Genomic DNA, 266,663 nt, shown 5'->3' on the forward strand with positions numbered 1-266,663 from the left:
ATCCTGGCAAATCACTGAGATCAAATAAATCTTCAAGCCTCATCGATAAGAAACTCAAATCAATGCTCCATACAATGGCCACAGAACTAACACAGCACTTGAAGATAAATTCAACCAACTTAAAAATTAATTGATCCAGAGTACCAAGAAATCATATAAATAGAATTGAGAAATTTTAAAATACAATAGCAAATCACAGCAAAAGAATTCAATATACATAAAACCATGTCAGTGATATTGAAGACAAAATACTAGCCATTACCAATAATGAAGTGATTGCTTCACCAATAATGAAGTAAGCAAATGAAAGAGACTTTAAGATTCTTGATAAATAATAGCAAGAGAAATAATCTTCGAAACATAGGAATACCAGGAGAGGGAAAAGGGACCTGGAAAGAACTGCTAGACAAAGAAATAATAACTGAGAACTTTCCTGAAATCTTGATAGAGGTTCCTGCACAGATTCAAGAGGCCCAAGGAGTACCAAGTAAAAGAGAAAAATGAAAGTCAAGACACATAGTAATCAAAACGGTAAAATCAAGAAGAAAAAGACAGACTTCTTAAAGCAGCAAGAGAAAGAAAACCCTCAAATAAAGGAAAACAACATATGAATCCAGACAGATCTAACATCTTATAACCAGACAAGAGTGGAATGACATATTCAAAGTACTGACTGGAAAAAACCTCCAGCCTAGAGACTATTACCCTGCAAAGCTATCATTTAGATTTGAGGGAGGGATAAGAACCTTCCAGGGAAACAAGAGCTAGCAGCATTTGCAATATCTAAACAAATCCTGCAAGAATTACTGAAAGGCCCCTTATTTTAAAAAAATGACTCTTGCAAAAACAGCTGAATCACATACAAACGTATACATCACACAAATGGCAAAATAGCCCTATATGTCAATAATCCCTCTGAATTCAATGGACTAAACCCACCTATAAAAAGGCACAGAGAATTTGGATGGAGCACGAAAAAACTCTATCCATTTGCTATGTATGGGAAACATACCTGAATCCTCAGGATAAACACAGACTTTTTAAAAATTTTATTGAATTACCATAAACACAGAGAGAAAGGATGAAAAACTATCATACAATCCAATAGAAAACCAGGAAAAGCTAGAATAGCCATACTTATATCAGAACAAAATTCATTCAATATAAAGAAAGTAATTAGGGACAATATGGACACTAATTATTGGCCAAGGGAACAATAGATCAAGAAGAACTGTCATCAACATTTATGAATAAAATGAATGTTCAACAAAGTTCATAAAGCTTCTGATCACAAACCTAAAGGAACACATTGATGGAAACATGGTTAGTGTTCAACGTACAACTTTCCCCACTATACAGATCGACTAGACAGAATATTAATAAAAAGCCTTGAGAAAGGCTGAAAGAATTGGTACTATTGGACATATAAAGGGCTCTGCTTCCCCCAAAACAAGAATATACCTCTTCCCTAATGCACATGGAACATTTTCCAGGATAGATGACATATAAGGGCACAATGAAAATTTACATAAATTCACAAATATTTAAATTTATAAACTATCTTCTCAGATCACAATGCCATGAACATATAAATTGAACATGGATAGAGGATGGGAAAAATTTCCAGCCCTTGGAAGCTGAACAAAACACTTCTAAACAATAATTGGATCAACGATGATGAAATCAAGGGGAAAAAGTTATAAGATTCTTGAAACTATTGAAAATGAAGACACAAACTACTAGAATCTTGGAATACAGCAAAAGCGGTCCTAAGGGGGAAATTCATAGCAATGCAGGCCTACAGTAAGAAAGAAGAAAAATCCCAAATCAACTACCTAAATACACATCAATAAACAATTCCAAGAAGTAGTAGAAGGGAGGAAATAATAAGAACTAGAGCAGAAATTAACAGCACGACAAACAATAAAACAATTTAAAGAATCACTGAAACCAGGAGCTGGTTATTTGAAAAACTAAACAAGATAAATAAACTGTTAGCTAGATTCATGCGGGAAAAAAAATATGTCCCAAAAAATCAGAGATGAAAGGAAAGAAATTACAATGATCTTTCAGAAGTTCAAATTATAATTAGAGGTTACTGTAAAAAAATGTGCTCTTAGGCTAAAGAACCTAGAAGAAATGCACATTCCTTGAGTCATTTGATCTTTCAAAGCTGAAAGAGGAAAAGGTAAAAATTATAAGTAGGTCAGCCACCAGAAAATTGAAACAGGATTTAAAAATTTTCCCAAAAACAAGAATCATGGTCCAGATGGGTTCATTAATGAGTTTTATCAAAACTTCAAAGACATTTACTCCCTCTTATGCTCTTCCAAAATATCAAAGACACAGGAATCCTTCCTACCACCTTCAACGGAGCTATCATTATACTAATACCCAAAGAAGATAGAGAATCTTGCAGAAAAGAACATTTCAGACCAATCTCCCTGACAAACATCAATGCAAAATTCTTAACAAATCTTAGCTAAGTTAATCCAACAATATATCAAAAAATCCCTGATCAAGTGGGATTTATCCCAAGGATGCAGGTATGGTTCAACATACACAAATCAATTGATCATAATACACATTAGTAAAAGGAAATATAAAACTCATATGATGACATAAATTAATGCAGAGAAATCTTTGACTAGATCAAATATCCATTCATGACAAAAACAAAATAAGGGTGGAGGTAATCTTTCTCAAGATAACAGCCATCTATAATAAGACCACAGCCAGAATCGTCCTTTTTTTTAATTGAGTCATCTTTTGCATGACATTTTTTGAGCATGGCAAAAGAAATACAAGAAATACAAGCTAAAACTAAAATACAGTTAAGTGAATGGGAAAAATATTTGCATTCAACACAACAAGACTTATTATCAAGGATATATACAGTATTCACAAAGGCCAACAAAAATGCAGAGAGAAAGGGGTCGGAGCGATAGCACAGCGGGTAGGGCATTTGCCTTGCACGCGGCCGACCCGGGTTCGATCCCCGGCATCCCATATGGTCCCCCAAGCACCGCCAGGGGTAATTCCTGAGTGCAAAGCCAGGAGTAACCCCTGAGCATCGCTGGGTGTGACCCAAAAAGCAAAAAAAAAAATGGAGAGAGAAAATGAACAAAGACTTCTCAGCAGAAAACAGGCAAAATGGTCAATGGCCATATAAAAAAATTCAGCTTAATTTATAATAAGAGAAATCCAAATAAAGATGACAATGAGCTACCAACTCACACCAGTGAGAATGGCACATATCAAAAATAGCAGAAAGTGGTGGAAAGGAACTCTCATCCACTGCTGGTGGGAATGAATGTTGTCTAGCTCAATTCATGTGGAAAACAGTACGGGGAGTTCTCAATAAACTTTGAACTGGACTGTCATCTGACCCAACAATATCACTTTTGAGCACTTATGCCCCCACAACATAAACATAAAAAAATTCTCTCAAAGGATACATGCACACAATTATTTATTTCGTTGTGGCACAGCAACAAAAATACAGAATCAACTTAAGTGTCCAACAACAGATCAATGAATTTTATATATATACATATATATATATATTTGCTACAACATGGTGGGGATTAGGAGATATGTTGAGCAAAGTAAGCCATAAGACGACAAACACACACAGGATGATGTCACGTATATGTGGTGTATAGAATACTGGGTGAGGAAATGTAGTAAAAGGGTAATGCTTAGCTATTCCAGTGAGAGGAGAAGGACCAAGAAGAGAAGAATCAAGATTGGTGGAAGAAGACAATGGGAAGTAGTGGGTGCACAGTCGTCAGGGTTAAGTTATTCATGAGATCTAAACTGCGACCACGGAAACTTTGTAATGTGCTTGTCAGCTAGGAATGGGGTAAAGGTTGGAGTGGGGAGAGAATTCAGGGACACTGGTGGAGGCAATTTCACAACAGTGGTGGGATTGGTGTTAAAACATTTTATGTATAAAACTTTGGTCAGGTGCCTAACTCTTAATCTGTCAAGGTTAGACTTTTACATATCCGAGGTCCTTAGTTTATGAAGACAAACATTTCTGTGAAGGAATCTCTCAAAGCCAAATTTTTCCAGAAGAGTGACAGAGATAGAGCCGATACAGCACCCCCCCACCTCTGGGCCAGGCAGCATTTCACCTCAGACATCATCATTCTAGACTGAAAGCTCCCATGAAACCACCAGTCCAGTCTGTTTCCTTTACCTCTCTATCTGTTCTCCAACAACTTTCAGTTATTTAAGTAACACGTGTTGGGGCAGAGAGGGTGGTAAGTGCAGAGGGCATGATAGTGTTGCTTCTTCCCCACCTCTTACCTTTCCTTATGCATCTTTCATTTGACTGATGTGTTTTTCAAAGCAAGACAGCGAATGCAATCGCTTGTCTGAGATATGTGAAACCCGGAAACAAATTATCAACCTGAGATAAAATCTTAATTTCTACACAGAAATCTCACCTGGAGATGGATCATTTTATAAATTATCAAGCTTATCCAAAGTATAGTGAGGTGGAGCATAAGAAGAAAGAGATCAAAATATAAAGTTTTTAAGTTTTAGAAAAATAGCAGAGGTAAAGTTGGGTTTAAATATAAATAGGACCACTCCCCTCTGCCAGGTAACTTGCACTCAGATCGCCCTCTCCTCTTCCCACCCCTCTGAAAGAACTCTCACGCCAGCTCCGACCAGCCTGGGGGACTGCCTGAGCTCAGAGACCCCCTCCTCTCGCAGCCTTTCTCTCCACGCGAACTTCTAACCAAACACTCCCCTCTCCCACGTAACTCCCCTAACCCAGGTAATCCTGGAGTCTTCCCCACCGGCTGGTGAGGGAGTGTCCTCTACGTCAGGGGCGTGGCCTCAAAGGGGGCGTGGCCTTCTTCCAGAGTGGCCACAGTTATTTTTCCACATTTCCTATATACTGCGTACTTAGGTCACAATCTGTATGACCTAGTTATTCGAAGAACAACCTGGCCATCTCAATCACTATATGCCAATAAGCATTAACACATCCTAATTCCAGAAAAAGTGTCAGGAATACAAGAAGGTACACAAAGCCCTCAAGCCTCTAGCCTCAAGCCTTGACTAGAAGCCCTACATAAACTAGGAAGAGCGCAGTAATGTAAGGAACTATTCTAGAAGGGGGAAAAGAATACCATCATCGATTTAGCTCACCTATAATCCCCTCCTGTAGCAAGAGGGAATAGTGATAGAGAATCGGAAGGTTTCACCTCTATCGTTCCATAACAACATGAAGAAACATTGAAAAAAACCCACCACAAAGAGAAAATGAAGAGATTCCAGAAGCCTCAATAGAGGCCATCCATAAATACAACCTCCTCAGATAAAGAATTCAGAGAAGAAATTGTGAAGATGGTCGAGGAACTCAAAGCAACCATGGAACAGACAACCAATAAACTAAGGGAGGATATGAACACAGCCTTGGAATGAACCACCAAGAAAATACAGGAAAAAATGAGAGCAGAAATTTCAAAGATATGAACAGAAGTGACACAATTAAAGGAATTGGTAGGTGAAATAAAAAGCTCAGTAGTAGCCCTCAATAGTAGGATGACTGCAGCAGAAGACAGAATCAGTGAGCTTGAAGATGAGCGGCAAAAAGCTTACAAACAACAAGTAATAGCAAAAGACCTCAAAATGGCTCTAGGGCGAATCAGAGTCCTAGGGGATGAGCTCAAAAGGAACAACATAAGAATCATTGGAGTACCAGAAGCACAGGAAACTAATCCCAATGGAAAAAACACAGTTAAAGGAATCATTGCTGGAAAGTTCCCAGAGCTGGAGAATGCAGGCATCCAGATCCAAGGAGCCCTAAGGGTGCCAGCTAAAAGGGACCCCAACAAAAACATATCATATCAAGGCATATCATAGTCACAATGATGGATGCCACGGATAGAGACACAATACTGCAAGCAGCAAGGTCAAAGAAGGAAATCACATACAAAGGAGGACCCCTGAGATTTACAGCAGACCTATCAGAGGAAACCCTCCAAGCCCGAAGACAATGGAGGGATATAGTAAAAAAGCTCAACAAAATGAACGTCTCACCAAGATAACTCTATCTGGCTAAACTCTCACTTAAACTCGAAGGAACCATACACTGCTTCACAGAAAAACAACAAATCAGGAACTTCATAGACTCAAAACCAAACTTAAAAGAAGGTCTAAAGGGGCTGCTGTAAGACAAAGAGAAACCCTAACAAGAATAACAAACCCTACAGAAAGATGGCACATAATCCCATGACAATAATCTCTCTCAATGTCAATGGTCTAAATGCACCAATCAAGAGGCACAGAGTGTCAAAATGGATTTGGAAACTAAATCCAACTTTCTGCTGCCTACAAGAAACACACCTGAACAGTCAGAGCAAACACAGGCTCAAAGTCAAAGGATGGAAAACAATCCTACAAGCAAACAACTCCCTCAAAAAAGCTGGGGTAGGGGCTGGAGTGATAGCACAGCGGGTAGGGCGTTTGCCTTGCACGCGGCTGACCCAGGTTCGAATCCCAGCATCCCATATGGTCCCCTGAGCACCGCCAGGGGTAATTCCTGAGTGCATGAGCCAGGAATGACCCCTGTACATTGCCGGATGTGACCCAAAAAGCAAAAAAAATAAAAAGCTGGCGTGGCCATACTAGTATCTAACAACATAGATTTCAGGCTGAAAAAGATTAGAAGGAACAGTGACGGTCATTTTCAATTCATTAAGGGAAACATACAACAGAAAGAAATCACACTCTTAAATGTATACACACCTAATGAGCGACCAGCTAAGTATTTAAAACAACTCCTAACAGACTTTAAGGAGTACATCACTAGAACCACAATAGTAGTTTGAGACTTAAACACCGACTTATCACCTCTGGATAGATCAACAAGAACAAAACTCAGCAAGGAAACAATGGCCCTGAAGGAAGAAATGAAGAAAGAGGGCTAATAGACCTATACAGGGCTTTACACCCCAAAAAGAAAGAATATACATTTTTCTCCAGAGCACACGGAACATTCTCCAAAATAGACAACGTGCTGGGTCACAAAATATACCTCAACAGAATCAGCAAGATAGAAATTGTATCAACCATCTTCTCAGACCATGATGCACTGAAACGAAAACCTAAGCATACACAGACATGGAGCACCAAATTGAACACCTGGAATTTAAACAACTCCCTGTTGAACAACGAGTGGGTCAAAAAAGGAAATCAAGGAAGAGATCAAAAGATACCTTGAAACAAATGAGAATGAAGGCACAAGCTACCAGAACCTATGGGATGGAGCTAAACCTGTGTTAAGGGGAAAATTTATAGCCCTGCAAGCATTCCTCAGGAGGGAGGAAAGGGCCTACATAGGGAGCTTGACTTCACAGCTCAAGATCTTAGAAAAGGACCAGCAAAAGGAACCCAAGCCAGACCAAAGGAAAGAAATAATAAAACTTAGAACAGAAATTAACAATATGGAAACCCAAAAAACAATCTGAAAGATCAATAAAACAAAAAGCTGGTTCTTTGAGAAAATAAACAAGATTGATAAACCATTAGCAAGACTCACAAAGAAAGAAAGAGAGAGAAACTAAATAAATCGAATCAGAAATGAAAAGGGGGATATCACAACAGAAACCAATGAAATTCAAAAGATCATCAGAGACTACTTTGAAAATCTCTATGCCATGAAACAAGAGAATCTAAAAGAAATGGACAAATTCCTTGAATTCCTACAATCTCCCAAGACTGAATCAAGATGACTTGAAATACCTGAATAGACCCACTAATATCAAGGAAATTGAAACTATTATCAAATGTCTTCCCAAATACAAAAGCCCAGGCCCGGATGGATTCACTAGTGAATTTTTTCAAATATTTAAAGAGGACCTGTTGCCAGTTCTCTTCAAGCTATTCAAGGAAATTGAAGAAACAGGGACTCTACCAAACAGTTTCTCTGAAGCTACTATCTCCCTAATATCAAAAGCAAACAAATATACCACTAACAAAAAAAACTACAGGCCAATATCCCTGATGAACATGGACGCGAAGATTCTCAACAAAATACTAGCAAATAGAATCCAACAACTGATAAAAAAAAATCATACATGATGATCAAGTAGGATTCATCCCGGGGATGCAAGGATGGTTTAACATTCAGAAATCAATCAACATAATCGATCATATCAACAAAAGTAAAAATGAAAACCATATGATCATTTTAATAGATGCAGAGAAAGCATTTGACAAGATCCAACACCTATTTATGATGAAAACTTTCAGCAAAATAGGCTTAGAAGGAACTTTCTTTAAGATATTCGAAGCCATCTACCACAAACCCATGGCAAGAATTATCCTTAATGGAGAAACACTAAGGGCCTTCCCTCTAAGATCAGGGACAAGACAAAGATGCCCACTCATAGTACTGGAAGTACTTGCAATAGCAATTTGGCAAGAAAAAGACATTAAGGGTAGTCATATAGGAAAGGAAGAAATCAAACTCTCACTATTTGCAAATGACATGATTCTAAACCTAGAGAATCCTAAAACCCATGAAATTCTTCAAAGAAATTGATCAAACACTCCTGAAATTCATATGGAACAATAAACGCCCACAAATAGCTAAAGCAATTCTTGGGAAAAAGATGATGGGAGGTATCACCTTCCCCAACTTCAAACTTTACTACAAAGTGGTAACAATTAAAACAGCATGGTAGTGGAACAAAAGCAGAGCCACCGATCAATGGAACAGGGTGGAATATCCCGACATGCAACCTCAAATATATGATTATTTGCTCTTTGATAAGGGAGCAAGAAATGTGAAGTGGAGTAAGGAAAGCTTCTTCAACAAATGGTGCTGGCATAACTGGACAACCACATGCAAAAAATGGGATTAGATCTCGACCTAACACCATGCACAAAAGTCAGATCAAAATGGATTAAAGACCTCAACATCAGACCACAATCCGTAAGGTACATTGAAGACAAGGTCGGAAATGCCCTCCATGATTTTGAAGCCAAAGTTACCTTCAAAGATGACACGGAACTAAGCAATCAAGTAGAAACAGAAATAAACAAATGGGACTATATTAAACTAAGAAGCTTCTGCACTGCAAAAGATACAGTAACCAGAATACAAAGGCAATCTACAGAATGGGAAAGGATATTTACCCAATACACATCTGATAAGGGGTTGATTTCAAGGGTATACAAGGCACTGCTTGACCTCTACAAAAATAAGACACCCAACCCCATCAAAAAATGGGGCAAAGAAATGAACAGAAACTTTCTCAAGGAAGAAATGCGACAGGCTAAAAGGCACGTGAAAAAATGCTCTTCATCACTAATCATCAGGGAGATGCAGATCAAAACAACTATGAGATACCACCTCACACCACAGATACTGGCTCACATCCAAACAAAAGCAACCGCTGTTGGCATGGATGTGGGGAGAAAGGAACCCTCCTACACTGCTGGTGGGAACGCCGACTGGTTCAGCCCTTTTCGAAAGCAATATGGTCGCTTCTCAAAAACTTAGAAATTGAGCTCCTATTTGACCCAGCAATACAACTTTTGGGAATATATCCCAGAGAGGCAAAAAAGTATAGTCAAAATGACACCTGCACCTGTATGTTCATCGCCGCAATGTTTACAATAGCCAGAATCTGGAAAAAACCCGAATGCCCGAGACCAGATGACTGGTTAAAGAAACTTTGGTACATCTACACAATGGAATACTATGCAGCTATCAGAAAGGATGAAGTCATAAATTTTGCACATAAGTGGATCAACATGGAAGTATCATGCTAAGTGAAATGAGTCTGAAAGAAAAACACAGATACAGAAAAATCGCACTCATTTGCGGAATATAAAATAGAACAGTAGCAATAGTACCAGGAGGCCTGCTCCACAGCTTGGAAGCTGACCTCACATGCTGGGGGAGAGGGCAGCTGAGACAGAGAAGGGAACACCAACAAAAGTGCAGTGGAGGATCCACTCAGGATAGGAGAGGCGGGTTGAAAGCAGACTATAGATTGACATGATAGCTACCCAGTATCTTCATTCAAACATAACACCCAAAAGGAGAGAGAGAACACTAAGTAATTCCCTGTCACGGAGGGAGGGGCAGCAGCGGGGAGGGTGGATAGCACCGGGGGAAAAGGGAGGGACCCTGGGGCCATCGATGGAGGAGAATGGGTACTGGTGGAGGGATGGGTACTCGAGCATTGTGTGACTGTAACACAGGCATGAAACTCTGTAACTGCACCCTCACGGTGACTCATTAATAAAAAATTAAAATTTTAATAATAAATAAATAAATAAATAAATATCAATAGGAGCCCATAGTACACTTATCAGTGCACCTCCCAATCCTATTCTCTAAAAAAAATCTAGAAGCACTTGCACAAAAGAGAGACAGACAGACAGACAGAGACAGAGAGAGAAATGTGGCACCCAGATCTTGATTTATAAAAAATATTACCATCTAATAAAAATCAAGGATCAATCCTTAGAGAAATGGCCAGACAGGAAGCCTTTAAGGTAACCTAAAAAAATCTTGTGGTGTCACAGAGACTGGCACACATTCAAAAGAACAAAAGCAACCAGTGCTGAAGTGGATGTGGGGAAAAAGGGTTGCTCTTTCACTGTTGGTGGGAATGCCAACTGGTCCAGCCTTTCTGGAAAACAATATGGACAGTCCTTCAAAAACTAGAAATTGAGCTTCCATATGACCTCACAATACCACTTCTGGGAACATATCACGAGGATGCAAAAAAGCACAGTAGAAATGACATCTGTAGCTGTATATTCGTTGCAGCACTGTTCACAATAGCCAAAATATGGAAACAACCCGAGTGCCCTAAAACAGATGACTGCTTAAAGAAACTCTGGTACGTCTACACAATGGAATACTATGCAGCTGTTGGGAGAGATGAAGTCATGAAATTTGCTTATAAGTGGATAGACATGGAGAGTATCATGCTAATCAAAATGAGTCAGAAAGAGAGGGACAGACATAGAAGGACTGCACTCATTTGTGGAGTATAGAATAACAACACATGAGGCTGACACCCAAGGATAGTAGATACAAGGGCCAGGAGGATTGCCCCATAGCTGGAAGACTGTTTCATGAGCGAAGGGGAGAAGGCAGATGGAATAGAGAAGGGTTGAAAATGATGGCTGGAGAAACCAGTTGGGATGGGAGATGCATGCCAAAAGTAGATAATGGACCAAACATGATGACCTCTCAGTGCCTGTGTTGCAAGCCATAATGCCCCAAAGTAGAGAGAGAGTATGAAGAATATTTTCTGCCATGGAGGCAGGGGGAGGGTGGGAAAGGGGATGGTATGCTGGGGATATTGGTGGTGGGGAATGTGCACTGGTTGAGAAATGGGTGTTTTATCATTGTGAGATTGTAACCCAAACATGAAATCTTGTAACTATCTCTCGGTGATTCAATAAAATATTTTTAAAAATTTAAATTTAAATTTAAAAAATTTAAATAAGGTTATATAAAAAAATCTTGTGGTGTCAGAAATTGAAGCCCTAGCCAAACAGGGCATTCAAACTCAGTACATTAGGATCCTCCATGAACTGTTATGGATTCACCACCATGATCTCACCATTCTACAAGGAAATGATCATCAACATTAAGAGAGGGTTTTGGCAGAGTGATACCATTTCATCCAAACTTTTCAGTGCCACCCTCAAGAATGTCATGCAAGGACTGGAATGCGAAGAAATAGGAGTGAAGATAGGTGAAGATAGATGGTTGGCAACTACACCACCTCTGCTTCTCTGATGACACCGTTATAATAACACCAAGCATTAGCCAAGTGGCACAGGCTGGCTGACTTCAATTGCAAGTGTGGGAAGGTCAAAACAGCTGAATCTCACCAAGGCAATGTTCATGAAAAATGAACTAGTCCCTGACGCTCCATTTGCTCTCAATTAAATGACTATCTTGAAATGCAGCAGTTATGTGTACCTAGGTTGAAAACTCAACATGATGAAAGACCTGGCACCTGAGCTGCTACACAGGAGAAAAAGAGCAGCGTGGAACACCTTCAAGAGCGTTAAAGAAATAGCTAAGAGGACAAAAACCTCTGGCTCTGGGCACATCTTTTCGATGCCACCATTTGTCCTGCACTAACATTTGCCTCAGAGACCAGAGCCCTACAAAAACAGGATGAGAACGCTATTCGGGTCTCCCAAAGAGGAATCGAAAGAGCTATTCTTGGAGTATCACACTTCACTCAAGTGAGAGAAGGAATCCAGAGTTCCGACCTCCATGGACAATTGAGAATCAGGGACGCTGTCTCATTTGCCAAGGAGTCGAAAATCACATGGACCGGACACGTGATGAGATTTGGAGATGACCGCTGGACTAGAGCCATTACCGACTGGATTTCACAGGATGTCAAAAGAACGTGTGGCCACCCACCTACAAGATGGCCAGACTTCTTCATCAAGACCCTAAGCAGTTTGAGGCTCTTCGTGTTCTTGGAGTGAGCGGACGCCATTGAGCTACACTAGCAAGTGACAGGGATGAATGGAGATGTTACTGGTGCCCGCTTGAGCAAATCAATGAGTAATGGGATCAAGTGATCAAGTGATTCTTCTTCTTATTATTATTACTATTATTATTTTTTGGTTTGGGGGCTACACAGCAGTGCTCCGGACTTACTCTTGACTCTGCTCATGAATCATTCCTGGTGGGGCTCAAGGAAACAGGAGTCTCCGAGCAGACCCCACTCGGTTGGCTGAAAGGAAAATGCCCTCCCAGCTGTATCATATCTATGGCCCCTAAGAAATTATTCTTACGTATTCTGTACTCTAAATCCTTGTCAAACAACTAAAGTATTTTGAGGGTGCATTCATCTCTTAATTACAAACTTACCAAAAGAGTTTCAAGAATTCTATAGGTTTATTTTTTGTTAATCTCTCTCTAGAATGTTTTCTTTAAACATATGTTTAAAAAATGTCTCAAATTTTTACGTTGGATTTTCTTCTGAGCAAGTTTACATTTTCTATTTCATCACTTTCTAATAGTATATAAATGTTTATGATTTGGGCATAAATATTACTGGACTATACAAACCACCAAAAGCCAATATTACTTCTCCATTATCCATTCATCTGTTTTCTCCCTTCCCACCACTCTTTCATTGTAAATCAGTTCTGTTGATAGAAACTAAGTGTTTGCTTTCATTCATTTTCTAAGTGTGTTTTTATTATTCCTTACCTTTACTTTTTGATAAATCGCATATGAATGTAATCATCTGTATTTGCTTCTCGTTAACATTTCACTTAACATGACACATTCATCAGAGTACTAAAAAAAGAAATTATTATGTACATGTATATGTGTGCATATATGTATATGCATATATGTATATATGTACATATATATACATATGGGGGACACACCAGGCAGCGATCATGGCTTGACTCCTGTTTTGTACTCAGGGGTCATTCCTGACAGTGCTTGGGGACTATAAAATTCCAGTGTTAAAGGTCAAACCATGGCTGGTAGACAACAAGGCAAGTACCTTACCTACTGTACTATCTGTTTGGCCCATGATTTCATATTTTCTAATCACTGAGTAGCAATTATTGTGTCTGTATAAATTTTCTGAATATCTATTTACTTGTTGTTAGACATGGGTTATTGTAGGTCTTGACTAATGTAGATAGTGCTGTAATAAACATAGATGTAAATATGTCTTATTCTTATGAGAAAATTCCAAGAGTGGCAATTATTGCTTTCATTCATTTTCTAAGTGTGTTTTTATTATTCCTTACCTTTACTATGATGGAGTGGAATTATTCCATCATATGGTAATTCTATTTCAATTTGTTAAAGATATTTCCATACTGTTTTCCATAGAGGGTGAACCTAGTTACATTCCCACCAACAGTGAATGAGGGTTCCTTTTCCAGCATATCCCCAGATTGCTTTCATATTCTCTATTAGGATGAGTTTTTGCTCCTATAGTAATTTTCTGCTTAAAGTATTTTCTCTGTGAAACTGAAACGTGGAGCTAGAAAAGCTAGAACCATTCATATAAGAAAGTGCCTCTTCCCGGGGCCGGAGCGATAGCACAGCGGGTAGGGCGTTTGCCTTGCACGTGGCCGACCCGGGTTCAATCCCCGGCATCCCATATGGTCCCCCAAGCACTGCCAGGAGTAATTCCTGAGTGCAAAGCCAGGAGTAACCCCTGAGCATCGCTGGGTGTGACCCAAAAAGCAAAAAAAAAAAAAAGAAAGTGTCTCTTCCCAATTTCTGAAATAGTATTTTTTTCTATACCAGAAATTTGGGCCATATTCATGATGACCTGACCAAGAGAATGCTCTAAGGCAGCAGGAGACTTGGTAGATAAGATCCCAAAGAATGCTGGTTTATCTTGACCTAAATATAAACCAGAGTCGTATAATATGATTGGGCTGAACAGGGTAAGCTCAGACTAGCTCTGTAGACTCCATCAACTTCATCCAATAAATTTTCACAGTGGACTATCATGACAACAGAGAGTGGCACAAGATTGATCAATTGCATCTTAAAAATAAAGTTAACTTTCTAAAAGAGTTTTAAAATGAAAGTACATGATTATGAAAGTCACATTAACATTTCATTAGTAATGTTGTTCTATTGATTGATCTGAGTTCTTCTTTCAGTAAATGATATTTATTTCAAAGTCTCCACCACTTTATACCTAGGCTGACACTGTAGAGGCTGAGAATCAAGGGCTGGGAATGACGGTTGCAAGGAATCTGAGTAAAAAACCTTAAGAAGTCTATACTCTATTCAACCTCTCTATGACTGCTCAGACAATTGAGGAAAATTCCACACTAGTTATTGCATTTCTGCAATACACTAATTTTTTGAACATCTCGAGTACCAAGATGAGCAAAATACAAGTGAAAAAAGTCACAGAAACTAGATACAGACAATGACAGAGTAATTTTTTATTAGAGCATCTTCAGCCTGCAGCTATAAGGCACACTGCAGGAGTGAGGGCAGGAGCGCGATGCCACTCAGCCTGTGTCTGTGGCAGCATTTTCCCCAAGCCCATTGTCCTAGTGCTATCTTACCCCCTCACCCAGTCCTCAGTGCCAATATTCCTACTGAAGGCCCATTCTCCTGCTCTTAGTTTCCATTCACTGAGCATTTAATATTCCCCATGAGATTTCTTTATAACCACATATGAGAGATTGTTCTGAGTCTGTATTTTGACTGATTGCGCTCACCATTATACTCTTCAGCTCTATCACTATTACATCAGATTGCCTGACTCTATCTTTTCTTAAGTCTGCATAGTATTATTTTATGTACTACCATAGTTCCTTTATTCAGTCATCTGTTCATAGGCATTTGGGTTGTTTTCATATTTCGGCTGTTGTATATAGTGCTGTAATGACATAGGAGTTCAGATGTCTTTTCTGATTTGTACTGTTGGACCCCCCCAGGGGTATATCCTCAGGAGTGGAATTACTGGGTCATTATAAAAGCTTAATTAGTTCTTTTTGTAAAATGTCTATATTGTCTTCCAAAAAGGCTTGGCCAGTCAGAATTTCCACCAGTATTGAATGAGAATCCCTCTTTTACCCACATCTGCACCAACACTGGTGGTTGTTATTGGGCTTTTTGAAAAGTATCTATCTCTGCAGTGTGAGTGATATCTCATTATTGCTTTGATTTGCATTTATCTGATGATTAGTGATAAGTAATATTTTTTCGTATGCCTTTTGGCCATTTGAATTTATCTGAAGAAATTTCTGTTATCTCCTCTCACCATTTTTGATAGATTTTTTTTTGCAGAGTTCTACCAGTACTTTATATATCTTGGATATTAATCCTTTGTTGAAGGAGTTGTGAGCAAATAATTTCTCCCAATATATGCAGTATCTTTGTATTCTGGTCATCATTTCCTTTGAGGTGCAGAAGCTTCTTAATTTAATGTAGTTCTGTTTATCTATGTACTACTTGCTTGATCAGTGGCATTTCATCCTTAGGGATGGCTCTAGCTTCAATGTCATGGAAAGTACTGCCTATATTTTCCTCTATGTATGAGATTTATGTCTAATATCTAGATAAAGATCTTTCATCTATTTTTATTGGACTTTTGTACATGGCATTAGGAAGAGGTCTGAGTTCACTTCTTTGGATGAGCAAAAATTTAAGAATGCAGTATAGTGATTGCAAAATCAATACAAAAATGTTTTGCATTTATATGTATAAACAATCAAGTAACCAACCAGTTTTCCCAGCACCATTTGTTGAAGAGGTTTTTCTTGCTCCACTTCATATTTATTCTCCCTTAGTAAACATTAACTGATCATATACCTAAAGGATGATTCAGGATAGTCAACTCTATTTCATTGATCTTAAGATTTTATCTTTATTCCAATACCATGCTGTTTTAATTACTACCACTTTGCAGTACAGTTTGAAGTTGGGGAAAATTATGCCTCACATCCACCTTTTATTTCCCAACAGTTGCTTTAACTATTCAGGGAAAAGTAGGGGATGAGGAGAAGGTATTGTTTCCTATGAATCTAAGTAGTGTTTGATGTGTTTTATTTAGTCTTTGAAAAATGTATATTCAGCATAATATTAGAAATCCTAGCCAAAATAATTAGTCTAGAAAAAAATAAGAGAGATTCAAGTAGAAAAAAAAGTTAAATTATCAATTTACATTGCATGAAAATACTTGAAAATGACAAGATAATATACATAAAATGCTTAATTCTTAACAAAATTTAAGAATACTGTATAGTGATTGTAAAATCAATACAAAAATATTTTGCATTTATGTGTATAAATAATCAAGTAAAAATGAAAGAAATTTAAAAACTATCATTTACAAGAATTAAATACCTAGAATCAACAAGAGAGGCAAAGACTCGTACATTGAAAATGATGCCACTATTGAATAAATAATACACAAGAAATTGGAAGATAATTCATTCTTATGAATTGAAAATAATTAACATTGCTAAAATGACCAGCTCACCCAAAGCATTATATAAATTCAATGCAATCTATCAAAATTCCAATCGCAGCCTTCGATGACATAAAACAAACGTTACTAAACTTTATATTAAGCCGCAAAAGTTCCTGAACAACCAAATCAATTGTGAGAAAAGACAATGAGAATTCTTTGTTCTACTTTTAAACTACATTATAGAGCTATAGTCATCCAAACAGTGTGGTACTGGAATAAAAGCAGACACTTAAATCCAAAATAATAAAGTTGAGAGCCCAAAAGCAAACTATCAGATACATAGTCTATTTACAGAAAAGATGCAGAGAATAGCATGGAGAAAGAAAAGTCAGTTCAATAAATTAAATGGGAAATAATGTTCCTTAAATAATTAAGCATTATTAATTAGTACCATCATTATAATCTGTACAATACATCAATATTAAAAAGGGAATCTGATCAAAACAACCACGAGATACCACCTCACACCACAGAGACTAGCACACAAAGGAAGAAATCAAACTCTCACTATTTGCAGACGACATGATACTATATCTAGAGAAGCCTAAAACCTCTACTAAGAAACTCTTAGAAACAATAGACTTATACAGTAAAGTTGCAGGCTACAAAATCAATACCCAAAAATCCATGGCCTTCATATATGCAAACAATGAGGCAGAGGAAAGGGACATGAAAAAAGCAATCCCATTCACAATCGTGCCCCAGAAAATCAAGTACCTCGGAATCAGCTTAACCAAGGAAGTAAAAGACCTTTACAAAGAAAACTACATAACGCTACTCCATGAAATCAAAGAGGACATGAGGAAATGGAAACATATACCCTGCTCGTGGATAGGGAGAATCAATGTTGTCAAAATGGCAATACTCCCTAAAGCATTATACAGATTCAATGCGATCCCTATAAATATACCCATGACACTCTTCAAAGAAATGGATCAAGCAATCCTAAAATTCATATGGAATAACAAACGTCCAAGGATAGCTAAAACAATTCTTGGGAAAAAGATGATGGGAGGCATCACCATCCCCAACCTCAAACTTTACTACAAAGCAGTAACAATTAAAACAGCATGGTACTGGAACAAAGGCAGAGCCGTAGACCAATGGAACAGGGTGGAATATCCCTACACACAACCCCAAATGTATGACCATCTAATCTTTGATAAGGGAGCAAGAGATGTGAAGTGGAGCAAGGAAAGCCTCTTTAACAAATGGTGTTGGCACAACTGGACAACCACATGCAAAAAAATGGGTTTAGACCTTGACCTGACACCATGCACAAAAGTCAGATCAAAATGGATTAAAGACCTCAACATTAGACCACAAACCATAAGGTACATTGAAGACAAGGTCGGCAAAACCCTCCACGATATTGAAGATAAACGTATCTTCAAAGGTGACACGGAACTAAGCAATCTAGTAAAAACAGAGATCAACAAATGGGACTACATTAAACTAAAAAGCTTCTGCACCGCAAGAGATACAGTGACCAGAATACAAAGACTATCCACAGAATGGGAAAGGATATTTACACAATACCCATCAGATAAGGGGTTGATATCAATGGTACATAAAGCACTGGTTGAACTCTACAAGAAGAAAACATCCAACCCCATCAAAAAATGGGGCGAAGAAATGAACAGAAACTTTACCAAGGAAGAAATACGAATGGCCAAAAGGCACATGAAAAAGTGCTCTGCATCACTAATCATCAGAGAAATGCAGATCAAAACAACCATGAGATACCACCTCACACCACAGAGATTAGCACACATCCAAAAGAACAAAAGCAACCGCTGTTGGAGAGGATGTGGGGAGAAAGGGACCCTTCTTCACTGCTGGTGGGAATGCCGACTGGTTCAGCCCTTCTGGAAAACAATTTGGACGATTCTCAAAAAATTAGATATTGAATTCCCATTTGACCCAGCAATACCACTGCTGGGAATATATCCCAGTGAGGCAAAAAAGTACAATCGAAACAACATCTGCACATGTATTTTCATCGCAGCACTGTTTACAATAGCCAGAATCTGGAAAAAACCCGAATGCCCCAAAACGGATGACTGGTTGAGGAAACTTTGGTACATCTATACAATGGAATACTATGCAGCTGTTAGAAAAAAGGAAGTCAAGAATTTTGTAGTTAAGTGGATGGGCATGAAAAGTTTCATGCTGAGTGAAATGAGTCAGAAGGAGAGAGATAGACATAGAAAGACTGCACTCATCTATGGTATATAGAATATCAGAGTGGGAGATTAATACCCAAGAACTGTAGAAATAAGTACCAGGAGGTTGACCCCATGGCTTCAAGGCTGGCCTCACGTTCCGGGGAAAGGTCAACTCAGAGAAGCGATCACCAACTACATTGTAGTCGAAGGCCATGTGGGGGAAGGGAGTTGCGGGCTGAATGAGGGCTAGAGACTGAGCACAGCGGCCACTCAACACCTTTATTGCAAACCACAACAGCTAATTAGAGAGAGAGAACAGAAGGGAATGCCCTGCCACAGTGGCAGGGTGGGTTGGGGGGGAGATGGGATTGGGGAGGGTGGGAGGGACGCTGGGTTTACGGGTGGTGGAGAATGGGCACTGGTGAAGGGATGGGTTCCCGAACTTTGTATGAGGGAAGTATAAGCACAAAAGTGTATAAATCTGTAACTGTACCCTCACGGTGATTCTCTAATTAAAAATAAATAAATTATTAAAAAAATAAATAAATAAATAAATTTAAAAAAATAAAAAATAAAAAAATAAAATAAAATAAAAATAAAAAGGGAATCTGAGTGCAGAGCCAGGAGTAACCCCTGTGTATCGCCAGGTGTGACCCAAAAAAAGCAAAAAAACAAAAAAGGGAATCTGCTTAATGAATAAGAAAATTGGATAGTGACATGCAAAAGAGTGAAATTAGTAACTTACCTCACATCATGCACAAACAAACTGAATTAAAGACTTAGATATCAGACCTGAATCCAGGAAACACATCAAAGAAAACCGGGGAAGAAATCACTCCATGGTATTGGCTTCATCAAAATAGCTCAATAGCCATCAAAAACAAACACAAAAATAAACAAAATAATATAAAACTAAAACGCATCTGTGCTATAAAAGAAATTATCATTAAGAACAAAAAGAATGGGAGAAATATTCACACATCATACATATATAAAGTGCTATCATTTAAAACGTAAAAATATTCCACAAAAGCTTAACAACATTTAAAGAATCAATAACAACAAATAAAAATAAGATCCCAAAAGAAACTGCTCCATATAAAAGACATACATAGAGTTAACAAGCACATGGATAGATGCTCATTAACACTTAACATCTAGGAAATGATTCTGGAAACACTGGCGTAAGGAAGCTGACACTGGTGGTGGGGTGTGCTGAAATAATATATGCCGAAAACTCAATTGTCAATAACTCTGCAATCACAGTTCTTTAATTAAAACACCTTAAAACAAGGTTTTAAAAATCACTAGCAAAGTACCTGGTACACTGTGAGTAAATATAATAAAGGAATGGAATAGTGAAGAAACAAAAAAAAAAAAGAAAATTACAATGAAATGTCACTTTATATCAATAAGAATAGACTGCATCAAAAAATATGGAAACAAGTGTTGGTGGAGGTTTGGTCAAAGAGGAAACCTCAGTCACAGGTGGTTAGAATTAAATTTATCCACCCTCAGTGAAATATAGTATGCATATTTCTCCTAAACTTAAAAATATATGGCCAAATAATTGCATCCCCATATAGCTATCCAAAGAACATGAAAACACCAATTTAAGAATAGCTACACCTGCTCATTGCAGTGCTACCTTAAATAGTAAAAAATTATGAAAAAATACAATGTTTATTATTAATGAATGGATAAAAATGTGATATATATATACACAATGTAATACCTCTCAATTATAATAAGTTTGACTTTTGCGATGTGAGTGGAACTGGAAGAAGTTAGGCTAAGCAAAATATTCTTCAGGAGTAAGACATAAATTATCTTTGTTACATGTAGTATTTGCTAATTTACTTATTTACTTTTAATCTTAGAGCCACACCTGGCTGTATTCAGGGCATACCTTTGGTTCTATACTGAGGGCTTATTCTTGGCAGTACCCAGTGGAGGGTACCAGGGATCGAAGCCTGGTGAATGGTACTCAAGACAAGTACCCTACTATCTCTCCTGCCCCTATGTGGGTATTTAAAGAAAAATAAAGGATATAGATAATGGTCAATGTAAACAAATCATTAGACACTTACACAATTGAGAGTTCCGAAGGAACTTGGGATGGGGTGGGCTGAAGGTTTCACTGGACTGTTATGGAAGGATACTAGCACTTTAGTTGTGGGCATGGTGAATGATTAATGAATAAGAAGGAGTAAAATGTTATCATATTACTCCTTGAATACATAAACATGCACTTTTATAAAATAATTCTGTATCAGTTGCACTCACAAATTAATGTTTCCCCAATAAAAAGTAAAGACAAATAAATATAACCACTCTCATTTTAACACCAAGAAACAGGGTAAGCCTTGTGGGCAGTACACTCTCCTTAGAAAGAGGATTATTACCCTACATACTCTCTAGATTTTCTGAAGTCTAGTTAAACTCTTCTGATGGCACCTTATTTTTCCCCACTTTTCTTACTAGTTTCCCTTCAAGAAATTCCCTACTTTCGTAATTTGGAAGTCCTAAGAAAAATTTTCCATGACATGCCCAGATGTGTGATTCTATCTATCTTTTTCAGTTTTATCAGTCGAAAAATTTTTGCTCATTTTTTTTGCTCAAACAAAGTTCATCATTTGAACTGTATCTGTTTTTACTTAAAATATTGTTATGATTTCACAGATTTTCTGCTTCTATGCAGCTATTGAGAAATAAGGTATTCTAAGGAGTGTCTCTCTTATCCGTAGTGTTTTCTCTGCTGCTTCGTGTAAGATCTTGCCTTTGGCACTCTTGTGATGCTTCCTGCTGATGCACGCGTGTGAGCACATCTTCTTACATACTACTTTAGAGTCTTGTTTGACTTCCTGAATCTCAGAATTGGTATCTTTTGCCAATTCTGGTCAGTTTTTATTTAAAACCTAGTCCTATAAATATTGACTTTTCTCTTCAACCTCTTCATTCTCTCTTCCATAACTCTAATATTTTACATCTCTTTTAACCTCTGTAATACAGTTAGTAAGTTTAACAATTCTATCTGTTTTCTAGTTCATTAATTTCATTGGCTGAGTCTTATGTGTTGCTAAACTCATTCTGTGAATTTTAAATTTTCAATTATTTTAAATTAAAATAGTTTTTATTTCTAGACATCTCATTTGATGTTCTCAAATATGTTTAAATACTTTTATATTCTATAGTACTTATTTCATAGGTTTATTCTTGATTTTGGGGGGTATTCTTATTTTATCACCTCCTTGACAATTCCAGTACACTAAATTTTTTCATGTTTGATATTGCTGTTCATTGTCTCTGCTGCCTCTCACTCATGGCAACTTACTTAATTCTTATTTTGCATGTCTCTAATAGTAGGATTTTTGGAAAGTTTATTAGTGAGAATTTTTGAGATAAATTTTAAAATCCTTCAAATCCTCCCAAGAATATTTGTGCTTCTGTCTGCTGTATAACAGAGCACACAACCAATCCAAATAATGTTAAATCTAACTTTCATAATTGAACACTTTTTAGAAATTCCAGTTAGTATAAATTTGGGCTATACAGCAGTGCTAGGAATAAATAAACACTATATCTTTGAGAATCCTGAGGCTCTATATTCTGCCATTTAAAACTGAAAATGTTGCACATTCACCAAAATTCAATGTTCTTTAGTACTCTGCTTATCCCAAGTATGTTGGTTAATCAACACCTTTTGGTGATAATACAATGTGAGTTACATGTTTTTTCTTGTTCTTTCAGTAAATGGTTTATTCTTCCTTGAGTTTAAAAAAATAGTTCAAAGGAACAAATAGTTTAGAAGAAATGTGGGATTTTAGAAACAAATCATCATACAAAATCATACTAAGTCAAATTGAAGAGATTGAAAAGCAACCATTATTTTGTTGGTAAATGCTTTCCAACAGGCTGTGGGTTGTGTGTGTGTGTGTGTGTGTGTGTGTGTGGTGTTTGTATCTTTTGTATCCTGTTTCTCCTCTGTCTGGGTTGGGAGTTGACCTAGGTGAAGCTGATTGGTACAGTAAGTAAGTATCTGTAATTTAAATATTCCACCACGGTAGATTGTGGATTTGGGAAGATATACACAAAATCAATGTTCATAAACTAGTAGAAACTGTCAATATTAATTCCAACAAAACTCTATAGACCAGCACTTGTCTACCCATTATACCTAGGGACCAGGGAAAATAGGAGAAACACTTTGTAGACCAGCTGAAGAATGAGATAGAAACGAAAAACAAAGTAGATAAAACTTTGTTAATTAAAGTCAATGCTATACAATTAAAACTTCTAGCAAGTGTGATATATACTACTGCTTTGATTGAGAAATTTTATTTTTGGACTACCAGGTAATTTCCATGAACTGACAGGAGTCTGAAGAACACAGGTAGAAGGATAGGGTTATAGAATATTGAAATATCTCACATTTATGGATTTTGGGTCTGGAGAGTTAATGGAAAGGGTTAATATTTATTGTGGTCTATCTTGATTCAACCCCTGGCATGATGTGGTCGCTGAGCATTGCTGAGCACAGTTCTGGAGACCCCCTTGCACCAAAACATGACCCAAATAATCTACCACAGGACTCACATATCACTGCAGTCCCAGGGCCATGAACTGACCACAGGCCTAGTTTACCAAGAACCTCCAGAATAAAAATGGGGTTCTTGAGTATTTAAATATATACTTCATGTATTTAACAAGGAATAAAGGTTGGAGAGCTGTTCTTAGTATCTAAATAAAAGATTAGAAAAAGAATAGCAGAGTAAAACCAATGGAATTAAGAGCAATGAAACCTAAAGACAAAGCATAACAATATTACAAAGACACAGTCACAAAAATTTACATAATGGGAGAAATGACTCTTTCAGGAGACAAATTTAAAGGTGCAAAGATCTGTCCAATGTGCTGAAAATAAAAGAAGTTAAAATTAAACAATCACCTGAATAGATTTTTAAAAAGCACTTAAATAGGCAATAGAAAAAATATAAGGGCTGGAGCAATAGCACAGAGAGTAGGGCCTTTGCCTTGCACACGGCCGACCCGGGTTCAAATCCCAGCATCCCATATGGTCCCCTGAGCACCGCCAAGAGTAATTCCTGAATGCAGAGCCAGGAGTGACTCCTGTGCATCGCCAGGTGTGACCCAAAAAGAAAAAATATATATATAGCCTGTAGCACTGTTGCCCCATTGTTCATCGATTTCCTCGAGCGGGCACCAGTAACATCTCCTTGTGAGAATTGTTGTTACGTTTTTGGCATATCAAATACACCATGGGTAGCTTGCCAGGCTCTGCCATGTGGGCGAGATACTCTCTGTAGCTTGCCGGGCTCTCCGAGAGGGATGGAGGAAGAAAAAAATATAAATATCATAAACTATGCAGATAAACTTCAAATGTTAGATTAAAATGCTAGTTTTGTAGAAAACTATAACAAAACTTCTATTGTTATAAAATTTGTATTTCAAGATGAATGTAAGTGTGCATATTGCTATAAAAGTAAGAAACCAGTCCACAAGCCCCTGCCGCTGACTTCCTTGACTGGATTAACATAATTGCCAAGCCTGGTTGATTTTATAAGTAATTTCTAACCTCAATAAATGAATCATTTGAATGTAAAAATTATTTTATAAAAGTGAAAGATGGAAGAAAACCATTCAGCAAAATATATGAGACCGTTAAACTTTGGACAGAGCTAGATGGAAAAACTATAGTTCACTTTTATGCATGAGCAGAGAGAAACATAGTAAATGATGTATCACTGTATCACTGTCATCCGATTGTTCATCGATTTGCTCAAGCGGGCACCAATAACATCTCCATTCTGAGACTTGTTACTGTTTTTGGCATATTGAATATGCCATGGATAGCTTGCTAGGCTCTGCCATACAGGAGGGATAATCTCAGTAGCTTGCCAGGCTCTCTGAGATGGACGGTGGAATCAAACCCGGGTTGGCTGCATGCAAGGAAAACACACTACCCACTGTGCTATTGCTTAAGCCAAGATAAATCCTACAAATGTAAATGTTATTAAGAATGAAGAGTTAATAAAAATTTAAGGGGTCATAATGAATGTGCATATAAGTAGAAAATACACATTGTTTAGTATTATCTTTGGTTTCTGGCAATGCTTAGGGTTCCTTCTGCCTCTAAGTAATGTATTATTTTAAAAATATAGCAGTATAATTTTATATCAATGATAATTAAGATCTACCAAGAATGTAAAATGTCTTAGATTTTTTTCTTATATAATCATTACATTAACAGACTAAAGGAGAAAAAATGACTTAAATAGATCCATTAAAAAATAAAATGAATTTCAATACTGACAAATAAATATAAACAAATATTTTATTAAACTATAAAATTATGGAAACTCTCTTTTTCACTTTACTTTACTTTAATTACATTCAATATTTCAACTAAAAATTCACTATTATTGATTTGGAGTTTCTCCCCACTAAAGTCGACCTGCTGAAAAGAAAGCATTTGATATTTTGTTTTCCATTGCTGAGAATGAGGAGATATGAGGTCAGGAGGACGCACTAGCAGCCACACAGGTTTGCATTTCTGTATTTTAGTATTTTAGTAACTAAGTCCAGAGAAATATCTGCCAGAAATTGCAACATTGTAAGCTTGTACCTCTCAGCTACTTTATATTCCACTTATGAGTGCAATCTTTCTATGTCTGTCTCTTTCTTTCTGACTCATTTCACTCAGCATGATACTTTCCATGTTGATCCACTTATATGCAAATTTCATAACTTCATGTTTTCTGACAGCTACGTAGTATTCCACTGTGTAGATATACCAGAGTTTCTTTAGCCAATCATCTGTTTTCGGGCACACTGGTTTTTTCCATATGGTGGTTATTGTAAACAGTGCAGCAATGAACATGGAAATGCAGATGTCATCTCTACTATACCTTTTTGCCTCTCCGGGATATATTCCCAGGAGTGGTATTGCTGGGGCAAATGGAAGCTCAATTTCTAACTTTTTGAGAATCATCCATGTTGTTTTCCAAAAGGGCTGAACCAGTCGGCATTCCCACCAGCAGTGAAGGAGAGTCCCTTTCTCCCCACATCCACGCCAACACCAGTTGCTTTTGTTTTTTGGGATGTGGGTCAGTCTCTGTGGTGTGAGATGATATCTCATTGTTGTTTTGATCTGCATCTCCCTGATGATTAGTGATGTGGAACATTTTCTCATGTGCCTCTCAGCCACTCGGATTTCTTCTTTGGGAAAATTTCTGTTCATTTCATCACCCCATATTTTGATCGGGTTGGCAGTTTTCTTCTTGTGGAGTTCAACCAGTGCATTGTATATCCTTGTTATCAACCCTTTATCGGATGCGTACTGTGGTACCTTTCCCATTCTGTAGATTGTCTTTGTATTTGGGTCACTGCTTCTTTTGAGGTGCAGAAGCTTCTTAGTGTGAAATAGTCCCATTTATTTATCTCTGTTTTCACTTGCTTGGCCAGTGCCATGTGATCATTGAAGATACCGTTGGCTTCAATGTCGTGGGGGGTTTTGATGACCTTGTCTTCAATGTACCTTAGGAATTCTGGTGTGATGTTGAGGTCTTTAATCCATTTTGATCTGACTTTTGTACATGGTGATAGGTGGAGGTCTAAGCCCATTTTTTTGCATGTAGTTGTCCAGTTTTGCCAGCACAATTTGTTAAACATGCTTTCCTTTTTTAACTTCACATTTCTTGCTCCCTTATCAAAGATTAGATGTTCATATATTTGGGGGGGTGTCAGAGTAATCAACCCTGTTCCATTGGTCTGTAGCTCTGCATTTGTTCCAGTACCATGCTGTTTTAATGACTACAACTTTGTAGTACAGTTCGAAGTTGGGGAGGTTGATTCCTCCCATTTTCTTTTTCCCAAGAATTGCTTTAGCTATTTGTGGGGGCTTATTGTTCCATATGAATTTCAGGAGTGCTTGCTCCATTTCTTTGAAGAATGTCAAGGGTATCCCTATAGGGATCGCATTGAATTTGTACAATGCTTTGGGGAGAATTGCCATTTTGACAATATTAATTCTTCCAATCCATGAGCAGGGGATGTCTTTCCATTTCCTTGTGTCCTCTTTTATTTCCTGAAGTAGCATTTTGTAGTTTTCATTATACAAGTCCTTTACCTCCTTTGTTAAGCTGATTCCGAGATACTTGATTTTTTGAGGCGCAATTGTGAACAGGAGTGCTTTTCTCATGTCACTTTCTTCTCTCTCATTATTTGCATATAGGAAAGCCATGGACTTTTGGGTATTGTTTCTATAGCCTGCAACTTTACTATATGAGTTTATTGTTTCTAGGAGTTTCTTGGTAGAGGTTTTAGGGTTCTCTAGGTATAGTATCATATCATCTGCGAATAGTGAAAGCTTGATTTCTTCCTTTCCTACCTGAATGCCCTTAATATGTTTTTCTTGCCTTATCGCTATTGCAAGTACTTCCAGTACTATATTGAACAGAAGTGGAGTGAGTGGGCATCCTTGTCTCATCCCTGTTCTCAGAGGGAAGGCTCTTAGTTTTTCCCCATTGAGGACAATGCTTGCCATAGGTTTGTGATAAATGGCTTTGACTATATTGAGGAAGATCCCTTCTACACCCATTTTGGCGAGCGTTTTCATCATAAACGGATGCTGGATCTTGTCAAATGCTTTCTCTGCATCTATTGATATGATTATATGATTTTTATCTTTTCTTTTGTTGATATGATGGATTATGTTGATTGATTTCAGGATGTTAAACCATCCTTGCATCCCTGGGATGAATCCCACTTGGTTATGGTGTATGATCTTTTTGATGAGTTGTTGAATTCTATTTGCTAATATTTTGTTGAGAATCTTCACATCTGTGTTCATCAAGGATATTGGCCTGTAGTTTTCTTTTTTTGTGGTGTCTTTGTTTGCTTTTGGTATTAGGGAGATATAAGCCTCATAGAAACTGTTTGGGAGGGTTTCTGTTTCTTAAATTTCCTGGAAAATCTTGAGAAGGACTGACAAAAGGTCCTCTTTAAATGTTTGGAAGAACTCGCTAGTGAATCCATCTGGACCTGGGCTTTTGTTTTGGGGAAGACTTTTGATTATCGTTTCAATTTCCCTGATGTTAATTGGACTATTCAGGTACTCCAGGTCTTCTTGGTTCAGCCTTGGGAGATTATAGGAGTTGAGGAATTTATCCATTTCTTCTAGGTTCTCTTGTTTCGTGGCATACAGATTTTCAAAGTAGTCTCTGATGATATTTTGAATTCATTGGTTTCCGTTGTGATGTCCCCCTTTTCATTTCTGATTCGGCTTACAAGAGTTCTCTCTCTCTCTTTCTTTGTGAGTCTTGCTAGTGGTTTATCAATCTTGTTTATTTTCTCGAAGAACCAGCTCTTGGTTTCATTGATCTTTTGGATTGTCTTTTGGGTTTCCATGTCATTAATTTCTGCTCTAAGTTTTATTATCTCTTTCCTTCTGTCTGTTTTGGGCTCCTTTTTTTGGTCCTTTTCTAAGGTATTGAGCTGTGAAGTCAAGTTATTTATGTGGGCCCTTTCTTCTTTCCTGAGATATGCTTGCAGAGCTATAAAATTTTTCCTTAATACGGCTTTAGCTGGTCCCACAGGTTCTGGTAGCTCGTGTCTTCATTCTCATTTGTTTCCAGGTACCTTTTGATTTTTTCCTTGATTTCCTTCCTGACCCACTCATTGTTCAATATCGAGCTATTTAATTTCCAGGTATTTGATTTGGTTTTCTGCATCTGTCCATGATTAACTTTTATCTTCAGTGCATCATGGTCTGAAAAGATAGCTGATACAATGTCTATCTTGTTGCTTCTGTTGAGATATGTTTTGTGGCCCAGCACATGGTCTATTTTGGAAAATGTTCCATGTGCACTGGATAAGAATGTATATTCCTTTTTGGGGGGATATAAAGCCCTGTATAGATCTATTAGCCCTCTCTCTTCTATTATTTCTTCCTTCAAAGCCAGTATTTCCTTGGTGAGTTTTAGTCTTCTTGATCAGAGGAGACAGGGCACTGTTTAAGTCTCCAACAACTATTGTGTTGCTCTCAGTGTCCTTCTCAAGGTCTCTTAGCAGCTGTTGTAGGTATCTAGCTTGTCCCTCATTGGGTACGTAGAAGTTTAGAAGTGTGATTTCTTCCTGATGTACATATCCCGTTATTAATAAAAAGTGGCCTTCACTATCCCTTCTAATCTTTTTCAACCTGAAGTCTATGTTGTCCGATACTAGTAAAGCCACCCCAGCTTTCTTGAGGGAGTTGTTTGCTTGCAGGATAGCTTTCCATCCTTTGACTTTGAGTCTGTGTTTGTTCTGGCTATTCAGATGTGTTTCTTGCAGGCAGCAGAATGTTGGGTTCAGTCTTTGAATCCATTTTGCCAGTCTGTGTCTCTTAATTGGTGAATTTAGACCATTGACATTAAGGGAGATTATTGTTATGGGATTTTGTCCCATCTTTGTGTAAGGGTTTGTTGTGCTTGTAGGTGCTCTTCTTGTCTTACAGTAGCCCCTTTATTGCTTCTTTTAGGTTTGGTTTTGAGTCTATGAAGTTCCTGAGCTGTTATTTATCCCCAAAGTAGTGTATGATTCCTTCGAGTTTGAATGAGAGTTTGGCCGGATAAAGTATTCTTGGTGAAGCATTGATTTCATTGAGATTTTTTCACTATATCCCACCATTGCCTTCGGGATTGGAGGGTTTCCTCTGATAGATCTGCTGTGAATCTAAGGGGTGGTCCTTTGTATGCGATTTCCTTCTTGGACCTTGCTGCTTGCAGTATTGTGTCTCTCTGGATGACGTCCATCATTGTAACTATGATATGTCTTGGAGTTTTTCTATTAGGATCTCATTTAGCTGGCACCCTTTGGGCGCCTTGAATCTGGATGCCCGCATTGTCCAGCTCTGGGAAGTTTTCCGGAATGATTTGTTTGACTGTGGCTTTTTCGTTGGGGTTGGTTCCCTGTGGTTCTGGTAGTCCAATGATTCTAATGTTGTTCCTCTTGAAATCATCCCCTAGGACTCTGATTCTGGGTAGAGCTATTTTGAGGTCTCTTGCCATGGTTTGTTGTTGCCTGTAGCCTTCTTGCAGCTCATCTTCAAGCATACTGATTCTGTCTTCCGCTGCAGTCATCATATTGTTGAGGGCAGCCAGAGAGTTTTTGATTTCCTCTACCGAATCCTTCATTTCTTTTTGAAGGTTTTTTATTTCTGTTCTCATTTCTTCCTGTATTTTGTCGGCTGTCTGTTATATTGTTTCTGCCAGGTCCTCCCTTAAGTTGTCAATCTTTGCATTGAGTTCATTGAACATGTTGAGGATTTCAACCCTGAATTCTTTATCAAAGAGCTCAAGTTTGTAGGAAACGCCAATTGAGGTTTCTGGACTCCTTTGATCATCCTCTGCTTGCAATGGGGATTTTCGCTGTTTCTTCATGTTGAGTGGTGGTATGTAAGAGGGACCTTGAAGATGAGTATTCCTGTTTCCTCTTGTTGCGAAAAAGGATTGTGGATAGGCTCAGTCAATGGTGGTTGCCTTTTTATTTCCCGCTTGTAGAACCTGGTCTCCCACTGAGATGTTCCTTCAATCCTTATGTGAAGTCTTGTGTTTTATTGTCCTACTGCTTGCAAATAGCTAGGTAGCTAGGATGTTAGTCTTGGATATGATGTTGAGGAAAGTATTTGCCACTGTGTTAGCGGGGGCCGGCCGGTAAAGAGGCCACGCCCACTATGCTTAGGCCACGCCCCTGATGATTAGGCCACGCCCCTTTCCCACAACCCAACAGCGGTCAAGGGGATGGGGGTGGTGTGCCGGCCACTCATCCAGCAGTCTGGAGGGGAGGGAGGCCTGGGGTGCTCAGGGCCGAGAAGCAGGCTGGGTCCGGACTGGAAACTCTTTATATAGTATATATTTCACAAACTCATTGCCAATATTGAAATTAGCAATGTTAGTAACATAAGGATCTCATATCTCATCTCACCTGTTCACCCTTTATTTCTCATTCTCTTCTCAATTCCTAGATTTCTTTCTTTGTCTATCCTCTCTAAACTCTGGGGTCAAGTAAATCTAAACATCCCACTTTTGTTATCATACATTTCCTCATCCATTATTCTATATGCCACAGATTTGGAAAATCATACTGTGTTTGTCTTTTCTCTTTAGGCTTAATTCACTCAACATGACATCTTCAGTTCAAGTCACATTGAAGCTTATTGCTGATTTCATCAATCCTTGAAGCAGCATAGTATTCCTTTGTTTATATATACCACATCTTCCTGAACCATTCATCTGTCATTGGACACTTATGTTGATTCCATATCTTAGCTATTATACTGAGTGCAGCAATGAATAATAGTGTGCATATGTCTTTTTGAAAGAGGGATATAAACAAATCTAAGCTTCGCAAAAACAGTGAATCCTAAAGTAAAATACACTATTGGATTCCATTCAGTAAAGTGTAAGAATAGGAAATACTAATTGATAATCATAGTTAACAGATTACTAGTCTCGGGTGGTAGAAACCGACTGCAGGGAAGCACGAGATAACATCTTGGAGTGATGGAAGTACTCAATTTCTTGCTTGGTTACAGTGGTGTATATATACATTGGTGGTATATATAGGTTTAAACTGAACTGATGCATGCTTTTTACTTTTTTATTAATATTCCAATTTTAAGTGCAATAGCAAAAAAATCTAAATATTACAGAAAAGGGGCTAGCAGTTATAACATAGAATGTTTGCATAGAATAATGAAGAGAACCTCAAAAAATGTCAATACTCATTAGAAATTTAAGCAAGTGAACTGGAAATCAATGTACAAAACTCAATATTTTTTTTAATTTATTTTATTGAATCACCATATGGAAAATTACAATGCTTTCAGGCTTAAGTCTTAGTCATACAATGCTGAAACAACCATCCCTTCACCAGTGCCCATATCCCACCACCGAAGGGAAAAAAAAAACTCTTATCCCGCCCCCCCGCACCCCCCTTATAACTGATAAATTTCACTTTACTTTCTATTTACTTTGGCTACATTCAATATTTCAACACAATCCTCACCATTATTGTTAGGCGCACCCCACTAGAGTCAGACCTGTTGTGAAGGGAAATGAGGTCGCGCGGCCCCAGTAGCGACTGCGCAGTTTTGGATTTCTGTACTTTAACAACTAAGTCCAGGGAGATTTCTTCCGGATATTGGATCATTGCAAGCTTGTAAACCCCATCTGTGGTCGTCATAATATGGCGGTCCCCACGCCCTTCATCCCCGGGAAGGGACAGGTGGGAGAGAGAAATACCTTTCCCCTCCTGGGCGGGCATGGGGTCTCGGTTTGGTTCTCAGGCTGGAGACATTCTGCAAGTAGCTGCCCATGTTGAATTTGGTTCAGCTGGGTCTGGATTCACACTCATGCAGCTGCGGAGGAGCCGCACATGCATGCGGCCCCCAGGGTCACATCTCAGCGGAGGGAGGGGCCGGTGCCTCCCACCTCCCCAAGAGCACCCTCGAGTCCTTTTGCTGCAGTTTTTGTCGTATAATCCCATCTGTGGTCGTCATAATATGGCGGTCCCCTTGCCCTTCATCCCCGGGAAGGGACAGGCGGGAGAGAGAAATACCTTTCCCCTCCTGGGCGGGCATGGGGTCGCGGCTTGGTTCTCAGGCTGGAGACATTCTGCAAGTAGCTGCCCATATTGAAGTTGGTTCAGCTGGGTCTTCAATATTTATTTTTAAAGAACATTACTAACCATGATAATAAAAGCTTTTAAGGTGACTAGAAATAAATCTAACAAATGATGTGCAAGATTTTATTGAGAAAGAGAAAACCTTTTTGACAAAACCCGGATATACTATATGAATATACTATATGGGTAAGAGGTTCAACATTTTATTTCCATATGTTTTTAATGCTTATTTATCAGAGTCTGATTCAATAATGCATTAAGGTCCATTTTGGCCCCGGAAATTTTCTCATTTGGGAAAATGATGAGTGAATCGGTAAGTTTGCAGTAGTTGGAAGCAGTACTCAAAAGTAATGAAAAAAGAAAGAAAAAAAGACAAGCATATGTAAATGTGTATAGGCAAGGGGCTTTATAACCCTAAGTCATTAAAATAAGAAAAAATCTATATATAATTAATAAGAATAAAGTGTGATTTTATAAGCTTAAACACTAGAGTACTTGTAGTCAGTTGACTACATTTCAAAAATTCATTTTTATTGTATCAGTCATTTTAGACTATCCCACATATGCTATTTTATGATTTTTTATACATTTTGTTTTTATATGGTAGTTCACAGTAGTTCATTACAGGTAATATTTAAACACCCACCTAACCAGCAAGTATATTCACACCAGAATAAGAAGGAAGTGTGTGAAGATTGTTGTATTTCATTCTAGGGTCATATAAGCCCGTAGATACAAGAATGCAAGCAAGTATGTTAAAACCAAACACATAAGTGCCACTTTAGATATATCAGTAGGCTAGGAGATTCTGCCTTGTTCTCTTTCAGGAGCTTTATTTTGTAGTCTCTGGATCTTGGCCGTTGATGAGATTAAATAGTGCCGGGGGCAGTTTGTGGGTGTGGCTGCCAAGCTACTGGAAAATGGGGGACCTGGGTGGAGGAGGCCCAGTCCTGATCTGATCAGACTTGGAGATCTCAGACACAGGTCCCACATACCTGGGTTCCTCTGTCGGTTCCTTCATGGGTGTGGCTCATCCGAGCATGTGGAGAGTGGCCTTGATCCTGGCTGTGGCTGGGTTCTGGAGGTTTTGGGCTGCTGGGGCTCTACTTGGGGCAGGGAGGGAAACTCAACCCACCCCACTCCGAGGTGCCCTGGTGAAGACAGTCTGGCTCGGGGGCAAGAGATTCTGCCAAGAGGTTCAACATTTAAAATATTAAAAATTGCCCTCCAATTTGCTTATAAATTCTATATAATTTTTAACTTTATTCTTATTTTCATTTTTATTTAAACACCATGATTTGCAAAGTTGTTTATAATAGGTTTTCAAGCATATCGCTTCCCCACCCTTCAATCATAACACCACAAAAATCCAAGTAGGGTTTTAATTAAAGAAGTTGGTAAAATGAATCTAAAATGTATGCAAAAGAATAAAGATTCAGTAACAGGAATGAAGAAAACAAAAAGGACAGAAAGGAGATAGAAAGAAGGAAAATAATACACTAATTTAGTTTTTTAAATATTGGTAATAATTATAGTAATTTTATTACTTGTTACATAGAATAAAGAAATTAAAACCACTAAATTATGAACATTTGTAATATGAGATGGATTTTACCACCATAAATCATAGCATAAATAATATGCTTATAAAATAAATGCATTTTAGGAGTCGGAGTGTCAGTAGGTAAAGCACTTGCCTTGCACATGGCCGGCCACTGTTTGATCACCAGCACTTATGGTCCCCCAAAGCTCCTCAGGAGTGATCTCTGAGAGCCAGGAGTAAGCCCTGCAGGTCATAAGGAAGGCAGGAAGGAAGACAGGAAGGTGGGAAGGCAGGAAGGAAGGCAGAATAGAAGGCAGAAAAGAAGGAAGGAAGGAAGGAAGGAAGGGAGGAAGGAAGGAAGGAAGGAAGGAAGGAAGGAAGGAAGGAAGGAAGGAAGGAAGGAAGGAAGGAAGGAAGGAAGGAAGGAAGGAAGGAAGGAAGGAAGGAAGGAAGGAAGGAAGGAATCAGGGGAAGAGGTGGAATGGGGGTGGATACTGGGGTTCTTGGTGGTGGAAGATGTGCACTAGTGGAGGGTTGGGTGATTGATCATTCTATGACTAAAACCCAAACAGGAAAGCTTCATAACTGTATCTCACTGTAATTAAAAAAATAGTAATAGGCAAGCCTTGGGAGTGCCAGAAGCAAGTTCCAAATTCCGTGCAGGCACTGAAGTGACCCTGCCTGCACATGTAATCTGTCTGGTGGGTGTGGCCTTCAGGGCAGCGGCTGCAGTTATTTTTCCCTTTCTCAGCACTTTGGACTCACAGCTCAGCCTCCATTACCTAATTCTGAAGAGGACATTCTGGCTATCCCAAACATATTAGGCCAATACACTGCTAGCCTATTCCAATCAAAATACTTCCCCAAAATACACCAAAATAACAGTGAACACTAAGAATCGAACAAGCCTAATAAAAAAGAACACATCCCCTGAAGCTACACTAGTGGCCCCACATAAGGCAGAGGAGCACCAAAGAAGTAGTATTCTTAAAGGGGAAAAAGGAGACCACCATTGACTGAGCTCATCTAGAATCCTCCTTTGCAGAAAGAGGTGGTCACTGACTGAAATGGAGGAACCCACCTCCATACTATCACAGCAACATGAAGAAATAACACAGATCTCCTACACAAGGAGTGGAAAAGGAAAAGAGCCCTAAAGTCTCAATAGGAAATCCCACAAAGAAATATAATCTCTCCAACAAAGAATTCAGAGAATAAATGTTGAGGATGTTCGATGAGCTCAAAGAAACGGTGGAACAGGCATCCAGTAAATTAAAGGAAGACATGAAAGAAACAGTGGGACAGACAGTTAACAAAGTACAGGAGGAAATAAGAACAGAAATAATAAAGCTACAAAAAGAAGTGTCATTAATAAAAGATTCAGCAGACAAAATAAAAGAAAAACCTTTGTGAGCACCCTAAACAGTAGAATGACAAAAGCTGAAGATAGAATCTGTGAGCATGAAGATGAGTTGCAGAAAGCATACAGGCAACAACATACAATGGGAAAAGACTTCAAAATAGTTCTAGGGTGAGTCAGAGATCTAGAGGATGAAATCAAGAGGAACAACATAAGAATCATCAGACAAGGGAGGTAACTCCAGTGAAGTAACAACAGTTAAAAACATCATCACTAAGCAGTTCCCAGAGCTGAAGAATGCAGGCATCCAGATCCAAGGAGCCTGAAGGGTACCAGCTAAAGTAAACCCTAATAAGCTCAGCGCGGAGAAGCCCCCCTCCCCGCCCCCTGCCCGCCGCGGCTCGGGGCTTCTCCTGAAGCCCCTGCCTGGCACCTTTCCGCCGCGGCCGTCGGATCCTGACCAATCTCCATCCTGCAGGTAAACAGGCAATCCCTTGGAGAGCCTGCCTCAGCGCGGAGAAGCCCCCCTCCCCGCCCCCTGCCCGCCGCGGCTCGGGGCTTCTCCTGAAGCCCCTGCCTGGCACCTTTCTTCCGCCGCCGTCGGATCCTGACCAATCCCCACTCTGCTGCTTAGGGGCGTGTCCTCATCTCAGGGGGCGTGGCCTAAAAAGTGGGCGTGGCCTCTTTCCGGAGCACAGGCCGCTAACGCGGCCCCAGTTATTTTTTTTACCATTCCATGCCTTCTCCATTGGCCACAATTGATAGAATTCATTCCTTCAAAGAACTCCCTGAGGCCCTCCCTTTCCCCCACTTCCCGCTGCCGTCTGCGTCTCCCGAGTTTCTGAAGTCACTCCCTGCTCGCCCGGCGCACCCTGTCTCCCGAACCGGCTTGTAACTGCGCACGTCCCCCCCATCAACAGGAAGACACTGGGGGCGTGGCCTGTGTCTTAGTGGGCGTGGTCTAAAGTGGGCGTGGCCTCCTCTCAGAGCGGCCAACGCTAACGCGGCCGCAGTTATTCTTTGCTACCTCAGCTCAATCCGTACTGTGTATTCCTTTGAAAACTCACTTTTGCAATCTCAAACATTTACGCAAAATAGCCATTAGCTTAGGCTGACAGTATAAAAGCTATCAGTGAATAAGGGAAGTCTAGCACAATCGGAGCCCCTTCTTCCCACAAAAAGGAAGAGGAATAAATAACTACAAGGTTCCAACTCTGCACTTCCGTGACAATATGAAGAAACAGCGAAAATCCCCTCCACGAAGAGAGGGAGAAGAAAAGATACTAGAAACCTCAAAAGAGTCTCCCAACATCTACGACCTCTCAGATAAACAATTCAGAGAGGAAATATGGAGGAGAGTCGACCTACTCCAAGCAACTATGGAACAGACATCCAATAAATTAAGGGAGGAGATGAATCAAGCGCTGGAACGGTCTACCAAGAAAATACAGGAAGAAATGAGAGCAGAAATGAGAGCAGAAATTTCAAACCTTCGAACGGAAGTCTCACAAATAAAGCAATCGGTAGATGAAATAAAAATCTCACTAGATGCCCTCAACAGTAGAATGACTACAGCCGAAGACAGAATCAGCGAGCTTGAGGATGAGCTGCAGAAAGCTTACAGACAGCAACAAATAATGGCCAAAGACCTCAAAATGGCTATAGAGCGAATCAGAGCCCTGGGGGATGACTTCAAGAGGAACAACATAAGAATCATTGGAGTACCAGAACCACAGGGAAGTAACCCCAATGAAAAAATCATAGTCAAAGACATCGTCACTAGGAAATTCCCAGAGCTGGAGAAGGCAGGCGTCCAGATACAAGAAGTCCGAAGAGTGCCAGCAAAAAGAGACCCAAATAAAAAGACTCCAAGGCATATCATAGTCAGAATGGCGGATGCTGTAGATAGAGACACAATTCTACAAGTAGCAAGGTCAAAGAGGGAAATCACATACAAAGGAGAACCTCTCAGATTTACGGCCGATCTGTCAGAAGAAACCCTCCGAGCCCGAAGACAATGGTGGGACATAGTGAAAAAACTCAACGAAATGAATGCCTCACCAAGAATACTTTATCCAGCTAAACTCTCACTCAAACTCGAAGGAACCATACACTATTTCTCGGATAAACAACAGCTCAGGAACTTCATAGACTCAAAACCAATCTTGAAAGAAGGTCTAAAGGGGCTACTGTAAGACAAGGAGGAGCCCCATAAGAACAACAAATCCCACAGAAAGATGACACAAAACCACATCACAATAATCTCTCTCAATGTCAATGGCCTAAATGCACCTATCAAAAGACACAGAGTGGCTAAATGGATCCGGAAATTAAACCCAACATTCTGTTGCCTGCAAGAAACACACCTGAACAAACAGAGTAAACATAGACTCAAAGTCAAAGGATGGAAAACAATCCTCCAAGCAAACAACCCCCTTAAAAAAGCTGGAGTGGCCATCCTGGTATCCGACAACATAGATTTCAGGATGAAAAAGATCAAAAGGGACAGCGAAGGTCATTTTCTGTTTATCAAGGGATATGTACAACAGGAAGAAATCACACTCTTAAACATATATGCTCCTAACAAACGACCGGCTAAATATTTAAAATGACTCCTAACAGACTTCAAAGAGGACATCACTAACAGCACAATTGTAGTCGGAGACTTCAATATGGCCCTATCACCTCTAGATAGATCCACAAGAACAAAACTCAACAAGGAAACACTGACTCTGAATGAAGAAATTGAAGAGAGAGGCCTAATAGACCTATACAGGGCCTTACACCCCAAAAAGAAAGAATACACATTCTTTTCCAGTGCACATGGAACATTTTCAAAAATAGACCATGTACTGGGCCCCAGAACATACCTCAATAGAATCGGAAAAATAGAAATTGTATCAACCATCTTTTCAGACCACGATGCGCTGAAGATAGAAGCTAACAACCCACAAATACGGAAAATCAAATCAAACACCTGGAAATTAAACAATTCCATGTTGAACAATGAGTGGGTCAAGAAGGAAATCAAGGAAGAAATCAAAAGATACTTAGAAACAAATGAGAATGAAGACACGAGCTACCAAAACCTATGGGACGCAGCTAAAGCCGTGTTAAGGGGAAAATTTATAGCTCTCCAAGCATTCCTCAGGAAGGAAGAAAGGACCCACATAGATAGCTTGACTTCACGACTCAAGACCCTAGAAAAGGACCAGAGAAAGGACCCCAAACCAGACCGAAGGAAAGAAATAATAAAAATTAGAGCAGAAATTAATGACATCGAAACCAAAAAAACAATCCGAAAGATCAATGAAACAAAGAGTTGGTTCTTTGAGAAAATAAATAAGATTGATAAACCGCTAGCAAGTCTCACAAAGAAAGAAAGAGAGAAAACTCTAATAAATCGAATCAGAAATGAAAAGGGGGACATCATAACAGAAACCAGTGAGATTCAAAAGATCATTAGAGACTACTTTGAAAGTCTTTACGCCACAAAAAAGGAGAACCTAAAAGAAATGGATGGATTCCTCGATTCCTATAATCTCCCAACACTGAAGAAAGAAGACCTGGAATACCTGAATAGACCCATCAATGTTAAGGAAATTGAAACGGTAATCAAAAACCTCCCCAAAAACAAAAGCCCAGGCCCAGATGGTTTCACTGGCGAATTCTTCCAAACATTTAAAGAAGACCTATTGCCTGTTTTCCTCAAACTTTTCCAGGAAATTGAAAAAACAGGAACTCTCCCAAACAGTTTCTATGAAGCACATATCTCCCTAATACCAAAAGCAAACAAAGACACCACTAAGAAAGAAAATTACAGACCAATTTCCCTGATGAACACCGATGCGAAGATCCTCAACAAAATACTAGCAAATAGGATCCAACAACTCATCAAAAAGATCATACATCACGACCAAGTGGGATTCATCCCAGGGATGCAAGGATGGTTTAACATTCGGAAATCAATCAACATAATCCAGCATATCAACAAAAGTAAAGATAAAAACCATATGATCATATCAATAGATGCAGAGAAAGCATTTGACAAGATCCAACATCCTTTCATGATGAAAACCCTCGCCAAAATGGGGTTTGGAGGAACTTTCCTCAAGATAGTCGAAGCCATCTATCACAAGCCTACGGCAAGCATTATCCTCAACGGGGAAAAACTAAGGGCCTTTCCTCTGAGATCAGGCACAAGACAAGGATGCCCACTCTCACCACTCCTCTTCAATATAGTACTGGAAGTACTTGCGATAGCTATTAGACAAGAAAAAGAGATCAAGGGCATCCAGATAGGAAGGGAAGAAATCAAACTCTCACTATTTGCAGACGACATGATACTATATCTAGAGAAGCCTAAAACCTCTACTAAGAAACTCTTAGAAACAATAGACTTATACAGTAAAGTTGCAGGCTACAAAATCAATACCCAAAAATCCATGGCCTTCATATATGCAAACAATGAGGCAGAGGAAAGGGACATGAAAAAAGCAATCCCATTCACAATCGTGCCCCAGAACTTCAGGTACCTCCGAATTAGCTTAACCAAGGAAGTAAAAGACCTTTACAAAGAAAACTACATAACGCTACTCCATGAAATCAAAGAGGACATGAGGAAATGGAAACATATACCCTGCTCGTGGATAGGGAGAATCAATGTTGTCAAAATGGCAATACTCCCTAAAGCATTATACAGATTCAATGCGATCCCTTTAAGTATACCCATGACATTCTTCAAAGAAATGGATCAAGCAATCCTAAAATTCATATGGAATAACAAACGTCCAAGGATAGCTAAAACAATTCTTGGGAAAAAGATGATGGGAGGCATCACCATCCCCAACCTCAAACTTTACTACAAAGCAGTAACAATTAAAACAGCATGGTACTGGAACAAAGGCAGAGCCGTAGACCAATGGAACAGGGTGGAATATCCCTACACACAACCCCAAATGTATGACCATCTAATCTTTGATAAGGGAGCAAGAGATGTGAAGTGGAGCAAAGAAAGCCTCTTTAACAAATGGTGCTGGCACAACTGGACAACCACATGCAAAAACATGGGTTTAGACCTTGACCTGACACCATGCACAAAAGTCAGATCAAAATGGATTAAAGACCTCAACATTAGACCACAAACCATAAGGTACATTGAAGACAAGGTCGGCGAAACCCTCCACGATATTGAAGATAAAGGTATCTTCAAAGGTGACACGGAACTAAGCAATCTAGTAAAAACAGAGATCAACAAATGGGACTACATTAAACTAAAAAGCTTCTGCACCGCAAGAGATACAGTGACCAGAATACAAAGACTATCCACAGAATGGGAAAGGATATTTACACAATACCCATCAGATAAGGGGTTGATATCAATGGTATATAAAGCACTGGTTGAACTCTACAAGAAGAAAACATCCAACCCCATCAAAAAATGGGGCGAAGAAATGAACAGAAACTTTACCAAGGAAGAAATACGAATGGCCAAAAGGCACATGAAAAAGTGCTCTGCATCACTAATCATCAGAGAGATGCAGATCAAAACAACTTTGAGATACCACCTCACACCACAGAGACTAGCACACATCCAAAAGAACAAAAGCAACCGCTGTTGGAGAGGATGTGGGGAGAAAGGGACCCTTCTTCACTGCTGGTGGGAATGCCGACTGGTTCAGCCCTTCTGGAAAACAATTTGGACGACTCTCAAAAAATTAGATATTGAATTCCCATTTGACCCAGCAATACCACTGCTGGGAATATATCCCAGACAGGCAAAAAAGTACAATCGAAACAACATCTGCACATGTATGTTCATCGCAGCACTGTTTACAATAGCCAGAATCTGGAAAAAACCCGAATGCCCCAGAACGGATGACTGGTTGAGGAAACTTTGGTACATCTATACAATGGAATACTATGCAGCTGTTAGAAAAAAGGAGGTCAAGAATTTTGTAGTCAAGTGGATGGGCATGAAAAGTTTCATGCTGAGTGAAATGAGTCAGAAAGAGAGAGACAGACATAGAAAGATTGCACTCATCTATGGTATATAGAATAACAGAGTGGGAGACTAACACCCAAGAACTGTAGAAATAAGTACCAGGAGGTTGACTCCATGGCTTCGAGGCTGGCCTCACGTTCCGGGGAAAGGTCAACTCAGAGAAGCGATCACCAACTACATTGTAGTCGAAGGCCATGTGGGGGAAGGGAGTTGCGGGCTGAATGAGGGCTAGAGACTGAGCACAGCGGCCACTCAACACCTTTATTGCAAACCACAACAGCTAATTAGAGAGAGAAAACAGAAGGGAATGCCTTTCCACAGTGGCAGGGTGGGGTGGGGGGGAGATGGGATTGGGGAGGGTGGGAGGGACACTGGGTTTACGGGTGGTGGAGAATGGGCACTGGTGAAGGGATGGGTTCCCAAACTTTGTATGAGGGAAGTATAAGCACAAAAGTGTATAAATCTGTAACTGTACCCTCACGGTGATTCTCTAATTAAAAATAAATAAATTTAAAAAAAATAAAAAAATAAATAAATAAATAAAATTAAAATAAAAAAAGAAAAAATAAATAAAAAATAATAATAATAAAGTAAACCCTAATAAAAAGACTCCAAGATGTATCATAATCAGAATGACAGATACAACAAATACAAACACAGTACTGCAAGAAGCAAGGTCAAAGAAGAAAATCACATACGAAGGAGCATCCTTTAGATTTACAGCAGACTTAGCAGAGGAAACTGTCCAAGCCTGAAGACAATAGGGCGATATAGTGAAAAAACTCAATGAAATGAATGCCTCACCAAGAATACTTTATCTGGCTAAACTCTCACTCAAACTCAAAGGAACGATGCGCTATTTCATGGAAAAAAACAGCTCATGAACTTCATAGGCTCAAAAACAACCTTAAAAGAAGGACTAATAGGGCTATGGTAAGTCAAGAAAAACTCCTACAAGTACAACAAACCCCTACAGAAAGATGGCACAAAACCGGATGACAATAATCTCTCTCGGGGCTGGAGCAATAGCACAGTGAGTAGGGTGTTTGCCTTGCATGTGGTCGACTCGGGTTCAATTTCCAGCATCCGATATGGTCCCCTGAGCACCGCCAGGGATAATTCCTGAGTGCATCGCCAGGCGTGACCCAAAAAGCAAAAAAACAAAAAAAAAAAAACCAAAAAACTCTCTCAATGTCTGTTGCAACAATGTTGCAGTAAGATTTAACTTGACAGTCCGAGGCATTTAAGACATACTTACAAAAGAAATATACATTTTTTGGGAGGATCAAATAACTGTCTCCCGAGGTTTTTGCATTGTGGCCTGCCAGAGAGCAGCCTCTTCAGCCCCCTTTTATTAACTAGGTTGATGTTTTAACCAATGGTATTCAGCCACATAGGCAGAATATGCAAATTAAGTTAGTCAACGGAAACAGTATCAAAGTCAGTTACACACCCTGAAGTATAGTCAGTTAAAGTAACAGTAACAGAAAAACCACGTTTACATCCAAGCCAGCTAGGCCTGAGATTATGGGATGTTGTACACCAAAAATGTCAATGGTCTAAATGCACCAGTTAAAATACACAGAGTAGAAAAATGGATTAGAAAACTGAACTCAACATTCTGCTGCTACAGGAAACACATCTGAACAGTCAGAGCAAACACAGACTTAAAGTCAAAGGATGAAAAACAATCCTTAAGCAAACAACTCTAAAAAACTGGGTCGGTCATACTAGTATCTGACAACATAGATTTCAAGTTAAAAAAATATTAAAAGGGACAGCGAAGGCCATTTTTTAATAATCAAGGGATATGTATATCAGGAAGAAATTATACTCCTAAACATATATCCCAATGAGGGACCAGCTAAATACTTAAAACAAGTGCTAATAGACTTCAAGGAGGACATTGGTACAACACAATAGTAGTCAGAGAATTCAACACTACCCTATAACCTCTTGATAGGTCAACCAGACTAAAATTCAGCAAGGAAGTACTGGCTTTGAATGAAGAAATGAAAGAGAGATGGTTAATAGGTGTATACAGGGCTTTTCATCCCCCCACCCAAACCTAACACACGTTCTTTTCCAGTGCACATGAAACATTCTTCAAGATAGACCATGTGCTGGGTCACAAAACATACCTCAATAGAATCAGAAGGATAGGAACTGGATCAACTTTTTTCAGACCACAATGCATTGAAGATAGAAATTAATCACACACAGAAATGGAGAATCAAATCAAAAACCTGGAAATTCAACAACTCATTGTTGAACAATGAGTGGGTCATGGAGGAAATCAAGGAAGAAATCAAAAGATACCAGGAAACAAGTGAGAATGAAGACATGAGCTACCAGAACTTGTGGGATGCAGCTAAAGCAGTGTTGAGGGGGAAATTTATAACTCTGCAAGCACTTCTCAGGAAGCAAGAAAGGGTCCACATAAATAATCTGATTTCACAGCTAGAGATCTTAAAAAAGAACTAACAAAAGGAGCCCAAACAAGGCAGGAGGAAAGAAATAATAAAATTTAGAGCAGAAATTAACAGTATGGAATCTCAAAAAACTATCCAAAAGATCAATAAAACCAAGAGCTGGTTCTTTGACAAAATAAACAAGATTGACAAACCACTAGCAAGACTCACAAGGAAATAGAGAGATAAAATCCTAAAAATACAAATCAGAAATAAAAAATGGAACATCACAACAGAAAGTAAAGAAATCCAAAAGATCATCAGAGATTACTTTGAAAGTACGTATGCCACAAAACAAGAGAACCTAGAAGAAATGGATAAATTCCTGGATTCGTATAACCTCCCAAGGCTGAACCAAGAAGATCTGGAATACCTAAATAGACTTATCATCATCAAGGAAATTGAAACAGTAATCAAGAGTCTTCCCCAAAACAAAAGCCCAGGTCCAGATGGATTCACTAGCCAATTCTTCCAAACATTTAAAGAGGAACTATAACCAGTCAATTTCAAGCTTTTCCAGGAATCTGAAGAAACAGAAACACTCCCAAACAGTTTCTGTGAGGCACATATCACCCTAATACCAAAAGCAAAAAGAGACGCCACCAAAAAAGAAAACTACAGGCTGGTATCCGTGCTGAATATGGATGCAAAGATCCTCAACAAATTATTAGCAAATAGAATCCAGCAATTCATTCAAAAGATCATACCCACGACCAAGTGGGATTCATCGTGGGTATGCAAGGGTGGTTTAACATTTGCAAGTCAATCAACATAATCCATCATATCAACAAAAGAAAAGATAAAAGCCATATGATCCTATCAATAGATGCAGAGAAAGCATTTGACAAAATCCAGCACCTGTTTATGATGAAAACTCTCAGCAAAATGGGAATTGAAGGAACTTTTCTCAATATAGTCAAGGCCATCTACCACAAGCCTACAGCAAGCATTATCCTCAATGGGGAAGAAACTAAAAGCCTTTCCTCTAAAATCAGGGACAAGACAAAGATGCCCACTCTCACCACTACTATTCACTATAGTACTAAAATTACTTGCTATAGCAGTTAGGCAAGAAAAAGAAATTAAGGGCATCCAAATAGGAAAGGAAGAAATCAAACTCTCACTATTTGCAGATGACATGTGCACAGAGGTTGGACGTTCGCCTTTCACGCGGCGGACCCGAGTTCAATTCCTTCGCCCCACTCGGAGAGCCCAGCAAGCTACCGAGAGTATCTTGCCTGCGCGGTAGAGCCTGGCAAGCTACCCATGCGTATTGGATATGCCAAAAACAGTAGCAATAAGTCTCTCAATGAGAGACGTTACTGGTGCCCGCTCGAACAAATCGATGAGCAATGGGATGACAGTGACAGTGACAGTGATGATACCATAGAGAACCCTAAAGTATCTACCTAGAAACTCCTAGAAACAAGAAACTTTTAAAGTAAAGTTCAGGCTATGAAATCAATACCCAAAAGTCCCCGGCTTTCCTATACGCAAATAGAGAAAGGAAAGTGACATAAAAAAGGCAATCTCGTTCACAATCTTGCCTCAGAAAATCAAGTACCTTGGAATCAGTTTAACTAAGGAGGTAAAGGACTTATAGAAATAAAACTACAAAATGCTACTTGAAGAAATAAAACAGGATACGAGGAAATGGAAACACATTCTCTGCTCATGGATTGGAAGAATTAACATTGTCAAAATGGCAATACTCCCCAAAGCACTATACAGATTCAGTGCAATCCCTATAATGATACCCATGATACTCTTCAAAGAAATTGATCAAACACTCCTGAAATTCAGGTGGAACAACAAGCCCCCATGAATAGCTAAAGCAATTTCCGGGGAGGGGGTCATCACCTTTCCCAATTTCAAACTATACTACAAAGTGGTAATAATTAAAACAACATGGTATTGGAAAAAAAGACAAACCCATAAACCAGTGGAATAGGATTGAACAGCCTTACAAAACCCTAAATATATGACCATCTAATCTTTGATAAGGGAGTAAGACATGTGAAGTGGAACAAGGAAAGTTTCTTTAACAAATGGTGCTGGCAAAACTGGACACTACATGAAAAAAAATAGGCTCAGACCTCTACCTAATACTATGCATAAAAGTCATATCAAAATGGATTAAAGACATCAACATCAGACCAGAATCCATAAGGTACATTGAATACAAGGTCGGCAAAACCCTCTACAACACTGAAGCTAAAGGTATCTTCAAGGACAAAACACCATTGACCAAACAAGTGGAAACAGAGATAAACAAATAGGGCTATTTTAAGAAACAGTGACAAGAATACAAAGACAGTCTAGATTGGGAAAGGATATTGACCCAATACCCCTTGGTAAGGGGTTAATATCAAGGATATACAAGGCACTGGTTGAACTCTACAAGAAGGAAACATCCAATCAATCAGAAAATGGGGCAATGAAATGAATAAAAACTTTCTCCAAGAAGAAATCCGAATGGCCAAAAGGTACATGAAAAAAATGCTCTTAATCACTAATCATCAAGGAGATGCTGATCAAAACATCTATGAGTCATTATCTCACACCACGGAGACTGGCACACATTCAAAAGAATAAAAACAACCGGTGTTGGTGTGGATGTGGAAGAAGGGGAATCTCCTTCACTGCTGGAGGGAATGCCGACTGGTCCAGTCATTTTGGAAAACATTATGGACGTTTCTCAAAAAACTAGAAATAACTTTCTAGAACACTGGTCAAGGAACAGTTATTAGAACATAGTACACCCTAACTTAACAATAAATAACCTTTTAGATCATGATTTATTAATCAAAAATTATAAAACAGCTCAAAAGAAAACTCATAGTGTAGTATAACATGACATTCAAGTGACATATCAATGGTCAAATCATCAGAACTAAAAATTTTGTCTGTAGAACTAGACGTACCTGGGAGAAGTGCTGAGAAGTACCTGAGGAACAAAAGAAGGATGAGGCACTCTGGTTACATGGATGGCATTACAACAAGATATTTGTGAAAATTATGATTTACCATATCTTAAATTCCAGTACCTTAATGAAAATTTTAGAAAGAAAAAAAAATTAATGTAAGTTTAGTTTGACACCAAAGATCATACCTTTGTGTTTCACTTTGTTCTACTTCATCTTATATTCATCTCTCCTCAACTATCTACAGTCTCAAGTATCAGGTATCAATCAACAGCTTTACAGGTACTGCTCAACCAGTTCCCTTAGCTGCTAGCAGAACACACACACACACACACACACACAGACACACACACCACCTTCCACACACCTTGGTGATTCTGCTTGTCTGGTGGAAGTTTACACAAAAGAGACAACTAACTCCAGAATTTTAAGAAACCCTAATTGATTAACAATTAATTATTTAATTAATTATTTTAATTCTAAAATGTTGGGTTGTCATAACTCTACACATCTAGTCATGAAGTACTCAGTCCCCATATCTTTTAGCATAGCTTCAAGGTAACATTACTGCAGATGTAGCCGTCATAAGAAATAAGAAAAAGTCAATAAGAAAAAGTGAAAAGGGAGTTTTCCCATAAGCTTCTTAGTGCTCCCCATGCATACACTAGAGATAATAGAAAATGTAATTGTACCAGTTGGTTACTTCCCTCAGCTCTATTACCAAGAAAAAGTATAAATGAAGATTAAGAGTATAAATGTTCTTACAATGGCCACTCAACATCTTTATTGCAAACCACAACACCTAATTTGAGAGAGAGAACAAAAGGGAATACCCTGCCACAGTGGCAGGGTGGGGTGGGGGGAGATGGGATTGGGGAGGGTGGGAGGGATGCTGGGTTTATTTGTGGTGGAGAATGGGCACTGGTGAAGGGATGTGTTCTCGAACTTTGTATGAGGGAAACATGAGCACAAAAACGTATAAATCTGTAACTGTACCCTCACGGTGATTCACTTATTAAAAAATAAATTTTAAAAAAAGAGTATAAATGTTCTTTACCAGAGATAGAAAAGACATGTAGCACTAAACTCAGAAACTTGAAGTTGTACATTTGTACCATTAAGGAATACGTAATTAAATTCAGTATAACAATGAGCATGCATTGGTTATATTTAAGTAAGCAATAAAAGTTAAGTGTGTAAGAGTGATGTGGAAGACTATAAATCTACGTTTTTATAAAGAAAGTGATAACTACCTAGAATGAGTATCCTTTACACTTTGATTTAAAGAAGGTAAAAGTTATAACTTATAATATAATTTCTTAAGCTTTTTCTATCCACCCACCCCACTTTTGCCTGAGAAATGCAACAAATGTGAGCACTGACATAAATACATCATAATAGTTGATTCTTAATTAATTTTTGGTCATGGTATGCTTATAAAATCTTTCACTATTACCAAACTTTCCATGACTTCACACTTTGTATTACCCTACATTCAGCAACCACAGTTTATGAATTTATGGTTTAGAGGAAAAAATATAGGGATTTATAAGGTGTCTAATGCCAATAGGATTAGCACCTTCCACCTAGTCCAAAAAGGGTCAGTCACAGAAAATGAGAGAAACACACACACAGAGATTGTCCTGAGCTTTGGAGTCAGGTGGACAGCCATCAGTGTCTCTTCTCACAGGCCATTGTTTACTCAGTTCAGTATTGCTCTTTGACTATGGTCTCCCAACAGGAGAGACATTGAGGACATTAAGGATGTTGAGCACATAAGGACAGGATTGACAGAGATATTAATACAGTAAGCACATCAATATTCAGTAGCTACTTAAAGAGCAGAGGCTGAGGCAGAGCTATGTGATTTTATACAACTATCAGAAGGCACCTTCAATGTACAGGGTTAAGTCCTTCTGTGGATCTCTCTTCTGGCTCTGGTTAAATTCACTCAGTCTGGTACTCTGAGGGGACATCTCAGAGAATCTCTCATTCAACCAGGAAAAGGAGATGGTGCTGAAAGGTGGTAAAATGTTATGTATAAAACCCTATCAACAAAAGTAGTGTAAAACATAGATAGTGCAAACATATATAATAGCCCTCTTAGAAGCACACTCTAGAGGGGGAGGCAGGTGAGGGCGGGGAGCTTCAGGGGACAGTATCCATGCTGAAGCGTGATACTTTCCATGCCGATCCACTTATATGCAAAATTCATGACCTCCTTTTTTCTAACAGCTGCATAGTATTCCATTGTATAGATGTACCAAAGTTTCTTCAACCAGTCATCTGTTCTAGGGCACTCGGCTTTTTTCCAGATTCTGGCTATTGTAAACAGTGCTGCAATGAACATATAAGTGCAGATAACATGCTTGTATTTCTTTACTGGGGCAATGCTTCTAAAATGGATCAAAATTTCCAATTTGTTTTAAATACAATTTTTATAAACAATTTCAACATAACTTTTTATTTGAACCCAAATTAATTTTGCCTTATAAGTGAAGACAGACTCAGTGAACTTAGTTAACATTATTTAAACAGAATGAATACATAACATTTTATTGAGAATTTGAGAATTATTTAATTCTAAAGAAACTTACTGTGCCAAATGCAAATATCAAAGTACCTGAAAAAATTCTGTACATTAAAGTTAAATTGTTCTAATAGCTCTTAATAGCTGTGCACAAAACTCTCATGCACATTGTCATACATGTTCATGAAATACTCATTCTAATATATTATTTTAAACATAAATAACAATCTTGATCTTGTCAGTAACTACATTAAAGAATTCAGGAAGAGAAGGGTAAGTGATTGATGATTTTCAGATTTATGGGAGAATATTAAGTGTCTGCAAAATTTTGTTTCTGTGCTAGATGTAAAAGCATGTATAGTTTTTAAAAATTGAATCACTGTGAGATAGACCCTTACAAAGCTGTTCATGATAAGGTTTCAGTCATACAGTCCTCTTAGAAGCACATCCCTCCACCAGTGCACATTTCCCAGTACCAGTGTCTCCAGGTTCCCTCCCATCAGCCCCACCCACCCTACTCCACCCACAACCTGCCTCTACTCTATAGCAGGCACTTCTCTCTCTCTCTCTCTCTCTCTCTCTCTCTCTCTCTCTCTCTCTCTTTCCCTCTATCTCTCTATCTTTATCTCTCTGTCTCTCTCTCCCCCCCCTTGAGCATTGGGTTTACAATACAGAACTGAAGGTATAATTTTTATAAATCTAATTTGTCACTTGTTTAGATTTAAACAAGTGTACAGCTATCTCAGGATTATTTCTTAAAATTAGGGAAAAATGCTTTCAAATAACACAGTTGTCACCATTGACTTATTATGTAGCCTGTCCATACATCATTTGTGAGTTATTCATGTTTTTCACATGAAGGATGACGCTTACTTACTTTTGGCTACAGTGATCATATTAAAAGCCACATCTTATTCAAATTTCTGAAAAAACAATCTTTTATTTTCTTTTATCCTTGATACCAATTTTATTGAGATATATTATAATTTACAATTAAATTAAAATAATTATTGTTATTACAATATAATATAATAATTTTGTTAATTGTACTATTTATGCACTGCCCCCATCACCAGAGATCCCATTTTTCTCTACCAGTGTCCTAAGGACCCTACCCCACTCCCCCCTGTAAACTCAGTCTATAGATCAAAAAACCCAGTTCTGAAGACTATGACCACATGTTATGTCATTATGTTATTTATATTCCACAGAAGAGGTTTTTTTTAATTAAAGCACCATAATTTACAAACTTATTCACAGATGAGTTTTGACATACCTATTGCTGCACTGATCCCATCACCAGTGCCAACTTTCCTCCACCAATATTCCTAGGCTCCCTCTCATATACCCACCTCCTCAAGCCTGCCCTCTTGACAGGCACCTGCCCAAGTTCTGTTGTTAAAATCTTATCTCTTGGTTTCAGTGTTGTTGACTGCATTTTGGATATTTGGCTTTGTCATTCCTTGACATCACCTTTCTACCTGAGTCCCATGACCTTGTCTCTATTGCTTCTCATCTGTCTCTTCTCTCCCTCCCGTCCACTCTTTATTTCCTTCTCTTCTCTAGATTCTGGGGCCAAGGTTGATCTGGTCATACCCTCTCGGCATACCCTTTAAAACATTGCATTCCCTCATCCAGTTATTATGTATTCAACATACGTGATATCATAACGTGTTTATCCTTCTTCTGGCCTACCTCATTGAGCATGATGTCTTCCAGTTCCAACCATGTTGCCATGAATTGCATGATCTCATCATTCCTCACACAGTATTCCATTGTGTGTTATACCACACAATCAAGATCCACTTATCTATTGTTGGACATATATGTTAATTCCTACTATACTGAGTGCTACAATGAATAATGGCATGCACACATTTTTTTATTCTTTTATAGAATCACCATGTGGAAAGTTACAAAGCTTTCAGGTTTAAGTCTCAGTTATACAATGCTCAAACACCCATCCCTTCACCAGTGCACATATTCCACCACCAAGAATCACAGTATACCTCCACCCCTCCCCCCCACCTCCCTAGCCCCCCGCCCTGCATGTGTAACTGGTAAATTACACTTTACTTTCACTTTACTTTGATTACATTCAATATTTCAACAAAAAAACTCACTATTATTGTTTGGAGTTTCTCCCCACTAAAGTCAACCTGCTGGAAAGAAAGTATTTGATAATTTGTTTTCCATTGCTGAGAATGAAGAGATATGAAGTCAAGAGGCCGCAATAGCAGCAGCACGGGTTTGGATTTCTGTATTTTAGTATTTTAGTAACTAAGTCCAGAGAAATATCTGCCAGAAATTGCAATATTGTAAGCTTGTAACTCTCAGCTACTTTATATTCCACATATGAGTGCAATCTTTCTATGTCTGTCTCTTTCTGACTCATTTCACTCAGCATGATACTTTCCATGTTGATCCACTTATATGCAAATTTCATGACTTCATGTTTTCTGACAGCTACGTAGTATTCCATTGTGTAGATATACCAGAGTTTCTTTAGCCAACCATCTGTTTTCGGGCACTCTGGTTTTTTCCATATGGTGGTTATTGTAAACAGTGCGGCAATGAACATGGAAATGCAGATGTCATCTCTACTATACCTTTTTGCCTCTCCGGGATATATTCCCAGGAGTGGTATTGCTGGGGCAAATGGAAGCTCAATTTCTAACTTTTTGAGAATCGTCCATATTGTTTTCCAAAAGGGCTGAACCAGTCGGCATTCCCACCAGCAGTGAAGGAGAGTCCCTTTCTCCCCACATCCACGCCAACACCAGTTGCTTTTGTTTTTTGGGATGTGGGCCAGTCTCTGTGGTGTGAGATGATATCTCATTGTTGTTTTGACCTGCATCTCCCTGATAATTAGTGATGTGGAACATTTTCTCATGTGCCTCTCAGCCACTCGGATTTCTTCTTTGGGAAAGTTTCTGTTCATTTCATCACCCCATATTTTGATCGGGTTGGCAGTTTTCTTCTTGTGGAGTTCAACCAGTGCCTTGTATATCCTTGTTATCAACCCTTTGTCAGATGGGTACTGCATAAATATCCTTCCCATTCTGTAGATTGTCTTTGTATTTTGGTCACTGTTTCTTTTGAGTTGCAGAAGCTTCTTAGTTTGAGCTAGTCCCATTTATTTATTTCTGTTTTCACTTGCTTGGCCAGTGGCGTGTCATCTTTGAAGATACCTTTGGCTTCAATGCCGTGGAGGGTTTTGCCGACTTTGTCTTCAATGTACCTTAGGGATTCTGGTCTGATGTTGAGGTCTTTAGTCCATTTTGATCTGACTTTTGTACATGGTGATAGGTGGAGGTCTAAGCCCATTTTTTTGCATGTAGTTGTCCAGTTTTGCCAGCACAATTTGTTAAACATGCTTTCCTTGCTCCACTTCACATTTCTTGCTCCCTTATCAAAGATTAGATGATCATATATTTGGGTGTGTGTCAGAGTATTCAACCCTGTTCCATTGTTCTGCAGCTATGCCTTTGTTCCAGTACCATGCTGTTTTAATTGTTACCACTTTGTAGTAAAGTTTGAAGTTGGAGAGGGTGATGCCCCAACTTCCAACTCTACTACAAAGGCATGCATACATTTTTTAACAATTTTTTGAGCAATTGTTTCTGTTCTGGGGATAGATACCCAAAAGTGGAATTGTTAGTCATATGGGAGCTCAATTCTGAATTTACTGAGTACTCTCCCTACAGTTGTTTGGACCAGCCAACATGTCCACCAGCAGTGGATGAGAGTCCTTTTCACTACATCACACCAACAGAGACTGTTCCCAGTATTTTTGATATGTGCCATTCTTACTGATGTAAGATGATACATCATTGTTGTCTTGATTTATATTTCCCCGATAGTAAGTGATGATGAGCATTTTTCTTGTGCATGTTGGCCATCCATTGGTCTTCTTCAGAGAAGTGTCAGTTCATTTCCTCTCCCTATTTTTTTATGGGCTTTTAGATTTTTTGTTGTTGTTGATCTTTGTAAGTACTTTGTATATCCTGGATATCAACCCTTATCTCCCACATAAGAGTTTTAAAAATTTTTATTATATATGAGTGCATGCAAACTCTTGAAATTCCATAAAATTATAATCACTTATCAATTGTAAGTTGAGACCTTTTTCAAAATTGTAGAATTTCTTTTTTATAGGTATATAAATTTTTCTAATAATTTTGAATAATTTTCTATGCTAATCCATTAAAATTACATGAAATAGCTAAATCCTACAAGTATACAATTCAATCATAGTAAGAAGAATTAAAATTTTAAAGGGAAAATAGGCCTATAAATTATAAACATTTGTTTTTATTATTCTTAAAAGGAATGTTGGCTTTATGTTTGAAAATATTATAAGTGATATTTTAGTACTGGCATTAATAATTAAGAGTGTAATAATAATTTATTTTTGTTTGTTTTGTTTTTGGATCACACCCGGCGATGCAACAGGGGTTACTCCTGGCTCATGCACTCAGGAACTACTCCTGGCGGTGCTCAGGGGACCATATGGGATGCTGGGAATGGAACCTGGATCGGCCACGTGCAAGGCAAATGCCCTACCCACTGTGCTATCACTCCAGCCCCAAGAGTGTAATAATAATTTCTATGCACGTAAAGAAAATCTCCTGAACAGATATAGAACAGTCATATAAATGAAACATTTATTCATTATCTAAAGTATAAAAATCTCTTGGCAAGCTAGGAGTAAATAGGCCTTTCTTACTGTGGTAGAGGACATCCATAAGGGACATGAGTGTATGCCATACAGATTGGCAAAGTAAATTTTTAAAAAACTGGTTTTAGAGCTATGAGTTTTCTAAACTGTGCCAGTTTATGAGCTCTGTATTTTTTCTTCAAATCTTAATGAAAATCTAGCTGAATAGAGTGTTTTTAGTGAGTTGTTTTTTGGGTGGGTGTAGGATAACATTGGGTTTGTCCTTTCAGCCTTGCTGAGGGGAACTTAGTTTACCTTAAAGCAATGTCCTTTCTGTATGGGTACAGGAAGATAGTTAATATTATGCTTTCTAACTTGGGAGCTGATTGACTCCAATAATATTTACTCCTGGGCATCTGCTTTCTCAACTCAGTTGCCCTTAGTTCCTAGCACCCTAAAAGCAGGGTCCCGACGAGGGACAGAATGGACCCAGGGCAAGCTGTGAGCTACCCTGGCATCGAAATGGGCCAGACCAAAGCGCCACAATACTCAACTATAAGTTGAGAGCGCGGTCATAGACAAATGTTGTCATGATCCCAAAGTAACAACGAGACTAGGACCTGCTGGGGTTAGGAAGACTAACTTGACACGAGGATTGTGGTCTAGAAAATATAGTGAGATGTCCTCAGGAAGAAACAAACTTTAAGTTTATACTCCTTACTGTGCTCATACAGAATGACATTGCTAGAAATATTTGAAGTAAATTTACTATAACTATTTAAGTGGATTATTAGCTGAGGAAAGAAGAAAGTGACACACCCTGGATGGGATCCCGCCCTGAAGCGGATCTCCTAGTAATCTGGAGTAATCTACTTAGATGAAATTTTGTTAATCTCTTGGAGAAATGGTCTTACCCCTCTTTGTTGATTTGTTAATGTTCAACCCACCTTTGTGTCACCACCCTATGTGACTGCTATATAAACTAAGACAGAGGCAAGAAAGAAGCAAGAAGAAGACACAAAAGCAAGAGAGAAGGCACAGAAGGAAGAGAGAAGACACAGAAGCAGGGAGAAGACACAGAAGCACAAAGTTTCTGGAGAGAGAGATTGTAAGAGACCAGAGGAGAGATGACAGAGACAGAGAGAGGTCAGAAGAGACCAGAGAAGAGACTACAGAGACAGAGATAGAGAGACAGACAGAAGAGAGCACAGCTGCACACACAGAAGCAGAGCCCAAGGAGGAGCCATTCCGATCTGGTCCATACACAGTGGCTCAAGAGCATCAAATATGAGCGGCAAAAGAGAGACTGCTGCCCTGATAGCCCATGAACACAACACACATCACATTGCACCTCACCCCATCCGTGCCCGCGCGCACTTGTATTTTTTACAAGTGAGTTTTTTTTAATGATTTATTTTCTTTTCTCTTTATAGAATCAGTGAGATACACCATTCCAAGATTGTCATGATTAGGTTTCAGTTGTACAATGTTCCAACACCCATTCCTTCAGCAGTGTACACTTCCCACCATCAGTGTTTCCTGTTTCCCTCCCTGCCCCCACATACCTCTATGTCAGAAACTTTTCATTTTCTCTCTCTCTCTCTCTATCTCTCTCTCTTTTCTTTCCTTTTGGGCATTGTGGTTTGCAATTCAGATACTAAAAGTTATCATGTATATCCCTTTATCTAGTTTCAACATTAAATTCTTGTCCAGTGTGAATGGCAATTTCTATTGTCATTCTGGTCCCTTCCAACCATTGACCAGTTTTCCTGGCCCTTGTTCTACCTGGCCTTGGATATTAATCTCATACTAATGAGTCTCCTGACCCACTCTATTTGGAGATATATACAGAAAAGGAAATACGATATAGTAGTTTAACAATGCAATTTAACAGTTTTATGAACATTATAAAGACCACATTCAGGTCTTCTTTTATTTTTTAAACCATTTTTATTGGGGCATTATTATTTGCAACCATTGTTATTCCTGAGTTGACCCTTTATAAATAAATGTTGACAAAGAGCTAATTTACATAATGAATATGTGCACATTCAGATAGCTTCAACGCAGACACATCTCTTGTCTTGTAAGACATCACTTTCTAAAAACTTTCGTTTAGAAATCTTTAATAAAAGCATAGGCTAAGACAGTAACATTAAAATATCAAGGATTTGGGCTAGAGATATAGTACATCTGGTAAAATAGACCACATAAACTGCTTGTTTTGTATGTGGCTGGCCCAGGTTTGATCCTCAGAACCACATACAGTTGCCTGAGCTCAGTCAGGAGTAGTTCCTGAGTACTGAGCCAGAAACCAGCTCTGCGCACTTCTGGGTGTGGCAAAAGAGGGGAAGGAGTCAAGAATTTGATATAAAAAAACAGGATGAAATAATAGTATTCTAAATTATAGAAAGAAGCCTGGGAAAGGATGACCATTGTATAAATTGGTAATAAAAGAAATGGCTAATAAAATATAAGCTAATAAATAAAATTCCAGAATGCTAGATCCAGGATGAAAAAATAGTATTGCAATGGCAGATCATTTTTTCAAGCCTGTTTTGTGCACGGCATAAACTTTCATATTTTAAGCATTTATAATTTAGGTATCACTATCTTGCTTGTGATATTTTCTTGTAATTATCAATTATTTCTAAAAGTAGGTAACACACGTGTAGTAAGGATCCCCTGGAACTAAATTACGATTATAATGAGATTATTAGAAGAAAATGAGGCACCTATAATCACTAAAATGGCAAGTATGCAGAATTTATCAGGCAATATTCTAGTACACTAATGCAGATCTGAAATTTCTAAGGGAAGAGGGAGAAATCAGGACTGTCAAGAAGTCAGGAAGAAATTAAGGTTGAATAGAGATTTTACAAAAGTAAAGAATGATATTTCTTATGGGAGAAAAGGAAAGAATAATATTTATTATTCTTATAATAATAATAATAATATTTATTAGTTTATTTGGTAAGACGTTTTATGTACTTTAGAGCAGTATTAGACCAGTAGTAGTAAAAACATAACACTTTCAACTAAATGCCTATTAGATTCAATGAATGGTGCTTGGTACTTTACGTATCATGTGTTTAGTTGTCCAGTAAATTACATACTGTAATTCTATTTAATGGGTAAGAATAAGAGAGTTTTATGGAATACCTTAATCAAACAGTAAATTACTGTTTGTCAGACTGATTCTGATAAGGTCTGTCTTTTTCCTAATCTTTCCCCACCACTTTGATTGAAGTACCATGATTCACATTATTATTAAGGATAGTTTTATGCATACATCACTCTAGCACCACACCCACCATCAGAGTGCCCACTTCCCTCCACCACGCTCAAGCACCTCCATTGGGAAGCTCAGTTCTGTAGATCAACTTTTCAGTATTGCCTTTAGCCAGTTGCTGCTCCCTTACGATGCAATATTCATTTTATTTTCAAAAATTCTGTTATTTATTTTAATGGTCTTTTTTTTCTAAGATAATTTTTATTATTTTTTAATTTTCAAGTCTTTTGAGGTTTTTACCCCATTTTTGTTGGGATTAATAAATAAATAAAATTCTATTTTCCAAAGCATTGTGGTCTGAGAAAATAGCTGATACTATTTCTATAGTATGCTATTTTTTGTTGATTTTCTAGAGATACATTCTGTGGCCCAGACCTATTAGGGAGAATGTCCATATTCACTGAAGAAAAAGGTGTACTCAGTGTTAGGAGGGGTGAAGGCCCCATGAGTGTCTGCTTCCATCCCTTCCATTCCTTCCAAATATTTAACTCTGTTCTTTCTCACCCGATAATCCAGAATTACATATTTGAGTTTAAAACTTTCAACTTGAACTTCACATCTGATGATTGTATTGTGTATAATTATGTGAAATGTCAGAATTATAAAGAAAAGAAGATTGGTTGTATGTAGATAAGTTTGAAATGTCTATCCATATTTGTGTAGGGTCAATATACAAATCTCCTTTCTTTGAGAAGAGAGATTTTTAATTTTCCACAATAAACAAAGGCTTATAGGAAGCTTAACCTTCCAAAAAGATATTGAAAAAGTACAAATGATTCAGCACTTAAGCAGATATTGTGAAAGTTCTCCTTCCTAGCTGGCCACATGCAAATACACACACACACACACACACACACACACACATACAGTGACCCAATCTCACACGTTCTATTGTGTGAGCAATACAGATATTAGTTACTCATGAAGGTACAAAACATAAGTCTACATATCTTGGCATTTCTATCACATATTAGATAACAAATGTTCCCCTTCTCTGCATCAATCACAGCATTCAACTCTATTCACTGTCTGATGTTTCTTTTCATTTGCTCATGCCCAGCCAAACCAAACTAGGATTCACCAGTGGAGAGAATTGCAAATGTTTACAAACTATGAGCAAGTTATAAGAAAATCCTACTTTTAGAGAGGCATGAATTACTGTGTACAGATATAAAATAAACATTGTTCTAAGGTCATGTTCTTTCTACACCTCTGTATTTCACACAAATGCTACTAAAGATAAATGAACTAGTGTTACTCATACCTGCTGAGCTCCAAAACCACCAGAAAAGGCACACACTGTACTTTCCTGAACAAGTTTGTTTGAAAAACTCAACTGTTGAATACAAAACTACCACAGAGTATGCAGTCAGCTCTGAAATATGTGTTTTCAGGCAACCATAAGGAAAAAACAGTTATTCTCTTTTGTTAGTTCATGCTTCAGATCTTGGCAGTGGGCAATTTGGGAATTCCACACACTTTTTTTAGCCTGCACCCATTCCATTTAGGGAAACTGTGTTTGCATAATACTTAAAAAACTACAATTAAAAAGACTTCAAATTGCTTTATTATACCAACCAGAGGTAAGAACTGTTGATTTTTAACATATGCATCTAGATATTTTAATATATACAAAACTCTTCAAAATTGAAATAGGACATACTCTTGGTAATTTGTTTCAAATCTTCAAATTTTTTGAATGCCCTATAAGAAAGTACACAATAATATTAATAAAGTGTGTATATAAAACAAATAATTTTATCAAGATATATTATTGTATATTTTTCAGAAATTATTATGGATACCTAGGCTCAATTTTTATTTTTGTGAAAAATTTAGTTTTTTACTTGCTGCGGATTAAATCCAGTATCTCAGCGATATAAGGCATGTGTTCTATGGAGAAACAACATCCCCAGTCTGATATATATTTTTAGACATAATTACTATTACAAATAAATTGTCATTTCATTAGAATAAATTTCTGAATCTTTACTAAAAATTGCCACTTGGAGCAAGGGGGTGGAATAATAATCTTAGTCATTAAGCACCCGGTAATGGGTGACTATCATTTTTTTATATCTTTGCCATTTAATAGTAGGGTTTCCATTTATTTTTCTTTATTTTTTTATTTATTCTTTTATTGAATCATCATGTGGAAAGTTACAAAGCTTTCAGGTTAAAGTCTCAGTTATACAATGCTTGAAGACCCATCCCTTCACCAGTGGACATATTCCACCACCAAGAATCACAGTATACCTCCCCCCACCCTCCCCACCTCCCCAGTCCCCTGCCCCGCCTGTGTAACTGATAAATTTCACTTTACTTTCACCTTACTTTGATTCCATTAAATATTTCAACAAAAAAACTCACTATTATTGTTTGGAGTTTCTCCCCACTAAAGTTGGAATTGCTGAAAAGGAAGCATTTGATAATTTGTTTTCCATTGCTGAGATGAAGAGATATGAGGGAAAGCGGCTGCACTAGCAGCCACACGGTTTTGGATTTCTGTATTTTAGTATTTTAGTAACTAAGTCCAAAAAAACATCTGCCAGAAATTGCAATATTGCAAGCTTGTGCCTCTCAGCTACTTTATATTCCACTTATGAGTGCAACTTTTCTATATCTGTCTCTTTCTTTCTGACTCATTTCACTCAGCATGATACTTTCCATGTTGATCCACTTATATGCAAATTTCATGACTTCATGTTTTCTGACAGCTACGTAGTATTCCATTGTGTAAATATACCAGAGTTTCTTTAGCCAATCATCTGTTTTCGGGCACTCTGGTTTTTTCCATATGGTGGTTATTGTAAACAGTGCGGCAATGAACATGGAAATGCAGATGTCATCTCTACTATACCTTTTTGCCTCTCCGGGATATATTCCCAGGAGTGGTATTGCTGGGGCAAATGGAAGCTCAATTTCTAACTTTTTGAGAATCGTCCATATTGTTTTCCAAAAGGGCTGAACCAGTCGGCATTCCCACCAGCAGTGAAGAAGAGTCCCCTTCTCCCCGCATCCACGCCAACACCGGTTGCTTTTGTTTTTTGGGATGTGGGCCAGTCTCTGTGGTGTGAGATGATATCTCATGGTTGTTTTGATCTGCATCTCCCTGATGATTAGTGATGTGGAACATTTTCTCATGTGCCTCTCAGCCACTCGGATTTCTTCTTTGGGAAAGTTTCTGTTCATTTCATCACCCCATATTTTGATCGGGTTGGCAGTTTTCTTCTTGTGGAGTTCAACCAGTGCCTTGTATATCCTTGTTATCAACCCTTTGTCAGATGGGTACTGCACAAATATCCTTCCCATTCTGTAGATTGTCTTTGTATTTTGGTCACTGTTTCTTTTGAGTTGCAGAAGCTTCTTAGTTTGAGGTAGTCCCATTTATTTATCTCTGTTTTCACTTGCTTGGCCAGTGGCGTGTCATCTTTGAAGATTTTGGCTTCAATGTCGTGGAGGGTTTTGCCGACTTTGTCTTCAATGTACCTTAGGGATTCTGGTCTGATGTTGAGGTCTTTAGTCCATTTTGATCTGACTTTTGTACATGGTGATAGGTGGAGGTCTAAGCCCATTTTTTTGCATGTAGTTGTCCAGTTTTGCCAGCACAATTTGTTAAACATGCTTTCCTTGCTCCACTTCACATTTCTTGCTCCCTTATCAAAGATTAGATGATCATATATTTGGAGGTGTGTGTCAGAGTATTCAACCCTGTTCCATTGTTCTGCAGCTATGCCTTTGTTCCAGTACCATGCTATTTTCATTAGTACTGCTTTGTAGTAGAGTTTGAAGTTGGGGAGGCTGATTCCTCCCATTTTTTCCCCCAAGAATTGCTTTAGCTATTCGTGGGGGCTTATTGTTCCATATGAATTTCAGGAGCGCTTGCTCCATTTCTTTGAACAACGTCAAGGGTATCCTTATGGGGATCACATTGAATTTGTACAATGCTTTGGGGAGTATTGCCATTTTGACAATATTAATTCTTCCAATCCATGAGCAGGGAATGTCTTTCCATTCCTTGTGTCCTCTTTTATTTCCTGAAGCAGTGTTTTGTTGTTTTCATTATACAAGTCATTTACCTCCTTAGTTAAGCTGATTCTGAGGTACTTGATTTTTTGAGGCACAATTGTGAACGGGATTGCTCTTATAATGTTGCTTTCTTCTCTCTCATTATTTGCGTATAGGAATGCCATGGACTTTTGTGTATTGATTTTATAGCCTGCAACTTTACTATATGAGTCTATTGTTTCTAGGAGTTTCTTGGTAGAGGTTTTAGGGTTCTCTAAGTATAGTATCATATCATCTGCGAATAGTGAGAACTTGATTTCTTCCTTTCCTACCTGAATGCCCTTAATATCTTTTTCTTGCCTAATCACTATTGCAAGTACTTCCAGTACTATATTGAACATAAGTGTAGAGAGTGGGCATCCTTGTCTCATCCCTGTTCTTAGAGGGAAGGGTTTCCATTATTTTTTGGAAAATTTTGTTCTATGTTATTAACGATATTGAATTGTTATCATGTTATCAAAACCAATTTAATTTCATTGTATAATTATATGCATTTATTTGTCTCAAAGGCTGTCAATATCTTAGTGGTATTTCTTTGTCCTATATGACATTATCTTTCATTTTTTAACTTTTCACTTGATTTATTGTTAGGGACACAGAAAAGTTGAAATTTTTTAGGTTAAGAATGCATGCTTTTCTTTTTTTATTTCTATTTTTTAAATTTTATTGAATAACCTTGAGATAGTTACGAGCTTTCATGTTTGGGTTACAATCTTACAATGATCAAACACCCATCCCTCCACCAGTGCACATTCCCCACCACCAATATCCCGGATATATCCCCCCTTTCCCACCCTCCGCCTGCCTCCATGGCAGACAATATTCCCCATACTCTATCTCTATTTTTTCCATTATGGCTTGCAACACAGACACTGAGAGGTCATCATGTTTGTTCCATTATCTACTTTCGGCAAGGAATGCATTCTTTTTTAACTCATCAGTTCCTTTATTTAAATTGTGGATCCCAAGCCTACTTTTCTTTTATTAATTCATTAAAAAGAGTTGAGTATGAATTTTGAAGTTTTTTGTGAGGTACAGACGTAACACTCACCCTATAACTCTGCTGTTTTTAATGCCAACACTCTTTCCCATGCTGATAACAGGCCACACTTTCTAAGTATGCACTTACAGATTTTTCGACTTTCACTTTTTATTATCTATTCTTGAGTAAGTTAAATTGATTTGGCAAGCATCAGATACTTTCCTCTTTCTTTACCTTTGTTGTTTTGGAGGGTGCACTGAGCATCATGCTTACTTGGTGCATAGAGGTAACAGCAAGTTATTTTATCTATTGGATCGCTAATATACATTCTTGGGTGTCAGGCACTAGAATATGTCTTAATGGCTTAGTGGAGAACTCTGACTTATTCCATTTTCTCTAACTTTCCTTGACTACTTTTGCTATTTTTCAATGAACAAAATGAGCCATTTAATTTGATACTCTATCTGGAATTATGTTACAGTCTTAGTTTATATTGAAGAAACCTCATTGCAATATTCTTTCTCCTAATACAGAAATATGTTATGTATTTCATTTTATTAAACTTTTTATGGTATTTTATTTACTTATTTTTTTTATTTGGGGGGTCACACCCAGCACTGCTCAGGGCTTACTCCTGGTTCTGAACTCAGGAATTACTCCTGGTGATTCTGAGGGACCAATGCGATGCTGGGGACTGAGCCCATATAGGTCACGTGCAAGGCAAATATCCTACCCATTGTACTATCGCTCCAGCCCCTGTTTGTTTGTTTGTTTGTTTGTTTAATGGCAGAGTAATACTTGTGTATTTAACTGGGTTGTCTGATTATTTATCACCAATGACTGGAAGTATAAATTTATGAACGATAGGAATTAAGAGTATATATGCATCCTTTACATTCTCTCTTTCTTTAAGATAGAGGTTAGAGAGTTAACTTGTATCTTTGAGTTAGCTTGGAGGACAGCACTCTGAAAAGTAACCCAGCCTGTAACAAACTTCAAGTGGGCAAGAAACAAACCCTTTGCTTCAAGTCGTATAGATTTGAGAGATGTGTGTGTGTGTGTGTGTGTGTGTGCGCGCGTGTGTGAGCATACTGTTGTCTTTCAGTTAAAGTTGGAATTGTTTTATTCCTTTTATTCTAAATACCCATAGTTCTGTAATTTTTGTTGTGAGGAAATCACGTTTTGATATATAATAGTATAACTTTATACCGGATTGAAGATTCATCTACATAGTAGGGGAAAGTGAGAACACATGTTGGCAGGAACCTCACTTCTCTACCTAAATGTGCATATTGCTGATTGCAGTTGAGTTCACAGCTAGGTAGAGCTCCAGCTTCATTATTCCTCAACTGAAGTTAACTTTCACAGTTTAAAGTGAGCTTTATAGATGCTCTTCTTTGCTTAGCCCAAGAACTCATTCCAAATACAAATGTGACTGAAAGTTTCGGGCAGCCTCTATGTCTGTACTTGGTATACTTACTTGCTCACACGTTATATTTGTCCTGGTTCCAGATCTTGCTCTAAGTTTGGGAGAACTTATTGGATGAATCTTAATAGTTCCTTTTCTTTTTTCCATATGTGAGTTTCAAGCTTTTTAAGTCATTAATCATATATTGATGACTTCTTCCCTCAATCTGGATACCCCTACATTCTAATTTTCAAAAATTCTTAGAAATTATGACCCCTTGTTTCAAATGCTGATGTGTTTTTTTATAATGAAAGGGCAATTAATTAAATGTGGAGGTGAAAACCATTAGTTTAAACTAGTAGTCCTTTCATTGGTATTTTCATGAGACCTTGGAAAGGACTAATAAAAACAGATATCAATTGAGACAAGTTATGTACTCTACCTTCTACTGTCCTCTGTATGTGAAAGGGAGTAGCACTGCAAATATTTAATCTCCCACTGAAATGTCCCTTAGAAAATGGAAATTATTATAGTCAGTTTCAAATAATGATATTCCCTCAGTTGCCTAAATCATGAATAGTAGCCAAATTCTCATTTCAGTTGATACTCTACTTTGTTTCTGTCTGGTTTTCAAACATTCATTCACGAATGAGATTTCATCTATGGAAAAAGTTCTTCACTACTCTGGGGTAAAATGATACTAAGAATGAATATTTTCATAAAGTTAAATTATTCCATTAGAATAGCTATCAGATTATATCCATATATTACTTTTTGGCATTAAAGTGATCTTTTAAGAAATGATTATAACACTATATGATAGTTTGATTTGTTTTAAATGACTTTGCAAAATTGAAAGTTGACAATACTTGGTTGGTTTCTAAATTATATATTTTTTTCTGGCCTATATAAACCCAAACCCTATAAACCACTGGAATGTGTCTTCAAATAGCTTTTTGACAAGTTGAATATTTTCTGAATCGTTGCATAACTCAGAATACTCATCCTTCCCACCAAAAGACAAATTGTAGGGTATAAAGTTCTGAGCTCATAACTTGCCACCACTCTGAGTCCCGCCCCTCAATTTCCACCCCCTTCCAGAATAATCCCCATGGAGTCACTTAACATTTAACTTGCAGAGGAAATATCTGACACCAAATCAAAGTTGTGCTCTTTTAAAAAAAATCTTTACTGAATAGTTGGGAGAGTTTTGTTTTTTTAAGATTATTAAATATTATTTAATATTTATTAAATATTTTTCTTTATTTTTTAATAAGTTATTTTTTATTTTTTAATAAGTGAGTCACCATGAGGGTACAACTACAAATTTACCCATATTCGTGCTTGTATTTCCCTCATACAATGTTCTAGAACCCTTCCCTTCACCAGTGTCCATTCTCCACCACCAATGAACCCAGTATCCCCCCCCCCACCTTTTCTTCTGTGAAGCATCACAGTGCAATTCTCCCACATGTATTTCCCTAATGAAGATGATGCCATGGCTGAGGACTAAGAAGCCACATTCTAACATCAATTAATTTTAAATCTACTTTCATATTTCATTAGCCATTTATCCTTAGATAGTGTTGTGAGTTCAATTGCATAGCCCCAAAGATATGTTAGTCCTAGCCTCCATTTCCTGTGAATGTTATCCTCGTTGGAAATAAAGTCTTTGCACATATAACAAAATTGCAGCTTTAAGTATAATAATGTCTAATACAATATGACTAATGCTCTTTTAAGAGGGAAAACAGGATGCAAACACACAGAAAAAATGCTTTGTGAAGACAGACACAGAAGAAAAATGGCCACATAAAGACAGAATCAGAGACTGGAGGTTTTGCTGCTACAATCCAGAAGTAGAATGTTTAAAAATACAAGTCTGGAAGACTCAGGAAAAATTCTTCTGCAGAAGCTTTGTAAGGAGTTTGGCCCTGCCAAAACTCAATTTTTGACTTAAAGCTCTTTAAATTGGAGATAATACACATTGCTCTGAGCCACCCAGTCTATGCTACTTTGTTAAGGCAGCTTTAGAAGCAAATACTGCTTTCTCAGAAACTCTAAACTTCACTCTAGATAATAATGTGCTGTTCTAATGTTACTAAGAAGTGTTAAATGTAATTAGATGATATAAGAAATGAAAGTTCTGGAACAAGAGAAAATCGAATAAATAGATGATTTGTACTGTTGTCATCACCATCCTCACAACCATTAAAGCCACCATCATACTTCACCTGCCTTGGGTAGCCTATTCTCACACAAAAAAATTTTTTCTGTACTCAATTGATACAAAGTTTATATAATTTTATAAGATAAAATCATTTTTCCTTACAGTGGATTCTCTGGTTCACACCAGATAAAACGTAATTTTGATTTAGTAGGTTGCAGATAGAACTCTGAAACAACTATTGTTTGAAGGTGTCCAGATATGAACTCTAAGTGTAATGTAATTTAAATGGTAAATATGGAATTAGTATCCCTGCTCTATAAATATGGAAACTGAGGTTAAAGGAAATTAAACCCAAGTCAGAAAACATAAAATCAAGTAATTTTTTGACTAAACTTCAATAGCTTCACTAGTTTGATGAAATGTGAAACGCTAGACTAGCATGAAAAAATGCCAGATAATGAGCACTCTATAATATATAATATATGGAAAACAGTCCAGCATTAGGATTAAGAACATATGCGCTGGAATCAGGTTTAAATTCTAATTGTGGCACTTATTTTCTAGCTACGTGAATTTGGAGAAATTATTTACTCTTTTAAGGTTTTAATTTAAAAATGGAAATAGCATACTTTAGGGATCTTGTAAAAAGTGAATTTTATAAAAATAGTTTAATATACAGTGGGTGCAAAATAAATGGCACAGTTTTGCATGTAACATTTTAAAAAATTAATAAACACGGTAATTTTCAATTCTGTTAAAAGTCTGAGAGCCAAGAGAAAGCCCAAGATGAGAGCCAATAACTAATTTATAAAGATAAGATCTGAGTTCTCCTAGCTATTGTTAATTATTGTTTTGAGAATAATTTTTCAGTCACTCTTCTTATTACTTTGCCTTTAGAAAATCTCCTTGTATCTTGAAATTCCTTATAATAGGACCTCCTTATCAAAAGCGTCCTGAAACACAGCCTTTTGTCACAGGATCAGAGTGAGTCTGGTGGCCTCCACAAAATATAATAACTTCTCTCGTGCACCTTGTCTCAGCGCTTCCAACTGAATGAATGTTCACACAACATCTGGTACCTGATGTGTAGGCCTGAAGACAAAGAACGCTGCTAGTGTCCCACCAAAAGACCTAAACTTCTCCATGAATCTGATCAAGAAGAAACAGATGAAATGGCTATGGAAAAAGATAAAAAAAAAAAACTCCGGATCAGTGATCTGAGTCTGGAATAGAATACAAACCCTTAACTTAGATGCCTTCCAACAACACAGCAAAAGGAGATTACAACATGGGAAGACATTAGGGCCCCGACTAACTGTGCTGAGAAGGTATTGCACAACATTAACACAAAGAAAACTCCTAAGCTCTCTTCTTAGCTATCATATCTCTAATGATATAAGTGCTTCTATTCAAAATCTAACCTATTTGGCTTACATTCCTAATTTACATTTATTAAGGGGTGTGTCCTGATAGGACGAAGTTATACCTATTTAAAATAAGGAAATCTTTTGGCTGCAAATATATCTATCTGGAGAGTATAAAAAATTTATATTATTGGATTTCTTGGAAAAATTGTAGGTAATTAGTTGCAAACATTATATTGATTATTCTGTTAAAATTATAGATTGGAACTTTAAGTTATGTCATTTTTTTTTTGGATTTTATTTTATTTATTTTTTTTTACAGTTACAGATTCATACATTTTTGTGCTCATGTTTCTCCCTTACAAAGTTTGATAACCCATCCCTTCACCAGTGCCCATTCTCCACCACCAGTAAACCCAACATCCCTCCCCCCCTCCCCAGTCCCGTCTCCCCCCACCCCACACTGCCACTATGGCAGGGTATTCCCTTTTGTTCTCTCTCTCTCTGATTAGGTGTTGTGGTTTGCAATAAAGGTGTTGAGTGGCCATTGTGTTCAGTCTCTAGTCTATATTCGGCCCGCATCATCTTTCCCCCACATGACCTCCAACCACATTTTACTTGGTGTTCCCTTCTCTGAGTTGCCCAGAATGAGAGACCAGCCTCCAAGCCATGGAGACAGCCTCCTGGTACTTATTTCTACTATTCTTGGGTGTTAGTCTTATAGTCTATTATTCTATATTCCACAGATGAGTGCAATCTTTCTATGTCTGTCTCTCTCTTTCTGACTCATTTCACTTAGCATAATACTTTCCATGCTGATCCACTTATATGCAAAAGTCATGACCTCATTCTTTCTAACAGCTGCATAGTATTCCATTGTATAGATGTACCAGAGTTTCTTCAACCAGTCATATGTTCTAGGGCACTTGGGTTTTTTACAAATTCTGGCTATTGTAAACAGTGCTGCAATGAACATATAAGTGCAGATGTCATTTCGACTATACTTTTTGGCTTTTCTGGGATATATTCCCAGGAGTGGTATTGCTGGGTCAAATGGGAGCACAATTTCTAATATTTTGAGAATCGTCCATATTGTTTTCCAAAAGGGCTGAACTAGCCGGCATTCCCACCAGCAGTGTAGAAGGGTCCCTTTCTCCCCACATCCTCTCCAACAGTGGTTGCTTTTGTTCTTTTGGATGTGTGCTAGCCTCTGTGGTGTGAGGCGGTACCTCATGGTTGTTTTGATCTGCATCTCTCTGATGATTAGTGATGTAGAGCACTTTTTCATGTGCCTTTTGGTCATTCGTATCTCTTCCTTGGTAAAGTTTCTGTTCATTTCTTCGCCCCATTTTTTGATGGGGTTGGATGTTTTCTTCTTGTAGAGCTCAACCAGTGCTTTATATACCATTGATATCAACCCCTTATCTGATGGGTATTGTGTAAATATCCTTTCCCATTCTGTAGATAGTCTTTGTATTCTGGTCGCTGTATCTTTTGCGGTGCAGAAGCTTTTTAGTTTAATGTAGTCCCATTTGTTGATCTCTGTTTTTACTAGATTGCTTAGTTCCGTGTCATCTTTGAAGATACCTTTATCTTCAATATCGTGGAGGGTTTTGCCTACCTTGTCTTCAATGTACCTTATGGTTTGTGGTCTGATGTTGAGGTCTTTAATCCATTTTGATCTGACTTTTGTGAATGGTGTCAGGTCGAGTTCTAAGCCCATTTTTTTGCATGTGGTTGTCCAGTTGTGACAGCACCATTTGTTAAAGAGACTTTCCTTGCTCCACTACACATCTCTTGCACCTTAATCAAAGATTAGATGATCATATATTTGAGGCTGTGTGTGGGGATATTCCACCCTGTTCCATTGGTCTGCAGTTCTGCTTTTGTTCCAGTACCATGCTGTTTTAATTGTTACCACTTTGTAGTAGAGTTTAAGGTTGGGGAGGGTGATGCCTCCCATCATCTTTTTCCCAAGAATTGTTTTAGCTATCCGTGGGCGTTTATTGTTCCATATAAATTTCAGGATTGCTTGCTCCTTTTCTTTGAAGAATGCCATGGGTATCCCTATAGGGATCGCGTTAAATCTGTATAATGCTTTGGGGAGTATTGCCATTTTGACAATGTTTATTCTCCCTATCCATGAGCAGGGGCTATGTTTCCATTTCCTCATGTCCTCTTTTATTTCATGGAGTAGCGTTTTATAGTTTTCTTTGTAGAGGTCCTTTACTTTAGTTAAGCTGACATTTAAACAGACAAAAGAGGAATAGAAATAAGCCTGATATGGCAATTTAAAGATAATCAATATATGGATGCAGTGTCATCTGACTCCACTTAATGGTAGAATGAGGAGTTTTCCCTTCCTGCATCATTTTAATTTGGATTTTCAAAGTGAATTTACTAAGGGAAAATTGGCCTTGCTCTGTATGAATCTGACTCATGGCAGGAAAGCCAACCTTAGTTAAATGATAATATTGATCTGATATATTTCAACAGAAATTTGATCCTTTCTGTTTTAGTTTGTGTGCTTTCCCCTTATGTGATATGAAGGAATGATTTCCTGAAGACAATGTTCCATGTATACTTGTATTAACCCATCTAACTTGAGGAAGAAAATTTTTACTTTTTCAGAGCCTGAGTAGGTGTTTGAATGCTGGTGACTTTTCATCTACCATGTGAGAAGAATTCAATGATGGGAGTGCTTTGCCAACTGATCATCTATCTCTTCCAACGGATCAAGAGATTCCTTGGCCTGCTCATCAATGCTATCATGGCGATCATCACAGTGACAGACAATGGCCGTGGCAGACGTAGCTTGGAAGCAAGGAACATAGACTGTGGAATTCGTCCAGAAATGTCATGAGAACTCTGGGAAATTATGGACTACTCAAAGACAAATGGACTCTGAACTGCAGTCTGAATTGGCTGATGTTCCTTGAACTGTTAGTTTGCTTGGTCAGCAAGTCACCGCTGACAGATGTCTTTAAATGTGACTGGAATACTGCTTTATGCTGTGTAACATCTGTTGATGCATAAGAAAATAACAGCTGTAATACTGGATTTGTAAATTCATGGCACCTGTAAGAACTATTCTTCTGGTATTGGGTTTTCAGAAATATGGCAAAGCATTTCTGATGATTTAAATTCTTTTAATATAAGGACTGCTGGGAAGATCTATGAGAATAGGTGTTCTGCTTTTGTTTTAGGCCATTTGGTGCCTAGCATTTTCTTTTAAGGCTAAGGTATTCGAAGTTAAAACCCATAAAGAAAAGGCAGCTTGAATTGTTAAGATGGTTAAAATCCGTTATAAACAGAAAGTGGGAGATGTTGGAGCTGGTCTGAGCTGTCATCATGAGCCCATGAAGTCTGTACCGTGCAACGGGCGAGGTCCATGAAAATGGGCGAGATTTTTCGTGTGTCCTGACTGATTTGGATGAAGCTGAACATCTTTTCCCTTTAAGCTGCCTTTAGTAAATAATTTCATAAATTTCAGTATATTGAAAGAAGCAGCTTTTCCTTTTCTCACAGAAGTCCAGCCTGATCTTTGACATGTAGATTTGGGCTCTGCACCAGCCTCGTCTTTGGGACGCAAGTTTCAGATGCTTGCCCAGTTTGTCTTTGGGATATAGATTTCAGGTGCCTGTCCAGCCTTGTCTTTGGGATGCAAACCCAAATACTTTTCACCAAAGAAAGGTTTCAGTTTTGGTTTTGTATGTCTTTCCTTAGGCCAAAATGCACTGGCCTGCAGACACAAGGAAACAACAAAGTTGTTTCTGTAACTTCTTTTGATGACATCACTGTATTGTGCCCTTTAGAGGTATGATGATCAATACAAGGAGACCTTATTACACTCTGCCTCTTGTCACAGGGAAAAATAAAAACACCCTGAAAAAAAAAACACTCTGAAACACCCCAGGGGGTGCCTGAAACCTTGTAGTACTAAACTATGCTTTCTCCTATATACACAAAGAATCACTGTCACTGTCACTGTCATCCCATTGCTCATCGATTTATTCGAGCGGGCACCAGTAATGTCTCTCATTGGGAGACTTATTGTTACTGTTTTTGGCATATCCAATACGCACGGGTACCTTGCCACACTCTGCTATGCGGGCTCCATACTCTCGGTAGCTTGCCGGGCTCTCCGAGAGGGGCGGAGGAATCGAACTCGGGTCTGCTGCGTGAAAGGTTAACGCCCAACCGCACATAGAATAAGGTCTAATTTTTAAGTGAATCACAGTAAGAAATTAACACAGTAATTAATCATAGAAATATGCTGTTCTAAAAGTTGGGTGCTATAGTCTCTCAAAATATCTTATTTTGCAGATAATTGGAAGCTAAACCATAGACAAGAAGAATTACTATATTTTTATATTATTTGCAGCTCATTTATCAACATACAAGAAAAAATTTGAGTTCATAATAAAAATAAAATTCATAGTAACTGATAGAAAACATGTGTTTAAAGATATTCATAATTAGTTATAAGTTTCTCAACCAATATTGCCCAGCAGGATTTGTTTAATGCTACATTTGGAACATTTCACCATATTTTTCTTTGGACTCCAAGATGCTAAGGAGGAGTCCAGAGAAACAATTCTTTCCTGATAGATGCAAATGGGATATCTTGGCGTAATCAGAGGATCTAGACATTCACTAAATAGAAAAAAAAGATACAACAGGTAACTAATTTGCATAAAGTTCTTTGTTGTTAAATCAATGTTTATATAAAATATAAATAACCATGGACTAAAATGTGTTTTCCTTTTATTAATTATGCTCTTCCAATACCTGCTATGGTTCCAGCTTCATTAGTTCTTCAGTGCCATCTATATTAAGGAAGTTTCAATGCCAGGTTTCTCAGTGCCCCTTGTCCAACTGGTTGAATATATTACCCAGAATTAAATGAACAGGAAACTAAATGGTAGTTTTAGCATAATGACTTGGTGACTTATAATAACAATAGGCTTATAGCAGTAAGTTTATGATAAACGTTACCGACTTGGTGTTGGTAATTTTATCAAGAAGCTGGACTTCTGGGGCCAGAACAATAGTACAGTGGGTAGGGTGTTTGCCTTGCATATGACTGGACCGGTGTTTGATCCCTCACACACCATGTGGTCCCAGAGTCCTTGAGTCTGCCAGATGCAAAGTCAGGAGTATGTCCTGAGCATAAAGAAAGAAAAGAAGGAAGGACAGAAGGAGGGAAGGAACAAAAGAACAGGAGAACAAAAGAAAAAATAAGAAAACCTGGAATATATTTTTTCCCATTATGCTTTGCTCAGTACATGTCTTTGTCTTCATGCTTGTCACTTTGTAGTGTAGTTTCAATATAGCTGATTTACTTTCAGGAATTAATTCTCAGTCCTGATTTCAGAGAATCAAAGAAGGTGAAAGGCTGAGAGCACATCACTTTGCATGTTAAATTCTTTTAGCTGTAAACAAAATCATTCCCAGCAATTTGGCCAGCTGGTTTCTCCTATCTCTCTAGCCAGATTCAATGAAAAACATGGTCATCTCCAGCAATAAGACACTCTGGGGAAGTGAGTAGCAGGCAAACCTGAATTAGATTACTTTGATTTAAAGCATTCATGATTCATCTCCTGGGACTAAGCATATTGCCTCCCTTAACAAAATCAGAGTCTGTCTATTAAAATGAGCAATGTAGAGGATAGAAATTGCTGTAGTGCATTGCCCTGTTCCTTGTTTTTTGCACTCCTTTTCAGTTTTGGTACCCTCAAGTATAAAAATCAAGGCATGAAGACTAGAGATGGAAAAGAACAGCTGGCAGTCTACAGTATGAGATCCGGTGTGATCTTACACTAGGACTAAGATATCATTAGTTATCTTGGAGAAACTATTAAAAAATCTAAGAAACTGACTTAAGTCTCTCAAGTTTATAGGAGGATTATTTATAAATAGTGATCTATACACTTAGAGTGAAATATCTCAAGTAAGAACTCACAGCAGTTATGTGGTCAGTCTCTAGATTGATGAATCTTGTAGTTGGTGCCTGCCAACACCCAAGTTGGGGCTGCAAACCACTATCCTGCAGGCTCCCATTTATCTGCCAATAAGGAGTATCAATGCTGCATGCTTGGCAAAGAGATCAGGGGCTTCTGAAAGGCTGCTGCTTCCTATCAGCTTGCGGTTTCTATGAAACTTGCTCCAATGCTGCTTCACTCCAGTTGCTGCAGAGAAGCCTGGTGTGCGGCACTTATAAAAACCACCTTGATCAAATTTGCCCAGAGACAAGAGAATCATGGAATAGTACCCCTTGTTCAGAGATCTGAGACTGTGATTATCTAAATTTCTGTTATAATTCCCATCTCTTCCTTTCATTCCTTCAGTCATAGCAGTGATAGCTATACCTTGCAGCTTCAATGGTATTGTTATAGAGAGATAGCCAAAGATTGGGTCCTGAAACCTGGGCTCCCCATACCCAAGTTGTGAATTATAGAATCTCTTGATTTAGAGAAAGCCTCTTGAAGTAGATAAGGGGATCTTATTGTTTTTTCTTAAAGTCTTATACATACACTTAAGTGGGATACATAACTCTGGTGAGCAAAACTAGACCTGTTGGAATTCACCGAGAAACTTGCGCATCTGCTTTTTTTGTTAGTTTCCTTTCAAAGCAGACCTCTCTCAATATGCCTGTCTTATCAATACCCACTCCCAACATCATGGGAATACGTAAGAAGTATCAAAGGTCATGGGTATGAAAGAATACTATAGGCTTAAGAGGAATATCCAAAGGCCAGGATTCTAAAGGGACTGGATTTAAAATGATGTCAAGTTTAATCACAATAATGTAAATGTTCCTTTAACTGTATCTCAAACTCTAGGCTTTCAGTGGTAAGCCCAGTACTATTCATTATTAAATTTCATAAATAGCAAATGTAGTACTATGGTGCTATGTATTAGTACTCTTCTTTGGGAATATAGGTATCTTCATCCTAAATACTATTACATAGAATCTACTTTAGAGAAGATTATGTGAGATTATATGTGAGCTACTAATATGGTATCAGAGCAAGAGAAGGTAATCTTAGTAAATATTTCTATTAAGACATATTTCCCATTCTCCACATCAAACATCTTTAAGTCAGGACTGATAGGATCATGGTAAACTCATTCCTAAATGGCATAGGAGGGACATAGAAATTGTAAAAAACTAAGGCATGCCAACAGGCGTGTGCACTCCCAGGCTCTCTTGGCAGCTCTGTCTCACCACCTGTGTTCAGTGCTCTGGAACTGCTGTGTATGGGCTGGATCAGGACGGCCATTGGCCAAGGACAGGCAAAGGAAGAACGAGGACCAAGCTGGTTGCTGATTAGTTACCGTTTATTCAATCTTCCATCTTTCTCATTTTCTGCACTTCTAGCTCCGTCCTCTCTCTGGATCTACTGCCGCCTGGATCCTCCCCCTTCACTCTGTCTCTCCTCCTACTTGTCTCTCTTCACCTTGCCCTCTAGGTTACACACAGCCAGGTAACAGAATCAACATAAGAAAGCCCTTCCTGAGGGCCTGGCATTCCAAAGCCCTTCCTGATTCTTAAGGTGTTTTTCTCCTTTCCTTAGTCCAAACACTCATTAACATCTTAATACTAGTTATTTTTGTATGGACATAGCAAGAGATACATTGAGGCTTGCAAGACAGCTCTCCTGGAAACATCTTGCCAGACTCAACTACAGCACTCAGGCCAGATTAATCATTCCTAACCCTAGCAGGGTCCGAATCTAGTTATCACTGTTTGGATCATGACAGCATTTGTCCATGACCAAGAGCTTAACTTATAGTTAACCATTAGGCACTTTGGCCAGGCCCATTTCAATGCCAGGTTAGCACAAAACTCACAGCTTGCCCTGGGTCCGTCTCGTCCCTCGTCGGGACCCTGCTTTTGGGGGTGCTAGGAAGTAAGGGCAGCTGAGGCTTAGCTGAGAGAACAGATGCCCAGGAGGAAAATATCATGTAGAGTCAAATGACTCCCAGGTTACAAAAGCATAGCATTTGCTAAGTCTTCCTGTGTTCATACAAAAAGGACATAGCTCTGAATAAACTATGCAAAGGACTCAAGGAGAAGAGAAAAACAATATTTACAAGTCAACAGAACACTAAGAAAAAAGCTACAAATAAACACAGAGGAATGAGAGCACTGTGTTGGGAGTAACCCAATAAACCTAAACTACCTGAGGCTATGTTATCCTACAAGAAATCTTTAAGAATTTGCTTTTTGGGGGGTGTGGGGATGTTGGGGAATGGCAGGAGGGAAACTAGGGACATTGGTGATGGGAAATGTACACTGGTGGAGGAATGGGTGTTGGAATGACTGAAACCCGATCATGAACAGCTTCGTAACTGTGTATCTCACGGTGATTCAATAAAAAAAAAAATTAATTTAAAAGAATTTGTTTTTTCTAGATTCTGCATTCCATACACTTCACCAAGCTTACTTATAACAGTTCACTTTTAAAATATTGCGACCCCCAATTTTCCTTCTAAAATGTTTTTAAATGGGGCTGGAGCGATAGCACAGCGGGTAGGGCGTTTGCCTTGCACGCGCCCCACCCGGGTTCGATTCCCAGCATCCCATATGGTCCCCTGAGCACTGCCAGGAGTAATTCCTGAGTGAAGAGCCAGGAGAAACCCCTGTGCATTGCCGGGTGTGACCCAAAAACCAAAAAAAAAATAAAAATAAAAATATAAAATGTTTTTAAAGCAATTAAAATTTTATTTTACTGCTTATTGAAACACAGGGAATGACTCAATCTTAAGACCTATCGTTTTTTGAGCAATGAACAATGCACATTAAGTTAAATTTAGAATTAATCTATAGTTACACTAATGATACATAGGTTTGAATAATGTAGGACTGTAAGTGCTGGAAAACTCAAAGTAATACTGTATTAAATAAGTTAAAACGTTATTTCTCCCTCATGCAATCAGTCCAGAGCTAATATGAAAATCTCATGCCCAGTAGTACCCATGGCTCAAATTATACTTTTCCTATACTGATATTTGGCATCAATATGTTGCTTATACCTTGTATTCAAGTTCCTGCTGTATCTTCTGCAATCAAGCAAATAGGGAAGGATCTGCTCTCTAATGTTCATCATCATCATCAACATCATCATCATCAATCCGTTAATCGTTGAATTTCTCTAGCAGTCTCAGTAACATCTCCATTCATCCTAGCCCTGAGATTTTAGAAGCCTCTCTTTACTTGTCCTTCCCAAGGATGTTGCATTGTAGGCTCTTTCAGGTCAGGGTCAGAGGAATGGGATCCAGCATTGTTACTGGTTTTGGCAGATGAATACACCATGGGGAGTTTGCGAGGCTCTCCCATGTGGGCAGGAAACTCTCTGTAGCTTGCTAGTTTCTCCCAGAGGGAGAAGTAGGCTATAAGATGTCACTCGGCCACTAAGTGACAACTTCACACCTTCAGGGAGCTTGGTTTTAAGTCTCTGGATGATGGCCATTGGTGGGATTATGTGGTGCCGGGGGCAGTCCCAGGGTGTGACCGCCTAGCTACTGGAAAATGGGAAATCTGGGCAGAAGAGGCCCAGTCCTGATCCGAGCAGGCTTGGAGGTCTCAGCCACAGAGATTCCACACACCTGGGTTCCTCTGCAGGTACCTTCATGCATGAGGCTCGTCCAAACATGTGGAGAGGGGCCTTGAGCATGGCTGTAACTAGGCTCAGGAGACGATACAGGATATTGAGGATCAAACCCAGGTCAGCTGTGTGTAAGGCAAGTGACTTACCCACTGTCCTCTCTCCAGCTTAGTATTCTTTTTATGACCAGATATCACTGTAGGGATAGATTAAGTTTACTTAACCAATTATCAGTTGACTGACATTTAGATTTTACTTTTTCACTATTAAGAATAATGCTTCTCTAAAGGTATCTTCAAAGATGACACACTACTGGCCAAGCAAGTGGAAACAGGCATAAACAAATGGGACTATCTTAAATTAAGAAGCTTCTGCACCTCAAAAGAAACAGTGACCAAAGTACAAAGACAGTCTACAGAATGGCAAAGGATATTCACCCAATACCCATCCAATAAGGGGTTGATATCAAGGATATACAAGGCACTGCTTGAACTCCACAAGAAGAAAACATCTAACCCCATCCAAAAATGGGGCAAAGAAATGAACAGAAACTTTCTCAAAGAAGAAATCTGAATGGCTAAAAGGCACATGAGAAAATGCTCTATATCACTAATCATCAGGGAGATGCAGAACAAAACAACAATGAGATATCATCTCACACCACAGAGACTGGCCCACATCCAAAAGAACAAAAGCAACCAGTGTTGGCACAGATACAGGGAGAAAGGGACTCTCCTTCACTGCTGGTGGGAATGCCGACTGGTTCAGCCTTTTTGGGAAACAATATGGACAATTCTCAAAAAATTAGAAATTGAGCTTCCATTTGCCCCAGCAATACCACTCTTGAGAATATATCCCGGAGAGGCAAAAAGGTATAGTAGAAAAGACATCTGCATTTCTATGTTCATTGCAGCATTGTTTACAATAGCCACAATCTGGAAAAAAACCAGAGTGCCCAAAAACAGATGACTGGTTAAAGAAACTCTGGTACATCTACATGATGGAATACTATGCAGCTGTTAGAAAAGGGGAAATTATGAAATTTGTATATAAGTGGATTAACATGGAAAGTATCATGTTAAGTGGAATGAATCAGAAAGAAAGGGACAGGCATAGAAAGACTGCACTCATCTGTGGAATATAAAGTAACAGAATAGGAGTCTAACACCCAAGAATAGTAGAGATAAGGAACAGGAGGTTTGTCCTACGGTTTGAAAGCTGGCCTCACACACGAGAGGAAAAGCAGTCAGTAGCAGAGCGAACACACGAGAGTGAAAGGACAGTTAGAAAGGAACATACTACAGAGATAAGGCCAGCACAGACACATAGCCGACCAAGTCAATACGAGCCATTAGTGAAAGACACATGCCGAAAGTAGACTATAGACCGAACACGATGGCCACTCAATACCTCTATTGCAAACCACAACACCCAAAAGGAGAGAGAATAAAAGGGAATGCCCTGCCACTGAGGTGGGTTGGGGTGGTGGGGGATGGGGAGGGGGGTGGTTCTAAGGATTCTGGGAACATTGGTGGGGGAGAATTGGCACTGGTGGAAGGATGGGTAAACGATGGGTATGACTATAATGCAAACATGAAAGTTCGTAAGTTTGTAACTGTACCCCATGGTGATTCACTAGAAGAAAGAAAGAAAGAAAGAAAGAAAGAAAGAAAGAAAGAAAGAAAGAAAGAAAGAAAGAAAGAAAGAAAGAAAGAAAGAAGGAAGGAAGGAAGGAAGGAAGGAAGGAAGGAAGGAAGGAAGGAAGGAAGGAAGGAAGGAAAGAAAGAAAGAAAGAAAGAAAGAAAGAAAGAAAGAAAGAAAGAAAGAAAGAAAGAAAGAAAGAAAGAAAGAAAGAAAGAAAGAAAGAAAGAAAACACTTCTTCAAAAGCAACCGGTTTGGTGGAGATGCAGGGAGAAAGGGACTCTCCTTCACTGCTGGTGGGAATGCCGACTGGTTCAGACCTTTTGGAAAACAGTGAAAACAGTATGGACGATTCTCAAAAAATTAGAAATTGAGCTCCCATTTGACCCAGCAATACCACTCCTGGGAATATATACCAGAGAGGCAAAAAAGTATATTTGAAATGACATCTGCATTTCTATGTTCACTGCTGCACTGTTTACAATAGCCAAAATCTAGAAAAAACCTGAGTGCCCAAGAACAGATGATTGGTCACAGAAACTCTGGTACATCTACACAATGGAATACTATGTTGCTGTTAGAAAAGATGAAGTCATGAAATTTTCATATAAGTCAATCGACATGGAAAGAAAGTATTAAGTGAAATGAGTCAGAAATAGAGGGACAACATAGAAAGATTGCACTCATCTGTGGAATACAAAGAAACAGAATAGAAGACTAACACCCAAGAATAATAGAGATAAGAGATAAGGACCAGGAGGTTTGTCCTAGAGCTTAGAAGCTGGCCTCACATCCTAGAGAAAAAAGCAGCTCAGAGAGAGAAGGGAACACCTAGTAAAGGGTGCTGGGAGGACCCACTCGGGTTGGGAGATGCTGAAAATGGACTACAGACCGAACATGATGGTCACTCAATATCTCTATTGCAAACCGCAATATCCAAAAAGAGAGAGATAACAAAAGGTTATCCCTGCCACAGAGGGGGGATGGGGGGGAGGGGAAGGGGGCTAAGAGGGATACTGAGATCATTGTTGGTGGAGTATGGGCACTGGTGGAGCATTGTATGACTGAAATGCAAGCACAAACGTTTGTAAGTCTGTAACAGTACCTCATGGTGATTCACTAATAAAATCACTGTATCACTGTCACTGTCATCCTGTTGCTCATCAATTTGCTCGAGCGGGCATCAGTAATGTCTCCATTGTGAGACTTCTTGTTACTGTTTTTGGCATATCGAATATGCCATGGGTAGCTTGCCAGGCTCTGTCATGCAGGCCAGATACTCTCAGTAGCTTGCCCAGCTCTCTGAGAGGGGCAGAGGAATCGAACGCGGGTCGGCCGCGTGCAAGGCAAATCCCCTATCTGCTGTGCTATCGCTCCAGCCATGATCACTAATTAAAAAAATTAAAAATTAAAAAAATGCTTCTTAATGGAGAGTATGCTGTTTCAAATTCCCAGCTACATCCTCAACACGTTTTTCAGTTTGATTCTAATTTTTGATACAATATGGACTCTCACTGTGGCTTCATTATGTCCCTAATAAATGAGATTGAGCACCTACTCATGTGTCTATTGGCCATTTGCATATTTTCTTTAGAGAAATTACTTCAAATTCATGCCCATTTTTCAAGGGGGTTACCTTTTCACTAACTGTTATGTCTTCATTACTCCCCTTGCAAGATGTTAGATTATATGAGAGCTATTTAACTTTTAAAAGAACTATCAAACCTTTCAAAAGCAGCTATACCACTTTCCATTTCCAGAAGTAGCATATTCTTATATATACTTCATATACCTCATATGTCCTTTGATTATGAATACTCCAATGGGTGGATTTTAATTTTCTCCACTAACACATTCTGTGCACTTATTGGGATTTCTATAATTTCTTTAGAAAAACACTGTATTCAGATTCCTTACCTATGCTTGGTTTTGAGGTCAATTTTGCTTTAGATAGATTGTTCTTTGTTAGCTGATTATATACTGCATACCAGATTGGGTCATTTCTTCTGTAAAGGAAGCTAGGTCTTACCTATTTGGAAGGTTTTGGAAGAGTATTAATTCAAAAGATATGCCATTTCATAAATGCAGATTTAATTCACTACTAATAAGAGTTTCAGGAGATATTTTATTTACAAGTTTACTTCAAATTTTGAGGCAAATCCATAAAGAAAACAGCGGGACTTGAAACTAATTTCATTTTTAATATAGTGCTGAATCATCAAGAGTAAAAAAGGGAACCATATTTTCAATAAAGTTTGAAAACATTCATTTTAATATGAAGGTACAAAGCTTTATATCAGTGTTTTACTAAGTGGCCAAGACTGCACTGCCCTCCCCAAGGGAGCCTGGGTGGGGGCCACAGTAATAGTAGCCTTGAGGGAATGTACTTTCTTTTGTTCACTTGAAGAAGGTTTAAAGAAGGAAGATTTCCAGGGAATAATTTATGTCTGAAAAGGGATAGTAGGTCAAATAAATTAGAAAACCTCTGCTTTACATTATTTAGAACCACATTTAAAATTCTGTAAGTGGTACCAGGGAGACAGTTTAATCTAGAGCATAAACTTAGCATGTAGGAGACCCTAAGTTTGATTGTGGACACCAAATGGTCTCCCAAGCACTGTTGGGCATAATCCTGGTGGCCCTTCAGCACTGCCAGGGAGGCCATGTAGAAGTAGCACTGCATTGCTGGCCAGAGACTTGAAAGATCTCTGCACAGCTGGGCCCAGTACCAAAGTGGGTGGACCCTATTTAAAAAAAAATCCGCCTATTGGTAATTGTAATGAGTATATTAACATAAAATTGAATAATAAAACTTAACTTTAGCAATTATGGGATAATTAAAATGATGCTCTTAGCCTTAAAAACCTTTGATCTTTTCTCTCTTTCTAAATTAAAAGTCAATTAAAAACATAAACTACAAAATGTCTTTATTTTACTGGAAATGTAAAGAACTCAAAAATATGTAATGTGAAACCCTACATCACTTCAGTAGTAAAAATATGGTATGTAGAGTGGAGAATAAGAAAAAAAATGATATATAGATATGAGAGGGGGAAATGCTAGGCTGGAATCCTAGAGACATTTCTTTTTTGGGAGCCACACCGAGCCATGCTCAGAAATTACTCCTAGTGGTACTCAAGGACCATATGGGATGCCAGAGATCACGGTGGACCACGTGCAAGGCAAACTCTACCTGCTGTACTATTGTTGCAACCCTCTGAAGACAAAATTCTGAGTAAATTACCTATCTTCTCTGAACTGCTTTCCAAATTTATGAAGTGAAAGGGTTAAAGTGTATTCACAGGTCAGGTTCATTTCTACAAAACTTTTTAATCTACACTGAGAATATGTGACATTTTCTAAGAAAATCTGTCCAGAAAAAGTAAGCCTAAAGAAAGACAGTTAAATCAGGAATTTGGATTCACCTTAGAAAATGTAAAAATCATCAGTATGTACATATTCCAATACCCCTAATTATTTGTGTTTGGCTGTGTATGTAAAATCACCCATGTTTTTAACAATATTCTACAAAATGAGACATGTTCAAAATGTGTTACAATAGGTTCAACAATGTTGTGGCAGACTTGTAGTTGCTAATTTAAAATATATTCTCTTCTTAACATAAGTTTTATTTGGTACATTAATATGTCTAGGTCCACATAAATGTACAATAACTGTCCTAAGTTTATCACAATTCCAGTTTTCTCAGATCCCTGGTCAAATTAATGTATTGGGCCATGAAATTTTCTAATTTCCAGGGATTACTTTTGGAATAATAATTCTAGATTAATTTAATTGCAAATTAGATAGATGAGTGCAGTTCTTAACAAGGCAGAGTGTATCTTCTAGGCATTTCTCTCACAACAGTTATTTTGGTTACTCTTAAGCAGATAAATATTTATGCAATTTATCCCAATACTTGATTAGAACTTGCACCTAGTTTTGGGCAGGATTTAAAATTACAGGAAAAAAAATCTACTGTTGAAGAGAAACATATCTATTCAACTTTGTGACTATCTTAAGTCTAGAGAATTTTGGAATTCATATTTTCTGAGTATGCAAATAAAAATTTGTCCAGAATCCCAGTTTTCAAAATCATCTATGGTATGGAATACTACAAAGCTATAAAATATGCACTTGGCCTCATCACTATGGATAGATCTAAGTGTATTAGGTGAAGTAATACAAACACCAGATGATCATATATTTATGTGCAGACTGTAAAGCAATAAAGGGAACAGAAAATGGACAGAAAGTAACAAATATACTTGGTCTCTGATAATAAAACAGACTACAGGGGGAGGGAAGAGCACGATGAGAAAAGCTAGTGGCACAATATTGACACCTTGGTGGTGAGTGTGGCACATTAACATTGTATCTCTAAAGTACTGCAACCACAGGGGTTGCCTCAAAATAACTTAAAGAGTACAAAATAATTATGCATCTTTAAAATTACTCCATCACTATCACTGTCATCGTGCTGCTCTTTGATTTGCCAGAGTGGGCACCAATAATGTCTCCATTATGAGACTTATTGTTACTGTTTTTGGCTATCAAATGCGCCACAGGTAGCTTGCCAGGCTCTGGCGTGCAGGCAAGATAATCTTGGTAGCTTGTGGGCTCTCCAAGAGAGATAATCTCGGTAGCTTGCCAGGCTCTCAGAGAGGGGTGGAGGAATTGAACCCCATCTGCTGGGTGTAAGGCAAATGCCCTACCTGCTGTGCTATCGCTCCAAATGTGGAGGTGAATTAAGCATGTGTAATTTTTGAGTCTGAAAAATTTAAAATACTGCTGCATATAAAACACAGCTAATATAAAATGTTTTTTATGTCACCGCTGTGGCTTTGTTTTGTTTTGGGGGTTTTTGGGTTTCCACCTGTCTATGCTCAGAGATCATGCCTGGTGGTGCTAGGGATGAACCAGGTTTTGCTGTATGCAAGGCAAGCGCTTTATCTCTAGTAAATCACAACCGTTGTGATTTAGGTAAAAGATATGGCATGACGGAAATCACATTGCAGGGATTCTGGCCCTGGGTTTGGAAGGAGCGGTTAATTAACTTTGAGCAGATATGACTCTTAAGAGAGCATAGGAGTGGTTGTGAATAGAGGACGCCTTCTATTGGAATAAAAACACGTTTATGAAAGCACACTTGGAAAGATGTTTGAAAAATTTTACACAGTATTCAGTTCTAATTTTTTTTTTTTTTGCTCTTTGGGTCACACCCGGCGATGCACAGGGGTTACTCCTGGCTCATGCACTCAGGAATTACTCTTGGCGGTGCTCAGGGAACCATATGGGATGCTGGGAATCGAACCCGGGTGGGGCGCGAGCAAGGCAAATGCCCTACCCGCTGTGCTATTGCTCCAGCCCCACAGTTCCAATTTTCTAATAAGGACTATTATTTTCCTTCCTTGAAGACAAGAAAAATCTACTGCTCTTCTGAATCGCGAAACCTTACAGGGGCTTCTGCCAACACTTTCTTGGGGACACTGACTCCATTATTATGTTTCTTCTGCAGAATCCAGAGTCCCGGGTCTCTCATCATCCCTGAGCTGCCCTTCGCTGGCTGGGGTCAGTCCGCACTGCTGTCTGCAGGCCCTACAGAACCCGACTGCTTTTCTTTTTCGAAGCCGGGATGTGTTCTTCTGGTGGTTTGCTGGTGGGACTCGGAGGAGGGGAGCTCACTGAGTTCCGCTCTGCCCTCCCAGCCCGGGGCGCCACCCGCGCCCATCTGATCCCAGTGTCCTGACGCCGCCGGGATGACGTCCTCCGACGTCCTCCGCTCCCCTCAGCCCTAGAACAACCTGTCGTCCCTGAGAAAGGTCACTCACCCAAGCGGCCAGATCTGCTTCCATTTCCCGCAATCTTAGCTCCCCTCCCCCCCCCCCCGTATCGGCACATTCTGGAGATAGATTCCCTTCCGATAAGCAACCTGAGCTCATCCATTCATCCATGCTTCCTTCTGACAGGAAACACCAGCATCGACCGCTGCCTGGCCTGCCGAGAGCCAATTTCCTTTTGGACGAACCCGAGGAGCAGCCGAGGTCTGGGAGCCGCTCTCGGGAAGCGCCCGGCCGTCCTCAGGGCTCCGGAGGCGCGGGCGCCCGTCCTCCCTCCCTCCCTCCGTCAGTCAGTCAGTCAGTCAGTCGGGGCGCCAGGCCGTCCGCCCTCCGTCAGTCAGTCAGTCGGGGCCCCGGGAGCGCCGGGCCTTCCTCCCTCCGTCAGTCCGGGCCGCGGCAGCCCGACGGGCTCGCACGCTTTTCCGGCCAACCCGGAGCCACAGCTCACGCAGCTGTCTGCGGTACCGGAAGTGACGCACCGGAAGCACCTCCCTTTGAGGGCGGGGAAGGAAGATGGCGGCGCCCAGCGGCCGGTGAGGAGGGAGGACACGGGGTTCGAAAAGCCGCCCGGTGTTATGGCCGCAGCCCCCCGCACTCTCTCCTCACGCCTCGTGACAGGTACTACGCCCGCTCTCGGCACGGCTCCGGGGAGACTTTCTCTTGTCCACGTGCCGGACTCGCTTCCGGCCGGCTGCAACCTTGGGAGACGACCTGGGCGAGCGGCGGGCGCCGCGGGCGGGTGACCTCTGCGGCCGAGGGCGCGGGCGGGTCCGAGCGCCTGCGGACGGGCTCCCGCGGGCCGGGCTGGCGGAGGAGGGGCCGTGCTGGGGGCCGCTGCGGGGCTCAGTCCGACCCTTCGGAGCCGTTGGGACCGGGCGTGCCATGGCCCCTCCGCGGGGACTGGCCTCGGGATCGTCGGCTCCGGGTCCGGGCGGCTCCAGAGTCCCCCGCGTCAGGAGCCCGATGACCGTGCCGACGGCGTGCCAGTCGCCCTGTGCGCCCGACCCCGCGCCAGCGGCCCGGCGAGTGCCCCTGCTGCCTCCCGCGTCCCGGCGGGACACCCGTGACGGGGGAACACCCGAGGCAGCGGAACACACCTGTGCAGGGGAACACACCGGTGACGGGAACACACCGGTGACAGGGGAACACCCGTGCAGGGGAACACACCGGTGACAGGGGAACACCCGAGGCAGCGGAACACACCGGTGATGGGAACACACCGGTGACAGGGGAATACCCGAGGCAGCGGGACACACCCGTGCAGGGGAACACACCGGTGACGGAAACACACCGGTGACGGGAACACACCGGTGACAGGGGAACACCCGTGGCAGGGGAACACCAGTGACAGGGGAACACCCGTGGCAGCGGAACACACCGGTGATGGGAACACACCGGTGATGGGAACACACCGGTGACAGGGGAATACCCGAGGCAGCGGGACACACCCGTGCAGGGGAACACACCGGTGACGGAAACACACCGGTGACGGAAACACACCGGTGACGGGAACACACCGGTGACAGGGGAACACCCGTGGCGGTGGAATACACCTGTGACAGGGGAACACCCGTGACGGCCCCTCAGCGCCCGGCGCCCAGTCCGGCCGCCTTACCCGTTCGCAGTGGTTCTTTGGGGATGAATGCGCTTTGGCCTGTTGGGGATGTGTGGAAGGGCAGTGCCGTCCTTGTCCCCGCAGTTTAGAGCAATGACCGATTGTGATTTGAGCACTGGAGACCCAGAGGACGAGCTCCTGTTTGGGTTGAATACCAGAAGCTTGTCAAGTGGCACTTCTCGCAAGCTCTTGACCGCATCTGGTAATCTCCAACATGGACTAAGATTTTATTTTGCAATATTATTATTAAGAGTTTGTCCTGGTCTTTCTCATCTCCAGGTCAATCATGGACTTCTTTTGGACTTGAGTTATAACATGAAACAATTGACCTAGAAAAAATCTACAAGGATTCTTCTGTTCAGAAAGGGGTGTAGAACAGGATGGTCAGCCTTGTCCACTAGGACCCCTTTTGCTTGAGAAGTGGACCCCTCCAGTGCACAGTTTTGTGGCCTCTACATTCAGTAAGCCAACTCTGTAGTGACCCACCGATTCAGAAATCAGGAGACACAGGTGGCAATGGGAGGGAGTGCAGATGAAATGATTGGCCATGATTTGGACATTGTTGAAGCTTTGGGATTAATAAAACTTAGTTTTAGGTGTCTTATGAAATTTTTCTTTGTGAAAATAGTATTTTTTTTAAAGGTCTCTGATTCTTTTTTAGTTACTTCTTCATTACCCATCTCTGCCTCTGAGTATTTCTTGATCTTGAGTTTAGATACTCATTGTTAGAGAGCTTACCTTTTTTTAGTGCTAGAATTATCATCTCTGTGAAGGCATTTCCAAGATCAGTTCCGTTGGTTAGTTGCTTTTCTGTCTTTCAATTTTGTGTTTTGAGCTATTTTACAATACAGTTTTACTTGGCTTTGCATAGAATTCCCCCTTTCAGCTAATGGGCTGCTTGGGATTCACTTGGTTTCTTGCTGTATCAGCTCTTTTGTTTGTTTGTTTGTTCCAGGGACCATCCAAAGTGATACAGTGCTTAGGGCTTACTCCTGGCTCTGCTCAAAGATCCCTCCTGGTGGGGCTCAGGGAACTACATAGGGTGCTAGGGATCAAACTTGGGACTGCTGCATGGAAGGCAAGTACCCTACTCAATATACAGTCTATTTATCCGCTGTATTAATTTTTATGCTGTTTTAGAAGGAATGGCACCTTAAAGCTATAAACATATCCCCCCAATAAAACCCCTGCCAATAAGTAATTAGTATTGCCTTATGATTTAGTAGAAGACCTACTACATGAACTTGAGTTTATCCGGTGAGGTAAACTGGGACAATATATTAAGTATTTTGTGATCATATCTGATTTTGTTTCTAAAAGTTCAAATTATTGTCTGCTATTCTCATTGAAAAGTGCTACAAATCTAACCTAGTGTTGATGGTACATGGAGCATATGGTCAAATTTAAAGTTTTTTTTTTTAAATGAGGTCTGTTTATTTAAAATCTATATTTGAGAATGTAATTAAAATATATGTGTTATTAATGTACTTCAGGTCTATTGCTGAAATGTCTAGGTAAGTTTCATAGAAATGTGACATTTTGACTAAATAAAATATTTTTGTTATGGAAAGTATAATTAATTTGCTAGCTTTTTTTCCTTTCTACTCTTAAAAAAATCTTTGAATGACAGAAAGATACAAGGAATAAGGTATTGTTTGTGCTTGAACCTGGTTCCATCCCAGCACCACATAAGATCCTTGAGCAGAGCCAGAAGTGATTCCTGAGCACAAACCCAGTATTAAGTCCTGAGATCCCTGGATGTAGCCCCCACAGCTTTGCCCTCTCCTCGTAGATAAAATCTCACATGCCATCTCAGTCATAAGGTATTTTCCAACATGTTTTTTGCTGGAGCGATAGCACAGCAGTAGGGCATTTGCCTTTCACGCGGCCAACCTGTGTGGTTCGATTCCTCCAAGCTACTGAGAGTATCGCGCCCGCAGGGCAGAGCCTGGCAAGCTACCTGTGATGTATTTGATATGCCAAAAGCAGTAACAATAAGTCTCACAATGAGAGACGTTACTGGTGCCCACTGGAGCAAATCGATGAGCAACAGGATGACAGTGACAGTGACAGTAGTAGTCATGTCTCATTGGACCGAATAGCTCCAAACTGAAATTATAAGAACAACAAAAGAGTGAAATCTAGACATTTAGATCCTTTTATCACAAAGAACAATTGAAGGCACAAATACAATCTTCAAAAAATTTAATTAACAAGCTGAAATGATCAGAACACTTGCTTCAGAAGAAGTTTTAGTCAGATAAATGATTTCAGTGCTGCTGTCATATATAAGCAACACATTCATATATGTGAGAAAGAAGCATTTTATAACTATTGAGGTTTGAGGATACCCTATAAGTGAATTAAGTCTAAGATAACTGCTATGTATTTCATGTGTAGTGGTAGTTTTCCCCACAGTCATTAAACATTTTCTTACATGGAGAGCACTGTGCTAGCGTTTAGCAAAGGGATACAGGAGATTCTCTGCTGTTAACTTGATGGTAGAAGCAATTTGCCTTAAAAAGTGCTATGAAAAGTATAAAGTGATAAAGTAGTTAAAAGATTTCTAAAGTTTAGCAAAGTTAAGTCAAGATATAAAGCAAGGAAAAAGCATAAAAGATTAACAAATTGTGAAATGTGTGCTATGCTTAGTTCTTGGTGAGGAGGGCTTTGGCAGTGTGCATACGTCATGTCTGGGTGAATAATAGGTATTCTGGACTTCAAGAGTAAAACCATTGACTGTATGATACTCAAATTGAAGAAGAAAGGAAATTTCCTGAGGTCAGCATGTGTGGTTTAAATCCTGGGATACAGTATTCCAAATGTAATATGATAAGGGTCTGTATTAGGAATGGAAAACAAATATTTCAATTGACTGGACTTGTTGGTTATGTGAAAATAAGGAGTTCAGTTCAGGATGTCTTGACATCTTACGTGGTAATGGTTTTGTCTGCAGTACTGAGTAAAGGTAAGGTTAAGAATAAAGAGTTCTTAAGTAATTCATTGATGAGAGCATACTAAGAATAGTTGGAAAAGCCATAATGACTCTAGAAATGGGTTGAATATTAGAAATTACCTGATAATTTGTGTTTGCTTTGGTGCAGACTATATTGTTGTGATTTGTTTTGCTTTGCTTTGTCTTTTTTTTTTTTTTTTTGAGGGGGTCGGCGCACTCTGTGATGCTCAGGGGTTTTTCTTGACTCTGTACTCAGGAATCACTCCTGGTTGTGCTGGGCATGCCAGAGGTTGGGGGGGAGGGGCAGTTGTGAGGACCATATGGTATGGAATATGCTGGGATTCAAACATAGGTCACTGCAGGCAAGGCAAATGCTGTGCCCACTGAACGATTGCTCCGGCCTTCAGCTGTATTATCAAGTGGGTATACAACTCCCTTCAAGTGGCAGCACAGTAAGAGGAGACATTATCGGAAATTAACAAGGAAGGTGGCAGAGGCCCTTTATTGGGTCCTTTTATTGACTTAAAAGAAAAGGAAGAATTTCTTGTATTGTTAAAAATTAGAATAATAGGAGGTCTAAAATTGTGTTTTGTGAAATTTGAAAGATTTTATTACCTAAAAATCTTGGAACAAAAATAATTTCTTCCTAACAAAACTGTTGTATTTACTGGGAATTAATGTTCTATTTTAGTTAAATCTTGTATTTGACATAGCAGAACATTAATTAGAAATCCATCTTCTAGCACATCTGTTACTTTTTCAGAAAAATTGTGCTTCTCATTTTTTAGTTTTATAAAGTGGTTTATATATTATTCTTAGAAAAATTTACAGAATGGTCATTCCAGCAGTTCATATAATAAAAGCACAGTTATCCTGAAAAGACAAATTTCTCTAGTCCTTCTAATGCATTATGCTGACTTAAGCAGTGAGCAGGGCTAATTCCTTATAGTTTTTTGCAGATCTGTATTACGTCATTTCAAAATTCTGACCCTACCAAATATGTTGTTCTTAGTATAGTGAACTGTTTTGCTTTTGTGTGGGTACAATTATCATTAGGTAGGAATTTTGAATACTTTCCCTTTCTTTTTCTCTATAGGTGGAGTAGGAGGATGTGTCTGGCGTTTGGAAGGGAGAGCTATGCAGAAATCCCCTCACAAGTTCTTGCACCTTTTCAGGACTGCCAATAAGCAGTGGCTCACAGTTCAACGGTTCAACTTTCTGAAGCGCTTGGTATGTTTGGAAGACCTTCCTTACTCTGCTGCTACTGCCTTTTCTCTCTCTGTATGTGGGAATTTCATATGTTCCTATTATAAGAAGAGCTGTAAGAAGTGTTCTTTGAATAGGACTTTTATGTAGTTCTCTTAAGTTTACACAAAACTTAAATCTGTTACTTATATTATTTTTAACTGAACTCAATGCACCTTTAAAAAAATTAAAATTCTCTCAGTTTGGTATGACAAAAATAATTGCTTATGAAAATAGTAGTGGTCTCCTATTCTTATCATATAGAGGCACTGCATTTGAAAGTCTTTTAAACATATGTAGTTTTGAGTAGGGTTTAGAGTTTTTGTTATGCTAGGCATTTTAGAAAGGATTTGATAATATATTTCCATCCTTTTGAATACCTTTTTCTGGGTTGGCTCCATGATATTTTGGACTTATTTAATATGACCACTGAGAACATTTGCCATTTTCTCATGTAGAGAAGGTTCTATTTTTTGTATGTTGGTTGTTGGGCTACACCAGGCTCTGCATCAGGGATCTCCTGGTGGGGCTCGGGGGACCGTATAGGATGTTGGAGTTTGAACCTGAACCCATACGGGCCACATGCATGGCAAGTGCCCTACCTGCTATACTATTACTCCCACCCCAACAAGGATCTATTTTCTATGGAGAAGTAGACATGATGACTATGATGATTATAGAATAAGCATGCAAGAAGAGCAAATACATAGTCTGAACTCCTTTTTGACATTTCTCTCATCCTTTTAAACTTAAAATGCCTCTTTAATTCAAAATATTAATATAACTGTTTTAATAATATTTAATTCCTAGAGATGTTGACTTGTTAGTTGAGAATTAATGATAATGAATATTTAGAAAAACACCTTCAAATGTGTGTAATACTTTTTTTTATTTAAATCTAAACAGAACTCTCATTTTATTCATGTGTTTATAATTATTTTCCCTTGGACCGGTTTCTTTAAGACTACTTTCAAACTTCTGTCTATAATGGAAAAGTTGCTAGTCTAGTTTTTATGATAGATGACTCCAAGTCTCAGGTGTACCTATAACTGTTGTTGATAAACTCATCACTTTATTTCTGCTTAATTTTTAATTTATAAACTTAAAAGGGAGTACTAATAACTATCATCTTTGAGAAACAGACAGACAGAAGAAAAGTGCCTGCTGTAAAGACAGACTGGTGGTTGTGGATGGAAGAAGCAAAACTGGGGGCATTGGTAGTAGGAAATGTACACTGGTGAAAGGAAGGATGTTGGAACATTGTATGATCAAAACCCAATCATGAACAACTTTGTAACTTTATAAGCAAATAAAACAAAAGGTGATCTAGGCATCCCCCCTTTACTACAAACAAAATCAACTGTCATCTTTAAACTTAAGTTGAGATTAAAAGAGAAATATAACGCATCAGCTCTCAAGATATATCTTGCAAATCAACTATATAAAGTGCCTCACAAACATTAGTAGTCATTACTTTTTTCTTCTAAGTTATAGATACTGACTCTAATGTCCACATTTCTTTCCACAAACACACAATTGCAATGTCACTTAGTACTGGGTGATGGCCTGCTGTTGAACTCCTCTTTGTATTGTTTGTTGGAAACATGAAATGTCAAGAACTTAATTTGACTGTTGATTATCGAAAACATTTTGTTGTATTGGCACTGTTAAACTTCCATTTTCTAACACTATAGTGGGGGAAAATTGTAAAGGAGATGAATATTTTTCTTAAATGAAACTTAAATTTCTAGTAATTTTTTGACCTTTAATTTTGCAAGCCATTCTAGTCCTTAATCGTATTTTCTTTATCTCTTGGTATAGTTATTTCCATGTAAGAAAGCCTCTTTAATATTAGTTAATTCATCAGTTATTCTTTTAAATATAAAATCTTTTAAGTACCACAAAATCTGGGCTAATGGAAGTTGTTTGCTTAACAATCCATTTGATAGCTTTTTGGTGTTGGATGTATAGTGATGTATACTTTTTTAATTAGTTTGTCACACAACTGAACAGAAGTCTGAACCAGCAAGTTAAACCAAAGCCAGAACCAGTGTCATCTCCTTTACTTGAAAAAATCTCTTCAAGTCAAGGCAAAGCTGAAATATATGAGATGAGACCTCTTTCATCCCCAAGCCTATCTTTGTCCAGAAAACCAAATGAAAAAGAAGTGATTGAACTAGAATCTGCTTCAATAATTGAAAGCTCTGTAGAAGTTGCACAACAGAGAGATGAAAATCAGTGGAAAGAGATGAAGCTGCATATGGACAGTTTACCCGGAATTTTGGCTCGACTCTCCAAAATAAAACTCACAGGTACTTTTGTTTTTCTCTATAGTTAAGAGTCTTGAGCTTTTATTTGCAGTCAAACAAAAACTTAATTTGTTTATTGCTTTAAAAGGAATCTTAAGTCTGAGTCCACTGAATATTTTTCCTTTCTTTAGTTAAAATGGGGTTCTAAAAGACTTTTTCTGAATTCCATTTGCACCGAATTGTGAATAGTACTGTTTTAAATGTATCACTGTCACTGTCTCTGTATCACTGTCATTCCCTTGCTCATTGATTTGCTCGAGTGGGCACCAGTAATGTCTCCATTTTGAGACTTTGTTGTCACTGTTTTTAAAATAGTCTTTCATTTGCAATTAAAGTAGGGTATCTATCCTGCTTATTTTTTTGTCCTTTGTGTTTTTGATACTATTATTGGTATTTGAAGATGTAATAAGGTGAAAGAGTTCTGCCTGTTGGTGTTTTAGAGCAGAACAAGCTGTGCTGTTGTGGATAGTGTGCAGTAGACCCACAGTAGGCCTACAGTGGCCACGGGACTCCTGGGTTTTGATTCTTTATTTATTTTCATATTTCAGTATGTGAGATACCTGGCTGTACTCAGGAATTACTCCTGACTCTGTGTACTCTTAGTAGTTCTTAGGGGGCCTTATATGGCAACCGGGATTGAATCTGGGTTGGCTGCATGCAAGGCAAGGCAAGCTCTTTGGCACTGTTTAGATTTTTCTAGGGCCTCTGGAATTGGTCCAGGGAGGTGAAGACTTTGAGTTTTCTAGGAGATTAAAGCCATGTTTTTGGCTCAAATGCTAGTAAACTGGACCAAACTAAATTGAGTGTATTTGGTTAGTAACTCATAATTACATCATTTGATTTATTATTGCTATTGTTATTGCTATAATGTATTGCTATCCCATAGCATAACTGAACTAAACTTGAAAATAACTTACCCTGGCTAAGGAGATAACCCAAAGGATTGGAGCGTATGCTTTGCATGGGGAAGCCACCCCAAGCAATACTGAGTATGCTCCCTTGCAAAAAAAAGAGTAGTAATAATTTATCCTTTGGAAATTATCTTCTGGGTCAACCTTCAGACTGTGTCTTTTTCTTCTAAGATGGAAATTAGGAAAAGTAACATGTGAATGATAAAGGTCAACCAGGAAAATAATAAATAGTAAATTATAGTAAATAATAAATAATAAATGATCTGGTTAAGTCTATAGTAGAAAATAGACAAATCAGACAAAGAGATTTTTGAGAGTAATGAAAATCAGGAAGAGAGTGGTTCTTTGTTTTTTAAGAGAGTTGAGCCTGAAAATCCACATTGACTGCTTATTCAGTGAAAATCTTTCTTTGGGGAATTACAAAAAAATGTAGGGAGTAAGACATTGAGTAATTCCAGATTATATCCTTGAAAAGATGTCCTATCTTTGTCACTTGTGCAAATGATGTTTTACATTGTTGACTTAAGACTGGTCATACATTTTATTATAAGGATGACAACCAAAAGTGAAGTTGCTCAGTCTGGGCCATCAGAAGTGACTTCTGCGCATGTCTGCAGCAGGAGCTTCCTTATTAGCACCATCATTTAATATGTTTTTTTCTTAATACCTCCTATAATTACATCTGTCTATTGTCTGAATTCTGTCAGTAATACCAGCATCCTAGCTTCCTCCAGATGAAACTTTAGAATGATTCTCAACTCTTTGTTCTTTTCCCTACTTTCCTCATTCATCTCTAGTCTAACATGCAGCTGTTACTAATGGGTTCTTTTATACATTTTTTTCATTCCTGTTTCCAAAGCTGCTAACCAAATTGAGGTGCAAAAATTTAACTATTGTGTCAGTTCTCAACTTTTCTTCCTGTCCTCCTTCTCTCTCTATTGCAATATACTAGCTTTCCTCTTACCTGATAGAGATACTTTTCAAGATCTTCAGTGGATGTGTGAAGTCACAGGAATTCCTTATAGGAACATATCCTTTATAAAGTTTAGTTTATAAATTACAAACAGTAAAAGATTAGTAGTAATACCTAATAATAAGTAGAACTATTACAGCAGTGCACTGTTACTTATATGTGAGCTTTCTCTCTGTCTCTCTCAATATGTCCTATATTTTCAGGTTGTATTTGACTGCAAAGGAAGGTAAAACCTTCAATAATGGATGATTACTTTATAGGTTGCCCAGGTTCTGCCTTTCCTAAAATATTGCTTATATGTATTTCTAATCTACACAAGACTTTATTTTTCCATATTACCTAGTTAGATTTTGTTTTTCTTTGCTCGCGGCCACTCCCAGCAGCGCTGTTGCTGCCCAGGCGCTGCCTGGCCTATTCTTGGCCTGGCAGCACATGCCAGCCAGTTTGGTTTTTATGCCTGACGATGCTTAGGGTTCATGCAGTATCAGACTGGGTGACCCTACACATGCTGGCATGTGTTTGAATATTGCAGTCTAGAATGAGTACACTTTGCAGTCCAAACTGACTTGATTCTCTCTCTCTCTCTCTCTCTCTCTCTCTCTCTCTCTCTCTCTCTCTCTCTCTCCCTCTTCCTCCCTCTGTCTTTCTCTTTCTCTCCCTCTTTTTCCCTCTTTCTCCCTTTCTCTCTGTCTCTCTCTCTCTCTCCCTCCTTCTCCCTCTCTCTCTCTGTCTCTGTCTGTCTCTCTCTCTCTCCCTCTCTCTCTCTCTATCTCTGTCTGTCTGTCTGTGTGTGTGTCTCTCTCTCTTGTCCTCACCTTCTCCTGCTAGTTTGGCCTGTGCTGCCCTAATGTGCACTTTGCCCTGTGTCCTCTGGCAGCTGGTCTCTTTAGTGATGTCCGGTCTCATTCTTTCAAGGCTTTTCCATTAGGATTTCTCTTGACTGCTCTAGGCAGATTGGAGTTCAGGTCATGACTATGTTTACTAGTGAGTGAGACTATGCAGTTTTCTCTCTTCCCCCAACCCCTCTCTCTTCTAGGGATTGGAAAGATTGTTTCATATCTGCTTGGGAGGGGGTCATAGGGGATGAGGGGACCATGCAATGCCAGGGATGGAACTGGGTTTGGTTGCACGTGAGGCAACTGAGTAAACTCATACCTCATCTCTTAGGTCTTGACAGTTCTTTAAATAATTTGTTCATCAATAAAGTAGCAGCAATAATATCATTTAAGAATTTAATTACATAATGCTTTTAAAGTACCCAATAGCATACCTGTCATATGAGATCTTGAAAGGTGAATTTCAAGATAATTACAGATAAAAACCTATTGTGTGTGTATATATATATATTTTTCCCCAAGATGTAATATTTTTTATATATATAGGCAGTTCATTTGTAATGCTGATAATAGAGTTTCAGGCATATACTGTTTCAAGTCCAAATCCACCACTGTCTCAGCATATCTTTACCCGTGACCCTTACATCACACCCCTCCTCTTTCACTGTATCACACAGTCATCCCATTGCTCATCGATTTGCTTGAGCAGCACCAGTAACATCTCCATTTTGAGACTTGTTGTTACTGTTTTGGGCAGCTATAAGGTATAGTCTTATCATAGAGTAGAAATAAAAACTTATAAACATGCGGTCCTATAACTTGTACTTTTCTCTTAATGGTATAGTTCACACTGACAATATTTACTATACTGCATACTATTTCATAATATGGCATTTCCATTATTTCTTAACTAATCTTTAGGAATAAATATCTAGGATATTTTAAGTCAAACTTTGAATATTTCCATGATTCTTAGGATAGCACTGTAGCCCTGTCGTCCTGTTGTTCATCGATTTGCTCAAGCAACCACCAGTAACGTCTCCATTGTGAGACTTGTTATTGTTTTTGGCATATTGAATATGCTATGGGTAGCTTGCTAGGCTCTGCTGCATGGGCAGGATACTCTTGGTAGTTTGCTGGGCTCTCCGAGAGGGACGGAAGAATTGAATCCAGGTCGGACTCGTGCAAGACAAACGCTCCAACCACTGTGCTTCAGATTCTTAGGATAAGTATTTAAAATATAATTGTTGATTGTAAATGTGTAATTTTGATAGATTGACCAGTTTGTTTCTTAAAAAGAATCATATAATAATGTATAGTCCCAGTTCAGTGGTACATGAGAATATGATTCTTACTGTATTCTGAACTTAAGCATAGGAAGTCTTTAGCAATTTTTCTGTTTAATAGTTGAAGAGATTTCTACGTGTTGCTATTTATTTTTTGTGAGATTTTTGCATCATTTTATTTTGATGAATTGTGTTTTTTCTTCTACTTGCCCATATCTTCGGTTATTTCTTAGTGACTGTTTAGATAAAGTAAATATGGTAAATTTTTTAAAGAAAATGAGTATTTCACCTATCAGATGCCTCAGAAATTTTTTTCTTTTTCTTTATGATGTTTACATTGTGATGTTGCTTCACTTTATTTTGTTTCACTGTGATTTTTAACTTGGATATATTCACATTTAGCAGTTTTTTTAAAAAAAAGTTTTAGAAAGATTTCTACCATTTGTGATTGTAAAAGCATCCATTCATATTTTTTCAGGTACTTACTCTAAACAATAGAAATATTTAAGGAGTCTGTGATCACTGTGGTAGAACTAATTTTTTGTCACTTTTCATTTCTAGCTGTAGGAAGCAAAGACTGTAGCGTTAAGGGTAGCATGTAGTTATCAGACTTACTTTTTCTTATTTCCATAGGATGGGAGTGTAGCAGCAGCCTAATGCTTTGACATTTATTCCAGAATCTGGGCCAGCTATGTGTTGGCATGAATATTATTGAAATATATATATATATATATACATACATATGTGTATCTGTATTTATGAACGGAAGTTAGACTGAATTTGTTAAAAAGTAGTAATATGCCTCCCAGGTTTTCTCTTGCCAACTGAACTATTTACAATATGTTTTTAAGAGTTTGTTGCAAGGACCACACTGGGGAGAAGAAATTTTATTTGGATAAGGATTATAAGATTTGGTGACTTAACTTAGTTTAGACTTAATATAGGTCAATAAAAGCAGAAAACTTTTCCTGAATAATATCTGTGCTAAAAAAGCTGCAACACATTTCCTAAACCAGAACACAAAAATTGATTCTTTTTAGAGCCAATAGATTATTCTGTTGATGGAACTGATACAAGCTATACTCAGTATATGTATTTTTCCCCCTTAAAGTATAGAAAGGTAATTTGGGGGGAGGTAAGTTTTATTTTATTACTTATTCATTTATTTTTGATGTGTAGTAAGATTTTTTTTAATTGAATCATCGTGATATACACAGTTATTAAGTTCATGATTGGGTTTCTGTCATATAGTCTTCCAACACCTGTCCCTTTACCAGTGTACATTTCCCACCACCAGTGTCCCCAGTTTCAAGTGTGGGAAGGTGGTTTATCAAAGATGGGTTTTATCCCTGGCACCTTAATGTCTCCTGAGCACTGCCAGGAGTGATCCCTGAGCACAGTACCAGGAGTAAGCCATCTGCACAGTCAGGTGTAGCCCTCCAAAACAGACTGCAATATTATAATCTCTGGTCCACTATTTATTTACTTTATGGTTATATATGCACTCACATACACATACACATACATATTTATATCTCTAAACTTGTTTCTTCATCAATAGAATAGGGTAATCACATACCTCTTAGAATTCTTGTAAATATTTTGTAACAGTAATTTCTAAAGAGATTTTCTGAGGTATTGCAAATAAATAATTTAATACTGAGCCTAACATATGGTAAAGATTCAAGAAAATTTAATTATTCTATTTTCTGACTCTGTTTATAGTTTCTAAGTGTTTTATAAGAATGGGGACACAATTCATGTTTTGTTCAGTTACTTGCTTTTTTCCCTGTATACACTACCATAGACATGCTTTTTCATCAGTATAATTGAATTTACATTCTTTATTTTTTTAGGGTTTGTTTGTTTGTTTTCTTCAGTTTGGGGCCACACATGGTGTCCTCGGGACTTACTCCTGGCTCTCTGCTCAGGAATAGTCTGGTAGTGCTGAGGAGACCGTAAGTCATGCTGGGATAGAACTAGAGTCAGATGGCCATGTAGCACAGGTGCTTAAGCCCCTGCAACTCTGTCTGCCCACCATTCATCAGCTAGCCAAGACACCCCATCAAAAAATGGGCAAAGAGATGAACAGAAACTTCCTCATAGAAGAAATACAGATGGCTAAAAGGCACCTGACAAAATGTTCTACATCGCAAATCATCAGCAAAATGCAAACTAACAGTGAGCTATCACTTCACTCTCGAGAGACGGGCACACATCAGGAATAGTAGCTGCAGGGTTGCTGTGGATGCAGGAAAGGGCCCCTCATTCCCTGCTGCTGAAAGTGTGACAGGCTAAGCCTTATTGGAAGACAGCATGGACATCATTCCAAAAAGTAGGAATTCAGCTAACATATAACTCAGTAACTGTCACCTCTTTTATGCCAGGAGTAGTATTTTGTGCTCAGTAGGTACTCATGGTATGTTAATTGATTGTGTGCTTAGGTTTTTCTTCCTCATCTAACAATTTACCTTGGCGTTGTTCTTTTCTAATTGCATTTTCTGTTTGTCTGATTATGTTGGGGCCTCATCCAGTGGTGCTCAGGGATCACTCCTAGCAGGTTTAAGAGACCAAACCTGGGTCAGCCAACTGCAAAGCAAGTGCCCTGCCCATTATCCTATCACTCCTACCCTTCCTGTTGAATTTTAAACTATAAGATGGAGGTTACCAGTTCTATTACTTGTGTAACATTCCTGTGGCCTGAAGGAGATGTGGAGGTAGCTATCAGCAGTGGAATTCTCTCTAAAAGAGTTTTTTTTTTTTTTTTTGCTTTTTGGGTCACACCCAGCGATGCTCAGGGGTTACTCCTGGCTTTGCACTCAGGAGTTACCCCTGGCGGTGCTTGGGGGACCATATGGGATGCTGGGGATCGAACCCAGGTCGGCTGCGTGCAAGGCAAACGCCCTACCCGCTGTGCTATCGCTCCGGCCCCTCTAAAAGAGTTTTTAATGTGTTTTGAATTCATAGTTTCAGCTTCCTGCTTTTCAAACTTAGTGGCTTCTCTTTCTCCCCCTCTTTCTCCTTCTCTTCCTCCCTTTGTGTTCAGGAATCACTCCTGGTGGGAAAAGCAAGTGTTATCCTCCTGACCCCTTCCTCCTTCTTCCTTCTCCTCCTTCCCCTCTCCCACCTCTTCTTTCCTCCTTCCTCCTCCTATTTTTCTGTTGTTTTTTTTTTTTAATCTGTTAATCTGTGGCTGGAGCAATAGCACAGCACAGCGGTTGAGCGTTCACCTTTCACTCGGCTGACCCGAGTTCGATTCCTCCGCTCCTCTCGAAGAGCCCAGCAAGCTACTGAGAGTATGGAGCCTGCACGGCAGAGCCTGGCAAGCTACCCATGCGTATTGGATATGCCAAAAACAGTAACAATAAGTCCCTCAATGAGAGACGTTACTGGTGCCCGCTCGAACAAATCGATGAGCAACGGGATGACAGTGACAGTGAATCTGTTTCTTCTGTTAGCATATATTATCTTTGCCCAGCCTTTTCTTTGGTGCTACCGAATGTTGAGTTGGAAAAGTAGCCCACAACTTAGTAATAATGTCTTGACCACTCTCCCTTTTTTTTTGGCGGGGGGTGTGTAATCTATTTTTCTTTACTGTCATATATCATCTCTACCCTAGCCCATTCTCTGGTGCTAATGCATGTTATTGGAAATGTTATCACAATGCCAGTGATAATGATTTGCTCCTCTGCATTGGGCTGGAGCGATAGCACAGCGGTTGGGCTTTCGCCTTTCACGCGGCCGACCCGTGTTCGATTCCTCCGCCCCTCGGAGAGCCAGCAAGCTACTGAGAGTATGGAGCCCGCTCGGCAGAGCCTGGCAAGCTACCCATGCGTATTGGATATGCCAAAAACAGTAACAATAAGTCTCTCAATGAGAGACGTTACTGGTGGCCGCTTGAACAAATCAATGAGCAACGGGGGAATCACAGTGACTACTCTGCATTAAGGTACTCTGAACTGTTTCTGCCCTGTGTCTGAAAATTTTCTCAAAAAGTACTGCTTGCTTTTCAATGTGACCAGTTTTTTAGCCCTTTAGTTGTAATGCAGCTGTCTTTAAACACACTGTTTTGGTAAAGAGACTTTTCCTGGGGTGAAAGGGGGGTTACTCTGGTCTCTGACCTTTACTTCTCAACATCAGAAAGGAGTAATGGTTGTTCCCAAATAGTCTTTTTTGTTTTGTTGTTTTGTTTTTCAGTCCATAGCTACTGTACTCAGAGTTTACTCCTCAATTTGTGTGGCTAGATCACTCCTGGCATTGCTGGGAGCTGAGGAGGAGGCATTTGAGTGCTGGAGATTGAAACAGAGCCAGTTGTGTGCAAGGCAAGCACCTAAACCTCTGTGGTATCTCTCCAGTTCTCATATAGTCTTTATTCCCCAAATGTATCCATTTCCTTAGTAGTTGATACTTAGGTCATCTGATACATTTCACTATTCATATAATGAAAGTAGTCAGTTCTCAGCAACTGGTTTCAATTTAGTTTCATCTGTATTATATTTAGCAAACATTTCTTGAGGGGTTTTAGTGTCCTCTGCTACCTAATTTATTGCTGATGCAGGCTTTCCTTTGATTTTTTTCATCTTATTTCATCATTTCAACTAGTTTTTGGTGGTGGTAGAGCATGTAGATGCTTTAGCTAATGTTTTAATTTAGTTGAAAAATATATCTAGGATATTTTTTTCTGTTTATTTATTTTATATTCAATTTAATGTCACTTGAACTGATTGTACAGTGCTGTGGTAGATGCTAGAGGAATGTTAAGATAAATTCCATGATTATGATTGTCACAGATGAGTGGATAAAGAGAAGTCGTTGTATGTATACACAACAGAATACGATTTCATCTGTAAACTGATGTAATCTTGCAGTTTAGTGCAATGCTGATGTTAAGTGAAGTAAGTCTGAGAGATAAGGACAGATACTGAATGGCTTCATTTATGTGTGGCATAGAGATAAAGCAAAGGGAATAGACAATACTGGATTACAGTGCTCAGATTATCAAACCTTGGTGGGACGGGTGTGGGGTTAAGGAAGAACTGGACTAAATGTGATTGATACAGGGGCAGTGATGGAAGGTCTTGGGCACTTTGGTGGTGGTGAGGTCCAGTAACCTTGTGTATCAGGACCATAAATGGGTCTGGAGTGGTAAACCAGCGGGCAGGGCACTGGCCTGCACACAGGCGGCGGTGCAGTCTCTGACATCACATATGTTCCCCTGAGCTCACCAGGAATGATTCCTGAGTGCAGAGCTAGGAGTGAGCCCAGAGCACCCCTGGATGTGCCCTCAAAACCAAAAAAGAAAAACAAAACAAACACAATGTTAACATGATTGTGAACACTCTACTTAAGCTGTATCCGAAAGAAAAAATTTAGTTTTAAAGATGAGAGGAAGAAAACTTTTAAGTTGAAATGGGTCCGACTACATGTAACTAAAAATTTGAATAGTGACTTGACAAATAAAGGAATTATTTTCCCCTCCCATCAAAGTGTTTGCAATAAAAGACTTTGACGAATATTGTCAACATACATTATTTTTCATTTTTGTTTTGGCATTTTTTGTAACATTTGGCTTTTGTTCTCAAGACCACAGAATGTCTATCTTATTTTAGACAGAGTGAAGCAGGACAGTAATACCCACAGGCAGAAACCTCCTTTCAATAATTTGCCTTTGGGGCTAGAGAAGTAGTACAGAGGGCAGGAAATTTGGCTTGCCTGAGGCCGTCCTGGCTTGGGTCCCTTAGACCACATGCAGCTTCCCAAGAATCGCCATGGAGCGAGGTTCTTTCCATCATCTAGACTTCTGGCCTCATTTCCATACATTCCTTCACTTTTGGTCTGGGACGGGACCAAAGACTATTTCCACTGAAGGATGGACCTGGTGTAGATGGGCTCCAGAACATACTCGAGAAACTCGTATCTGGAGAAGTCCATCAGCATCCTCTCTTCTACCCCCTCTTAGCACTCTCAGCAAACCACCATGTTTCTTTTATGCAAACAAATGTAGATTGAGTTCTTATTAAGTAGGATACCACAGCCTCATGCTAACCTGGTTTATCTGCAATCTCACCTTTTCTTTCCTCTGCCTGTTCCTGCCTTTTCCCTGTGTTGGCTTTTTGATGGAGTACCTTGCACCCTCAATCTGGTTGATGGAGTGGATTACTCTCTCAACATGATAGCTGTAAATTCTCTTAGATACTACAAGGACAAACAGATCTCCTTCCCATAGAGGCAAATAAATGATTGCTTGTAAACCCTTCAAGTCAAATTTATCCAGGGGTTTTATTGTCATTGTCAAGGATCTGGTTTCCAGTTCAAGGCAAAGTTTGGTAGTATCTCTTTAAGATTCAGGAATGAAACACAGAAATGCATGTTTAAATATACTTTACATGTTATAAGGTTATCTCTTTAATTAAAAAGATTTTGCTGGGGCTGGAGCAGTAGCACAGCGGGTAGGACATTTGCCTTGCACGTGGCTGACCCAGGCTCAATTCCCAGCATTCCATATGGTTCCCTGAGCACAGGGGTAGTCCCTGAGTGCAGAGCCAGGAATGACCCCTGTGCATTGTTGGGTGTGACCAAAAAGAAAAAACAAATTGCTTATCTCTTTTAGAAAACCTTTCTAAAATATATCATGAAGCGCTAATTTTTTTTTTATGTCATAAGAAGAGGAAATGAATTTAGATGTTAATAAGGAAAGAAAGGATGTCATTCTAGCATGCCAATGTTTTTTTATATATGTATGTACATTTCTCTTATATTTTTTTGCCTTTTGGGTCACACCCGGCGATGCTTAGGGGTTACCCCTGGCTCTGCACTTGGGAATTACTCCTGGTGATGCTTGGGGGATCATAATGGATGTTGGGGATTGAACCCAGGTTGGCCACTTGCAAGGCAAAGGCACTCCCCACTGTACTATCACTCAGACCCCTGTATATGTGCATTTTCCTCTGTATTTACACTGATGCTTTAACTGGAGTACTCTCACCTTCAGTAAGAAGTATTTAAGTAATTTCTATACTTGTTATTCCTTCAGCACCTCTCTCATTTCTGTTCACTATCCTAATTCCTACTAATCCTCTGGTCTTCACTTTTGATATCAGTAGTTTGATAGGACTTCTGGTTATAAAGCCCTTTTCTACTCTTGACAGCAGACTTGACATCAGTAGTTGAACTGCTATCACATTGTGTTGTAATATTGTAATCCTTATGGGTTGTTTGAGTTTTCAGCACTTTGAGTGGCAAGAGTACTTGTTTATTATTGTGTTTTCACTGACTGATGAATCCCTTGCACATAGTAATTGTTAAAATAAGTAGGACACTTAATGGGAAAAATACATTGAATTCTTGCCTTCCTTGCAGAATTTTGACCAACTTACCAATTACAAATTACCTTTTAATTATCTTATTGTATTGAATGCTTAATAGTAACTGAAAAGTGTTAATGTAATACTCAACCATAGGCTGTTGTGCTTTGTAATTCTTGGGTTCTTTTGTTTGATTTTTTTCCCAGTTTGGGGCTTCACTTGGTAATTCTCAGAGGTTGCACCTGGTATTATAATCAGGAACTATTCCTGGTGGTGCCAGGGGAGTGTATGGGGTGTGTGGTACTAAACCCAGGTGGGTCAGGAACAAAGCAAGCCCCTACCCTTGTACATGCTGTTTTTCACTTGTAGATTTCACCTGCTGTCTTTGTATACAGGTATTTTTAATTTGCTTCTTCATTTTGTACTTTGCTTAACTATGGGGCTTTAAAATGGCCCTCTGCTTTTCTCTAAAAGTTCATTGACATTGTGAAAATGCTAAATCTTGAAGCTTTAAAACTTCACTTTGGTTTATTCTAAAAGTTCTAGTCTCCAGTGAGATACTTAATTTTCGAAAAACGGTGATGTAAATGCCATCATAAATTAATCATCTTTTAGAGTTAGCAAATGACAATTGTTAATTTTACTTAAAGAGACAGCTGCAGCCTTCAGAGAATTCTTCTAGTTGTTGGTCACATAAAAAACATTTCTAGAATGATGGCACTCATTTGTGAGATGTTAAAAATTAGTATATTAATATTCAAGGCCAGGAAAAATAGGGACCAGAAGGACTGGGGACTGGTCAGTGATTGGAGGCTTGCCACAGGTGTGGGGGGGGCAAAGGGCAGTCAGGATAGAGAAGGGACCAGTATGACAGTAATAGTTGGAAATGATCACTCTGGACAAGAACTGAGTGTTGAAAGTAGGTAAAGGGATATACATGATAATTTCCTTTCAGTATCCATATTGCAAACCATAGTGCCTAAAGTGAAAGAAAAGAGGGAGGGAAGAGAGGTGAGAGGGGAAAGAGGGAGAAAAGAGAGGGTGAGAGAGAAAGGGGGAGAGACAGAGAGAGAGAGAGAGAGAGAGAGAGAGAGAGAGAGAGAGAGAGAGAGAGAGAGAGAGAGAGAACATGATATGGCTGGAGCCATAGCACAGCGGGTAGGGCAGTTGCCTTGCACACAGCCGACCAGGGTCGATTCCTCCATCCCTCTTGGAGAGCCCGGCAAGCTACTGAGAGTATTGAGAGTATCTCGCCCACATGGCAGAGCCTGGCAAGCTACCCATGGTGTATTCGATATACCAAAAACAGAAACAGCAAGTCTCACAATGGAGATGTTACTGGTGCCGCTTGAGCAAATTGATGAGCAATGAGATGACAATGATACAGTGGTATAGTGATGACTGAAACCCAATCATGAAAAACTTTGTAACAGTATGTTTTACTATGATTGAATATAATTTTTTTAATTTCTACAAAATTTTTACTAGAAAATTATCTTGAATGCTTAGAATAATGATGTAGTCAACATTATTGGAAAAATGATTACCATTCAGTTATTAGGAGTAAATAATAATTCACATTGGGGGAAAAGTGTGTTTGTGTGTTTGTGTATGTGTGCATACACGCGTGTATGTGTTTGTAGGGGTGTGTATTAGTGCTAGAACTAGTGAATGGTTCCATTTTACTGATCTATTACAGGTGTGTTGTATAAAAAAATAATATAAATAAATGCTGGCATAATCAGAACAATACTTTAAATGAACACTGTATTAATTCCTCATTATTTTAATTGTTTATTTGCGCTGGGGAGTTTATTGGGTAACATCTGCCTGTGCTCAGGCTTATTCCTGGCTCTGTGCTCAGGGACCATTCCTGGCTGATACCAGAGGGTCTATCTGGGGCCCATCTGCCAGGGACCAAACCTGCGTCAGCTACATGCAAGGCCAGCACCTTATATACTTTACTGTCTTACTTGTAAAGTATATATGTTTTATAAGTATTTACTTGTAAAACAAATTTGGCATGGAGTTGTAAGTTGAGAAGATTTCACAATTATTTTTATTTTTATTTATATTTTATTTATTTATTTTTTGAAGTAAACAGATTTTATTTAGAGGCTTTTTGAGGGAAGGAGGAAGGGACAAGTGGAAGAGAGAATAGTAAGAGTAACGCGCTCAAGAGAGAATGCGGCTTCTCCAAGGGTGGAGAGAGCCCTTACATACATCCTAGCATTAGACACGAATGCATGAAAGTACACATCTCAAGAGGGGAGATGCGGGCGACACATGTGCTCGGCCACATAGGAGCAAGCAACACATGGGCTCAGGCAGCATATGTGCTAGTTTTAGTTTTATATCAAAATTCTGCCTCTGTTCAGAGTATATATTTTGTAAGATAAATATTTAAAGCAGGCTTGGAAAGACAGTAAAGTATATAAGGTGCTGGCCTTGCATGTAGCTGACGCAGGTTTGGTCCCTGGCAGATGGGCCCCAGATAGACCTCTGATATCAGCCAGGAGTGGTCCATGAGCACAGGCAGATGTGACCCAATCAACTCCCCAGGGCAAATAAACGTTTAAAATAATGAGGAATTAATACAGTGTTCATTTAAAGTATTGTTCTGATTATGCCAGCATTTATTTAGATATTTTCTTATACAACACACCTTGGGCTGGAGCGATAGCGCAGTGGGCACGCGGCCAACCCGGGTTTGTTTTCTCCATCCCTCTTGGAGAGCCCGGCAAGCTACTGACAGTATCTCGTCCACACGGCAGAGCCTGGCAAGCTACCCGTGGTGTTTTTGATATGCCAAAACAGTAACAACCAGTCTCACAATGGAGATGTTACTAGTGCCTGCTCGAGCAAATTGATGAGCAACGGGATGACGGTGACAGTGACAGCACACCTGTAGTAGATCAGTAAAATGGAACCACTCACTAGTTCCAGCACTAATACACACCCCCACAAACACATACACATGTGCATGCACACACACAAACACACAAACACACTTCCCCATGGAGAATTATTATCTAAAAGTTTACACTTTTAGAAAGTTTGGTAGGCGTTTGTTTTATGGGAAATATATTTAACTATAAAGGCTATAAAGTGTTGTTATTTGTATATTAAGGAGTATTTATTAAAAAGGAAGAAAACCTGAAAACTGATGATAAATGGAAAAGCTTATATGATTAAAGGAAAACCAAAAGTTCAATCATAGGATTTTACTGCGTTGTATAATTATAATAAATAGCTTTTATTTATGAATAGAAAATTTTCTTTCCTTTTATGAATGCTAACTAAATACAAACAAATGCTCTTGATAATTGCCCTACAGATTATATATAAATGTTTTGTTTGGTAACAGTATTGCTCAGTAAATTTGAAGTTATAAATTTTAATTTGGTTCTAGGGTTTTTCTGACCAGATTTCTATGCTTTTCTAAGTCAAAAGACAGGAAGCTTCACAAATTCTTAGTTTTGCAGCTGTGTTATTAAAAATCTCTATGAAATTCTTATCTTTTAACCAGAAGTAGATATGGTTTGTAATCAGTTACCCTTGATTGATTTCCTTTAATGTGGCTGAGAAAAAAATGCTATCTCTCCTCAATTAACTTTTCATCTGAACTGAACAATAAGCATAAAAATTACCACCTTCTTTGATATATATGTTAGTGAGATGTCTGTGTCAGGAGGTTCACAGAACTCTGCCAAGGCTAGAAAACTTAAATTAGAAATTGAACCATTTGAAGCTTATGGCATTAATAGAAATGAAGAGACAAAAGGATATCAGAAGTATAAGCATTTAGTAAAAAAATACTTGCTCGTGTGAAAACAAGAAAAGACCTTACTCCTTACTCTTGCCTCTCTCTGCTGTAATTTTGAGTGTTTCTTCTAATGGCCAGAACATATTCCATTGCTTAGTCACATGTAAATCGTTATTTGTGAGGACATAAGATAATACATAATAATATAAAATATATGTGAATAATAATACATATAAGAACTTTATATGGAGCTTTTTATTATATATAATTGATTTATACTATATGTAAGAGCTTTAAAGAGGACATCTCAATGTGTAAAATTTAGATTACAATATTGAACAGTATAGACTTGCATGGATAATGAAGTATAATAGAACGCAAGGATAATTTGAAATCTGTGGAAAATCTTCAACTCTCATTTGGTCCCTGGCTTTAATCTTTTTATTTACTTACTGTTTGGGGGTTATGTTGGTTTTATTTGAGGGGGCATATCCGACTATGTTCTGGGCTTCTGGCTTTGCTTTCAGGGGTCACTTTTGATTGCTTTGGGTGACCATATGGGATATGGGGATAAAACCCAGGTCAGAGGCATGCAAAGCCAATGGCTTACCCACACTACTATCTCTTTGGCCCCTGGTTTTAATCTTTTTACCAAATCTTTTATCAGATTTGATAATTATTTAAATTTATTTATTGAAGTTTTATTTACTTAATTCTTTGGGTACAATGCTAAAATAAAACATTAAAAGATAAAGAATAACCAGTTTTGAAAATATAATCTTATATTTTTAATTGATGGTCTTTGAAATGCAGTACTTCCATTATTTTTAGTCTCAGAAACTAATAGTTCTCAGTGCATTGAAAATTTTCTCCAGATTAGAATTCCAGGTCTGATCTGGCAAGATTTTCTAAGTAAAAAAATTGGTGGGGACTATGGTTTATACCTGATGCTTGGGTCCTCTTTCATGTTCCATGGTTATTGTCAGAATTCATTTCTTTGTATCCTTGGGCCTAGGATGCCCTTTTACCTTCCAGCTGTCAAGCAACCGCTGGCTTGCTCTATTCTATTATGCTGCCCACTCTGCATGTGGCTCTTTAGGGTATTCACATCAAGAATGTTTCTTTGGGGATGGGCAGGGGCATCTGGTTGTGGTTATCTCCTCAAACTCTCTGCCCCACCTCCAAGTTATTGTTGTTGTTCTAGAGCCTTATGCTATATACATTTGAAAAGAAATTAATCATTTTTTCCTGGAATACCCAGGTACACACGGCATGGTATTTGGTAAATCTCATTAGTGCTAGAATCTGGAAAAATGTTAGCTCATCTTCTTAGATGAGACTGTATGGTTAAAAACAAATGACACTGGGTGAAGTTGCAGTTATGGGGAGCACCAACCTAGGTTCAGTACTGTCTCAATCATAAAGCATCTCAACAAATTACAGTGAAGTCTTTCTGAGAAAGCTTGCAGTTCACTCACCGACCAGGAGTGGCCAGGGGATCAGAACCGGTTAGGCTTCCCTGGGGTGGAGCTATTACTCTTCTTGGGTCTCCAGAATCTTCCCTGGACCTGTGTACAATTGTACAAAGTGTACAGTGCCTTATGGCCTGTATTAAATGTTTCATGCTTTGTTGGCAACATTGATTTTGTGTTTGCTTGTGAAGGGACAGAATATGAGATTACCAAGTAAAATATAATTTCAAGTGCTATTAATGAAAGACTATATTACATTCACTTTTAATGAGATCCTGGTGTTGCAGAATGATTCCATGTAATGAATCTCAAGAAATCAATGAAAAGTTTAATTACAGTTGGGACATTGCTGCATGAGAATATTGCTTTAGTTAATTTTACTTGTACAATTTATCAGTCTTCTCTGTCTTTCTCTTTCTTTGAATTAATTGCTTTGATAAAGTAAGTAGAAATACATTCTTTGTTAGCTTTTGATTGGTTTTGGAAATTTGTTACAAATTCACATTTCCTCTTTATAGTAATAGCTCTTTATGTGTGTGTACTGTCATTTACAAATGAGTGAATTAAAATTAGCTTTTTTGCAGAAGGTACTCAAAAGTTAACATGTTAGTAAAAATTTGCTATGATTTTTAAAATTTTCAGCATCTAACCAAACATTAAGATGAATAAAAAAAAGTTTTCCCTCTGAATTAAGTATTGCTTTCACTTAATTGCATGTAAGTTTTTCTTTTAAGCAACCAAAGTGAGTTTCCTTGTAATAATTTTATTTTGACAACTTAAAGACAAGTGCTATCTTGTTCATCACGGTGATAGTTGACTATTGTTGGTTTTTTCATTTGTTTATAAAGTTGAGTACAAAAGGTGGATGGGATGTGGCAGAGGGACATGAGTGAGGGGGCTTGGAGTTCTTTGGTGGTGTTGAGTGAGGTAATGGTTTACAGCAAGACCGTAAGTGTCAGCACCATTGTAAACATATTACCTTAACGCTAATAAATTTTTAAAATAATTTTATAATAAATAAATTTGGTTAATGAATTACATATTTTTAAAAATGTAATGTAGTACAAAAATGTAATGTTTGGCAGTGTTTGTCTTTTTTCCTTAATTACTCTATATTGAATGAAATTTGGTCTGATATCTGATATAAGTATGACTGAGCCTTTTTTCTGTCTTCCATTGACTTGTATGATTATTTTTCTTCCTTTCACTCTTAAGTCTGTACTCATCCTGAGAATATAGGTGTGTTTCCTATAGGCAGCAAGTGGATGGATTTTCTTTTCTGGTCCATCCAGCTACTCTATGCCTTTTTAAGAGGCGTATAAGCAACTGACATTCAGAGAGATTATTGACATAAAGGGCTGTATTTGTGTGTGTGTGTGTGTGTGTGTGTGTGTGTGTGTGTGTGTGTGTCCGTGTGTCCGTGTGTGTGTCCCGTCCCTCAGAACCAGATAATGGGGTTCACGAGGAGAGGGTACGAGAGTGATAGGGAGAGTGGACACACACACACACTCACACACACACACAAACACACACACACACACACATACACACACTGACTGAGGTGAGCAAAAGCAAAAGCTACTTCATTGTAACTCCACAGCGCTCGTGTATGCTTAGGCTTCAATCTACTTGCATCATGGCCTTAAGGTAAAACTAAAAGTAACTAATGGCACCCGGAGCAACTAGGGCAGATAACAGTAGATATCCAGCAGGCTGATCTATCTGTTCCTCTTAGCTAACCATCCTCTCTTGTAAAAATGTCCCAATCCTCCCAATCCTCCGGTTCTTGTAAAATGGCTTTCTCAACCAGTTTATGTGAATGTTTGACCGCAGGCTATATGCCAAAGGCCCGCTCACTCGTGTGTGTGTGTGTGTGTGTGTGTGTGTGTTTGTGTGTGTGTGTGTACGTGTACGCACTGATCCAGTTGTTTTTGTAAATCTTTTTTTTTTTTTTCAAAGCGGCCTTTCATTAATTCTTGTGGTGTAAGTTTGGATGTTGCAAATGCTGCCAGCTCTTGTTTCCCTGGCAGGTTCTTAGCCCTCCCTCAAGTCTGAACTGTAGCTTTGCAGGGTAGTGGTCTCTAGGCAGGAGGTTTTTTCTAGTCAGTACTTTGAATATGTCATTCCACTCCTTTCTGGCTTGTAAGATGGAAGATCTGTCTGGATTCACATGTTGTTTTCCTTTATTTGAGGTATTTCTTCTCTTTTTCTTTTTGCTTTTTGGGTCACACCTAGCGATGCACAGGGGTTACTCCTGGCTTATGCACTCAGGAATCACTCCTGGCAGTGCTCAGGGGACCATATGGGATACTGGGCATCGAACATGGGTCGGCCGCGTGCAAGGCAAACGCCCTATCCGCTGTGCTATCGCTCCAGTCCCTCTTTTTCTTTTTTTAGAAGTCTGTCTTTTTCTTTTGATGTTACTATTTTGATTACTCTGTGTCTTGGCTTTGTTTTGTTTTTCTCTTTTACTTGGCACTCCTTGGGCCTCTTGAATCCGTGAAGGAGCTCTTGAATCCGTCAAGATCTCAGGAGAGTTTCAGTTATTATTTGTCTAGCAGTTATTTCCAGGTTCCTTTTTCCTCTCCTGGTATTCCTATGATTCAAAGATTATTTTTCTTGCTGTTATCTATCAAGAATCTTAGAGATTTTTTTGGTATTCATTTACTTTTCTTTTTTCACTTTATTGGTGATGGCTAGTATTTTGTCTTCAGTATCACTCACACGGTCCTCTGCATGTTGAATTCTGTTGCTGTGACTTGCAGTTGTGTTTTTAAATTTCCCAATTCCATTTGTATGAACTCTTTGTAGCCTAAATAAGTTTATCTTTAAGTTGATTGAATTTCTCTTCCAGTTACTGCTTTAGTTCCATGTCCATTGTATGAATCATTGATTTGAGTTCCTCATCAATGAGGTTTGAGGTTTATTTGAGCTCAGTAATTTGCCAGGACTTCTGCATCTGTCTGCCAGACCAGGTGAAATTCTTTGTTTCACGACTATTCCTAAAGACTTATGGGTGCTACGATTTTAGTTACAGATGCCAGATATCTGAGGTGTGATCTAATTTTTTATTACTTGGCAAACAGTAATAAAATAAATCTATTAATCTATCAATGTCTGTGCCCTTAGGATATTATTTTATTGATTATGCATATATATATCCATTAGATAGAAGGGTTACTGTCACTGTCATCTCGTCATCTCGTTGCTCATCGATTTGTTAGAGCAGGCACCAGTAACATCTCCATTGTGAGACTTGTTGTCACTGTTTTTGGCATATCCAGTATGCCACGGGTGGCTTGCCAGGCTCTGCCATGTGGGCACGATACTCTCAGTAGCTTGCCAGGCTCTCCAAGAGGGGCAGAGGAATTGAACATGGGTCAGCCTCGTGATAGGTGAACGCACTACCACTGTGCTATCGCTCCAGCCCATAGAAGTGTTAAAATAGATATATTTGGGGAAATGTATAAGACCTAAGAACCCTTAATTAGTGGGGGTTAAGGGGTGGGTTATTGTTCATTGCTAATATGTCTGCTGGGTTTGGGGTCTAGAGGAGTTTGGGAGTGCTTCCTTGGTTTGGGGGACTCAGGAAGAAGTCATGGACGGTGTAGGGATCACAGGCGGGATGGGGCTAGTGCCCTTGATGCACCTGTGATTTTGATTTTTATTTGTTGGGAATCTTTCCATGGATTTCCAGTGCTCTTGAGTCGTCTACCATGAGTAGTCTACTTTTGTTTTAAGGTTCAAAGTTTTAAAATAGAGTCAGAATTTTTTTTATATTATTGTTTGGACCACACTTGATGGTACTTGGAGAGCTAACCTAGGTTTCACACGTGCAAAGTATGTGTTCTGCCATGGTCACATGCACTCTATGGATGGGAACAGTTCATTAATTTTGAAAACCCTAGTCTGTTTTTCGTTCAGTTCTATTGATAGCCTGAGTATTAAGTATTCTCTTTAAATCCAGCTTGTCACTATGCACCAGGCAATGCGTAAAGATCATCTAACTTGCCAAGGGAGCTATTGAGTTGTTCACAATGACCCTTGTTCTAGAACAACAACCAGTGGGGTATATCTTTGAAAACAAAGCAAAGCAAAACAGGTTTCTGCCCCAGAAACTGTTATTAAATTACCCTAAAAGGAGTTTTGTTGTTTAAAATGGTGTTTTTCTTCATAGTCATTAAATGTATGCTGGTATGACTATGAAACATTTTGGTGAGACTTTTTCTGTTGCCATGAGTATAATATTCTTTCATATGCTTCTGTAACTGATGTTTTCAAAACATCATTCTAGAATTAGCTAGGAACTTTCTTCTCATGCTTCTTTTGAAATAAATATTCTTTGATTGCTACCCCAGCTCTATATGGTTGTTGTTGATCTGGACTTTTGTGAAGTTGCTATTCATCAGCCAGTGCAGACTGTGCTTCCAGAGCCAGAGTTGAGAGAAAGTCCAGTGTACGTACACTTTCTGGCCTAGAAGTACTCCCAGTCTAAGCCAGCCTACTTGATTCACAAATGTGCATTTTTGAGACTTGTGATCAGCTTCCTCTTTGTCTTCAGCTCATAGTCTAAATGTCTTCTTGAAATCTTTAACCAGATATGCTTTTTTCATTACTGACCCTTAAAACTGTATCTCTATTCTTAACATTGTACATCTGTTTGAAGTAGCTCTTCTTCGAAGAGAGATAAATATTCCTCCCAGGAGAATCAAATGCATACCATATTTGAGGACCACTGAAGTCAAGGAAGGAGAAGGACTTCTTTGCCAAAATACATTTTTCCTAGAGACTTCTGATTTAGATGACCATCTCTGTATATGTACTCAAATCACCTTTGCAAATTGTCATCAAATGCAATCAAAGATTTCCCAAAATCTCTAGAAGTTTACATCTGTTATATGTATCAGAAAAGAATTTGCCCATCTGGTATAACTCTTGAGTTTTCTGTACATTACTGATAAGACTAGACTAAAAGACAAAACAACCAACATAGGATCTTTAAAAGAAATTACGAAAAAAAAAATAAAAGAAATTACGAGCATTTACTCTAGCACTTTTTGTGTTTTTTTTAAATTTATTTTTTAATTTTATTTATTTATTTGAATCACCGTGAGAACAGTTACAAAGCTTTGTCGGTTATACAATGATCAAACACCCATCCCTTCACCAGTGCGCATTTCCCACCACCAAGAACCACAGTATACCCTTCATCCCACCTCTCCTCCTGCCTATGTGGCAGATGATTTCCACTTTACTCTCTCTCCACTTTGATCACATTCAGTATTTCAACAAAAGACCCACCATTATTATTTGGAATTTCCCCCAACAATCAGACCGGCCAAAAAGGCATCATTAGATAATTTGTTTTCTATTGATTACGAAGAGCGTATGGACTTTGGATTTCTGGTATTTTAGTAATAAGTCTGGAGGGATTTCTGTCAAAAGCCTCCTAGTTCCGAGATTGATTTTTGTGCCTCTGGGATCATGGCCGTTCAGGAGCCAGGAGCCATTTGTGGGTATCAACTTGAGGCCTTGTCAGGATGGGGAGAGGGGCCGGTTCCACCGCCCATGAGGCCCCTTGTGTCATGTCACTGCAGTCTCATACCTGGCTGTCCAATAGGCTCTGAAAAGGTGGCACCCACCACACCACCATGGAGAAAAGATGGAAGGGACAAGCACCTTACCCCCCACCAGGGTGGCACAGCGCCATAGTTTAATGCTCAGTCCAGAGGCATTTATGCCAAAAGCCGCTGGGTTCCCTATTAGTCCCCCCCACCCCACCCCCACCCTGCGAGGCCCCGAGTGTCACTGCTTTCTCTCTAGTTTTGGGCAGGGGCAGACGCTAGATCTTTTATTTTTCATTGCTCACTTTGTATGTCAGGAAAGGTCGCACGGCTGTGTAAGCAGCTGCATGCTTCGGAGGAATAGTCTTGATGGCCACATACTGGTGCCACGCTTATGGAAGCTCATGGTCGCTGGGATTCCATCTGGAGAAGGCGGGGAGACTGCACCTGCTCCATCTGGGGAGTCCTGGAAATAGCGGCTTGGTATGGGGCCTGGAGGATTCTCCGGTGTTGTGATGCCCTCTGGCTTTCTTGAGTGCTGAGTCTCCAGCACTTTTTGATGTGAGTGGTTTGCCCTTATGGTCCTGCTTCCTGTGGCTTTTCACAGGTTTATTTAACATCCATAACATTCTTTCTTTCTGATTTTCTTGTCTCCAAATTTTCTTTGTCCGTGTGAATATTTCTTTTCCCCTTTCTGTATAATTCTGATTTTTATTATTTTTTTTTGGGGGGGGTCACATCCTGTGATCCTCAGGGCTTACTTTTGGTTCTGTATTCAAGAATTACTCCTGGCAGTGCTTGGGAACCACATGGGATATCGAATCTGTGTGATTGTGTGCAAGGCAGTCACCTTACCCAAGGCACTGTCTCTACAGCCCCCAGTTCTGATGTTTTTCTTGCACCTTTTCCCACTACATATGCTACCCATTAATGATTTCAGTTCTTTCCTTGGGCTCTGCCATGGTCTTTAAGTGGTAACCCCCATGTTTCCTATACTTGACTGTCTCCGGTTCCTGAGCTCCAGTTTCCTTTTTCTCTCTTGGTATTCCATGGTTGCTCACAAGCAGCACAGTTTCCTAAGACTATGTAGTTAGATCAGCTTTTCTGGTAATGTTTTCATTGTCTATATCCTCCAGGTGCAGCACATTTTTTGTTGTTTGTTTATTTTTCTATCTCTTGTAGTTACCAAATTCTAGCAATTGTCCAATTAAATATTCCTTATATCTATTTGACTGTCACCTGCATTGCCCTTTCTATTGCTGTATTAGGAGTGTAGCTTCTTTCTGTAGCTCTGTCAAACTACCTATGTAAATCTGAGTGTCCACTGCTGCCTGACTAAACATCCTCACATCAAACTCTACCATGACTCAAGTGAAGCATAAACTCCTCAGGTTGATTTCCTGCACTCTAACAGCCAATAGCCCTCCTCCAATAAATCAGTAAATTACACTCTATGCCTGGAAGAATGATGGCATTGTAAATCCAGCCTTGAGCCATGGCACCATGGCTTCCCCTTCAAAAAATTGATAGTCTAGTGAAGATCCAGAGTTTTAAAAAAGCGTAGAGGGAATGAAAGAATGGTGGTGTGACTGAAGGAAGTAATTGGTGAAGGCCTACTACCTATGTGAGAATTGGGATAGTTCATCCTAAAAACTCTTATTTAAGACCCCTGTCAGGCAGCAAAAGAGCCTGGTTTGCTAGAAGCCAGAATGTTCTTGTGATGAGAGAAAATAGTGGACAAGAGAGAGGTAACAAGATACATATAGTTTGCAGGGGAAAGAATTTACATTTTATTTCAAATATAGTTAGTATCAAGGAATTTTTCTAAGTAGCAGAGTACTATGTTCTGTTTACATTAAAATGTATCTTTCAGGAAAGGAGCAAGATGACCAGGAGACCAGGTAGAGAGGAGGCCCTGGCAGTCTTCCAGGCAAAATAATAATTTGGGCCAAATCAAATATTTCTCTTTATCAACACTATTAACTTATTTTGGTTTTGTTTTCATGCCACACCCAGTGGTGCTCATGGCTTAATTCTGGCTCTGCACTCAGAGATCACTCCTGTCTGATCTGGAGGGACACGTGGGATACCATGGGTCAAAGCTGGATTGGCCCCATGCAAGACAATACATCTCTCCAACCCTGAAAATTCTTGTTGTTGAGAAATGTCGCTGACTCTTTGCACTAGAGGATAGCTGTATCCATACTCTTCCAGGAACTTGTCACAGATTTTGGAACCCTTTATATTTTCTGCCTGTGTTATTATTGTCTATCATTTTTCTGGTTGCAGGAATGAGATTTTATAAATATGTGTCAAGTAGTTTTTATTGAATGAGATTTGCTTAGAAAGATATGATAGGAGAGAAAGAGGGGAAATGTGTTCAAGAGAGAACACAGACTTCTCCTGAGTGGAAATAAGGAAGCAAAAAGCATAGAGGCAAGCAAGGGAAATATGTGTTCAAGAAAGAACATCGACTTGAAGAGTCTATAAAACCTTTTTTATTTCTATATGTTGTCTAATGCTTGGTACTTATCTCCAATTAAGTGTCCAGTAATTGTTGAAGTAATAATTGTATTTGGAGCACCTACCTACTCATTACTCCTGAGTATTATTGAATTAAAGAAAACAGTATATTTTTTATAACGAACATAATTTTTGTGTAGATATGTTTTCAGAAGCATTGAGAAAAATGATATTTAAAAACTTGAGGAGGGGCGAAGCAGCAGTACAGTGGTAGGGTATTTTGTCTTGTGGCCATTTTGGGTTCAATCCCTAGCACACCATACAGTCCCCTGGACCTTGAACACAGAGCCAGGAGTAAGCTTTGAGCACTGCTGGGTGTAGTCCCCAAACCAAATAAATAAATAAATTTAATTGAAAGATGATTACCCGTATTTTCATGTTATTTGTGTGCTTAATTTTTTTAAATAGATTTTGCAGCCTGAAATCTGTGTTGGTAATAAGATGCCTCTTTTTCTGTATTGCAGCTCTCGTTGTAAGTACCACTTCAGCTGGATTTGCATTGGCCTCAGGACCTCTTGACTGGCCCTGTTTTCTGATCACTGTTGTTGGGACAGGCCTTGCATCATGTGCTGCCAACTCCATCAATCAGGTCAGTTTGTCACCGTATTGTACCTTGATAATGGTATTGCTACTTTCCCTTGATTGTGACATTTTAAAAAACTTTTTATATTATATGCATATATGGAGACGCACTGTGATCTTATTAAACTATATATAGAGCTATCACCAACAGAAGTCTGTTTGATCATTATATAACAGACCTTTCTTTTGAGGTGAATGGTTTTCAGATTTGTATAAGTGATGAAACACTAGAGTATCCATTCCAAATAATCAGGATTCCTTGAGTTATAGAATGTTTTAGTGCTCGCAAATAAAATACTTTTACCTATTCAAGTACACTTCCCTGAGCTTTTATTATTACGTACTTTTCCCCCTTTGGTTTGGTCTTTTTGAGTTTTAAACTACCACTATGTAACATATTTTAAACAGGCATATTCCATTTTTAATAAAAAAATTAATCATCTTGGAACCTAGAGAGATAATACAGGGGTTAACATACTTGTCTTGCACACTGCCAACTCCATCCAGTCCCAGCACTGCATTTAATTCCCCAGCACTGTTAAGAGGAACCCAAACCAAGCTTCCATGTTGCTCCTTCCTTTTGCTACCTTCTGCTATTTTTTTGGAATAATAAAATTTGAATAAAAAGCAGTATATGCAAAAGGATATATGTGGGACTGTATTGGATATACTTTTTGAAAAGAAAGTGTACCTTTAATTATAAATCTAGTTTAGCTAACATTAATTAGAAGTTCACCTTCTAATTCTGATTAAATAAGAAACGTATTCTAGTTTTCAAATTCCCTTTTTAAATTGAAAAAATGTACTTGTCCTTGAATTATTAACTGTTGTCTCCTATTTGAATTATATAGACTTAAGTAAAAGACTTAAAATGAAAGCACTGGGAAAAATAACAAATTCATAAACATCAGAATGGTTCGAATCCCTCAAATGTTAAAAAAAAAATACAGCGTAGCTTTGTTTTGGAATTTCTCTACTGTCTTTTTCCTCCCCAAAACAGAATGGTTACAGAATTCATCTTGGGGAAATAAGCAAACTTTGTAGCCAGAAAGATTAGTTAAATCTTTTAGTCTTAGCTTTTTTTGGAGGGGTTTTGCACACCTGACTGTGTGTAGGGCTTATTCTAGATGTGGTGCTCAGGAATCACTTGTGGGATGCTTTGGGAACTATTTGTAGGATTGGGAGTTGAACCTGGTCAGCCACATGTAAGGAAAGTGCCTTAACTCTGATACTATCTCTCTGGTTCCTAGAAAATATAACTAAGTTGGAGTGGGATGGGACAGAAAAAAAGGAATAAGTTTTGGGCAGAAATTCATAAAAACAACACAATTCAGGGTTTTAGAAATTTTGAAAGGACTGTGTGTTTTGATGGATTCTTTATTTCACAGCGTGGGAAACATGTAGTCTATAAAGGGAGTAAGTTGAGTTCTGAGAAAGCCACAGATGACGGGGTTCTTTCTGGCAGGGGCAGATTGCAATGTCTGCCTCCCCCATTAGTATTTATTAGGCTGGCTCCGTACTCTGCGCTGCCTCTCACTGGACAGTTCTCCTTCCTTCTTTTGGAACACTTTCACTCCAAGGGTCATCCCCTCATAGTGCTCCCCACTATTGTGGCTGAGGGTGAGCCATAATCAGAGCTTGTTGAACATGTGAAAAATTTCTTTATCTTATATTAAGTAGATTGTTCCATTCCACTTATCTTGGTCTGTGAGTTCATTTGAAAGCATCCTAATACTTGAAAAAAAGAAAAAAAGAAAATCCTGGGTTCTATCAGTTGTTATTGTGATAGGAGCTAAATAATATTGGAGTTGTTTTAGTTCTATCATTTTTAGTTAGTCTCATAAAATTAAAATAAAGAAAAATTGAAGTGATTTTTATTAATATGAGAGGAATGTAGACGATCTTGCACAGGGTTAAACTGATCTTTGAATAGAGAGAATTGAAAAATAGTCCTTAGCAAGAAGAAAAACTATGACATTTTTTCCAGGAAGCTGGTTTTCCATTTAAGTAATGTGTATATGTCATTGATACGTATAAAAGTTTAGCTTCTAATAGATTTCCAAATGAGAAAACATTTTTTCCTATTTAAAAAATAATTCAAATAGCATTTCATATATTGTTTAATATTTTCTTTTAACTATTATTAGTTTACTTCTCAGTACTTCTTTGTATTCTACTTCTGTGATCTCTGTGTGAAAATAGAAAAAAAATGAAGATTTGGAAACAATTCTTAGGTTTGTCCTATGGAGAGCAAATGAAATTCAGCTTCTGATGTTTGAAATAGAGACTAGTGTATAAACAGATATGTACATATAAAAAAACCTCCAGTATTCAACTGTAAAATGAATTACAGATTTGGTAAACTATATCCATACTTTATTTGAAACCGTGACTGACTTTAAAGACCCTGTGCCTGCAGAGGGTGAAAGCAGTCCATAAAATGTTTTTGATTTAGCAGCTGAGAGATAAAATATTATACATGGTTTTGGCTGATCAGATCTTGAGGAACAAATAACTAAAAGTGAAAAGCTGAATAAAATCAGATAGAATTAATTAAGAAATGGAAGGTAAAAATCACTAGAAAATTTCATTACAATCATTTCAAAATTTGTCATAATAGAGATTATTACTAGTAAGGTATGTGGATTTGTTTTCCACATACGTGAATTTTTTGTTGTTGTTTTGTCTTTATATCATGTTATTTGGGCATGGTGGAGAGGGTTGGGCCACACCCAACTATGCTTAGGCTTAGTTCTGGCTCTGTGCTCAAGGAACACTCCTGGTGATGCTCAGGGAACCATATATAGTGCTGGGGATAGAATCCATGTTGTTTATGTGCAAGGCAAACATCTTATCTGTTGCTTAACTTACCTTGTCCTATCGCTTGGGCCCAGTTTAATTTATATTTTTGCAATTGTTTATTCTTTCTTTCTTTTTTTTTTTTTTTTTTTGCTTTTTGGCTCACACCCGGCGATGCACAGGGGTTACTCCTGGCTCATGCACTCAGGAATTACTCCTGGTGGTGCTCAGGGAACCATATGGGATTCTGGGAATCAAACCCTGGTCGGCCGCATGCAAGGCAAATGCCCTACCCGCTGTACTATCGCTCCAGCCCCTTGTTTATTATTTCTTGAGGTATTAAGATTTATCATTGTATTGAATGAATGTGTCAGGTATACAGTGTTACTGTACTATCCCCACCTTCAGAGAGTCAAGATTCCTCCCTCCACCACTGCCCCTAGGGCCTTCTTGTCTACCCTTCCCCACTACCACTTAGCATACTTGGTTCTGTTGATGCTCAGGGTTTGTTTTCACTGAATATTGTGTGTTCCCTTATTTTGTTTGTTATTTTTAAAAAAATTGGTTTTGTAAATAATAGTAACAGTATTATTGTTTTATATTTGCAATACTGTAGTACCTTGCCTATAACAAGAGTGTGAGGTATATAGGATTAGTTTAAAAGGGGTCTCACCTATCAGTATTACTCAGTTTTTTAAATTTAAATAATATTATAGTTTAGGTAATATGGTTACAATAATGTTCAAGCTTATGGCATTTATATACAAAGTTGCTGCACACTACCACTTCCAAAGTGTTCAGGGTGTTGGAAAATGATGTGACTGAAATCCACTCATGAACAACTTTGTAACTGTGTATCACACTATGATTCAGTTTTTTAAAAAAAGACTATTGAATTTAAAATTTTATGTGGAAAAAAAAAAGTCTTCTTAACCCTCCACCCTCCTCCCATGTTACTTTTAGGCTTTCCCTTCCTTTGCTTCAGCCATTTTTTTTTTTATCGTAAAAGTTTTGGTCATACTGTTACTTCCCTTAGTTACTTCCCTTACTGCTACTTGACCACCCAAAACATGTGAATACACACACACACACACACACACACACACACACACACCTGAGTATAAAACCAGTTAAAGCTGGTTTAACTTTGAAATTACTATCTATCTTAACAAAATAATTTAAAATTCATACAGTGCTATGGAGTTAATAAAACATAAATTGTTTTTTTCCTTATAACTCCGTGAGGTAGGTAACATAACATATTTCTGTTTGTGAAGAATTTTATTTTGTCATTAAATTATTCTTTTTAAGAGCAACTTTTAGGAGTCAAAGAGATAGTACAAGATTAAAGGTGCTTGTTTTGCATGCTACTGACCCTGGCTCAATCCTTGACACCAGATATGGTGCCCAGAACACAGAGTCAGGAATGATTCATGCGCACCACAAAATGTGGCCCAAACCACTTTCCAAAATAGAAATAAATAAAAACAGCTTTTAAAATCTTATAGTGATAAAATAGAGATAATCAAAAATAGGCATTCACAATTTTTACTTTGTTTCTCTAATAACAGCCATTATTCAGTGTATTACAGTAGAGAATAAACTAAAATCTCTGCCTTCAGAGCACTTACATCCTGCCATCTAAACAGATCCATTCTGACACTTGATATTATTGTAGACTTTTCTCTACACATATACATATCTTCACATATATAATATTCACAGAAATGATTTATATAATAGTTTATGTATTTTTTATAAATAGTAATTCATGAACATTATTCCATATCATTATTTGGTGTTATTTTTAAGAGTACATATAGATATGTCATGATTTGTTTAATAAATTTCTCTTTATTTGACATTTTAGAGATTTGCAGTCTTCTGCCCACAAAAACAGTATTGGGCTAAAATGCTTGTACCTAAATTTTTGATGTATTCTTAGAGAGAAATTTTAACTTAATGTGGTTTGTCAAAAAAATAAGTAGTGTCAAAATATTAAATAAAAGATATTTTTAAGTATACTAAATTTCTTCACAGAAAGAATCCCATCATCAATTTGCACATCTGTTTTAACGAGAAAACACATTTATCATCAACACTATATTGGAAAATACTTGCTGGTTTATAAGTAACATTTAATGTTTGGGGTCAACACCTGGTGGTACTCAGGGCTTCTCCTGCCTCTGTGCTCAGGGATCACTCCTAGTAGGCTTGGGGGACCATATGGGATTCCAGGGATTGAACCTGAGTTAAATATAAACAGCTGTACTATCGACTTAGCTTTTCGATGTGTCCTTTTAATTCAGATTATTTTGATTAATTTGTGGGAGAATTGTTTTGGGGGGGTTTTAAAATAACTTATTTATTTATTTTTTTGATGAATCACCATGAAAAACAGATTTACAAACTTGCGTGATTACGTATTATTCATATAGTGATCGAGTATCCATCCCTCCACCAGTGCTCATTCTCCAACACCAGTATTCCCAGCATCCCTCCCGCCACTCCCACCCCTTCCCATCTCCAGCCACTGTGGCAGGCACAATCTCTCTTACTCTCTCTCCCCCTTTGGGTGTTATGGTTTGCAATACAGATACTAAGCAGCCATCATGTTTGGTCCATAGTATACTTTCAAGCACGCATCTCCCATCCCAAGTGAGCCCTCCATCATTTACTTGGTGTTCCCTTCTTTGTCTGAGCTGCCCTTTCTTCCAGCATGTGAGAGCGGCTTCCAAGCCATGGAGCAAACCTTCTGGCCCTTATCTCTACTATGCTTAGGTGTAGTCTCCTATTAGGTTACTTTATATTCCAGGGACAGACATAGAATGACTGTTTTTTGGTTTTGTTTTTTTGGTTTTGGTGGACTTTACTTCTAATTTGCCATTTGTAAAAGTTACCTATATTGCCACTGAGTGCTAACTTTTGTGTAAGAAGGAGGTCTTGGAAAGCGCCTGCCATAGAAGCAGGCAGGATGTGGGAGGTGGGGAAGGAACCTGGGGACACTAGTGCTAGAAAATGTACACTGGTGGAGAAATGGGTGTTGGAATACTGTATGACTGAAATCCAATCATGAATTGCTTTGTAAGGGTCTATCTCAGGTGATTCAATAAAAAATGTTATTTTAGGGGGCTGGAGCAATAGCACAGCGGGTAGGGCGTTTGCCTTGCATGCGGCTGACCCAGGTTCGATCCCTAGCATCCCATATGGTCCCCTGAGCACCACCAGGAGTAATTCCTGAGTGCAGAGCAAGGAGTGACCCCTGGCATCGCCAGGTGTGACCCAAAAAGCAAAAAAAAAAAAGTTATTTTAAAAAAAGAGGTCTTGATTTATACAGATTAGCTTGTTAACTCTTTTTTTTTTAAATTTTTTATTGTGGAAAGTTACAAAGTTACAAAGTTTTCAGGTTTAAATCTCCGTTATACAATGCTCGAATACCCATCCCTTCACCAGTGCTCATATTCCACCACCAAGAATCCCAGTATTAGCTTGTTAACTCTTGTCATGTAAGGTTTCAGTATTTTCTTGTTCAGATGATTCATATATTTATACAGTCAGACTTTTAATATTTAATTCAGATTTCTCAGCATTGGTACTTGGAGCAGTTTGGGTTGGAGTATAGTGTTGATGATGGCCTGCTTGCACTTGTTGGATGTTTTCCAGCATCTCTGGTCCTTCTCAGGGGATACTTGTTAGTATCCCTCCTACTTTGGACAACTAAATGTCTGTAGATACTGCCAAGTGTGCCTCTGGGGCCAAAATTGCCTTTGGTTGAGAGCACTAGTGTAGTGTATCTGCTTTCATAATTTCTATTTTTGATTTTGCTTTTAAGATATTTACCCAAGAACTTGGTTATAATTCCTGCTTCTGGCAATCTCTGGTTCACATTTATTCTTGTATGACTACCCATTGATAGCTAGGGGGACCATATGTTCCAGTCTGTGCTTATGTTCCTGACCTAATTATCAATAGTGCCTCTTTTTACTCTCAAGTTTTCCAGTGTTCACAAGAAATTATTTTTGTACTCTGTTGTTAGCCTACCAAGCCTTCAGTCTTTTGCAATAAATGTGATGTTGTAAAAGTATCTTTTATCATAGTTTTAAGCACTGGAGTCAGGCTTTGCTATCACAGGTGTACTGTTTGGAATAGCAAATATTTCCTGATCATGCCACAGATCCCTGGGCCAGCCCCTCCCTTGCAGCCATTAAGTTCTGTCTCCATGCTAAACCTTGGTGTCACATGCTCAAATACACAGCACAGATGAGTAAGTCCTTAAGCAGTATTTCCCTCTACTATTGTTCTGCTCTTGCTACATTGTCCAAGAAGTTTTATTTAAGTTTTATTTTATAACTATTTTTGTGTTGAGCCTCTACATTGAACAGCATTCCTGACAGCTGCTCCTCTGATCACTGCAGCAGTCACTCACTCCCAAGGCTCTGAAGGTGATGGTTTGTGCCAGTCCGTCTCCTCATAGTACAACCCAACAGCACTTTTTTTGTTTAGAAAAACCCAGTGTTCCTTTTTCTAATCTGTGACAGTGCTTTCATTGTATCACTGTAAGACTGTTTAATATGCATTTGTGCTGTTAATATTGACACCTTAACACCAGGAGATTATGATTATTTATTGTATACATTCTTTACCCTTTCTCACAGCACATTACAGGTCAGTAGGGCGAAATTCCCAGGAGAATGTTCAAAACAGTGCAATATGTGTGGGAGAAGAGTGGGGAAATAAATAGCACTAAGTGGTAATAATACAAATAATTGTAGCTAACAATCATTTTATGTTTGCTATATGCCAAGTAATGTTCTAAGCATTTTACACATATTAGCTCATTTGTTTAAGTCTAGGTTTGTGGGATTTTAAAAAACGGTTCTTTTAAAAGATAAAAAAAAATGATGAATGAATTTATAACTTAGACTTAGTTCTAAGAAGATCCATTGATGTTCTCAAAGTTTATTTTGGAGAAAATTACAAGAAAGGCACAAAACATTAGTAGTTTCACATCTGAGAGGCAAGTTATAATTAGAAGGGTAAAGCTGATAAGGGTATGTTATCTTTGAGATCTAGTGTATCTGTAAATGTTGAAGGTTTTTTATGAAAGGATATGAAAGAGATCAAGAGTTATGAATAAAAGAGTCAAGAAGAGACATGTTTTTTGGGTTTTTTTTTTGTTACTGACAATACTTCAGAGACTTTTCATGGCTGAAGTAAAAAGGAAGAGCTTTGAATCAAGAACTCTGAATTTAGAGTGGTGGGCCAAAAGACAGTTCACAGCCCTTTGCATTTTAAAAATAAACTGTTTCCTAACATCTTTTTTCAAGCAAAAAAGAGATTAATATCTAATGTATCTTTCCATTTTCTCTTTCTCTAATTTTTTGTTTGTTTTGACTATGTACAGTGCCTTGAGCAATAGAAATTAACTTTCATCTTCCATGTTAAACAAAAGTTCTGTTAAACTTGGTGTTTTATTGTAACAGACTAAGACTGATATTAGTGAATTTCCTTGATGTGAATTACTGAACATCATATACATTCAAAAATAAATATGAGAAATATACTTTTCTCCTGAATATGATGATTTGCTTGACTGATACTTAAACTGGTGAACCACTTACATTCCAGTCAGTAGTCTCTGCAGTTCAGAACTTGTGGCTTATTCAGATGGTTCATATTAGCTACTGATCTAGATCAGGTCAGCATAAAGATTCTTTGAGTTCCTTGTGGGAAAGTGTCTCTGGCTGAATATGTTTTTTATATGAAGAAAATGATGGGCATTGGTGAACAATGTCAAATGATTATATATTTTTTGAATACATTTATTTTAAAATGTGTTTTAAGTGCAGTCTGTGTTTCTGTATTTATATGACCCCAAATAGTTTGTGAGTTATATTTGATTCCACTCTTCAGAATAAACTATCTGAGTGGAATACATTTGACATTGGTATTCATCAACAAAGTAATGCTGTGTAATTTTGCTAGTTAATGCAGAGCTGGTAAAATTTGAATATAGATTTGTAGGTAGTATTTCATAATTTATATTTCATGTTAAACTGTCATCGTGTTATTTTCCTCTTCCAGCTGCTTTCTGAGGTGGTGGTGTCCTAGTGTATAGGATAGTAAAATGAAACAATGATGTTTTTGATCACACACATTAAAAGTGGTCAAATTGGAGGGGCTGGAGTGATAGCACAGCGGGTAGGGCGTTTGTCTTGCACGCGGCCGACCCGGGTTTGATTCTCAGCATCCCATATGGTCCCCTGAGCACAGCCAGGGGTAATTTCTGAGTGCAGAGCCAGGAGTGACCCCTGAGCATCGCTGGGTGTGACCCAAAAAGAAAAAAAAAAAGTGATCAAATTGGAAGCAGAATTTGTGGGCCATGGAATTCTAATTTACTGCTTTTATCCAGTAGTTAAAATGTCTTAGTTTGGTGACCATGGCAGAGTAGAAGACATTTCCATTAATACGTCTCCCTTCTACCCGGAGTAATGCTGATGAAATTCTTTCAGCTTTGCTGGAGGTAAGGTTTCCATAGTTGGTCATGACAGTTATCTGTCTAATGGGATTGGGGAGATGAGTTTGAAAAGGATGTATGCCTTCTATAGGTCTCAATGTTGGCTGTAATTATTATTGTTAAGAATTTTGTCTGGTTTTGGTCCATAGTCTCCTCACTTCCAGAATCTGATCATCTTTCAGTTATTTAAAAATTAGGTCTCACTAATGAGTGGGAAGGGGAGAGTGTAGAAAACATGAGTTGCATTGTAAATGCATATGCAGTGATGAGTGTACCTCTATACTTATTTCAGATACACCTATAAACATGATGATTCTTCATATTTGAAATATAATAATGACAGGTTTGATTGTTTTAGTTTTTAGCAGTAGATTTTACCATTTCATAGGGATTATGTAGTTAGCTCCGGTAAATAGAAGAAATATTGGTGGAAAATGTTTATAAATTGGTGGAAAATTTTTATAACTTGAAAAAGCAGACTAAGACATAACAGAAATAATGAAAATAGAAATCTATTACAGAATTTTGGGGGTAATATTTTTGCCTATTATGTATGGGCAAGGCAAATGTACTTGATTAAACCTGTTTTGGCTGCCTTAATGACCTGCTTCCTTTCTTGATGTCTCCTGGCCATTTCTCTTTCCCAAATTACCTTTCTTTTTTAATCCACAGTTACATGTGGACTATCTTGATAGTTCTGAATACCATTAACCTATTTGGCCTTCCTTCTGAACCACACTCACCCCTTCCTCTTTCCTGTGTTAAGTTGTCTTAGTTGACTGATGACTGAATTGGTGTGAAAACGGACTCTGGTTTACTCCTGGACCCCTCTCCCTTATTATTATTATTATTATTATTATTATTATTATTATTATTGCTTTTTGGGTCACACCCAGCGGTGCACAGGAGTTACTTCTGGCTCAAGTACTCAGGAATTACTCCTGGCGGTGCTTGGGTGACCAAATGGGATACTGGGAATCGGACCCAGGTCGGCCGCCTGCAAGGCAAAAGCCCTACCCACTGTGCTATCTCTCCAACCCCCTCCCCCTTATTTTATACTCATTCTCTTTGCCTTAGTAACAGACTGCATGTAAAGGTATGTGAAGGGGGGGGGATGAGGCCTTTATATCTATACTTTAAAATTAAATTCATTTTCTGAATTAAATTCATACTGAATTCCCAGACACTGGAAGGAATTGAGATATTGAGGTAGGGGATGAAGAGTAGAGCATATTTGTTGTACATCTGCTCCTTAAACTCAGATCAAGTTTTGGGAATTCTTTGTTACTATTTCTACTTACTAACACAGCTCTTGTTTTACCTTTAAAGTTTTAATGTAAGTGATTAAGGCAAATTTGAAAATTCACATTTTAATGATCACTCAGTCCTGTCTTACTGATTTTTCTTGAGAGTTTTAGGAAATATTGTTTGGCAAGCAGAGGAAATTACTTACCTGTGTGATTAATCTTAAGGAAAATTTCATTCTGGCATTTCCTTCAGATCCTGTGCCAGATTTCTTCCGGAAGCAATGATCACAAGGGGAACAAAGAAATTGTAAAGGTTTTGAATGATGGAATGTGGAGATAGGATGAAACAAAAGAGAAAATTTGGTAGCTAATAAAATTTATGTATATTTGCAATCTAAGCATCTTAGTACACTTATAAAGTATCCTTGTACCTTAAGATATACTGTGTACCCTTAAATATTAAGGTAATATACAGCTTTAGTTTTTATTCCTACTGGGTTTCCTTAACTTTAGAAGATATTTGCCTGCTAGGCATAGAAGAAAATTCTCTGAAATAAAAGTCTGGTGTAGTATCCTAATATTTTAATTTTATGTCAGAGTAAAGTGATAATTTTTCTCGTATTGCTCTGAAACATTGTTGAGGATTGAAAAAATGTCATTTATATTGCTGTCACAATCTATGAAGGATTAAACAGTACTGTGCATCATTTCCTTAAAGAACTAGCTACGTAGGTGATCCTTTCTGTCAAATTATTGACATTTTATCTCCTGACTTAAAATGATAAGATTGCCTATAATATCAGCTTAAAATATTTTATGTCTTAAAATACCAGATTCTAAATTATTATTAAAATATTCAGGGGGTTGTAAATCAGAGTATTAGTGAATGGTAGGTATTTACTAAGCCTTGGTTCCCTCTCAGGTCTTCACTTGCTTGCCCTTCTGTTTCCAGGGGTGTTGAGAATCATAACCAGAATCTCATGCACGTGAGACACTAAGCTACATCCCAAGCCCCAGGTTTCATTTGCTCTTGAATGAATGACTGAATGGCGTTGTTTAAATAAGTATACACTTGACCTTGAACCCAGAGCTGTGAAGAGTTCCCTGATTAAATTATAGCATGTTTTATCATAAGAAAAATTAATTTGTAAGTTAATCATCAGCTAGTCATTTCAAATACCTTTGACTAAAGTCAACCTATATTAAAAAAATGACACTTTTTATAAGTACTAGTGAATCTCAGACTTTAAAGACTTTTAATACCTTTGAAATGTGATTGAACTTGTTCTTACTTGCACAAAATTTTGTTTATTCTGCTTAGTTCAAGTTAAAAGTTTTGAGGAATGGGGGTGGAGGACTGTTTAAAATCTCTTGACATTAACCTGCCTATTGGAAAATAATGTAATTTTCCTGGGCTTTGAAAGATGTCATTTAAACCCTTGGCCTGGGATTATAAGACTAACAAACAGAGGAAGGATGGGTCAAGAGTATCAGACAGAAGTGACATAAGGACCGGGGTGGAGTGTCACGCACACTTTGGTGGCGGTGGTGTGCAGTAACTTTGTATATCAAGACTTGTGAATGTAGAAGTTCGTTATAATTATAATAAAAATTTTAATATAAATAGATATCACTAATTTAATAATAGAATAGAAAGAAGTGATACTGTGTTATGACCGTTTCTTGAAAATTCTTTTCAGTGGGGATCCTTCATACTTATTGATTACTTTTTATAATGATAATAAAAATAGGAATTACTCCTAGCAGTGCTCGGGGGACCATATGGGATGCTGGGAATCAAACCCGGGTCAGCTGCGTGCAAGGCAAACACCCTATTGCTGTGCTATCGCTCCGGCCCCCGATTGGTTCTTAATTCTGAAGTACCTCATGGTCTGATTAAGACTAAGACAAATGAGTAAGTTAAAAAAAAGTGAATAAAATAAAATAAAATATGTTGGTTCTTATTTTAGAATATAGGCAGTGCCTTAGGTCTGCAAAGGAAGATGTTAATCAGGAAAGGTAGTGAAAGGTGATCAGAGTGTTTGGTGTGTATGCCAGAGAAACATGCCAGGCACACAGAGCATCGTGGATAAAGACTAGAAATGTGGAATTTTATATGAAGCAGGAGACAATTCAAGGACTTGGAAACACTGCAGTCAGTAGAAGTACAAAGCATGAGGTAGGGAAATACCGTGAGGGATTAAGTTATTTAATTCAAGGACTGTGTCCCAGACCCAGATTAAATCCATAGGTATTGACGAGACTGGCTAGATTTTAATAAGGCTCTAACACAGTTAATGATGTACTGTTACTCTAAGGTGGTGAGAAAGATCCTAACTTTAACTTAGAGATTCTGCTTGGTCTGTTTCTTCTTTGCCCTTTCCATTGTCAATATCTTAGATCATCAAGTCAGCCTACATTATGAGCTTCAATAAACATTCACTGTACACCTGTTGTATGCCAGACACTGCTGACGCTACCTGCCAAAAAGTGTTTCTCTCGTGAAGTTAAAGTAGGAAAGAGATGGGCAGTAAATGAACTAAGAGGATAAGATTAGAGGCCAGAGAGCTAGTACTGCTCATAAGGTACTTGCCTTGCATACAACCAACCCAAGTTCGATTGATTCCCAGCACCCCTATATGACCCCCAAGCCTACCAGGAGTGGTTCCTGAGAGGAATAAGCACTGAGCTCAGCAGGGTGTGGCAAAGACTAAATAAATAACACAGTACTTGGCAGTTGTATTATAATATATATATATTATAATATATATATTATAATATATATATAATATATAATATATATTTTCATAATATAATAAAATTATATTGTGAAAATCAAACCAGACATGTGTTGGAAAGTCATGAAATATTTAGTGTTCTTAGAAAAGATCTTATGTGATTGATGTTCATTATTTATTGAATGAAGATAAGAAGAAAGGAGATCTGCTTTCTTAAAAATTGCTATAACCATTCTGTGGAGAAAACGTGAGGTCAAACCATTTTGGGTAACAAAAAAGATTTAAAAACCATTAGGAAAGATACTGAGTTGAAAGGACTTGGTAATTAACTAGATGTTATAGTGAGGTAAAGAAAACATCTAAAACAACAGATTTAAGACAAGGTTTTGTGGATGAATAGAATGCCGTACAAAGATTTGCCAAGAAGGAGCAAATCTTGGTAGACAGTGAATTCGATGCAAGAGTAGGTTGTGGTGATGAGGTGGGTGGGTGTTGTAAGTTTGCTGTGGTTTTGGTACATGTAGAAATGAATACACCATTACTGAATGTCATAAACTGTGTCAGGAGATCAGCATAAGAATCTCAGGAGCTAGAATCCTAAAACGGATCAATAGCATAAAGATGAAAGTAAAAGAGTGTATTAAGTAGAGTCAAGTAGGGGCAGAGAACCATGCAGACTAGAAAAGAGAAGTTGGAGTCCATGGGTTGGAAATAGTAGTAAAATAGATGTTTTCTGGGGTAAGCAAGTAAGGCGTTTGCCTTGCATTTGGCCAACCCGGGTTCAATTTCCAGCATCCTATATGGTCCCATGAGCACCACCAGGAGTCATTCCTGAGTGCAGAACTAGGAGTAACCCCTGTGCATAGCTGGATGTGACCCAAAAAGCAAAAAAAATGAATAAAAAACAAAACAAGTTTCCTGCTTTTGGAAAATAAAGAGATGGGACAAATATAAAAGTTACCATGTATCATGACTGGCTTTTAGAGTCAGGCTGCTCTGTCTCTGGCACCCTCTCTGACTCCAGTCCATCTCCTAGAACTGCTTCCCAATCTTTAGCCCATTATCTGTGAATCTGGCAGTTTCGTGCCTCATAATATTCCCATTGATAGTCACAAGCTTCATTCAAATCTCTGCTTATAAAGGGAAAGGCACAAAGTACACTTTTTTTTTTCTCTTCACCTGTTCTGACTTTGGGTGTGTGTGTTGGGGGGGTGGGGGGGGTGGAGATTGTTGCAGAAATCACCACCAGAAAGCTTCAGGAGAGTATCAGCTGTGAGTAGAGACATCCTATTGATTGATTTTTGCTTGGAGTGTAAAAAGTTGTCTGACCGATAGTGTAAGTTTAACATAGGAATGAATAGGTGAGGATATGAATAAGGAATGTCGTTTATTATTTAGTGGGAGTTATAGCATAGAATCATTACATTCTAAGATAAATGTAAAATTCCAACTGTGGTAAATGGTGTTTAGGGTACCCCCCCCACATGAAGGATGACTAATCTATCCTCAGGGAAGGAAATGAGGAGGGTTGATAGCAGGTGGAAAACTGAACTGGAACCTGGGCTTGGCCCTCATTCATTGTCTTCTGCAGTTTTCCTAGACACTGTTTTTTTTTGAGGAAAGGAAAGAATTCCTTGGGGACAGAACTGCCTGTGCCCCCAGTCCCTGTAATTACTTGTACTTAGTTCCAGGACTAGAAATGCATCTATTAGGAAACATTTGATAGAAAGTGATTTTATCTTAGTTTCAGAAATGAGATTTTTTTTTTTTAAGGAGCTATTCTTTGCTCCCAAGGTGCTGACCTCAGTTACCCATGTAGTGATTTACATTTTTCAGACACAGTTCTTTTTAGGTCTCTTTGTTACTTATCATACTTGCTATAATTGGTCTGATGAATTCAAGAACAAGGGTCCTGGCCAAAGTGCATTGCATTGCATATTAGAGGATTGGCCTTGGCAGATGAAGACTCCATGTTGCAGACACCTCTGCTTTTCAGTAATGCTGAACATTTATATTTTGAAATCAAAAATTGAAATTCCACCAAATTTTTTGAGTTTTAAATATTAAAAGTTGGTTCAGTGTTTCTTTTGAAGGGGGTATGAGATTTGGGGCACACCCTGCAGTACTCAAGGGTATTCCCAGGCTTTTGCTCAGGGGGAATACCTGACTTTACTGCTGGAGATGAGGAGCCTTATGCAGGGTGTCAGGGATAAAATGGGGAATAGCCACATGCAAGGAAATCACCTTGCCTTCATACATAGTCTGTCCCCTGCTTCAGTAGTGTAATGTGTGTACCAAAACACCTGGAGTTGAATTTGCCTTGAGATTACCTCCCACCCACCTCCAATTATAGCTTTTGTATAAAACATACATATGTATGTATATGTAGCACTGTTAAAATTTATTTTTACCATCATTTACCAAATTTATCAAAATTAGAATACAGATGCAGACACAATTCTCAGCTTATACATAAAGCTGCTGACGTTTTTAAATATGTGTGTCTTTTCATAGGGGATTGCTCATTTTCAGATTTACGAAAGTAAAGGTGTTATGGCTTTAGCATCCAAAAGGTAAAGTCAAGAAAGATCTTTTTAAACTACCCAAGAGACACCTGGAAATTTCAGATATGTTTGCAATTATTTCTCCACTGTTGGCATTAAATTTCCGAAACTGTCTGAATTGTAATGGTGGAACACACTCTAGCAGGCACCAGTAATGTCTCCATGGTGAGACTTGTTGTTACTGTTTTTGGCATATCGAATATGCCATGGGAAGCTTGCCAGGCTCTGCCGTGTAGGCTGGATACTCTCGGTAGCTTGCCAGGCTCTCTGAGAGGGACAGAGAAATCAAACCCACGTCTGCCGAGTGCAAGGCAAACGCCCTACCTGCTGTGCAATTACTCCTCCCCTCTGGAGATGTGGACTGGGGCTCTCTCGGGCTCTGGAGAAGCCTGCATTCTGTGGAGTGCATTCCTCTCTCTCTTTTCCCTCCTTCCCCTTCCTCCTGAACATACAGATTTGTGAAATTTAAATACATTGAATATCAGCACCTTCAAAGACAACAAAAATTGCATCCTGCATTTATCTATTCCCATGTGAGAAGTTATATAGTGTATAAATACACTCATTCCATGTAAATTTTTTTTACTTAACTGCCTTTCATTTACATACAGTTGTTTGAGGTCAGTTTTCCATTTTGCAGTTGTCAAAGAGCTTTCAAATTAAAAGACCAGATTCTAAAGTTAGTTTGCATTTTATGCCACTCAGTATTTGCACAATACTTGGCTTAAGTATTTAGTTATCCACATTTTTTAAATCATTCTTTTCCTCATTAAAGCATCCATTTCTCTTCATTAATGTCCATATCACAGCAGAGTCTGGCAAGCTACCCATGGTGTATTCAATATACCAAAAACAGTAACAAGTCTCACAGTGGAGATGTTACTTGTGCCTATTTGAGTAAATCGATGAACAACTGGACGACAGTGCTATACAGTGCTAATGTCCATATGCATTAAGTTTAATACTTATTTTTTGTAGTTTTTAAATTTCACTTGAATTTCTTTTTCCTTCCATCCTCTCAACACCTCTTTCTTTCTTGCACACTCTCTCTCTTCCTTTCTTTTGTAGCGTCAGAGGTTGGAAGTTAAGGAGTCACACATGAAATCATGAGTTTTATCATTGCATTATATCCCCAGCTTTTTTCACTTGGATTTTTTTTTAAGTTGCTCTAAATTACCCAATTAATTCCTTGTATAATTCTGTTGCAGCATTTATTAAACTGCACCTTATGTTCCACTCATCTCTGAGCCCCTTTTTGTTTACAAGGAAATATTTTATCTTAATTCCTCATACCCAGCATATAGGACTAACTTATCCTCTAGAAACAACTATTGGATAAGTGAATGAGAAAATGTTTCAGGAAATTAGAACATAAATTCTGTTAGTTCAAGAACTTCAGGGGTGTAACTTATTTCCTTTTGTTGATATATTTTGTTCTTTTATTATCCTTTCGTTGATTCTTTGTTATTCTAACTTTAAGATGAATATCTAAAAATAAAATTATACTTTACAAAATAAAGAGGAGATAATCCTACTGCTTATACAGATTTTCTGGAGGCTCCGGAGCATGCTAGGGTGATGCTCGTGATCTCAGCCTGGCCGGGGCCAGTCAGCACCAAACCCTCAGCCTCAGTGCTGAACTGGTGTGCTTGGCCATGTGGAGCCTGAGATACCTCCACTTCCCTGGACACCACCTGGGAAGCTCCCTCTCAATCTCAATAGTTATTAGTCATCCTTGAAATGATTGCAATAAACGAAGTGGAATTACAATTCAGTAATTTGCAGGATGGGGATAAAATTTAACTAAAGTTAATGACAGTGTAAAAATTATTTACAATGACAAGTTTTATCATGCATTACTAAAGGAAATTGTATTTAATCTTGTCATTGGAAGATTTTTTAAAAGTACTCTTCATTTATTGTTATTCCAAAGGGAATCGGAGGTAACATTATGAATTATGTATCTTCTGTACTTGCAGCAAATATCTGTTTCTGAAAACAGTGAAGTCGGTGGGCCCCGTGCAGGTGGCTTACGTGAGGCCGAGAGGACAGTTGGACTTTCTCTCCCCATCGTCCTCTGCAGTGCCAGGGCAGCTGGGAAAGCTCGGGCCGGGCCGATGTTCAAGTCACCAGCCCTAGGCCTCACGCAGGCTCTCTGGGCTTTTGTGTTTTTTACAGAGAAGAATTTCAGAAGTAAAGGAGCAGTGAAGTAAAAATAGATTTTATTTAGAGGCTTTTCTGAGGAAGGGGAAGGAGGGGAAAAGAGAGAGAGGAATGCACTCCACAGAATGCAGGCTTCTCCAGAGTCCGAGAGAGCCCCAGTCCACATCTCCAGAGGGGAGATACTGGCGATATGAGCTCCAGCCCTTGTGCTCTTGGCCAGGACACACGGACGCAAGCAGCACAGGGCTTGGGTAGCACATGCGCACTGCACTTCCCAGTTCAAGTTGACTTTGGTGGGGTTCTCCCCCCCCCCCCAGCTGCCCCAAGAGGGGCTTCTGCCTTGGTAAGTCTGTTGCTTGGGTGGTTGCCAAGGGGATAGAGTTGGGAGTGGCCTATGATCCTCTTTGAAATTCCTTCTCTGGCCTTTGTTCCCGCTGGCCTCTCAGGGTCTGTTGGCACCAGATGAAGTCTTCCTAGCCTTAGTTCCTGAGTCTGCAAAATGGGCTTTTTGCAGCCTTGGGCTATTGGTTTTATTACTTTCCAAGGAATTCATTCCATTGCCATGGGGCTCTTTCCTGCCTACCTGCCTACATCAGTAGTAGATATATTCCTTATCAAAAACTTTCCCATCATAGAAAAAAATAAGATAACATTTATATAAATCCAGACTCTCCATGTATATTCTGTCTGCTAAATGGATTTCTGCAAGATGCAAGAATTGTAATGTCTAAAATGGAACTTTCTTATCTTTCCTATAATCCTTCACTGATTTTTCCATCTCAGTTGTTGTCAATTAATTTTGATATATTGATTGCTCAAGCCAAAATATTGGTATTATTCATGACCCCCGATTTTCTCTCAATGCTGTGTTTAGTCCATCAGGAAATATGCTGATTGTGTACACACACACACACACACACACACACACACACTCATACACACCCTTCTTTGCCCTCACCAACACCCTTTCATACCCCAGTACCATCCCCTCACCACCTGCCCCTTCTGTCACCCCCCACACACACACATTAGAGCTTTAACCTTTATGAAGAGTAAGTAGAGTATGGTTGATTTCCTCAGCCAGTTCCCACAACCTTCACATGACTACCACCATAGGCTGCTGCCTGGACTATTTCCATAACATTTTAACTAACTAGTGTTTTTAATTCTACTTTTCCTTCCCTGATCTATTTCCAGCACAATATCCAACCTGATGTTGATTTTGTTACTAAAACAAAAGTAAGATCAAGTCCCTTTTCGGCTCAGAATCTTCCAGGGATTCTAAAAATCTCTGTGAACATCATACCACCACCCCTAGGTTCTGCTCCTTCATACTGGCCAATGTGTGCTTTTCATCTTATTTAAGTCTTGGAAAAAGAAAAATAGTCTTCTGTTTATAATGTGTTAATTACAGGTATTACAAGTGTTAGTCACTTCTATTTCCTTAATTACCATGATTGTTCTGTCATATCATTTGTCTATTTTAATTTAAAGTACTTCCATGTAAAATGATAAAGAGCTTTTTGTAATTATAATCATTCATTGTGCGTAGGAGTATTTTTATTTTCCATATCACCCTTTGGGAGTATTTTTGCTAGACTATCTTTGACATTGTTCTTTATAATGTTGTTTTGGTAGATATAGAGGCCTTACTTTATAAAATATTCAAATCTGTCATTTTAAATGATTTCCTTGGAGAAGACAATTATAAACATAAAATACTTTAATATTTTAATAGGATGAGGAAAGTGATTTATCTTAATTTTATCCCAAATTGATAACTTATATAACCAGAATTTATTTTGAATTGCTTTTTTTAATTTATTTTGAAATGCTACTCTTTTATTTTAAATGACAGTAGCATATTGTGAAGAATACTAGTAAAATATAATAATAGCTATATTGTTGCTCTTTGAATTTGTTTCACTTAGTTTCTTTGCCAGAACTGTAACCTATTCAGTAATGATTCAGATAGCAGTGGCAGGGCTTTGTTCATTCGTGATCCCCAGGTTTTTTAATATTTTCATGAATGAAAATATTAAATAATAAAGATGCTCAGACTCAGAGTTGGAAAGTAAAGAGAGAAGAAAAGGGGAGAGACTTATAGACTAAGTTAACTATAACTTTTTGTGAGATTTTTATAGGAAAACTCATCTTCGTGTTCCAGAAAATGCAGGGCATCTATAGGGTAGCCGGCTGGTTTGTCTAGCTCTGGCCATCTGCCTCAGGTATTGTTCATCATCTTAGTCTCCCTGTGAGCTTAGGCTCTGGGGCAGAATTTTATGATTGTTAACTCCTGTTTATCAGAAAAAGCCCAGGATTTGCACAGAGTAAAAAATGTAGGATGGGCCAGCCAAAAGTGGGACTTTCCCAGCAGCTGTGTTTGGTAAACTTAGGCCTCCTCTTTTAGTCCCCACTTTCAGAGAGGAAGCCCTGACTACAGTCAGGAAATGGGGTGTCAAGTCTCTCTGACTTTTTTATGCTGACTGGGACATTGCTCACAAAGGGGTAGTCAGGGAATCTTGGGAAGAGGCGTACCTGGAGGTCCTCAGTACCATGCCACAGTTGCCTGCATCCGTGGTTCCGAATTAATCACCATCTGTACTGCAGAGGACTCAATGCCCAAAGGAAATAAACCTCACAACAGCGTAGAAGGCCAGGTACTGTCCACTATGACAAGCAGAGGTCCACCGAAGGACCAAGAAGAGCAGGACCCAAGAGAGCTGAGACCAAGTATTTTCCATGGAAAGTACTGTTGAGAAACCTGCTCCCATACCAGGATGGCACAAAGCCTGCCCAGGGTGTCACTGGAACCCATGTTTTGGGGTGTTAGGATTTAAGGCCAATTGTGGAGCAACTGAAGCTAAGTGAAGTCAATATGAGGAATGTTCAGAGTTCTGTCATCTTTCAGTATGATATCCCATTTTACTGGATCATGCAAAATGATATTGCCACAGAAGATTAAATATGTTAAAAGTGTTAGAAAAAGAAAAGCAAGCTCTCCACTCTGATCATTGATACAATTTACCCATTTGCTATGGTCTAGTCAAAAGAAGCATTAAAGTCTATAGAGACAGAATATACCATTTAACAATGTCATAATTAATTTAGTTGCATGTTGAAAACCTTGATTTCCTGTCCAATTATCTAAAAGCATTGTAACATGAGTCCAGACCATTTGTCTAGTATTTTTCCATAGATCTTGCCAAAAAGATACTAGAGTAATTATACAGATATAATTTAAAGATATAAGGAAATCTTTAGATAACAACCGAGTTTGATCATGGCTTCTTTCCTTAAAACACAACCTCCGAGGCTGGAGCGATAGCACAGCGGGTAGGGCATTTGCCTTGCACGAGGACGACCCGGGTTCGATTCCCAGCATCCCATATGGTCCCCTGAATACCGCCAGGGGTAATTCCTGAGTGCAGAGCCAGGAGTGATCCCTGTGTATTGCCAGGTGTGACCCAAAAAGCAAAAAACAAACAAACAAACAAACACAACCTCAGATCTTCTATACTTTACATTCATTCTGTCTTGTAACTTTCCTTCATTTCATTTCAAAACTAACTTCACTTTAACAGGATTCCTTTCTTTTTCACACTGATGATGATATCTCCATCCATTATCTCTCAGCTCCCAGTGCCTAAAGATCTGAAATAAAGATCTGAGAACTTCCTCCTGGAGGAAGGAGGAAGGTAAGTGAATAGGAATGACCTGGAGCTGTGAGGGAGAAGGACACTCACTACCTTGCTACCCCCTGTAGCAGCAGCTTACACACCATCCATGATCAGGCTCCCTTGTGGCCCCTGCTGTCGTCACACCACACACTGCACTGCCTGTGGCACAAGAAGCCACCAGGGCAGGTGTAGGCTGCATTGCTACAAGACCCAGGGACACTAGCCACTGGGGACACTCCCAGGGAAATAAGCTTTTTCAGGGTCAGTCCTAAGGAAAATGCCACAGGATCCTGCAGAGAGGAGAATCTAGGGTCTTGGGGCAGAGTACGTAGGGGTGACCCAGAGAAAGATGTCTTGGGGTCTCCTTTTCCCCTTCAGGAATACTAGCTTCCTCTTTGGTACTCTTCTGTGACTTATGTGAGAGGCCTCTAGTGCAGCTTCGGCAGATGTGTTTTTTTACATTAGGCTTGTTCAGATTCTTGTATTCACTGTTATTTTGATAAAGTTTGGGGAGTATTTTGATTGGATTAGGCTAGTGAACTATTGGCCTAATGTGTTTGAGATATCCAGGCAGCCCTCGTAAGAATTAGGTTGAGATGTGAGTCCAGTGTGCTGGGAGATGGGAAAATAGCTGTGGCTGCCCAGGAGTCCACGCCCAACCCCACGCTGCTGTACCTGTGGGGAGGGGCGTGTTGGTGCTGGTGTAGGATTAGACTTCCACTTCTGGTGCTTCTAAAACTGCAGGTTCCCCTGTGCTCATGTGGGCATCTTAACTGAGGAAGGGTCTTCCGGTTCCCTGTGCCTGCTTGCTCAGCATGCCGCCTTGGAGACCCACCTCTCTAGTTCTTATGGGGAGCCTACACCCCAGTGCTGGGCATTGAACTGGTCTGACTTAGCAAGCATCTTAATCCTGTGCCGGTTCTCCTGCCTGCGTACTCCTGATTTCTAACCCTGCTTTGCCCAGATATCTACACCCTGTCTTCCTATTCCCCTGGCTATTAACTCGATGGCTTCAGCCTTGCCAACCCTCACTTTGTAGCTTTTAAACATGTATCCTGAGATTGTTTTAGGTACAGGGCTGAATGAAACAGTGGCTGATTGGATCTCTAAGGAAGAAACGTTAAATTGCCGCTTGGCGGGACATGACCGCTGACAGAGTTACAGGGAGACAGGATAGCAGTTTCAAATATTTATCCACACAAAGTCATACGCATTCGAGAGACTCAGCACTGAGAGTTCGCATGCTGGACCTCTTCCTGGGCTTGAAACCCCAAGCCCCGCGCTGACTCCCTTATTACACAGTTTACTTCTCAGGAAACAGAATGTATGTCATGGCCTTAAGTTTTCCATCTAGGAGCAGATGAAAAATGCCTTTGGCCCAATTGCAAAATGTCCTACCATTTGTCAAGTGCTGTTGTAATCTCTGAGACTTGACTTACTGCCATGAAATAACATCTCCCTGTCTCTCAGACATCGTGAACCCAGGTACTGGACAGTTTATTAGTCAAAATAATTTCCTCAGTAAACCATGTTATATTAGTATCTTTTGTAATTAAACATCTATTAGACCAGCTGATTCTGCACTCACGGAAACTCAGCGATCACCTTTCCTGTGTTGGACGATGGAGTTGTGCTGCAGCGAGTCAGCCTGGTTCCAGATACTGAGAGCAGAAACAAGCATATTCAGCGCTAGAACCCAGTAGCACCATAGTAGATAAGTCAGATAAGAATAGGTAAGGCCTGAGAATTATATTAGAATGACTCATGGAAGAGGTTAGAATATGAGTACAGATTAGGAAATGAAAGTATTTTAAGCCTTGCCTTAGATGCTGAAGCTCAAATTCAAAATTCCAGTTACTTCTATTGCTAAATTCTATTGCTTTTTCTACTAGCTTATACAGTAAAATTTTGATTTGAGAAAGTAATTGCTTTAGAATTTTCCTCTAAACTGCAGTTGCATAATTTGTCATAATGAATCTGGATTTCAGAATCAAAACTATTGGCTGCAGCATTAACTCAGTTTTTTTATTTGAATAGGATAGACTTTAGATAATGTTACAGGCATGAGCTGTGAAAATTAAAAGTTTTAAGAATTCAGATTTTTTTCTCCCATGTGTATAAAATAACCTAGAGCATAACAGAAACACATGAAACTAATTTTTCTGATTAAAAAGAAAAATTTATACAAATCACAAAATTAAGAAGAGAGTTTATAATGAAAGGCATTAAGTAGAGAATGTAAATGTTATTTCTGTGGTCTATGGGTATTGCTTCTTAATGTAAATAATGTATCCTGAGGAAACTGTGAAATTGATGAATAAACCCACTCTTCTCCTTATTAGGCAGTGTGAGATGGCGTGAGCCTTGGCGCTCTGTCCATGAAGCATTCTCATGCTCTCGGGTGTGGAAGGGCTGCCACTACAAGAACAACAGGTGCACACAATTTATGTTCAAGAATAGTTTAAGTACCTTTAATCAGTCTACTTTTAAGTTAAACCATATGAAGTTGAGACTTAGACATTTTTCCTTTCAGTTTCAAGTACTTTTCCCTTTCTCACTCTTCCATTTAATACCCAGATGTGAAGCTAGGCTTGCCTCTGTTACTTAAGAGCAGATAAAATGTTTACAACTGTTACAGTTGATTGCATGGTGGTTAGTTTCACATTTCTCACTCCTGTCAACAAGACATTGGGTCTCTAAAGAATAAATCAGGTACCTCACTTATGTTTTCTGCTCACTACCACTATAAATAGATTGGTTGTTGCATCAAATATTGTAGGGTGACCATTCTATTAGGTTGGTGCAACTATTTTTCAGTCATTGAGTTTTTTCATCTCTTTAACTTGACATACTTTGTTAACTGAATGATTTTTATATTTGTTTTTAAAGTTTATTATACTACTTCATTTGCTGTTTCATAGAAGATGGAGAATTGAGAGACAGTTTTAATAGAGCAAGCATATCCCAGAAATATTCCATAGAAAGTTTTTTTCATTAACCTTAAAATTTTTATTTACATAAAAATTAAAGAATTTAAAATAATAGAATTCCATTGGACAGTTCAGAGTAGGCTCTTTTGTCTTATTTTATTCAAACTGTTAGCGTTGCCAGTGACCTGTTTTTTGTTGATGTATGTTTATCCTCACAGTTCTTTTACACATGTAATTTGTTAATGGGCCTCTTGATAATTAAGATGGTATATTCATTTCATAACACCCAGTTGTTAGGTGATTGCTTGTGGGAATTATATAATGTGAAGGAACATGACCTGCTGTGTTCTTGTACTTAGTGTGCCAGGATAGATCATGACTGCAGGGTGCGTATTATGATTGGATCAAACCCTCTCAGATTTGGGGCACAACTTCTCTGACTCCTTTCTGTGCTTTAGTTTCTCTGTCAAATATGTCAAAATGTGGAGTCTTCCCTCCCACTATAAGGAAGGCATATGAGGGTTGGTTATTTTAGTGCTATGTGAATGTGGCAAATTTTGAGCATTTGTTTAATGTGCAGTCAAAGCCATTTTATAAGTTATAATTGAATTAAACCTTCTCTAGTTTCAGAAATGATCCTTTTGTGTAAAATGATTAAAATCTTGTTCTATTTCGTATTTCATTATCAGTTTTTCTGAAGTCCAGTAGAAAATGGCCAGTAAAGGCAGGTGACAAATTGATTTATGAGATACCGATTGGTTTTCTCTCTCCTGAAATGTGAACAATGAAATGTGAATTTCATCTTTAAATGTATTTGCACAGGTTGTCACTGATGAATGCACACTGGTGAAATAACTACAGGAATGTTTCTGTCCTGTCACTTCAAGTTGAAACATTAGTGAAAGCTGTAGTTTTCAACATGCACTGAAAATAGACCCTTCCACTACGACAGCTGATAGTAGTGACAGCCTGCCCTTCTTGTGTAGCATTGCCATCTTATTAATGAAAATGTGATAGAATTCCTCAACCATCAAGAAAGTAATTTTAGGTGTTTGTAATTTTATAGTGTTAATTTCTTTTTTTTTTTTTTTTTTTTTGCTAATGTAGCTTTGTACTAATGAGTTCACTGCCATTGAGGAAAAATTTGGACTATAAATTTTTACTTTATTACTGAAAACCACATTATAAAATGTAAGACATATTCAGAGAGAGATGACGAAAAACAGCTCTTCTAAGCAAGCAAATATATTTGAGCAGAGATTCCAAAGGCAAGTAAAGAACTAAATCAGGACTCCTACAGTTATTAGTAGTTGAAGCATGTGTGTGTTCACTTTGTTGTAGTTCTCTGAGAAGACTTCACAGCCAACCTTCTGAGAAGTAGAAGATCCAATTCACTTTCAGTCTTTAAAATACACGTCAGTACTTAACTAGGGTAGACAGCAGCACTAATCATATTAAGCACAGTGTCTGAACTCACAGTGAATGCATAATTAATGTATTGTTTTAGAGGACCTACTATATTAGTCAAGGGCAAATGTTTCATGCATAGCTTGTTCTGTGGTTGAGGAGGAAAACTTCCACGGTATCATTTGTACCACCACAGCTAACTCTGTTCACTAAATCTATTTTGTTACACCTTTAATAGAAGCCAAAGACATCAGACAACCTCCATTAAAGTGTTTGCCATGGAGAACTCTCTCTGGGATAGTAAATGCTAATTCATTGTCAATTAGAAAAATGCTCTAACAAAACAGTGCGATTAATAAGAGGCACTTGTGTTGATTCATTGCTGGGATTTTTTCCCCCCCCAGTTCCTTATATGGATGCTTCTTTCATTACTTTCTATTTATTATTTTAAATATGTTTAGCTTGAAGGCACTTTACCATTTCATCTTTATTTTAAAATGTACCCCAATGTTTACTTCTCTATCAATATCCATTTAAACTTAAGCCATTTGGGTCTCACTAATTTAAATTCCTTTAGTCAAACCATTGAATAAAAGGTTCAGTATAAACTCTTGAATTACTGCATTCAAACATACTTTTAAAAGTTTCTGATTTCTATAATCCTCTTTTTAGTTTTGAAGATGTGTAATGTGTATTTTTAAAATAAATACAGCCTTCATAAACATCCTGTTACCACAGCTAATTAACAACTGAAAACTAAAACTCTTCTTTTTGCAACTCTTAGACTTTATATAGATGTTTAAATTTTAATACGGCATTTTATACTTTTATGTATGTATATGTATATTTTAAGTAATCTGACTGAGCTATATGTTTAGTGGTGGCAGTGGTCAAAATTCTCTTTTCTTTATTTTGATGAAAATAATTTTTTAAGACCTTTAAGGTTGTTCAACAAGGGTGGGAATTTCTGTGCTGGATGCGATCATAGTTATATGTGAGGGAAAGAATTTCTTTAGATAATTTGGTATTCTGATTCTCTCCAGCTCTTGAAGTATTACAGTCTATATTCTCCTATGTAATTACTTATTAGTATTTGAATATTATGGAAAAATATTTATTTTTAAGAACTCATTATTGTGAACAATATTTAAATATATTAAACTATTTGTTGACTTGCAAGTTTTTTAAATTAAAGTGATGTTTCCTTGGGTAAAATAATTGTACATTTATTTGGAAAAAGGCTGAAATTCACAGATGTCACGTTTAAATCTTTGAGGTATAATTTTGAAAGAAAATAGTTTAATTTTAAAAAGAATTTGTATTAGGGCATCTATGAAGCGGTGTATGCATTTAAGCTATTGACTTTTTTTTTTAAAGTTACTTCTCCACTGCAGGTTGATCATTGTTTTCTCAGTGTAATGTTTTTACTACACCTTTCCTGAAGATTATTCTGATTCTCTTACTAAAGTTACATCAGAATATTCTGATGGTGTCGTCAATAGCTCCACCATCACACATATTCCTCCTAGTTATTATATTCTGCTAGAAAGTCTAAATTTTTATAAATAAAATAAGCTATGATCAGTTTGAATTTTTTTTACCCATAGGAAATTTTAAAGTCACCATAAGAATTAAATATGTTCTATGTGTTCTACATTTGTGTATGTCAAAACCAAGAAATATGCAAGTGAATGCTATTAAATGCAGATTTTATGTATAATTTATGTATACGTGTGAATGTGTTGCATTGAGGGTTTTTTCATTTAAATCAGAATATTGTTACTCTGTCATTCGTTTGTAAAATAAAAGGAAAAGTAATGTCTTTAGACTTGGGCTTCAAGTAGCAAAGCAGTGTGGTAGGAGGACCACGTCAGAAGTTAGCACCACCTGCATTTGTTTTTTAATTTTTTCAAAATCACATTTTAAATACTAATTTGAATCTTTAGCTCTTTGTGTCTATGCACATGTGTGTCTGTTTGTGTGTGGTTTTTAAATTATAGCATGAAATCTTGAAGGCCTCGCCAATACTTCAAATGTTGTATAGATACTACATACATATGTATGTAAATTTGATTTATCTTTTTTCGTAGTATAGATATTTTATATTTAATTTTACACTTTTGGGTACTTCTGTTAATTTAACTTAGTGAGCAACATTTACTGAATCAAATATTTAGTTTAAAATAAAAGACAAAAACCAAATGATAGCATACTAATAAGTAGATTCAAAAATAGAAAAGGATTTTTAAAATTAGAACTGCTATTTTATCTATATTTTTATGCTACAATTTGAGCCATAATCTGCTTTTTAATTCAGTTGTCTTATGAGTTAAAATGTAAGTTCTTAACATTTGAGGAAACGGTGCTTATTTAGCAAAAGTTATCCCTGCAATTACTTATTAAAAATGCTAAATGTATTTTTCTAATTATGACCTGATTTTAAGACCTGTGGTCTTTTTATTTTATGTTTTTTGACAGAAACTATTCTCAAATATTCATCTGGTCATAATAAACCATCATAATTTAATGACTTCTGATGAAAATTTTCCAGAATTCTCCTAAGGGGATGTGCATATAATAGGGGCACTCTTTCTACATTTTTTAATGCATAAATTCTTGTAAAAATGCTTTCACCTCAAATATTTAGATAATTAAATAAAAAGGGTATTGGAGGAGGGGAATTGGGTGCTTTGAGAGGAGGAAGTTAAGTACATTATGGATCGATTTATGATTGTACAGCTGGACTGAGTTATAGCAGGAGTACAGAACCTAAACAAAAGCATTTAACTTTAAGAAGAGCATATCTCAAGGTACATTTCTAAAATCTGTATTTATACATTTTTTTAAAACACCCGTTTTGTATTAGGCAAAATAAATCTTTTTTCTTCAGATTTCAGATAGTGAGGTACATTATTTTTGAATTTTAGTTTGCACAAATGCTATTTCTTTTTTTTTTAATGAAATACAGTTTTGTTTCTACATGGTGTACAAATAATTTAATCTTTTCTCAAATGACTCTTGACTCTAAGAGCTATTAATTTAAATTCTCCATTTCTCCTTTTTGAATTCCACTGTTTGATTTCTAGACACACAAATTTCATCTGAATCATCCTAGCTTCCTACGGTATTTGCATGTTTTGTAATCTTTACCGGGATCTTATTAGTAGTATTTATATCATAGAGACTTAAACAGGTAGACCAGCTCTTTTATCTCTTATATTTTTGTTTGTACTTACTTTGTTTCTTTAATTTCTCTTTCATTAAAAAAAAAATCAGTTCAATAATGTCTTCATTGCATTGTAAATATTATGAGCAATATGCCCCAGTTAGCTCAATAAGGGTGAACCTCTTTACCTTGAAAGTTCTTCCTATGTAAAAGTCACCTTTGGACTGTAACACAAGTATATGAAGGGTCTCCAAGTGAGATATAATTAAACACAATTAGTGGTTTTCTCTTATTTATTGAAGAATAAAGATTGCAAGTCTACCTCTTTTGTTGTTGTTGTTTTATCATTATTTTTTTTTTCAATCTGTGCATCAGCTGTCTTAGAAAACATTACTGGCTATTAAGAACCTCACACAGATTAGCTTGTGACAGCCCTAAATCCCAGGTGCTTATACCTGTGAACCTAACATCTCCTTGCATTCTCTTCTCCTGGGAGAACATCGTGGACATGACAGTCAGGGACTTAGCCATGGACAAAGCCAGGTAAATAAAATCCCTTGAACATAATTGGGAGCAATTATTCTGGGGAAATATTCTACAAGTAAGTGTATTTTTCCTTCCTCAGAATAATTTCTTCCTCTAGGTAAACATTATTTCTATATTTATAAAATATTTTTCTAGTAAAAACAGATGTTATTTTTTGGTAATGATATTATAATTATTATAAACTGAATAATAATTTTTGTCACTTTACATAAAATCTGAGTATGTCTATAATGACTAGAGGATTTAAAGCCAAGCCACAGTTTCAGAATGCAGCTTCATAGATACTTAAAAATGTTCAAAAATTTTGGATCCAGTTTGTAATTGATACAAACACATAGAAGAATCACAGATTCTTTTAAGATCACAGATTCAACTAAGATCACAGTTTCAACTAAGATCACAGATTTAGGATTGAAAAAAAAATTGTGGCTCTGTACTACATGTATTGTACATTGTTGAGCTTCAGGGTCTTCATATATTAGACACTGATGCCTAACATCTACCTCATTGGATTTTTTTTCCTAGGAGTCAAGTTAGATCTGTTCATTTTAAAGTTTTTCTGGTCTCTTGTTCATTGTCTCATTTCTTGTAATCTTTGTGAGCTTTAACTAATGTTTGTTGTATTTCTCAGTGTCATCTTTATCATTGTTTTTCTCTTCTTGCGTCTTTTCCCCTCAGTTTTCTGTGTCCACCTTTCTATCATCTTTTGTTACTCTTCTCCTGCACTAGATAGATCTATATTACATATGACATTTTATGAATCTTTTCAGAACCTTGGGACTCTTCAAATATTTTTTGAAAAAAAACCTGAGTTAGACTATGTTTGAGAATCTCCCTTAGTGGCTAGTCTATGGTACTCTAACAATAAATACCAGCTCCCAGGATCAGTATCCCTGTTCCCTACTGCATCTGCAATAATGCTAGTAGAGGTTAATAAAGTGCTTACGTGAGTAATTGCATATTGATTATAAGTAGTTTGGATATATTCAAGTCATTGAAATGTATAGCCAGCTGGGTTTTTTCTTTTGTATTTATCTTAAAAGAACAGTTTATTAAAGAGAAAGTCAAATGGCATTCTGGGTAGTTACTATAATTTAGAAGAATAACCACACAGTAACTTTAGGAAAACCAAAAGGAAATAGTTTAAACACATTTTGATATGTCCATAGGAGGAAATACAGTGCAGCTACTACAGATGAAGTAGAGTGATCTGTGTTCTCTGTGTGTGTGTATGTGTGTGTGTAATTGTCAACTACAACTACACATTGATAATTTTTTTTTTTTTTTTTGCTTTTTGGGTCACACCCAGCGATGCTCAGGGGTTACTCCTGGCTCTGCACTCAGGAATTACTCCTGGCGGTGCTTGGGGGACCATATGGGATGCCGGGGATCGAACCCGGGTCGGCCGCGTGCAAGGCAAACACCCTACCCGCTGTGCTATCGCTCCGGCCCCCTACACATTGATAATTGAAAGAACTTTAAATGTAGTATATAGGATGATATACATTAATATTAGCATTGTAGCACTGTCCTGTTGTTCATCGATTTTCTCAAGCGGGCACCAGTAACATCTTGTGAGACTTGTTACTATTTTTGGTATATCAAATATGCCACGGGTAGCTTGCCAGGCTCTGCTATGTGGGTGGGATACTCAGTAGCTTGTCGGGCTCTGCTATGCGGGTGGGATACTCTCAGTAGCTTGCCGGGCTCTTCGAGAGGGATGAAGGAATCGAACCTGGGTCGGCTGCATGCAAGGCAAACGCCCTACCTGCTGTGCTATTGCTCCAGTCTCTCAGCTCAGGCAAGGACAGCAGAGGGACATTAATATTAACTTCCGATATTAGTATCAGTACTGTGATACTATTTGATTCTGATGAGAATGAAGCGGTCATCGAAGCTCTAGCCAAACAGGGTGTTCAAACTCAGTACATCAGGATTCTCTACGAGCTGTATTACAGGTTCACCACCAGGATTGCACCATTCTACAAGGAAGAAATCATCGACGTAAAGAGAGGATTTTGGCAGGGTGATACCATTTCACAGAAACTCTTCAGTGCCACCCTCGAGAATGTCATGCAACAACTGGAATGGGTAGGAATGGGAATGAAGATAGATTGTTGGCAACTACACCACCTCTGTTTCGCTGATGACATCATTCTAATAACACCAAACATTAGCCAAGCTTCACGAATGCTGGCTGACTTTGACCATGAGTGTGCAAAGGTCGGACTGCAGCTGAATCTCACAAAAATAATGTTTATGAGAAATGAACTACTTCCTGACGTTCCATTTGTTCTCAACGGAATGACATCTCTGAATGCAGCAGTTATGTGTATCTGGGTTGAGAACTCAACATGACGCACGACTTGGCACCAGAACTGCAGGAGGAAGAGAGCAGCATGGAATGCCTTCAAGAGCGTCGCAGAAGTTGTTCAGAGGACGAAGAACCTCCAGCTCCAGGCACATCATTTCGACTCCACTGTTCTTCCTGCACTAACATACGCCTCAGAGACCTGGACCCTACGAAAACAGGATGAGAATGCTATTCAGGTCTCCCAAAGAGGAATCGAAAGAGCTATGCTTGGAGTATCACATTTCACTCACGTGAGAGAAGGAATCTGGTGGTTCCGACCTCCATTGACGATCGAGGATCAGGGACACTGCCTCATTTGCCAAGGCATCGAAAATCAGATGGGCCAGACACGTAATGCAATTTGGAGATGACCACTGGACTAGAGCCATTACCAACTGGATTCCATGGGACATCAAAAGAACATCTGGCCACCCACCTACGAGATGGTCAGACTTCTTCGTCAAGACCCTGAACAAATGGTTTGATGATGCTCTTCGTGTTCCTGGAACAAGCTGATGCCATTGGACTACACTACCACGCAACAGAGTTTAATGGAGACATTAGTGGTGCCCACTCGAGCAAATTGATGAGTAACGGATGACCGGATATACAAGTGATACTGTGACTAACATCTATTATTTTTATTTATCTTTCTGTATCTTGTTACTTCATATATAGAAAACAACGGGACTTTTTAAAGTTTAAGAATCATGCCTTTTTGGGGGAAGTGGGGTCTCTATTTTTGAGCCACTCCTAGCTCAGTAGTCAGGGAGTACTGCTGGTTCTGCCCAAGGGAGGAAGGCCACATTGTGGGGCCAGGATTCAGATCAGCTGCAGGATGGGCAAGCTCCCTGGTCTTTGTACTGACTCTGACCCTGTTCCGTAATTCGCTTTCACATTGATTTGCTTAAGAGTTGTTCTGAATACTCTTACCAAATTTAAAATTATTCATCTTAGTTTCTAATTAAACACAGCTTTTGGTCATCTATTTCTTGAATTTTCTTAGTGCTTTACAATTTTGACTATTTCCTTCATAAAATATACGAGAAAAGATCAGTGAAATACTTAGTGGATTCCACCAATATCTATTGTTGGGACAAAGATAACAGTACTACTAAATTCAAATGTGACAAAGTAACCCCATTTTGTAGTTTCAGATGTCTTCTATCACAGCAGACCAGTTTAAGGGTATTTAAAATGTATAATATCCAAGAATTCAAACACTGTATATGAGATTAGAAGAATGATTTTAAGTATTGCTTTAAAAAGTGAAATAGTCTTGTTTAACAGAGGGACAGAAATCTTTGTGTAAGGCTAGTGGCCAAAATGAAATTGGTAATTGCTTCACACTTCTAGAGCAAAGGTGATTGAAAGGGAGGGGCCAGTATCTCCATGGGTTGGTCCCATGCCCATGCTATATTGATTATTAAATATTTTGAATTGTCCTTGCTATGTTGCTTGATACCAAAATTAGAACCTACCAATTATTTTGCAGCTAAACCTCAGCCCAGGAGAAAATCTAGAAGTAATCACACAGGATATTATACATAAAGATAAAAGTAGTTCAACCCTACACATCTTGAGTTACCTAAAAATATATAAAAATATTTGTATGAGGGGCCAGAGAATGAAGTTTCTGAGAGTCAGGAATAAGCCCTGAGCACAGCCCAGAGTGACCCACAATCAAATAAAACAAAAAGAAAAGGAAAATGTGTATATGGAAACACTTAAACACAATAGTATACAAGCTGTGAAATACCATTTGGGGATAATTTATTAGTAAGTCTGTGAAGTTGAAAGGTTTAAAATGTTTTAATGGCTTCCAAGCACCAGCTGGAGTAGCCCCACCAACCCCCAGCGCAGCGCTGGAGCTGGGTATGGCCCCAAAAGAAAGTAGTTGAGGTGATCTGATGAGTCATAAGGAGGTAGATGTTAAGATTTTATCTTTTATTTTGCACTCATCTGTGGAATATAAAATAACAGAGTAGGAGACTAACACCCAAGAATAGTAGTATATAATACCAGGAGGTTGGCTCCATAGCTCGGAAGCTGGCCTCACATGCTGTGGGAGAGGCAACCCAAATAGAGAAGGGAACACCAAGTAAAATGTGATTGGAGATCCCATGAGGGGAGGGAGACGCGTGTTGAAAGTAGACTAGAGACTGAACATGATGGCCTCTAAGTGCCCCTACTGCAAACCACAACACCCAAAAGGAGAGAGAGAACAAACTGGAATGCCCTGTCACAGAGGCGGGGTGGGGAGTGGGGGATGGGATTAGGGAGTGGGAGGGATACTGGGTTCATTGGTGGTAGAGAATGAACACTGGTGGAGGGATGGGCTCTCGAACATTGCATGAGGGAAAAAGAAGCACGAAAATGTGTGAATCTGTAACTGTACCCTCACTGTGACTCACTAATTAAAAAATAAATAAATTTTAAAAAATTAATCCTCAAAAAAAATTAAAAAGAAGGCAGATTTTCAAGAGTGAAATCTTTTTTTTTTTATGGGAACTTGGTGTTACACTTTTTAAGGTGTTACACTCAATGTTGACCTTATTCCTGGCTTTATGCTTAGGCATCACTCCTAGAAGTGCGCATGGAGCCTTCCGCCATGCTGTCTCATCTCCTTCAAGCCAAGTACGCTAATCCTTGGGCTATATCTCCATTGAAACAATTTAAAAATTAACATTAAACAATTAAAATTATTGCCCATGGATGAAGACAATGAATAAAAGCTCTTATTCTCTACCCCAATTTTTTTGACAATAGGTTGATTACAACTAAAAAAGAAAAGACAGTTGACTGATAATCACAGGACAGTAATGTAGGAATGCAGCCTTTTGCTATGTACTTAGTATCTGCCACACACTGATACTTTGCCTACAGGATTCCCTCTTCCTTATTTGAACTCTCAGTGATTGAGGAAGCATAAAATACCTGTCTTAGTTGGCGTTCCCTTTCTGTCCCCAAGATAAAATATTATGCACCAGCGACCTGGTCCCTCTTGGATTTTTTTTTCTCTCATGAGACACTAGGGAGATATTAAGACTACCCCCATGTCTGCTAAGACCCCTGAGCAAATGTCAAATGTGTGAAAAGGGAAGGTTCCAATTCGCAACTTATTTTCACTGAAGAAGGTATGAGACAATTTGTCCTGTTCCCTACTTTGTGTGACAAAAGACTTTCAGATAACTGAATGTGGCCAGATGATTACATTATTCCATAAGCTGCGTTAGATAGTATGGATAAACCAGATAGTATTCCATTCCAAGTACTCTTACGTGAGAAGTTTCAAAAGCAGGACTTGAAAATATGGAAAGAGATTTTGCACTTAGATAATCATACTGCAACTTACATTGTTACTATATGATAATAGAAACAGTATTATGAGACTGACAAACTCAATGTAATAAAGAATGTTGATATTTGTTGTGGGCTGGAGTGTTAGCACAGCAAGCAGGGTGTTTGCCTTGCACGCAGCCCACCTGGGTTCAATTCCTGCGTCCCTCTCGGAGAGCCTGGCAAACTACCCGTGGCGTATTCGATATGCCAAACACAGTAACGACAAGTCTCACAATGGAGGTGTTCCTGGATGATAGTGATACAGTGATACATTAATCATACATGGAAAATAATTATATAGGAGATTCTTAACTAAGTAGCTTTTTGACAAAGTCCTTTTTGTTTAGGGAATTTTATGATTAAAAAATTGGGTCATTAAGCTATAAAACTGAACAGACAGGTTATTTATGGAATGACTTCCTACTAACTAAATATTTCCTTAATAACATGTACATTTTGTTATTTATGTAAGAATCATTTACATTATATGCATTTATGTTTATAGTATTTATGTTAAAGTACTTCAGTTTGCTTTTGGTTGGGTTTCATTACTATCTTACATTCCACATTAGAATTTAATCTTGAAAAAAATTTCACATCTTTCTTTATCCAAACATCATGAAATCATTTCGGATGAGGTTGAGAGATAAAGTAATTGGATTAGAAATGGGTGGTTTAAGCTTACACCATTTTATTATATCAGGAGTTTTTGATATTTGAGATGCAGATTTCCACAGCTGTGAGATCACATGTGCCTTAGATAGTATATGAAACCAGGTTCTGCAACTTTCCTATTTTACATTCTGAAGGAAAGCCTTGTAGATAGTCAGTTCTATTACCTAAAAATGTTTCATCTGCAGTAATAAAGTTTTATCAGTGTTTACAGAGGTATAATCCTTATAACTACACATTCCTTCCCTTAACTCTACTTTTTTTCTGTTTGGATTTCTAAGCACTTTAATGTTTGGTGGCAGTATGAAAGCCAAATGGTGTGTGCATTTAAATTTTCTATCATTATTTTTTTCCTTAATCTTAAAAAATAAAAATTTCCATTCTTTCAGTCATATTGAGCTTACGGATTTGGGGACTGGGTTGTGTAGAAATTTTTTAATTGAATGTTGATTTTTATAGGGCATATACATAATTTAATCACTAACATAGAATTATTTGAGGAGAAAAGAAATTTTGTTAAAATAAGAAAGTTATTTCAAAGAAGAGTTATGATTATTTTTCATGGGTATGTTGTTGCTAAATCACAGTATAAAATATTTATGTGGTTTAATAGAAGGAATATGTGTTGCTGTTGCAGAAATTTAATGATCTAACAGTATTAAAGGAATTCAAATGTTAACTTTTTCATTTTAAGTACTTTATCATTTATTTGATTCTTACCATTTAAATCTTACAATACATCTCAGTTTGGGGTTGTGTTGAAAATTTTTAGTTAAAAATTTGTTGCATGCTACCTCTTATAGCTTACTGAGTTGATATGTGGTGGTTGTAAAGTACTTTACAAAGAAACCAGGTCCCTAATTTGAATTGATGTGGATTTGATAAAAATTCTCTAGAAATTTTCTCAATTCATTAAAACCAATAAATTTTCTCAATTCATTAAAACCAAATTAATATAGCTTTTTACAGTGATGGTAAATCTTTAAATTTTTATATCTTAGTAATTATAATTGGACTTTATTGATAAAAAAGCTATGATTTGCTTTTATATATACTGCAAGCAGAATTAAATACCTGACTGAAATTATTTTAGGAGGGAATTCACATATAAACAACAGACTTGCTAATGAATAATTATTGGAATCATAACTTAAAGGAAAAGCTGAGTCAGTTCTTATCATTTAATGACCTATATTATTGTAGCTACACTTATTAACAGTAAGTTGTACTAAACGGATTTGTGAAAACTTCTGAATTCAATGTTCACTTTCAAATCAAATTAGAAATATAAGATCTTCAAGAGTTTCTTATTGTTAAGAATAAAACTTGGGTATAAAGGTGTGTATATTTTTGCCATTCCATAGTACCTAGTAGTGTAATTAGTTGAATTAACAGGATTTGTAGTGACACACGATGTGTATGGTTAAAATACTTGACAAAATGTGTACTAGAATACATTTAAGCAATTGGTTATCAAGCATTTTAAATACAAGTCTTTACTTCCTGCTCCAAATACTGTTGAAATTGCAAATTTAGAGGCACTTTATAAGTTTTAAGACTGTAGATCAAATTTAATCCTGGTTACAGTATAGATGATGGAATAAATGAATAATAATTTATACTTATCAAATTGTTATAATTGAAATTATAGAAAAGTTTTTATGATTCTCATTCAGAATCTTTTATTAGTTCTAGTGTAATCATTATCAATGAACTTTTAGTCTTCATGGACTTATTTTTTAGGGCATTAGTGGAACTATATGTTATTGTTGTTCCTTTCTGCAAAGTACTTTGGTAGCATAGGTGTTGAGTTGACCTTTGCAGGGAGGAATTTGCTATTCATTGCAATCCTTTGAGTACATGTCTCTGAATTCTTTGGTTTTCTTTGTTTTTAAGTTAAAAGATTTCTTTATGCCGTAAATATTAATAATATTTTGTTACTTGTAATTCCAAGTAATTTATGTTGTAGACTTCTTAATGTCTTGAAATTTAACAAATGTCATTGCTTGAAGAAAAAGGCAATGATTCTTTATAGGTCATTAAAGAGTACAGTTTTTCATGTTTCATTGAGTTGTCTCTGACACTCAGGACCTTTATTTTCTGGGAAAAATATTGGGGTCTTAGATTTACCTTACTAGCTGCTATAATGAAAGCATCTGCCTTTGTTAGATAGTATTTCAGACTGCACAAAATAATGCTGTAAGATGCCTAATTTTGCCTTATGTTTGGAACACAGATGTTTTCATCTAAAACAGGATAGCAAGCTCATAAAAAGAATCATGTTCCCAAAGAATGCATGTACCGTAATACACCATTGGAGAGATTTTGAAGTCTGATAGCTTAATAAGCTTTATAAAAAAAGTGCCATTTGGTGCCAGAGTGATAGTACAGCAAACAGCTCACCCAAGTTCCATCCCCAGCATCCTATCTGGACCCCTGAGTTAGACCCCAGGTCACCACACATGTGCTAGGACAACCAGAGAGCCACATCTCAGGCCTTTAAAACTGACTTCAGATACTAATTTACTGATTCCAAAACGTTGTTAGATATAACAAATTACCTGTGGAATAAATCCCCAGTTTTCACTTCTAGATGTCAGACAGAACATCCTAAATGGCCAGGCAGTACGTTTGTATTTAGTACTATTAAGAATTGGCAGAACCTGGCAAGCTACCCGTGGCATACTCAATATGGCAAAAACAGTAACAACGACGGTCCTCATTGTCCTGATCCTGAAAGACCCCCCCAATACACCATCGGGCTACACTAGCACACAACAGGGACAAATGGAGACGTTACTGGTGCCCGCTTGAGCAAATCAACGAACAACGGAATGACAGTGATACAGTGATACTGTTAAGGATTCTGATGCATATGACCCTAAATTACTGTGTTAAAACCTATTTTTATATATTGAGAATTTCTAATATGCATTGTATTGTAGACACAATAGAATGTATTTTCCCGTTAAACTTCCTCTTTCAAATTTTTAGGTTTCAACATTGATGTTTACTGACACTCTGACCTTTAATTGAAATCTGTTTTAAAACTATTCCTAGGAATTAGGAAAAGCAAAAGTATTTGCACTTTTTGGATAGAGCCTGAGAACAGCCTAAAAGTTTTGCCCTCCTCAGATCACTTAATCAGCTTGTTCAGTTAGTAAGTTTTGGGCCTGGGTTTGAGTTTCCCTTCAAGCCTTTTCCATTTTCTTTAAAAGTAATCACCAAAAAATGAAGATTAATAAGATAGACATGAAGTAAAAAAGGAGCGAATCATTGGCACAAACAAAATGAAGACAGAATAAACAATTTATTTTCAAGGCTTAGAAGTTAGAGAAAACTCATTAAGGCAGACATTGGAGTCATTGAAAACAATGTGAAATGATGCCCAGTAAATTGTTTTGGAGGCTCAGAAATAGAAATTTTAGAAACATTTTCATCAGAAATGATTTTAATTTAATAAATATTACTATTCAAAATCAACAAATAATTCATTAACCTAGAGAATTCATTTGCATGCATCATTAACCCTGGAAATTCATTTGTGTGCAACATTTATAGATATGAGAGAAAAATTGGGTGTGAGTTACTTGACTTCTATGGATGGTGTTGGGGTCTAGACTTATGGAGTCACATCTTTTGACACTTAGGATCTGTTCCTGGTTCTGTACTCAGGAGTGACTCAGATTGTCCTCAGGAGACCATATAGATACCAGGGATTGAAGTGGTGTCAGTTACACATAAGGCAAGCACTTGCCTTTTATATTCTCCACCCTCCCCCCCGCCCTCTCTCTCTCTCGTTCCTTGATATTTGACGTTTTTAATTGAGACTGCCTTCTGAGGAAAAGTTAGATAATTACACATACACATAAATACACTCACTGTTTTTATTACTGGTTTTTTGGAGTGGGCCTTATCCATAGTGATACTCATGATGTTGCTAAGCCCCACCGGGCTGATTCTCAACCAGCCGGGTCATCTGCTCACAAAACAGCCCACGGATGCAGTGCTTGGCCCTACAGTGCCCAGTACTATTTGGCTCACCCTCACAGTGCCGGGCACCTCAGGACTCACCCATTGAAGCTGGTGGCAATTGGTGCCTTGAATTTAAGCCAGCTAAGATGCATACTAGGCATGAGCCCTATCACTGCACTATTTTCCCACCTCCTTTTGTAGCTTATAACAAGCAAAATCTAGATTTGCATGTATTCATTTCTGTTTGCTTAACCATTTATCCCTTTACATTTGGCTCACCTATAGCATACTGTTTCAGAGAATTTCTCACCATATAGTACAACTGAGATGAATTGGTTATTGGATATTATATTTGTTTTCTTAATAAGTGGGTGTCAAAACTTGCATTGAGGGGTCTCTGAGATGACTAAAAGGTTGAGCAAATGCTTCGCATAGAGGGGCCTATTGTTCATTCCCCGGTACTGTATGGACTCCCCTGCAGAGCCACCAGGAGGGAAGTTTCCTACAATGAGCCAGGAGTAGCCCTTGGCACCACAGGGTGTGTCCCCCAAATAGCCAAAAGGACCTGTAAACTGGGCCCATTTCTTCCTCCTGCTGGGGGTATTTTGTTTTCTAATCAATATTTACATGGTTAACAGAACAAGAACTTAGCTTGACTCATAGTGCTAAAATTTTTAATTGTAAACTGAAGTGCTTAAAATTGGGGGGATTGCCTTCCATGGAGGCGGGTATGGGGAGGGGCACTGGGGCCACGGGGCAGGGAGGTGAGCTGCTGAAGGGACTGGTGTGGAGCAGTGTATGCTTGAGACTCAGTCATGCTCGTGATTCATAAGGATCCAATTAATGATCATGTATGTGATTAACATTGCTAATTTGCTTGTGCTGATTGCTTTTTAAAACAAATCCTCTCTTTGCGGGGCCAGGGAGCTAGCACAGGTGTGACAGGTTTATCTTTAGGGTTCGTCTGTTACCCACCTAAATCCTGGTGTCTCTCAGGTGGCCTCAGGGTTCCCAGCACCATCTTCAGGCTCGAACCCTGGACAGCTTGGGGCCAAGTCTGACTGGGGGTGGCCCCTCAGCCCTTGGAGCATTGCTTGGGAGCCCATTCCCTCACCCGAAGCCAATAAAAATAAAAGATTTTTTTTTTTAAAACAAAGTTGTGTTAGTTTACATTCTGTTTGGAAATCTTCTGTATTTATGTTTTTCAGTTAAAATTTGGAAATGATTTGTTTTGCCTGATAGTATATATCGTGCATATATTTGAGTTGTAGATAGATATCAATTTAATTTGATGGTCTTCTCTACAAAAGGTAGATTTCAAATCTGCTCTGCACTGTAGCATCTTCTGCCCCTTGCACGTTCACTCCTGCCTACCAGTCTGATCTCTGGAGCAGTTCTTTAATATTGCAAAGGGGTTAAAGACCACATTAAAAAGTATATACAATGTGAACATTTTTTAAAAGCAAATCGTCTTTATCTAGAAAGTCATCTTTATCTAGCATCCCATTTCAAAACACATACACACTCACACTACTCAGGGTTATATCACATGTTTTTTTAGTAAAAGTAGCGAATTTTTAAAGGTTCGAATACAGATTTAATATACATCTGGTCACAGCGGGGTAGAGTAGAGGCTAAGGAAATCATTAAGCAATCTGAGAACTCTGAAACAAAGAAATTGTAAAACCCTGGATTCTAAAGGAAAGGAACCACACTTAATCCCACACGATTTCAGCAGGTTGTCCGTTGTCTTGTGAGGACACAGAATACACCAAAACGTGGAGTGACACAATATCTCCACTGTACACATGTGGGCACAAAGCCAGCTTGCTTTAGTGCTCCTGACAACTGTTGGCTAAGTCATCACATTTCTCTCTGCGGGTAAAGGAGGAGCTGGCTATGGGTGAGAAAAGGAAGTCCCATTTATTTTGTCTGTCAGAGGATATGTGTACCTTAGAAATAGTTCTTCATACTTTTGTAACTTTTTAATAATATTGAAATATCCACACAGTTCGTTTAAGATAACAGGTTATTTTTTAACTTCAAACCATACACATCTGATTTGGTATGTTAGAAGATACTGTCTAAAAAACAATTTTTTTAAAGAAAAAAAATAGAAGACATCATCTTCCTATTAGTAGAATGCCTTGAAACCACTCTTATTGACCCTCTTCCGTCTTTGAGATTCTATGCATTTCAGCTTCACTAACTTACCTTTATAAGATTTCTTCACTTTTTATGAACTGTTTGCTTAGCTTTGTTTATTGCTCTAGCTGTATAAACATATAAAAACATACAAAGCATAGCTCTAGTGCACTAAATATGTTTCTCAGAGCTTTTGTATTATATAGCATACTCTATATACTGTATATATATTTTAATAATTGTTTTTATTTTTATTTTTTTTAATTTTTAATTAGTGAATCACCATGAGGGTACAGTTACAGATTTATACATTTTTGTGCTCATGTTTCCCCCATACAAAGTTCAAGAACCCGTCCCTTCACCAGTGCCCATTCTCCACCACCAGTAAACCCATGTGTCCCTCCCACCCTCCCCAGTCCCGTCTTCCCCCACCCCAAACTGCCACTATGGCAGGGTATTCCCTTTCGTTCTCTCTCTCTGATTAGGTGTTGCGGTTTGCAACAAAGGTGTTGAGCGGCCATTGTGTTCAGTCTCTAGTCTACATTCGGCACGCATCACCCCTCCCCCGCATGACCTCCGACCACATTTTACTTGTGGTTCCCTTTTCTGAGTTGCCCAGACTGAGAGACCAGCCTCCAAGCCATGAAGTCAACCTCCTAGTACTTATTTCTACTATTCTTGGGTGTTAGACTCCTAGACTATTATTCTATATTCCACAGATGAGTGCAATCTTTCGATGTCTGTCTCTCTCTTTCTGACTCATTTCAATTAGCATGATACTTTCCATGCTGATCCACTTATATCCAAACTTCATGACCTCATTTTTTCTAACAGCTGCATAGTATTCCGTTCTATAGATGTACCAAAGTTTCTTCAACCAGTCATCTGTTCTAGGGCACTCGGGTTTTTTCCAGATTCTGGCTATTGTAAACAGTGCTGCAATGAACACATAAGTGCAGATGTCATTTTGACTATACTTTTTTGCTCCTCTGGGATGTATTCCCAGCAGTGGTATTGCTGGGTCAAATGGGAGCTCAACCTCTAGTTTTTTGAGAATCGTCCATATTGTTTTCCAAAAGGGCTGAAGCAGTCGGCATTCCCACCAGCAGTGTAGAAGGGTCCCTTTCTCCCCACATCCTCTCCAACAGTGGTTGCTTTTGTTCTTTTGGATGTGTGCTAGTCTCTGTGGTGTGAGGTGGTATCCCATAGTTGTTTTGATCTGCATCTCTCTGATGATTAGTGATGCAGAGCACTTTTTCATGTGCCTTTGGCCATTCGTATCTCTTCCTTGGTAAAGTTTCTGTTCATTTCTTCACCCATTTTTTGATGGGGTTGGATATTTTCTTCTTGTAGAGTTCAACCAGCTTTATATACCATTGATATCAACCCCTTATCTGATGGGTATGTGTAAATATCCTTTCCCATTCTGTAGATAGTCTTTGTATTTTGGTCACTGTATCTTTTGCGGTGCAGAAGCTTTTTAGTTTAATGTAGTCCCATTTGTTGATCTCTGTTTCTACTAGATTGCTTAGTTCCATGTCATCTTTGAAGATACCTTTACCTTCAATATCGTGGAGGGTTTTGTGGACCTTGTCTTGAATGTACCTTATGGTTTGTGGTCTGATGTTGAGGTCTTTAATCCATTTTGATCTGACTTTTGTGCATGGTGTCAGGTCGAGGTCTAAGCCCATTTTTTTGCATGTGGTTGTCCAGTTGTGCCAGCACCATTTGTTAAAGAGGCTTTCTTGTTCCACTTCACATCTTTTGCTCCCTTATCAAAGATTAGATGATCATACATTTGAGGTTGTGTGTAGGGATATTCCACCCTGTTCCATTGGTCTTCGGCTCTGCCTTTGTTCCAGTACCATGCTGTTTTAATTGTTACTGCTTTGTAGTAGAGTTTAAGGTTGGGGAGGGTGATGCCTCCCATCATCTTTTTCCCAAGAATTGTTTTAGCTATCCGTGGGTGTTTATTGTTCCATATAAATTTCAGGATTGCTTGATCCGTTTCTTTGAAGAATGCCATGGGTATCCTTATAGGGATCACGTTAAATCTGTATAATGCTTTGGGGAGTATTTCCATTTTGACAATGTTTATTCTCTCTATCCATGAGCAGGGGATATGTTTCCATTTCCTCATGTCCTCTTTTATTTCATGGAGTAGCGTTTTATAGTTTTCTTTGTAGAGGTCCTTTACTTCTCTAGTTAAGCTGATTTCCAAGGTATTTGATTTTCTGGGGCACGATTGTGAACGGGATTGCTTTTTTCATGTCCCTTTCCTCTGTCTCATTGTTTGCATATATGAAGGCCATGGATTTTTGGGTATTGATTTTATAGCCTGCGACTTTACTGTATAGGTCAATTGTTTCTAAGAGTTTCTTACTAGAGCTTTTAGGCTTCTCTAAGGTATAGTATCATATCGTCTGCGAATAGTGAGAGCTTGATTTCTTCCTTTCCGATCTGAATCCCCTTAATATCTTTTTCTTGCCTGATGGCTATTGCTAATACTTCCAGTACTATATTAAAGAGAAGTGGTGAGAGTGGGCATCCTTGTCTTGTCCCCGATCTTAGAGGAAAGGCCCTTAGTTTTTCTCCATTGATGAAAATGCTTGCCATAGGTTCGTGGTAGATGGCTTTGACTATCTTGAGAAAAGTTCCTCTAAAACCCATTTTGGTGAGAGTTTTTATCATGAATGGGTGTTGGATCTTGTCAAATGCTTTCTCTGCATCTATTGATATAATCATATGGCTTTTATCTTTACTTTTGCTTGATATGATGGATTATGTTGATTGATTTCCGAATATTAAACCATCCTTGCATCCGCGGGATGAATCCCACTTGGTCATGGTGTATGGTCTTTTTGATGAGTTGTTGGATTCTATTTGCTAGTATTTTGTTGAGGATCTTCGCATCGGTGTTCATCAAGGATATTGGTCTATAGTTTTCTTTGTTAGTGGTGTCTTTGTTTGCTTTTGGTATTAGGGAGATATGTGCCTCATAGAATCTGTTCGGAAGAGTTCCTGTCTTTTCAATTTCCTGGAAAAGCTTGAGGAGAACTGGCAACAAATCTTCTTTAAATGTTTGGAAGAATTCGCCAGTGAATCCGTCTGGACCTGGGCTTTTGTTTTTGGGGTGACTTTTGATTACGGTTTTGATTTCCTTGATATTTATGGGCCTATTCAGGTATTTCACATCTTCTTGGTTCAGTCTTGGGAGATTGTAGGAGTCAAGGAATTCGTCCATTTCTTTTAGGTTCTCTTGTTTCGTGGCATACAGACTTTCAAAGTAGTCTCTGATGATCCTTTGAATCTCCTTGGTTTCTGTTGTGATGTCCCCCTTTTCATTTCTGATTCGGTTTATTAGGGTTTTCTCTCTTTCTTTCTTTGTGAGTCTTGCTAGCGGTTTATCAATCTTATTTATTTTCTCGAAGAACCAGCTCTTTGTTTCATTAATCTTTCGAATTGTTTTTCGGGTTTCCATATTGTTAATTTCCGCTCTAAGTTTTATTATTTCTTTCCTTCGATCTGGTTTGGGTTCCTTTTGCTGGTCCTCTTCTAAGATCTTGAGCTGCGAAGTCAAGCTATCAATATACGCCCTTTCTTCCTTTCTGCAGAAGGCTTGCAGAGCTATAAATTTTTCCCTTAACACAGCTTTAGCTGTGTCCCAAGGTTCTGGTAGCTTGTGTCTTCATTCTCATTTGTTTCAAGGTATCTCTTGATTTCTTCCTTGATTTCCTTCATGATCCACTCGTTGTTCAATAGTGAGTTGTTTAATTTCCAAGTGTTTGATTTGGTTCTCCACGTCTGTGCGTGATTAACTTTCATCTTCAGTGCATCATGGTTTGAAAAGATAGTTGATACAATTTCTATCTTCCCGATTCTATTAAGGTATAATTTGTGGCCCAGAACGTGGTCTATTTTGGAAAATGTTCCTGTGCGCTGATAAAGAATGTGTATTCTTTCTTTTTGGGGTGTATAGCCCTGTATAGGTCTGTTAGCCCTGTCTCCTCCATTTCTTCCTTCAGAGCCATCATTTCCTTGCTGAGTGTTGTTCTTCTTGATCTATCCAGAGGTGATAAGGCAGTGTTGAAGTCTCCAATTACTATCGTGGTGCTAATTATGTCCTCCTTAAATTCTGTTAGGAGTTCTTTTAAGTATTTAGCTGGTCGTTCATTAGGTGCATATACGTTTAAGAGTGTGATTTCTTCCTGTTGTACATATCCCTTGATGAATAGAAAATGACCTTCACTGTCCCTTCTAATCTTTTTCATCCTGAAATCTATGCTATCGGATACTAGTATGGCCACCCTCACTTTTTTTTGAGGGGGCTGTTTGCTTGCAGGATTGTTTTCCATCCTTTGATTTTGAGTCTGTGTTTGTTCTGACTATTCAGATGTGTTTCTTGTAGGCAGCAGAATGTTGGGTTTAGTTTCTGAATACCTTTTGCCACTCTGTGCCTCTTGATTGGTGCATTTAGACCGTTAACATTAAGAGAAATCATTATCATGGGATTTTGTGTCATTTTTCTGTAGAGTTTGTTGTTCTTGTAGGTTTTTTCCTTGTCTTATAGTAGCACTTTGAGTCCTTCTTTTAAGTTTGGTCTTGAGTCTATGAAGTTCCTGAGCTGTTGCTTGTCCGTGAAATAGTGTATGGTTCCATCAAGTTTAACTGAGAGTTTAGCCGGGTAGAGTATTCTTGGTGAGGCATTCATTTCATTAAGTTTTTTCACTATATCCCACCATTGTCTTCGGGCTTGGAGGGTTTCTTCTGATAGGTCTGCTGTGAATCTAAAGGGTGCTCCTTTGTTTGTGATCTCCTTCTTTGATCTTGCTGCTTGCAGTATTGTGTCTCTATCCACCGCCTCCATCATTCTGACTATGATATGCCTTGGGGATTTTCTATTTGGGTCCCTTTTAGCTGGCACCCTTCAGACTCCTTGGATCTGGATGTCCGCATTCTCTAACTCTGGGATTTTTTTAGCAATGATGTCTTTAATGGTGTTTTTTTCATTGGGATTGGTTCCATGTGGTTCCGGTACTCCCATGATTCTTATGTTGTTTCTCCTGAGGTCATCCCCTAGGACTCTAATTCTCTCTAGGGCCATTTTGAGGTCTTTTGCCATTATTTGTTGTTCCCTATATGCTTTGTGCAGCTCATCTTCAAGCTCACTGATTCTGTCTTTGGCTGTGTTCATTCTACTATTAAGGGCTCCTACCGAGTTTTTTATTTCATCTACTGATTCTTTTAGTTGTGTGACTTCTGTTTGTAGCTTTGAAATTTCTACTCTCATTTCTTCCTGGATTATCTTGATGGAGCATTCCAATGCTGCATCCATATCCTCCCTTAATTTATTGGAAGTTCGTTCCATAGTTGCTTTGAGTTTGTGAACCATCCTCACAATTTCCTCTCTGAGTTCTTTATGTGAGAGGAGGTTGTATTTCTGGGAAGTCGCTTCTGAGGTTAGTGAGATATTTTCTTGACTCTCTTCTGGTGGTGGGGATTTTCGCTGTTTCTTCATGTTGTTATGGGCTTTACTCTCCGGTGCTCTCCTTAGCTTGGGAGGGGCCTCAACTGAAGATGTGGGGCTATGCACTTTTTACAAAGGACTTTTAAGTGCAATTTGATGTGTTCACTGACAGTTTTTGTGAAATTAGGATAGGCTAAGTTACTTGACTATTAACATATAGTGACTTAAGTTGACCAAGGAATTCTTCAGAGGATTGGGTTGTATCAATTGTGGCCAAAGCACAATGCATGGAATGGTAAAAACACAACTGTGGCCACATAAGCGGCCTGTGCTCTGGAAAGAGGCCACGCCCACTTTTGAGGCCACGCCCCCTACGGTGAGGGCACACCCCTAATCGGTGGTGGCCGAGAGTTGCCAGGCGGAGTGGGGGCGTGAGGGCGAGCCCCAAACCACAGCGGGCAGGGGGTGGGGTAGGGGTTTCTCCCTATATACTGTATATATTATAGAATCATCTGATTAAAACTTTTAGTGCATCAAGCTAGGTGTCAAACCAAAAAAATAATAAAAGCTGAAATGATTTGGGATGTTAAATATAGATTAAGTATAGGTCATTTCAGCAGAATCCTACTCAGAAAAAGGCTTCAAATACACATGTTCATTTGGGTTGTGATGCTGATAAATAAAATATTTGAGTTTGCAATCACTATATAGAACTGTCTTCTTGCCCAGGATGCCTTTGTAATTAAGAGTAAGAAGACTGGGAGCCCAAGTACTAGTGTAGCAGGTAAGGCATTGTTTTATACACAGCCAACCCTGGTTCAATGCCCAGCGTCCCATATGTTCCCCAAGCATCGCCAGGAGTAATTCCTGAGTGCAGAGCCAGGAGTAACCCCTGAGCATCACTGGGTGTGACCCAAAAAGAAAAAAAAAGACTGTTATTGTTAAACTTAGTTTTTAAAGACCCAGTTATTTTACTTATCATGGAAATATCAATGAAATTATAAAATCTTACATTTAATCAACTTTTACTTGAAAAATAGTACACATTCTTATCTTCATTAAAGCAGTTAAAATCTAGTAACTGAATTAATTTAACAGCAAGCAAAATAGAGCTGCATTAATGGGAGTACTTTTGGATGGGGCTAGGGAATAATACCTGGCTGTGCATTATTTGCAATATGCCTGGCTAATTTCAGGTATTTTGCTGAGGAGTCAATCCTGGAGGTGCTTGGGTGACCTTATACTCAGGAACTGAATAGGGTTGGCCACATCCAGTGCAGCGCCTTAACCTTTGCACTACTTCTCCAACCCAGAAGAGTGCCTTTTTAGTACTGCTGAAGCTATAGCAAGTGTTAATTATTTATTTTATAAAATTGGAAAGTTTTGTACTAGCAGCAAATACTAATTGATGATTGCTGACCTATTAACAAGACTGGGCTTTATGAATCATCCTATGTTCACTCCTTATACCTCTACTGCATAGGTAGTACCATTCTCTTCATTTGAAAGATGAAATTGAAATCTAGACAAGTGGTTAGCCTAAGTCACATTTTATGTGTTTCCTTGAGCACTTCCAAGAGTGATCCCTGAGCACAGAGCCCAGAGTAAGTCCTGAGCATGAGTGGGTGTAACTCACCCCTCTACTCTCCATCAAATGCTTAGAGTTAAGACAAGAGCAAGAAAAGAAACCAGAGATGGAAAAGGGCCAGAACATTTATACTGGAAAGTAAGTCATATTTACATTTGAAAGATCATTTGAACTATTGTGTGAAGAATTGACAGAGGACACCAATACTAGGGGAAGTAATTAAAAGACTTTTGTAACCTAGACAACATAAAGTGGTAACCTGGATTAAGGAAGTGGCACTGGGGATGAGAGCAACTACTTAGGAGTAACATTTTTTCTTCCTGTAATGCTTTTACAACAAAATTAAGTTTCTATTGCCTAAGCTTCACTAAATATTTTTTCTTCCTTTTTTATAGGGACCAGAAGTTCTGGGGAGGGTTAAGGTGGGTACCCGAGGACCATTCCTGATGATATTCAGCCTGTTGGTAGAGGCCTGATAGTTGGGTGCTTGGGGTCCCACTCGGGCCCACCCAGTCGGGGGTCCGCTAGTGAGGGAAATATGCTGAGCTGCTCAGTAGTCCATTTGATTTTAGAGTGAAGCTCAGGGCCTCATACATGCCAGGCATATTTTGCTCCCCCTTTGAGCCATATCTCCAGCCCCCATTAATGTTGGTTTTTATGCCATATCTCTTTAGCAATTCTTCCTTAGTTTACCTAAAGAGGATCGATACAGAGTTTGTATTTGTATCACTTATATAAAAATCTAGGTATTTTTGTAAGCAGAATGTACATGTTTTTTTAACAGACAATTAAAAATTAAAAAAAAATTTAAACAGGTAAATAATCATTCCATATCTCCATCCAAAGACAGTATTATGTTTTAATATGTTTTCCTTCTACTATGTTTTCTAATGTTTTTGGGAAACTTTACAGATCTCTGTCAGGAGAAAGGGGCCAAATCTTTTAGAAATAATAATTACTGCTAGTCAAAACCTATGTGACTTTATGAGTTCTTTTACTGATAAATTCTGGTACTTTGAGTGTCAGGTGAATTTATTGGGTGATCTTTTAGTTACTTTCCTCTATGAACAAATTCTTAAAATACAGGTTAGTTAGATGTGTCTTGGAAGCATAGTAGAGAACATTGCCCTAATTCCTACTGGAGGTGAAAATTCACTTCTGAATGCATAAGCACAATAGATACTCACTTTAGATTTCTTGCATGTCAAAAAGACATGGAAACAACTGAGTCTTGCCTTTGTTTATTCAGAGTCTGGCAGTAGAAGGTTGGTAACAAGTCAGAGTAATGACTGCCTAGGTATGTTAACTATCTGTAAGCTGAAAGTAATGGTCTGAAATCCAGCTGGATAAGGTACCTCTCCCTCTGCTTTATTTATTTTATTAACATCCCTTTTAACTTGGTCTGAGATTGATTGAGACTTTATCTTGGGCTTTGGAAGCTGTTAGCCATACCTGAATGACAAAACACTTGTTGACAGCTAGTTGAGGAGATGGATGGAAAAACAGACTCCAACATAGATGACTCTATACATATTTTTTATTGAGTTTTAAGAATGTAGCTCTGATTGCTTAGTATAAGGAACAAAAAGGTTGTACCGTGTTATCAAATTCAATACTTTCCGAATCTGACTTACAAATAGAGGAAGTTTATTATTCGGGTTCAATTATTCTTCATTTTTGGTCTGTGGCATTTCAGCTTATAGAATTCAGTATCATAAGCATTGTATACTTGAAGATTCAATAACTGCATTTTATTTCTAATCATCATCTCTGAAATAATAATACAAAGACATGACATAATAATAATATGAAATCCCATAAAAGGCATCTTTTGTGCCTTCTCTTCAGCATATGACCATGAAAGGGAAAATATAATTTATTTACTAAAGATGATTCATTTGTTAAATTCAATTGATTTCCAAATGGTTATTAGGCAGATTAATTAAAATTTTTATTATGTTTATATTGATGAATGCTTTCTATATGAAATAACTCTTCTACCATAGGCAAATTATAGTTGTGTGTGAAATAATTTTTTTTTGCTTTTTAATGAATTATAGATAATTTAACTTCATCTGTTTACCTAACAGTTTCCTACTTTCTTATGGTAATAGGTCTTATATCCATGTCCTGTGGCAAACTTCTTCGTACTACTGCCCCCTTTACAGAAAAAAAAAATGATCACTTAGTGTTCAAAACTTTCTTTGCTTAAAATTTCTTTAAGGATTTTTCTTTAAGTGAGCAGACAAAAAAATGCATCCAAATTGCACCCTTGTCTGCTCCTGCTCTGTCTCTGGATTGCTCCATCACCTGGGGTCACCCCATTCCAAAGTGAGTGGAATTGCTCCCTTGGGAAACACTATCCAACGACCATGATGACCCCTGGCAAGGGTTGCTCTTCTTTTCTTTTGGAGCTGTCAGAAAAGAAACTTTCTGCTAAGGTTTCTCAGAGGGTGAGAAGCCAGGACTGCAAGTGCCATTCTGCCTGCTTCATTTGGGCAGAGCCTGCATGCAGGAAACTCGAAGCGGATTTAGAGTAGAAAGAGGAAGGAGCCAGACTCATGGCAGGACATTTGACACAGAATCTAATTATTTCTAAAAACAGGTATAACACTGTTGTAAGAGTTGAAGACGTATTTTTATTTTTTGAGCTATTTTGGATTGTGTTTCTACCATCTGCAGCCTAAAGAGCCAGTACAGGGGTTAAGGCACTTGTTGTCCTTGGACATGTATTTCCCTAAGCACTGCCAAGAGTGACCCCTAAGCAGAAAACCAGGAATGGTTCTTTTGTAAAATAGCATGTAATATGGAGGAATATATCAACTGATTCAAAATGACGAAGGTGAGGTATCACTATCACTGTCATGGTGTTGCTCATCGATTTGCTCAAGCGGGCACCAGTAACATCTCCATTGTGAGACTTGTTGTTATTGTTTTTGACATACCGATTTCGCCACATGTAGCTTGCCAGGCTCTGTCTGCAGGCGAGAATCTCTCTCCGAGAGGGGCGAAGGAATTGAACCCAGGTCAGCCTTGTGCAAGGCAACCGCCCTACCCACTGTAGGAAGTCTAAATAAAAAGGGAAAAATTTAAATGAAAACAGTCCACAAATACTGGTTTAATTTTTTTTGCTTTTGGTTTGAGTCTCAAGTTGGAGATGTTACTGGTGCTTGCTCGAGCAAATCGATGAACAACGAGATGACAGTGACAGTGACATTTGGTTTGAGTACCACATCCAGCAGTGCTCAGGGCTTATTCCTGGTGGGCCTCAGGAGGGTTATATTTGGTGACCGGAGTTGAACTCAGTTTGTCTTCATGCAAAGCAAGCACCTTACTCACTGAACTGTCTCTCAGACCCCTGATTTTTTTTTAATGAGTAAAAGAACCTCAAAAAACCTTTTTAAACCATGACTTACAAAATAAGTTGCGTACTAAAGGAAAATCAAGGTGTTTTTTGTTTCTCTCAACTGCATTCATTGCTCTAATGTTTATTATATCTTTTCACACTTTATATCTCAAGACATGGAGGCAAAATTATATAATTGATTTAAACTGGAAAGGGTAGAGGTAAAGCTTTGGAAGTAAATATTTGACTCAGATGGTCCAACAGATTCCAGTGTTATCACTTAGTGAATATTCATTGTGTCTAGGCATAGGGAAAGGTACTGCGGTATTTGACCATCCGAGGAACTGAAATGCTAAAGAAGGTAGCACAAGCCACCTTCTTTATCTTAAATCACTGTGACCTGAGCCTCTGGCCTTATTTTGTTAACTGCAGCATATTACTCACTTTACGTGATGTTTAAATTAGTTGAGAGCATATGAAAAATAGCACTGTAGCTCTGTCATCCCGTTGTTCATCGATTTGCCCAAGCGGGCACCAGTTATGTCTCTAGTGTGAGGCTTGTTACTGTTTTTGGCATATCAAATATGCCACAGGTAGCTTGCCAGGCTCTGCCATGCGGGCGGGATACTCTTGGTAACTGTCGGGCTCTCTGAGAGGGATGGAGGAATCGAACAATGGTCGGCTGCGTGCAAGGCAAACACCCTACTCACTGTGTTATTGCTCCAGTCCAGTATTATAATGCAAGGGCAGGGCTGGAAGGAAACAGGTTAAGGCATTTGCCTTATAGAGACTGATCCCTTTTTAATTCCAGGCAGTACATGGTTCCCAAGCACTGCTGGTTGTAACTCAGAAAATCCCCACCTCCAAAATATAAAGTATGGAGAAAAAATCGTTAGACTAAAAAGTCCGCTTTAGAGTTCTCTTGGATCACTGCCACAGTCATGGCCGATTTTCACAGGCACATCCCAAGCCCCCCATGCAAGAGAATGAATCCGCTGAAAAACCCAAGTATGTGGGACCAGTGACTGAAAACTCCTGGCCTCAAGGAGCCGGGAATGGGCCAACCCCTCCCATCTTCCTGCCCTTCCAGGTCCTGGCTGTCACCCCATGAACTGCCTCCAGGTGCCATTGAAGCTCATTAGCAGCCATGATCCACAGACTCAGATGAATCTAGAAACAGAACAGCTTGCTGCAGTGATGTCTCTGCACCCCAATTATTTAAAATTTTAGAATTCCAGGAGCATGGCATGCTTTTTTTTAAAATTTTTTATTGAATCACTGTGAGATAGACCCTGGCTGACATCTCATACATACTGTTCATAACAAGCAATACAAAATAATAATGGTGATGGTAAGGTGTAATGGTGCTGGGATTGGTGTTGAAATATTAAATATAATCAATTATTGTGAACAACTTTATAAAAATAGAATTTAAAAATTAAGAAAAAGTTCTTTTGGATTTAAGAATTGCTAATACCTTTTTGCATGAGAGTTTCTGTGAGAGTCTGTTGCATTAGTCTACACCTTACCCCTCATTTGAATGTGATTTGTAATTGGAAATTTTTATTGGTCCTATAAAATTAAATATTCTATGAAGGAAAGTTTTTTTTTTCAAATACCTATTGAATGTGTTTAATATTAGAAAATAGAGAGTATGTAAACATTTATTACATTTTTACTTGAAATAACTCATTAAACAGCATAGAATCCTTTAGGTAAAGAATTTTAAATTTAGAAATTATAAATAGGGGCTGGAGAGATAGTACAGCTGGTAAGACGCTTGCCTTACATGCCGCTCACCCAGTCTCAATCTCTAGCACCCCATTTGGTTCGCAGGCCTGCTCAGGAGTGGTCCCTGAGTACAGAGCCAGGGGTAAAACCTGAGCAAAACTGGGTATGGCCCAAAGACAAAATTTAAAAATTGTATCAATAAACTTTATATAATTTTAAGTGAATATAACAGTATAAAAGTGTATTAAGTATACTTTTGACTTAGTACATTTCTTATTGAGTACCTATTTGCATAGTTTTATTTAGTATTAAAAATTATAAATTCACTTGTGTTGGCAAGATTAGCACTTATAAGATAAACAAACATTGAAAATATACCATCACAGTGCTGATGCTGAAAATAATAAAGTAACTTGCATCAGTTAGGAATGATTGCCCCCCCCAAACCCCCTCCACATCCACTAACTAGAGGGGTCAGACCTGAATGGATCCTAGAGTCAGAGTCTCTGTGAAACTGTCCCCCTAAGCCGGGGGATAAGCTTGAGTAAGCAGAGCTGGGAGTCAGAAAAGGGGGAGCAGGAACAACCTGGAATTAGCTAGATGGAGCTGAAACTTGGTTTACAGACCAGAACGTCTATCTGTCCCTGCCACTGTCGAGTTGCAGCTTAATGAAGGTGCCAGCAGAATAGGTTCTCCACTAGCCCAGCACACAGATTTGCTGAAGGGACCTGCAGCCCACGAGCACATGTCTGGAGCTGGACACCACAGGTCCACACTGCCCCAGGCCCACAGACATTCCCTAACACTTGTCTGGGAGACGCTTTCACTTTACAGCAACTTCCTCAGCCTAGCGTGAGAATGTTTTTGGTTTTGTTTTATATTTCACCTTCCAAATCTTTTGGCTGTTCTAACTACTGTGCAGGAAAGAAAAATGTGGGCAACATAGTTCCAGCTAAAGTGACATAATACAAAGGTATTACAGGTTATCTGTCAGCTTAACACTTGGATATGCCTTTCAATCAAACTTCCAAATAAGGTTCAAGGAACCTGGATGCATTCATGGCATTACTCAGCCAGCCAGGCTGGACACCAGTGCTCGGGCATGGGAGGCGCAGTGTTACTCAGCCTAGAGGGGCCCAGGGCCACCAGCGCCACCCCAGCATTGCTCAGGGGGTGCCTGGGAGAAAAATTATTTTTTATTTTTTATACCAAACATAAAATTGACCCTCTTAGAACCTGCTGTCACTAGTACACTTCTCCCAAAAGAACACAAAGTCCCTTTATTCATCTTTGGGTGAAATTAATTTCTCTTTGAGTCATAATCCTTGATATTTTATGACTTAATGTACAAAAGCATAAAATACAGCTTGTATTCTATGATAGGAGTATAGGAAAGAGAAAAAAATTAGTTTACATACAGGATAAAGAAGAAAATTAGAAAAACAAACCCAAAACTCTTATATTTTTTATTTTTATAACTAGTCAGGGTGTCGAGGCTAGTGTTTATAAAGTCTACTAAGCTTTTTATATTCCCTTTATATTCTGTTTGACTAGTTCTTTTAAAAATCTCCCTTTAGAGTGCCAGCAGTATTAGTTCCTACTATCAAAATTAGTTTCTTGTAGAAAAATTAACAAAATTAAAGCAGAATTGTTTCATGTATTTAATTTTTTGTCTTGCTTTTTAACAGTTTTTTGAGGTGCCGTTTGATTCCAATATGAATAGGACAAAGAACAGACCTCTAGTCCGTGGCCAGATCAGGTAAAATCATTAAATATAAAGCTCTTCCACATTAAAGAACGTTCCTTTGTTAGTATTAAATCACTTCCCGATTTTTTGTGTTGATTTCTGAAGTTAAAATAACATTCCCAAAGGGAGATGTGGTACATAGTCCTTTATGTAAGTATCCAAAATATACTATAGAACACAAAATAGATCTAAGATTTGTAGTTTTGTTGTGAGTATAAATCATATGATAGATTTTTTAAGTCAGTTTTAAAACAGGGACTTATTTTACTTATGAAAAGAAAATTATTTTATTAACACAGAAGGTTTTAAGTAAATCCACATAGGGTCTCAGAAAAAAACATGTCTGAAGCATTATTTTTTCAGATAAACTGATACTGCTGTCAACAGCCCAGTAAAATACCAATTGCATTACTCTCCTTTTCCCCAAATTCAATTAAGTAGAATTTAAAAGGCATATAAATATTTTATATCACTGATAGTTAATTATTAAACATTTTACTTCCTAGAGATTTCAAGCCCACCATTCTAAAATATTTTTTAATCCAATAAATGGGCAGGCCAAGATGAATAGAAAGAGCCATTTATACTGGTTTATATTGACTATTCTAAACGGTGAATCCTTTCTTCATATTTCCACATGATGCCTTCATGGATCAAAAAATATATTTGGGGCCACACTTGTGAATGAAATAATCGCATATCTTAAATAAAATAATAAAAGAAACAAATGCAGTCAGAGGTAGTGCAGTACATGGGTGAGTACAGTGGTGTAGTAGGAAGTCCTATAGACTAGCCACTAATATTCACTTCTCAGCTTTGATGGTTCTCATGTTTCCAGCTATGCAAGCTTTAAGTATAAAGCCTAGCCAGTTTATTTTGAAGATATTTATTGGCTTTTCATCACCATATTTGATTTGGACTGGTGTACCTTGTCAAATCTGTATTACTTCATAGACTTAGTTTATATCCTGATGTGTAAAGGATGATGCATTTACATTATTTTGTTGATTCACTGCAGTTGACTAGATCACAGAAAGAAATCCTTGGAAGCCTTGTTTATATCTGCCAGTTCAGTCTTTGTATAACACAGAGCTTGGCTTCTCTCTGTGCTTATTCTAAATTTATAATATAAACTTTTTATGCTCTAGTTGTTTGTTGAAAAATATGTTTCATTATTTTTTCCAAGTGATTGCAGTTTATTTCAAAGGTTTTAATTTAAGAGAACAAAATTATAATCTAAGAAGCTAAAGAAATACTAGAATTCTTGGGAAAGAAACGTACCTGGGTTAGTAGTTCTCTGAATATTTTGAAGACGGAGAAATACCCTCAGACATTGCTTTCTTTTCTCTGTCAGCACAGTCATACAGGTGCATGTGCTTCTGTGCTTCTAGAGAAACAGGACAGGTCGTCCTGGGCGCCGAAGGTTTACACAACTGACACACAGCGAGTGCTTTGTTTGCTTAATTTATTTTTTATTCCAGAAGGAATTAGAAATATCATTGAAGTGTTATATTAAATTAGAGAAATAGGTAATGAAAGTCAGGGTATAGAAAATAGAGTTTGAGACAAGTAGTAATATCACAAGAAAATATCACTTAGTTTTAATAAGATTAATTATAACACCCATTTCTCCTGGTAAAATCATATAATTCATCATGAGAAAAAATTACATGCATTTTTCAAAAATTTTCATTATAGTAATAGATGCTGGTAAATTCCCTCTTTACTCAGGTAAGGTAACTCGGTATCAAAGTTTTACAAATAAGTGACAGAATCAAAATTTGATCTAGTTCATTCCAAACTCTCAGTTCCTAACAATTAAGAACTGTGTCAAAAAAATCTCTTGCCTGGGGTTAGAGAGATAGTGCAATGGGTAGGGTGTTTGCCTTGCACCCAGCCAACCTGAGTTTAATCCCTAACATCCTATATGTCCCCAAAGTACCGACAGGAGTGACTCCTGAGTACAGAGCCAGGAGTTACTACCCTTGAGCTTTGTCTGTGTGGCCCCAAAACAAGCAAACAAAATATCTGTCTGTAAGAAACGCCTATGGATATCAAACTTCTGTTTCTTAAAATATAAGGGGCACTTGCCATTGATATCATCACAGAGTTCTTCCAAGATTTCTGTAGAAGAAATTAATCACATATTTCTAAGTTATTTCTCAGTATGAGCTAGTGGCAAAATACTTGAGAACAGCTCCTAGTGAGAAACATTTGGAGTCCTAACCTTTAAACAAGTTGGAAATAAGCTTGTGATCAGATATTTTATCTCAAGGATGCATCTAGGAGGTCAGCTTAATCTCTGATTCGAAATTAGATGGTTAAAGAAAAAGAGACATATTGGTGTTCTGAGTGTTTCAGGTAAGGACAAAAGAGTCAAAGAGATGGATGGAGGGAAAGTGTTCTGTCACGGGGTCTAATTATAATTTGAGCTGTAATGTGAGCCAAAGATCAAGTGGCTGGTCACCTGGCATGCACCTGTTTTCTCAGCAGAATTGTTAATAGTGACCCTCTCAACAATGCCCAGTTGGAATGATACATGAACACTATTAATGAGTAAAATTTTCACAGAATTTTCTTATTTTTAAGATTTTTTAATATAAAATCCAAATACTTTTCCAAGAGTAGAGAGGGAATAAAGCCTAGTATCTAAATCAGTCTATAGGTAGGCTTTAAAATATAGATTTCCCTTTTGGTTTGTTTTTCGTTCAGGACATTCTCTTAGATTTCTGATCACGAAACATCTGGAAGTGTCAGGGCACTGACCATAGTATGTCCAGAATATCAAACTCCAGGCCGGCCACATTCGAGGCAAGTGCCCTACCAGTTGTACTGTGTCTTCAGGTGTAATATAGACAAACTCCTTTAAGTATTGATTTTAAAATAGCATTCATTGCCTTCATATATTTTTTTAAATTAGAAATGATAAATAAGGTAAATAATGTTTGGACATTCTGGTAAGAGTGTCCTGGCTCTGAATGATTGTTAGAAGGAGGGAGTTGACTTGGCATTCACTTTTTATTCTTTGGCAAAGAGCACACTTCAGAATTCTTATCAGAAATTCACATTGGAAGGTGAGCAAACCCACTTGAAAAGTTGAATCTCTAAACTCAGAGTCCTATAATGAAGGTAAATGTCAAGAGTACTTTAGTGAAAAATTATACTTGCTATAATCCAATTTTAGCTTGCCTAGAGCCAGTTGTGACTTAGAAAGATTTAATTTGAAAATTTTTTGTTTTATTTTGGGTTCACACCCAATTGTGTTCAGGGTTTACTCCTAGCTTTTTGCTCAGGGATCACTCCTGGTGGGCCCAGGATACGGTATGGGGTGCTGAAGATCAAACCCAGGTCAGCCACTTCAAAAGCAAGTACCCTCTATCTCTCCAGCCCCCAATTAGAAAAAAAAATTATAATCCAGATATTCTTCATATGGTAGCCATAGTCGAGTGAAAAAATGTTATCTGACCCTAAGTTTGGGCAGTTATTCAATTAGTCCTTCTACACCACTGGTTCCACATGTGGAATGGAATTGTAATTCTTACCCTGTGTGTTCTGTAACATTGTTGTTGGCATAATAATCCAGTTAAGTAGAGAAAAGTACATTGTTGGGAAATGTGTTTAACACTACATAAATGTAGAAATGTGTATAGGACTTTTATCTGTTTTCAAAAGTCATCTTAAATACAAGTATTTAGATATCTCCCAGGCAATAACATAAAAATAAAATTCAAATTAATTTCAAGGGCTGGAGAGAAAGATGCAAAAAAATTGACAAAAGAAACACTCAGAAAGTTAAAGTTGTATATTTCCTTTAAGTATAAACTGATATAAGCACTATGTGAAAGTAGGCATTGCAGGTTATTGAATCATTTATTCACTCTGTCACCCTTCCAGAATCTAATCATTCCCCGTCCTTCCAGTTTTATTCCCCACTATTACCTTTTTCTCATCCATTCTTTCATCTTATATTGTAACTAAATGGTACTGCTCTTCACCCCCCAAACACTTGTGGCAAGCTTCCAACCATTGAAGGGCAGTTAGGATAGAGAAGGGATCAGCTTGACAGTAATAGTTGGAAATGATCATTTTGGAAAGGAACTGAGTGTTTAAAGTAGGTAAAGGGAGATACCTGATTACCTTTCATTGTCTGTATTGCAAACCATAAGGCTTAAAAGGAGAGAGAGAGACAGACAGACAGACACACACACACACACACACACACACACACACACACGCACACACAGAGACAGACAGAGAGAGAGAGAGAGAGAGAGAGAGAAAAGAAAAGAAAAAAGAAAAGAAAAGAAAAGAAAAGAAAAGAAAAGAAAAGAAAAGAAAAGAAAAGAAAAGAAAAGAAAAGAAAAGAAAAGAAAAGAAAAGAAAAAAGTGCCTGCCATAGAGGCAAACAGGGCAGGAGGGAAACTGGGGACATTGGTTGGTGGTAAGAAATGTACTCTGGCGAATGGATAGGTGTTGGAACATTTTATGACTGAAGTTCAATCATGAACAACTTTGTAATTGTGTATCTCACTGTGATTAAATTTTTTAAAAATGAAATAAGTGTAAATAAATAAATGGTACTACTGGGTTTTTTCACCTGTGGCATACTTTCCCTAGCTTCTTCCAGAAACTCTAACCTTACCCTTCAGTTGCTGGGTAAATCTTCCCCCAAACATCATTTCCTCTGGAAGTGTTCACTATGCCCTATTACGGTGAGGTCACGGTAAATGTTTCATCTTCTGCTTTCATTGTTCTTTGTGCATACCTGTCACCTTTTTTAAAAAGGCTATTTGTATATATTGTTTCAGATGTGTGATAGGTGATATTGAATATATTTAGTAAATAGAAATAGTAAAAATAATCTCTAAAATAGTTAATCAGAGGGGGAAGTATGACCTTACAATTTAGGTAATAATTGCACTGTCATCCCATTGTTCAAGTGGGCACCAGATTTGCTCGAGCGGGCACCAGTAATATCTCCATTGTGAGACTTGTTACTGTTTTTGGCATATTGGATATGCCATGGGTAGCTTGCCGGGCTCTCTGAGAGGGACGGAGGAATCGAACCCTGGTCGGCTTCGTGCAAGGCAAATACCCTACCCACTGTGCTATCACTCTAGTCCAGGTAATAATTAGGTAATAAAAAAATTTTGGCTTTTTTTTTTGTTTTATTGAGTCTAAGGGGAAAATCTTTCCATTTTAATATCATTTAAGGGTAATAAAATCTATGAATATATTACTGTTTTTTACATTTTCCCAAAGAAACTAATTTATAGTACTTCTAATTGATTGTTTTTGGACCAATCTCATAAAATCCAATTCTGTAAGTCTAAGGCATAAATTACACTTAAAAAATAAAAACTGAAATTACTTCTTCAGTTTTCTGGTGGGAAGAAAAGAAGTGGCATATTTCATCTCATACTTACGTGAGATATTAGTTATTCAGGTTTTCTATTCCAGAGAACACTATGGCTTTACAATAATTGCAGATGGTTAACAGTAGTTGCTATTTACCAAATGTAATTTTTGTGGATACACTTGACCCTGTGGCTTTCTGCCTTTTGCTTTTTACTTTAGCTCTGGAACCTTTTAAGGTAGAATTATTTATCAAAGTCTTTAATGGCTTGGAGGCCACTTTAATGGATTTGAGTATCTTTGGCTAATATCACCCATATCCCAGATACACGTGGACAGACCATAGTTTCTGCATTTGGCTGAAGGGCTGTAGCATCTGTGCTGGTGAGGTCTGTAGAGCAGAGCTCCAGAAGGTCACGTGGACTCTGTCTTAACCTCTTGCCTTGGCTCTTCACCACAGAGTTTCCCCCTATTAACTTGGAGCCAAACCACTACATTTCCCTCCTGAGATGGAATGTAATCATAGCCATGTGATAGTGGCTTTGGAAGCCGTTCCTAATGGTGGTCTGGAAGCATGTTAGTGAGGGGACTGGTCATGGACAAAATCAAGCAGCAGTTTATCTCTGACACCCCTAACCTCTCTGTGCTTCTGCTGTTTTTAGATCCTCACTAATAACTGCCCATCATAAACCCCCATATAGGTCATGCAAGTATAGAGTGTCCTCAAACTCCTTCAACTGAGTCCACATTGTAACATAGCTGAATAGAGTAGATTAAGTACTACAAATAGTGTAGATTAAGTACAAAGAGAGGAGCCAGAAAATAAGTGGTTAAAAGTAGGTTCCCCTAAATGTTATACCTAAAATACTCTTCAGTTTTTTTCCAGTGGATCGGGCCTGTTACTTTCTTCACAGCAGATCATACTTGCCAGAATTTTATTCCTGTTTTCAGAAGCTGGGAACCCTGCAGTCTCTGAGACCTAAACAGCAGACTCCAAGACTGACCCCAACTTCCCTGAGGGCAGGGTCACTGAGATTTTTCCTCCATCTCCCTCAGTATTTTGCATCAGCCCAGAGTCCCACCAGATTCTTTCCTTCTTAGAGTATTTAGACACGTGAGCCCTCTATCGAGAAAAAGTTTATTAAATTAGTTGCTCCATCTTAGTTTTTCCTCTGTTCTCCTTTTTACAGAAAAAAAAGTGCCTCACTTACCACTTCACCAGTTAGAACTTAGCTTCTGCCATATTGCTTATTCTTTTCTTTGTGTTTTTTTTTTTCATTTTTCTCTACTTATTGGCACTTTTTAGCCCACTTTCACATTAACTCACATATTTTCACATTTTAATTATCCATCCAAGCAGTAATCTGTTTTAGCCCCTACAGTCTTTGAACTGAACACTTCGTCCCATTTCCGTGAGAGAAAAATTGATTGCCCAGGCTTTGGTCAATATTCTAGCCCTGGTCCAGTCTCCTGGAAGGAACAGGCAGAAGGGACTGATTCTGTCTAGTAATGAGGCAGGAAAGGCGCCCAAGGGAGTCCTTGCACGTGTACTTCCATGTGACCCGAGCTCATACTTGACCAGTAGTTGCAAGTCCTCACTCTATTCTATAACTCTGTAGTTACAATCCACCACTTGCATCCCCAAAACTTTATATCAGATTATTTTTAGAATTTGTATTCCAACCTTAAGAAGAGATTCTTTATTTACTGAGTCTAACATTTTGCCTCAGATCTGGAGATATGTGTCCTCACTTCCTCCCTGCAGCTTTCTGTAGGAGAGTGTCCCCCTTCTTTTAAAGTTGAAGATTCTGTTATGTTCTTGTTTGTTTTTTTTTCCAGAGATATTAGAGATATATACAGGTAACTTTAATATGTCATCTTCAACTTGAGATCTTTCAAATTTCTAACTTTCAAAGTAAGGAACTTTTTCCTGATTCAGTAAAGAGTTTTTCTTTACTATAGGAGGATGTCAAGACCTCCTATTTCTTCTATATATCTTATAATTGAAAAACTTCCTTGTCTAATTTAATTCATTAAGAATGAATTTATTGATTGTCATTAGTGTTACCAGCATTATGAGTTTTGTTCAAAAGACTTATAATCTGGGTGAAAATATTAGCCAGATGCATAAAATGCTTAGCAAATGGGACAAGACTGTTCATAAATATGTACTGAGTGAGATGAATTGTTTGATAGAAGCAAGAGATCTCTGACTAGTCATCACTGTCACTGTCATCCCATTGCTCATCGATTTGCTCGAGTGGGGACCAGTAACATCTCTCATTGTGAGACTTATTGTTACTGTTTTTGGCATATCCAATATGCTACGGGTAGCTTGCCAGAGTCTGCCTCATGGGCACGATACTCTTGGTAAAAGTTAACATCGTTTGGTAGCTTGCCGGGCTCTCCGAGAGGGGCGGAGGAATCGAACACGGGTCAGCTGCGTGAAAGGCGAATGCCCTACCACTGTGCTATCGCTCCAGCCCCTGGCTAGTCATAGAAAAGGAAAAGGAAACAGTGGAAGCAAGTGTGGCCTAGACTGCACCTTCTTATTATTTGAAACATTTATTTTGATTCTGTTTTCTTTGAATTTTTCAGCTTGGTAATGTTGACAGGGAAATAAGACATTTTAGAGTTAGGTTTTACAATTTAGTAGATTAGAGATCCATAACTCATAAGCTTTAGATGTGGACACTAAGGAGACATACAAGGACGAACAGAGCAGGATGATAGGATATTTAGAGAGGATAAATTAACTCTTGTAATTTGGGTCTACCAATACCTGGTTTTTAAATGAATGACAAGATTGAGGTTTTGAAATGAAATGAATGGATTGTTTAGATGGCATTATTAACTTAAGGGACAGGATTTAGCTTAGTATTAAAGAGATTTAGAGGACCCATTTTTCAAATTTACTGAAGGTTTTACCAGTAAGCACTTAAGCAAATGTAAACATTCTATGGACTACAGAGAAGCTGTGAATATACATCTCCCACCTACACTCGGCTCATGCACATGTACCAGGCTGACTAAAGCTGGGCATGGTTTTCTCAGGGTTGTTAGGATTAGTCTCATGGTGTGTATATTGCAAATATAGTAAGAACAGAAACATTTTATAAGTAAAGAAATTTCATTTTTTAGTGTTCACCAGTTATTTAAAGTGGCAGGAAGAACGAATTTGAGCCCAACCAAATAATAGTAGTGCTAATGTGTAGAACATTATTTTAAAGTAAAATACTTCAACATGGTGAGCTTTATGTATGAAGAGTAAAAGAAATTATGCTTAACCATTACAATGTATGAATAAGAGGGCTGCTATAATTTTGAAAAGATAACATCCTTTCATTGTCATAAGAAAAACATCACAATTATTTTGAAGCATTATAAATTGTGAATATTTCTTGAAAGCAGTCCTGGTAGAGGGATTGTTTAATTCTGTGTGTCCTCTTGCACCAGAAAAATATACGAAAACTCTTAAGAAATGAGACTCAAGGGTTAACTCTCAAGGTGCTTGAGGTCAACCTGTGTTCGATCCCTGGCACTGCATATGGTCCTCAAAGCTCTGCCAGGAGTGAGCCATGAGCCCACTGGTGTGACCCCAAAACAAACAAATTGAGAAGAAAAAGTTAACTATCATGTCACAGTAGTTTAGTTTTTTAAATTGTAGTCACTAAGAAATAAATCTAAGGAGCAGTAATCATGAGATAGTATTATCTCTTTTTTTGCGTGGTTTATAAACATTCGTTTTATCCAGTATTCTAGGGGTTATTTTAGACTATAAAGATGAGTGGATTCCTCCTGAAGGAAACAAAAAGTTGGATGGAACAGGGTCAAGGCACTTTAAAGAGAATGTGGGTGGAACGAGCAGCAGAATAGCAGATCATGTCCACATTAGGGGCTGGAGCACTGAGAGCATGCGGAGAAGCTTGAGGTGGGCAGTGTGACGGGGTGAGAGGTGTCCTCAGAGGATCTGAGAGGATGACTCTGAGAGGATGAGTAAGAAATAGCCATGTGAAAGATTGAGAAAGATACTGGGAGGTGAGGGGTGTATTCGTAGAGGAAGCGGCTGTGTTCATTCTGGGAGACACCTTTTGCCCAGACCACAGATTGCAGAACAGGAGCCAGCAGGCACGTCCTGAGGAGGCACTTTTTTGTTTCATCTACTATGCTTTTTTTTTTTTACAGTTACCAGTGTTTAAAAATAGAAGATTTTGGGGGCCGGAGTGATAGCACAGCGGGTAGGGCGTTTGCCTTGCACTCGGCTGACCCGGGTTCGATCCCCAGCATCCCATATGGTCCCCCAATCACCGCCAGGAGTCATTCCTGAGTGCAAAGCCAGGAGTAACCCCTGAGCATCGCTGGGTGTGACCCAAAAAGCAAAAAAAAAAAAAAAAAAAATAGAAGATTTTAACATGAAACCTCCAATTTCTGCGTTTTGTTATATAGCATCTGCCAGCCAAACCTGCATGACAGTTCCCAAAGCCTTCCACCACTGCTCTTTGGGAAAAAAAGAAAAAGGCAAATATTATTGCCACCCTCATCCCTCTGAGTCCCTGTGTTGGTCAGCACTATCAAGGATCAGAGGCTCTGATCCCAGGGGACAGTGCAAGACGGACGAGGCATCGCCTGTATCTGCACCCTCATTTCTGTATCCGGAAAGCATGCAGCTCCAAAGTGTCCATGGAGAGGCAGGGATGGGTGGCTTGTTTGTTAGTATTTTTTAAAAAAAATTTAGTATATAATCTATAAAGAATTTAAAAAATGTGCACCCTAATTTTATGTAGACGAACAAAATTAACTTTGCATCGCAATTTGCGTTTCCCTGAATGAGAAGGCTGAATCTAGGAAGCTAGGTCAATAGTGGGATAAGGTTTATTCAGGTTTTTTCTCTCTGACCCATTTTTATATTCCTCCCAGATTAATAAGATTCTTTTCTTTGATTTCCTTATTTGGTTTTGAATTTTTTGTTTGTCTTTTGGTTTGGGCTCCACACGTAGTGGTGTGGAGAGCTATTCAGGGGTCATTCACATAAGGCTCTGGGGTGCCAGAGAACTAACCTGGGCTGCCTCATGCTTGCCTCATGCCTTGCTTATTGGACTCTCTCTTCAGCCCGTCTGTTAGTTGATTTTCAGAAAGTTGTTCAGCTCTGACCTGCAGGATTTTCTTGATAAAATGCTATAGTGCCTATGTTCTGAATAGAATCATGTCAAAAAGACCTTCTTTGAAGCATTTTTTTCTCTTAAGCATGTTTTCTCTTAAGCATGTTTCATGAACTCGGTTTCATGAACGACATTTTCAGAAGTTATGTGTAGACACCTCCCACAGCCTGCACAGCAGCAAATATGAGATTGGTAGAGGAAATAAAAGTTAAATTAGCTTTGTTTGATTAAGGTTTGGGGCTTTATTTTGTTTTTCAATTAAGGAAATTTTAATTGTGGTTAAAAATTCTTCTAAAATAATAGCAAAAGTAGGAGATTCATTTTTATGTAAACCAGTTACCTACAGGGATGCTTAAAATATAATGCTTTCTTAATTTGTCATTTTATGTGTGTCTCTAGCACATTAACAAGAAATGCTACATTTCTCTTGTGAGTTATTTAAATAAGTAATTCAAATTATGTTTATTAAGTATAGTAAACAGGCACCATTTTAAAGCTAGTATGTTATGCTATTTGTTTCTAGTTTTTATAGAAAGTCCCACTTCGGTAAAGCTAAGGACTACTCTTTAGTAAAGAAAGAAATGCTATGTCTTAAAGGAAGAATAAATAATTTATAGAAATGTTGACAAATTTCCCCCCATTCGAAGTCTATTAGTTTTTCTAAGTAGCCTTGGGCAGGAATAACAGAAGTAGAAAGATTCCATACTTTTATGCTCAGTAGAAAGATATCTCAATTTAAAATGTAATTCAGTTTTGAATATGAGTTTGGAAATAAATCATCATTCAAACCTCAGCATGAGCCATGAATATATTTGCATGAGTGAGTGAATGAACATAAAAGAATTTTTAAGTTCTGAAAAATCACTAGATCTTTTTCTGTCACCCAGTCCCCCTCAAATAATGCTGTTTTCCTGTCTAGACATTTACTGCTTTATTGAAAATTTAAAATGTTTTGCAACACTATCATATGCCCACTTCCCAGTTTTTCTGATCTTTTCTATAATTTGCTCCAGGGTGTTCTTCATAAAAGCCAGTTACTAAGAAACGTACAAGAAAACCAACATTTTTAATGTTTTTTCTGTGATCAGTCTGGTGCTGTCTTTTTTTTTCTTATAATTTAATACAATAAAATAAAAATTCAAAGTTATACATAAAAATAGCATGGCCATTTAAAATAGATATTTTTTCACATTTATTATACATTTTTACAGAAGAAATGACATTGTTGAGTAATATACATAATTTCATATTCTAATATACATGTCTTTATTATTTTGAAAAATAAATCAGGGTAAATAATTACTTATAAGTTTATCAGTCCCTATTTCTAGCTCTTTCATTGTCTCTTCTATTTAAGTCTTTTTGTCTATTTCTCCTGTTTTTTTCTGCAGACCCTTTATAACTTAAGAGTTGTTTCTTGTTTATATTTGTTTAATACCTATACTGCTTTCTAGACTAAACTTTTGCTTTCTACTTTGTTCACTGATGTGTATGCATGCATAACATAGTGTCTGAGCATTATGACAAGGAGAAAGAGTATATCGAATAATTGACCTAAAATAACAAGAAGTCAGTCATAAATTTAAAAACTGCCCCTTAGGTCTTTAGGATTTAGCCTTGATCACATTTTATCAATAAGGTCAGACAGTTACAGTGGGATTTAACAGAAATGAGAAATTAACATACTTTATATCTCTGAAAAAAATACTTTATTAAAATAGCTGATCTTTAATATCACCATGATAGTTACAGGTTTCATAGTAAATCAAACTGCTTTTTAAAAAATTGCCCCAGGGACTGGAGCAATAGCACAGCGGGTAGGGCATTTGCCTTGCACACAGCTGATCCTCGTTTGATTCCCAGCATCCTTTATGGTCCCCTGAGCACCGCCAGGAAGTCATTCCTGAGTGCAGAGCCAGGAGTGCAGAGCCTGTGCATCTCTGGGTGTGACCCAAAAAGAAAAATGAAAAAAAGAAAAAAAAAAGATGGCCCAGATACTGCTTAATTTTCTTTTATCCCAGAACCATTATTCTTGCTATTCTACATATAGTTTCCAAAAGAAATTTTTGCTGCTGTATGGGCAAAGATTTTAACCAAAGTTCTGTAGGTAGCTTTATGTTCAAGTAGTTGTTTAAATATGCTATATGATAAAGCTTCAGAATTTATGCAAGCTTCACATAACATGAAAAGACACATAGAATGTGACAAATTTGGTGTTTTTTCAAGTCAACAAACAAAAAATACGAACTGACAGAGTCAAATTCAGAGTAATAGAGCTAAATATGCAAACCAGGATGTCAGTAAACCAGTCTGTGACTGGGAGCACCTCACCCTGCCAGCCCTTTGTCCCATCGCTACCTTTCATAATATCTGGACAATTAATAAAACTTAGGAGCCGCCTGTTTCTTTCTTCTTGTTGCTGTTTCTTAGCTGAACATTTGCTAACAATTGTGTTGGTGTGCTCACAGTTGTTTTTCCTGGAAGTGAATGAATATTCCTCACTGCTGGCCAAAATGGAAGGCTTTCTTTCCTGTCAATCTTCCTGAAAGGTATATATAATGATTTTTCTCCTCCATTGCCCACTCTTACATTCAGTCTTACTTCTTGAAACCCCACCATGACTCTCCTGATAGCCCCGCATGACCGCATGAGACGAATGTTCCCAGAATGCCCTGTTTACTCTGTTGCACCACACTCAGTGCCTACCTGTTTTCCACTGTAGGATAAGTGCACCCATGACAGGGTTTGCATCTAGTATCAAAGCCTCAGATCATGTGTTCTTGATGGTTTTCATTGTCAGAAAACGGAATAGAAAGCTAGCCTAATTTCATAATGGGGTAAACTGAAGAACTCTCAGCATATCCAAGAAGTCCATAAGTCAGATTATACCAGCATGCCTCACACACTAGACAGAGAATTCCACATTACATGAATGCACCAGCAAATAGATCTGAGTCCTAAGTTATTCATCTTGCACACTTGCATTGATTGAGTCTTGAGTTTCTCATCTGTCACATGGAGATAAATGATAAACTTGTTTCACATTGTTATTTTTTGTTTTGCTTTGTTGTTAATGCCATACCAGCTATCGGCACAGATTTTCTAAATAGACTCTCAAACATTACTAGTGGGAACGTAAACTGGTATAAACCATCCTGAGTACAGGCTGGCAGGAGGTCCTCTAAAATGTGCATATCTCTTCTAGCATCTAGTCTCATATCTGGTTTATCTTCAGAATTTATCCTAATCAGAACTATGAACAGTTATCCTGTGATAGGGCCAGAGCAATAGTACCGCTGGTAGGGCATTTGCCAACATGGATTTGATCTCTGGCACCCTATACGGTCCCTGAGCACTGCCAGGATTGATCCCTGAGCGCAGAGCCAGGAGTGAGCCTTGTGCACCTCTGGGTGTTGCCCAAAAACCAAAATAATAATAACGTGTAATATAATCATCACAACAACACATTCTAATATTTGTTTTTAGAATAAGGGTGAAACTACCAGCTATCCCAAAAGAATGTATATATTGCATTAATTGTGTAGCCACAGAGTAGATAACTGTGTGCTTATTAATTAAAGTGATATAAAATAATTCTTAATGGCATACAGATATTGTCACTGTCACTGTCATCCCGATGCTCATTGATTTGCTCAAGTGGGCACCATTCGCCACGGGTAGCTTGCCAGGCTCTCCGAGAAGGGCAGAGGAATCGAACCCGGGTCATCTGCGTGCAAGGCAATGCTATAGCTCCAGCCCATACAGATATTTTTAATAGTATATTGAAATAGAGTAAAACTCACAATTTTTCTCACTTATTTTAATAGACACATCATTGTAGAAAGAGTACAAAATAGAAACCAATGTTTCTCTAAATAATTTTGAATTTTCTTTGTGATTTTTTTTTACTTTCAGGTTTGCTGAAATGCACATATATTTGTTTTTATAATCTTAGTTTCACAAAAATATTGTAGTACAAGAAAATTTAAATATCTGAGTTTTTTTTTGAGCGCACCTTTGCTCATAATATGAGAAAGCCCTAAAATTTGCCTTTTCAGCTTTAGGAGGGAAAATAAGTTCTTTGAAGTATCTAGGTATGGACAGTGATCATGGCTATTGAGTAAATAGCCTCAGTTTTGTTTAATCCATACAACTTTGTCAATCCATATAACTTTCATTTGTGCAGCTGAGCACACTGATTTAATCAGAAATGATGCTCATGATTTTTTGTGATTCCATCAGGGCGGGTCAAAAACTATATTTCCCTGTAAAATTGCCTACCTTCATAAATTAAATTCATGTGTGCTGTTCTAGAAGGGTTTTTCATACCACTAATTTGAATACAACTGACTTCCACAAACCTTGGATAAGTCAACAATTTTTATGTAGATACACACACACACACACACAAACACACACACACAAGGTTCAATTCAAGAAAAATAAAAATGTTTGAGACACATGTTTCACCCAAAATAAAGCTAGCTTTTTGAGTCCCACAGTGGGGTGGGGGTGGCGGGGGAAACTATTCTTATACGCTATAAACTACCTTATTGAAAGAACAAGTTATAATATGTTCAGGCTTTCCAGCCATGTAAATTCTCTTTCTGGTCATATTTGAGCTGTAACAACATAGGACCATCTTCCTAATCTTTCATCTGGAAAATGTTATTGACTCCTATACTAGGAAGCCCCAGGTCCCATGGCATATATCACTACCTTAAGGTAATTTAAGGAAATTCATTTCAGTAGATGGTGAGAAATAAGAAGAAAGTAAGGTTGACAGAGACAGTTTGCATAGTCTGCTTAGCTGGGGTGTTTAGGTCTGAGGGGGGTGGTAGGACCTTTCAGGAAACATAGCAAAGTGATTGGAGGGTGCAGAAGGTAGAGAAGAGAAAGCACAGGTGAAGGAGGAGAACAAATATGATCAAAAGTAGAGAATTTCCAGGCTGGAGCGATAGCACAGCGGGTAGGGCATTTGCCTTGCATGTGACCGACCCAGGTTCGATTCCCAGCATCCCATATGGTCCTCTGAGCACCGCCAGGGGTGATTTCTGAGTGCAGAGCCAGGAGTAACCCCTGTGCATTGCCAGGTGTGACCCATAAAGCAAAAAAAAAAAAAAAAAAAAAGCAGAGAATTTCCTTTAAAAATGTAAAAGACAGGCACGTGTGCTGCCCAAGCCCACGTATTGCTTGTGCCCACGTGGCCAAGCACATGTCACCCACATCTCCCCTCTTGAGATGGGAACTTTCAAGCTTTCGTGCCTAATGCTGGGTGTGTGTAGGGTTGTCTCTTGAGTGAGATATTCTCTACTCTCCCACTCTCTCCCACTTTCTCTCCCTCCTAACCTTCAAAACCTCCAAATTAAAACTAATTTCACTACTCTTCTACTCCTGAAATTCCTTTCTGCGAGTCGAGACAAGTACCCAGTAACCCTGCATCCTGGGTGGCAGAGGCAGATGGGCAGAAAGTGACCGTCTCTCTCCTCCCCACCTCACATGAGCCCCCCGGGGGCCCCTAGAAGCCCTCGGGGATTCTTGCCTCAGACGCTTGGTGTTGCTCTGGGTCTTCCTGCCACTCTGCCACCCAGGCTCACCCTCATGGCAAGGGTCATCTTCGCGAAAGGTCTGCTGTGCTGTGACAGCCCTGAAGCACCTGGCCTGCCATGCCCGTATAGCTCCTCGAGCTGGACCCTAGGGTGCAGTGTCTTATCCATGGGGAAATGGAGTCTCCCTTCGTCCTTCAGAGCAGATTGGGTGGGTGTAAACCCAGGCTGACACAGGAGCTTTGGGGCTAGCTGGTGGCTGCAGGGGCAGGGGTTGGGGGTCCCCCAAACATTCTCAGATATCACTGGGTCCAGATTAGCCAGGTCAACCCCCCACACCTCACAGGAAAATGCCACTGAGGTTGCAGCCATGGCTTGGTCACAGAATGATTGGTCCCTAAGGAAAAAGAAATGTAAATGATGGGAGAAAGATAAAGAAAGGAAGGAGGTTACTGGCCATTATGTGAGTGGGAAGGATATTCATTGAGGGGATTGGGACTGAGAATGAATCTGGACCCCTGAGAAAAGGAAGAGGAAGGAGCTCAGTCACTGTGAAGAAGTGGAGAGAAATTCGTCCCAGCCAAGTACCCATGCTGTTGAGCCAGTCCGGTCTCTTTACTGTGTGACTAGTTAATGTGATTAAGGATATCAGTAAATTTTAAAGAGTAACCAGAAATAAGGAATGGAAATCCCTGGACCTCCAATGAATATATACTACAATGATGACTCGTTCTGTCAGTTTTTTTTTTGGGGGGGGTCACACCTGGCGATGCACAGGGGTTATTCCTGGCTCATGCACTCAGGAATTACTCCTGGTAATGCTCGGGGAACCATATGGGATTCTGGGAATCGAGCCCGGGTTGGCCGCATGCAAGACATGCAAGCCCTACCTGCTGTGCTATTGCTCCAGCCCCAAAAGTTTTTTTATATTATATACCTAGTTATCTTTTTCTATAAAGACTGCTATGCCTTGGGGCTGGAGCAATTGTACAGCAGATATGATGCTAGCCTTGCACACCTAGCCAGGGTTTTATCCCCAGCATCCCATATGCTCTTTGGGAGTCTTTCAGGAACCCCAAGGAGAAATTCCTGAGTGCATACCCGGGAGTAAGGCCCGAGCATCACTGGGATTAGCCCCCAAGAACAACTGCTATGCTGTTGGGTTCCATTTTCTGAGCAGCATGGGTGTAGGATTGGAAAGAGTCCCTGCTGTTTACCATATCAGAGTGGGAGGTGGAATTGTCCCGGAGTCCAGCAAGGTCACTTATGGCTTTCGTGCTGCATTGACGTGGCTTAATATTTTCAGTGAGTGGGCTCACCCTGCTGAGATCTGTTTGTAATTTCTGCAAGTTAAATTTTTTCTTAAAGGAGGAGTCTGCTAGACACAGGCTTTCTCACCTGCTAAAATTACACTGTATTCCTGTGACTAGACGGGCGTTATTTCAGGGGTGTGCAGTACACACATGGTATTTCTGTTTCTTGGGGAATTAGCCATCACTCACACCAGGGCTCCCTAGAAGTTCTACACTGGTAACTGCTCCCTAGAAGCTGTCTGCTGGGAACTCTGCTTCCCAGGGAGCACTGTGTAGAATGTGTCAGATCTCTGAATGCTATGCAGATAATTTCCTCAGAAGCAGAATTATGGCTTCTGTAAGAAAGCAAACTAGAGTAATTGCCTTTGTTTCTGGAGAAAGAATAAATAAACATGTAAATAAGCAGAAAGAAATAAATCCAACTTATTTATACTTAAAAAAAATCCTTCACAGGAATCCATAAAAAACTACTTTTATTTTTTTTTCTCTTTTTATTTTTATTTTTTTTTAATTTATTTATTTTTAATTAGAGAATCACCGTGAGGGTACAGTTACAGATTTATACACTTTTGTGCTTATACTTCCCTCATACAAAGTTCGGGAACCCATCCTTTCACCAGTGCCCATTCTCCACCACCCATAAACCCAGCGTCCCTCCCACCCTCCCCAATCCCATCTCCCCCCCACCCCACCCTGCCACTGTGGCAGGGCATTCCCTTCTGTTCTCTCTCTAATTAGGTGTTGTGGTTTGCAATAAAGGTGTTGAGTGGCCACTGTGCTCAGTCTCTAGCCCTCATTCAGCCCACAACTCCCTTCCCCCACATGGCCTTCTACTACAATGTAGTTGGTGATCGCTTCTCTGAGTTGCCCTTTCCCCGGAATGTGAGGCCAGCCTCGAAGCCATGGAGTCAACCTCCTGGTACTTATTTCTACAGTTCTTGGGTGTTAGTCTCCCACTCTGTTATTCTATATACCATAGATGAGTGCAGTCTTTCTATGTCTGTCTCTCTCTTTCTGACTCATTTCACTCAGCATGAAACTTTTCATGCCCATCCACTTAACTACAAAATTCTTGACCTCCTTTTTTCTAACAGCTGCATAGTATTCCATTGTATAGATGTACCAAAGTTTCCTCAACCAGTCATTCTGGGGCATTCGGTTTTTTTCCAGATTCTGGCTATTGTAAACAGTGCTGCGATGAACATACATGTGCAGATGTTGTTTCGATTGTACTTTTTTGCCTCTCTGGGATATATTCCCAGCAGTGGTATTGCTGGGTCAAATGGGAATTCAATATCTAATTTTTTGAGAATCGTCCAAATTGTTTTCCAGAAGGGCTGAACCAGTCAGCATTCCCACCAGCAGTGAAGAAGGGTCCCTTTCTCCCCACATCCTCTCTAACAGCGGTTGCTTTTGTTCTTTTGGATGTGTGCCAGTCTCTGTGGTGTGAGGTGGTATCTCATGGTTGTTTTGATCTGCATCTCTCTGATGATTAGTGATGTAGAGCACTTTTTCATGTGCCTTTTGGCCATTCGTATTTCTTCCTTGGTAAAGTTTCTGTTCATTTCTTCGCCCCATTTTTTGATGGGGTTGGATGTTTTCTTCTTGTAGAGTTCAACCAGTGCTTTATATACCATTGATATCAACCCCTTATCTGATGGGTATTGTGTAAATATCCTTTCCCATTCTGTAGATAGTCTTTGTATTCTGGTCACTGTATCTTTTGCGGTGCAGAAGCTTTTTAGTTTAATGTAGTCCCATTTGTTGATCTCTGTTTTTACTAGATTGCTTAGTTCCATGTCACCTTTGAAGATACCTTTATCTTCAGTATCGTGGAGGGTTTTGCCGACCTTGTCTTCAATGTACCTTATGGTTTGTGGTCTAATGTTGAGGTCTTTAATCCATTTTGATCTGACTTTTGTGCATGGTGTCAGGTCAAGGTCTAAACCCATTTTTTTGCATGTGGTTGTCCAGTTGTGCCAGCACCATTTGTTAAAGAGGCTTTCCTTGCTCCACTTCACATCTCTTGCTCCCTTATCAAAGATTAGATGATCATACATTTGGGGTTGTGTGTAGGGATATTCCACCCTGTTCCATTGGTCTACGGCTCTGCCTTTGTTCTAGTACCATGCTGTTTTAATTGTTACTGCTTTGTAGTAAAGTTTGAGGTTGGGGAGGGTGATGCCTCCCATCATCTTTTTCCCAAGAATTGTTTTAGCTGTCCTTGGACGTTTGTTATTCCATATGAATTTTAGGATTGCTTGATCCATTTCTTTGAAGAATGTCATGGGTATACTTATAGGGATCGCATTGAATCTGTATAATGCTTTAGGGAGTATTGCCATTTTGACAACATTGATTCTCCCTATCCACGAGCAGGGTATATGTTTCCATTTCCTCATGTCCTCTTTGATTTCATGGAGTAGCGTTTTGTAGTTTTCTTTGTAAAGGTCTTTTACTTCCTTGGTTAAGCTGATTCCGAGGTACTTGATTTTCTGGGGCACGATTGTGAATGGGATTGCTTTTTTCATGTCCCTTTCCTCTGCCTCATTGTTTGCATATATGAAGGCCATGGATTTTTGGGTATTGATTTTGTAGCCTGCAACTTTACTGTATAAGTCTATTGTTTCTAAGAGTTTCTTAGTAGAGGCTTTAGGCTTCTCTAGATATAGTATCATGTCGTCTGCAAATAGTGAGAGTTTGATCTCTTCCTTTCCTATCTGGATGCCCTTAATCTCTTTTTCTTGTCTAATAGCTATCGCAAGTACTCCCAGTACTATATTGAAGAGGAGTGGTGAGAGTGGGCATCCTTGTCTTGTGCCTGATCTCAGAGGAAAGGCCCTTAGTTTTTCCCCGTTGAGGATAATGCTTGCCGTAGGCTTGTGATAGATGGCTTCGACTATCTTGAGGAAAGTTCCTCCAAGCCCCATTTTGGCGAGGGTTTTCATCATGAAAGGATGTTGGATCTTGTCAAATGCTTTCTCTGCATCTACTGATATGATCATATGGTTTTTATCTTTACTTTTGTTGATATGCTGGATTATGTTGATTGATTTCCGAATGTTAAACCATCCTTGCATCCCTGGGATGAATCCCACTTGGTCGTGATGTATGATCTTTTTGATGAGTTGTTGGATCCTATTTGCTAGTATTTTGTTGAGGATTTTCGCATCGGTGTTCATCAGGGAAATTGGTCTCTAATTTTCTTTCTTAGTGGTGTCTTTGCTTTTGGTATTAGGGAGATATGTGCTTCATAGAAACTGGGAGAGTTCCTATTTTTTCAATTTATGGAAAAGTTTGAGGAAAACAGGCAATAGGTCTTCTTTAAATGTTTGGAAGAATTCGCCAGTGAAACCATCTGGGCTTGGGCTTTTGTTTTTGGGGAGGTTTTTGATTACAGTTTCAATTTCCTTAACATTGATGGGTCTATTCAGGTATTCCAGGTCTTCTTTCTTCAGTGTTGGGAGATTGTAGGAATCAAGGAATCCATCCATTTCTTTTAGGTTCTCCTTTTTTGTGGCGTAAAGACCTTCGAAGTAGTCTCTAATGATCTTTTGAATCTCACTGGTTTCTGTTATGATGTCCCCCTTTTCATTTCTGATTCGATTTATTAGAGTTTTCTCTCTTTCTTTCTTTGTGAGTCTTGCTAGCGGTTTATCAATCTTATTTATTTTTTCCTAAAGTAGGAAAGTAGGCCACGCCCACTTTGAGACCACGCCCACTAAGACACAGGCCACGCCCCCAGTGTCTTCCTGTTGATGGCGGGGGACGGGAGGGCGTGGCCGAGGGATGGTCCTCGTACCTGAAGGACGTGCGCAGTTACAAGCCGGTTCGGGAGACGGGGTGCGCAGGGCGGGCGGGGAGTGGCTTTAGAAACTCGGGGGACGCAGACAGCAGCGGGAAGTGGGGGACGGGAGGGCGAAAAGACTACTTTTAAAAAGTAGACCCAGGCATCAGAGCAATCATACAGCAGGCAAGCCTTGCATGCACTGGCCTGGCCTTGATACCTGGTACCACATACAGCCTCCTGGATTCCCAGAGCATACTAGGAGTGATTCCTGAGCAAAAAGCCAGGAGTAAGTACCCCTTGATGTGGTCCATAAAAATTAACAGTGTGGCCTTTGCATTTTGTACTCCAGAACATTAATTTGAAAAGAAAGATGTATACTTCACCCAATGTTTGCATTACAGTAAACAATAGCCAAAGTATGAAAACAGCCCAAATGTCAAATGATAGAGGAATGGGTAAAGAAAGAAGCTGGAGATGTACATATAATAGAGTACTGTGCAGCCATAAGAAATATGAAATCACAGTTCACTGAAACCTGCATGGAGGGTATTACAGTAAGCAAAGTAAGTCAGAAGGAGAAGGCTAAATACAGATGTTCTCATCTATATGTAGTATGTAGAATAAAAAGACAAGGGAATGGAAATTATCATATCATGGCAAACTGTTGGCTCTGGATTATAGAAATGAGAATTCTAAGAAAAGAGGGGAGTAGGGAGGGTCGAGGCGGGAAGAGGTAAGGAGGCAGACTGATGATAGCACAGGGCATCGGCCAAGGCTCTTATCTCACCATGTGGGGTTGAGGTAACTATGTACATCAAAGCCACTAGTCAACACTAGTGTAAGCTTAGGACCCAAAATATAATAAGCAAAAATAAAGTAAGTTTGATAAGAAAGTAGGTTGGGGAGAGGGAGGGAACCGTGTGTTGGTGAAGAGGCATTCACACTGCTGTTGAGTCTGGAGTTAGAACATTGAATGCCTGACACTCATTGCCTGGAAACAACTTTGGAAATCACAGTGAATAGCAATTTTTTTAAGTGGACCCATTGAGAATCAGCTTTATAATCATCACTACCAATATAGAGTTTTATTTGACCGTTTTTATGTAATTATATAATACTCAATAAGGCCCTTTCTTAGTAGTCTGTGTTCATAGGACAAGTTAATGCATTAAAATTAAATGGAAGTGCGCTTACTGCAAGACAGCCTCCTGACATTTTACTTTTAGCATGAAACCTGTCCGGTGTACAGTCTGTGATTTATTGGGAATAGGTTTTTCTTGGCTGCACTATTGCTATCCACTACTGACAATTAGATAATGCTTTAAAATAAACTATAAATAAATGGTTAAAACTACTTCTAGAATTAGATACTAGTTTTTGTTCAGAGGTCTTGTGTCTTACTGGCTTATCCATAGCTGTCACTTCTATAAAACAGGATATGTTTAAAAAGCTGTCAATGTTGATTCTCACTGATAACCTCTCCCTCACGTAAGAACAAATCCAACTAAGAAAGGGCAGAACCTAAAGTACAATCCAGAACATTCTACTGTCTCTCTTTTTTTTTAATTTTGTTTGTTTGGGGGCCACAGCCAGCAATTCTCAGGAGCCATTCCTGGCTCCATGCTCAGGAATCGCTCATGGTGGGGCTTTGAGGACTGTCTGGGCTGCTGGGGTCAGACTCAGGATGACTGCTTTCAAGGCAAGGCCCTACCCGCTTCACTCTCTGTCCAACCCCTCCATTCTCTCGCTCAACTTCTTGATTCCCAGTTGACAGAATCAAGAGGAGCAGCCAGAGTTCCAACAAACACAGTTCCTTCATGCTGTAATTTTCATGAGAAGGGTATCCTCCAATGGGAGACACCTGTCCTCGTGGGTCACTCTGCTGGACCCCTTTCTTCATCAGCTCTGCTCAGCCAGTATGCTGTTTGCATTGGGAATAATCGCTCTGTGTTGTCTCTTACTTTTCAGCCCATTGCTGGCAGTGTCCTTTGCCACTTGCTGTGCTGTTCCAGGAGTTGCCCTTCTCACCTGGGGGGTGAATCCTCTCACAGGTGCCCTGGGGGCTTTCAACATCTTTCTGTACACTTGCTGTTATACTCCGTTGAAGAGGATCAGCATTGCCAACACGTGGGTCGGAGCTGTGGTTGGGGCCATCCCACCTGTCATGGGCTGGACAGCAGTTACTGGCAGCCTGGATGCTGGTGAGTTTCTCCCCACGTTAAATCTTGGCTCCTCTCAACAGATCTGGGCATGGGTATTAGAACAAATAGGCCACTGGCCCTTTGATGCAGTCTTGGTGTATATGTGTTGCAGAGTCTAGGTTCTCTGGATTGCAGTATTTGGTATTAGATTCAGTTTTGTGTAGCACTAATTTTCACCCCACAAATTCAGAGTGCTGATATGGCACTCTGAAATACTGTATATATCGAATTAAAGGGTGACTGTGAAAGCAGTTGGCATCAGCCTGTGACTACAGATTGAGTGAAAACAAAGAACCTAAAACTCACAAATCCAGTGAGGACTGCTGATCTGTTTGGAATGCTGGTGTCCTGTGTGGGCTGAGAGGTTGTTGGCTTCCACTCCTGTGGTAATGTATTTTCCCTCTTTGCAAGCCTCCTCCTTCACTCCCCCAGTGCTGGGTTCCTCAGCCCTCCCCTCCCAGCCCTCCCCTCCCACCCCCAGTCCTTATGAAGGAACAGACTATTTTCATTAACTTCAATGTATTTTTATATGATTGTTAAAATGTTCATGCTGTCTGCAATAAAGCCATTGAAATATTTCTACATTTTTTGATGATATGTCACAACTAAATTTGTGAGGTGAAAATAGTTGTTTTTTTTTTTTAAATCATCTGTAAGGGAAGTTTCACAGTTTAATTAGTCAAGTAATTAGTATTTTTGACCAACACTTAGGAAAGAAGTGGCAAGGCCTCCTGCAATATATGAAAGTTCACATTTTTCACATGCGAGATCAAAAGCCAATTGACCATAACATTGCCCTGTAAGCCACATTTCTGAAACTTTTCTTGAATGCTCTTACACCCTGATTTGACAAGATTTCAGGGGTGATTATACCTTTAACATGATTGCCCTCTAACTGGTTTTAATATCCTGTGAGTACTGAAGTTTTGTAAATCTACAAATCTTTTATGAAGTGTTCATACATAATAACTCTGTGATAAACCTAAAACCAGATTCTCATCCATGTGAGAGACAATGTTGGCAAAGTGTAAGGCCCCAGGGCTCTCAAGCAAAATTGGATCCCTGGTGCCCCAACGCCCCCAGCTTATGAGATGGGAACTTGCCTAAGGTGCTCTTGGCCTCTTTGCTGCTACCCCTTTATGTTACTGCTGCCTGAGGCTGATAATGGCCTTTCCTGTGAGACTCAGTGAGTTCTTATCAGGCATCCCTCAGCCATACCTGAGTGGTATGATAAATCAGACTGATTTATCTCAAGAAAGGTCATGTGATTGGTTTATAACCTGAGCAATTTTATAGTGATCCCTGACCTGCTTGGGTTGTTTTGAGTTGCTAGTGCACACTCAGCAGTACTCAGGCTTGGGGAGAGAGGCAGTGCTCTGGGACTGTGTGTGTCAGACATCAGAGCTGGCCCAGCTGCTCTCTAGGCCAGCGCCCTCCCCGCTGCACTGCAGCTTCAGTCCCAGCTGCCTTATGAGCTCTGCGGCTGTTTGGTGCCTCCGGGTGTGGGTGGGAGGGGGATGAGGGGCTCATCTGTGAGGCTGTCCTGACTGAGAGGTGAGATAGCCAGTACAGGGTTGGCATCCCTGGGCTATGTGAAGCTGGGCTTTTCCTTAATGAATCTGAACTGTTTCTAGCACATGCCTCACATCTGCGTACCACCAAGATTCTAGTCAAATTTCTTGGTTTTGCCACCAAACCAAGCTGAACTCCACACAAATTCTCTCTTACCTCTGTATCCTCTTGTTTCCTGTACTGTCCTAACCTTTCTAGAGGTACCGGATAGTCAAGGTAAAGTGTAAAAGGAAGTCCTGTTACAGTGTCCATCTCAAGACAGTGCTGTAGCCCATCTGCCCTTGCCCCTCCCCTCTTTCCGTTTCCAGTTACCTTTGATGCACCCCTGCTGGAGTGTCAGAACCCTGTGTGATTTCTTCAGATCTGGCATAAAGGAACAAGGCTCCCCAAATGACTTTTTCTGTCTGGGGAATCCAGGAAAGGGGTCAGGGTTAGGGCCAGGTTGTGTAACCTCAGGGAAAGGTGACATGAGCTAAAAGAACACAGTTACCTCTGCTTGAAGTGAGTAGGTCTGTGAATGACAGCAAATTTCCAATGAATATCCTCTGTTTTGCAGATGACAGTCAGAGTAAATTAATCCAAAATCAGTTGTCAAATACTCATTGAGCATCAGGTGTATGTAAGGTACTATATAGGAGAAACTGGTAGAAATAAGGCAGAACATGAGAAAATTTTTATTGCTAGAAACTAGATTAAATAAAATTGTATACAGTTTTGTCACCTTGTAGAACTTTGCTATTGAGTATGGAAGCCACTGGCCATACATGACTGTAAATTTAAGCTAAATAAATGAAATTGACTTCCTTTTGTCAACATCTTTTAATGGGTTTTGTGATGGTTTCAAGGACTGATTCAGGTATCCAGAGAGAGGGCCCCGAGCACTAAAGGGATGATACTGCCTTCCCTCCCCTTCAGCAAAGTCATAAAACACAGCATAAGTTCATTAATTACTTTCGGTTTTGCTTTATTATTAGACTCTGAAAAATAATTTCTCATTGTTTGATATTCCCCAGTGATAAGGGTCTAAAACTTGTGCTTAATCTGCTGTAGGTAATCTGACCTGCACGACTGAGGCAGGACAGGAAGTGGGAGTGAAGAATAGTAAATAGATTAACCTGAGAAAACTGTAAAAGCTAAATAAATATAAATTGTTCTTGCTATTTGCTATTCCATAACTACACAGAAAACTGTGCTCACTTTTCTTTCTCAGTGTACAGCTCAAATAGCTCTTAGTGGACTTTTTGTTTCACAGAGTGCTGTATAGTGAAATAAGCTCGACCCCTCCCCAGAGGTGTTTCTTGTATCTGTCACATCATTAAAGGTAATCATAATGGGATTTTACCAGGGTCCATTTTTTCTGTAACTCAGGGTTAGGCTTGGGCTTTCTCTCTGTTTAATTACTTTGCCTTTTAAATTGTTTGATTAAAAAAAAAATTGCTGACTGGACTGCTATTAGCAGAAGGTATTCCAAATGCTTACCAAGTAAAAATCAGCACAGCAGGAGGAGGGAGACGCTGTCTGGACCCTGTCTGGCCAGCTGACTCTTAGGAAAGGAAGTATCTGGTCTGATTCTCTCCAGGCTGTGCGGAAGTGACTGCGGGGCCCTAGGAAGGGTCTGCTGGGAAATGGCGGTGGAGGAGATGGGCTTGGGTATTAGATAGATAAGTGCCCTTGCTGCAGACATCCTGCTCCAAGCTGAGGCTGGAGCCACATGCATTAGGCCTCTCCACAGTGGACCTCTCCAGAGACTGTTTAGTTTATCATAGGGGCTTTGGGTTAAAATCACCCACTCTTCTCCAGGACTAACCATTCCATTCATCTTTACAAGACTCAGATTCTGTTTTGTCTAGTTCTAAATTCTAGTGAATTCCAGGTCTTGGTAGTTTAGGGAATGGGCGTAAGTGATTGTCCTGTAGAGTTGATCTTTAGGGTTGTGATTTGAATATTGCTGTGTGGTGAACATGATATCAGTCAGTATTCAGTTACAGATGAGAGTTTAGAAATGGACTCTTATCAGAAAATACCATTTGAGGGATGGGTGGAGGGTTTTAGTAACAAAAAGAATAAATTTTTTAGGCTTAACTGGTAACCTACAAAATTCTTCACTTTATTTGTGTAGTTTAAAAGTACTATTTCACTTTACTTATCTCCTTTATTCTAGGACGAGGAAATAGAATGGAAGGAATTTATTCACTTATTCATTCAACAGACATTTTTGAGGGGTTACTAAATACTAGACACTGATTAACCCAAGCACTTTTAAGATTCCTTTACAAAACATTGCCTCAGTTTAAAAATCAGGCTTGAAAATAAGTTTTTGGACTCATTTTTTGTGCAGTTGTGTTAGAACTTCAGACTAAGAGGAATAATATTTTTAAACAGGAGAAGCTAGAAACATGTTTGTGAAAATATTAGCAAACCAGCTTAATATTAGCAAATCAGAACAATATTTAGAGGCCTCTACCCTCCTCAGATAATAAATAAATAGTAAGAAAGATGTTAGAAATGCATTGCTAGGGCTGAGCTGAGCAGAGAACCTCTGCCCTAGCACAGAGTGCTCGTTCCACCAGGAAGAAACTAATATTGGAGGGAGAAGACAGAAAGACACTCAAAATGTGACCGAAAGAGGAAGAAGCATTTGATTTTTTTTTTAAATAATGTAGGAATATTGCTATTTGTTCAGCCATTGATTAAGCTGATTGAGTTGGGCATGAACTCCACATTACTTTTTTTTTTAAATTGTATCACCATGAAATAGAGTTCCAAAGCTTTCATGTTTGAGATTGAGCCATACAATGATGCAACACCCATCCCTCCACCAGTGCACATTTTCCACCACCCGCATCCGAGTCCTCACCCTGCCTCTATGGCAGACAATTTCCCCAGTACTGTCTCTCTAATTTTGGGCATTATGTTTTGCTCGAAATTTCCCACCACCATTCAAGCCTACCTGCCAGGGGCAGATGCTAGATAATTTATTTTCTATTTTGAATATCATGGGAGCTTGCACGGCCACAATTGTAAATGTAAGTTTCTAGATTATTAATGGTTGGGTTCCAGAGACATCTCTGTATGGCACTAATCCATTTGAGGATTCAGTTGGGTGTCTCTGGGCCAGGGCTGTTGGTGCGCTAAGATGGCGCCTGGAGGCAAATTGTAGACGTGACAGCCAGTCTGGCATTTGAAATTTTTTTAATATTTTTCCCTTTTTTTTCTCACTTTATTTAAGCACCTTGTTTTGCAGAGTTGTCCATATTCTGTTTTTTTTTGGGCAGTCAGTGTTTCTACACCAATCCCACCACCTGTGTGGCTTTTTCTCAACCATTGTCCCCAGTTTCCAAGAACCTGCAGATGCTGGAAAATTCTCTCTGTAAGGTGATAGTAAGAAGAAAGGAGGGTGGGAATGTTTTTCCAGAGCCATTTTTTTTGGCTTCCTTTCCTCTCATCCCTGTCTTCAGTTGAAAGCACCCTGGAGATTTCACTTGGCAGGAAGTACACAGTAGGGGGGCTGAGACCAGCATCTGGGCACTCCTGCCACCAAGACCCTTCATCTCGCCTAAGTCACTGCCAAAGGATCCAAGAGAGCAGGCCTTTCTGGTGCACCGTTGCCTATTTCCAGAGGACTTTTGATCCTCCCTTTTTTGCTGTGCATGTGATAAACTGGCCTCACATCCTTTTCCCTTTATCTACAGGAACATGAAAGTCTATTGCATGGTTGAGCTGATCAGATTCACAGGCTTCTTTTTGTTAATCTTCCAAAGAAATGCTTTGAAATCTGCAACCATGAGGTGTTGGGTCTTGCTTTACTTCCCCAGCTCGCCCAGGTTTACATGACCATGTTGCCCTGACAGCACAGATGCACCTGTCCTGGCTGCTTGCAAGGGAAGCCTAGTGTACGAGGGGAGGGAATCCCACCAGCCCAGCAGCAGGCCTCTCTGGGGATGTTTCTTCCTCCTTTTTAAATTATTTTTGGCAAGGGGCATGGTCTTTTTCTTTATCCCTTTCAAGGCCACATGGGGACAGTGATGGCAGTGAATGGGTGTGGGTAGTCATGAGAAGTGCTGGAATGGAAGCCCACAAGGCAGTGGATAAAACAAGCTGAAACCATTGAACTCTTCCAAAAGGTATTTTTCTTGAAAGCACCTGTAGAGAATGGGAGCTCCAATTTGAAGATTGTTCTCTTCATTCTGTTGGTGACCCTTTCAGTTGGACAGACTTTCCTTGGCTTTGCCAACACAGTAATGGAAGTCTATGATGTGGCGAGAGCATTTCTGACCTGAGCAGAAGTGGGAGTAAGATTTTTCCTCTGGTCAGTGTAGTGTAAAAATAATTAGTAGCAGCACCTCCAAGCCCTAGCAATGAACCAGCCAGCCTAACTATGTCCAGGAGTAGTTCCCTGGCTACCTGTGTACTGTGTTGGAGGCACAAGAAAAGATACAGGTGAGAGCCTGCCATCTGTTTGACAAGTCAGCTTGGCAGTTTACAAATCAGTTCTTCTAGGAAGTTTTCCCGAACCTCTGCAAGACTGAGTTAGGTCTTCCTCTTGGGGTTTCTCCCCCCAAACCTTGTGTCTAAAAGTAATATTCAAGGACTACAATCCCCTCTTTGTGTTGTCTTTCCTCCCTGCCAAATCTGGCAAAGGACCTTGGGAACAGCCTGTGTCTGTCATACACTGGGCACACAATAAATATCTGTGTCACAAAAGATATATCCCATAAAAATAGACTGTGTAGGGGGCGGGGAGGTGGAAGAGTAAAGCTTTCAATCAGTAAACTGAGTGCTTTGTGCTGACCTCCCAAGGAAGGTGAGTTCTACCATAGCCCCCGGACTAATTCAGCTCTTCCTGTTCTAGTTCACCTTATCTTGATGAAAAGAGTCATTTGTTTTACATCTTTTGTATGACTAGAGGTAGTTGCAGCCCTTCAAGTAAAACTGTGTGGGGGTGGTAGTTTTCTGATTATGATTCATTAAGGGCTACGTTGTGATTTCTAAAGTTTTTCATTTAGAATCTGAATCAAACCCGTACCCAGTTTCCTCTATACAGAAAACAGCATGTTGCTCTTATGAAAATGACTTTTTAATTGTTATTTTAAGCAGAAGCATAACTGAAAACGTGCATTGAACAAAACAGAATACTCTAGTTGGCACATTAAAAAGGGCTTTTGAGAAAACAGAAAAGGAGTCTACATTTGGGCCAGATAGTTTAACCATTTCGAATCTGGATTCTTGCTAAGTTTGTTTGTTCTGAGTGACTTACAACTTTTTTTTTTCCCTAATGAAAATTTTCTGAGGAAATGTTAGAAAATGCCCCTATGTCACTAAGGTTTCATTTGACAGGGTACAGCTTAGTCTGGTCAGTATCTTCCTGAACCGAGGTCTGTCATCTCGTATAAGACCACTTATGACCTGGCATGGGTTTTCACATGAACATCAAGTTCAGAACCTCGGTGTGGCCCAAGGTTCCCGTGTGTGTGGCCATGCTCCTGAAATCCTGAGATCATTCTGTTTTTCTGTTAACTTTCACTATTTCAGTTGAAATAGTGTTAGCCGCACGACACACCATGACACTTAATACCCATTTTGCATAATATCTGCACCATATTTAATGGGGTTTAAATATGGTGTGAATCATGGGAACAACTGTAAGGGCGATTAGAGGTTGCCCTAAAAGCCTCCATCCCTCTCGGAGAGCCCGACAAGCTACCGAGAGTACCCCACCCTCACAGCAGAGCCTGGCAAGCTACCCGTGGTGTATTCGATATGCCAAAAACAGTAAGAAAAATGGGCCTCATTTGCCTAACAGCGAAAGAGCCCCCAATACAGCAGCATTAAGAAGGATGAGCAAGAAGAGGCTGATAAAATTTCAGGGACGAACTAGACTGCCAAAACGGAGAAAGACTAAAATGACTGTCTGTACTTTCAATACATGTACACTGGCATCAGAAGCATCCATCGAGGACCTGATGGTGCAAGCTCAGAAGATCAAGTACTACATCATTGGTCTGACTGAAATGAGAAGGCATTGATCACATCATGCCATTTTTGACACTGGAGAAGAACTTTTCCTAAGGACATGTGACAACAGAAGCGTCGGTGGCGTCGGTGTCCTTGTCAACACAAACTTGGCCATGAGCATTGATTCATTTGAATGCCTAACAACCCGAATCAGATGATTACGCTTGAATAGATGTGGCTCACTGCCAGCAGTTTCTATCTTCGTCGTCTATACACTAACATCCAGCTATGATGAAGAAGAAATTGAGAAGTTCTCCTTGGAGCTGGATAAATTCTATAAAGAAGAGCACACCTTCTACAAGATCATTGTCGGTGATTTTAATGCCAAGATAGGACCGAGAAGATCGCCCAAGAGCTCTACATCGGTACCAATGACCTAGAATGGAACGAACAGGGTGAGAGACTGTCTTGAGTTCATCATGTCGGCTAAGACCATCTGTGGTAACTCACAGTTCCAGAAGGCCGAATCTAAATGTTGGACATAGGAGTCTCCCGGTGGACAGTTCCACAACGAAATTTACCACATCATATTCAGTCGACAGTTTTGCCTGACCAATGTCGCTGTTGTCCCAAAATTCCAAACGGGATCAGACCACTGTTTCCTTTGTCCAAAATTCTACTTCACAGAGCGGGGAGAACAGTCTGCAAAGTTTAAGTTTAAGAAGAGAACTCCCAGAATGACCACCGACTGGGAGCTCTTTGGCACTATTGTGGAGCGTGGGAAGATGCCGTCACCGACAACATCGACAAGGAATAAGATTGACTGGTTCAGCACCTCCATGACTCTGCGAGGAATGCCGAGAGTGGGAAAGCCACAAACAGACACCTGTCTTCGGAAACTCTCGAGCTCATTCTCCAACATGGTTTGGCACGAGCCTTAGGCAATCACAAGCTAACGTCCTAGCTCGCAAAGCTGTGCAGAGAAGCAATAAATGAAGCCCTCAAAGAGAGAAGAGCAGCAGTGTTGGCCGATGTGGCAGAAGGCGAGAAAAGTATTCGAAACGCTTGCCTGTCCTTCGCCAACTACAAGACCAAGATGACTGCCCTCCGACATCCTGATGGATATGATGTCTTCCAAAAGGCAATGGAGAGGATTATTCACAACTTCTACCCAGATCTCTTTGACAGCCACGTCCACCTGCCCATATACCAAATTCTTCAGGATAGATATGTCATTCCCAATGTCCTCCCTTCCAAAATCTGACACGCCATTTCATTGTTAAAGACATGTACAGCATCCAGTCCAGTCCAGACAAGGTCAGACCTGAACACCTGAAGAATCTGCCGCCAGTACTCGTCAATCCACTGGCTCGGCTCTTCACATGCTACCTGTCTGAATGCAAGGTTCTGTCCCAATGGAAAACCAGCAGGACCGTTCTGTTGTACAAGAAGGGAGACATCCACGACATCACAAATATCACCCAATCTGCCTGTTATCCATCGTCTACAAGTTGTTCACTCGAGGTATCTTAATACAATAGGCAGAACACTAGACAAAGGACAACCATGCGAGTAAGCCGGGTTCTGAAAAGGATTCAGCACCATCGGCCATATCCACACAGTGACCAAGCTCATTGAAGTTTCTTGAGAGTTCAAGATGCCCTCTGTCTAACGTTCATCAATTTAAAGAAGGTCTTTGATTCTGTTGAGACTGAAGCGGTCATCGAAGCCCTAGCCAAACAGGACATTCAAAGTCAGTGCATCAAGATCCCCCGTAAGATGTATTATGGATTCACCACCAGGATCTCACATTTCTACAAGGAAGTGATCATTGATGTAAAGAGAGGGGTTCAGCAGGGTGATACCATTTCACCAAAACTCTTTAGTATCACCCTCAAGAACATCATGCGACAACTGGAATGGGAAGGAATGGGAGTGAAGATAGAAGGTCGGCAACTACATCACCTCCGCTTCACTGATGACATCGTCTTAATAACACCAAACATTAGCCAAGTGGCACAAATGTTGGCTGACTTTGACCTTGAGTGTGGAAAGTTCGGCCTGTAGCTGAATCTCACCAAGATAGTGTTCATGAAAAACGAACTAGGCCCTGATGTTCTGTTTGCTCTCAATGGAACGAACATCTTCTAATGCAGGAAATATGTGTACCTGGGTCGAGAACTCAACATGAGGAACGACTTGGCGCCAGAACTGCGCAGGAGGAAGAGAGTGGTGTAGAACGCCTTCAAGAGTGTCCGAGAAGTTGTTGAGAGAATGAAAAACCTCTGGCTCTGGGCACATCTTTTTGACTCCACTGTTCTTCCTGCACCAACATACACCTGAGAGACCTGAGTCCTACGAAAACAGGACGAGAACACTATTTGGTATCCCAAAGAGGAATCAAAAGAGCTATGCTTGGAACTCAAGCGAGAGAAGGAATCCGGAGTTCCAACCTCCATCAATGATCAAGAGTCAGGGACACTGTCTCGTTTGCCAAGCCATCAAAAATCAGATGGGCCAGACATGAAATGCAAGTTAGAGACGACCACTGGACTAGAGCTGTTCCCAAGTGGATTCCACAAGATGTCAAAAGACCGAGTGGCCGCCCACCTACAATATGATCAGACTTCTTCATCAAAACCCTGAACGAGCATTTTGAGGCTCTTTGTGTTCCTGGAGAAAGCAGATAACATTGGGCTATACTATCACGAGACAGGGACGAATGGAGACGTTACTGGTGCCCACTCAAGCAAATCGAAGATCAATGGGATGACAAGTGATAGAAGTGATTTCAGTTGAATGGTTGGTTTCCCTTTGTCTTTTCCCCTTCTAATTCTCCTAGGGTACTCACTGCCAAAAGTGTTGTTTGTAATTGAAATGAAACTTGTTTTTTGAAAGGTACTAACATGTTTATCTGAATGAAGCAATCCTCCGCACACCTCAGAACTTTCCTGACAGCCTGTGTCCTCCCTGGTGCTGGCCCTGTTATTGCCAAGATCTCTCCTGGTCCACAATACTGTGTCCACATGGTTTTGCTGGCTCCATCCTCACTATTCTCAGTACCGTCTCAGACGCATACTCTGGCTACTCTACTGGGTGTTCGAGTTCTTCCAGCTAGTTGCATCCTGGCTAATTGTCACTTATAGAAAGGCTTCCCTGTGCAAGTCACTCCCATGTGTCAGCTTCTTTGATTCTCTTAGTAGCACTTCTCACTCTTCCTTGGATTTATGTCTATCTCTCCTCAGACTGTAAGCTTGGCTTTGTTTTGATTGCCACTGTCATTTAGCATCCAAAGTTGTGCTGAAATTTGATGGACATGCATGATCTATTACCAAGTAAATGGATCCAACAGAGAGTAACTTTTATTATTATTATTATTATTACTATTATTATTACTAATTATTTTAACTGTAATTGTTATCATTTCAAATAGAAGTCTTTGTGTGAACTATTTTACTGAGATATACATAAATATAACATAAACAGGAGTTTCAGTGTATTTGGGGAAGTTGACAGCAATATGACTAAAATATGCACCCCAAAATCAAGAATGTATTACATTTTTTCCTATAGTAGAAAGTTGAAAAAGAATTGATTGACAAGTAGAGCCCACAGTAAGTGCAAACTCCCCAATTTTAAAGGCCCTGCACCCACACAGGATCTACTTGATACAGTTGCTGATAAACGTAATTCAAAAACGGGTAAGTTTCTGACCAGAACAATATGAATAAAAATCAGTGTTATCTTTGAAGTGAAAGGAAGAACTTTAAAAGCCTGCCCCTACTATCACTATAGTCTGCAGTGTTGAAGAATATAGACTAAACTTAAAAGAGGATCTTGTTCTTCTGGATCCTCCCTGGTATGTGAACAGTGGGGACACTCTGGGACTTTAAATGCCTCATTTCCTGAATGATTTAGGCTGTTTTCTCTCCTATGCGCCCTCTGTTAATAGTGACTCCAGACTCCCACTTTCATTTTCGAACATTTCCACAAAGATTTTAGAGTTCCAGCTCTCCAAAGGCGAGTGGTTTCCAAGTGGATTACACAGTGAGCATGTGAGCTGAGTCTCAGTGGTCTGACTGAGGTCATAATTTCCTGAGGGGCCTCCCCTCAGGAGACATGTATCAGAAAAGCAAGAAACTCCAGCTGCTTCCCCCGCCCCAGGGAGGTTGATGGCGATGACGAGGCAGGCAAAGCAAGGAATGGAGCCAGGATGGTTGGTCTCAGTTGCAGTTTATTCCATTCCCATCTCCATTCTCCTCTGATTCTCCTCCTGCCTCTTCCTCCCCCATGCTACTTCATTCTCCTCCTCTGGCTCTGGATGTTGATCTAGCTTCTCCAGATCTGGCACTGGGACTCCCCCCCAACCCACTCTTTCAGCCTAGTTAAATCCCTAAGAATGAGGGGTTGGGGCTTACACATAGGTGTGGTCACAATCAGTAGGGGTAAAGTTCTTTCCCTTAGGGGATGCTGCTTCCAGGACAGATTCTCTTTCAGCAGGACACCCACCCAAGGGCGGAATCCCATGGGTGTGTTTCTCCTCTCCTTGTCCAACTAACATATAAGTAGTCATAATATTAATCATTTTGTATGGACATAGCAAGAGATGCATTAAGCTTATAGAATTGCTCTCCTGGGGTCATCTCAATCTCAGACTACAGTGTTCAGGCCAGATTAGTCTTTCCTATCCCTAGCAGGGTCCTAGTCTCGTCGTTGCTTTTGGATCATGACATGACATGTCCATGACCAAGCCCTTAACATATAGTTAAGCATTAGGCACCTTGGCCAGGCCCATCTCGATGCCAGGGTAGCACATAACTCACCGCTTGCCCCGGGTCTGTCCTGTCACTTGTCGGGACCCTGCTTTTGGGGGTGCTAGGAAGTAAGGGCAGCTGAGGCTTAAGTCAAGAAAGCAAATGCCCGGGAGTGAATAATATTCTAAGCCATTTAAATCCAATTAAATCCCATGTTACCAGTTAACAACTGTCTTTCTTTGTCTATACAAAAAAGACATTGTTTTAAAGTAAACTATTCAAAAGACAGGAGGAGAGGAGCAAGGCAATATTAACTTACAATACAAGTTCACTGTCCTAGCAAGGCCTGACCTTACAAATTAACAGAGTCTGACTAGAGGAAAAGCTGATTAACTGGTTAGGGAAGGAAGCATAGAAGTGGTTATGGATAGACAAAGGAATGAGAGTGATTCGGGAGCACCTTGATGGGCGTGACCCAATATACCTAAGTTTGTGGCAAGGGAACAGGACATACCAATGTTGTCTAAAAATGTTTAGAGATTATTACCAGATATGCCTAAACTCTTTGTGGCAAGGGAGAAAGGACAAACCAATGATATCCTACAAGCTCAGACTCCTTTTATAATGGGCTGCTTGCTGTTTGAATATTTTAAAACAACTCAAAGTAAATACCCCAGAGTCCAGCTCAAGCTTTGTTTTGGCATCCTTATAAATCCTGAGGGACTGGAGTTACACTGTCCTTTCCCTTCTTTTCTTTACTTTCTCTCCCCTCACATTCCTGTCCTTTTGCCTCCTAAATTCCCTGCAAGTGTACCTTCTTTTGTCTCTGTCACCATCCTTATCCTCAGCCACTTCACCTGTGATCTCCTGATTGTTTTTTTGTACTTACTTTGGGCCCCTGCAGTGTGCACTTTCATTACCGGATCACTGACACTTCCCTCTACCCAGGATGGTGAGATACCCCTGTGACACCTTCTGTTTCTTTTAGGATAGACCCATTCTTAGAGTAGCCTACCAAGTCCCCTGTGGGTCTCTACCGTCCCTCCAGCTTAATCGAGTAGGGTTCCTCATTGTTTGCTTTACTCTGGTTATTCAATCTTTCCTTCTGCATTTTGCATTTGCATTTCCTTTTGCATATCATACAAGTCTGTATTTTTTAATCATCATACAGATCATTTGACATACAACTATGAGTCAATATATAATAAAATATATCTAAAAGAAGATACATTAGTATACATAATAAAATAAGATACATAAAAGAAGGTATGATCTTTGAGTACCTGGGCTACTCCATGCCCCATGCTGCTTCATAGGGCTGGCTCCTTATTCCACAGAGCGCAGCTCAGAACTCTTCCTCAGAGAAGCTCCTCATGTTTACTGTTCTATTGCTTACCTCCCCAGCACATTATTTGCATGGTGATCTAGATTCACTCGGATGACTTTTGATCATTGTCCATCTTTTTGAGGTCAAAAAGATGCTTGATGCTGACAGAACTCTGTGATCTCTCACCATTGTCTCCCCTGTGTCTGCTTTGACCACTTTCATGCTGAATGGCTTTCGTGCTTCTTTACTCATATTTTTCTTTATTCCATATTTTTTTTTTGCCTAAGTTACAACTGAGCTGCTTGTGAGTGACCAACTCCAGCCCCAATATAGAGAACAGTGTTGCTGTTTAACTTGTAGGCATAGAAGAGCCTGGGTTAAAAATCAAACGGGCTGTTTTTGTGAGGTGGTTAGTGATTTTTATTTTTGGGGGTGGGGAGGGGGCATACTCCCGGGCTCTCTGCTTAGGAATCACTGTGTCAGGCTCAGGGACCATAGGGGGTGCCTGTGATTGAACCCAGGTTGGCCAAGTGTAAGGCAAGTGTCCTACCCACTATGTTATGTTCTGGCCCCCAAACAGACCATTTTAAAGTCCTCTTTCACTTCTTTTTGAGAATTTAACATCACTGATTCCTTTCATCATTTAACAGGTTTAAAATCTACCTAAAATGCATTAGTCAGAATTCAAAGTACACAATCTGAAAGTCTTTCACCTGTTCTGTGCTCAGTGAAGAGCAGCTCGCAGCCTTCCCCAGGGGTGAGAGGAAGCTCTGTGCCACAGATTCCTGATCTCAGAATACTGGGACATCTCACGGCCACAGACAAGTCATTGTCCCAGGCACAGCATGCTCCTTGTGCCACACTCTCTCTTCAGCACAACTTTCTCAAGGGAATTGGTTTAGGGGGCCTTGGAGACCATTGAGTTTTCTCCTGGGAGTGTCTAGGGGACATCTGTCTTGTGCGGATTATGCAGGTGCAGCTCCTGGGGGCTGGAAGGGCATTGTCCCCCCCCCCCCCCGCCCTCCCTGGGGGCCTGGCTCCATTGTTCTGTATCAGCATCAAGCAGGGAGCTGGGCTTTGGGAAGGGCCAGGCCTCGCCAGAGCCCACCAGGCCAGGAGTGCACTTTAGCCGCTGCTCCTCACAGAGCAGAGTGAGGGAGCCTGAGTGTCCAGCACAGAGGCCACGGCCTTCCTGCCTGCTTGCAGTGTCCAGAGGCTCCTTTTGCTGAGAATGTGTGGCAGTCCATCGGCTCAGGCCGGCCAGGGTGGGTGGGACAGACGCAGGAGGCCGAGCCTGGGACATCTGATGACTGTGCTTTGCCTCCTCTTGCAGGCGCACTCCTCCTCGGGGGCATCCTCTACTCCTGGCAGTTCCCGCACTTTAACGCCCTGAGCTGGGGCCTCCGGGAGGACTACTCGCGCGGCGGCTACCGCATGATGTCCGTCACGCACCCCGGCCTCTGCCGACGCGTGGCCCTGCGCCACTGCCTGGCGCTGGCAGGGCTCTCAGCGGCAGCCCCTGCGCTGGGCGTCACCACCTGGGCCTTCCCTGTCGTCTCCCTACCCATCAACCTCTACATCGCCTACCTCGGCTTCCGGTTCTACCTGGACGCTGACCGGAGGAGCTCCAGGAAGCTGTTCTTCTGCAGCCTGTGGCACCTGCCCCTGCTCCTGCTCCTCATGCTCACATGCAAGCCGGAGCGGAAACAGGACAAGGGGGAGATGCAGAGCTGAAGTCGGGGTCAGCGGGGGCGGGGGTGCAGAAAGGCACACGGGTCGTTTCCTCAATTACTGGACAGGGTAGTTTGGTAATTTGAAGGTGAGAATAGAAATTACTGGGTTTGGTATAAGACTAAAATAATTTGGTGCTTAATGATAGGCCGACAGTTTTTTCAATGATAATATCCAAAATGTCCCCCAAATGAGTAGTGGATTAACTCAGTATCTGAGTGCAAAGAGAGAGTATCTTTCTGTCTAAGGCGATATACTCTCTCTCTCATTCCATCCCCATTGCTCAGCTTTCTCCTTGCATAGATGTACATGTAACCACCTCCCACCTGTGTCCCACTGCCTTTGCCAGCTTTACTGGCAGACAGACAAGGTAAGTGCTCTGCTCTTGATAGTCCCAGTTTTGTGTCCACAGGCTCTCACAGAGGAAAATGGATGCTGCCACCACTGTAGCCCCTGGCAGCTTCCAGCTGACCCATTACATGTGCTCTCCAGTACTCGATTTCCCAGGTGATACAAGGCCAGGGGTAGGCTGCTGCAGGACACATGGAAGTAGAGTTCCACACGGTTTCCAAGGAAATCTCACCTGAACTGCCAATCTCTGCCCAACACCCCGCCCCTACCCCGCCCCGCCCCTGCCATTATGTAATTAGCATTTCAAAAACTCCAAGGAATCAAAGGTTTCTTTTTAATTTCGTTTACAATATTGAAGGTATCCGAAGCACTTCTTTTGAAAGAGATAGCGAATCATACCTGTCTCTGTTCATGCCTCTTCCTACAGGCACCCTCTGTAGAGGGTCAGCTCTTGTTTCTGTATAGCTTTCAGTGAAGAAGGGAAAGCAGAGAAGATGAGCTGGCCTAGCCAGCTTGCGTACCTCCCTTTCTTGTCCCAGTAGTGAAAAACACATTTCCATACTGCTGTCTTCTGAAATAAGACGTAAAACTCCATGTAACCAGTGGTATTAAGAGCTAGAAAGTGGAGTTGCAGCCCCGATGGGGCAGAATTGTATTCAGATTTGGTCTCATTGCACCTCTCCTATGGTTATTCCCATTTGTCTGCTGGCAAGTCCCATTTGCCTTGAAGCTTGACAGGATGTGTGAATCACTCATTCTTCGGGCCCCTGCTGCCATGTAGGAATCCATTTGGAGAGTTTCGCTGTAATATGCCTATCTAAAAACTTTCTAAAGCAATTGCAGATATCAGTCCCAGTTTCTCCTTGTCAGAGATGTTGTCTCCAAGCTGTATGCTGGTTTTCTGCTGTGGGAACATGGCATTCAAATGTCTGGAAAATTATCTGCAACTTAATGCAATGCAGCCCTTAAATTTGCATTAGTTCTGTTTTCCTGCTGCAATAAACCAGTATATAAAACCAGAAGAGTGTGTGGTATCATTTTATTTCATCTTGTCCTGAGTTTGCGTGGTTTCTGGTAGAACTGATGGTAGATTCACTCCTTAGAAAGCACATCAGTGTTTCTGTCTCCATGTTGTGAGTAAGCACCTTGGATTTGGATACTTTCCTGACAGAATAGTAAATGAAAGGCCATGACTCCATCCCCTCTTTTTTGTAATAATCTAGCCTTGACCTTCTCCCAAATCATTGCCAAAGAAATCCCCCTCTGGGGCTTCCACTTTAGAAGGAACTTTCAAGTTTTTTCTCCAGGAATCTCCAGTCCTCACTGACTTGCACCTCTCCTCACTGTCCCTGAGGGTGGCCAATGCTAGAGGAACCCGCATACAGGCTCCTCTAACCCCTGGGGGACTGGGACTGAAACTTCACACCCCCATGATCCTGTCCTGATCCCTTCAGCCCTTTTGAGGATAGTTGTTCTCTCTGTCCTAGACCCCAGGACTGCGCATCAGGAGACCCTGGGCAGGAAGCCTGTGCCTGCAAGACTTCTCTCATCATCTGGGAAAGCACGCCTCTGGTGGCTCTCCTGCAGTCACTAAGCACCTTGACGGGGAAGGCCTCTGAAATTCAAAAATGTAAAATTTGAACCGGATTTTTCTGGTATCCCCAATCCTGCTAATTCCAGAACGCTTTTCCCCCTGTGGCACACCTAGTCAAATTCAGGGTCAGGAACACTGCCTGGGAAATGCTTTCTGGACCTGACCTCTCAGGGTCGTCGGGCCTCTCCAGTCTAAATATAGGTTGGAATCCCTGACTTAGGTAGGGGACCACTTAGAGTAGGACAAGGGGTTAATCTTTGCAGTAGGACTTGAATTGTGTCATTCTTTAACAGGGTAAATTATTGTGAAGGAATGAGGACATATCTAGTCCTTTTATGTGCTTTGCTTTAAGCATGATTATTAACACAGTATTCCTCACGGCAGAGCTTGGCAAGCTCCCCTTGGCGTATTCGATATGCCAAAAACAGTAACAATAGAGCTACGGCTGAAGCTGCCACTGCTGCCGCCGCCAAGTAGGAGCGAGCGGAGCCACGATAGAGACCATGGCAAGCCCAGGGAAAGACAACTATCGAATGAAGAGCTATAAGAACAATGCCCTAAACCCTGAGGAAATGAGACGAAGAAGAGAGGAAGAGGGCATTCAGCTCCGGAAGCAGAAGCGGGAGCAACAACTTTTTAAACGGAGAAATGTAGAACTAATTAATGAAGAGGCAGCCATGTTTGATAGTCTCCTTATGGACTCCTATGTGAGCTCTTCTACTGGGGAAAGTGTGATAACAAGAGAGATGGTGGAGATGCTCTTTTCTGACGATGCTGACCTACAGTTAGCAACTACACAGAAATTTCGGAAACTGCTCTCTAAAGAGCCTAGTCCTCCAATAGATGAAGTTATCAGCACTCCAGGAGTAGTGGATCGATTTGTGGAGTTTCTAAAGAGGAATGAGAATTGTACATTACAGTTTGAAGCTGCCTGGGCACTAACAAACATTGCTTCTGGAACCTCTCAACAAACCAAAATTGTCATTGAAGCAGGGGCTGTCCCCATTTTTATAGAGCTGCTTAACTCAGACTTCAAAGACGTACAAGAACAGGCAGTCTGGGCACTGGGAAACATAGCTGGAGACAGCTCCATTTGCCGAGATTACGTCTTGAACTGTTCCATCCTTAATCCTTTGTTAACACTCCTTACCAAGTCCACACGACTGACAATGACGCGAATGCAGTCTGGGCCCTGTCAAACCTCTGCCGAGGGAAGAATCCAACCCCTGAGTTTGCAAAGGTCTCCCCTTGTTTGCCTGTGCTATCTCGCCTACTCTTCAGCAGTGACTCAGACTTGCTGGCAGATGCTTGCTGGGCCCTTTCTTATCTGTCTGATGGCCCCAACGAGAAGATCCAGGCAGTCATAGACTCTGGAGTATGCCGGAGATTGGTGGAACTACTAATGCACAATGATTACAAAGTGGCCTTTCCAGCCCTGAGAGCTGTGGGAAACATCGTCACTGGGGATGACATCCAGACCCAGGTCATTCTTAACTGCTCGGCTCTCCCTTGCCTCCTCCACTTGCTGAGCAGTCCCAAGGAGTCCGTCCGGAAGGAAGCATGCTGGACCATTTCAAATATTACTGCTGGCAACAGAGCTCAAATACAGGCTGTCATAGATGCAAATATCTTCCCTGTGTTGATTGAAATCCTTCAGAAAGCAGAGTTCCATACAAGGAAAGAAGCAGCATGGGCCATCACAAATGCCACATCAGGAGGAACCCCTGAGCAAATCAGATACCTGGTCTCACTGGGCTGCATCAAACCCCTCTGTGACCTGCTGACTGTGATGGATTCAAAGATAGTGCAAGTAGCCCTCAATGGATTGGAGAACATTCTTCGGCTTGGCGAGCAAGAAGGCAAGCGCAGTGGCTCAGGGGTCAATCCCTACTGTGGCCTCATTGAGGAAGCCTACGGCTTGGATAAAATTGAGTTTCTCCAGAGCCATGAGAATCAAGAAATCTACCAGAAGGCATTTGACCTCATTGAGCACTATTTTGGTGTAGAAGATGATGATAGCAGCTTGGCTCCCCAAGTGGATGAAATGCAGCAACAGTTCATCTTCCAGCAGCCTGAGGCCCCCATGGAGGGCTTCCAGCTATAATATCTGCCTCCAGGGAGGGGAGGGGATGGGAAGCACCACCAACCAGCAGAAAAGCAGCCCTCTGGTGGGCGGGAAGCCAGGCCCCCCACCACTGGCCACCACACACCTCTGCTGCCCTGGAAGACTGTGCTCTTCAACCTGCTCCACCCCCTTCCCTGGAGGGAGCGCCCTCTGGACAGACAGAACCATCTGAGGCTTACTTTTGGGTTTTGTGACAAGAAGGGGACATGTTGGGTTTTTCTTCCTTACACTATATTTTGGCTGCACACATGTCTTTAACCCAGGAGCCCAGGGGTAGACAAAGGAGGACTGCGGTAATCAATTTTGCACCTTTTTTTTTTCTTTAGTGGTGACTGACTTCCTTTATATCTTCCTTCATCCCAGTCCTCTGCCCTGATCTGTGTAACTCTTATCTTGGGTACTTGAGCAGATGGAATATTCCAGAGGTGGGAGGGGCGGGAAGGGAGAGGAGAAATCCAAAACAAAGTGTTCTTGCTCTGACAGAATAAAAAAAAAAAAAAAGTAACAGTAACCCGAAAGAGCCTCCAATATGGTACCGTTGGGAAGGACGAGTAAAGAGAGGCTTCTAAAATCTCGGCTGGGATGACACTGATACAGCGATTCCTTCCCACTTCTCAGTCTTACCAGCTTCCTCTTTAATAAAATTACCTTAGCAATTAAAGGTAATTAAAATCAATTAAAAATCGAATTTTTTCACAACACTAAAGCCTGCCCCACAGGTAAATGCTAAATAATTTATTTTGTATCGCTTGTTATGAATAGTATAGAATATCTAAAACTTTCAATAATTGGGGCCCTGAGACATCTCTGTGGTGAGCTGCCGTCTTCCAAGATTCATTTGTGAGTCTCTGGATCACGCCGTTAGTGTGCTTCAATGGCTCCTGGAGGCAGTTCGTGGGCTTGACCACAGGATACCAGATGGGTGGGGAGATGGAGAAGGACAGCCCATACTGGCTTCCATGTGGCCTGGAGTTTTCAGCCACTGGTTCTACGTTCCTGGGTTTTTCTTCTGGAGGTTTGTGGTCACCGGGGTTCATCTGGAGTAGGTAGAGAGAGAGAGAGAATGCCTGCTCCATCTCAGGCGCACTGGTGAAATTAGCATGGCCTGGGACCCGGGGACGTCTGTGGTGAACTGCCTTTTTCTGAGACTCATTTGTGAGTCTCTAGATCATGGTCATTACGATGGGTTTTTCTTTACAATCCAAGAATGGGATTAGCCACATCCAATGGGAACACTTCTTTTGCACTTTAAATATGCTTGGAGTACCCCATGCAGTGCTATAGGAGAATACAAAACTTTAAAAAGTTGTGCTCTCAGGGGTGGACCCATCGTACAGTGGCTAGCAGGTTTGATCCCCGAAATTCCTTATGGTTCCCAGAGCCCACCAGGATTCCTGAGTGCAGAACCAGGAGTAATTGCTGAGCACTGCCAAGTGTGGCCCCCTAGAAAATAAGTAAAAAGTTGTGCCCTCTCAGTACTTGCAGAGTTGATGAATTCCCTCTGGTAGGATTCCCTTTTCTCTTTCCACCTTGCCATCCTGCTCAACTCCTGTCTGTTCTGCTAAGGACCTGCAGCATTTAGCACTCCTCTGCCGGTGGCAGTGCTGGGAGCAACAAAGGTGCTGAGTGGCTCGATACCCTCTTACACTCTGTCGGAACCAAGTGCTCTCCTCTGACACCTGCTCTCCCTCGGCTCTCCCCATGCATGTGACAGGAGACTTCTAACTAAGGATGAACTTGGGTAGAAGGTTCCTGAAAAACGCCTGTTTGACCCTCTTAATGACCTGCTTATAGTCCAAGAGAATTCCTCATTGGACTTACACGATGCTCTGAGTTGGGATGTTACCTTGTCTTTTTCTCTGGAATTAAAGGCCAGCTAAGGGTTACCCGAGTCTCCATCTGCATTGGACATCGTCTTCACTGGGAGGATCAACCATGTCAGCCAACCAAGCAAGTACGTGGAAAACAGATGGACCAGCAGTGAGCTTTGGACATTTGGCAAAACTGCCTCTGGTCTCTTTCCCATCATCTATCTGTCAAGTTTTTCAAACTAGTTTACATCTACAAATCTGCCTAGAAAAGCTGAAACCCCAAATGTAACATATCTCATCCTGGACAAATTATAATCCTTAGAATCTTATGGCCACAATTTCTTAACCAAATACAACACGTAAAGAATAGTTCTGGATCAATAACCTAGACACTCACTTGCTAATTCAAATTCTGGCCCTCAGTCACCGGAACCCCCTTGTACATCCTCGTATATCTGAGAGAGTGACATCTCACCACATGCTCTTACATCCCGTCGCCTCGCCTGGGTTGGGACACTGGGCTCCCCCCATGAATGCCACTAAGTTAAGCCCCCAAACTACAATAAGTCTCACTTCCACTCAGTTCCTTCATTGTCACCAACTTGAATTAATCATCTCCATTGCCTACAAGCCTACTGAGTCATCTTTCTCCCACTTCTACCCCTACTCCTGTCTGTTTTGATAGAGCATCCAGCATGATCCTTCATAAAGACGAGGCAACTTACAACATTCTCCCATCACCCACCTTCCCAGGGCCTCTTCACCACATACAAAGTTGTTTGAGGCTTCACATGACCCAAACCTGATGTTGCTTCTCAAAAGCCAGAAGCATACCTTGGACACCTTCCTGTCCTTTGCCTAGACCCTTCCCTGTGTCGCCTCTGGATCACTTTCTTCCTGCACTAAAATGCCTGTAAGGCACTTTTCTTTTTATTTATTTTATTACCTCCTGATTCTCCCATCTCCCCCACAGAATTCATGGCTCATGAAGCCAAGAACTCCAACTTTGATCACTTTATTACCAGTTTCTAGAATGCTTGGCATAAGCAGATGCCCAAAAGGTGCTTACTGGATGAATAACTCCTGGCTTACACAGAGGAGCAAGGTCTGTTAGCCTGAGATCAAGAATAAACTGATTGGTAGGGGGGCCGGAGCGATAGCACAGCGGGTAGGGCGTTTGCCTTGCACGCGGCCGACCCAGGTTCGATCCCCGGCATCCCATATGGTCCCCCAAGCACTGCAGGAGTAATTCCTGAGTGCAAAGCCAGGAGTAACCCCTGAGCATCGCTGGGTGTGACCCAAAAAGCAAAAAAAAAAAAAAAGAATAAACTGATTGGAATAGGTGGTTTTAAGGTGGATGAGTGAGACAAAGACAACTTGAAAAATGATCCTCCTGCTGCTGGTACAGTCCTTCCCCCACCCCTCACCAGCCCTACTCTCCTGCCTGCAAGAATCCATTCTAGACAGCATCATCCAGAAGTCCTCTGACACTTCCTGCCACCAAGCCAAAGATCTTACTTCTTTCTGGAATCTGCCTTTTCTAACCTCAAACCACTACCATCACCATTCTGCTGTATTTGTCTCGTGGCATCTCAAAACCCTGCAGTTTCAACGTACTATTTCTTGACATTTTTCCCTACTACCAAAGAACAACAATCACCAAGATGCTCCATCCAGTGATGGAGTGGTTGAAGTAGTTTAGGGGAACCAGAAAAGTTGTTGTCTCTGCTCAATACTGGGACAAGGATTTGAGGGCAGGGAGGTTCAGCATCTCCCCAGGTGACTTAATTCAAGGTGAATACAACTTTCTACCCATTTTGTGAAGAAAAATGCCAGAGTTGTGTCGAGGACAGTTATTTCTTTCTGCTTTGCATTGCCGTGCCCACTACAGGCTTTGTTTTCTGAATTGTGGTAAATTTTTTAACTTTCCTCTGTCTCCAGAGCTGTATCTTGGTTCATTTACTTAACAGCAGAGCCCTCAGTCAGGTTAACCTTTTGACCTCTCTCTCTCTCTCTCTCTCTCTCTCTCTCTCTCTCTCTCTCTCTCTCTCTCTCTCTCTCTCTCTCTCTCTCTCTCTCTCTCTCTCTCTCACACACACACACACACACACACACTCTCTAGCTCTCATTCTTGCTCTCTCTGTTGCTCTCTCCTCAGTTCCCCTCTTCCTTGTTTCTCTTTTAAAATAGGAAGCAATCAAGTATCTGCTTTCAATTTCTTTCCTAATCAACTTGCAGTGAAGTCACTGTTTGACTCATTCCCAACAGATGTGAGCTCTACCTCAAAGTAGCATGCATTCAGTTTCGCTACATAAAAGGATCTCCACCCTGTTCATGAATCAGTGGTTCTGCCTTGGCAGTGAGGACCAAAATCATAGGGACCCAAGCAGAGAGGTCAAGAGGGCATATTGGACAGATTGGGAGGGAGAAGATGAGGCTATCAGGGTCTGAAAGTCTCTCTTCAGCAAACAGCAGCCAGGGGGCGCTATAGGCTGGGACACTTCAAGAAAATGTTGACAGCCAATCACTGAAGAGAAATCCTGACCAAAGCTGATAAGGAAGCAGATGATTTTCGAGTGGACAAGCCAAGTATTTAACTGAGTACCCCCTCCCATCTCCATACATCTGAGAGCTGTGTCTAAGTCACTAAACTGAGTGACAAACAGTTTAGAAGAGCCTTTCCATGCTTCAACAAACAGACAAGCACAAACATAAATAATTACCAAGTGAGAGTCAGCAGGAGTGAGGTAACTCAATAGCTGGTTCTTCTCTTATCCACTGAGCAAATGATTGTTTGAGAGTCCTGCGTGCCAGGCCTTTTGTGGGAGAAAGAGATGAATCAAAATTTGACCCAGGACCTACTCTGGAGATCACTCCCCAGCCCTCCCCCCCATGCCCCCTCCCCCACCTCCCCACCCCAGGGAAAGGCACACAGCAGTGGGAGGGGAATAGGCAGAACTCCAGTTTCTTCACCACAATTCTTGGTCCCCCCGCCAGGAACCAGCTCTCTGGCAGCCTCTGTTCCCTCACTCGCGCCTTATCTTCTCCATGATTCTCTCTGTCTTCAGACTTGATTCTTTGGGTCCTTCTGCAAGGCTGCTTTCTGCCATGGGGCTAGTTTGGACCTGAACCAAGCCTGGACCACTCTCCACTCCCTACTTATACACTTTCTTTTCTTCTGCTCCAGGTTTTGGGATGGTGAGGTAGTCAGTGTAGGTGTGCTACCAGGATGAACCAAAGGCTCAATGTGAGGTGACAGGGAGTGTGAGAGACATATGAGATCTCAAGAGGGGTGTTGGAGCAGGAAAGAAGAACGAGTGGGAAGAGAAGCAAAGAGGAAGTAAGCCTAGAGCTGGTCAACTGCAGATCAGCCGAAGTATGTAGTCCAGGCTTTGTCCTCGGGTTAATAGGAACCCACAGCAGAATCATGCGGGAATGGCATGTCTAGGTTTGTGCTTTCGGAAGAAAATTAAAAGCATGCACTGGGGAAAAATGGGAAGCCAGGTAAGTTATCATGGGTCTGAATCTGGACAGACTAGGTAGCTAGAGAGAGGCAGAGGGAAATCTGTTGTTCAGCAGGTGAAAACCAGCTGAAACTAGTTTAATCAAAAGAAGAAATGTATTGGTTCTTGTCACTGAGAGAGCCAAAAGCAACTGGCTTTAGGTATGATTAGATCCAGGAAGCAATTGTTCTCTCTGTTGTTTTGTCACTTCTCTTGGCAAACTCTCCTTGAGATGGAAAAAAAATTGTCACTAATTATTCATTTCTTTATCGGCAAATATTGATGAGCACAGTAGCCAGTACTGTCTGTCCATATTCTAAGATATCTAGAAAAACTGGAGTGCCTGGTTGTGGCTGGGGAGGTGAAGGAGCTGGGAAACAGCTTCCTAGGTAAAGCTGGTTGACGGTCTCAACGAGACGCTGACCCTCATGGCCTGATTTAGAGTCTGTGCCCACTCGTGACCCTTTCAGTCTGGTTCTTGTCAGTCAGGGCAGTGCCCAAGGACAGGCATCCCCTCTCATATCCGAGGTTTGGCAAGCATCCAGAAGAAGAGGAAATAGCTTCTACTTTGGTCCTCAGAGATATGTCGTGCACTGAGGAAGTAAGCTGATGACTTGAGCCCCAGGAGGAATTCCAGTAAATGCGGATCCTCCTACCCACAGTTAAGATGGGGCCCGAGGGACTTTGCCTCATGTAGGGTTGTCCTAACACATTGTGCACTTACGCACAGGCAGAATTAAGGTCAGTTATCACAAGCCAATAACAAGGTGGACACTACTGTTCTTGACCAAACAACAAGCCCTCCACACCTGGACTCTCACAGACCAGCACCCTCTTACGGACATCGCCATCTCCAGAAGCAAGCCAAAGTCCATCAAGAGCACTAGAATCGGCGTCTTTCGACTTTAGCAGTTTTCTTCCCCAACTAAAACTTTTCTTGGAGAGATACTTTCAATTTCTTACGAATTCTTTAGAGAAACCAGTTCTGTATTGAAGAGTCAAACATGAGCCAATCAAGTGCATTTTTCAGTAGCCCCAATCCTGCATTTAGGAAGGAGCCAAGGGCCAGCCATCTTCCTGTCACTGCATGCGGTCTGCAGGGACCTGCTTGTCCACTGGAGCTGCTTGAGGAGAGGAGAAAACAGCTGCTGCAGGCTGGGCTCCTGCTCTGCAGCAGTCTCCTCCCTCAGAATTGTCCCCACTCCCTCATCTACAAAGGGACACTTGGCATTCTCTGAAATGGATTTTAGTGCTAATTTGTTTAGTCAAGAAGTGGAGCCCAAGCAGATGCAGGCCATTTGGAGGGATGTAGTTCACTTGTTAGCAAGTGCACAAATCTGACAGGATACTAAATATTACCTTGACTACTTATGAACACTTGATATTTCAAGAAAGGAAGGGGAACAAAGGCTCTATCCTCTAAATCAGCCTTGCAAAGAGGCAGGAAGAGGCAAATCTATGCTTCTTAAATCTATGCCATTGTGCCAGAAAATCAAAGACACTAAAGTATGTATTTGTCCACACAGCATTCCAACAGATGGTTTTAACAAACCAGACTGAGATGGCTCTTGCTGGAATTAGCTAATTCTTGTAGGTGAGAAGGTATTCCTGGCTGGGTCCTTTGGCTCCCTATGCAGTTGGGAGGCATAGAGAGCAACCACAGGTAGGAAATGCTCTTTTTATGCTCCATAACCATAGTGCCATCTGCCCCTGAGCTGGCTCCAAGACAAAGGTCACTGAGAAACAAACACAAATAATGGCTGACCCACAGTCTCCAACTCTGGAAAAACAAATACTGTGCTTGTTTGTGTTCTTCAGCACAGCAGGGGCCAGAGTGGCCAGCCCAGTCTGTGAAGGGCCCCAAAACATCCCTGGGGCTTACACAGCCTCTTCATCATTGTAGGCCCCATTCTCTCTCCCTTTCTTTCCTCCCTCTCTCTCTCTGACAGCCATTTCTTTCCTTACTCTTGCATTCACTTTGCTTTCCCTAGATGTGTATCTTTTAAGGGTCATTGATTCTAATAAATTGCAACCGTTGGTAAAACTGGCAAGGCCTAAGAGCCTGCCCCACCTAATAGCTCTAGTCCAAGTGGTTTGTGTTAAGGGTCAGTCTAGACTTGACTAGATCCACCCATGCTCTGCAGTGGCCTGCAAACTATCCCCTGATGGGGCCAAGGATAGAGCTCAATGGTAGAGCATTTGCCTTGGAAGTAATGAGTCTCTGTATTCAATCTCTGATACCAAATAATAATAATAAAAATAGTAGAAGTACAGAATTATGCAATTTCCAACATAGCTGGAACTAGAGGGTATATATCATGCTGAGTGAAATCAGTCAGAAAGAAAGAGATTGATACAGAATATCTCAATGTAAGACTTAAAGGTACACAGCAAGGTACCAACAAAGTGCCAGACAAAGACAACACAATGGGTAGACAAAATTGGGGCGGGGATGAAAGAGAGGAGCACTAGAGTGCTTGGGGGAGTGAGGTGGGGACACTGGTGACAGATGTGGTGAGATTATGTGCATGAGAAACTATTCGTAATAGTATTGTAAACCATAGCATCTCACTCAATAGAAAACTTTAGATAGCAATACATTTTTTAAAACATGCAATCACAAATGAAAAACAATAATCCTAAAAGAAGAAGCAAGCACATTTATGCTTGATTAGTGACACTTTATTATTTATTTTTACCAAATATAAAATCTAGTCCTAATTTTGAATATTTTAGAGCTGCCTTATATGTCATTACATATATGCATGCATATATACTCCATTATATATAAATGGAATATATACTATATATACATCATTTTATATATACACATATATCACAACTTTTTGATCCATTCATTTGGGTTGTTTCCATATTTTGGCTATTGTACTGTTTGCATATGGTTTTAAATGGACTGTAAATGTCAAAAAATTTTGCTTCCAATGTGTTTTGCCTTCATTGTTTTGTTAATGAATTCTTGTGTCTCCTAAAGAAGGAAATGTGTGTCTGGGATAAGGTAATATGAATTAAAATCCCTAAAATGTAAAATCACTTGTGTCCATGTGAACAGAGTCCTTCCATCTTCCATCAGATCTCCTCTCACTGGAAGACTTATTTAGACTGTCATGTTGGTCAAATATTTACTTTGCTATCTAACTCAGCCCACGTAAGTAGTTTTGAAAGTAGCTATCTTTTAACTTAGGACTATTTAAGTAGAGTTTTGGAAGTAGCTGTGCTATGCAAATGAAACCAAACATCTATAAAAAAAATCTAAAGTTATTTTAGATTTATGCCCAAGCTTGAAGAAATCACCACCAAGAAAAATCCTTGTTCCCCCATCTTTGTAAATTGCCTTAATAATAATCAAATATTATTATTATTCTCTAATAATAAAAATATTTCTCCTATCCCATTGTCACCCAACTTGTGAATTATCTTGGACAAACTTCATTAATAAAAATCTGGTTGTTAGTTATAATCCTGGCTCTTTTAATGATATACTAGAGAGTGTTACTTTGTTTTGCCAAGTGTAAATTATGAGACTAAATGGATCCAGAGGTTATTTGGTATAGTCATTCTGGTCCAAGTGGTTAGGTTTCAGCCCATTGAATCTCATCTCTTTCGGAAAGAACTGGCTTAGGAATGTGCACATGAACTGATACTGGGCAATAAGACAGGAAGGAACATGCTCCAGGAATGGTCTCCTCCTTTCGAAGACACGGAGTCCCTTTGCTTTCTCGGAACCTCTGGTTCCTGGATGGGAATATTATGACTGTGGCAGGGAAAGCAAAGCTGGTCATTTTGCAGGGAAGTAAAAGTGAAACCTTGAGATTTTCTCTTATTTAGAATAAGAAACCTCCCATTGTTTAAAACAATTTGAAAAGGATTTTCAGCTTGTCAACCAAGTGTTCTAACAGACAAGATAAAGAGGAATTGTTTTTTACCTACTTTTCTGCAATACAAATAATTTCTACAGTGGTACCTAGGAAGTCCCAGAAACGTGCTCCAAAAGTTCTGTCCTTGCTTTTACTTTTACCAGCCAATGTGGATGAAAATACAAGTGCAGATGAGTAGACAGCTTCCTCCAAGCTCTGCTTGATAGATTGGAAAAATTGATACAATATGTTGAGCCATTTGACCAACATTCTATGAGATCACAGGGTAGTGTTAACCATCTTTTGTATTAATATTTACCTACAATTTTTATTCATAAGGTGCTTGTTAGGAATTTTCCACCTAATTATTTTGGTTTGCATGTGATGACTTCCATGATTACAATTATGATACACAGTTTGATGACGCTAGAAAATTAACTTCAGCTCTAGGGAAGGTTGTAAGAAGGGGAGATGGAGCTAGTGCCTCTTCCCAATCTGGAAGTACTACCATACATTCTGAGCATACGTGGAAAGAATCTTTATATGTTCTAATGAGATGGGTCATAGCTAGCATTACTATATTCTAGGCCCTAGAACATGGTTTCTATTCTCAAAAGAACTGGTGTTTGGGGCCAACTGACACTTGTTGTAAGGGGCTACCCTGTGTAAGATTTTAGCAATATCCTGGGGTTATTATTCAATATATGCTAGTAGCATCACCCAGATATAAAAACTAAAGTGTTGCTATATATTGCCCAATGTCTGTGGAGTGTTGACTTGTTCAGTGAGAACCACTGTCTTGAATTACTCTAAATACCCAGAGATAATGAGGAAAAAAGTCTATGTAGTAGAACACTGTTAGTTATGCTATCATACCTCTCATTAAACTTTATTTTGTGACAGTACCCTGACTTCCCTGCTCAGAATTAACACTTATATGCTTTCAGATCACAGGGTTCAAATGCAGCTGACTTTAAGTGTAAACTGTTACCTATTCTTGATCATTGGGTTTGAGTGCAGCATCATTTTGGCCACAGTGATCTGGTCAAGACTGATCTAATCACTTAAATTATGTCCTTGTAAAAATCACTTTTATTGAGATACTGGGATTTATAATACTGTTAATCATACTTTTCATGGATACATCATTCTACCCAAACCCACCACAACACCCACACCAGAGAGCCCATTTCCAGAGGATCTCTGCCACAACCCATGTAAGCTCAGTTCTCTAGACAAAATCTTCAGTTCTGATGACTTTGAGAACTTCTGTTCCTTTACTATATTTTATTTTTTTTAATCTCACATATGGGAGTGATCTCTTTCTCTCTCTCTCTCTTTCTCTCTCTCTCTCACACACACACTCACACTCTCTCATTTTTTATTGTGGAAGTAGTGACACCCTCACACATATAGATAAATAGCATTCACCTTCTGGAATTCCAAAAATTGTAAATCAGTGGTAAATTGATATAGTATTTTTTTCAAAATCTATACATTTTTGCAGGTATATACACTTTAAAGTTAATTTATTTCTTTGTGGCCTTCTGGCTCATACCTGGTGATCCTCAGGGATTACTCCTGGCTCTGCACTCTGGAGTAACTGCTCCAGGAGTAATTACTCCTCGTGGTGCTCAGGGGACCATATGGGATGCCCGGGATCTAACCCACGTTGGACACATGCAAGGCAAATGCCCAACCTGCTGTACTATTATTCCAGCCCCTAAAATTAATATTGTGAATATTCTGTGCTAATACATTTGAAATTTTACACAAAATAAATCCTAAAAATGTAAAATTTGGTAAGAAAATTAAAAAATACTTAAGGCGATAATCTTAATACACTTATAAAAGTATAAAAGTGTTTTCTTCTAAAAGGAGATTATTGAACATTTATTTTAAAATAATATATTATAGATTAAGTATCTGTATTAATAATCATAAGGCTATAACAAAATATCTAAGGATGTAAAATAACACCTGATCATATACATAATATGAAATATAAAATAAACTATTTGTCATAACATAAAAATCCCTTAGCAGGATAGAAGTAAACAAACCTTTCTAATTTAGTAGAGGGCAACCATAAGTGCCATATATATTTATGAATTTCGTACTTAATAAACTCCTTATTCAATATCAAATGCTGAGGAGTTTGTTCTGCCTTTTATAGAGTCTCATTTAATGCTTCTTCCAAGACTGGTTTCATGGCAGTGAATTCCCTGAGCTGCTGCCTGTCCCTGAGGTCCTATATTCTTTTTTAAAATTATTTTTATTTATTTATTTATTAGTGAGTCACAGTGAGGGTACAGTTACAGATTCACACCTTTTCGTGCCTGTTTTTCCCTCATGCAATGTTTGAGAGCCCATCCCTCCACCAGTGTCCATTCTCCACCACCAATGAACCCAGTATCCCTCCCACCCCCAATCCCATCCCTCCCCACCTACCCCACCTCTGTGGCTGGGCATTCCAATTTGTTCTCTCTCTCTCTCCTTTTGGGTGTTGTGGTTTGCAACAGAGGCCTTGAGTGACCATCGTGTTCAGTCTCTAGTCTACTTTCAGCACACATCTCCCTCCCCGTGCAGGATCTCCAATCACATTTTACTTGGTGTTCCCTTCTCTATCTGGGATGTAAGATCCTATATTCTTTCATCAAATCTGAATGATAATCGAGCTGGATAGAGATTTCTTGGTAACATGTTCATTTCATTGAGTTCTTGTTCTTCCTACATTCTTTTCTGGCTCCCGGAATCTCACTTGATCCATCAGTTTCGAATCTTTGGGGCTTTATTCCTTTGTATGTAAGTCCCATTTTTGCAAGTCATGTCTTTGAGAGTGTGTTCTACAATTTTCAATTAAACAATTGATAAACTACACTGAAGAAAACATAAATGATATATTCCTGAGTTTTGTCCTCAGAGAAGAAATTGGAGATGACTCAATGGCAAAAGAAGCAAAAACTTCTCTTGTAAACAAATTGAACTCAATTATGTTTAAAAGTTGCTACACAGTGAAAGACAGAAAAACAAAAAGAAAAAAATTAAGACAACTTTCAGTTGGGAAAAAGTTTTTGCACATATATCTGACAGAATTGATATTCAAATTATATAAAAATTTTGCACAATCCAACAACATAAAAATTTAATTAAAACATAAGTTTAAGATAAGAGTAAACACCTTTCCAGAGAAAACATAAAGATAGCCCACAGACATATGAAATTTTTTTCAGCACCACAATATTTTGCTATCAAAACTACAAAAAGATATCACTACATTCGGGGCTGGAGCGATAGCACAGCGGGTAGGGCGTTTGCCTTGCACGCGGCCGACCCAGGTTCAATTCCCAGCATCCAATATGGTCCCCTGAGCACCGCCAGGAGTAATTCCTGAGTGCGAAGCCAGGAGTAACCCCTGTGCATAGCCAGGGGTGACTCAAAAAGAAAAAAAAAAAGATATCACTACATGCTTAGAATGATTAAAAACAAAAAGTGCTGGTGAGAACATTGGGAAAGAAAGGAACTCATAAGCAATAAAAACATAAACTGGTGAAGCATCTATTGAAAATGTTATGAAGATTCCTAAAAACTTGAAAATAAAGATACCTTATTATCCAGCAATATTACTCTTATGCATGTATCTGAAGGATAATTAAATGAAGATATGAAAAGATATTTGCACCCCCATGGTGATAGTGTTACTCACAGTAGTCCAATAGGATATTACTGTGCAATTGTAAAGATCAAATATGGACAACATGGATGGGATTTGATGTGATTATCAAAGGAATTACCACATGGTTTCACTCAGGTGAAATATAACCAAAGCAGTGAAACTGTAAAAACAATTTTAAAAATTCTTGTTTAGACTCAGAGATATGGGGATTACCAGGGTGAAAGGGAGAAGCGACAGAAGAGGTTGTACAGCAAAGAGAGAAGAGACTCAATGCTGATGCATGTGCTAAGTCCCTGAATCCAGCAATGTATCATGTAGTGATCTCCTTGGATTTGCCATTTATGTGAAATGGCAAATTTGTCATTTATATGAAATATAAAACACATTTTATATTGTGTTTTCTCTAACTAGTAAATATTACTCCAGTACTTGATGAAGTAACATATCTTCAATTTATAATCTTCTTTCTCCTTCCATTGACAACTTTTTTCTTCATTATGCATTAGGTCTTCCTGCATCTAACCTATTGATTAGTTACCTGGGTGACTATACCTTCTCTTTACTGCTCTCCCTACTTTAAAATAGTTATCAGATGCTTAGAGTAAAAGTATAGGGATGAAGCCAGGAGAAGAGTTCACTTTAGAAGCAGTGAGATTCTTTTTCTCTGGACAGGGAAGATTAAGAAGCAAGTAGTGTGATGGTTGATTTATGTGTCAGCTTGACAGAAATATAGGCTGCTCAGATAGCTCATTAAATCACATGTCTCTGAGGGATTTTCTGGGTGAGATTAATATTTAAATCAGTAAACTGAATAAAACTGATTTCCCTACTTAATGGGGGTGGGTTTCATCCAATATGTTGAATGGTGCAATAGAACTTAAAATAAAAAAGGTAAAGGAAGGGAGAGTTCATACTCGCTTTGAGCTGGAACTCGGCTCTTCTGCATTCAGACTTAAACTCCAGCTGGAAATTACACCATCTGCTTCCTGCTTCTCAAGCTCTCACACTCAGATTAGAACTCCAGTCATGCACCAAAACAATAAGAATTAATTTTAAGAAATGTATTTCTAGATAATTTTGTCATTTTGTGAATGTCATAGAATATAATTACACAAACCTAACCGAAAACCTACTACATACTAAGCTATGTGGTATAGCCTAGCCGTCTTATATTATATATATATTGCGTCATATATACATCCCAGAAATACATGGCTGTGTATCATGCACTCTCTGGCGTCTCTAGCTTATCAACTGTAGGCCTTTGGCCTTCTCAGCCTCCAGAACTACATAGGTGAACTCTTTGGATGTAATCCACAAACTACTCAGTCCTCTTAGTTCTGTTTCTGTGAATAACAGAGGCTGATACAGATAAGTTTTAGCAAAACAAAAGCACAAGAAAGAAACCTGTTTCTTATGTAGCTTTCTCTGCCTTTCTTTGCCTGAATTATTTTCACACTGCTGATGTCATGAAACTACATAATTATACTTTGCCACTTCACTGAGTTCAGTTCCTGGTGGTTTATAAAGATTCAGTGAAATGAATAGGACACAAAGGTAAATAGATTCGAAGAATTCTGATGAAATTTTTATGTAATGGGAAATGATTTGGCAACTTCTGGGTTTCCTTGGGGGTGTGAGCCTTTTATCCCCCTATATCATACCTACATATGGCCAGAATTTCTTGGAAAGAAGTTGCCCATGCTAAAAATAAAACAAATATATATTTTATATTTATATATTTATATATATATATTTATATATTTAGAAAACCTGAAGGGCTGGAGTGATAGCACAGCAGGTAGGGCTGCTATATTTATATTTATATATATTTTATATTTATATATATTTATATTTATATATTTATATATATATTTATATATTTATATTTATATATTTATATATATATTTATATATTTAGAAAACCTGAAGGGCTGGAGTGATAGCACAGCAGGTAGGGCGTTTGCCTTGCACGCTGCCGATCCAGGTTCGATTCCCAGCATCCCATATGGTCCCCTGAGTACCGCCAGGGGTAATTCCCTGTGCATCGCCGAGTGTGACCCAAGAAGGAAAATAAATAAATAAATAAATAAATAAATAAATAAATAAATAAATAAATAAATAAAATATTTTTAAGAAACGGATAGTTGCTCAGAAGTCCAGGAGCAGTGTTCTATGTCTACAGTAGTAAGATGAACAAATTTTGAGACTCCCAGCAGAAGTTGTTGTCCCTAAGCAAAATAAATATATACCTATATAATTTTACAAACAATTTCAGAGGGCCTATGGATCTATATGCACTGTAGCACTGTCATCCTGTTGTTCATCGATTTGCTCGAGTGGACACCAGTTACATTTCCATTGTGAGACTTTGTTACTGTTTTTGGCATATCGAATACGCCATGGTAGCTTGCCGGGCTCTGCCGTGCAGGTGGGATACTCTTGGTAGCTTGCCGGGCTCTCTGAGAGGGACAGAGGAATCAAACCCAGGTTGGCTGCGTACAAGGCCAACGCCCTCCCCAGTGTGCTAAAGTGATATGCTTATGGTAGAGAATATACGGTAGTTTATTATTTATTTACATGTTTTTGCCTATTGTATTTTGTTGTGATGGCAAGAATTTGCAATCATGTGATTTTGGTGTTCACATAGATCACACACTTGGGGCATCATAGCTCACAGTAGTAACGCCATAGACTGGTATTCAGTGAAACAGGAAAACCCTGGGAACAAAGTCAGAGGCTCACATGCTACCTCTGAACTGTCCCAGACTCCCTGGAAGGTATTCTTTCAATGTATTTTTTGCCCTACTTCTTTAAAGTGTCTTGTTTCTCATGGCCCATAGTTTTTTCATTTCTCTCTTTTTTTTTCTTTAGTTAGACACTGTGATTTCTGGTACTATTAATGATAAAGATTCAGGTATATAATGTTCCTACAACACACTTACCACCAGAGTGAAACCTTCTCCTTCAAGGTTTCATCTCTTTACTCCCATCCCGTTTGTTTGGGAAACTTTGTCTGCAGGCCCATCTCAGTCTGTTGCCATTGGCTATTTGTTGCTGCCTTACGTTTCTCTATATTCCACACTTGAGAGAAACTTTCTATATTTAGCTATGTCTGACTGACTTAAATCAGCATCATACCCCTAGGTCCATCCACATAGTTGTGAAGTGCTATGTGAATATATGTATGTGAAATAATTTCATCCTTTATTATAACTGAGAGGTATTCCATTGTATATCTACATCATAGTTTCTTTATCCACTCTTCTATTCTTGGGCACCCGGGTTGTTTCCAGATCTTGCTTTTATGAGTAATGCCACAACACTGTACTCACAGAAATCCAAATATCTTTTTAAAATACCATTTTAGGGCTTTTGATGTAGATGCCAAGCAGTAGAATTTCTAGGTCCAAGGAAAGTCAATTCTTAAGATCTTGAGAAGTTTCTGTCGATAGAGGCTGAAAGCCATGGCATTCCCACCAACAGAGTAGAAGATTTCTTTCTCTCACCGTCCCACCAACACTGGTTCTTTCTACATTTTGTAGATGTGTGTCTCAGGCTTGAGTGATAGCACAGCGGTAGGGTGTTTGTCTTGCACGCAGCCAACCTGGGTTTGATTCCTCTGCCCCTCTTGGAGAGCCTGGCAAGCCACTGAGAGTATCTTGCCCCACAGCAGAGCATGGCAAGCTACCATGGCGTATTCGATATGCCAAAAACAGTAACAACAAGTCTCACGATGGAGACATTACTGGTGCCTGCTCAAGCAAATCGATGAGCAACGGAATGACAGTGACAGTGACGGTGTCAGTCTCACTGGTGTGAGGTCATATATCATTGGTGTTTTATTTGCATTTCCCTGATGATAAGTGATAAAGAGCTAAAGACAACATTCTCAGATCTTTTTTGAGGTAGTATATTTCAGCTCTTATCCCTAGTTTTAATGAGGTAGTTTGGTTCTTGCTGTTGTTAAGTTTTGTGATTTCTTTATACATCTTGGATACTAACCTTTTGTCAGATATGTGGTGAGCAAATATTTTCTATCGGTCTATAGGGAGAAAAAAAGTCTATTTTTATTCTAGCCTTACTTTATTTTACATCGCAGAACTTTAAAAGTTTTTTAAGTAACCCCAATTGTTTTTGCTTCTGTTTGTTTGGCCAATGTCATTGAGTCACTGACAATATCTTTAAAATCAGTATCAGAGCTGGAGCAATAGCACAAGAGGTAGGGTGTTTGCCTTGCTCACGGCCGACCCAGGTTTGATTCCCAGCATCCCATATGGTCCTCTGTGTACCGCCAGGGGTGATTCCTGAGTGCAGAGTCGGGAGTAACCTGTGTGCATTGCCAGGTGTGACCCAAAAAGTAAAATCAGTATCAATTAGCTCTCTACCCTGATGTGAATTATGGATTTGAGTTTAATATCAAACACTTTAATTCATTTTTAATTAACTTTTGCATATAGTGGGAAATAGAGATCCTAGCTGATTTATTTATTTTGCATGTGGTAACCTGTAGGATAACATTGATTATTTTCTTTCTCCCTTGCCACAGGAGCTTAGGTTTATTGGGTTACACCCATCACAGTGCTCATGAGTCACTCCCATTCCTCTGTGCTTATCCATAACTTCTCTATGCTCTCTTCCCCAACCAGTTAATCAGCTTTTCCCCCCAAATCAGATTCTGTTAACTTGTAAGGTCAGATCCTTCTAGGACACTAAACTTGTATTGTAAGTTAATACTGCCTTTCTCCTCTCCTTATATCTTTTGAATAGTTTACTCTAAAGTAATGTCCTTTTTGTATGGACAAAGGAAGACAGATAATATTATGCTTTTGTAACTTGAGAGTAAATTGTCTCCAAATAATCTGCATTCCAGGGCATCTGCTTCCTCAATTTAAGCTTCAGTTGTCCTTAGTTCCTCGCACCCCAAAATCAGGGTCCTGATGAGGAACTGAATGGACCCAGAGCAAGCTGTGAGCTTCCCTGGCATCAGAATGGGCCAGGCCAAAGTGCCATGATACTCAACTATAAATTGAGAGCAAGGTCATGGACAAATACTGTCATGATCCAAAAGTAACGACAAAATAAGGACCCTGATGGGGATAGGAAAGACTAATCTGGCCTGAGCACTATAGTCTGAGATTGAGATGACCCCAGGAGAGCAATTCTATAAGCTTAATGTATCTCTTACTGTGTGCATACAAAATGATTATTATTAAGAATGCCTATATGTTTGTTGGACAAGGAGAGGAGAAACACACCCATGGGATTCCGCTCTTGGGTGGGTCATCCTGCTGAATGAGTATTTGTCCTAGAAGAAACTTCCCTTGAGGAAAGAGTTTGAACCCTATTGATTGTAACCACACCAATGTGTAAGCACCAACTCCTCATGCTTTGGGATTTAATTAGACTGTAAGAGGGGTCTGGGGATACAGAGCCAAAAGGAGAATGAAGGGATATCCAGAAAGAGAATGAAGTAGCATGGGGAAGGAAGAAGCAGGAGGAGAATCAGAGGAGACTGGAGATGAGATTGGAATAAACTGCAATTGAGACCAACAAGCCTGGCCCTCGTTCCTTCCTTTGCCTGCCCATTGCCATCGGCCTCTGCAGAGTGGGGGAAGAGGGTGAGACTACCAAATACAAGTGGCAGTGAGAGAGCCAACTCAAATGGCACTTTCATAATTTATTTTTATTATTATTTTTATTTATTTTTAATGCTATGCGATTTTTTTACAGTTTCAGATTTATATATTTTCGTGCTCATGTTTCCCTCATACAATGTTCAAGAACCCATCCCTTCACCAGTGCCCATTCTCCACCACCAATAAACCCAGCATCCCTCCCACCCACCCCCCAAATCCCATCTCCCCCCACCCCACCCTGCCGCTGTGGCAGGGTATTCCCTTTTGTTCTCTCTCTCTAATTAAGTGTTGTGGTTTGCAATAGGGGTGTTGAGTGGCCATTGTGTTCAGTCTCTAGTCTACATTCAGCACACATCACCCTTCCCCCGCGTGGCCTCCAACCACATTTTATTTGGTGTTCCCTTCTCTATCTGAGCTGCCTTCTCCCCAGAATGTGAGGCCAGCTTCCAAGCCATGGAGTCAACCTCCTGGTACTTACTTCTACTATTCTTGGGTGTTAGTCTCCTACTCTGTTATTCTATATTCCACAGATGAGTGCAATCTTTCTATCTCTGTCTCTCTCTTTCTGACTCATTTCACTTAGCATGATACTTTTCATGCTGATCCACTTATATACAAAGCTCATGACCTCATTTTTTTCTAACAGCTGCATAGTATTCCATTGTATAGATGTACCAAAGGTTCTTTAACCAGTCACCTGTTCTAGAGCACTCGGGTTTTTTCCAGATTCTGACTATTGTAAATAGTGCTGCTTTGAACATATAAGTGCAAATGTCATTTCGACTATACTTTTTTGCCTCTCTGGGATATATTCCCAGCAGTGGTATTGCTGGGTCAAATGGGAGCTCAAATTCTAATTTTTTGAGAGTCGTCCATATTGTTTTCCAAAAGGGCTGAAGCAGTCGGCATTCCCACCAGCAGTGTAGAAGGGTCCCTTTCTCCCCACATCCTCTCCAACAGTGGTTGCTTTTGTTCTTTTGGATGTGTGCTAGTTTCTGTGGTGTGAGGTGGTATCTCATGGTTGTTTTGATCTGCATCTCCCTGATGATTAGTGATGTAGAGCACTTTTTCATGTGCCTTTTGGCCATTCCTATCTCTTCCTTGGGAAAGTTTCTGTTCATTTCTTCACCCCATTTTCTGATGGGGTTGGATGTTTTCTACTTGTAAAGTTCAACCAGTTCTTTATATACCCTTGATATCAACCCTTTATCTGATGGGTCTTGGGTAAATATCCTTTCCCATTCTGTAGATTGTCTTTGTATGATTATCTGGTCACTGTATCTTTTGCGGTGCAGAAGCTTTTTAGTTTAATGTAGTCCCATTTGTTTACCTCTGTTTCCACTTGGTTGCCCAGTTGCATGTCATCTTTGAAGATACCTTTATCTTCAATATCGTGGAGGGTTTTGTGGACCTTGTCTTCAGTGTACCTTATGGTTTGTGGTCTAATGTTGAGGTCTTTAATCCATTTTGATCTGACTTTTGTGCATGGTGTCAGGTCAAGGTCTAAACCCATTCTTTTACATGTGGTTGTCCAGTTGTGCCAGCACCATTTGTTAAAGAGGCTTTCCTTGCTCCACTTCACATCTCTTGCTCCCTTATCAAAGATTAGATGATCATACATTTGGGGTTGTGTGTTGGGATATTCCACCCTGTTCCATTGGTCTGCAGCTCTGCTTTTGTTCCAGTACCATGATGTTTGAATTGTTACCACTTTGTATTAAGTTTAAGGTTGGGGAGGGTGATGCCTCCATCGTCTTTTTTCCCAAGAATTGTTTTAGCTGTCCGTGGGCATTTGTTGTTTCATATGAATTTTAGGATTGCTTGATCTGTTTCTTTGAAGAATGTCATAGGTATCCTTATAGGGATCGCATTGAATCTGTATAATGCTTTGGAGAGTATTGCCATTTTGACAATGTTTATTCTCCCTATCCATGAGCAGGGCATATGTTTCCATTTCCTCATGTCCTCTTTTATTTCATGGAGTACCGTTTTATTGTTTTCTTTGTAGAGGTCTTTTATTTCCTTGGTTAAGCTGATTCCGAGGTACTTGATTTTCTGGGGCACGATTGTGAATGGGATTGCTTTTCATGTCCCTTTCCTCTGCCTCATTGTTTGTGTATAGGAAGGCCATGGATTTTTGGGTATTGATTTTGTAGCCTGCAACTTTACTGTACATGTCAATTGTTTCTAAGAGTTTCTTACTAGAGCTTTTAGGCTTCTCTAGGTATAGTATCATATCGTCTGCAAATAGTGAGAGTTTGATTTCTTCCTTTCCTATCTGGATGCCCTTAATCTCTTTTTCTTGTCTAACAGCAATTGCAAGTACTTCCAGTACTATACATAATTTATTTTTAGTAAATACACAGTAACCAGTTTTCTCAACACCATTTGTTAAAGGCTTTCCATGCTCTGTTTTTTATACCTAGATTATTTGTTGAAATTTAGCCATTCATATAGAGGCTTTTCTCTGGGCTCTCAATTCTATTCCATCGTTCTAAGAATCTGCCTTTATTGCAGTACCATACCATCTTTTTTACGATAATTTTTAGCATAAGTTAGAGTTGGAGAAGGAAAGCCTTTTAAATTTTTTTCCTAGGTTACTTTAGCTAGTCAGTGAATTTTATTTTAAATTTATACTATGTATATTTTAACAGCATGTGTTCCATATCCTTGAAAAATGACAAGGGAATTTTTATAGGGACTGCTTTGTCGCTGTCTAATGCGTTGTGTAGTATGGTCATTTAAACAACAAAATGCTTTCAACTCATGAGTTAATAGAGTATTTGTTTCCATTTCCTTGTGTCTTTTTTATTTCTCTTCATTTTAATACTGACATAGTTTTCTCATTTTTCACTTTATTTAAACTTTATGATTTACATAATTGTTCATAATACAGTTGTTTCAGTCATTCGATGTTCCAATACCAGTCTGTATGATCTTCCTTCCACCAATACCAGAGCACCAATCTCCTCAGTTTTCTACCTACCACCCCATTCCAGTCCGCCTTCTTAGCAGGCACAAAATAATTTACTTTATATTGTTTACGTAATGTGCTTGCAACACACTAAAATGTAAATTACTTTTGCATTAATAATTCCTTTTTTTTTTTAATAATTCCTTTTGTAGTAGGGGTTGTGGGTGGAGTGGACAGGGTAGCGTATGTGCACTAGCTCTGCAGTTGCTCAGGTTAACTGTGGCCTTAGTGTACTTGGCTGCACTTTTGTTATTCAGGCTATATGCACTAACGTTTCCCACCCACCCCCCAAACCTGCACTTTCCCCTTTAGCGGGCACAAAAAAATTTACTCAATGTTGCTTATTACAAGAAAATGGATCAATAAATTCAATTTGTGATAATTCTTATATCTCACAATGGTTACTAAAGTCCTTGTCCCAGGATCTACTGCACTAGTTGGTGCTAGCTGAGCTGTCAGTGTTATCGTTTTTTCTTATGGAGCTTGGTGGGCTTCTACATCAACAGCAACTTTTCCATCAGCGTTGCTGTGTTCCTCCTGAGCTGTCAATAGTATGAGATTTGGAGGCATCTGGTCACGTACTGCAGGACCTAGAGTGGTTTGGTAGCGTGGCAGTTTGATGAGGTTCAGCTGTAGAGCTGGGCCATTTCTATGCCCAAAATGTCAGGTGTGGGTGGGTCCTGCTTGGCTTTTCTGTGGTGAGTGGGGGCAGAGAGTGGGGCTTTGCCCATTCACAGAGTTTTGGAAAATTCACTCTGCCTGGAAAATTCTAGGCCTGGTGTTGTTTTCAAGATTTGATGTAGAGCTGAGCCATTTTTTATGCTGGAAAATGTCAAGTGTGTACAGTTTTCTTTTTTCTTTTTTAATGCATGATTTCTTTTTTCTTTTGCTGGGGGTGATTTTCAGGACTTCTGGCTTTGCACTCAGGAGCGATCCTGGCAGTATTTGGGCATCCCATCCAGATAGGATGCCCAGTTGGAATCTGGGTTGGTCACACCCAAGGCAAGTGCCCTCCCCACCTTACTATCTCTCCAGCCCTGACTTTTCTTTGTATAAAACTTTCACCTCCTTTGTTAGGTTGATCCCTAAGTACTTTATTTGAGGGAACACAGTTGTGAATGGAGTTTTTAAATTGCTATCTTCTACTTCATTGTTTGGATATAGAAATATCATGAATGATTTCTGCATGTTGATTTTATAAGCTGCTATTTTACTGTACAGGCTTATTGTTTCTACGAGCTTTCATAGAGTCTAGAGTTTTCTAAGTATGATATCATGCCATCTGCAAACAGTGGCAGTCTTGATTTCTCCTTTTACACTCTGGACCACTTTAACCTCTCTTTCTTGCCCAACTTCTATGGTAAGTTCCTCCAATACTGTTTTAGTGATAGTGGTGAGTGTAGATATCCTTATATCTCGGTCACTATATGGCTGAACAGCTCTAAATGCCATAGAGTTGTTCAGATATGTAGTGACAGAAAGCCCTTGTGTTTCAGAGTCTGGTCTTAATCTGAATTCTGATTGCCTCTTAGCTAGCTGTGTGCCTGCAGGCACACCATCATCTCTGTGAGGTGCAACCTGGCTTCATCTTTGGAATCAGATACAACTCTTAACCTTTCCCAGAGTTAGAGGGAGGGAGAGGAATAAATAATTCATATTCCTTACTCTGCACTATGCTGCCTAGCTGAACCTTCATTTGACTAATGATTTTGCTGAATTGCCCAATTGTTTTTGCCTCACATAGACACAGCCAGAGGCTATGAAGTAGAACAAGATTGAAAACAAAATCATCACACCTTAAGATGTAGGGTGTAGGCGTGTGTGTATGTTTGCATGTCAAGCTGTCTGGCTAGGTTTCTCTGTTTGCATTAGCCACTCATCTCATCCTTTTTATTTCTGTTTAGCTGCTGAGTTCTCTCACAATCTTCTCCCCAATTACTTCAACAATGGCCCCTACAAAGGTCTTCTCTTAAACTTGTTTCCTTCTACAATCTTTATTATAGGATGTGTACTGTAAAGACCATGCTAATCAACTGTGTTTCTCTCCTTGTTTAAGGGTCTGTGTTTCTGGCTCCTGCAAATGGCACCTGCAACAGAACATGCTTTTCTATTGCAGTCCTCATGTAGTAGCCGTCATTGCCCAATTCCACGTAGACCTCCAAGTTCTTCAGCTCCTTCTTCCTCCAGGAGTCGACATTACTGCAGGTGTCTACTAAGCCCTTGCTTCTGCCTAGTATGTAATAGTTTTCTAAGACTGTTGTCACAATTGGGTCTCACCCAGTTAGAGGAATTTCTTCTCTTGCAGTGCTGAAAGTCAAAAGCCTCCAGTTCAGTCCTTGAGATGTGATTCACCAGTATGTGTCTGCCTTGTTTGGACCCTTGGGAAGAACCCGTATTGTCAAGTACCCAGCAACACTACCTTTGTGGTTCACAGTGCTACAACAAGTGTGCAACTCGTGGAGAGCACCACAACCAATTGTGTGATGCCAGCCAGTGCCACAGTGGCAATAACAACAGCAACATCAGGAGGGATGAGGGAGGAAATGCTGAAGTCAGTGTCACTGGGCTGAGGCAGCAGTGTCCAAAAGAGCATGTTCCCACGGGGGCTTTGCTCGAAATTCTCTCGTCCTTCCTCCCCCAATCTTTGGTGGCTGCTGGAATTCCCTGATTCATAGTGTATTGCCTGATCACTGCAGTCACTGCTACTTTGATCACCTTGATCTCTCGTGTATGTGTGAGTGTGAGTGTGCGTGTGAGTGTGTGTGTATATGTGTCTGTATGTGTGTGTCCTTCTACCTCCTCGCATAGGAATGTACATTCTTGGCTGAAACACACCTAGGTAATCCAGGATAATCTCTTTATCTCAAGATCTTTATCTCCCACATATTTTGCTATAATAAGGTAATATTCATAGTTTCTGGGGACCAAGACCTGATATCTTTGGAAGTAATTTTTTTCAGTATATCACCCACAGCTCAACTGATGGGAATGCCCCTGTAGCTGTATTTTCTTCTTGGATACCCTTCTATTGGGTACAGCTGAGTAACAGCATCACATCTCTCTGACCAGGAGAACAAGTACATGAACCCAATTAGGAAATCACAGTTTCAAGTTCCTGGGAAAGAGTTCACTCTCAGAACCCACACATGAACAGAATATATATAATGTTATGAGGTAGTATGTAGAGGTAGCAGATCGTATTAACCAGGGAGCAGAGGTGCTGAATTAAGGAAACACACACAGGCAACCTCGGAGAGCCCTGAGCTTTGAAAGACTTCTTGGTTCTGGACTTTCCACTTCTAATTTCTTCAATTTACTTTTGTTTATTATCCCTAGATTTCCATGAAGTTTTCTGTCAGCTTTAAAGAAATAAATCTGACTTTGGGCTTGGGGAGAGCTCATGATCTAGAGCCTTACAAGCAGAAGTTCAACCCACGGTGTCACCAGAAAGTCTGGTGCAGAGGGCTACCTGAGCACCAGTGCCAGGGTCTCAATCCTGTCCCAGATGATGCTCTAGAAACCATGTCATTCTGAGGTTCAAACCAAATGTGTCAGGCCATGCACCAGAATCCCTATGCCATCTCTCTCACCCTTAAACCTCTTTCTGACCTCTTCTGGCTTCTCACCTCATTGAAATCCCCAATGACATCTATCTACCATGACTACACTTACACAAACTTGAAGGCAAGAGCTCTTCTCCATCTGTTTCCACATTTACCTCAGACCCTCTTGCCAGTTTCCTAATATGATCAACTGAAATTCAAGCCTGTTCAATTCCTGCCAAATAATCACTGCTAACAACTCCTTCCCACCAGCACTCATCTTCACCTCTTAGATCATCTCAACCCTGTATTTATCTGGCTTTTTCTCTCTACATCTCCTGCCCTAATCCTCATTGACAACAACATCCATTTTTAATGAACAGTAACTCCCTTTGATCTCCAGCTCTCAGGCCCCACACCTCACTTAGTTTCTAGCTCTACTTCCCATCTGCCACCCACAAGCCAGGCTGCATTTCCAGATCTCCTTGTTCTCTTCCCCCACTCCCTGCCCCTTACATATATAGAAGAGGAATTGTATTACACACAATTTTTCCCACCTTAAATTTAAATTTGCTCAACATCTCTCTCTGTGTCTCTCTATGTTTCTCTGTCTCTGTCTCTTTCTGTCTCTGTCTCTGTCTCTCTCTCTCTCTCAACCCCATCTGTGCTTATACCAATATCTTGTATGTCTTAGAGCTGTACAGGACATTTCCATAAACTCAGTGGCTTCAAATAATGATGTGTGTTATCTCATGTATCTGGAAGCTGGACATTTAGAATTAAGATGCCAGCAGCCTTGTTCCCTCTGCGCCTCTAGGGAAAACCCGTTCCTCACCTTTTCTGGCTTCAGGTGGCTTCCAGCATCCCCTGGTTCATTACCACATCTTTCCAAATCTGCCTCTGTCTCTGATAGTCCTTCCTCACTGTTTCTTATCTGCCTTCTTCTATAAAGACACTTTTTAAAATATTTGGAACCCACCTGAATCCAGATAACTTCACTGAAAGATCTTCAAATTGATTGCATCTACAAATAATAATTATGCAGATCTCATTATAATCGTAGGGTCTAGGCAGACATTTCTTTTGGAAGATCACCGTTCTTTCTACTGTGTCTCTCTAACTTCACACTTGGAAAACACTCACATTATGGGGTAGGAAACAGACATTATACAGTCAGAAAGGAAATAGGTGATTTAGTCTGGAAGTGTGAATGAAGCTTAACCAACGAAATCAGAGAAAGAGAAAACTGGTGGAGAAATCCCCAGCGTGCCCATGAATGTCCTTCACCATTTCTGAAGATGTGTGTGTTTGCTGCTAATCAATCAAACCCATATCTTCCAAGCTCTGCACAAAACAAACACACACAATGCGTTCACATCTCTGTGGGTTTTGTGCTCTCAAATAAACCACTAGCACCTCCGTTCTTCTGTCAAGCTTTGTTTCTCAGAGGAATTCGTCTCTAACTCTGACCACCCAAGGCCAAGTTTTCCTTGAGTTTGAAGAGCAAGGGCATAGGTAATCTCCTCAGATTAGTTGTCTGTGTCCTCAGATTAGTTGTTTTGTTTGGGGGGATGTAGATGAAGACACCACTCCCCTGAGGTGGAGTCTCACTTGTCAGGCAGAGGTCACCTGTTGCAAAACTATAGGTGATTCCATGAGACACACACAATGTCTGAGAGAGCTTCAGCTTTCCACAGCAGAGATGTGCTAAACTGGGAAATGAATAATTGGACCTGAACTACCAGAATTGCTCTAGGGAGCTATGTGATGGAGAATTTGGAGTAAGGAAAACCTAAAAGGCCAGAAAGGAGGCAGATGCAGAAACACATGTGATGTGATGATGGATAAAGTAGAGTAAATAGCACTGGGAATCATGGGGTAAGGACCAAGGCAGGAGGATAACAAGAATAGAGTGATAATTCCAATGAGGCTTGATTTGGACAGCTGTGGGTAGCTCTTGAGGGTAATAAGTTTGGCACTCCTGTGCCCTGGGACAGCTTACAAGAAACACCATCATCTGAGCTAACAAGAGCATTCTGACTCTCTCAAGCCTCAAGTAGCTCAAGCCAAACTGCCCTCCCCGCCCCCATCCCAAGCCCCACAAGGCCAGCACATTACACCGCTCCCCAGACAATAACATTTCATTTTAACCAGATCACCAGTGTATGCTACCCACAAACCTTGCCATCCTAGCTTTTTTCTCTCAAATTTTTTCTGTCATGCTTCAGTAATAAATTCTTTTTTCTTCTGCTTTTTATTGTATATACACAATACTGATTGATGTAACTATTTTATACAGTGTTGTATAACCATCACCATTATTTTCAAAGCTCTCATCCCAAACAAAAAGCCTGTACTTATGAAATAAAACTCCCTGTTTCTCCATAGCCCAATTCTTGGCAACCTCTATTCTCTTTCTTTATTCTAGCTGTGAAATGACATGTGAAATGCATGATATCTGTCCTCTTGGATCTGGCTTAGTGCACTCAGGATACTGTTTTTTAATGCTTATCTACATTGTAATGCAGCAAACAGACTTCATTCCTTGTTATGATTCAATAATATTCCACTGTTTGTATAGTCCACATTTTGTCCATTCATTGACAGATGCTTGAATTGTTTCCACATTTTCACTAATGCGAATAATCCTGCAATGAAGACAGGTATACATTGGCATATTAGGATCTATTCAAATCCCTATTTTCAATTCTTAATATAAGTGTGTGTGTGTGTGTGTGTGTGTGTGTGTGTTGGAGAGAGAGAGGGAGAAAGGGGGAGAGAGAGAGACAGCATAACTGCTGAATTACTTGGTCATTCTAATTTACTTTGTGAGGGACAGTATAACTGTTGTACCAAGATTATTTTAAATACTTTGTGAGGAACAGTTAAAATGTTTGATCATTTTATATTCCCACAAGCACAGGGTTTCTCAGTTCTCCACATCCTCGTCAACATTTGTTATTTTCATTTGTATTTGTTTTTATAATAGCCATGTGGATATATATATGAAGCAGTATCTCATTATGGGTTTAAGGGTGGGCATGGCTTTCATGCCTGAGGCCACTCCCAGGAATGATCTGTCAACTGGGTCAGCGAGTCCCAGGCTGGGACCCAGTGGACCCAGTGATGTGGCAAGGCTCAAGCCCAGCGATGCTGTGGTGCTGTGGAGGCAGCTGGGCTAACGCAGCAGTGCTGGGTGGGGGACACGTGGCATTGGGAATGGAACTCAGGGCCTTAAGCAGGAAGTTATTCACCCCTGATCCCTGAGTTATCTCCCATGCCCTCATGGATTTTGCCTGTCTTTCCTCAATGATTGATATTTGTATGATCTTATTGACTACTTGCATATCTCCCTCAGAGGAATATAAATGGAAGCCATTGATGTTTTTGAAGCAGTATGTTGTATTTCTGTTCTTGAATTGTGGAAGTACCTGAATGTAAGTTCTTACTAGATATACTGGAAATATTTTCTACTTTTCTGTCAGTTGTCGTATCATTCTTTTGATAGTGTTTCTTGATGCACAAAGTTTTTGTTCTTTATAATCACTAATTTACCTACTTTTTTCCTTTAGTGTCTGTTTTCTTGGCTTCATATCCAGGAAACCATTGTCAAATCTAATGTCGTTAAGATTTTCCTCGAGAAGTGACATTTAGACCTAGGACTTTGTAGGACTTTGGCTACAGTGGTGTTGAAGGGACAGTCATTCTGACATCAAAGCATTAATATTAATTAACATTTACACTATTGGAAACATATTACCTCAATAACAAATTATTTTTTAAATTTTTTTAAATATTATTTTTTAAATATTTCACCCATTTTGAACACCAAGTAAAATGTGGTTGGAGACCACGCGTGGGAAGGGAGATGCATGCTGAAAGTAGACTAAAGACTGAACACAATGGCCACTCAATACCCCTATTGCAAACCACAACACCCAATTGGAGAAAGAGAACAAAAGGGAATGCCTTGCCACAGAGGCAGGGTGGAGTTGGGGGAGATGGGATTGGGGGGTGGGAGGGAATGGGCACTGGTGGAGAGATGGGTTCTCGAACATTGTATGAGGGAAACACAAGCACAAAAATGTGTAAATCTGTAACTGTACCCTCATGGTGATTCACTAATTAAAAAATAAATTAATTTTTAAAAATCCTAAAAAATTTTTTTTCACCCATTTTCTGCTGAAAGCTTGACATAAAATTGTCACAAAAATAAGATCTAAGACACACAAATGAATTTCGGACCCAAGGAACTTGCTGCAGAGATGGCCCGGGACTTTGCAATAGGCTGTTTCCACTGGGCTGCTCCAGACGGGCAGGTGCCATCCCTCTGCCTGCCCTCTACAAGCCCCAGCGGCCGCCATTTTCTAGAAGTCAGTGACAAGCTCCAGGTACAAGTGGCGGTGGCGGCAGACTCAAGGCCTCACAGGCCAGGGGAGGAGTGGGCCCTTCTCCTCCCCCCACCCAGATGGGACTCCGAGATAACACCACATCCGGTCACCGTCTACTTAAGCTCCCACCCGACCATGATCCAGAGACACACACACAGAGATACGGACCCGAGCAACTTGCTGCAGGATCTCTTCAGACCCTAATTGTCAAAATTTTAGAATTCCCAGAGTGACATTATATTGTGTCCATAACAAGCAATACAAAACACACTGTCTAGCATTGCCTTTTCAGCAGGTATGAGTGGTGGTGGGACTGGTCTCGAACTATCGAAGGTAACTAAAGTAGAGAGAGAGAGTATTGTGCAAATTGTCTGCCACACATACAGGGGGAGGTATGGAATTGGGGGGGGATACTGGGGATTTTGGTGGTGGAAAACATGCACTGGGGAAGGGATGGGTGTTTGATGACTGTATGATTGAAGCTCAAACATGAAAGCTTTGGTACTGTACCTCATGGTGAGTCAATTAAAAAAAAGAAAAAAAATTAAGTATATCTAAAAAATAATAGATCTAAAATGGCCTTAAATATAATTATCTGGGGACTGTAAAGATAGTACATTGGTTTGATCCCAGGTACCCCATATGGTCCCTGAGCTCCACCAGGAGTGATCCCTGAGCACAGAGTTAGGAGTAAGAGCCCTGAGTGTCATTGGGTGTGTCTCAAAGCAATATATATTGAACATGATGTAGATACATATTTGCAGTACTAGAAGGCAACCACTGAAACTATAGGATAATGATGAAGGAAATTATATATATGTATATATAACTTTATAAATTTATTGACTGAGGTTCTCTAATTTACAATACTGTTAATGATGGTTTCTCATGCACATAATTCCAACACCACACTATCACTTCTATTCCTTTTCCTATATCTGATTTTTTTATTTTTTCTTTTGCTTTTTGTTTTGTTTTTGGTCATACTTGGCAGTGCTCAGGGCTTCCTACTGGTTCTGCTCAGGGATCTCTCCTGGTGTGACTCTGGAGCCCAAATATGGTGCCGGGTTGGAACCTGGGTTAGCTGCATGCAAGTGAAGTGCCTTATCTGCCGTACTATGTCTATGGCCCTTTATCACTGTCACTGTCATCCCGTTGCTCATCGATTTGTTTGAGCGGGCACCAGTAGCATCTCTCATTGAGAGACTTATTGTTACTGTTTTTGGCATATCCAATACGCACAGGTAGCTTGCCAGGCTCTGCCATGCGGGCTCCATACTCTCGGTAGCTTGCTGGGCTCTCCGAGAAGAGCGGAGGAATTGAACATGGGTCGGCCGAGTGAAAGGCGAATGCCCAACCACTGTGCAATTGCTCCAGCATGGCCCTTTATAGTTAAGTTTATATATAAGGATCCAATATCACTCTTTTGATGTGATTTTCTTGGAACTGTTTATTAGATGGTGGAAACCATGTTGAAAAATCACAATACAAGAGGGTTTGTTTATGGGTTCTTTATTCTCTTCTATATGTTTTTATGATTATACTGTTACTAGTTTGATTACCATAGCTTTCTAGTAAAAAATTAAATCAGGAATTGTGTGCTTTTCACATTTGTTCTTTTTCCTTTTCCGTTTTCTTTGTTCTTTTTGATTATTTGGGAACATTTGAAATTTCATATGAATTTTAAAATGGATTTTTTATTTCTACAAAAATGAAATAAAAGTTTTAACAGAAATCACATTGAAACTACAAAATGTTTTGAGTTATATTGTCATCTTGACAACATTATCTCAAACCATACATCTATTTCTTTATTTTGTTTCTTTAATGTTTTGTAGTTTTTAAATGTACAAGTCTTTTACCTCATTGATGAAGTTTTACTCTGACTCTAAGTGAAACTTTTCTTAAATTCATTTTTTTTAAATTCATTTTTGTTAATAAAAAATGTAACTGATTTGTTGTGTTGATCATTAAGTTGTGTGTGTGGAATCTTTAGGATTTTTATGTATAAGATGATGTCATCTGTGAACAAAGATAATGTTTGCTGCTCTTCTTTTTTCCTTGTCAAGTTGCTCAGGCTAGAACTTCAAATACTAAGTTAAGTAAAGTGGTGAAAGTCTTTGCCTTGTTTCTGATCTTAATAGCATGTTAATGCCAGCACTGTTTCATGTCTATGATGTGACATAACGGAGAGAAGCTAGTATTATATTGATTGTCTGCACCTGGTGGGACTGGGGTACTATTTATTTAGAATGCTAGGTAAAGTTTTTGTGAACATGGATATTTAAGTATGATTGAAGGTAGAATAGGAACAAAGGATGCCAGGCTTTCAAAGAACATGATGTAGACACATATTTGCAGTACTGAAAAGCAACCACTCAAATTATAGGACAATGATGAAGGAAAGAGGCACTAGATGAAGCAGGGATCTTGTCAGTAGTTGAAGGCTTCTTGGAGTTCAGTGGGAAAAAAATGTATAATGGCATACAATGTAATGACTCAATATATCTGTATTATGAAATAAACATTACTATAACACCCATCATTATGTAGTTAAGTTTTTTTCTCTGATGACATATTCTAAGGTCTACTCTCTTATAAACTTTTAAATAGACTAAACACTATCATTAACTATCACCTCCATGGAGTTTGTGCCTTTGACCACTTTTATCCATTTCACCCACTCCCAAACCCCTCCTTCTGGTGGACAATAATAATATGCTCTAGATCTAGGGGTAAAAAGTCATATTTTAAACAGAGTAAATATAGTTTTATTGACTTTTTACTATGTGTTGTCAAGTTGAAAACTGATTGGAGGATGGTATGATGGAAACAGAGGGGCTGTGAGGACACTTAGGAGGATGGTATGACGGAAGCAGAGGGGCTGTGAGGAGGATGCTTATAACAGCTCAAAAGTGATGACGCTGGTGAACCAAGCGGGTTAGAATGGAGATGTAGAGAACAAGAAGCTGTGATCATGTTGTTGTGAAAGGTGTGACTAAACTAGGAATTTTGTTCTAGTTTTCCATAAATGATGAATAAACAATGGTTCCATTTACTGTGGTGGGGGAAATTTGGGGAACAAATTGGATGTCTCATTTATCTTGATACATTTACGAGACCTATAAGTGGAAATACTGTGTAGCTACTGGAGCACAAAACTGTAGTTCCAAAGTGAGAAGACTAAGCTAATGATATAAAATGTGGAAATGATAGAAAAAAAGATGGTGTTCAAACCCATGGGAACTGAAAAGATCACCTGTGGAAAGAAAAAGGAAGGTATCTCAAACCTAATAATTAAAGATCTTTATTTATTAAAGTACACCTACAGAGGACTGCAAAATGTTAACTGGACTCTAAAAAATATTCAGACCATACTTCCAGAGTCTAAATTCATTACAACAGGGTTTTTCTGAAATTAACCAATGAAATCTAATTGCTTGAGTCATTACTTAAATACTATCCATGTTAATAAGAGTATTTGAAGCCAAAGACAGATATGTCATAAGAGGCTGCTTTAACAGGCTAAAAAACATTTCTGAATGGAGTAAAGATCCCCAGGGTCTCTTCCAGATCTATAATCTCTGTTGCAGGGGTATGGTACCGCCAGCAGGTCAACCTGGGGGGTGAGTGCATCAGCAGCCTGATGGTGCCTTCAGGCTTCCTGATACCCCAAAATTGCCGCTGTGCCTTTGGCCAGACCCCAACAACTTGGGACCAAGTTTACCAAGAAATTAAATGGCCAAAAATTAGATATGTGGGAGACAAACTGACAAACCACCTCTGGCTCAGCTATACAAGCTCACTTATTGGCCTAATTTCAGAGACCCATAGATAAATCTCGAAAGAGATCAAAAGCTGCAGTTAGGGCTCATGCAGTGTGCTGTGGGCAAGTGGGTGCACCCTGAAGGGCATATGCCAGTATTTTATTTTAGTGGCATATTGTGCTGGAGCAATAGCACAGCGGTTAGGCGTTCGCCTTTCATGCAGCCAACCCGAGTTCAATTCCTCCGCCCCTCTCGAAGAGCCTGGCAAGCTACCGAGAGTATTGAGCCCATGAGGCAGAGCCTGGCAAGCTACCCATGCATATTGGATGTGCCAAAAACAGTAACAATAAGTCTCTCAATGAGAGACGTTACCGGTGCCTGCTCGAACAAATCAATGAGCAACAGGATGACAGTGACAGTGATGGAAAAGATGGAAACAAGGGCCATGATCCAGAGACACATAAAAGAATCTCCAAACTCAGCAGCTCGCTGCAGAGATACCTCCAGACTTTAAGCCAGGCCGACTTCATCAGGGTGCCTCAGACAGGGGCAGGCGTCATCTCTCCACCTGTCCCCTAAGAACCCCAGCAGCCACCACCTTCCAGAACCCAATGAGAAGTGCAGGTATGCAGATTCAGTTACGGAAATCTCCAGGCCTCAAGGAACAGGGGATGGGCTGGTCCCTTTCATCCTCCATCCCCATGGGACCTTGGAGGTTATGCTCACAAACTGCCCCCGGCTGCTACTTCACGATCACGATCATGAAATCCCATTGAGCGTCGAGTTGCTGGAGCAACTCTCTACATTCGTCCTATCCCTGAGATTTTAGAAGCCTCTCTCTTCTCGGCCATCCCAACAATGCTGCATTGGAGGCTCTTTCAGAGTCAGGGGAATGAGATTTAGCTGGTTACTGGCTTTGGCATATGGATACACCATGGGAAGCTTGCGAGGCTGTCCCATGTGGTCAGGAAGCTCTCAGTAGCTTGCTAGTTTCTCCCAGAGGGAAAAGTAGGTTATAAGATATCTGGGAGCTTGCTTTTAAGTCTCTGGATGTTGACCGTTGATGGGATTACACACACCTGGGTTCCTCTGCCGGTACCTTCACATGTGAGGCTTGTCCAAACGTGTGAAGAGGGGCCTTGAGCATGGCTGTGGCTAGGTTCCGGTGGTCTTCAGCTACCGGGAGCTCTGCTCGGGGCGGGGAGAAAAGATGGAGCCCATCCCCTCCGAGAGGCCTCGGGGAAGCCAGCCAGGTGTGCGGGCAAGAGACTCTCTGCTACTTAAGCTCATTAATGGCCATGATCCAGAGACGCACAAAAGAATCTCTGAAGCAAGCAACTGTCCACAGAGATTTCTCCAGACCCTAATTATCTAAAATTTTAGAATTCCAGGAGCATGCAGCCACTCTTGCGACCACATGACATATTATGCTATTCATAACAAACAATACAAAAAGAGTATGGGGGAGATTATCTGCCATAAAGGAAGGGGGAGGGGTGGGATGGGGTGGATACTGGTGACATTTGTGGTGGAAGATGTGCGCTGGTGGAGGGTTGGATGATCGATCATTGTACGACTGAAACTCAAACAGGAAAGCTTTGTAACTGTGTATCACAGTGATTAAAAGTAGCACTGTAGCAATGTTGTCCCTTTGTTCATTGATTTGCTCAAGCAGGCACCAGTAACGTCTCCATTGTGAGACTTGTTGTTACTGTTTTTGGCATATTGGATATGCCAAAAACGGGTAGTATGCCAGGCTGTGCCATGTGGGCCAGATACTCTCGGTATCTTGCTGGGCTCTCCAAGAGGGGAGCCTTTAACGAAGGTACTGTGATTAGAAGTAATAATAATAATAAAATAATAAAAATAAAATTAACATTCTGAATAAATAAAAAGTAATGTGGATTTCATGCCCAATTCAATCAGCTTAATCAATGGCTGAGTGAATAGCAGTATCCTACATTAAAAAAAAATAATAATCCTCTATTGCAGATTTACTTTGTAGAAATAGTTTTACCCCCTCAATTGCTGTAAGAGATAAGTTTTTGCTTCCACCAAAAAGTGAGAGGAGAGTCAGAGAGTAGAAAGAGGACTCTTCTATATACTTGTCTGACTTTATACTGGGTTCACTTTTTGTATTCTTAAATTAGTACTGTCTTTTTACTTTGTATAATGAGCATATATTTATAATATGTACACTGAATGAAATCAGGATTTTTGTGTAGATTGCAAGCTATATGAAGACAGAAACTATGCTTTCATTGCTAACACAATGCTTAGTCCAAGAGGTAACTCAAGAAAGGTGAAATGAATGAAAAAGTGAATAACCAAAAAATCTTTGAGCTAGTTAAGGACCAAGATGTCAGTTTACTTTAAATCTAGGCAATCTACAGAAGTCTAGGAGCTGACATTTATCCTTAAATATTTAAGTGGTCATTACAGTAAGTTATTACTCTAATGCAATAATCTAACATGTTTAATTATTTTAATTACTTTGAGCAACAATATGTTGACCACTTACAATATGTCTAGCATGGTACCAGGGTCAGAGTTGAAGAAAGACCTACAAAAAAGTAAATAGATTGCTCCTGTTTTAAATATATTATATATAAATATTTTTACATTTTATATATAAAAATCAAAATATTTTACCTAGTGAGGTACAAACAGAAAAAAAATGCACAGCATGAGAGCAGTTTTCTTAAGGGAGGAGAAGGCTCTGATGTTCATGTTGGGGTGAATGGATATAGAGGGATACAGAATTGTTTGACCTTTTTGTCATAGTTTAGATGACCTTAAGCAAGGCATCAGTGTTCTTTTCTACAAGATGGGATGTTTTGGGAATCCAGAGTTCTGACCTCTGTCGATGGTCAAGAATCAGGGACACTGTCTTATTTGCCAAGGCATCAAAAATCAGATGGGCCGGACACGTAATGTGATTAGAGATGACCCCTGGACTAGAGCTGTTAATGACTGGATTCCATGGTACATCAAAAGACCACCAGGCTGCCCACCAACGAGATGATCAGAATTCTTCATCAAAACTCCAAATGAACAGTTTGAGGCTCTTCCTGTTCCTGGAGCGAGCAGATATCATTGGGCTACTCTAGCACGCGACAGGGATGAATGGAGACATTACTGGCGCCTGCTCGAGCAAATCGAATATCAACGGGATGACAAGTGATACAAGTGATACAAGTGATGTTTTGAGGGTACACAGAAGTCCTTTCAATTCTAACAATGTCATTTTTCTCTCAGTCTTTAGGAATAATCTGAAGGAACGGAGGTGATTGTTAGACATAGATTGTAAAATGAAGGGACAATTGATTCGTTTTTGGCTCAAATATTAGTAGAGCCTGGGATTCTTTTTTATTTAATTATTACAAAGATGTTCACAGTATTTGATTACATTTGGTATTTGAATACTAGTCCCACCACCTTTACACTTTCTTACCACCATATTTCCATCCCAAACCCTGCCCCCAGGGCAAAACAAAAAAAGTTTATTTTGCATTGTTTGTTATGAATAACCCACTAAGACTGAGACAAAAAGGGTATCTTAGAGGAAAGTTTGTGAAGATTGATTATTTTCACCAGGAGCCAGTAAGCTCTTCTATAACAGCTTAGTAGCATGCTGTTAAAGGTTGAGACGTGTGCTTATATCTATATCTGTATAAATATATTTCCCCTTAAGATTGGTTGTCTTCTACAGACGTGTTGTGCTACTCTTGGTATATCAATGGTGTAAAGTATGAGATGTCAGGAATAGGTTCACTCATGGGTGAGGCTTGGCCTGAGTGTGTGTAGAACGGCTCTGAGCATGGTGGCAGTTGAGTTCTGGTGGTTTTCAGCTGCTGGGACTGGCTCCGTTGGGGCAGGGAGGGGCTTCACCCACCCTCTTCTGAGTTGCCCCAGATGACACAGTCTGGCATCGGGTCTGGCAGCATGACTATGACGAGTCATTTTATGCTCTCTTCCAAGACAGCACAATGAGTCTCTGGATCATGGCCATTGATGAGATTATCTGGGGTCGGTCAGAGGTGGCTTGTGGGCATGACTATCAAGCTGCTGGAAAAGGGGTCATAGGGGGAGATCACTCATTCTCAGTTCTGTTGAGCCTAGAGTTTTCAGTCACAAGTCCCATATACCTGGGTTTTCTGTGAATTCACTCATAGGTGAGGCTCATCCGAGCATGTGGAGAGTGGCTGTGCGCCTGGCGGCAGTTGAGTTCTGGAGGTGGAGAGGGGCCTCACCCACCCCCCCTTCAGGTTGCCCCAAATGAAACCCCTGGATTCTTTTTAAATTTCATTTCAAATATCTGTAACTTAAAATTATCTTGCAATTAACAACAGAACTTCTGGGGCCAGAGTGATAGTACGGCAGTTAGGGCTTATATGAGCTGATCCAAGTTCAATCCCTGGCATCTTATATGGCCCCCCGAGGACCACCAAGAGTGGTCCCGAGTGCGGACCTAGGAGTAACCCCTGAGCATTTCTGGTTGTGACCCAAAAAACCAAATAAATAGACAAACAAATAAATAAATAAAAGGAAAAGAACTTCCCTTTGAACCTGCAAGTTCACTCTTGGACATCTACTGCACAAACACATTAATCCCCAAACATATTTATACACTTCTGTTAGTTGCAGCACTATTAACAATAGCTAAGTTCCGGAAATAACCCAAGTGTCCAACAATTGAGGAGTTTGTGAAGAAAATGTGGTGTATATACACAATGGAGTAGTACTCAAATATGAAAAACAAAATCCAGTACTTTGCTACAACATGGAATTGTAGAGAGTCATACCAGGTTGAAGTGAGTCAGAAAGAAAGAGAAACAACTGACAATCTTACTCATTTATGGAATATAGGAAACTAAGAAAGAACTTAGATAATTCCCAAGGAAAAAAATCCCAAAATATCATCAACAGAATTGTTATCTAAGGATACTTGGTGAGGGAATCTTGGGAGTGCAGTAGAGGACCCAGGCACTCTGGTGGTGGCTATGATGTAGCAGCATTAACCATATAAAATAATAATATTTGTTCTATTATTTAAAATAGTTGTTCTTTTATTGAAAATAAATAATAATACTGAATTTTAAAATGTAGACAATTTTATATCTAAATATATTTTTCCTTGGGCCAGAAAGATAGTACAGGGATTAAGAGCCTTTGCCTTGTATCCCCCTGAATCTCTGGCCTTGTCCCAAAAGACAGGACCCCAGAGAAATATAATTATATAGTTTCCTATTTTGCTGGAGAAATAATTTAATAACAGTAGGCAACGCTAGTACAGGACTGATAGCTGCAGTTTTATTATTTACCTTAGACCACTTGATTTTTTTTTCAATCTGGCCTAAAGTGGGCTAACCACATTTTAGAATAGTTATCTGGGTTACCGGCACCGCTCTCTGCCCAGATGTGTTCCCGAGTGGTCGCACATGAGCGTCCCCTCCATTCCTGAACGCCCATGATTCCGGAGGCCAACTACTTTCGGCACCCAGTGGCTTCTTGCCGAAATGCCTCTAGACTGTGAACTAAGCTATGGCCCCATGCTGTCCAGGAGGGGAAAAGTTTTTCTCTCTCAGCCTTTCCTTCCCCCGGTGGTGTGGCGACTCCCATCTTATAAGGCCCACTTAACAGAGGTACGAGCTTGCAATGATGCTATTTCTGGCAGAAATTTCTCTGGACTTAATTACAAAAATACCAGAAATCCAAAACCAAAATTATATGCTCTTTATTCTCAGCAACGGAAAACAAATTATCAAATGATGCCTTTTCGACAGGTCTGATTGTTGGGGGAAAATTCCAAATAATAATACTGAGTTTTCTGTTGAAATATTGAATGTAATAAAAGTAAAGAGAAAGTAAAGTGAAAGTTATCAGCCACATAGGCGGGGGGGGGGTGGGAGGTATACTTGGGTTCTTGGTGATGGAACATGTGCACTGGTGAAGGGATGGATGTTTGTTCATTGTATGACTGAGACTTAAGCCTGATAGCTTTGTAACTGTTCACATGGTGATTCAATAAAAAAAAATTTAAAAAAGAATAGTTATCTGGAGTACTTCAAAGTTCAAATTTATCATGCAGCCTGGTAATTCTTGTATGTGTATATCTATATCTGTGGGTATGAAGGTGGAGTAGAAGAGTTCTCTCTTGTGGGTAAAATAAGAGTACATACTCTAATTTATGAGCATATGCTTTTTTCCACCTCAGAGATTCTAACAGTAGTTTTCCCCACTTCCTTACATGAGAATCATGAAGCACAGTGCAGGAGTGTCAAGGCAGGGAAGGGAAATGCACTCATCATGTACATCGAGATGAGAACAGCTCACAGCTATCAAATGGCACCAGGAATTTGGCACACATAAACCCTTACGGCATTGTGCAGGTAGAAATTAAGGCAAAGAGAGATGAATAATTTTCCAAAATTCTTTTGGGGTGGCTTTCAATAGAGTCATATAATCTTACTCCAGGTGGAGTCATGGTTGAGAGCCACAGGGGTACATAATTCAGAACCACAAAAGGTCTTTGATAAGGATAATGACAGGAGAAATTGGAGTTGGTAGCAAAATCAATCTGAATGAGCAGAGAGCAGAGCCTGAGGGCTAAATAATGGTTGAAAAGCTTGTAATAGGAAAAGCTACTTACAGCAGAACACTTGTATTACTTTTAAAACACTGTTGATTTCCTTGAGGCAAATGTTTAAAGAAACAAAGTCAGAGGCAGTTCTGAATTTTAGAAACCAACTTCACTTCTGGTAGGTTCATAATCTAGTAGATTCTGGTTTAGTGCCTTCCACATGGAACCAGTATTGAAAGTCAATATGTAGAGACACTAGTAGTGGGTAAAAAAGAAAGGATGGGGCAAGTAAAGATAGTATAAAAATAAAATGCAACATAGTATGGAAATCTCTGGAACTCTGGAATCATCAGCCTTTTGGATGAGAAAACTAAAGGTTTTGCACTTACTTTAAAAATTGTCTGAAGAATGTGTTGAATATCCACAAAAATCGTAAAGAAAACCTGATATAGGAAATATTCCATGGAGGACATATTTCATGATTTAGAAGGTATTACAAGGTATATTTCCATTGAGTTTGGTTTGCAAAAACATTCCCTGTCTGATTTTAGCTAATTAGTGGCACCAGGACAACAATGGCCAGTATCACCTGTTGCTTTAAAAGCAATTGCATAGAAATATCTGGTATGAGACCTTTGGGAGATAAGCTATAAGAGCCACTGATGCCTCCAGATATTTCTGAAGATTTTCTCTTTGATTAAAACAAGATTCCTTTTTAGCCATTAAGTGGGTAGATTCTGATTCAAAGGCTCACAAACTGCCACCTGCTCCTTCAAATGCTTTTTCAATTCTCAGAGCAATTTATTGTAGGACATTTACACTTCTGGATGTGGTTTCTACCATTTTCCAGCCAAGCTTACTCTAGGTGAAGGAATAATCAGTCTCTTATACTGGATTTTAAGTACAGATTTCCCCACAACACCATTTATCAACCTTTAAAACTATAGTGATAGATGTATCATGTAAATATTCTGCAGCACACATCTTATTACTGAAATGAAAAATTTAGAACCATAACCCCAAAGCCATTAATATAATGACTATCAAGAGCTAAAACAAAAATCACTAAAAAGTGTTGGGGAGGGAGTATAAAAAGATAGAGCAGGGGCTGGAGTGATAGGACAGTGGGTAGGGCGTTTGCCTTGCACGCAGTCGACCCAGGTTTGAATCCCAGCATCCCATATGGTCCCCTGAGCACTGCCAGGGGTGATTCCTGAGTGCACAGCCAGGAGTAATCCCTGTGCATCGCCAGGTGCGACCCAAAAAGCAAAAAAAAAAAAAAAGGTAGAGCAAAAATAAAGCACTTGCCTTGCATATATCTGACCTGGATTTAATTCTCAGCATACCATATGGTCTCTGAAGCCCTGCCAGGAGTGATCCCTGAGCAGCAGTAAGCTCTGAACACTGCTGAGTGTGTGGCACAAAAAATTTTTAAATGTGTTGGTGAGAAGAGAAATAAAATAGAAACATTATGGCCTGCTCTTGGGAATGAAAAATGGTGTATTGTGTACTCATGAAATAATTGTGGGCTGTCTTACCATGTGCATCCGGTGGTCACGAGCCACTTCCCCACCTTGGCCTGCAGCCGCTGCCAACAGACACATGAAGGAGGAAACAGGGCCTCCAGGCTGGTTGGTGATCAGTCACCATTTATTCAAATCTCTGTCCCGCCATTTATTCCATTCTCCCAGAGCACCTGTTCCAGTCTTACTGGGTGCCCCATTCTCATCTCACACTGTCCCTCATCCCTGTCTCCTGCTTTCTCCCATGACAGTCTCCCTGCACCCAGTCTCACAGCCTTAGCCAAGAGCCCAACCTCCCAGGTTGTGGATAACAATTCCTCCCAGTCAGATGCACAATCAACATATGCAAAGTCCTTCCTTCAGAGGAAGTTCTTCTAAGACAAAGATCTCATCCTGGTAAGAGATCCACTCAAGGTCGGATTATCATCTAAGGCCATATTTCTCCTTCCTTTAGTTCTTAATTATTTAATCATCTTAAATTTACTTCTTAGGGCTGGATCTATAGCACAGGGGGTAGGGCGTTCACCTTACACATGCTCAACCCGGGTTTGGTTCCTCTGCCCCTCTTGAAGAGCCTGGCAAGCTACCAAGAGTATCTCGCCCACAGGGCAGAGCCTGGCAGCTCCCCGTGGCATATTCAATATGCCAAAAACAGTAACAACAAGTCTCACTATGGAGACGCTACTGGTGCCCGCTCGAGCAAATTGATGAGCAACAGGATGACAGTGACAGTGACAGTGATGAAATTTACTTCTTAGTAATCTTCTAGTCATTTTGTATGGATACAGTCAGAGATATATTAAGCTTATAGGGTGCTTCTCCTGGGGATATCTCACTATAGATCCCAGGCTACAGACCTCAGGCCAAATTGGTCCTTTTTAACCCTAGAAGGGTCCTTGTCCAATCACTTCTCTTTGGATCATGACAGAATTCATCTACTATCATGCTCATAACTTATTATAAGTTTTTTTTTTAAATATTTTTTTATTGAGGTACTGTAATTTACAAAGTTATTCATAGCTCCCACCTTTACAATCAGTCAAGATCAAATTCCATATGTATGGTTTACCCGACCTCAGATCTCAACCTCATCACACATCACTCCCGCCTGGGCTCTGGGGCCATATGGGGTGCCAGGGACCGAACCCGGATCAGCCGCATTGCAAGGCAAACGCCGTAACCGCTGTCCTATCACTCTGGCTCCAAACTTATTATAAGTTTTATGGCACTTGGCCTGTTCCATTTTGATGCCAGCTTGCCTTTGGAGTGCTAGGAACTAAGATCAACTGAGGCTTAAGTTGATTAAATATGACAGATGCCCAAGTTAAAAAGCATAGCATTAATTGTCTTCCTGTGTCTATACAAAAGGAACATTGCTCTAAAGTAAACTATGCAAAGGACATAGGGAAAGAGAAAAAGCAATATTTCTTACAAATACAAAATCCAGAGTCCTTAGAAGGATCTGACCTTACAAGTCACAGGGTCTGACTTGGGGATATAGGTGACTAGCAGATAGGGGAAGGAGAGCACAGAGAAGTTAAAGATAAACACAGTGGGACTGGAGTGATAGCATAGCTGATAGGGCATTTGTAATACATTTGTAAGAAAGACTCTCTGACTCTGAACTCCAAGTTAGTCAGAGACCATCACTGTCCTAAATATTCTTTTCCATTTCAAATAAGCAGTAGATACTAATCCATCATTTAAAAAACTGGAAACATTAAACAGTAACATTCTGCCATGATATGAGCAATTATTCCTTCTCAGAGTGTTTTTTCTCTTCCAAATTCTATCAGAGGGCTGGTGAGATAGCACAATGGATAAGGTGCTTGCTTACCTTGCATGAAGCTGAGTTGGATTTGATTCCCAGCATCCCATATGGTCCCCTTAGCACTACCAGGAATAATTCCTGAGTGCAAAGCCAGGAGTAACCCCTGTGCATCGCTGGGTGTGACCTATAAAGAAAAAAAAAGATAAACACAGAGGAATGGGAGTGCCTCAAGAGCACTGTGATGGGTGTAACTCAATAAGCCTAAACTCCTTGGGCAAGGGAAAAAGGATGAACCAATGTTATCCTACAGTGCATCACTATGGAAAATGATATATTTACTCATAAAATGAAACATAAAATTAGAATAAGATTCAGCAATTCTACCTCTTAAATTGAAAAGAGGGTCTTATTTATTTATTCCTTTTTTGAGGTGAGTTCACACCAAATGGTACACTCCATTCTGGCAATGCTCAGAGGACCGAGCAGTGAAAGACAAGTGCACTACAGAGTTACATCCTGGCCCAAAGGAGGTGTTAGAAAAATATTTTATATCCTTGTTCATACCATTATTATTCATAGTAAACAACAGATTGTATTAACTCAATTGTTTCTTGATTAAGAAAGAATAAGATGTGATACAAATAAGAAGTTGTTATTCATTCTTAAGAATGTGTAAATTCATATTTTAGGGGTATGACACAGTAGCTAAAGCAGCTGCGTTGCAGTCTGAGTCTGTGAGTTTGATACCCAGCACTTCCCAAGTGTGCCGAGGATGGGTCTGTGGTTCTGTTCTCAGATGGCAAGAAAAGAGGGAAGGGAAGCGAAGAAAAAAGAAGAGAAGTGAAAGGGAAAGAAGAGAAGGAAACGAAGAAGGAAAGGAATTTGTGATATATGCTGCAACATGGGTAAACCTTGAGGACACATAGAACAATAAATGAAATTGCACACAGATAGGAAAATACTGTATCATTCCACTTACATGAGGTACTTACTCAAATTAATAAAGACAAAGTTAAGTGATGGTTCAACAGATGGGGTAGGGAAGTACATTTGAATTCATGTTATGTGAAGTTCATGATAACAATTATATATTATAACCCATTATAACTTAATTTTAACAGTTAAGTTTAGCTAATAGCAATGTATCAATATTGACTCATCTTTGGTAACAAGTGTATGACACTAATAAACTCACATGTTAATAAATAGTGGGTCCTGGATATGGAAGTGATGGTGAGAGAAAATGTCGGATCTTTATTCATGTTCTTCCTCAGTTTTTCTGTAAACATGAAACTATTATGAAAGCAATGACAAATACTAACTAAATAGAAAATTAGGTATAAGAACAACAATTCTTTAAACTCTTAAAAGAATTACAACTAATGCAATCCTTCTGAAAAAAAATAGTGTTCATCAGTAGATTCAGTGTTTCAAATAAGGACATAAAACAACCGAGAAAAAGTATTGGAGATAGATAAAGTGAACAGGGAAAGATCAGGATAATGATCAGGAAAGAGTGAAAGAGTATAACAAACTGAAGAAATTTAAAAAATGACAACTACTGTGTTTAGTTTTAGGGACTTTGTAGAGATGCTAAGAGAAATTATAAACAAATTATAAAATCTGGAAAATATCTGTAGCACTGTCCTCATCGATTAGCTTGAGTGGTGGCTACCAGTAACGTCTCCATTGTGAGACTTGTTGTTACTGCTTTTGGCATATCAAATAAACCACGGGTAGCTTGCCAGGCTCTGCCGTGGGCAGGATACTCTTGGTAGTTTGCCAGGCTCTCTGAGAGGGTTCAGGTTGGCCGCGTGCAAAGCACACCTACCTGCTGTGCTGTTGCTCCAGTCTGGAAAATATCTAAGATTTAAAATTATACAGAAAAGTATAGGTACGAAAAACAAAGAAAACACAACATATATAGAATTAATACTGTTGAAAAATGAACAAAATAGCAAAATAGGAAAAAAGCTTAATGCTATGAAATAAAATTATTTTCTAGAAAGGGTAAAATAAGCCATAAATGAAATGGTATGTCCTATTGAAATTTCACAGAAAAGCCAATATCAAAATGATCTCATGTTAAAAATCATTTGAGTCACAATTGAGAATGAGCAAGTATTACTAAAACTATCTTGAGTTCTGTCCTAAAGATATCCCAGAAGAGAGAAATCTTAGGATTTGGAAGAGAAGAATAAACAAGTCTTTGGAAGGTAACAAGTTTTCCTGTGGAGAGAACAGTCATCTGGAATAAAGAGGCAATTCTTTTCAAAATTTTTTTTTTAATTATTTTATTTTATTTTTATTTTTTTAAATTTTTTATTTAGTGAATTTTAGTGAATCACCGTGGGGTACAGCTACAGATTTACAAACTTTCGTGCTTGCGTTTCAATCATATAATGATTGAGTACCCATCCCTCTACCAGTGCCCATTCTCCACCACCAATGATCCCAGTAACCCTCTCACCACCCTCATCCCCTCCCTCTCCACCCCATCCCACCTCTGTGGTAGGTCATTCCCTTTTGTTCTCTCTTTCCTTTTGGGTGTTGTAGTTTGCATTAGAGGCATTGAGTGGCCATTGTGTTCAATCTATAGTCTACATTGGTTGCATCTCCCAACCTGAGCAGGTTGGTTAAAGAGACCATTCTTAACTCTTTCACCACCTCCCTGACTTAGGCGACTTAGACAAGCATCACTTAGAAGTAATAGTGAGGGTTGGAGAGATAGCACCGCGGGAAGGGTGCTTGCCTTCCATGCAGCTGACCCAGGTTCTACACCCAGGTCCCATCTGGTTCCCCCAAGCCCTGCCAGGATCGATAGATCCCTGAGTGCAGAGCAGGAGTGAACCTTGAGCACTGCTTGGTGTATTCCTAGAAGTAAAGAAAGTACAGGGCAGGCAGGGCTGGGGAGCACAGTGGGGGAGAGGGAAGGTATGGAAGAGAAGGGAAGGGAAAGAGGAGCTTAATTACTTGAAGTAACCTTGATATATGAAGAGGTGGAATCATATGAAGTGAAGAGTCTAGAAGGCAAAAGAGGTAACTGCGAACCTTATTTATAATACCACTTCCACCCTGAAAAATGTATGGAGAGGATAGGGTCTGTGGTCTCCTCCTTCAACAGCTACATGTTATTAGCATGAGCACACTGAGAAGAATTAAGAAGTAAATCATACAAATGAATAGTTTAAAACAACTAGACATGCCATGTATCATATAAACAATGGTTGAAATAATGTGTTTAGTGACTGAATTGAATAGCAGAATGAATGCCATGAAAGAATGAAAAAGCAGCATTCTATGCCAGTAGAAAGAACATTTTACTATTCTAAATGGAAAAAAATGTGAAAGAGAAGAATTTTATACCTAAAGATTTCATGAGCCCTCAAAAGGGAAAATAATGCTTTTCAAGGCATGCAAAGTGTCAAGAGGCACAGAATCTATGAACAGAGTCAGTGAATAAATTATGCTGTTAATGTTATAATCATAATCATAACATTAACAGCATAATTTATTCACTGAAATCCAGCCAACTATATAAAATGGAAACTCTCATACTTCTTGGCTCCTTTGAGTTACACAAAAATAAAACTAATATGGGGCTGAAGTGATAGCACAGTGGGTAAGATGCTTGCCTTGCATGTGGTCAACTTGGGTAAAACCCCCTGAATCCTATATGTACGGTCCTCTGAACACCACAGCGAGTAATTCCCACGTACAGATATAGGAGTTACTCCTGAACACTGCTAGGGGTGGCCCCAAAGCAAAAAACAAAACAAAACAAAAAAGCAGGAAGATAAAAACCAATTAAAGTAGACAACTCATGGAATTGTATTTCAGTGCAAATACGTGTGATCTGTATAAATACAGTGAAATACAAAGATCTTAGTTAACTTTTTTTGGGGGGTGTCATACTCGGCACAGGTAATGCACAGGGATTACTCCTGGCTCTGCGCTCAGGATTCACCCTTGGCGGTGCTCAGGGGACCATATGGGATGCTGGGAATCAAACCCAGGTCGGCCGCGTGCAAGGCAAACGCTCCAGCCCCCCTTAGTTAACTTTTAAAACTAGATGTATAAACAAAGTGGAAAAACAAGAATCTTTCAAAGCAAGGAGCAGTACTATGTTTAAATGACATTCTGTATCACTGTATCACTGTCATCCCTTTGTTCATTCATTAGCCTGAGTGGGCACCAGTAACGTCTCCATTCGTCCTAGCCCTGAGATTTTATCAGCCTCTCTTTACTCATCCTTTCCAACAGTGCTGCATTGGAGGTTCTTTCAGGGTCAGGAATGAGACACATCATTGTTACTGTTTTTGGCATATCAAATATGCCACGGGGAGCTTGCCAGGCTCTGCCATGGGCAGGATACTCTCGGTAGCTTGCCGAGTTCTCAGAGAGGGAGAACTGGACAATAAGAGCCATTTGCTCTTATTGATATATTATAAAGTGAAATATGTCATTTAAAAGTTCACTTAAATTTTTTCCTTCTTAATGCCCTGCTGCAGAGGCAGGGTGGGGTGGCAGGGGATGGGATGGAGGTGCTGAGAGGGATACTGGGATCATTGGTGGATAAGGATGGGCACTGGTGGAGGGATGGGTATACAATCACTGTATGAGTGAATGCAAACACAGAAGTTCATAAGTTTGTAATTGTACCTCACAGTGATTCTCCAATAAAAAATTAAAAATAAATAAATAAATTTCCTTTCTTAATTTTATAGGCAGCATTTAGAAAACCATACTGAGAGGATAAAAAAAATTATAAATTAATTCCTTCACTTTAAGACCCAAATTACTATAGTTAGCATTTAATTTTATTAATTATTTTTTTGTTTGGGGGACAATCCCAGCAATGATAAGGGTTTTCTCTTGGCTTCGTGCTCAGGGATCCCTCCTGGCAGGGCTTAAAGGACCATATGGAGTGCCAGGGATTGAACACAACTCAGCTGAAGCAAGGCAAGTACCTTATCCATTGTACTATCTCACCAGCCCTCTGATAGCATTTTGAAAGAAAGAAAATACTGAGAAGGAATGATTGCTCATATCATGGAAGAATGCTACCATTTAATGTTTCCAGTTTTTAAAATGATGGATTAATATCTACTGTTTATTTGAAGCTGAAAAGAATATTTAATTAGTCTCTGACTAACTTGGAGTTCAGAGTCAGAGACTCTTTTCTTACAAGTGTATTGCAAATTTGACTTTTTCAGTTTGTCTTTATTCTGGTTATGAAAGGAAAAGAAGAAAAAGTAACAAGAAGAAATAAGTGAAGAGGTTGAAATTGAAAAGGTGTGCGTGTGTGTGTGTGTGCGTGTCTTAATGCTGATATGAACCATATTATATAGAGTGAAGGACATGGAATGTCTGTTACATAGTTCCCTGAACAAACACCTGCTGAAAGTAGAAGTTGAAAGTTGGTTGGAAGAGAGAGAAATTCAGCTGGACCAGACCCACCTCTTGGCCAAACCCACAGAAAGCTGTGGTGCTCAGGTGCCTTTTAGAGATGTTTGACATAATCAGACCTTGATCCCCTGTTTCAGCCATTGGATGTGAACCTCCAAAAAGGGGTCAAGAACTTCACTGTTATGTGCTTTCCACAGTAACACTCTACTACAATAGTGTAGGGATTGGCAGTGGATCCAATATCACTTTGGTATCAATCCACGATATCAGTGTTGACTCAGAGGCATACAGAAAAAGAGATATCCTACAAACAAGAACTGCTGAGTTCCAGAGCATGAGTAGGGATCACTCTATATTAGATTAGCATGACACTTCCTCTAGGGTGACAAGGAGGAAGGAGTTAGGATGGTTGGTGGTTAGTACAGGATTCCATGTAGATAACCTTCTTTCTGTCCTACTTCCAAATAAGCTTTGATGAAATGCTGTCATGTGAAGAAAAATAAAAACAATACAAAACAAAACATACAAGCTTGTCTCATTATGGAAAAAAAGATACTGGAGACACTTAAGAGAGTTTTCAAACACCTTTATTTACCTGCAAGAAGTCTGTTACAGAAAATTGAAGCTGACTTAGTCATCTCTGCAGCATAACTTCCTCTAAATATTCAGTAACTCAGGCAAGGAAGATTGAAATAGGGATCAGCCTTGATAGGATTTCACTGACAAGAGAGTACATTGGAGGAAGACAGGCTGAAGGCATTTTCAAGAAAGGAGCTCAGCAAGAAGACAGTGACCCTGAGGTTCAGAAAGGTTGTTAAACTTACCCAGAGTCCCTCAGCCAGTAAGTGCTTGGGAACCTGATTAGTTCTCAACTTTGGTGGCATTGTCCTGGCAGAAAGAGACACTAGGTTCATGTTAGCAGTGGTTGCTTTTGTTCTTTTGAATGTGGGGAAAAATGGATGCTCTTTCACCGTTGGTGGGAATGCCAACTGGTCCAGCCTTTCTGGAAAACAGTATGTACAGTCCTTCAAAAACTGGAAATTGAGCTTCCATATGACCCCACAATACACTTCTGGGAATATATCCCGATGATGCAAAAAAGCACAATAGAAATGACATCTGTACCTATATGTTCATTGCAGCACTATTCACAATAGCTCAAATCTGGAAACAACCCAAGTGCCCTAGAACAGATGACTGGTTCAAGAAACTTTGGTACATCTACATAATGGATT

At 39.4% G+C, this 266,663-nt stretch overlaps 2 protein-coding genes across 2 annotated transcripts; both read left to right on the forward strand.

The window, feature by feature from the left end:
* The first annotated feature begins 85,203 nt into the window (after nt 1–85,203).
* On the forward strand, nt 85,204–214,279 carry LOC101548818 (protoheme IX farnesyltransferase, mitochondrial). The gene is made up of 7 exons (XM_004603979.2): nt 85,204–85,344; nt 90,394–90,527; nt 92,536–92,854; nt 117,951–118,075; nt 174,133–174,203; nt 197,323–197,555; nt 212,497–214,279. Exons 1-7 carry the CDS (start codon nt 85,302–85,304, stop codon nt 212,895–212,897), a joined length of 1,326 nt encoding a protein of 441 aa, XP_004604036.2. The 5' UTR covers nt 85,204–85,301; the 3' UTR covers nt 212,898–214,279.
* A 1,003-nt stretch (nt 214,280–215,282) lies between these two features.
* On the forward strand, nt 215,283–217,461 carry LOC101541678 (importin subunit alpha-7-like). The gene is given in 2 exon segments (XM_055142456.1): nt 215,283–216,012; nt 216,015–217,461. Coding segments are annotated over 2 exon segments (1,599 nt in total). The 5' UTR covers nt 215,283–215,342; the 3' UTR covers nt 216,944–217,461.
* The last annotated feature ends 49,202 nt before the right edge of the window (nt 217,462–266,663 follow it).

The sequence above is a fragment of the Sorex araneus genome, chromosome 6 (assembly GCF_027595985.1).
Source record: "Sorex araneus isolate mSorAra2 chromosome 6, mSorAra2.pri, whole genome shotgun sequence".
NCBI classification, from domain to species: Eukaryota; Metazoa; Chordata; class Mammalia; order Eulipotyphla; family Soricidae; genus Sorex; species Sorex araneus.

Coding starts and splice junctions, on each gene's coding strand:
- LOC101548818 (XM_004603979.2), top strand. CDS start 85,302: ATGGCCGCAGCCCCCCGCACTCTCTCCTCACGCCTCGTGACAG. Junction 85,345..90,393: donor CTCCTCACGCCTCGTGACAG/GTACTACGCCCG, acceptor TTTTCTCTATAG/GTGGAGTAGGAGGATGTGTC. Junction 174,204..197,322: donor CTAGTCCGTGGCCAGATCAG/GTAAAATCATTA, acceptor CTTACTTTTCAG/CCCATTGCTGGCAGTGTCCT.